This window comes from Lonchura striata, chromosome 10 (assembly GCF_050655825.1).
Source record: "Lonchura striata isolate lonStrDom1 chromosome 10, ASM5065582v1, whole genome shotgun sequence".
Lineage (NCBI taxonomy): Eukaryota > Metazoa > Chordata > Aves > Passeriformes > Estrildidae > Lonchura > Lonchura striata.
Window position 1 is genome coordinate 23,810,229 of NC_140712.1, and position 221,814 is coordinate 24,032,042.

Consider the following 221,814-nt stretch of genomic DNA (forward strand, 5'->3'; position numbering starts at 1 on the left):
TTTTAACTTATTTAATTGCCACTTTCTTATTGCTTTCAAATAATTCTTGGTTTTCCAAGTGATATTTGCATGTTATTTTAAGGCCTAGTTCTTAAAACTCAATGTTTTCAAGGGAAGGAAATCAGCTGCATTCTGAGGTTGACTTTTAAATGGTTTGAAAATATTAGGCAGGATTTTTAGTGCCTTAAAATTGGATGAGAGAACAAAATGAAGCCTTGAGACTAAAGTTTAAATACTCGGAGCAAGCTTTTTTCTAATTACTGTAGCTTAATGCTAGAGGAGTAAAAAAAAATCAATATATTTCACTTAGATGAGTTCTCCAAGTGCCTGGTACCACTGTGCTGACTGCAATACGTAAGTTTGGTGAGAAATGACCAAAAATTAAACTGGTAATTTACATTTCTCTGTATTTTCTCATATTCTGTGTGCAATTGCTACAGCACCTTAGAATGCTGATTACTTGTAGTAATTGTCTTTGTAATTAGGCTGAAACATCCACTTTGCTATTTTCTACATGAAAGCACTGAAATACTGAGCAGATTTTAGCCAAATTAAGTTTTCCCTGAGTTTCTGATGATTTTCCACGTGCAGATACATGGAAATGTAAAGATCTTGTTCCTGGATCAGTCAAGTTTTTCTGCCAAACACTGAAAATTTGGATTAATCCTGATGGCTTAAACAATTAATATCCCTGGTGGTGACTGCCAGCGGAGCTGTGGCTGCTTGCACAGACCCCACAATTCCTTTGGAATTCCACCAATTTGAAAATTACAGCCTTAAAAATTATAGTTACAGTGCTGCTGTCATTTCCTGCAGTCTTTTTGAACGTGAGCATGGAATCAGCTGGAATTGTGACCTGCAAAGAGATAATCCAGGCTCAGACAGGCTGTCACTCACCTTTCCTCTGCAACAAAGTGAGCAGGTAGCACTGAGACATCTCCTTAATGAAGTGGCTTTGGTGCCTTTTATCTGTGTGAAGGACAAAATTACCAGGATTCTTGCTTAATGATGGTGTCATTTTTTTTTTCCCTCCCCCAGTGTTTACAAAAAAAAAAAAAATTATCCAGCAACATGAAAGACTCCCAGCAAAATGGTCTGTGTGGTTAAATTAGAAAACTCTGTAGGGCTGTAACATTCAGGTCTGTATTTAAAATGAGAGAAAAACATGAAGTTACATCAGTAATAAAAGTAAATTCAGAAAAATGCTGTGAGATTTGAAATAAGGGGGTTTTTTTTCAGCTTCTTTGAATCCAGAAATCTGATTTTTTTCTAGAAATGTACCAGGGGTTTTCTGACTGCAGTTTGAGGGGGGCTTTCCTTGTTTTCCAGGATATTCCCAGCACATCCGTGAGCACATCCCTGACCTTGCTCTCCAGCAGAACCTGCAGATGGGGAGGCTCTGTGACATCCTGGGTATGTGATCAGCTCCTCTTTCTGCTTATTCCCCCAGCTGCCACTGAAAGAAAACAACACAAGGACTTTATTTTGGTATCAATATAAAATATAGAGCATGGAGAGGCTGAGAAGGAATTGTGGCATTTCCTGGCCGTGTTATCCATAAAAAATCCTCTGCAGAGGTGGAGCAGCCTCATCCCTTGAGCTGCTCAGCACCACAGAGTGTTCAGTGCTCTCCAAAACGAGGGAGCTCACACAAAGATGTGCTGCAAAACAGCCTTATTTAAACCCATTTTTATTTCCTTTTAAATCAGCAAATGAGGCAAAAGGCATCTATTTACATTTAAACGTTTTTTGGGTTTTTTTTTTCTGATTCTTCTTTGCTTCTTTTAAGCAAAGCAGGGAAGGATATTATTTAGCAGTGACCAACTTCATTGGCTTCCTGGAATGACATATTTTACATGATTCATGTATATTTCAGGATCATTATTATTTTATAAATGCCATTTAGTAAGTTTGGAACAAAAATATATTAGATCCAGAAATTTACAGTTGCCTAAAATAATAATGTAATTGCCTTTATATATTATCTAGGCACTAATACTGTTTTTTTCCACTGTTCTAATTTTTACTTTTTTTTTTTTTTAACGTGGATTTCTTTGGCTGTTAAATGATAGAAACTTAAAGGGACAAAGTCAGACATTAAACAGATTTTTCTGATTTCTGAACATGAAAATTGGTTCTGCTGTAAAACATACCACAAGGAAGATATAAACTAGTGAAATATTAACTAGTTTATGCACTGAATCACGTGCTTTACCTGTGCCTGGCAAAGGAGCACTGAGATTTTCCATTTTGGTTTGTTTTTCCTTTGGAAAAGCAGAGGATTTCCTCGTTGGCTGTGACCTCCTGTGAGTTAAGCTGTCCCTGGAGTCCCACTGTGTCCTGAGGAGACTTTATCTCTCTTTTTAGAACAGTGCTACAGCAGTAAAATGTGCTGCAGCTTTTTATTCCCCAAACTCACTTGAGTTGTCAGTTTTTCACTTGAATATTGACTGGTGCTGAACTCTTCTATTAGTTATTTTTAAAAGTTTTCTGGCAAATAATTATACAAAGACTCTGGTAGTGGGCTCTGTGGTACTTCAATGCCTCAGGTGAGTTCTGGCCTCACTTTTTAAATGTGGATTACTTCCCTGCAGCTCTGCCAAAACAAAATCAAGCAATGGGATCTCTTATTCATTTCAAAAGGTTTCCTTGTCCAGTCCTTGCTTTGCTGCAGTCATTCCATGGAGTAGCAGTTATCCCTGGCACTTGTGCATAATAAAACAATGCAAGGCTTCCCATTTTTATTTGGATCAAAATATTGGAGTGCTCTTTACCTCAAGGCCCATTAATTCATTAGCTCATCTATTACCATTAATATTTTAGCAGAACAGAGTGGTTAAAATGTTCCCAAACTGCCTGTATGACAGATTTCCCTTCTGTGTGGACACAGCCCTTCAGCCCAAGCTGTTTTCCATGAGGAAAAGCAGATTTCCACACCGTGCTGCCCTGCACACTGCCATGCCCAGCAATGGTTATTAATGATACCCCACCCTGAGCTTTTGTGTGAGCAGCACAGGAGTAGGAACAGCCCATGGAAAATCCAGGCAGCGTAGAAAATTGCAATTTCCTCAGCTTTCTCAACTGAATGGCTCAGTTTTATAATTTACTGGCATTAATGGGATACATTTTTAAGGCTGTTCAATTCCCATTGATGTTAATGGGAGTTGGGCTCACAAACCCCCCCTGCACCACTTCCCAAATCCTGCCCCAATATGTTCTGCACACTGAATCCCAGGAAGCAGCTCTTCCTTTGGGAAATGCTGAAGCACAGCAGAAAGCCCTCAGATTTGGGAACTGAACCTCCTTTTTCTTTCTTTGCAGTGCTTTTTGAGGAGAGCTGTTGGGGAGCAGAGGGTTGGGGGTGCTGGGGTTGCTGTTGGGAGTGCTGTACCTTTCTCCCAGCAGTGAGCATTGTGCCCCTTTGTTTCAGATGCCAACGTGGACGTCATCTACATCTGCCCTCTTGCTCTGAGTGAGGAGTTACTGCAGTATTACAATAAACTCCTGGGTCTGCAGGCAGCTGTTAGATCTGGGAACCCTGAGGACATGGCTGACCTGCAGGACAGGTTCAAAATTCTCACCCCTGAAGCTATAAACAGCTTCCCTGTGAGTTTGTCTTCTAATTACTACAGCTTGAGGGATGCAGTAAAATTAAATTGGAAATTTTATAACTTGCAACGCTCTGGTGCACATCAGTGAAATATTATTGCAAGTTTAAGGGCTTTACTGATTAGACTACTAGTTAGAGCATTGGAAATAAATATCCTGGTTTAGGTTTATAGTCTTGCTTGAGATAGTCCTAGATTGGCTATTTGCAGGCTCTTGTCCCTTCCGACTCTGTGCTTGGGACTGGGAACTTGATAGATTTATATCTCTAAGCAAATCATAGCAATAAACCATTCTTATTACTCAAACTTTATCTCTGACTAGCCCAGCATTCAATCATTCCTGTGTTTGCACTGGCTCTTGCAACTAGATCCACTGCAAAGCTCCTTAAAAAACAAGACTTAAACAAAGTTTGGTAATAATGCAGAAATCTGACTTTCAAACAGAATAATACATAAATATGAGCTTCAATAATACAAAAGTTATAATAATAATAGAGTAGAATCCAGACTAATAATTAATAATAGAGAAATATTGGTTCCAAACCTGTAAAGTCAGGTTTAAATCCATGTGCTAAACATGTTCTAATTAACATACAGTGTGTACAGTGCTTGTAAAAATGCTGCAGTGCAGTGGAGACTTCACAGTGAATAATAGTTTTATATTGTAAATATTGAACCTACAGTGTCTTGGCTGGGATTTGATGTTCAGCAAACTCTGTGGCACATTTAGGGGCTTTGCTTGAAGCCCTGCTGCTGGTTTTGCTATTTTTTTCTTTTTATATTGCACTTTGACAGTCATAGCAGGTTTTTTTTCCTCTGGATGCTGGTTTATTTTTCCAATAGTAACTCCCAGCTATGAATTAATGCCAAAATCTGTCAGGAGAATTGGCACCACCAGATTTTAGGTGAACGAGGTTGAGGTAACTCATGGCTGTTTAGTGCCATTCACCTGTTAATGTGCAAAATCCACCTTGTTTTCATTTAACATGTGTTCTTTGCCATATAATAATTAACATTTTTAATGAATGCATCCTCTGTGTGGAGAGGAATCTGCCCTGAACTGCTCCTGGTCATCCCTTGGCTTCAGTGCCAATTTGGGCTGTGTAAGGGTTTGAGTTTCTAAGCTCTTTTAAAAGATCTTTCTCCTGGGCTATTGAATAAAAAGCTTTTATTGCACCTAATGGATCGAAATTTATTCCCAATCAATGAAAGTGTGGCTTGAAGGCCACTTCAGAGGGCTCCTTTTAGCAATTCCAGAGGTACAAATCAGCCTAGCACGTTTTCCCAGCTGCTTTGGTGGAGCTGGATGGAAGGAAAATGTGTGGAAAAGGCACAGCTGGTCCTGATCCCGCACTTGAGGGGTGTCCAAGTGGAGGCAGCTTTGCTCTCCTGGTGATTCTGATGCCAATGTCAGATCTGGGATCTTGGGAAGCTGGAAACAAAACAGAAATCAAAGGTTTGAGAGCCCAGAACTTTGGTTAATCCCACATCCCCTGTTCCTGCTGCAATCCCTCAGTTCTGATTTTCCCTGCTCTCCCTCCCACTCCTGCATACTCTGGCAGCTCTAGCACTCTCAAAAAGCAGGAATGAAGCAGCTTTTACGGCCTGACCTCCTTAATTAACTGTAAAATCCATTCTTGAGGGTGACAAAGCAAATCTCCTCCCTACAACCCCACTGTGGCCCCAGGCTGGGAATGGATCCTGTTCCCTGCATGCAGAACTCTGGGATGGGCAGGGAGCTCCCTGCTTTGCACCAGTGCTCAGGTAAAGGGAATCCATGGATCACAGCTTGAAATGTCTTGGCTTTAAAACCAAAAGGGCTCCAGGTAACTTGTTTGCTGTTCTTTTCATCCTTAAACCTCTGTAATTATCTTTTTTCTGCTGTAGCTTTGGGGAGTGTCCCTTCCTGCTGTCCTTGCAGGGTGCCCAAATCCTTCACAGAGAGATTTGGGCACTTTTTGGAGCTGTGTTGGGTGTGAGAAAGCATCAAGGGACTGACAGAAAGGGATTCCTTGTGTTCTTTTCCAGCACCATCCTCCCTATCCAAACAATGAAATCACCATTTCTACTTCAGTCCCTGGCAACGAATATCCAGGACTTGGAAGGAAAATATTCTGTTCTTCAGTTCTTCAGTGCTGGAAATCCCTGGCAAATCCAGGATTTACATTATCCTGAAAATTCCTGAGGCCTAAATGAGATGAAATCTCAATAGGAAGATGATTTTCTCCTTGCTGGGATTATGATTTGTCCATGTCATTTTATTGCAGTGGATTTCTCTTGTGCAGTTTCTTCATCCCTGTGTTATCCTCAGTATATTTTTGGGAAAAGAATTGGAATATATGCAGGCCATGCATGGGATATGTTGTTTAAAACATCTTTGAGGTTTCACCAGCCATGATATTCTTAATTTAAATTCCAAGCTTATAGGATATGTCATGAGCTGCTTGTTCAGCAATAGATCTTTTTTGGGGGAAAAAATGAGAAATTCCTTCCAAAAAGTTGGAACCTTTGTATTTTAAGCATAAAAAAACTACACAAAACTGCTCCCCTCTCCTTAAGTGGTCCTTTAGATCAGCAATCAGAGCTCCTGTGAAATGGAAATGTGCATCCCCAGTAATTTAATGTAAGCACTGAAAGCTTTTGTAAATCAAAGTGTTTTATTCTCAGAGAATCACTTCAAATACCACTGAACTGTGTGTGAAACACATTCCCTGCTATAGGGAGGGGGGGGATTCTTCATTTTTTTATTGATTTTTAGGAGCTCTGGAGTTAAACCATGCCAGGAGTGTTGCTGAGATGAATCACTATTATCCAAAGGCCAGCAGCCTCTGTGCCTGACAGAAGGATAATTCCACACGGATCAAATAAATACAGATGTGTAGTAATTAGTTCTATTCCCAACGAGGCCATTTCCAACCCACTAAAGATGTGCACGATTATGGAGCCTCACCCCAACAGCTTTTATCAATTTAAACTGCTAAGCTACAGGATAGGTCATAACCCAGCCTGCTATTAATAATGTATTTATTGTGGGCAACATTAGGAATTAGGGGGAGAAAAAAAAAAAAAAACAACAGCAAAAAAGCCCACTTTTCATAATAATAAATGTTCTCTTTTTCCAGGAGCATCACTTGTGCCTGGCCACTGTGCTCAAGTACAGCCCCAGGACCCTGCAGAGGCTCCAGGCTCTGCTCCAGGGCAGGGATGCCTACGTGGTTGGGGGTGTTCCCCACCTGGATGATTTGGCAGTGGCCGACCAGCTCCAGGTGCCACTTTTGGGCTCAGAGCCAGCAGTGGCTCAGCTCTACAGCACCAAGTCTGGCAGCAAGAGAATCTTTGCCAGCGCTGGGGTGCCAACCCCTCCTGGAGAGCAGGACATCCACAGCAGGGAGCAGGTGAGCTGCTGGGGTGAGGGTTTGGGTCATTCCAGTAACTCCATTGAGGAGTTATTTAATATTGCAAATATTAAACCTACAGCGTCTTGGATTTGATTTTTAGCCAACTTTGTGGCATATTTAGGGGCTTTGCTTGAGGCCCTGTTGCTGGTTTTGCTTTTTATTTTTTCAACTGAACTTTGACAGTCATAGCAGGCTTTTTTCTGGATGCTGGGTTATTTTTTAATAGTAACTCCCAACTGTTTTTCCAGTAGTAACTCCCAAACTCTCGTGGGTTTGATCAAGTCTTGGGTGAGGTTGGGTCCTTTTTTGGCTCGATTAAATGCAGTTTGCCCAAGGCAGGAAGGAACACAATCACCCTGGGGTTCTTCATGGGCTTGAGGATATAAAAGTGTTTGGTCCAATATTTGAGACAGTTTGTGCTGGTGCCCCATGGGTGAAATCATGAAATGAATCCATTTTACCAGTGACTGAAGATGAACATTTTGCAAAAATGCTTGTTCTAAGGGGAAGAAATCCCCCCTTCAACCAGCCTGTTCCCACCGAGGTTCACTGAGCATCTTTGCAGTTTTACTTTGTGCCCAGCCTGTCATGGCTAAATTCATCTCTCTTGTTGGCATGGCCAGTAGAAAAATATCAAACCCCTATTGAACTGAAATTACGAGGCACAAGAGGTTTCTGCACTTTCATTTTGCATGTTTATTTTGCAGCCAGTTCCTCAGTATTTTATTCTCTAAGCTGATTTTGCAATTTACAATGATATGTCTAAGTATTTATTTAAAAAAAGCAACATTTTTATGGTGGTGTTACTTCTCATCCAGGGAAATAATCATTGCTAAGGTTTTTTGTAGGTGCTCCTGTTTCTTAAAGAGGCTTTTCACATTGCTTTAGTTTTTATTAATCACCTTTAGCACTGAACAGTCTAAGCTACACAAATCCATTGCAACTTCTCCAGTAGATGAAATAAATATATGATCAATGACCTGCAAAACAGCTGTTTGATTTATTTGATTTACGTAAATTATTTAACAATACTTCTGGTTCATCCTGCAGGGTTATGGAATTTCTCCTTCTGTTGTTTGCTTGTATGAAATATTGACATTTTAGGTTAAATAATCAAAGCGAGGTGACACTATGGTAAAGCACAATTCAATTTTCACTTAAAGATAGCCCATAATTCTTTGTGATTGGTACAGTCCTTACAGGATTATTGATCCTTTTCATTATTGTAGGGGGAGCCCTCAAGAAAAACACATTTATGGGATTCTCAAAAGCCACAAATGGAACACATGTAATTGTATTTTAGGTCAATCTTTAAAAAAAAAAAAAAAAACAAAAATCCCTCAAATTACTCTGTAAAATGTGGAAGACTCCAGCCAATGCAACAAGAACTGAGAATACTTTTACCAGGTTCAAAGTCATTTGCAGTTTCTAAGAAGCTAATTGCATCCTGCACCAGCTGGGCAAAAGGCATTTGAAAGCCATTTAAATCTGTGTACATACACAAATAAATAATTAGCATTTTTATAAAGCCTGCCTGGTACCTCCTCCGTGCATTTATAACCATGGAATGCACTCTCCAGTAGGAAAATTTCCCAGCTGTTTTGGCTGGTGTTACCCTGGCACATTTTTGCAAATAGCATCGTCCATCCCGTTTATGGAGCACTTCTGGTGATCCAAAACCTCAGACAAAACCCAAAAAACAACACCTGGGCAGGCAAATCCCTCTGTGCCAAAACCAGGGATGAAGGCCATGGAGTCTTCAAAGGCTGCTTTCCATCCCTGCCCAGCAGCTGCAGCAACACAAACACCTCTTTGAGAAAATGGACCCATATTTTTGGATTGTGCCCTTCCCCGACCCACACATGGGGCAACTGAGAGGTGTCTAAACACTTTTATTCCATTTTCAGTCTTATGAGAAAGGTGAGACATACAGATGTTATAATTCACACCACTAACAACTAACACTAACCACTAACAAACCAACTATTTCCTAATTACATTTTAAGTGTTTCTTGGCCTATCAGTTTTAGCCACACCATGCTGTAAATGCCTTAAAGCAAATAATCTAAAATTACCTTTTGTGGGTCCTGCTACAATGCATCTTTCAAAGTTCTATCTCTCTAAAATATCTAGTTTTATTTGCAAGGCCATCCTTTGAAACTTTTTCTAGCTCCTTTTCTCTCTCAGCAATGTCTGTCCTATTCCATGGCATTTCTAAACCAGCATTTCTTATCTCAAGATTTGCCTACAGATGCACACTATGTGTCTTCTGTCAGGCTTTGAGAATTTTGTACAAATCCATTTCCCACATTCTCCCCTCTCTTTTGAACAGAAAAATTTTCTTTGATGGCTTTGTCCATTGATTGCTGTGCACAGAGAAGTACACAGGACATTATTAACATTGTCACTATAATAAGCAGTGTAAATAAACTTATTTTGTAAAGCTCCTTCAGCCAAGGTGCAAAACTTTGTATTTCAAATAAGCCATCTAACTAAGTCATCACAGTATGTGTGCCTTCTGTCAGGCTTTCTCTACAAATCCATTTCCCACACATATTCAGGTAAAATAAACATTAATAATTGTGCCACATAAATAAATGGGAGCTGGAAGTGTGAGGAGCATTTTGGTGCTGTCCAACGTGAAGGATTTTGTGTCCCTGCTCTGCAGCTGCTCCGTGCTCTCAGCCAGCTCATCCTGGACAATCTGGAGGTGCAGCGCTGGCTCTTCAAGGTGGATGATGAGCGTGGAGGAGATGGCACTGCCTTCTGTGATGTCATTTCCCACCTGGAATGCCACCCCTGGATCCAGAGGGCACGACAGGGACACGGCCCCGCTCGTGTGAGTGACAAAATTGCATCTCCTGCCTTGTCTTGGCTCTTCAATGTTCCCTGAGGTCCCTCTGGCTCTAAATCTCCTCCCTGAGCCTTCACTTGAAGGTAAATGCTGATATCACAGCCCAGCCTGGCTTCACAAAGCAGCAGTAATTCAAATAAAACAGGGAAATCTTCCAAAATCTTCCAAAAGCTTTCCTTCTTCCAAAATCTTTCCTTCTTCCAAAAGCTTTCCTTCTTCCACAGTCTTTTTCTTCCAAAATATTTATTCCAAAATCTTCCAAAATATGAAGGAATGCCTGGCAGCCAAATGTGGAAGGACTTGCGTTGTAGCACTTCTATGCAGTAACGGTAAGGGTTTATACACTTTTTTTGGTATAAATGTTATATATTTTTTTAGCTAAAGTGAGGACATATAAAGGAAAGTTTATAGGCAGCGCAGCCTAATCTCCATAAAAAATTGGAATTATTTCCATAGAAAATTGGAATTATTGAAACAAAGATTAATTGGGATTGGGATTAAAATAGTTGAACACTGCTAATTTGAAATCGTACAGACTGATTGCTTTTTCAGCTGGTTTCCTATGGATTATTTTTGCTGGATGTTTTGCCTCATTAATAACTTTTAAACCTGTATGAGACAACACTTGTAGGTTTTGGTGATCATTAAACTCCTGCAACTTTTATTACCAGGGGTGTTCGGGTAAGGAGAGCCATCTATAAAAATCTAACTAAGGGAAATATTAGAGCGTGAATTCAGGCATTCCTGGATTCCTGAGAATCCCCAGGATTGAGAGGCTGGAAGATGATACATTTGAACTGCAGAAAAATCCATATGAAACCACCCTTTATTATTCTGCATTGCAAGAACTTGTAGCTTAAATATTCATTGGTATTTAAATGTGTTAATTTCAATAAGCATTTGATATTTCTGTATATCTTGCCAAATTCATTCCTAATGTAATGGTTTTAAAGCCAGAAGGAATGTATCCAGAAAAATTGTTTCATTTACATAAACTACTCATTATAGCTCCTCTGATTTTTTTAATTCAATCAAAACGGGTTTGAAATTTGGGGTTGATTGAATTATATTGTGTATTAAAGTTTCAAATTGGGCTGATTACGGTTCTGCTGCATTTGACAGATACAAAATAATTCCACTTTATAAAACAGAGTTCCTGATAGGAAGCTGAAGGGATAATTCCTCTGATCTGCAAGTTAGGCAGGATGAAGCAGAGCCCTGAAAATCCACCCCAGTGGGACACAAAGCTCAGGATGTATCCAGGTGCTGAGTCAGGACACAACCAGGAGTCAGCAGCTCCACTTCTATCCCTGATTTCAGTGGCATTCCCTGTTTCTGTGCCTTTTAAATTCTTTCCCTAAGTGCTTCTGCATCAAGGCCACAGTGAGCCCTGACTTCCTTTGGTTTTCCTTTTTGCTCCATTTACCTCAAGCTTGGATACAACCAGTGAGAAGCCCTTAAATGCAAACGCATGTTGGAAGTTGGGAAATAAACATGGAATAAGGAATTTGATGTCATTTCCCAGAGTCAGCAGACAAATCCAGGCCAATGCTGACATGGGCTTTGGCCAAGTGTTGTCCAGAGAAGTTCTGGGCTCCTGATCCCTGCAAGTGTCCCAGGCCTTGGAGCAGCCTGGGATGGTGGAAGGTGATGGAATGGGATTGAGGCCTTGTCAAGGCTGGCCTAAAACAGAGGCTGGGCAGAGTCACAGAACAAAGCAGGGATTTATTCAAGGATCTCCTCCATGGATCCACCTTGGGCAGCACCAGAGCCCAGCCAGGGCTGCCCCAGGAGGAACCAAAATGGTCCCAAAATGGTCCCAAAATGCACGAGCGCTCCCGGGGGCTCTCCCTGGGATCAGTTCTGCTCCATTGGCACCTTGGAGTTCATTGTCCCATTCCAGCTCCAGCCCAGGCAGTCCCATCCTTGTTTTTCTCTCTCCAGCCCACGGTGTTTGTGCTCCTGGGCTGAGATTTGGATCATTGTCCTTGGTGCCCAGCTGGAGCAGGAATTGTTTTGTCCCTGCTCTGTGCAGAGAGCTCAGCATCCCCTGATGTGGAGCCCAGACCCACACTCTAAAGCAGCACAGAATGTGAAAAATAGAAAATCCAAACCTGAGGCATCAGGATGATCCTGAAAATCCCTCCCAATCCAAACCTTTCTGTGATTCTAAAGCGTGGAACTTGTTGCTGTTTTGAGCACCTTGGACGTTTGCTCCCATTTCCCTGCCTTCCACGTTTACCCTCTTTTGAAACAAGGGCTGGAAGCCTCCCCGAGCCTCAGCACCGAGAGCAGAGGATTAAAACACTCCTTTGTCAGGAATCACCATTGTAATGATGCACATTTAAACATCAAAGCAGGAGTTTGTGCTTTCATGTCCTGGTGCAGTGTGGGGACCTGGTTCCTTTGATAATGAAGACGTCGTGTCACTGCCACACACAAACGGATGCTGGCAGGTTATTAAAAAATTCAGCTTCTTGATGAAAGACTATCCTGCAGGCTAGGAGCACAGTGAAAAGCCTCTCCATTCTGGTGGAATTATTAGAAATGAGAACATGACTGTAAGCACTAAATTATGGTAATACTTACAAATAGCATCATTTGCATAGCAGTTTAAGACACGCCACCCAGATTTTCCTCAGTGGCGTGGAGTAGGCAACAGATTAAAAATAATGGACTTGGTGAGTTTGAACTGTGTAAAAATCTATTCCAGCTAAAAATGAGCCCAATTTTAGATTCCTCATTGCAAATACAACACTGGGGCAGACCCAAATGCACGACAGGATTATGGATGGGTTTCACCTTGTTAACTTAATGCAGCCTCTGAGTTATCTGAACAATTAATTTGCAACTGCAGGAAAGGCTGAATTCATAAAATATTTCCAAATCCATCAGCCCCCTGTGCACTGCCCGTGTCTGTCAGCAGAGGAATTTCATCCTGAGGCCCAGAATCCAATGGCCCCATAGCCAGAGAACTGCTGTACTTTTGGCACTTGTGGGGTTGTTTCTGGAGACATCTTCCAGTGTGGAAAAGAACATCAGGGTCTGGCCCTAGCTGTACACAAAAAATTGAATAAATACTGAGTCTCCTTATCAGATTAATTATGTAAATGATGATTGTAGGGAACAAGTAAATTAATTTTTAACATCTGCAGGTCTTCAGTAACTAATTCAAGCTTCACTCACTCCATGCATAGCACAAAAAGTGGTTTTGCTGCTGTAAGAATAAGTAAATAGTTTTTTTTTAATATGTAGCTAAAGATATCCATAATCCTTATTAATATATGGTACAGCTGGGCATCTCCTGCTCAAAGTCAGCAGCTCAGATTCTGGAAAATCTCACCCAAACTTTTATGGACCCTTGCTGGGAGACTCTGAATTCATGGAAAATTCTCAATATTGCTGACACAATCTCTGGCTTAGAGGGATTCTGACTTCTTGGAGGCTGGGAGAGTATCCAAGAAATGGATGTGCTCACTCTATCTTCATATTTTCCTTTTTCTTAGGACTCAAACTCCCAAAACTCTTCCCTTTTAGGGCAAAGAGAACATCACCTTCCTGTTGGCATTGCCTTTTTTCTCTTTTTAACAACTCCCTTTTGTATAAATAACACGGGGCTGCAGGATCCCATCCTCTTGTGTAACTATGGAATTGTAGTAAATCACTAGATTAAATTACTACTGAAATTAATTTTAGAATTATCTTTTATTACCCTGTGACTTAATTAACCACCAGGACCAACAACATGGTGTGAGTTTATCTAACAGCAAGTCTGAAAATAACAAAAATCAGGCTGGAGACAGAAAGAAAGGGATAGAGAAGAGCTGAAAATCCAGGGATAAAACAAGACACAGAAAAAACAAGCAACAAATGCTCTCTGAATAAGCCCTTAAAAGTGGTGATAGCTACACAACCATTTCAAAACTCTCCATCAAATATCTGTCATAGGGGAAAAAAAAAAAAGGATTTAATGCACTTGGGCAGCCCTTGCTAGAAAAATGTTTGGGTTTTACTCCTGGAGTTGAATCTGAGGATTTTGTCTCTTTCTTTTCCTTACAGGCTATAATTCAGTTAATTTATTGCTATGAGGAAATTAGAATATTTTTAACAGGTGACAAATCTGGACAACTTTTGGTCTGAATCACCCGAAACAAGATTTGGATGCTGCTTGCAGGATTTTGAAATGATTGCTGTTGGGAAATAGGAATGCGAAATACTGGATGTTCCTTTAAATGAACCATTTTTTTGGTCAGCTTTTAAAAGGCCTGTAGTAAGTAATAGACGAATTTTGGGGTTAGCTGGCAATCAGGAATAGTGGGGAGCAGATTGGGTCCTGCTTGGATGAATTCCATGTGCTAAGATTTCCACATCTTATTTCTTTACTGAGTTCAGGAATTCAGAGTAGGATGTGTGTGCAAACAAATGAGGATAAAACCAATGCATCAAAAAATGTAATTTCAGAAACCTGCCACTGCCAGCACACTCCTTCCTGACCCCCTTTGAACACAGCAGAGCTTCCTAACACTGCTTTTTTCCTGATTTTTTATTAATTGATCTTAGTGTAACACCTAAAGCCCACGGAGGGGGTTCCTGGGGAAGGAGCCAGCTGTGCACGTGGAATTGCAGGTGTGGTATTTTTCCAGCCTGAAGAGGGCCAGAAACTCTGACAGATCCCCAGAAAATGCATTTGCAGCATTTTAGCATTTCATCTAACAGATATCATGGTTGACAGGGAAAGAAAAGGAGCCCAAAGACTTCAGGAAGAGCTCGCTGATGGAAAGGAGTAGTGCTGGAGGTTTCTAACGTGAGCAGAGCAGTTATTCCAAATAATTGAAATATTCATTGCACCTGCAAACAATCCTCAGTTTATTAAGATTATCTGCATGTGATGAGCAAATAAATAAATAAAATAAAGCAGAATTGTATCCCTGGGCTTGGTGAAATCCAGAATATCATCCCTGAACCACAAGCAGGGGCTCTGCAAGCTGTTTGGGCTGTGTGTCCTATTGATTTAATATGCTCCTAATCAGTACATAAAGCTATAGGCCTGCAGTGTTAATTTTTCATATGCTTACAAAGTACCCTTTGATTTTCTGTCACGCGTTAATTACAGCGTTTTGCCATTAAATAGGAAGCTTTGTGTAAACTAATTACTAGGTAATCATTGTCTACCGCCAGCGTGCTGTTCCTACCTTTTATTTTATTCGAGAAATGCACAGATCTCAGTCTGGAACCACTATACCTTCCAGCCATTAGCTCTCACTAATTCATAGCATTATTGTGCTAAGATTGTAGGAGTTGTAATTGTTGTGGTATCAGTGCTGTTAATTACCGGAGTAAACAGTTGAAATGGTGCCAAGGTCTATTGTACAAGGCAGAGGAAAAGGAGGTTTAAATGTTACTTCCACCATCTGGGGACTGGAGGAGAGGCAAATGCTCGAAAACAGCAGTGAGGCAATATCAGAACTTCAGCTCCAGGGTTTGAGGCCATATGGATCCAGAATATTTTGAATCAATTGAATTTAAGTGCCAGTTTGTAGCAATAACAGTGGGGAAGGAGAGGATAAAGCAAGAGCACTAAAGAAATGTGAAATGCCTTAATGTTGTTGCAGCCAATAAAGTGCCTGCTTGGATTATTTTAAAAATGTTTGTTTTGCTAAAATCCAAAAAGTAACACATAGGCAGCTTTGAGAATAAAGGGAGTTTAAATGTGTGTTGTTTGTGAAAAACAATGCAGGTTTTGTCTGACAATTCCTGTAGCATTACAGCAATTTCCATAAAATTCCAGAGAAGAGACTCTGGGTTTTCCATATAAGGTTTTTTTTTTTTCTTTTTGAAACCATATTTTTGGAATTCATTAGAATATTTTGTTTAAACCAGAAAGGAGAGCAAGTCACAGAAGTGTAGTAAATTTATAGAGATGGAAAAAGAGGAAAGTCAATTAATTGGGGAAATAATTTTCATCTGAGGGCATCAGAATTGTTTGTGCACTTGCAGAAATCTCTCTAAAAGACAGGAAAATGCACTTGCAGAAATCTCTCAAACACAGGAAAATGCCTTCAAACATTCCTGATCTCATTTTATATGAGAATTAACATCCCAGTGTCCCGAAATTACAAATGCTGCCTTTGAAATAAATATATGATTATTGTTCTGAAGAGAGATTTTTAAAGATCATGACAATTACGTTTTCTTTGCTCTGAAGGAAGATGTGGGGAACCTTGAACATGCAGGATGCACCTTGCAAAAGACACAATTTGGAATATTTATATACTAATTATCCTAATCTCAAATTAACATTCATTGGCTAAACAAGCAGAATTATTTGAGGAGTTCACAGCACTCTGAAGATCTTTTTTCTGGCTGATTTTTGGCAGCACAGATTCGATCTTTGATTTCCCTGCGTAGATTGTTTTCCGAGCAGGGATCTGGCAGCGAATTGCTGCTGCCAGTTTCGGAGTGTTTGCAAGAAATAGGAAGGATCTCTCTTCCTAAACAATCCTGGTTTATTTATTTTTTATTGGTCTGTTAGCAGATGTTAAAGCAGTTCAGGGCACAATGTAAACATGTGCTTTTGAATGGATGCTAAATAGGAAGGTGCACAATGAAAGGAGCAGTTGGGAGAGGGTTTGGAGCAGGGCAGAGGGGGTTTTGTGGGGTTTTTGTGTGTGTGTGCTTGAATTTAGAATTAAAAGAGAAGTGCTTGATCTTTCAGTGCCCAAACCCTCCAGCCCGGCCGGAGAACCGTGGCCCCATGTGGCGTGAAGAAAGGAGCAGCACTTGAAGGACTGGAGGTTTGAAAGGGAGCTGAGCTCCTTGTTCTGGGAGCCTGGCAGGGGCTGTTTTGGGGTTCATTGAAGCGTGGCAGATGTGCCTCAACCCCACCAAAACCCCTCGAGTGGGAGCAGGCCAGCGAGGATGAGCCCGGGCGAGTGCAGGATTCTGGGTCTGTGCTCAGCACCCCTCCATGGCAGGCAGCTGAAATGGGCCATTAGCTATCAGGGAAAATTGTCTTTGCTCCTTTCAGCAGATGGAGCAAATATTTTACAAAGCAATTTTACATAGGAAAAGCATTTGTGTGAGACGGTAATGACGGCTGTTTGCCATGATGGGACCCGAGCTCTGAACATGCTTTCCCAGCTCTGGGGAAGGCAAAATTGGCACTTTTTGAATTTGAAAATTTGCAGTTAACGGCGAAAAGCCCGGGCTTTAAATCAGGTGGCAAACTTTAAGCAAATAGCGGGTTTTCAGTGTGTCACTTCCAAAGCCATTCCCAGTTTTAGAGATCTCTCCATTTATTCTGTTCACTGTGGTGCTTTTGTGCTTCTGGCCAGGGAGAATGAGGGAAAAAAGTGTCCAATCAGTTTAATTTGCAAAATAGGAAATAATGGCAGCTACTTGGACAATTGGGCAGCAGTCACTGGCTTCTTCCACGGTTGCTGGTGCCACTGAGAACATCAGAACGAGCTGGGCTGGAGCAGTTCCCACCCAGACTGGAGTAAGTTGTCCCAGCTCCACTGAGCACAAGAGAAAGGATGGACTTACAAATGGCAGGAATTGTCACTGTGCCCTCCAAGGGACATAAATTGCCACAGCTCCACTGACTGCAGCAGAGTCGTGGCACTTTGTATTGCTCAGGAGCTCTCTGCTGATTTTATTCCTCTCTGGCCCACTCAGCTTTCCTTTAAAGGGATCTGGAGTTCCTTTCTTCACTCTGTTTGCTTGCAAGGTCTCAATAATTTCCTTTCCATCTGGTTTTTAGCTAAAAAGCCCTGTGTCTTACACATCCTGCTCTGCAGCCTCTTGCTTTCCCCAGATCTTTCTTCCTGTTTCTTCTTTCTATTTATTTATTTCTCTCCTTTTCAGCTTTTCTTTCTTTTTCTTTCTGTCTCCAGCAAATTTCCTACCACTGCCTTCAACATCTGCCACACTTGGTCCTAATTCTGTGTTGCAACTGCCTAAGAAAACCTTTCAAAATTCATCTTGCAGAAGGGTGAGAAATTATTTCTCATTTACTGGGAAAAAGCTGTATTTTTTTTTTTATTTTTTTTTTTTTTGTGCTTCTCCATTGTTATAAAAAGGTGCTAAACCAGTTTGGAGACATGTAAAGATTTCTATACGATGTAAACAATATTTGGGCTGCTCATTTTTATTGCTAGTAAGAAACATCAGCTGCAAGGTTTGAACAAATGCTCCCTGTTTCTGTTTAGCTGTGGTCCTGGATTGTTTTGGGCCGCATCAAGAGAGAAAACATTGGTAGGCTCTGCTGGAGATACTGTCCAATTTAAATGAAATTAGCCAGCTGAGCACTGATCCTTTTAAAAGGTTTGACTTCATGAGTGAATGCTGGATCCAGGCTTGAATTTGCCTACTAAAACTCCCAATAATCAGGATTATTGCCTTTGTAGAGCTTACACTCGCAAAAAAAACCAAACCTCCAACCAGAATTGCAGGAGCTGATCCTTAAAGGGTGACTCCCTTATCTGAGCACCCTGACAGCCCAGGCATTGTGCTTGGGGCTCAGGGAGGTTTGGCAGATTTTCTTGAATTGATTATTTGTTTAAAATCCTGCTTTGTTTCTCTCGGCCAGGTTTGGTGCTCACATCCTTCACACTCACCAGAGCTGTGGCTGCCCCTGGATCCCTGGAAGTGTCCAAGGCCAGGTTGGAACCTGGGATAGTGGCAGGGATGGGATTTGAGTTCCCTCCCAACCCAAACCATTCCAGGGTTCCATGATTTATTATCCTAAAGCACCATCCTTAGATGTGCAAGAAGAACTTTGAAAAGGCAGAGAAAAAGTCCCTTGGAAGTTCTGTCTGATTTTGCAGCCAGGTTAGGAATGTTTCTTCCACAGCCACGTGTGAAAGGAGAGACAGCACTGGAAATTTGTGTCCCAGTTTAATTGTTCCTTACACAACCTTGAGCACAGCACTCCCAAAAGCCTCCACATCCAGCAGAGATTTCTGGGTTTTTTTCCCCCTGTGATTTATCAAAATCTTCCAGGCAGCCACTGCACACCTCTTGCTTTGTGTGTTTTTATATTTCTGTTTAAATTCCTTGCAAGCCCAAGCCAGCAGGTCTCAGGGATGAGGTGGGAGTGACAGAGGTGTTGCTGGGTGTGCTGCCAGCTGGGAACTGATTTGTGGGGCAGAAATTCCAGGCCGTCCATCACGTCTCACATCCTCTCTCCAAAGCTGAGAGGATTTTCATGAGCCACCTCAGCCTGTGCCTTGTTAGCTCAGCAATAATTCAGCACAAACCCAAACCCACACAAGGCCAATGGATGTTTGCTCACTGCTCTGCTGTTTCAGCCAGCTCAGCCATCCAAAACCAAAATTTCTCCTTTGGATCCTGAGGAAATGAGCAGGGTAAAGACCTGAAGTTGGGTAAATTCTGAGCTTGGATCTCATGTTTTATGTGCTCCATTGTTTTTGGGTAAATTCTGAGCTTGGATCTCGTGTTTTATGTGCTCCATTGTTTTTGGGTAAATTCTGAGTTTAGATCTTGTGTTTTATGTGCTCCATTGTTTTTGGGTAAATTCTGAGCTTGGATTTCATGTTTTATGTGCTCCTTTGTTTTTGGGTAAATTCTGAGCTTGGATCTCGTGTTTTATGTGCTCCATTGTTTTTGTCATGAGGTTGTGCTGCTTAGTGTATTGAACTACTGACTAAAACCCTTTTTAACCCCTTTTTTGTGATATTTTTAAAGACAAGAACATCTTTTTCTCCTCATTATATGCTAGGAGCCCACATATGCCATATCAGCATCACCATCTGAGCCCCTCCATATTTTTAATGTATTTTTCCCCTCAGTTGTCACCCTTCCATGGCTGAGCAGGGTTTTTCCAGCTCTCCTGCATGCAGAGTTAATCCCAGATTCCCCATTTGCCCAGAGAAGCTGTGGCTGCCCCTGGATCCCTGGAAATGTCCAAGGTTGGATGGGCTTGGAGCAGCCTGGGGCGGTGGGAGGTGTCCCCGCCATGGCAGGGGTGGCACTGGGTGGGATTTAAGTTCCCTTCCCCCCCAAACCATCCAGAGATTCCAATCACTGCTCCATCCTCCTCGTGCTGGTAGGCAAATCACAGCGGAGTCATTTTGCATTTGCATTTTTGGTTCCTTTACATCATGTGCTCCGTGACAAAGCCCATCTCTACAAACTCACCGCTCCGGAAAAACAGCTTTAATTTTTTATTTGCTATTCTTAGCTGTCAGCCATGAGGTTTCCTCATGTTCCTCCAGAGCCTGGGATGAAGTGCTTGTGGCTGAGGACATTGAGCAGAGGAGGGCTGGTCATTGCTGCAGCACGGGGTGCAGAGGAGAGGGGATGGAAAACAGAGGAAAGAGCCCCGGGGGAGCAGGGGGAGGCTCACGAAGCAGCAAGAAAAGGAGCCTGAAGCAATCCAGTCAGGGTCCTTGCACTTTATATGCTCCTGTTCTTCTGGCACTTTGGGGAGCAGTAAAAGCAGAGCAGTTACTTGCTGTATTTAATGGGGCTGGGCTGTGTGTGTGATAATAAAGAATTTAAAACTAGGAAAAAAGCCTGCTTTAGCTGTGGAGTGACTAATCAAATTCCACCAAAGACACAGGCACTTGGGAATTTGTTACAGATATTTTGCAGATTTAAAAGGATATCTCCTGCTTTAGAAATGCTTTTGCTTGATTATTCCTTTTTTTTTTTTCCTTCTATCTAAAGGGTATTTGGGTTGATAGAAGAGCTTAAACATAGAACCAGCAAAACTATTGCTGGCATATGTGACTATTTCAATATGCTGCTTCAAAATACAAGCAATGTACAAGTTATTGACTGCTGCTATTGATCCCAAAGCAGTTACCAAGTACTTGGCATTTTCAGATGCCAGATCCAATTATTGATATAAATTATAATGCAAAAGATGCTGTGCTGAGAGGGGGATTGGCTTTCAGAGAAGGACAGTTTGCAGGAGGAGGGAAGAGGAGCAAGTAGAAAAATTAAAAAAGGCTTCCTGACTGTGGGTAAACAGTAACCACATTTTTTTTTTTTTTTTGCCTGTTGGAGGCCTGGTTTTTAATCACCCCACAAGCAGTTTTCATTTCTGTAGTAAAATTGCTTGTGGTTCTATTTAATTTGTTTCTGCAGGAGCTAGCTTTGGTGAAGATCTCCCAGGAGCTGCCGGGCCTTTTAGCACAGCACGTACAGCCAGTCAATGAGAAACGATTCCCTACATGGGAAAAATTCCTCCAAACATTTCTTACTCAAGGTAAATAAGACTACAAAGTCGCTGGGAAGTGTTAGAAGGAGTAATTATGCCATATTGTCTGCCATATTCTTGTTAGTCTTGGGCCCATTTAAATATTTATCTCCTTTTATTTCTCCATTATGCTTCAAATGTTCATTTACCAATGAATTATAGGCCACTGTTCTGTCATTCATTTGTCCTATCCAAGCTTCTACTCCATATTAATCCTGGATTCTGAATCCATGAGCACCAACTCCTTAATCCTTGGGTGCTGCACCAAAGGCTGTCACATTTGGGGAAAGGTTTTAGGGAATTCCAGCATGTGAGGTAAATGTGAGAATATTTAATATATAGATTTGTTTATGGATTTCTTTATGGAAGAGACAAGGATGAATCAAAGCTTTGAAGGTATTTTTCTTTTTAAATAATGCCACTTAACACATCTAGTACCAATTTTATTACATAGCAGTTTATCCCAACAAACTGGGTTATGGCATTATATGCAAGGAAAAGGCAAATCCAGAATCACCTTGGGGATTTTCCTGTGGCAAACCATGCTGGAAGTTGTTATTTCCATGCCAAATTCCTCCTGTGGGTGAATGCCACAGGCAGACTCTTAGATAAGACCATTACATGGATGGGAGTCTCCAAGATGAGCTCGCAGCAGGAGTTCCCATCCCCCAAATCCCAACATTGCATTTCCCAGCTGTTCTGGGCTGGTGTTGAGCAGGATTCACTCCTCCCACCCCAGAGCCAGCTGTGGGATTGATCCACTTTGGGAGTGGGAATGAAAAGCCATCATCAAACTCCTTTCTCCTCCAAGAGATCCACGACTCTGGCTCTGCTGCTCCCCTTGCACTGATTTATTTGCTGTATTTCCAGTTCCCCCCGGAGCTCCCTGCTGTGCACCCTGCAGGGCAGCACTGCTGGGCTGGATCCCAAAGAATTCCTTTCCAATTCCAGGGGGGGTGATCGAAGCCTTCCCGGCCTCGGGCAGCGTCACCAACGTGACGGTGGATCTGCTGATAGAGCCAACGGGGGAGGTGACACTGCTGTCATCTGGGGATCAGCTCCATGCTGAGGGGCCCCTCAGATCTTCAGGCACCACCATCCCACAGCGTTCCGTGGATCCTGAGGTTCTCAAAGCTCTCTGCTTGAAAATTGGGGAGGCCTGTAAATCCAAAGGAGTGCTTGGCTACTTCTCCGTGGACTTTGTGGCTTTCAGCCATCCCCAAACGGGGGAGCAGCAGGTGAGTGGGGCAGGTTTGTTACCTCACCCTGTCTCCCTGAGACTGAGAAATTCCAACTTTCCCATGGAACTCCAAAAAATAGCAGGAGAAAGCTTTGCCCTTTGGAACAAACAATTTCCAAACTGTGGGGCATGTGAGCTGAGGGAAGCACGGGGGTATTCTCACAGCACCAAATGCAGACCTGAGGCATCTCCTTGTTTTTCCCTCTCCTGACATTGTTTTCTTCTGGAATCTTCACTGAGGACCTCAGTGTTTTTAGGATGTTTGACTGTAAAAGGGAACATCCCTGGATTTTAAGGCTGTGGGGATCTGAAGAGCTTTGAAGTTTTTTAGGAACTGACAGCACTGTAAGGGTAGCTGTGGTGAACCAGAGACTCAGAATAACCATGGAATCATGGGATGGTTTGGGTAGGAAGGATCCTTCAAATAATCTCATTCCAACCTCTCATTCTAGCACCTTCCACTATCCCAGGTTTCTCCAAACTCCCTCCAGCCTGGTCTTGGACGCTTGCAGGGGTGCAGGGGCTGCCACAGCTTCTCTGGGCCCCTGTGCCAGGCCCTCACAGCAGTTTGGGAGCTCTGGAAGTCAGATCCCAGTTACATTTGACTCCCAGAGTGGATGTGCACAGGCATTGTAATCAGAATTCTGGGTGAGCCATACTGGATAAGTTCCATGGAAAGTTCTTTAAAAAGATGAAGGGATGACATTGTCACCCACGGAAATCCACGGGAGTTCTGCCAAGTGCTCCACTCAGGCCAGGAGGTCACCAAAATGCAGGAGTGCTTCCTGGATTGTTAAGGTTGTGACATTTCCTGGCACAAACAGAGACACATTAAATCATTTAGTGATTCTTGTGGCTTCTTAGAATTCCTCTCTGTTCCATCTTGGTTTTGTTCCCTTGTTCCCAGCTCATTTTTACCTTAACATTTCCTATGTTTATCAGCATGTGCCACAACTTTAACATTATTTAAGCACAGGTTTTTAAATTTAGCTGGATATGGAGGCAATTAGTGAGGCCATCTGTCTTGGGAGAGAGAGATCACACAAAGGCTTGTGTTCCTGAAAGCACCATTTTTTTTGGCAAACAAGAAATCCTATCAGCCCCTTGGAACATTTGCTCACTCCTTCCACAAGTGTCCCCTTGAATGCAGTAGGTGGGAGGCTCAGATGCATTTCCTGGAAGTACAGGATACTCAGGGATTCTTTGCAAGTGTGTTTTACAGAAAATACTGATCTTTGGAGCACTAGGAGAAAAGGATGGATGAGGAACAGCGTGTGTTGTCACACAGCTCAGGGGGAAGACAGAGCCTTGGCTGCCACGAGATCCAAGGGGCAGGGAAAGCTGGGACTCCACACAATTCCCTGTCTGCCTCAGGAATTTGTTTCCATCTCAGTTTCAGGCACCTGTGCCTTGATCCTGAGGAAAAAGGAGATGGAAAACCTGTTTTCAGTGCCTTTAGGAAGAAGGAGAGGTGCATCATTTGGAGTGAATCCCTTTGAGTGATTCCCACTTTATTTTCCACAATGATCATTCCAAGCAAAGCCTTGGCCTCTCAGAGTGAAATCCTGCCCAGACTGTCAGATCCCAGCTGGGAGCTGTACCCAAATAAATCCACTGGACTAAGTGGGATTATTTTAACACATCGACTTCCTTACATAATAATTTGGAAAAGCAGGATCCTAATCCACCTTTTCCACGGGTCTGATGGCTTTTGCACACCCCAGCCTCTCCCAGCAGTAGAGAGGGAATAATTAATTGGATAAAGTGCTGAGGTTGGACAATTCCCACAGCATCCCAAGGTCTCTCCAGACAGAACATAACACATTTTTATGTCCTATTTTCCAACAAGAGCCACGGTGTTGACATCAACCGTCTCCCAGCATTTTATCCAGCAGGACAGAGGAGTTGCAGAGCCCTAAAATTGGAGTTTTTGGGCGAGCCCCAGCCCATGCCAGCAGCTGCCACGAGATGGCAGCCGGATGAGAGCTGCCAGCGCCGCCCCAATCAATCCTCCTGCAGGTTTGCAAAGCCATAAAAGCCACTCTCTCTCCAACGCCCCATCTGCATTAATATTTTACTAATTGACATTTTTACAGTATCACTCAAGCACTTCTTTAAAACTAGCACGGGTGCTCTTCACGACAATGCAGCCGTCGATAGCAGCAGCAGATAAAACAGCTAAACCAGGGAGAGCCCAGCTGTAATTTAGGAACTCTTTAAGAATTTATGTTTCCTTCCCTTCTCAAGTTTACATTCTAAAGCCGAAGCATTTTTATGGAAGCTGTAAAGAATTCCAGCATAATTGTGACTTTACTCACTGGAGATGTCTTCAGCACAAAGTGCTGGCTCTGAAGCTGTGTGTGCCAGAGGAGAATCCCCTGGAAGCAAATGTTGCCTTGGATAAACAGCCAGCAAGTCTTGCAGGATGTATTTCTAACTCAATTTTTTCCATTGGTGGGATTCTGGAGAGTCCTAATCTGTTCTGGGTTTAGCTTGATCTAAAACCAGTCTTAAATCTATCTAAAATCATAACTACTGCCTCTACCTCTGGACTCTGAAAATCAAATATCAATTCTAGGCTGTTCTGTTCCAGTTTAATTTATGAACATAAATTCTGAAATTCCCCACATTTCAGATGAAAACTCCCTGTGTTCTGCTAATTTGCCATGCAATCCTGTCAGGATTTGACACCTTCAGTTATAAATGTTCACCGTCCCATCCGTGCCCTTTTTGTGTATGCTCAGAAAACGGGGCTGGGCTCAATAACAGATGTTTGTTAATCTGCAGGATTGTACCATTCTTTACTTAAACTTCACCTTTGCACAGGTCATCTCCTAAGAACTCCTGATTTACTGGAGGAGATGATTTATGTGGCCAGACCCCTTGTCCAGGCCCCGTGTTCTCCCATTTCTGTAGCAGCACAAAGGGGATTTAAAGGACATTTTTGTGTTTCCATGGCGAAAGGGAATCCCCTGCTAGGATAAAGCTGGAAAATCTTGTGCCATCTGATCCTCCTTCCTTTCTCCCCCACGTCAGGGATGTTCTGGGACACATCCAGGGCAGGAGGGGACATGGCCACAACCACTCAGAGAGTCCTGAGCCAGGAAAACAATCCTTGGGGGTGATCCCAGCTGGCACCACGGAGTGACCATTTGGCTGCTCTGAGTTCCAACAGGGGTGGTTCAGCCCCAGGCTCAGGGATGAAAGGAGGTGGACAGGTGGCTTCCAGCCATCTTTGCCTTCCTCCTCCTCCTCCTCACACCTTATATTGGAAAATGCAAAATATTACAATGACTTTACCTAAGGAGGACATGAAGCTTAAGGAGGTTTTGGAGCTCTCCTTTGTTACAGCAGGGGAGGGGATGGACACCTTCCTTCATCCCCCTGTAGATCCAAACTCTTCATTTTGTAGGCAGCAGTAGAAATTGGGCTGAGATGATGAAACCACATCCAAAAACGATTTAATCCCCTCTGGATACAAACAGAAACACCCTAAACCATTATTTGGTCACCTCATCATTTCCAGCACAAGGCTGCCTTGCTAGAAGCTTTTTCTGTTCTTCCCTGCTCTTTTCCTTGGGCAAGATGGAGCCATTCCCTGGAGCAGGGGGTCCAGGAGGGCTCTGTCCTTCCCAGAGCAGCTCCTGGGCACATGCCAGCGGGCACTGGAGCCAGCCTGGCACGCTGGGGCTTTGTTTAGATGGTGTGAAATGGATCACACAAGTAATTAATGGGGTTTTATTTCCATCTGAAATGAAAACAATGTCATCTGCTCCTGTGTTAATTGTAGGCACCGACCAGGTGGGATCTGGGGAGTAACTCCTGCCCCACACCTAGTCGGGTTTGAGTGAATCCCTGGGAGTTGGGAATGGATTTATCCACTGCTGATGGCTGCTTAGCTTTGCCAGGCTGCTTTGTTAATGTTTTATCTGCTGGGAAATCCTCAGCCCATTCCCTGCATTTTGCTCTGGGACTCACTTCAGTCACGGGGATGTTTTGGCTTAACCTTTTTTATGGCCCCCTTTCAGCCCAGCTGCCTCCTGCAGCTCTCTTTGTGCTCAGCAAAGCTTCCCGGTGTGGCTTTTGAGGTCAGGTGCAATATCAAGGTCTGGGTTAAAAGCAAACACTTCACTTGGAGCCAGTGAACAGCCCTCAGATATCCAAGATTTTCAGTCCCTGGTTCCCTCACGCAGCTCTGCCCCTTCTTTCTGAGGGCAACGTTTTCATTGACAGTGTAAAACCCAGCTCAGACAAGATCTAGGGCATATTGACACAGATTTGTTGATAATATTTATCAAAATTAATGGATCACTCCCACAATGTGAATAGTTTATAATTATTATTTGGCTCATTGAAAAGGTTGGCACACACTGGAAAAGGAGACATGGACAGCAAAGTTCTTCCTGTCTTGCTGAAGTGATGATAAACAATAAATTATTGAAGAAAATTAAGTATTATAATTGGGGAACAGTCCCCTATTACTAAGTAAAGCCAGCCATTAGCATCCAATTTGCATTTTAGACCGTGCAGCAGGAAATATTTAAGCTGACAAATAGGATATTTAATACAGCAACAGATACTTGGCAGTTAGACATTAACAACTGTTACTGGGGTGATTTATTCCCCATTATCCAAAGGGCATTACTCTGTGCATATGATTCTGAAATTAACTCCAGTTTTCCAAGAGGCCTTGGCTGCCTGACCCCTTAATATCCTTATAATGAGTCCATTTACCATTCCAGGGCTGAGGCAAGTTGTTCACTGGGAGATTTGTTTTAAGGGGTCCTCTGTAGGGCAGCTCTTGGTGTGTGGGAACATTTCTCACAGGCAGGGTAGGCACAGGGAATTTTTTTAAGTGGGAAAAACTCCTGGGAAAGCCAAGCTCTGGTTATTGGGGTGGAGGAGCCACGCAGAAGCAATCCATGGTGCTTCCCTCAGCCTCCCTGAAAGATTATTTCTGAAGTTACAGAAGAGTTGTGGTTGTTCCTGTTTGGAAGTGGTTTGTGGAGTCACAGATCCCAGAGTGGTTTGGGTGGGAAAGGGACCCTAAAACCCATCCAGTGCCACCTCCTGCCATGGCAAGGACACTTTCCACTGTCCCAGGGTGCTCCCAGCCCTCTCCAACCTGGCCTTGAACATTCCAGGGATCCAGGGGCAGCCCCAGCTGCTCTGGGCACCTGTGCCAGGGCCTGCCACCCTCCCAGCCAGCAATTCCTTCCTCACATCTTCATCACTGCCAACCCTGCCCCGGCACCAGGGAGCCAAAAGCAGGAGTGCCAACACAGAGGGCAAAACCAGGCAGAGATATTCCTTTACAATTGCTGCATTTCACTCTCCTTGTTGTTCTTTTTAATTTATTTGAATGCACCTCTTTGGTTTTTGATTAGGTGTGGGCAACAGACCTTGACCTTTGCTACAGTGACCAGCTGGCCCTGAGTCAGCTCCTGGTGTACCTGACAGATGGAAATCTGGATTGTGGCTCCAGCATCCTGCAAGCACCTCTGGGAGCAGAGGAAAGCAAAAGCCAGCGGGTTCAGCAGCGCCAGGGGACAAAACCTGTAAGCAGTGGTGTGTTCCCAAATAGAATCGTTCATGGAACCATTGCCACTTCATGTTCTGTTCTAGAGGAGCTGAATCTGCTCCCTTCAGGTTTGAAACTGCTGCTCTTGGATTTTACCAGGTAATCATGGATTTTACCAGGCAATAACAGCACAGTAGGAGTTACAGTGGAGCAGTCTCATCCCTGCAAGTGCCCAAGGCCAGGCTGGACGGGGCTTGGAGCACCCTGGGATGTCCCAGGTGTCCCTGCCCATGGCAGGGAGTGGAATGAGATCAGCTTTAAGGTCCCTTCCCACCCAAATATTCTGGAAAATGGGAAGAAAGGTCTTTAGAAAAGTCAGCACAAGAAGTGTCTGTCTGTGTACATACACGTATGGATAGCAAACAAAACCTCTGCCACATTTTGACAGAAGATTCACAGCTCCCTTTTTTCCATCCATAGAGGAGGGAATGTATCACCATTCCAAAAATGTCATGGAGCTGTAATTTAGAGGTTAACGAGCTCTTGATCCATTGTTCTCGTCAAGCAACCACTTTTAGTTGGAGAAAAGTAAATTAGATCTGATTAGTCCCAGTAGTCCAAGTTTTAGAAATGCAAAGTAATCAAGTAGCAAATTTTTTTTTTTAAATTAAAATTCTGTCAGAATTAACATAAATTGTTACTATATGCTTTATTTTTAATTCTTTCTGTATTTCTGAGATTTTTATCTCCTGAAGAGTTAACTACAAGACTGCAGTCTCTCAGGAAAAGAGAAAAAGAAACAAACCAAAAGACAAATGTTTTTACTGCACATGATCTGTAATGAATGATTAAGTAAAACACTTTGTGTAAAATTATGATGTTAATAATGATTCTGTCCCTTTTAATTTATTAGATATTCTCCATGCTGGTAGGGCTGATTTTGATAAAACGGAGCAGCCCCGCAGTTTGTGCGAGGATTTTATTTTTAGAACTCATTCTAGAAAGAACAAATTTCCTAGATACTGCTGCTCCTGTAATTATGTACAAAACCAATCACTCATTATAGTTAGGATACATTATCTTCTAGACAGATGAGGCTAAATAAGCAACACATTAATAATTCATCCTGCAGTTCATTATGCATGTGTATGCATGCTTTGTAGCTGAAATAAGCACCTCATCAACCTGATGCCAACCCTTAAACAATAGTTCTGTGTTATTGCAGCCACATTCAAGTTTACGCTTGTTAAACTGCTGCTTGGATTATTTTATCAAGCATTCATTTATTTGTGGTCCCCTACTGCAGAGAAACAGATTTTGGAAGCTCCTTTTTTAAGTTAATGACTTGAGCAATGGGTGTTATTAATTCTCAGAATATTATAAACATGATTAATTTTCAGGCAGAGATGTATTAGATCAGGATTTCAGCTATGTCAACTTAAATGAGTCAATGTCAAAACAAATATCATTTTAGGGAAAATACTGTGAATTACAGGCTTTGATGTGCTGTGTCCCTGCTCCCAGGGACATTAAAAATGACACCAGGAGAGCCCTGGTTTAGAGCAGCTCTGCTCAGAGCTCCTCAAAGCAACATCTCTGTTCTTCTGGCACTGGTGAGAGTTTAAACTTGATGCAGCACTGACTTTTATCCAAGGGGGAGACAGGGCAGGGGCAGTGGGAATAAATATTGGGAATAAATTCCCCCCTGGGAGGGTGGGCAGCCCTGGCACAGGTGCCCAAAGGAGCTGTGGCTGCCCCTGGGTCCCTGGAATGTCCAAGGCCAGTTGTCTCACAGGGCTCAGTGACCACTGAAGCTGTGCAAACACCAAAATGTGGTTCATAAAGAGCAATTCTGTGGATCTGATCTATCAAACAGGGGTTTGTGGAAATGTCTGTGTCCAGCAGAGCCTGTGAGGAGCAGGGGTTCCTCCGAATGGAGCCTTGCTCCACACTGAGTTCACTGGCAAAAAGTCATTTCTGGAATCACAGAATCCTAGCATGGTTTGGGTTGGGAGGGACCTTTAAGCTCACCCAGTGCCACCCCTGCCATGGCAGGGACACCTCCCACTGCCCCAGGCTGCTCCAAGCCCTGTCCAACCTGACCTTGGGCACTGCCAGGGATCCAGGGGCAGCCCCAGCTTCTCTGGAAAATCCATTCTGGAAAACCAGGGCCTCCCCACCCTCACAGGGAACACTTTTTCCCCAATATCCCACCTAGTCCCACCTTCAATCAGTTTGAAGCCATTTCTTGTCCTGTCCCTCCATCCCTTATGAAAATCAGTCAGTCATTTAGCATTTAGCTGTTTGGTTCTGGTATGAACTGGTGTGAAAATCAGGAATCCTGGATGAAAAGCCAATATTTAGCATTTAGCTGTTAGGTTCTGGTATGAAGTGTGTGACACTGAGAAATCCTGGGTGAAAAGTCAGTAATTTAGGATTTAGCTGTTGGGTTCTGGTATGAAGTGGGTGACACTGAGCAATCCTGGATGAAAAGTTAGTAATTTAGGATTTAGCTGTTGGGTTCTGGTATGAAGTGGGTGACACTGAGAAATCCTGGGTGAAAAGTCAGTAATTTAGGATTTAGCTGTTGGGTTCTGGTATGAAGTGTGTGACACTGAGAAATCCTGGGTGAAAAGTCAGTAATTTAGGATTTAGCTGTTGGGTTCTGGTATGAACTGGTGTGAAAATCAGGAATCCTGGATGAAAAGCCAATATTTAGCATTTAGCTGTTAGGTTCTGGTATGAAGTGTGTGACAATGAGAAATCCTGGGTGAAAAGTCAGTAATTTAGGATTTAGCTGTTGGGTTCTGGTATGAAGTGGGTGACACTGAGCAATCCTGGGTGAAAAGTCAGTAATTTAGGATTTAGCTGTTGGGTTCTGGTATGAAGTGGGTGACACTGAGAAATCCTGGGTGAAAAGTCAGTAATTTAGGATTTAGCTGTTGGGTTCTGGTATGAAGTGGGTGACACTGAGAAACCCTGGGTGAAAAGTCAGTAATTTAGGGTTTAGCTGTTGGGTTCTGGTATGAAGTGGGTGACACTGAGCAATCCTGGGTTGTTCTCTGCAGCCTGCCCCCAGCAGCCCCTGGTGTGCCGTGGCCAGCAGCCAGCTGAGGCATTCCAACCTCTCAGGGATCTCCTACAACCTCCTCCTCCACATCTGCAAAGCTCGTGGGATTGGATTTGACCTCCAGGTATGAAAAGGAAAGATGAGGAAATGTGATATTCATTCTGCAGAATTGTTGTTTGTAAAGTCTTTTGATAAAACCACTTCTAGCAATGTAAATCATAAATCATGGAATTGTTAGGGTTGAAAAAGACTTCTAACATCACCCAACCATCAACCCACCACCCCCATGTTCACCACTAAACCACATCCTCAAGGGCCACATACACCTGGTTTTCTTTCAATTTAAGTGTGTAAGACTTTTAGGGGTTAACCAGCTTCTTGATTAAAATACCTGGGTAAGGAGATAATTTTAAAGATACTTTTGACCATCTCTTACTGCTTTGGAGCCCAAATATTTGCTGTGGAATAAACTCTGCTGCATTTGTTGTATTCTCTACAATAAGTTAGAGCAATAATCTTTTTAAACTGAGCAAGAATTCCTTGCACACAATCCCAAACCAGCCCTCCTTAGTTTGGCTGTGTACTTACTGTAACACATTCATTAAAATTCCCACTCTTTTAGGAATTAATAGAGCCATTTTGTCTTAATTAACAGGAAAAACAGGGAACAGTTTTTGTGCTGTATGAAGACCAGAAGCGACACAGCCTGGGAATGATGTAAGTGTGGAGTGTCCCTAAGTCAGGGTGACAAAGAGCTGGGGACACTCTGGGACACAGATTGGGAATGATGGAAGAGTGGCTGTGCCCAGGTCAGGGTGACAAATACAACCTGGGAATGATGGAAGAGTGACTGTCCCCAGGTCAGGGTGACAAAGAGCTGGGGACACTCTGGGACACAGATTGGGAATGATGGAAGAGTGACTGTCCCTAACCCAGGGTGACAAACACAGACTGGGAATGATGGAAGAGTGACTGTCCCCAAGTCAGGGTGACAAAGAGGTGAGGACACTCTGGACACAGACTGGGAATGATGGAAGAGTGACTGTCCCTAACCCAGGGTGACAAAGAGCTGAGGACACTCTGGACACAGATTGGGAATGATGGAAGTGTGACTGTCCCCAAGTCAGGGTGACAAAGAGCTGGGGACACTCTGGACACAGACTGGGAATGATGGAAGAGTGACTGTCCCTAACCCAGGGTGACAAAGAGGTGAGGACACTCTGGACACAGATTGGGAATGATGGAAGAGTGACTGTCCCCAGGTCAGGGTGACAGAGAGTTGGGGACACCCTGGGTGTGCAGGGAGTGACAAAGGCCAGGGAGGGAATGAGCAGCCTGAACACCTGGCTGTCACCTCCTGCTCACAGAAGTGTCCTGACTTCTCCCAGGCCTGACCTTTGGGGCGATTTTAGGGTGGATTTCAGCATTTCAGTGATGAAAGAAGGCCAGGGCTGTGCTGAGCCCAGGGGCTGGGGGCACTGCAGCCTCAGGAGCTGCTGGCATTCCTTCAGGAGAGCTGCATTCCCTCCAGCAGCAACCTGTCCCATGGATTAACACAGCCTGACTCCTACAGACAGCAGTATTACACACCTGACTTCCAGCAGGCAAAGGAGGGTGAAGTTTAATGCCTTTTTATATTGTTCTTGCCCGAGTTTCCTGCCAAAATAGGGTGTAATAAGTGAGGAGCTGAGGCTTGCTCTCAGCCTGTTCTGTATTCCTTTGATGCTGCAGCTATTTCATTAATGACCTGGATAACAAAACAGCTTCTTCAAGTGCTGGATGTGCCTGCAAGTGTTCCAGAGGGCAGGAATAGAATTCAAAATGATCTCCACAAATTGAAGGCACAATATGAGAAATAGAATTAGGTTTGGTTGGAACCAGGTGGAAGAAATTACATTTAGAGAGCAGTAATGAATATGAGGAGCAAGGAGGTTTTGGGAAGAGGATCTGTGAGTTAAACAATGTCATGATCCTGTGGAAAAAGATAAACAGTGTATCTTGGGAGATGCTGGAAGAAATCCTGCTGTTCTGTGAGAGGGAGGCAATGAAAATGTTTAGAGTTCTGGAGAGCATGACTGACATGGAAAGGCTAAAAAGGAGAGGGAGGGCAGAAATGGGATCTGCTAACCATCTCCCAGCACAGAAAAAGCCTCTGCAGGAAGGGAAAACCTGATTTTCTGGTAGTAGGACAAGAAGAAATAAACTCATCTTGCAACAGAGAGGATTCCTGTTGCCTACCATCACATTTTCAGAGCAATTTCATAGCCTTAACTGGGAAATATTTGCAAAATTGTAGGAATTGGAGCTTATGAAATAACTGATATACCTGAAACATCTCTGAGCATTACCCGTTTTATTCCATCAGAGATTTATGGTTGATTCCAGTGAATGAGGCACATTATTCCTCAGTGCAATTCCCTGTTCCATAAGGTGTGGAGAGTCTGTGTGGACCACTGGGAAACCAAAGCCTCCAAAGCTGCAACAATCCAAGGAATGTTGATCCTGCTGAAATGTCTTTCCCAAATTTTAGGCTGAAGCAAGCTTTTCCCAAGTGATGTGAGTGTTTCAAGTGTTCTGCTGCCTCAGTCCTTCCTCAGCAGTCACCTTTTACTTGGAGCAGCCAAAACCTCTCTGCTTACTTCTGCTAAGTTGATTAATAAAAATTATTTATTACACAAATCCTTTCCGTTGACAAGTTAAAATGGAGCCTCATCTTTCATATCTCCCTGAAGATTTTCACCTTGTGAGATTGAAAATCCTCATTAAATTCCAGCACCAGGCAGGCAGAAATGAGAGGGCGATTGTTTTGGAGCATGCGAAGGGAATCATTGGTAAACTCATTTGTTTGGATATCATTAACAGAACAATCGGAGAGGATCTCCAGGGGGTCCTCCTGACCTTTGCTCGCAATCTCTTCATCATCCATCAAGAAATATCAGCACCTAATATGCAAGGCGAGACCAATTTTAAGGTGAGGTGTTAATTAACTAACGATCCTGGTTAATTTCTGTACAAGGCCTGCAAATACCTCATGCTGGATCATAAACAAGTGCTAAACCATTCCTGTTTTATCACTGGCTGTGTGTGGTTTACAGTGTCTGGGTCAGTGCAGTGGGTCTCCCAGGGAGCCCGTTAGTTAAATTTAAGTTTGAAACTTTTGCTTTGAAAAGAGACATCCTTGAGCGTGAAATTATTTGTGATCTAATGCTCCTGAGTGTCCTTTGGAAGAGCAAAGGAGCTGTTGGCACTGCCTCACACAGTTCTGTCACAATTGCCTGCTTTATTTTAAAGGGACACCCTCAAGGTAAGAATCTTAAATTAGAAACAAATCTCTCCGTTGATAATAACTGCTTGGATTATTAACACTCTTATCTTCTAAGCAGGCAGCCACTAATCCATTCCTTCCCATCCCTCACCCCAGCTCCCATCTCCCAAGTGGATTTGGTTCCCAGTTTTCTCTGCTGTTGGAAGGTGCCCATCCCTGGATGCTCCAGAGGGGGAGGACAAAGCCCGGGGCTCACGCTGGGAGGTTCCCCCACCTTGCAGCCAGAAGCAGCAAAGCAATCCTCAGCCCAGCCCAGCCCTGGCACAAACCCTGCTAAAAAGCTGCTTCATGCTTCCACAGAACTGCTCAGCTGCATCACCTTTAACTTCATAAAAACTTTTCCAAGATCCTCTGTGTGTTTTGTGAAAGCTGAAGGGGAACACTCTGGTAGATTTGTATCTTCAGTCATGTCACATAATTGATAGCAGATTCTTTCTACCCTGACTGGATTTTCCACTAGAGTGTGAAATGACAGATTTTGGGGAAAACATAATTAAATTTCAACATGTTACAGAATAAACAACAACAACAACAAAAAAAAAATTCCCATTTTTCAATATGAGGGAATGAAAAGCAACCACTGAGGAAAAATAAAAAAGAGAACTTTTCTCCATTGTGCATGAACATATGTGAAATAAAACACCTGTTAGTTAATTAGGAGTACAAATTGTATTTTTATTTACCTGGGATTTGTACATATTTACTAATAATTCCCCCAAGTGTCTCCAAAGTAATATTAAATTTAATTGGTGCATCCTGTCCCATGTAACCCTGTTACCTCTTCCAGGCAGGCACTGCCAGCTGTGCACCCTGGCTGCTGGATTCCATTATAATGCCCATTAAATAACTTGTATTCCTGGAATCTGTTACAGATGGCAATTCGAGATATTGAAGCAATTCTAGGAGCTGCAGCAGAAAACAAACTGAGACTGGAAGAAGAGCAACCTTGGGAAGCAGATGCTCTGAAAGAATAGTTAACAGAAAATGTTCAAGTGCCTCATTCCTTATGCTTCTGGAATTGCTTCCTCATCTGTAAGAACAGGTTTGGTTTTCTTTCTGAGCTGGTGTGTGAAATGCCATTAACTGAGACAGAAAATCTCTGTGCTTCCTGCCTGTGGCATTGGGAACATCCCACCTTTCTTGCTGGAAAGCACAGGATCATCCTAATGTTCCTCATGTCCCTGTTGTCATTCCTGAAGTTCAGCATGTGGGTTAAAAATCATATTAATGGGGTCGTGCTGCCTTTGTCACTGACTCAGAGCACTGAAAACAGCCCAAATTCCCCTTCCAACAGGCTGAAATAGCACTGAAAGGAAAGAAGCCCAGGCTTGGACCTGCTTGAGAGTCCAGAGGCCACCAGGATGAGCAGGGGGATGGAGCAGCTCTGCTGGGAGGAAAGGGTTGGACTCGATGATCTTGAAGGTCTCTTCCAACCTGTGAAAGGCTGGGATTGTTCTGGACAGGAGAAGCTTTGGGGGGAGCTCAGTGTGGCCCTGAAGGGCTGCAGGAAAGATGGACAGAGACAGCTCAGCACCCAGGGTGCCAGGACAAGGGGCAATGGCTTCAAACTGGAGGAGATCGGGGTTAGTTGGGAAATTAGGAAGGAATTCTTCCCTGGCAGGGTGGCAGCACTGGCACAGGGTGCCCAGAGCAGCTGGGGCTGCCCCTGGATCCCTGGGAGTGCCCAAGGCCAGGCTGGACAGGGCTGGGAGCAGCCTGGGATGGTGGAAGTTGTCTCTGCCCATGGCAGGGGAGTTGGATCTGGATGATTTTTAAGGTCCCTTCCAACCCAAACTGTCCCATGGTTCTTTTGCCTATAAATGCTTTAATTAAAACCCCACTTCATCAGTAATCCCAGCAACCCACATTCCTCTGCAGAACCATCTCTATTGTTATGCTGCTTCTCTATTACCTAAAGACTCTTGCAGCAGCTCTTTTGTGGGCATTTTCAAATTATCAAAAAGAACAGTGATAGCACTAATTCATCAATAGAATTCTCCTTGCACTATGATTCCCAGAATTCCATGACTTCTGCAGGTCTGTCCATCTGTATTTTGGACACTGGTGACCCTTTTGGTCACAACTGCTGCTGTTAAAAGAGTAACATTATATTTGTAAAATTATCCATCAAATCTTTAATATCCCAACAGACAACACATTCCACATTTTACTAAGGAAGAGCAGATCTCATTGCATGGAGACTGTTATCCTAGGAGTGGCAAGTATCCTTGGGATTACTTCCCAAAAAGCTCAGGCAAAAAACCAATTTTAACACAAATACTAAACAAGACCAAGCAGTTGCACAAGATCAGCACCCAGTTTTTCTGGTAGCAAACCTTTGATCCCTCAGCATGAGACATTATTTTCTGTGGAGTTTTTTCCCCTTCTACTTTGGTCACAGAATTAATTCATTGCAGATGCAAACATTTGCATAAACGCTGGTTACTTCTTCAAATAAAATCCACAGGAGTGTTTTTAATTCCTGGGTTTATTGCTGTTTTACATCAATGTTTGGATAGCCCAGAGCCCACAGAGACTTTGCCAAGGTGGAATTTAGCTGCACTGGAGCTGGTTTGCAAAGGGTTAAGGAAAAGGAAGCCTTGATCCAAGCCAGAACAACATAAGGTCTGAGAGGCTCATTAGTTCACTGGCACTTGATAGACTGCAGTGTCCTGGGAGGAAATGAAACCTGCACTTCCTTCTGCCTTTGTTCTGCCCTGACAAAAGAAAACTGTACCTGTTTTTGCAGGAAACAAGTGACCTGAAAGTTCCCGTGGTGAGAGAGATTTCTCAGCGTGTGCTAAGTGTGAAATGTATTTTGAGGAGGGGGGAAAAAAAAGTTTTTAATTACTACTAACACTTCTGAGCCTTGAGCTGATGGAAGGATTGAAAACTGCTTTGCAGTCTCTCACATTCAGCTCCCATGCTGCTGGTGCCAAAAAATGTAAAAATGTGGTTTTTTTAGCAGTGCTGCAGATTTAAAGTGAAATTATAATATTGTTAAAAAGTCAGGAGTATAATTCGGTTCCCACTACTGGATTATTTATTCCCACTCATTAAAAGAGTAATGAAGTCGTTGAACTGTAGATTCAGAATTTCAGAATGTGAGCTGGATGGGAAGAAAACAGAACAAGTGTGAAGCAAAAGATTAAAGGTGGCCCAGGTGTGGTTTCTCATCAGAAACTGCCCCCAAAAAAAAGGCAGATTTGGGCAAAATCTGGAGCTGGCTCCTCAGCTGCAGGGAGTGGAGGAATGCTCGTGGAAGCAGGTGAGGGCCAGCAGGTTTGGCAGCACCTGCAGAGGATGCAGACAATGAAAATAAAGGATTTGTGCTCCCCAGGAGTCAGAGCTGGAAATGGAGATGTTTGTTTAACTGGCAGCACTTGGTGGATTTTGTTTCAGCAAGAATTCAGTGCAGCACAGACCAGGTCATTCTCCTGAAAGAGCTACCTGGAGCTGATGGTACTGGAAACTGGGTCTCCTGTTTTAGGTAGTTGGGTTTAAAGCCCTGGATAAAAGAAATAAAAAAAGCTTTTAGCCCACATTTCCACATTTAGAATGACAACTCTGAGCACAGAGAAAAAAAAAAAAAAAAAAAAAAAAAAAAAAAAAAAGGCAGTTTATCAACACAACCACTTCCAGATGTCTTCTGAAATGAAATGTTCACCCTCCCTCTTTCCTGGAAGATCTCCAGTACCTCAAGATCAGGGGAATTTACCACCTTCTGTCTAGGTTAAGGTAACAAATCCCTGGATTTTTAAGGCTATCCTTAAAAATTCATATCAAATCCATTTAACAGTGGGTTACTGTAGCTCTGAGGCACCCCTGTTACATTGTACAAATCCCTATGAATTTCATTTTAGATTCCAGATTTTTATATTAATGAAGAACAAAAGATTAAGAACTACAATCATTGACAGCCTTCATTAATGTAATTAATGAAATACAACAGCATTGTATCACTTTAAAGGTTCAATACTTCATTTCAACCCTTCAGCACAGTACCAGATTTCAACTTTTCTACCCTCAGCCACTATTACCACTACTGAAGAAATATATTAAAGCTAAACTATATGCTCTATTAATTATAGGGAGGTGAACTTGAAGGGGAAATTTGTTGCTGGTGATGATTAATAATTACTTGTTCTACACACATGTAGTACAGTAAATAAACAGGGCCTGTTGTTGGGTAGTAATTGATTAATTAGCATGTTCATAGTGGATAGCTCAATGGTCTAAGATTGCTGAGTTTGAGATATCGCTTGCAATTATTGAAAGAAAAAAAATCTGTTTCCATTTCTCAGTTTTCTGGACTTTTCCCTCCCTCTCAAACAGAATGTTAAATGATTCAAAACCTTAGCTTTTACTTAGAAAAATGGAATATAGGCTTTGATTTTCAATTACGTCTTTGAAGGGGTCTGAAATGAAGGTTTTTAGGGAGCTCTGCTGGGTAAAGCCAGTGCAGGTGGACGCACTGCTGAGCCCAGGTGAACCTGGCTGCTGCTGCAGGTGCTCCCTCAGCACGTCAGCGTCAACAAAACCTTTCTAAAAATGGGACTGTCCATTTTTTGGAGATGCTCCCACTCCATGCAGGGCTCGGGGCGACCCACGCCCTCAGCATGGGCAGCTCCAGCATGGTCTTGGTGTGGCTGTCATGGAATCCCAGGATCCCTGAGCTTGGAAAAGCCCTCCAAGGTCACCGAGTGCCCAGCTTGGCACCAGCCCAGAGCCCTGAGTGCCACCTCCAGGGATGGGGACTCCAAACCTCCCTGGGCAGCCCTTTCCGTGCAGAAATTCCTGCAGCTGTCCAACCTGAGCCTCCCCTGGTGCAGCTTTAGATGATGTCCTCCTCCTGTCCCTGTTCCTGGAACAGATCCTGACCCACCGGCTGTCCCCTCCTGTCAGGAGCTGTGCAGAGCCACAGGGTCCCCCTGAGCCTCCTTTTCTCCAGGCTCAGCCCCTTCCCAGCTCCCTCAGGAATTCTCCAGCCCTTTCCCAGCCCCATTCCCTTCCCTGGACACGCTCCAGCCCCTCAGTGTCCTTCCCGAACCGAGGGGCCCAGAGCTGGCGGTGATTCCCGTTCCATTCCCGTTCCTCTGTCCTGCTCCATTCCCAGGGCCATTCTCATTCCCATGTCCTGCTCCATTCCCGGGGCCATTCCCGTTCCATTCCCACTCCATTCCTGTTCCCGTGTCCCGCTCTATTCCAGTTCCTCTGTCCCTCTACACTCCTGTTCCATTCCCTCTCCAGTCCCGCTCCGTCCCCGCTTGGTTCCCGCTCCATTCCTGTTCTGTTCCCTCTCACATTCCCGCTCCGTTCCCATTCCGTTCCCGCTCCGTCCCCGCTTGGTTCCCGCTCCATTCCTGTTCTGTTCCCTCTCACATTCCCGCTCTGTTCCCGTTCCATTCCCGCTCCGTTCCTGCTCCATTCCTGTGTCCCGCTCAGTTCCCGTTCCATTCCCTGTCTGTTCCCGCTCCATTCCCGTTCTGTCCCCATTCCATTCCCGCTCCATTCCTGCTCCGTTCCCGCTCCATTCCCGTTCCGTTCCCTTTCCATTCGCTGTTGGTTCCCGCTCCGTTCCCGTTCCGTTTCCGCTCCATTCCCGCTCCCTTCCCGTTCCATTCCCTGTCTGTTCCCGCTCCATCCCCGCTCCGTTCCCGCTCCATTCCCACTCCGTCCCGCTCCGTTCCCGCTCTGTTCCCGCTCCATTCGCTGTCGGTTCCCGCTCCATTCCTGTTCTGTTCCCTCTCACATTCCCGCTCCGTTCCCGCTCCATTCCCGCTCCGTCCCGCTCCGTTCCCGCTCCATTCCCGCTCCGTCCCGCTCCGTTCCCGCTCCATTCGCTGTCGGTTCCCGCTCCATTCCCGCTCCATTCCCGTGTCCCGCTCCATTCCCGCTCCGTCCCGCTCCGTTCCCGCTCCATTCGCTGTCGGTTCCCGCTCCATTCCCGCTCCATTCCCGTGTCCCGCTCCATTCCCGCTCCGTCCCGCTCCATTCCCGTGTCCCGCTCCGTCCCCGCTCCATTCCCGTGTCCCGCTCCATTCCCGTGTCCCGCTCCATTCCCGTGTCCCGCTCCGTCCCCGCTCCATTCCCGTGTCCCGCTCCTTTCCCGTGTCCCGCTCCTTTCCCGTGTCCCGCTCCATTCCCGTGTCCCGCTCCATTCCCGTGTCCCGCTCCGTCCCCGCTCCATTCCCTGTCTATTCCCGCTCCATTCCCGTGTCCCGCTCCATTCCCGTGTCCCGCTCCGTTCCCGCTCCATTCCCTGTCTATTCCCGCTCCATTCCCGTGTCCCGCTCCATTCCCGCTCTGTTCCCGCCCCGTCCCGCTCCATTCCCGTGTCCCGCTCCATTCCCGCTCCGTTCCCGCTCCATTCGCTGTCGGTTCCCGCTCCATTCCCGCTCCATTCCCGTGTCCCGCTCCATTCCCGCTCCATTCCCGTGTCCCGCTCCATTCCCGCTCCATTCCCGCTCCGTCCCGCTCCATTCCCGTGTCCCGCTCCATTCGCTGTCGGTTCCCGCTCCGTTCCCGCTCCGTCCCCGCTCCGTTCCCGCTCCATTCCCTGTCTATTCCCGCTCCATTCCCGTGTCCCGCTCCATTCCCGCTCTGTTCCCGCCCCGTCCCGCTCCATTCCCGTGTCCCGCTCCATTCCCGCTCCATTCCCGTGTCCCGCTCCGTTCCCGCTCCATTCGCTGTCGGTTCCCGCTCCATTCCCGCTCCATTCCCGTGTCCCGCTCCATTCCCGCTCCATTCCCGTGTCCCGCTCCATTCCCGCTCCATTCCCGCTCCGTCCCGCTCCATTCCCGTGTCCCGCTCCATTCGCTGTCGGTTCCCGCTCCATTCCCGCTCCGTCCCGCTCGCCCCGCCCGCCCCCGCCCCCGCGCGGCGCAGGCGCGCTGCGGGCGCTGCGGGCGGCGCAGGCGCGCTGCGGGCGATGCGCGCGGCGCTGCGGCGGCTGCACGGCGCGGCCGTGGCGCTGCTGCTGCTGCGGCGGGGCGCGGCCGCGGCCCGGCCCGCCGCCTCCGAGGTGCTGAGCCAGCACCTGCGGCAGCGCCGCCTGCCCCACTGGACCTCGTTCTGCGTCAAGTACAGCGCGGTGCGCAACGACCAGTTCGGCCTCTCGCACTTCAACTGGCCCGTGGACGGCGCCAACTACCTGGTGCTGCGCACCGGCTGCTTCCCCTTCATCAAGTACCACTGCTCCCGCGCCGCGCCGCAGGACCTGGCGCTGCAGGACGCCTTCTTCACCGCCCTCAAGCTGCTCAACGCCGGTGAGGCCGCCCGGGCCCGCTCCGCTCCCTGCTCTTTCCCCCTCGCTTTCCCCTGTTCCTCACTCTCTGCTTTCTTTTCCCTGTTCATCTCCTTTTCGCCTTTCCCTTCTTCTCCTCCTTCTCTTTTCCCCTCACCCTTTCTGCTTACTCCTGTCCCTCTCCTTTCTCTCCTTTCCTCTTTCCCCTCACCCTTTTTCCTTACTCCTCTCCCTCTCTTTTCTCTCTCTCCCTCTCTTTTCTCTCTCTATTTTCCCCTCTCCCTTTCTCCTTACTCCTCTCCCTCTCTTTTCTCTATTTTCCTCTCTCCCTTTCTCCCTACTCCTCTCCCTCTCCTCTTTCCCCTCACCCTTTTTCCTTACTTCTCTCCTCTTTTCTCTCTATTTTCCCCTCTCCCTTCTTCCTTACTCCTCTCCCTCTTTTCTCTCCTTTCCTCTTTCCCCTCACCCTTTCTCCCTGGTTCTCGTTCTCTCCTTTCCTCTTTCCTCACTCCCTTTTTCCTTACTCCTCTCTGTTTCCTTTCCTCTTTCCCCTTTTTCCTTACTCCTCTCCCTCTTTTCTCTTCTTTCTCTCCTTTCCTTTCCCTTCACCCTCTCTCCCTACTCCTCTCCCTCTCCTTTCCTCTTTCCCCTCTCCCTTCTTCCTTACTCCTCTCCCTCTTTTCTCTCCTTTCCTTTCCCTCACCCTTTCTCCCTACTCCTCTTCTTTCTCCTTTCTTCTTTCCTCACTCCCTTTTTCCTTACTCCTCTCTCTTTCCTTTCCTCTTTCCCCTTTCCCTTTTTCCTTACTGCTCTCCCTCTTTTCTCTTCTTTCTCTCCTTTCCTCTTTCCCCTCACCCTTTTTCCTTATTCCTCTCCCTCTCTTTTCTCTATTTTCTCCTCTCCCTTCTTCCTTACTCCTCTCCCTCTCTTTTCTCTCCTTTCCTCTTTCCCTTCTCCCTTTCTCCTTACGCCTCTCTCCTTCCTTTCCTCTTTTCCCCTCTCCCTTTCTCCCTACTCCTCCTCCTCTCCCTCTCTCTTTCCCGCTCTCCCTCTCCCTTTTCTCCTTGTTCCTGTCTGTCCCTCTCTCCTCGTCCTGGGGATCAGCTTCTGTCCTCTGAGCAATTCTGCTGCAGGAATGGTCAGGCTGCTTGGACCCTCATGTGCTGCTGGAATAGAAATCCTTATCATAAAAAGGCTTTATCAGCACCTTATTCATGTCAAAAAATATTATATATATATATATAGTATAGACATATACTTTTGAAGTATATTATTTCAAAATTTCGGCTGCAGATTCAATGCCATAACATTTCATGCATTCTTTATTTCCGTGTCTAATTTTTTAAAATTTCCTTTTCTTCACAAGCCTTCAGTGACTTTTTCAAAGTGTGTCTGCTGCTCTTAATTTACTGACCTTTCCAGGCTGATGTAGTGAGAAAATATAATCACAAAGATTGATTTCTTAGCAGCACCTTTAAATCTGATTTTTTTTTCCCCTTCACCCAGTCACAACTTTGTTTTTCTCACAACTACCCTGAATGTTTCATATTTAAATGTTTGCAAAACATGATTAAAAAGGCAATTTATTTCCCTCAGAATCCTGTTTAAGCACTTAGCTTCAAGCATGTTAAATTTGGTGTTTCTGAATTCAGGGCCTAAATCCACCTCTGTTTTTCCCCTCTATAATAAAGAGAATATTGTCTGTAATAGATGGATAAATTGACAGGGCTAAAACATGTCACTTTAAATTTTTTTTTTGTTTGTTTGTTTGCCCATTGCAGTTCTGTTGGAGCTGATAGTTTTGACTGCTGATCTGATTTTCCCCAGAGCAGCTTCATGTTGATCTATGGATTCACTGCCTATTTTTTTAATTTCTGCTCTGACACAGACTCCAATAACTTAAGTGGATATTCTGGGAGTTTGGGTTTCTTATTTGAAGAGATATATATATGTGTATATATATTTAATCAGTAGAAATCGCATGTACATGTCAATATTTCACTTCTTTCATGTTGTTCTCCTGTTTTCTTTTTGTAATAATTCCTGCATATTGCTGCTTCCATCTTCATGTCAACAGCAAAAGGTGTTAAGCACTGATTGCTGCATTTAAATAAAGATAAACTATTTCTAAGGCAGCTTTTCCAGGGATATTTCCCCTCTCATTTCATTTTGGAGTCACCATTCCTCGCTCTGAATTTGCAGTTTGGGTTTCACTCTGAGTGTGTAACGTGTTTGTATCTCTCCTTAGGCATCCCAACTTTACTGTATGGAATTGGCTCCTGGTTCTTTGCCCGTGTCACAGAGACTGTTCACACCAGCCATGGCCCAGTCACTATTTATTTTCTAAATAAAGAAGATGAAGGAGCCATGTACTGAACCGAGTATCTGTCCTCTGGAGGGTTCCGTGCTGCAAATATCTGCTGCCTTTGAGTGAAAAAACCTAAAAAATTTGGTTTCTCCACTGTGTTCTCATAGTCAGTGTGCTGATTCAGGAAGCTGCTTGGAATTTTTGGTCGTGAGAGGTTTGTTTTTGCAGAGGTTTGAAGTTGAAGAATTAGAATTTCTCAGGGTGTGTCTGGAAGTCAGGGACTGGTGCTGCTGGACAAACTTGTGATCATTTAAAGAGATGCATTTATCAACTTAGAGAGCTGAATTGTAGCCTGTGGGCGAGGAAACTGTGAATGCACTGACATTTTCAGAATGTCCCTGAAATGACAAAGCTGCTCAGGTGTAGATCCTGTCTAAATATTTCATATTGAATTAATTGGCACTGTGTCTGAATAAATCCTTGGCACTGAGTGGTCACCATCACCTGGAAGAGCCTTTGGGGAAAAACACCCACCCTAAAACAAGTGCAGAGTTGTTGTATCACAATTTTTGAAATGATATTTAAATAAAATATCCAAAATACGTTTGATGCTTGTACCTTTTGCAATTCTTTAGCTCCAGATGTGTGGTGTTGTTTTTCTTTTGATTGCTTTATAGGTAAGTACAAAACCTAAGTGATGCAGAATATTTAGGCCCCTGTGCTAATTCACAAATTGCTGGTATTTTTAATTAATGGGGAGAATGAGAATACTATAAGAATATCTCAATTTTTGGATGCAAAATAACTGATTTCTCCAGTTGTAACCAGGCACAAACAATGGCAAAACAACTTCATATCAGTTGGAAACCTGGGCAAAAAATAAAAAAAGCTTTTGGGGAACTGTTTGGATAGTTGAAATCTGGAATTAATGGAAACAGGAAGACCTGTGCAGGATCTATTGCTGGTGCTGGGATTTAGGGCCAGCAATTAATGGAATGTCAGTTCCAAATCCCACAGCTGCTGATGGAAGTTGGTCATTCCAGTTCTCAGGAGTCAAAAAAGAAATGTGGAATGGGTAGGGTTTGGTTTGAAGGGGAACCACTTTTCCTCAGTAAATGATTATCAAGCTATGGCTACAGTATAATGTCATTTAAATACTTTTTAACTTCATTCCAGACAACAGAAGTGTTTCCCACTTAATGAAGCAACACATGTGGCTTTCCTAAAAGCAGCACTAAACGCTTTTATTTCATCAGGGAAGTGCTGGCGCTGTTAAATTTTGGAGAATATTCTTGCCACGAGTTAAATGTCTCAAAGATGCAGAGATGGCATTACGAGAGCCCTCGTTAATAAGAAAAATTGCAGTTAGCATTTTCCTGGAGCTGATTTGCAGCGCAGCCCGTAAGTTTAAAGTCAAATACTGCTCATTCATTGCCACAGAGCTCATCAATACCTGCCTGTAAAGGTTTAGGCTCAACGCAAGGTTGATAAAATGGTTTTTAATTACCAGCCCGTAAATACAGCTCTTTGCTGGAGCTGCAGCTCGTTTGATTTCTGATCATGGGCACTGCTGACTGGGCTCCCCTGCTTTCCAATAAATGCAGCAGCACCCCCGTCCCCGCAGTGATGGGCAGGGCTCCTTGGAGAACATCTCTGACAAACTGCCCTATTGATCGCTGCAATTCCGTGCTGCTCGCAGCGTTCAACAGAGCCCTGATCTCTTGTTCAATGGTCTCACTGTGTAACAATTAAGCAAATGTAATATTTTCTTGTATTACATGGAAATCAATGGACCTCTTGCTCTCAGGAAGTTGATGGTGCTGAAGGATGAACTGGGAGGTGTCTGAGGGCAGAGTGCCAATATGGGATTGCTCATTGCTTTCACCAAGGCTTCCCTTCTTCAGAGGGAAATTGAGCTCTTTGCAAGGGATAACTTGAGTTATTAAATCATGATGAAATCGTTTTCATGTGTGACTATAAACCCAGCTGCTTCTTTTCAAAGGTAAAACGTTTCCACTCCTGTTTTGCTATGGATACCAACTTCTCAGCCTCTATTTTTTTATCACTCGAGTTTTGGCCTGAATGCAAGATACTGAGGGCCAGGAAGATTTGTACCACCCTGTCTCAAAAAATTCTGCAGCGCTCGGGAACAATTGATCCACGAAATGACCCTTTTGACTTCTGACAGATCTGATTTGCTCTGCCTCCCATTCCGAGTAAAGTTTAGCTCCCCCTGCTAGCCTGGCCTCAATTATCTCCTTGCTGATGTTTAAATGAGGGAGAGATGAGATCCCAGAGCTTTGTTTCCCCTCCCTTAACTACTCCAGAGAAACGAAACCCCGAGGATCAGGTGGCTCCTCCTTGTAGCACCTCCTGAAATAATGATGATTTCTGTGGGCACCTGAAGCTGGAGGAGCTGCTGGTGTCACCCCTGGGCCGGGTCAGCGGGCTCGGGTGTCCCAGTTCAACTCTGCTGCTGTCACTTAAATGGGAAATGCAGCTGATTTGCTGAAAGATCAATGTCCAATAAAGGCTGCACAATCAAATCTCGTTGCAATGATTGAGGTGCTTAATTGCCTCTCAAAGATAAGGTGGTAATCAACACACGTTCAGCTGATCTTTTTTACCGCTTCAATTACGCTCTAATGGCAGAGCCAAGGCAGGATCTTTAACTACTTATACTTATTAAATCTTACCTGGCTCCTGAAAAATTACTTAAGCCACGCAATCGATAAAACCCAGCTCTTAATTACTATATTTCACTTTTAGGCCTTTTTGTATGGTTGATAAATGTTTCACCTGAGACTCCGCACCGCTAATGAGTTACCCCAAGAAATGCCCTTTTCTGCTGCTGTCTCCAAATTGTGCTTAAACATCAGTGCCTTTGTTTGTTTTCCTGAAGTTTTGGGGCTGCTGATGCAAACGTGGTCCAGGCAGTTCATTTTATTTCAATATTTTTAGAATTACTGTAACTTTTTTTATCACCACTTGATGAAGTGCATGCAGGTGGACCCAGTTCAACGCGAAGTTCTTGACTTTTTCTCCCCGCTGTGAATTAATTCTGGATTTAAAGACTGGATTGGAACTCCTAAATATTTATGATTAGTATTCCCATATTGTCTGAAAAATCAGTTTTTGTGCTCTTTTCCTGCTCCCCTCTCTTTCCCTGGAGCAACATCCAGAGCTTTTCTCCTGCTGACCTTCCACTGACTTGGGCAGAATTTAAATCTGTCCTCACCTTACCTTGTGTGTTGACCTAAATCTCCTCACAAACCATAATTATAGATCTCCCTGATGTATGTTATTATTATTGAATGAAATTTAGGTATTTTTTAATAGTTGAATGCCCCTAGGCCTCTGGTTTAGAGCAACTTTTCCTGAAACAAAGGGGATTTTGCTTCATGTATTATTTACTGTGGCCATTTAATTTATATTGGCTTTTGCTGTAACCCCTTAATCATGTTCACTGCAGAAAAGTGAGCTCATAATTCCGAGAGTCATCTTGATTCCTTTCCCTGTTTCTGGAAATAGAAGCCGTGATTTAAATTTTGGGCTGTAAATTTCAGTTTAAATACACCTAAGAACAAGTGGCAGCTTCAGCCCTGCAGCCAGGGAATGTAGAATAAAGATTGTCACTAATGTATTGCAAGTTGGCTTGAAAGATTTATTCCTAGAAAAAAATAAGATGTTGGTTTATTGCATTTAAGTCCTGAAAAGTCAAATACAAACAACTTGGAGTGATTTGAAAGCAGTTGCATCACTTTAAGCACAGTTTATGAGCCCTGTTGTAGTTCATAATAAACCAATTTATTACTTGCAGTGATATTAATATTCCTAATAGAATTAAAAGTGGAAAAGATGATTAAAAGCAATCCTTCAGACTCTGATCAAGGGAACTTTCAAGTTTAAAATGTAAATATCAGATTAGAACACTGATTTTTGAACAGGATTACAAAGTCAAACCTGGTTTCTGGCTTTTTTTGTTCCCTAAAAGAAGAAATGCCATTAGATATGATTGTTACATGCTCAGTGATTCATGGGCCTGCTTATGTACTTGGTGAGATATGAATTATTTAGCAAGAAAAATCACAATAATTTTGTTGTTACTCAAGAATTTATAGGTTGACAGAAAAACAATTATGCAGGCCCTGGAGCTGGTGTGAAGGGGTGCAGGAGCAGCATTAACCACACACAGCCCAACTGCAGGAGTTCCTGTGCATCACACAATCTGCTCCTTTGCAAAAGTTACTCATAATTTCAAGCAAAAACTAAATATTTACTATTTTGGCCTAAATCAGTTCACCATTGTTATGTTTTTTTCTCAGTGTGAGTTGGGTTTGTTGTGAAAAAAAAGAGCTTTAAAAGATCCGTTTGTGGGTGTCCCTGTGAACAGAAAAGGTGAATTTATTTCCTGATATTTGGGTGCCAAACAATCCTTTCCTATTCCAGAGAAACTGCAGGGTGGCAGTGGAAGTTTGGTGGAAGTTTTGATGCCATTTTTAAGGAATTTGGATTCATCCCTGGTGCACTTGGGGAGCCTTTCCAGGAGATGCCTTTCAGGGAGGAATATCTTTAGAAATCCTGGACACTGCTGACCTATTTTTCACGAGCCTGAGGGAATTCAGTTTGCTGCACTCACAGGCAATTGAAAGGAAAAAAAAAGTGAATTTTACCATGAAATGTTATTTATCAACACAGAAAGTGAGACATTAATATCATTCCAAAAAGACAGGAAAAATGTGTGCTCCTAAAACAACCATCAGGTGCCATTTTCTCTCTAGGAAACTGAGAATTTGTCCTTTGTTATTTATAATTCCAGCCTAGAAACTGGTGCAGGGAGGAAGCAGGGATGACAAACTGAATTTGGTGAATTATACACTTATATTCACTGTCTGAATTACAGGTAAGGTGGCACAGCGCTGGTGTTGGAATGCAATAGTATTCCAAAATATTTTCATAGTTAAATGGGAATTATTTAGCCTGTTACATAATAAATACACATTAGTCCTAGTTAATACATTATTTCTATATTATTATATTATTTCTATTATATTAGTTTATTCTAATATTATGTATCTTATTACCATATTATAATATTATAATAGCATTTATATACTATATATTATAGTATATATGTATTATTATATTATTTATATATTATATATTATATTTATTATTATGTTATTGATATATTTTTAATATATATGAGTACATTATTCCTAGGTCGTAGCTGGGAAAATTCTAGTAATAATGAGATTTTTGGAGCTGCTGAGTAGGATCCAGAATGAAATCAGCATTTTCTGCCTCTATCCTTCCTGTGCCTCCTTTTATCTAAGGGGATGAGTGCAGGACTGGAGGAATTGGGAATCCTAAGCTCAGTTTTAATTCACTGCTGGGTATTTTTACCCATCCCACTGCTGAGAATGAGGCCACAAAAACCCAAATCCACCTCCTGCCACAGCAAAATTCAACAGCAGGGTTTGAATTTTGGGGGAAGCAGCTCTTCTTTTCCTCCCTCTTCCTTTTGACAGAACTCCATTACAGGGTGGTTGTGACAGAGCAAAAATAGAAAATTTCCTGTGCTGGGCACCTTCCCTTGCAGTGGGAATTCAGCAGGTAATAACTTCTTTCCTTACTTTTGGAGTAGATGACCCTGCTAAGCAAATCACCGGGATTTGCATTTTTTCCATCCTCACGGAGACTCCTGCGAGATGAGAATGATTTTCCTCCTTTCCTTCCTGTGTCAGCACTCTGGAAAGACAGAGATTTTTATTTTTTTATTTGTATGTTTATGTTTATTCCTTGGCCTCGGGATGCTCCCGGTGTCTCCAGCGGCGCTGGGAAGCAGCAGAGAGCAGCAGCACACTGCGAGTGGCAGCACTGGCAGCCACCGAGGGAGGCTCCGAGCCCCTCGCAAATCAAATCCCGAATTTCGAGAAGTCCTGGCTGCACCATCCTCTAATTAACATCATTCCTTTGGGTGTTGGGTTTCCATTCCTTTTGCACTTTGGGTGGCTGTGGCAGGCGCGTTTCTCTCCCTCTCAGGATTTTTATAGAGGAGCACAGAGAGAAGAAAGGGAAAATAATTTCTATTTCTGCTCCTTGTTTTCCCATGTGGAATGTCCTTGGAGAATTGTTTCCCTGGGGTGATGCTTGGTTGGATTCTGGTGAGGATTGTTGGAGCTGATGGCCAATCTGACCCAATCCAATCCAACCCAATCCAATCCAACCCAACCCAACCCAATCCAATCCAATCCAACCAACCCAATCCAACCCAATCCAATCCAATCCAATCCAATCCAATCCAATCCAATCCAATCCAACCCAATCCAATCCAATCCAATCCAATCCAATCCAATCCAACCCAATCCAATCCAATCCAATCCAATCCAATCCAATCCAATCCAATCCAATCCAATCCAATCCAACCCAATCCAATCCAATCCAATCCAATCCAATCCAATCCAATCCAATCCAACCCAACCCAACCCAACCCAATCCAACCCAACCCAACCCAATCCAATCCAATCCAATCCAATCCAACCCAATCCAACCCAACCCAACCTAATCCAATCCAACCCAATCCAATCCAACCCAATCCAATCCAATCCAACCCAATCCAACCCAATCCAATCCAATCCAATCCAATCCAACCCAACCCAATCCAACCCAATCCAACCCAACCCAACCCAACCCATCTGGTGCTGCACTCTCAGAGAGGATCACGAATGGAAAGAGGTAGAGAAAATAGTATATAGTTTGAGTATCCTCTTTTATATAGCATATTAATGTATTTTAGCATAGTTATTATAAAGAAATCATTCAGCCTTCTGAATGGAGTCAAACATCAACATTTCTTCCCATTGGGTTCGCCTGCGTTTCCAATAGGTGGCGTTCCCTTGTGGGTGAAGGATAACTTTGGTGATGTGGTTATTAATGTTGTGTTGTAATCAATTATTTAAATGATTTTTAATGGGGTTTCTAGAATCCTTCTACTGGGAACTTGAACTTTTTAAGGAGAGGTTCTTGGGCTACTCAAATGCAGAACGTCAAGAATATTTTATATTAAAAAAATCACGGATTGTGTTCTTGCAACAGCAATTTTCCCCCCACCATTAAAGAATAATATATAAAAATCAATGTTGGTGACATCTCACAGCAAAACTTCTGTGGCATGATAAAATAAATATCAGCAATTTGTGTATTTCAACTGAAAATTTCTGATTAAACTTGGGTTTTAAAGAAGTCCGTGGAAAAACCAAACCTGTATCAATAAATATGTTCTTGATGTCCTGTACTTCTTAAGATATAAAAAACCTTCAAGTTTGATTACACAAATCAGAATGGGAGATTAAGGTTATGATTAGCCCTGGAAAATCGACGTAATATTTATGCAAATTTGGCAAATTGAGTTGGTTTTCCCCATAGTCTCACAAATGAAGAAGACATTTTAGAAAAATTGCAGGCCTATAGAAATTCCATCATTTTGTGTCCTATTCTTTAAAATTTAATAGAAAATGACTCTGATTGAAATGGAGCTGAGTGAAAGGTACACAGGGACTGCAGGTAAAAGGTTCATTTGAGCAGAAAGATGTCTGTGTGGGCACCAGCAGTCCCTCAGATCCTTAGGAGCTGGGGCTCTATTAATTTTTAGTATAGGAACTAAATTATAAAGTTATTGAACAGAGAGAGAATTTATCTCTGTTAATGGCCATTGAATTTTTTTTTCCTAGAGCTCAAACAAAGTAGAGTTCGAATATGAAGAAGCTTGAAGACGTTTCAGGAATTAAATATATCTCCCATTCCCCCCACTCTAAATTGATAAAATAACTCAAATGGTCCAGTTTGTCAGAGATGATAATGTGGGAGAGTGTGATAAAATGCACGGATCAATAGCCCACAATTGAGATTAATGCTGTTCTCTCCATAAAAAAAAAAAGAAGTGGATTGTTTGATGCTGCAGAGCTGTGTGGAGCAGAGCTCTCCCTGTGACTTGTTTTAAAAGCTGGATTTGGCCTTTTGGGATTGCGGAGCTGTCAAAGGTTGCCCCTTTGCCCCTGAGGTGGGCAGGGATCTCCTCTGGCAGACGGGCAGGTTCAGCGGCATCCCTGGCACACCTGGAGCTGGACACCAGGTGTTGGCAGGTGGTGGGTGTCCCAGTGCCACTCCCAGTGCCATTCCTAGTGCCCGTCCCAGTGACATTCCCAGTGCCATTCCCAGTGCCCATCCCAGTGACATTCCCAGTGCCCATCCCAGTGCCATTCCTAGTGCCATTCCCAGTGCTATTCCCAGTGCCACTCCCAGTGCCATTCCCAGTGCCTGTCCCAGTGCCATTCCCTGTTCCCATTCCCAGAGCCCATCCCTGTGCCATTCCCAGTGCCCATCCCAGTGCCATTCCCAGTGCCCATTTCCTGTGCCCACCCCAGTGCCTATCCCAGTGCCCATCCCAGTGACATTCCCAGTGCCCATTCCCTGTTCCCATTCCCAATGCCCATCCCAGTGCCACTCCCAGTGCCACTCCCAGTGCCCATCCCAGTGCCATTCCCAGTGCCATTCCCAGTGCCCATCCCAGTGCCATTCCCAGTGCCACTCCCAGTGCCATTCCCAGTGCCATTCCCAGTGCCATTCCCAGTGCCACTCCCAGTGCCATTCCCAGTGCCATTCCCAGTGCCATTCCCAGTGCCCATTCCCAGTGCCTGTCCCAGTGCCATTCCCAGTGCCTGTCCCAGTGCCATTCCCTGTTCCTATTCCCAGTGTCCATCCCAGTGCCATTCCCAGTGCCCATTCCCAGTGACATTCCCAGTGCCCGTCCCAGTGCCATTCCCAGTGCCTGTCCCAGTGCCATTCCCTGTTCCTATTCCCAGTGTCCATCCCAGTGCCATTCCCAGTGCCATTCCCAGTGCCCATTCCCTGTTCCTATTCCCAGTGCCCATCCCAGTGCCCATTCCCAGTGCCATTCCCAGTGCCCATTCCCTGTTCCTATTCCCAGTGCCCATCCCAGAGCCCATTCCCAGTGCCATTCCCAGTGCCACTCCCAGTGCCATTCCCAGAGCCCATTCCCAGAGCCATTCCCAGTGCCATTCCCAGTGCCCATCCCAGTGCCATTCCCAGTGCCCATCCCAGTGCCATTCCCAGTGCCCATTTCCTGTGCCATTCCCAGTGCCCATCCCAGTGCCATTCCCAGTGCCATTCCCAGTGCCATTCCCAGTGCCATTCCCAGTGCCCATTCCCAGTGCCCGTCCCCTGTTTGCTCCGCAGGGGCGCGTTATCGCAGCGCAGCTGGCACAGTCTGGGTTTTGTTTGGGTTTTGGTGTTTGGGGTTTTGTGTTTGAGTTTGTGTTTGAGGTTTTCTGTTTGGGTTTTTCTGTTTGGGTTTGTGTTTGTGTTTTTCTGGTTGGGTTTGTGTTTGGGTTTTTCTGGCTGGGTTTGTGTTTGGGTTTTTCTGGCTGGGTTTGTGTTTGGGTTTTTCTGGTTGGGTTTGGGTTTTTCTGGCTGGGTTTGTGTTAGGGTTTTTCTGTTTGGGTTTGGGTTTTTCTGTTTGGGTTTTTCTGTTTGTGTTTGTGTTTGTGTTTTTCTGTTTGGGTTTGTGTTTGGGTTTTTCTGGTTGGGTTTTTCTGTTTGGGTTTTTCTGGCTGGGTTTGTGTTTGGGTTTTTCTGTTTGGGTTTTTCTGTTTGTGTTTGGGTTTTTCTGTTTGGGTTTTTCTGTTTGGGTTTTTCTGTTTGGGTTTGTGTTTGGGTTTTTCTGTTTGGGTTTTTCTGTTTGGGTTTGTGTTTGGGTTTTTCTGTTTGGGTTTTTCTGGCTGGGTTTGTGTTAGGGTTTTTCTGTTTGTGTTTGTGCTTTCTGTCTGTGTTTTTGTGGAGATGGGCTCAGCCCCGCTCCCCGGGGGATCCCGGCCCGCCGGACTCGCCGTTCCACATCGCCAAAGCACAGCCGGAACCCGAAACCAACTGAAGCACGGCGGGGCGGGACCGGCTCCTCCCGCCACGGCACCGCCTCCCCGCCCTTCCTCCTGCTCCTCCTCCCGGGGCTCCGCTTTGGTTCCGGGGCAGCGGCTCCTTCCTGCGGGGGCGGTGCGGGCTGAGCCCGGCCCGGTTGGTTTGGCCCGGCCCGGTTCGGCCCGGTTCGGCCCGGTTCGGCCCGGTTCGGCCGCAGCATGTGAGCCCGCGGGGCGGGGATGCTCTGGCTGCTCTGCGGCCCCTGCGGCGCCATGGAGAGCCGGGCGCTCGTCATCCGCATCAGGGTCCCCGACGGAGCCGCCGTGGACTGGACCGTGCACTCCGCGCCGCAGCTGCTCTTCAGGGACGTGCTGGTGAGCGGCTCCGACCGGCACCGGCACCGGCACCGGGACCGGGACCGGCACCGCCCGGGGTGACACCGGCACCAGGACTGCCCGGGGGTGACACCGGGACCCCCTTTCCCATCCCGGGGGTGTCACCGGGACCCCGCTCCCAAACCCGGGGGAGTCACCGGGACCCCGCTGCGAACCCGGGGGAGTCACCGGGACCATCCTCCCAAACCCGGGGGTGTCACTGGGACCCCGTGCCCACCCGGGGGTGTCACCGGGACCCCGCTCCAAACCCGGGGGTGTCACCGGGACCCCCTTTCCCATCCCGGGGGTGTCACCGGGACCATCCTCCCAAACCCGGGGGTGTCACTGGGACCCCGTGCCCACCCGGGGGTGTCACCGGGACCCCGCTCCAAACCCGGGGGTGTCACCGGGACCCCCTTTCCCATCCCGGGGGTGTCACCGGGACCCCACTCCCAAACCCGGGGGAGTCACCGGGACTCCTTTCCCATCCCGGGGGTGTCACCGGGACCCCCTTTCCCATCCCGGGGGTGTCACCGGGACCCCCTTTCCCATCCCGGGGGTGCCACCGGGACCCCGTGCCCACCCGGGGGTGCCACCATCCCGCTCCGTGCTCCGAGGGTGCCGGCATCCCTCCCGGGACGGCGGGAGGTGTTTTCGGTGCCTTTTGGCTTTGAGGGAACGGTGATTCGTGCAGGGTCTGGCTCCCGCCGGTGCTGCAGGTGCCAGGCAGGGCCATCCCGGGGCTGGAACGGACCTTTGGAGTCCCCGAGCCGCTCCCGGGGACTCCTCCGGGTCGGGGCATCCCCTGCTCCGTGCCAGCCCCATCCCCTGGTGGCATTTCCCCATCCCCTGGTGGCATTTCCCCCATCCCCTGGTGGCATTTCCCCCTCCCCTGGTGGCATTTCCCCATCCCCTGGTGGCATTTCCCCATCCCCTGGTGGCATTTCCCCCTCCCCTGGTGGCATTTCCCCCTCCCCTGGTGGCATTTCCCCATCCCCTGGTGGCATTTCCCCCTCCCCTGGTTGCATTTCCCCCTCCCCTGGTGGCATTTCCCCATCTCCTGGTGGCATTCCCCCATCCCCTGGTGGCATTTCCCCCTCCCCTGGTGGCATTTCCCCTCCCAGGCTGTGCCTCCTGTCCCTCAGCCCCTCTCCTGCTGTGGATTTTTGTCCGTCTGTGCACAAGGATGCTCGGCTTGCTCAGAAATGGGAGTGAGAGTTTGTCCCACTCACAAATTGATTTTTATCCCACTCAGAAATGGGAGTGGGAGTTTGTTTATTCCACTCAGAAATGGCATTTTATCCTGCTGAGAAACGGGAGTGGGTATTTGTTCCACTCAGATACTGATTTTTATCCCACTCAGAAATAGGAGTGGGACTTTGTCCCGCTCAGAAATAGGAGTGGGTATTTGTCCTGCTCAGAAATTGATTTTTATCCCACTCAGAAATGGGAGTGGGAGTTTGTTTATCCCGCTCAGAAATAACATTTTATCCTGCTGAGAAGTGGGAGTGGGAGTTTGTCCCACTCAGAAATGGGAGTGAGTGTTTGTGCTGCTCTGAAATGGGTTTTTATCCCACTCAAAAATGGGCGTGGGTGTTTATTCTACTCAGAAATCAAAGTGGGTGTTTATTGTTTGTCCTGCTCAGAAATGAGAGTGGGAGTTTGTCCTGCTCAGAAATTGGAGTTTGTCCCACTCAGAAATGGGAGTGGGAGTTTGTTTGTCCCACTCAGAAATGGCATTTTATCCTGCTCAGAAATGGGAGTGGGAGTTCGTCCTCCCCAGAAACAGAGGTTGGTTTTTTGTGTATCCTACTCAGAAATGGGAGTTGGTGTTTTGCTCATGCAAAAATGGGGATGTTTATTGTTTTTCCCACTCAGAAATGGGAGAGATTTTTTATCCCACTCAGAAATGGGATGGGTTTTTATCCCAGTCAGAAATGGGAATGGGTGTTGTGTATCTCACTCAGAAATTGGGATGTTTATTGTTTGTCCCACTCAGAAATGGGGCTGGGTGTCTATCCACTCAGAAATGGGAGTGGAAATGGGTTTTTATCCTACTCAGAAATGGGAATGAGTGTTGTGTATCTCACGCAGAAATGGGGATGTTTATGATTTCTCCCACTCAGAAATGGGAGTGAGTTTTTATCCCAGTCAGAAATGGGAATGGGTTTTTATCCCACTCAGAAATGGGAGTGAGTTTTTATCCCAGTCAGAAATGGGAATGGTTTTTTATCCCACTCAAAAATGGGAATGGGTTTTTATCTCACTCAGAAATGGGATGGGTTTTTATCCCAGTCAGAAATGGGAGTGAGTTTTTATCCCAGTCAGAAATGGGAATGGGTTTTTATCTCACTCAGAAATGGGAATGGGTTTTTATCCCAGTCAGAAATGGGATGGGTTTTTATCCCACTCAAAAATGGGAATGGGTTTTTATCTCACTCAGAAATGGGATGAGTTTTTATCCCAGTCAGAAATGGGAATGGGTTTTTATCTCACTCAGAAATGGGGCTGGGTGTTTATCCACTCAGAAATGGGATGGGTTTTTATCCCAGTCAGAAATGGGATGGGTTTTTATCCCAGTCAGAAATGGGATGGGTTTTTATCCCAGTCAGAAATGGGATGGGTTTTTATCCCAGTCAAAAATGGGATGGGTTTTTATCCCAGTCAGAAATGGGGCTGGGTGTTTATCCACTCAGAAATGGGAATGGGTGTTTATCCACTCAGAAATGGGAATGGGTGTTTATCCACTCAGAAATGGGAATGGGTGTTTATCCACTCAGAAATGGGAATGGGTGTTTATCCCAGTCAGAAATGGGAATGGGTGTTTATCCACTCAGAAATGGGGCTGTTTCTGGTTTATCTCGCTCAGAAATGTGAGTTTTTATCCCACTTGTTCCCAGCTGTGTCCTTGTTCTCAGCTCAGGGTGCAGGTGATGCTTTTTGCAGCCTTTCCCTCCCCAGCACATCCTCAGCACTCTGTGTGCCCCCATTTCTCCAAAAAAAACCTTCCCAAACCCCACGAGCACCTTCCGTTTTTAATTTATTATCAAGAATACAATTCATATTATTATATTACTCTTTATTATTCACTTTGTTATTATTTCTTCGTTATTAAAGCTGGAGAGAGATTTCGCAGGTGTCTTTCAGGATGTTGATCCTGTGGAAAGGACGCGTGGGGATGGAGGAAATTCCTGGAAAATGTTCAATATTGGGCTTAGAGGGTTGCGTGACAACATTTTCCCAACATTCAGCATTTTCCAGAACGTTCTGTAGATGCAGGAGTGGGAGCAGAACCTTTGCCAGACCCGGGAGGGTTTTTGGGGGGGCGGTTTCCCCCTTGGTGTGCCCTTAAAAGTGGAGGAAAAATCACCTGAAAATCTAAATTAAAGCCTCAAAGATAATTTTATGGGGTTTCCTCAACACAGAGCAGCCCGTGGGAGCCACCCTGAAGGAAAAAGAGCCAAATTCAAATTCAGCTCCCCTGGATGCAAGTCCTGGGACGTGCCCCTGAACTTTTTTTTATTTTCCTTTGTTTTTTTTTTTTTTTTCCCCAAAATAAAGTGAAATAACCCCTTTGCCATGCTATAATTATTGTCAATTCAGGTTGGTTGTTTAAAAGTGAGCAGAGCTGTTGTGGCCAGTGGGTGACAGAGGATCTGCAGTGGCAGAAGGTGAGGAAGGACAAGTCAGGCAAACTTGGAGCTTGGAACGTCTCAGTTTCATTTTTAAACTGATTTTTGTTCATTTTGCCACCCAGTGGGTGCAGCCTTGCAGCATTTCAGGCTGGTGAAATTATTATTAATATTTTATATTTTTAGATTATTTTTAAACTGATTTTTAAGCTGATTTTTGTTCATTTTGCCTCCCAGTGAGTGCAGCCTTGCAGCATTTCAACCTGGTGAAATTATTATTAATATTTTATATTTTTAGGTGATTTTTAAACTGATTTTTAAGCTGATTTTTGTTCATTTTGCCTCCCAGTGAGTGCAGCCTTGCAGCATTTCAGGCTGGTGAAATTATTATTAATATTTTTAGATTATTTTTAAACTGATTTTTAAGCTGATTTTTGTTCATTTTGTCTCCCAGTGGGTGCAGCCTTGCAGCATTTCAAGCTGGCGAAATTATTTTGTATTTTAGGTGATTTTTAAGCTGATTTTTGTATATTTTGACTCCCAGTGTGTGGAGCCTTGCAGCATTTCAGGCTGGTGAAATTATTATTTTATATTTTAAGTGATTTTTAAGCTGATTTTTGTTCATTTTGCCTCCCAGTTAGTGCAAGCCTGCAACATTTCAAGCTGGTGAAATTATTTTATATTTTGGGTGGTTTTTAAGCTGATTTTTGTTCATTTTGCCACCCAGTGAGTGCAGCCTTGCAGCATTTCAACCTGGTGAAATTATTATTAATATTTTATATTTTAGGTGATTTTTAAGCTGATTTTTGTATATTTTGCCTCCCAGTGGGCGTAGCCTTGCAGCATTTCATGCTGGTGAAAATATTACTAATATTTCATATTTTAGGTTGTTTTTAAGCTGATTTTTCTTAATTTTTCCTCCCAGTGAGTGCAGCAGTTCAGGCTCGTATGCAAGTTTTATTTCCATCCCCATTTTCAGAGCAGGTGTCACTTGAAATCAGTTCTCAGCTGTGAGTTACCAGTAAATAGCTTTATTTTTAAGGCCCCACTAAATGAATTACAATAAGCTTATTTTTTTTTTTTTCCCCTCCAGCTGTCTGCATTCCTCCTGTCACCGGTGTTAATTCTGGGTAACTTCACCTTGTCACAGTGAGATAAATCAAATTTAACTGGAACAGGAGAGCTGGGCCTTCAATATTTACCCTGGCATTTGAGCAGGGAAAATAAAAATAATTCCCATTTTCTGCTTTCTCACCCCAGCAACGTATTTGGTTTTGGGAGTTCCTCTGGCACCTGCTGTTCCCTGATTTTCCCCCTCGTTTTTTTTGGGTTTTTAATTCTGTTACAAGTGGGAGAATTTTGTATTTCATTGCTCCTGATCTCTGTTGTGACAGTAGGAAATCCCCTGGGCACGTGTAATGCTTTGGAATTTGGAATAATGTGATGAAATTCAGGATAATGTGTTGAAATTTGGAATAATGCTTTAAAATTTGGAATAACACATTGAAATTTGGAGTAACGCGTTGAAATTTGGAATAATATGTTGAAATTTGGAGTAATGCTTTGAAATTTGGAATGATGCTTTGAAATTTGGAATGATGCGTTGAAATGTGGAATAATGCGTTGAAATTTGGAGTAATGCGTTTAAATTTGGAATAATGCTTTGAAATTTGAAATAATGCACTGAAATTTGGAATAATGCTTTGAAATTTGGAATAATGCTTTGAAATTTGGAGTGATGCTTTGAAATTTGGAATGATGCCTTGAAATTTGGAATAATGTGTTGAAATTTGGAATAATGCTTTGGAATTTGGAGTGATGCTTTGAAATTTGGAATAATGCCTTGAAATTTGGAATAATGTGTTGAAATTTGGAATAATGCTTTAAAATTTGGAATAATGCTTTGAAATTAGGAATATTGCCTTGAAATTAGGAATAATGCTTTGAAATTTGGAATAATGCTTTGAAATTTGGAATAATGCTTTGAAATTAGGAATATTGCCTTGAAATTAGGAATAATGCTTTGAAATTTGGAATAATGCTTTAAAATTAGGAATAATGCTTTGAAATTTGGAATAATGCTTTAAAATTAGGAATAATGCTTTGAAATTTGGAATGATCCTTTAATCCTGGCTCAGCCCGAGGCCTGGGGATGGTTTGGAGCTGCTGCAGCCACTGTGGGAAGTGCACAGTGATGGGATTTCCCTGCCAGATAAACTCATTTTACAGAATTCCTGTGAGCTGAGCAAAGGTTTGGGGGTGTTGGTGTTTATTCAGTGCAAGACTTGGGGTGTAGAATTCACTAATTGCTTATAACTTAGTCATTCATTGCTTTTTGATTATTACTTATTTATTATTAGTATTAAAGAAGTCTCAATATGTAGAAAAAGTTATTCTGGAGGGGTGCAGGAAAATCAGATTTATTTTTTTTTTTATCAGTATTTCAGAGCTTTGGGATGATTTTGGGGTTGTCACGGCTGCCTCTGATGCTTCCACACCCCTTAAATCCAGTTTTTAAACAATTAAAAAATTAATTTCATAAAAGCATCTGTGTGCCCATAGATGAACATTGACAAGGAGCTTAAATTTAAGACAAAGAGTTTTTGCTGAGGAATTTTCAATATTTAAGTGAATGGATTTAGAGATATTTATTCTTCTGTGTAGGCAAGACTGATTTCTTATTAGAAAAAGTGGGTTTTAACAGAGGCTGGCAAACCCTGGAGAATGGAAAAATTTTTATCAACGTGGAAATTTTTTTTTTTTTCCTGTTTTTTTTCCCTCTACAAATTTACAATTCCACCATTAAGCCACGCTGCACGTTTCTGGTGTGCAATGAATAGTTTGAAGCACATTTCTCGATTTATTTTCACATCTAAGTTGTATTTCTTGCTGGCTGCAGTTGGCTCTGTGGAAATCCTTTCATTTCATCCTGGTGGAGGCAGGGGGAAAACGGAGAGAACAGGAATGGCAGGACGTCGGCGGAGGTGCTGCAAGAAATCCTGGGGTTCATTAATTAAAAAAAAAATAATTTTTCATTTTTCCCAGGGGAGAAATGGCACCAGGGAGGGGCAGAGCCAGGCTGGGCATTGGTGCCCTGCCGTGGGTTGGCAGCAAAGGAAAGGCTGGAAAAATGATAAAAATTGGGAAAATGATAAAGGAGATTGTCTGGTAGCAGCAGGAAAAAAATCTGGGTTGGAGCAGGGAATGGAAATGGAAATTTTGGTGAAAAATGATAAAAATTGGGAAAATGATAAAGGAGATTGTCTGGTAGCAGCAGGAAAAAAATCTGGGTTGGAGCAGGGAATGGAAATGGAAATTTTGGCTGAAAAATGGTAAAAAATGGGAAAATGATAAAGGAGATTGTCTGGTAGCAGCAGGAAAAAAATCTGCGTTGGAGCAGGGAATGGAAATGGAAATTTTGGCTGAAAAAATGATAAAAATTGGGAAAATGATAAAGGAGATTGTCTGGTAGCAGCAGAAAAAAAATCTGAGTTGGAGCAGGGAATGGAAATGGAATTTTTGGTGAAAATTGATAAAAACTGGGAAAAGAATAAATGAGATTGTCTGGTAGCAGCAGGAAAAAAGTTGGGTTGGAGCAGGGAATGGAAATGGAATTTTTGGCTGAAAAAATGATAAAAACTGGGAAAATGATAAAGGAGATTCTCTGGTAGCAGCAGAAAAAAAATCTGAGTTGGAGCAGGGAATGGAAATGGAATTTTTGGTGAAAAATCATAAAAATGGAGAAAATTATAAAGGAGATTCTCTGGTAGCAGCTGAAAAAAATGTGAATTGGAGGAGGGAGGTGTGGTTGGAAATGTTGGTTTGTTTTGGTTGAAAAAATGGTAAAAACTGAAAAAAAATGATCAAAGTTCTTCTCTGGTCCCAGCAAAAAAAAACCATTGGGTTGGAGCAGGGAATGGAACTGGATTTGTTTTGGCTGGGAAAAAAAAATAAAAGCTGGGAAAATTCAAAAAACTCTTCAAAAATGGCTGGGTTGGAGCAGGGCTTGGAAGTGGAAGTGTTGGTGTGGTTTGGCTGGAAAAATGATTAAAAAAAAGATAAATAAAAAAATGATAAAAGTTTTTCTCTGCTCTCAGCAAAAAAACAAAAAACAAACAAACAAAAAAAAACCCACAAACAAACAAAAAATCCCTAAAAACCCCACAAACCAACCAACCAAACAAAAAAACAAAAAAAACCAAAAGAACAAAAAAAAACCACAAAAAACCCCCAAAAAACCACAAAAACAAAAACAAAAAAAAAAAAAAAAACAAAAAAGAAAGAAACAAGCAAACACAAAAAAAACCCCAAAAACCCATAAAAAAAAAAAAAACAAACCAAAAAAAAACCAAACACCCAAAAAACCCACTGGGATTGGAAATGAAAATTTTGGCTGAGATATGATAAAAATTCTTCTTTGGTACCTGCAAAAAAGAAAAAAAAACCAAAAATATAAAAAAAATTGGGGTTGGAGCCGGGTTTGGAAGTGGAAATTCTGGCTGGAAAACGGTTGAAACTTTTCACTGGTATCAGCAAAAAAATCCGAATTGGAGGAGGGAGGTGGAACTGGAAGTGTTGGTGTATTTTGTGTTTTGTATTTTGTGTTTTGTATTTTGTGTTTTGTATTTTGTGTTTTGTATTTTGTGTTTTGAGGTGATTTTGTGTTTCTGCTTCTTTGGGTGCTTCCAGTCAATTCCCCCCCAGTATTTGAATTATCTCCCGAATTTCGGAGAAGTTCCAATCCCAGGTGGGGCTGACAGAGCCCTGCAAAGAGGAGAAAATGGGTTTTTAAAGCAAAATAAAAATCCCCACAGCTCTTTTTTGGTTTGGATCAGTGAGTTGCCCATTTTTGTAGAACCCAAGGAAAAAATGGGATTTTTTTTCCCACCTGCAGGAGCTGTTTGCAGTTAGGAGGGAATTATTTGGGAGGAAAACAGTTTTCCTGGAGGGGAGAAAAAACACATCATGATGGGAGCGGATTTGTGTTGTGCCCCAAAAACTTCCTCATTTTGGGGAATTAAAGTGATTTAATGCAATTCCAGCTTTTCCCATTTGATTTTTAATGGATTTTTCCTTACATTTTCAGGATGTCATTGGTCAAGTTTTGCCAGATGCCACGACCACGGCGTTTGAGTGTAAGTGTGGCTCCCATCAGCCAATTCCTTTGTCACATTTGCTGGGCTGTAACTTAAATAAATAATATTTTAAATAAATCAATATTTTTTTTATGTTATTCTTCTTCTATTCTGATTCTATTTATTATTTCAAAATAAGTGATCCTCATTATACGTCACGGTGAAATATTTATGCATTAATGCAACTTTAATAATGGCACCAAACCGAGCAATATTTTATTTTTTAATCACATCTGGAATATTTCCACAAAGCAGCTTTAATTACCAGCCTGACCTTACCGTGCTCTTACTCCTCAGTGCAATTTTATTGCTCAAATTAAATGAAAAGTATAAACTACCTGTAGGTCTCGGCTTAAAATTTTTAATCCTCCAGTCCTCCCAGCAAGTGTTTAGGCTAATGTCTGTTCTTTAAACCCTGTTTATTTTGATTTTTGGAGGGGTTCCTGGGGGGTTGTCCTGTCTGGAGAGCAATCAGCTGCAAAGGGGAGAAAATACTGAAAAAATGGAATTTCCTTCCAAATGCAGGAGGCATTTCCTGCTGCTCCCTTTTAATTTTTATTGTATTTTTCCCTCCGTTTTCCATTGAGGTGAAAGGAAATGATATTTTTTAATTTTATTTTTCCCTCTGTTTTCCTTTGAGGTGAAAGGAAATGATATTTTTTCATTTTATTTTTCCCTCTGTTTTCCTTTGAGGTGAAAGGAAATGATATTTTTTATTTTATTTTTCCCTCTGTTTTCATCTCAGAGGAAATGATATTTTTTTTGTTCGATTTTTCCCTCTGTTTTCCTTTCATCTCAAAGGAAATGATATTTTTTATTCTATTTCCCCTCTGTTTTCCTTTGAGATGAAAGGAAGTAATTTTTTTTTTAATATTTTTCCCCTCTGTTTTCCTTTGAGATGAAATGATATTTTTAATTTTATTTTCTCTCTGTTTTCCTTTGGTGGAGGGGGTGACAAGCTCTGACAGAGCAAACTCGAGGTGGGGCCTCATTTTTAGCAGCTTTTCTCCCCTTTTTAGAGCTTTGGGGCTCATTCTGCCTGTGGATAATCAGAGGAAATATTAATTTATGATCCTTCCAAGTCCTGTTTAATGCTCTTTTTCTTCTCACACCTTGTGCTTTCCTCTCCCAAAACCAAATTTTATTTCTGAACCTCGGAGTTTTTCCTGCCTGAGCCTGTAGATCCTTGCCATTTTTTTTCCACTTCATTTTGGGTTCTTTTTATTCATATTTTATTTTATTTTAATTTAATTTATTTTATTTTATTTTATTTTATTTTATTTATTTTTTATTTATTTTATTTTATTTATTTTATTTTTATTTTATTTTATTTTAATTTTATTTTATTTTTTATTTGTATTTTATTTATTATTTCTTTTATTTATTATTTTCATTAATATTTTCCTGCCATCCCGCACTGGCTGGGTTGGAGCTCCGTGCTCCACCACGTGCAGGATTTTCCTGGAAAATTCGGATTTTTTGTCCTGCCTCCCAACATCTGCTCTGTGCCTTCCCTGCTTGTCTCTAGTCTGTCATTTCCAGCTGCACCAGCCCATTTAACAGCCAGCTGAAATATGGATATTGACGTTTTTAAATGGTTTTTTTCCCTTTTTTCCCCCCACTGGATTTTTCTGCTCGAATTTCTGCTCCCCAGCGCTGCCTCAGGTGGGGAGGATTGTCTCCACCCCAGATTTTTTGGTGCTTTTTATTTTGGTTTTCACACCCCCGGCGTGGAAATCCAGATTTTTGCCCCGTTCTCCACGTCCCCACAAAAACCCCACTGACACCATCTGGTCCCTCAGCATCCCCAAATCCCCACCCTGCATTCCCCTTTTCCTGATTAGCTGCAGATTTTGGGATTTTGGGGAATTTCTCTGCTCAGTTTTTATTCACCATCTGCTGCTCCCTGCTCTCCTCTCAGGGTTTCTTCTTCCAGTGTAAAGGATGCAAAAAAATCCAGCCAGGATGGGGGAAGTTTTATTTTTTTTTTAATTTTTTTTTTGTTCCCCCCAGGATGGGGGAATTTTTATTTTTTTTTAATTTTTTTTTTGTTCTGCTCTTGCTTCCCACAAAAAATCTGGAGGAAAAACCCCAAAATCTGGGGAAAAAAACCCACAAAATCCAAAAATCTGGGGGAAAAAACCCACAAAACACAGGAATCTGGGAAAAAAACCCCACAAAACCCAAAAATTTGGGGGGAAAACCCACAAAACCTGAGAATGTGGGGAAAAAAAAACCAAACAAAACACAAAACCCAAGAATTTGGGGGAAAAAAAAGCCACAAAACCCAAGAATCTGGGGGAAAACCTCACAAAACCCAAAAATCTGGGGGGAAAAAACCCACAAAAGCCAAAAATTTGGGGGAAAAAAACCCCAAAACCCCAAGAATCTGGGGAAAAACAAACAAACAAACAAACAAACTAAAAAAAACCCCACACAAAACCCAAGAATTTGGGGGAAAAATCCCCACAAAACCCAAAAATCTGGAGAAAAAAACCCACAAAACCCAAAAATATGGAGAAAAAAACCTCAAACCCCAAGAATTTTGGGAAAAAAACCCAGAAAACCCAAGAATGTGGGAAAAGAAACCCACAAAACCCAAAAATCTGGGAAAAAACCCTATAAAACCTGAGAATCTGGGGAAAAATAAAACCCCATGCAAGGAATTCAAATAAAACTTTTTTTTTTTGAATTTTTTCTGGTCCCAGCTCAGTCTGTTCCCTCTCCCAGAGCTTTAATCCATGAATTTTTTGGAGAGTTTTATATTTTACTTGAATTCCTTTCTTGGTTTTTTTTTTTATTCCCAGATTCTTGGGTTTTGTGGGGTTTTCCCCAAATTCTTGTGTTTTCTGGGGTTTTTTTCCACAGATTCTTGGGTTGTTTGTTTTTTTTTCCCCACATTCTTGATTGTTTTTTTTTCCCCATATTCTTGTTGGGTTTTTTCCCCCTACATTCTTGGGTTTTGTGGTTTTTTTTCCCCAGATTCTTGTTTTGTTTATTTTTTCCCCAGATTCTTCATTGGATTTTTTCCCCCAGATTCTTGTTTGTTTTTTTTTTCCCCCCAGATTCTTATTTGGGTTTTTTTTCCCAGATTCTTATTTGGGTTTTTTTCCCCAGATTCTTATTTGGGTTTTTTCCCCCAGATTCTTGTTTGTTTATTTTTTTCCCCCAGATTCTTCATTGGAGTTTTTCCCCTCCAGATTCTTATTTGTTGTTTTTTTTCCCCAGAATCTTTGTTTTTTTTTCCCCCCCGATTCTTTTTTTTTTTTTTTTCTCCAGATCCTTATTTGATTTTTTTTTTCCCCCCACAGATTCTTGGATTTTTTTTCCCCACCCCAACTTCTCGGGGAAGGTTTTGGGGGTGCTCATCTTCAGCAGAGGTTCTGACAGTAAATAAAAAACCCTGCATACAGTGAAATTCTGAGCACTTTGTGCCCCTTTTTCGCCAAAAATCACAATTCTCCTCAATGAACAACCAGCGATTCGATGCCATTTCCACACCATTATTTCATTTTGTGCAGTTGGCCTTTTCCTTTGTGTTTTGTTGATTTTCTTTGCTGCTCTGGGGGCAGCCAGAGTGCAGAATTGCCTCTGGGCTCCCCCCTTGCTCACCTGGAGCCTTCCTCTGGCAGATGAGGATGAGGATGGGGATCGGATCACGGTCAGGAGCGACGAGGAGATGAAGGCCATGCTCTCCTACGTGAGTACCTCCAGAAAATCCTCTTTTTTTCCCCCCTTATTTCCCATTTTTTCTCGGCTTTTTGATTTGCCCCACAGCGTTGGGCTGGGCGATATCCCCGTGTAAAATTCAGATTTTTTTGATCTCCTGGCTGCAGCGGAGGTGGTTCCACACCAGACCCGTGGACAGGCTCGACTTTAAAACAGCAAAAACACTTGTTCACTTACTGATCATATCATAAACATTAAGAATAATGCATCTTAATGACTTTTGCATTAGGTATAGTGCAGGCTAAATGGACTATCAATTTCTGGTATTTTTTATGCAGTACTTAAAGTAACGGCTCATTAAAAATGAACCCCTGGGCTCTAAAAATTTTTCAAAATCTACTTTCATCTGGAGAGTGTTTCAGCCCTCCTAACAGAGGAGTTTCATTGTGGCTGCAGGCTCAATATTCATAGAGGATTTAAAGTTGTTTTTCCGAGGGGAGATGGATGTGGCTGTGCAGGTAGGGGTGTGTGAAATCTGCCTGGATCCCCGTAAATAGAAATAAATATATCCCATAAATAGAAATCTCCTGCAGAAGGGGAAGGGTGCAGCTCCCGATGGCAACAGAATCGTTTGAATATAATGTGGGGGGGAAAAAAAATCCTTAAAATTCTGTTTTCAAAGGAAATGAATCAGCAAAAGGGTAAAAAAAAATGGGGATTTTCTCTCTGGACCAAAGGATCGAAATTCCTGTAAATGCCCTGGCAGAGCCAGGCCCTGTTTGGGAGCACCCAAAGGTGATTTTTGGGGGCACTTCAGAGGATCCCAGACTGGTTTGGGTGGGGAGGGACCTGAAATCCCACCCAGGGATCCATCCCAGGGGTCCAGGGGCAGCCCCAGCTCTGGAATTCCAGCCCAGGCAGGAATTCCGAATTCCCAAAATCCCCCCGGAATGTCCCATTTGCCACTCGGGGGCCATTCCCGGGCTCCTGGCCCTCCATGGCCTGACCCCAGGCCCTCTCCAGCTCTCCTGGAGCCCCTTGAGGGATTTTAGGGATTCCCTGGATCCTTTCCCACCCCAGGAACATTCCCAGCCTTCTCCAGCGAACATTCCCAGCTCTCCTGGAATTTCCTTTTTCCAGGAACATTCCCAGCTCTCCCTGGATCCTTCTCTTCCCCAAGGAACATTCCCAGCTCTCCCTGGATCCTTAATTTCTCCAGGGACCATTCCCAGGTCTCCTGGAATTTCATTTTTCCAGGGACCATTCCCAGCTCTCCTGGAATTTCCCTCTCCAGGGAACATTCCCAGCTCTCCTGGAATTTCCCTCTCCATGTGAACATTCCCAGCTCTCCTGGAATTTCCCTCTCCAGGGAACATTCCCAGCTCTCCTGGAATTTCTCCTCACCAGGGACCATTCCCAGCTCTCCTGGAATTTCCCTCTCCAGGGACCATTCCCAGCTCTCCTGGAATTTCCCTCTCCAGGGAACATTTCCAGCTCTCCTGGAATTTCCCTCTCCATGTGAACATTCCCAGCTCTCCTGGATCCTTCATTTCTCCATGTGAACATTCCCAGCTCTCCTGGAATTTCCCTCTCCGTGTGAACATTCCCATCTCTTCCCACCCCTTGCTCCATCCCCATGTGGCTTTTTGGGATTTTGCTCTTCTCCTCAGCCTCTTTTCCCTTTTTTTTTTTGCCTCCAGCAGCTCCCTGGAGACGCTTTCCCCGCGGAATTCCTGGTGGATTTTCCTTTTCCTGGGAAAAATCTCACCTTTTTTTTTATTATTACTATTTTTCTCTGCCTTTGGAGTGGAAAACTTGGAATTTTCCTGGCGCAGCCTCCAGATGAATCCCGCCTTGGGAAGGACATTTTTTTTGCCATGCTTCCAAGCTCCCTGTTCAAGTTTCAGTACATTAGAGTTCTGATTGCCCAACTCTCTGCTTTCCCTGCAAAATTATGGGATGCCTGGAAATGACTTCTTTCTGCTTCAGCAGCTCTTCCCCTCTGAAAAAAAAAATTTTTTTTCTCCTCAGTTTTAAACTATTTTTTTTATTTGAGTGCTGCACTGGTGGCTGAACTTCCCCACGTCCTATGGGATTCGTTTTGGGATGTGTTTACCAGGGAACAAATGTTGGGAGCCTGGGAAATGAATTCATTTCATCATCCTGGGGAAGGAAAATGCTCCTTTCGAGGCCTGCAGCAAATATTTGGAGGATTGGCCAGCTGGGAAAGTATTTGGGGGAATTCTGATGTGGTGCAGGTGCTCTCTAAAATGTAAATGAAGTGGATTTATTTCGGTTTAAGGAGGAAAAAAAGAATTCCCTGAGATTAGACTTTGGAACATATTATAACTGGGAAGATATTTGGGATCGTTTTGGCATTTTGGGATCATTTTGGCATTTGGGATCATTTTGGCATTTGGGATCATTTTGGCATTTTGGGATCATTTTGGCATTTGGGATCGTTTTGGCATTTGGAATCATTGTGATATTTGTAATCATTCTGATATCTAGGATCATCATTTTGGCATTTGGGATCATCATTTTGGCTTTTGGGATCATCATTTTGGCATTTTGGGATCATTTTGGTATTTGCAATCATTTTGGTATTTGCAATCATTTTGATATTTCGAATAATTTTTATATTTGGAATCATTCTGATATCTGGGATCATCATTTTGGCATTTGGGATCATAATTTTGGCATTTGGGATCATTTTGGCTTTTGGGATCATCATTTTGGCATTTGGGATCATAATTTTTGGTTTTGGGATCATTATTTTGGCTTTTGGGATAATTTTGGCTTTTGGGATCATTTTGGTATTTGCAATCATTTTGGCATTTGCAATCATTTTTGTATTTGGAATCATTTTGGCATTTGGGATCATTTTGGCATTTGGGATCATTTTGGCATTTGGGATCATTTTGGCTTTTGGGATCATCATTTTGGCATTTGGGATCATTTTGGCTTTTGGGATCATCATTTTGGCATTTGGGATCATCATTTTTGGTTTTGGGATCATCATTTTGGCTTTTGGGATCATTTTGGTATTTGGGATCATTTTGACATTTGCAATCATTTTGGCATTTGCAATCATTGTGATATTTGAGATAATTTTGAACCTTCCCTTTAGGTTCTTTACTTCATGAATTTGACAAGAACTTGTTTCATAATTCTCACGGATCACGCAAAAAAAACCTCTGAATTAGGCCGATTTTGGGGGCTGGTAAATAGGATTTTTTCAGTGCTGGGCTGCGCAGTTAATTAAGGCGCTGCTGCCTCGTATCTGTATAAAAAGGCAGTAATTTTTTTGACAGCCACTGATTGGAAAGTTGCTTGCAGCTCTCTGAAAGCAAGGGCTACACGCTCTGGATCAATAAGTGGCAAATTTCCCATTAAAAGGAATACCTGAACAATGTTCCAAATAGCCACCGGCATCTTAATTTTCCACGGAAACCCCAACGCCAGCGTGCGGAGGACAAATCATTTTCCGAGCATTTTTCCCGACTACTTGTTAACAGTTATTGCTGTCCCAAAAGGTTGGCAGCTTACATGATTGATATTTCATTTACTTGTCAGCCTGTGAGTGATGGAGAGGGATTTTCCTCCCTCTTCCCTCCCTCTCTGCCCCTCTGTTGCATTTTTTGGGGGGGCAGGAAGAGCTCTCGGGTGTCTTTATTCCAGTTTGTAATTCCAGGCAGGGATCAGGGATGTGGGGGGGTCTGCAGCTCGTGGAATTCTGTCAGTCGAGTGGGAATTCAGGAGTGGAAAGCTCATCCCGTGGGCAGGGAGAACTTCCACCATCCCGGGCTGCTCCAGGTTCCAACAGCCCCGGGATCCACGGCTGCCCTGGGAATTCCAGCCCAGGCAGGAATTCCTCCCCAGAATCCATCTAAATCTGCATTTTCCCCCCCTGAGGCCATTCCCGGGGTCCTGTCCCTGCATTCCTTGTGCCCAGTTCCTCTCCTGCTCTCCTGGAGCCCCTTGAGGGATTTTAGGGATTTTCTGGATCCTTCTCTTCTCCAGGGAACATTCCCAGATCTCCTGGATCCTTCCTCTCTCCAAGGAACATTCCCAGATCTCATGAATCCTTCATTTCTCCAGGGAACATTCCCTGCTCTCCTGGAGCCCCTTTAGGGATTTTAGGGATTCCCTGGATCCTTCTCTTCTCCAGGGAACATTCCCAGATCTCCTGAATCCTTCCTTTCTCCAGGGAACATTCCCAGATCTCCTGGAATTTCCCCTCTCCAAGGAATATTCCCAGTTCTCCTGGAGCCCCTTCAGGGATTTTAGGGATACCCTGGATCCTTCTCCAGGGGACATTCCCAGCTCTCCCTGGAATTTCTCCTCCTCAGGGACCATTCCCAGCTCTCCTGGATCCTTCCCCTCTCCAAGGAACATTCCCATCTCTCCCAACCCAAGGATCTTTCTGTGTTTTGATGTTCCCAGCTCCTTTTCCAGCCCTTTTTGCCCATTCTGAGCCTTTTTTTAACCATTAAAAATCCCCGGGATGGCTCCAGCAGCTCCTGGAGCTCGGGATGTCTGCAGGGACTTTTTGGGATCACAGCTTTGGGATGGATCCCTCTGTGCTGATCCCAGATTCCTTTGGGATTCCCTAGTCGTTTTGGGGGATATTTGGGGTGGTTTAGGGGATATCTGGGGGATGTTTGGTTTTCCTGGCTCCTCCAGCTGCTGCTTGGGCTGTCAATATTCCAGGCTGTGAATATCCCAGCTCCTCACCTGCTGGAGCATTCCCAGCTTTCCCTGGAGAGCCAGGACGAGATCCCTGTTTAAATTCCTTTCTGTGGGATCCCTGTTTAAATTCCTTTCTGTGGGACCCCTATTTAAATTCCTTTTTGTGGGAGCAGGGATCTGTGGGATCCCTGTTTAAATTCCTTTCTGTGGGATCCCTGTTTAAATTCTTTTCTGTGGGATCCCTGCTTAAATTCCTTTTTCTGGGAACAGGATCTGTGGGATCCCTATTTAAATTCCTTTCTGTGGGAACAGGGAATCTGTGGGATCCCTGTTTAAATTCCTTTCTGTGGGATCCCTGTTTAAATTCTTTTCTGTGGGATCCCTGCTTAAATTCCTTTTTCTGGGAACAGGATCTGTGGGATCCCTATTTAAATTCCTTTTTGTGGGAGCAGGGATCTGTGGGATCCCTGTTTAAATTCCTTTATGTGGGATCCCTGTTTAAATTCCTTTTTGTGGGAGCAGGGATCTGTGGGATCCCTGTTTAAATTCCTTTCTGTGGGATCCCTGTTTAAATTCCTTTCTGTGAGATCCCTGTTTAAATTCCTTTCTGTGGGATCCCTGTTTAAATTCCTTTCTGTGGGATCCCTGTTTAAATTCCTTTCTGTGGGATCCCTGCTAAATTCCTTTTTGTGGGAGCAGGGATTTGTGGGATCCCTGTTTAAATTCCTTTTTGTGGGATCCTTGTTTATATTCCTTTCTGTGGGATCCCTGTTTAAATTCCTTTCTGTGGGATCCCTGCTTAAATTCCTTTCTGTGGGATCCCTATTTAAATTCTTTTTTGTGGGAACAGGGAACTGTGGGATCCCTATTTAAATTCCTTTTTGTGGGAGCAGGGATCTGTGGGATCCCTGTTTAAATTCCTTTCTGTGGGATCCCTGTTTAAATTCCTTTCTGTGGGATCCCTGTTTAAATTCCTTTTTGTGGGAACAGGATCTGTGGGATCCCTGTTTAAATTCCTTTTTGTGAGACCCCTATTTAAATTCCTTTCTGCAGAACCATCTGAGGGCTGATTTTGCACCGTGGCAACGACAGGGAGAACGAAACCACCGGGAATTTCAGACTCCACAAGTGCTTTCGGCCCTCCTGGGTGACTGAGCCCCCCTTTTTTTGGGTTTTTTTGCAGTATTTCTCCACGGTGATGGAGCAGCAGGTGAACGGGCAGCTGATAGAGCCTCTCCAGATCTACCCACGAGGTAACGCTGAGCAAACCCCAAAAAACGTTCTGGAAGAGCTCCCTGGCACCTTCTGGGGAGCTTGGGATGCACAGAGCGTCCTGTTTACCTCTTAATTTGGAGAGAGGAATTCATGATTGTGGGGAGCGTGGAGAAAAGTGCATTTATGGCACAGAAAAGAGCTAATTTCCTGGAGTAAATTAGACTAACGAGGTTTGCAGAGTACATATTGAAATACATTTAAAGAACTCGTTGGTGATGGTTTTTTCCAAGCAAAGCAGATGAATAACTGAAGGCTTGGATACTTATGAAAATTGGGCTTTTTAAAGCTGTTGTAATGTCATTAATCAGCCTGACAGGCTGGGCAGTGCCCTTGTCACCACGGTGGGACACGTTGTTATCTGAGATTTGGGCATTCAGTGCTGTCCAAAAATTCACAAGCCCTTCAAGAATTCTCCTGGACGGGGAGAGAGTTAATTCTGTGGGCTGAGGCAGTTTAAAAAATAGGTCATCTCCAAGCTGACAAAAACCCACAGGCAGCTTGGGAGGTTTTTTGGGAGGGATCTCTCTGAGCTCCATGGTTTAAAAAAAAAAAAAAATCCTCCTGCATGACATAATTCATTCAGATCTCAGTAGCCAGGCTCTGAATCTCTGGCTCTTAATTGACGGAACTGAGAAGGTTTAAATTCTCCAAGTAAATCTCCCAGCAATAAATTAATTGAAATAATTAAAAATTAAACTCTGCTCACTTAACTGATATTGCACAAATAGTCGCACTGTGAGGCTCCCAATTAAACATTGCACACTTGCATTACTTACAACTCTCTCAAGTTTGAGTTGGGCAATTAGAGCGGGAGCCTCCTCACACACGTGCTAACGAGGTCTCCCAAGGAGGCTCTGGGATTCCTGCAGCTTCCCTCTGGAAAAGGGGCAGCAGCTTGAGGGGAGCGTGGGAATTTGGGTTTTGTGGAACGTTGGGATTGTCTGGCTGGGAGGGGACTCCAGGTGTGGGAGCAGGGAGGGACAGGGAGGGGTCTCCTGCCTCGTGGCGGGCATGGATCCTGGAATCCTGGAATGGTTTGGGTGGGAAGGACCTGAAATCCCATCCCGTGGATTCCATTCCCATCCCGTGGATTCCATTCCCGTCCCGTGGATTCCATTCCCATCCCGTGGATTCCATTCCCATCCCGTGGATTCCATTCCCATCCCGTGGATTCCATTCCCGTCTCGTGGATTCCATTCCCATCCCGTGGATTCCATTTCCATCCCGTGGATTCCATTCCCGTCCCGTGGATTCCATTCCCATCCCGTGGATTCCATTCCCGTCCCGTGGATTCCATTCTCCTGTGGATTCCATTCCCATCCCGTGGATTCCATTCCCGTCTCGTGGATTCCATTCCCATCCCGTGGATTCCATTTCCATCCCGTGGATTCCATTCCCGTCCCGTGGATTCCATTCCCATCCCGTGGATTCCATTCTCCTGTGGATTCCATTCCCGTCCCGTGGATTCCATTCCCGTCCCGTGGATTCCATTCCCGTCCCGTGGATTCCATTCCCATCCCATCTGATCCCATCCCTTGGATCTCATGGAGCCCATCCCATGGATTCCATTCCCATCCCATCCCATTCCATTGAGCCCATCCCATGGAGCCCATGGATTCCATTCCCATCCCATGGATTCCATTCCCATCCCATGGATCCCATTCCCATCCCATTCCATTGAGCCCATCCCATGAAGCCCATGGATCCCATCCCATCCCATTCCATGGATCCCATTCCATCCCAAGGATTCCATTCCCATCCCATGGATCCCATGGATCCCATACCATCCCATGGATCCCATGGATCCCATACCATCCCATGGATTCCATGGATCCCATCCCATCCCAAAGATTCCATTCCCATCCCATGGACACTTTCCCCTGTCCCAGGCTGCTCCAGCCCCAGTGTCCAGCCTGGCCTTGGGCACTTCCAGGGATCCAGGGCAGCCCCAGCTGCTCTGGGAATTCCAGCCCAGCCCCTTCCCACCTCCCAGGAACAATTCCCAATTCCCAATATCCCACCCAAATCTCCCCTTTCCCACCCTGAAGCCATTCCCTGGCTCCCATCCCTCCATCCCTTGTCCCCAGCCCCTCCCCAGCTCTCCTGGAGCTCCTCCAGGCCCTGGAAGGGCTCTGAGGATTCCCTGGATCCTCCAGAGGAACTGAGGATGATCCGAGCAGGTTGGAAAATCTTGGAATTTCCCTTTCAACCTTTCCATTTTCCAGGAGTGCTGGCAGGAGCTGCTCACGCCTGACCCGCCCTGGGTTTGATATTTTCCAGATTTCACCTTCTCCTGGATTCTCCTTTTGGAGAACCAGCCATGGGAATCCCTCTTCCTGGGTGACAAAATCGGGAATTCTCACTTCTGCCCCAGCTTCAATCCCCCCCAGCCACCTCCAAATTCTCAGTTCTGGCCTCATTTCCTCCTTCCCTCTCTCCAAATTGCTCCGGAGCTCGGTTTTGCTTCATCTTCCCAAACCACCTCCTTAAAACCCTTTTTATTTTTTAATCTGTTGGACCTTTCAGACCTCCCCAAACCCATCCTTGAGCTGTGCAGCCCCTCTGAAACATCCAACAAAATGTGCTTCCCTGCTTTTGATTTTTTCCTTCCCTGCTTTTGATTTTTTCCTTTCCCTGCTTTTAATTTTTTACTTCCCTACTTTTGATTTTTTTCCCTTCCCTGCTCTTTTTTTTCTTCTCTCTTTCCCGTTTTCTCTTTTTAATTTTTAATTTTTTTTAAAATTTTTTTTTTCTTCCCCGTCTCCTTGTCCTGCCTCCCTAATGAACATCCCAAATTTTCTCAGCCTTTTTGGCCCTGGCTCTCCACATTCCCCACTTGAAAGCCACTTTCAGCTTTTCTGCCTCTTTAATTTCCACTTTTTCCCTTTCAAGAGATTTCCTGGCAAATCCTTTGAGTTCTTTTCCTTTCCTGCCTCTCTCACTTCTGAGGGACCCGCAGTTCCTGCTCCCAAAAAACTCCTGTATTCCATAAAAATCCTGGCAGGAGTAAATTTCCACGTGCCAACCTGTGTTACCTGGGCTCTGCTTTATTTATTTCATGATAAAAATAGCTTTAAGCGGAAAACAATTGGTGTTTTCTCTTATTTTTTTATTATTTTATTATTGCTGTTTAGTTCGTAAGAGCCAGAGGGGGATTTTATATTAAAAATAAACATCTGTATGTGCTGTACATTTAAAAAATGTGTACACACATCTATATATACATACATATATATATATATATATATATATATGTATCTCTCTCTATTTTTTATATATGTATATATTAATATATTTTTATATCTACATATATTTCTATGTACAAATTAATATATTTTATAGATCTACATATTTTTATATATAGCTATGTATTTTTATATATACATCTATATATGTATTTTGAAATATATATCTATAATTTTGATAGATCTATTTTTAATATATACATATATTTTTATATATATCTACATATATTTTTATATATCTACATGTGTTTTTATATAGATCTACATGTGTTTTTATATATATCTACATGTGTTTTTATATATATCTATATATTTTTTATATATCTACATATATTTTATATATCTACATATATTTATGTATATATATCTACATATATATTTCTACATATATATATCTACATATATATTTCTGTGTATTTATAGATATTTATATATAAATATCTATATATTTATAGATATTTATGTATATCTATATATAGATATAGGTATTTAATTCTATATATAAATATAGGTAAATATCTATAAACACATATAGATTTCTGTGTATTTATAGATATTTATATCTATTTATCTCTATCTTTTACCCACGTTATTTACATCGTGTTTGTGGAATGCAAGGTGAGCACAGCATCCAAACACACCCCATAAAAAAAATCACTATTGATTGAATACCTTGTGCAAAATGCCAATTTTGCTCTATTGGAAGACCAGAATGGGTTGATGTGTATTTATAATTTATAATTTTGGGTTGTGTATTTATTTATTTTTTTTTTAAGATGTAATCTTTTCCCCCTTTGGATGCCCGTGGTGATTTTCGATGCTGTGGGAAGGGCACGGGTGCTGTGCTGAATAACCATCACCAGTGTCCTCCTGCCTCAGAAACATTGCTGCTTCCTGCTGTCAGGAAAGGAAAAAAATCCAATTTTTGCCATCACTCAGCAGTGACAGCCCCTTTAACGGGGCTGGGACCCTCCTGGCCCCAAAAAAACCTTCCAGAAGCTTCTCCTGGCTGGAGGAGTGGCAATGTCCCCTGGACACATCCTGGAAATGTTTCCTCCTCCCTCTGAGCCCAGTCACCGCCAGCAAGGGCCACTTTTGTACCTCTGTCCCCAAAAAATGACATTTTCAGTGGCATTTATTCAGTATTTCCCTTCATTTATTCAGTATTTCCCTTCTGTTTATTCAGTATTTCCCTTTTATTTATTCACTATTTACCAGAGGGGCTCACTGCTGTTACCCCTGCCATGGTTTTTCCCCTTTGTTTTTCCCCCCCCAGGTTTCCCCCCATATTTACCCTTTATTTATTCAGTATTTCCTTTTATTTATTCAGTATTTCCCTTCATTTATTCCGTATTTCCCTTCATTTATTCAGTATTTCCCTTCTATTTATTCACTATTTCCCTTTTATTTATTCACTATTTACCAGAGGGGCTCACTGCTGTTACCCCTGCCGTGGTTTCTCCCCTTTGTTTTTCCCCCCAGGTTTCCCCCCATATTTACCCTTTATTTATTCAGTATTTACCTTTTATTTATTCAGTATTTCCCTTTTATTTATTCAGAATTAACTTTTTGGAGGCTCTGCTGTTGCCCCTGCTTGGGTTTTCCCCCCCAGATTTGAGTTTTTCCCCCCCAGGTTTATTTTTCCTCCCATTTGTTTTTCCCCAGGTCTCCCCTGTGGTTTCCCCCATATTTACCTTTTATTTATTCAATATTTACTTTTTTATTTTTAATTCAGTATTTATCTTTTGGAGGCTCTGCTTTTGCCCCTGCCGTGGTTTTTCCTCCCACCAAGTTTGGGGTTTCTCCCCCATTTTTCTCCCCCATTTTTCTCCCCCATTTTTTCTCCCCCTTTTTTCTCCCCCTTTTTTCTCCCCCTTTTTTCTCCCCCTTTTTTCTCCCCCTTTTTTCTCCCCCTTTTTTCTCCCCCTTTTTTCTCCCCATTTCTCCCCCATTTCTCCCCCATTATGACCAATTCCTGAAGCAGCCAATTCCCTAAAAACCCCAAATATTGGATTGCAAACATCCCTGTGAAATTCCAGGGGGTTAAAAACCCCCCCAGGATGTGAAAACACAGCGCCACGAGGTTGGAATCTGAATTACCAAAAAAAAAAATCCCCTGGTTTGAGCCAAGGGTTCTCTGGATTCTGTTGTGTTTGGGGCAGAAATTAGAATTTCTATTACACAGTGTCAGGAAGCTCTTAGCATTTATAAATGCTCACTCCTGCAAGTTAAAAATCCTGGGCTGTAATTCCCACTCTGGGTCTCGCCAGGCACTTTTCAATCATTTCTCTCTGCTAATTTTGGTGTCACCCTCATTTCTTTTGAAAAGATTCATTTTGAGCAAATTTGTAAATGGCCCTGATGTGTTCTACAATTTAGTCAATTACTGTTTCAGCCTGCAAACCTCCTGGGAAACGGAACATACATGGCCTCAAGGTACGAATTTCAATAATTGTTTCAGGAAAGTTAGATGGATTTGTAATGCTGTGTTCCACTTATTGAAATGTCAAATAAAACTGCACTTTCTTGAGCTCTGACAAGCAGATTTTTTTTTTATTATTATTATTCTGGATTTTTTTTTTTTTTTCCTTTGGCGAGGGTGGGAGAAGGATTCATCTGCAAAGCGTTGGCTGTGATATCTATGTTTGTGTATGTGGTTTTATTAAAAGTGGGTTTGCCTTTTTCTGTTTTTCACCTCTGCTAATCACGTTCTTAAATTTTAGTAGTTCATTTATCAACTGCTGTCTGCCAGTACTTCAAAGCTTTTAAACCCCCACCTCCCTCCTGTGCTTTCAGTCATTTATCCAGTTGTGGAATGGAATTATTTTAGATTTTAGATTCCTTACCGCTCCTGCAACCACACGGAGAAGACCATAAAGGCATTAAGTGATTTTTGAGCGTTTAAAACGAGAATAAATTGTGAATTTACACCTTTCCCAGCGCGCCGTTTAAGCCCCGAGCGCGCCGCGGCCCCGGAATTGCTCAGCCTGCTAACCTACATCCGTGCCTAGCAACGAGCTAATTAACCTTGCTAGGCAAACGAGGAACCCGTGGCAAATTACAGGTTAATTAGCAGGGTGTCCTGGGGCAGGCTCTGACCGGCTCCTCTCGCTGCCCGCAGGTGAACACGCGGGCGGGAGCCGCCGGCAGCGGCGCCGCGGCCGCCTCCGAGGCCCTGCCCAGCAACAGGTGAGAGCCTCCTCCTCTTCCTCCTCATCTTCCTCCTCATCCTCATCCTCATCCTCCTCCTCATCCTCCTCATCCTCCTCATCCTCATCCTCCTCATCCTCCTCCTCTTCCTCTCCTCATCCTCCTCTCCTCCTCCTCCTCCTCCTCTTCCTTCTCATCCTCCTCTTCCTCATCCTCCTCATCCTCCTCTTCCTCATCCTCCTCCTCTCCTCCTCCTCTCCTCCTCCTCCTCCTCCTCCTCTCCTCATCCTCCTCCTCTCCTCATCCTCCTCCTCCTCCTCCTCCTCTCCTCCTCCCCTCCTCATCCTCCTCCTCATCCTCCTCATCCTCCTCTCCTCATCCTCCTCCTCTCCTCATCCTCCTCTCCTCATCCTCCTCTCCTCATCCTCCTCTCCTCATCCTCCTCTCCTCATCCTCCTCCTCATCCTCCTCCTCCTCATCCTCCTCCTCATCCTCCTCTCCTCATCCTCCTCTCCTCATCCTCCTCTCCTCATCCTCCTCTCCTCATCCTCCTCCTCATCCTCCTCATCCTCATCCTCCTCCTCATCCTCCTCTCCTCATCCTCCTCTCCTCATCCTCCTCCTCATCCTCCTCCTCCTCCTCCTCCTCTCCTCATCCTCCTCCTCCTCCTCTCCTCATCCTCCTCCTCATCCTCCTCCTCCTCATCCTCTCCTCATCCTCCTCCTCTCCTCATCCTCCTCCTCTCCTCATCCTCCTCCTCTCCTCATCCTCCTCCTCCTCCTCTCCTCCTCCTCCTCTCCTCCTCCCCTCCTCATCCTCCTCCTCTCCTCATCCTCCTCTCCTCATCCTCCTCTCCTCATCCTCCTCCTCATCCTCCTCATCCTCCTCATTCTCCTCATCCTCCTCATCCTCCTCCTCTCCTCATCCTCCTCCTCCTCCTCCTCCTCTCCTCATCCTCCTCCTCCTCCTCCTCCTCTCCTTATCCTCCTCCTCCTCCTCTCCTCATCCTCCTCCTCCTCCTCCTCCTCCTCCTCATTCCCAATTCCCCAACCCAAAACGGAGCCCCGGGCTCCGGGAGAGCCGGGCTGGAGCGGGTTTGGGGCGGGACGGTGGGGTTGTGGTGGGAGGGTTCTTGGGATTGTGGTGAGAGAGTGGAAATCTGGTGGGAAAGTTGTTGGGATTGTGGTGGGAAGGTGGAATTGTGGCGGGGAGGTTGGTGGAGTTGTGGTGGGAGGTGGTGGAATTGTGGTGGGAAGGTTGTTGGAATTGTGGAGGAAAGGTTGTTGGAATTGTGGGAAGGTGGAATTCTGCTGGGAAGGTTGTTGGGATTCTGCTGGGAAGGTTGTTGGAATTCTGCTGGGAAGGTTGTTGGAATTCTGCTGGGAAGGTTGTTGGGATTGTGGTGGGAAGGTTGTTGGGATTGGGGTGGGAGAGTTGGTGGAACTCTGGGAAGGTGGAATTGTGGCAGGACATGTTGGAATTGTGTCGGGAAGGTGGAATTCTGTTGGGAAGGTACTTGGGATTCTGTTGGGAAGGTTGTTGGGATTCTGGTGGGAAGGTTGTTGGGATTCTGTTGGGAAGGTTGTTGGGATTCTGTTGGGAAGGTTGTTGGGATTCTGTTGGGAAGGTTGTTGGAGTTCTGGTGGGAAGGTGGAAGTGTGGCGGGGAGGTCGTTGAAATTGTGGTTGGAAAGTTGATGGAATTCTGGTGGGTGTTGCTGTGTTGGGGCTGATGGAGCTGCTCCCCTTGGGTTTGCTGCTGGAGAAATGAGGGATTGGTGAGAATTCCAGGGGAAATTAGGATTTGATGGGTGTTTCTGGGAGAAATTAGAGTTTGCTGCTGGAGAAATGAGGGATTGGTGAGAATTCCAGGCAGAAATTAGGATTTGATGGGTGTTTCTGGGAGAAATTAGAGTTTGCTGCTGGAGAAATGAGGGATTGGTGGGAATTCCAGGGAGAAGTTGGGGAATTTCAAGAGGAAGTTAGGGTTTGCTGGAGATTCCAAGAAGAAATTAGGATTTGATGGGTGTTTCAGGGAGAAATTAGTTTTTGCTGATGCAGAAATAAGGGTTTGATGGGTGTTTTAAGGAGAAATGATGGTTTGCTGGGTTTTTCAGGAAGAAATAAGGGTTTGCTGGGAATTCCAGGAAAAAAATAGGGTTTGCTGTGGAGAAATAAGGATTTGCTGTGTGTTTCAGGAAGAAATGAGGGTTTGCAGGGTGTTTCTTCCTGAAAACTCAGAGTTTTGTACCAATAAATAGTCTAAATAATACACTTATATAGGTTTATTTGTGTGGGGTACGATTTTTAAAAAAATATTTTCAGCTAAAGTGCCTGCTTCCTACAGTTCCAGCAAAGTTTTGGAGTTCATCCACCTTATCTTGATTTTTACATTCCAACTCTAATTTAGAAACTCATATTTAGGTCTTAAAATGCAAGAGAACTTACTCTCTTTTTTTTTCCCTGAGAGATTTGTTTATCAAATGCTGGAGGATAAACTCCTTTTTATTACATGAATTGTTATAGGAAGTTATGATAAAAACCTTAAAAAGAAACAAGGAGGGTCTGGCTCCATCTTCTTCCTACAAGAGCACATCTGAGCCATGGGAATAAAATTCTCTGGAGGCTCCTTTAAACCTAAATTATTCTATTATTCTAATAAGCACACACAATATTCCATTTATCCGTGCATCAGCATCCTGCTCCCTTTTCTCCCTGAGAAAAAGAAATGAAAAAAAAAAGGAATTTTGTGAAGATGAAAAAGGTGAATTAACCACGGATGATCGTGGTCAGAGGGGCACATTTGGAGGGTGAATTTTTGAGGGTGGGACAGCCCCACAAATCCCATTTTCACTCTGGGAGATTCCAGCAGCAGGGCTGTGGTTTTCCCCCACTGGAAACCCTATAAAAAAAAAAAAACCAACCAAAAAACAGTAAACCAAATTTGCTGCTCCTTTTGGTGACTCTGGAATTTTTTAAATTGAGATTAAAAAATGAAAATAATTCAATTTTAAAAATTAAGATTAAAAAAAAAAAAAATCCCATCCTGGCAAAGTTTGCCCCATCCCTGGGGGAATATTCTACCCCATCCCAAAACTCTTAAATGAAAGGAAAATAAATGTGAATATGCTCTGCAGTCCCCCCAGCCTGAGCTAAATAAAGCTGATTTTTCTGTCACTGCTGCACGCTTGCCTTTCAGTTCCTCCTGTACTTTGAGCTTCTCCTTCAAGTGCATTGAAAATGAAGCTTCTAGAAGATTCTTGTCACCTTATCTGGTGGTTAATTGCCATTCCTTTTCCAAAACCTTCTGCACCAGGAGTTTTGTTTTTGAAGTAATTGAAAGTCTCTCTTTGTTTCATGTTCACAAATTGTTAGTCATGAAAGATGACAAGATCAACTTATGTTTCCTTGGAAAACTTAATTTTTCTTTAAAGCAGCCGTGGGAACAAGAGGCCTATTAAAGAACAAAGCCACCAAATATGAAATCTGTGTTTTCACTGTTCCTGTTAATAATGATCTGTGATCAAGACACGTGCACAGCCCTTTCAAGAATATATTATTTTGTACTTTTTTTTTTTTAATTTTTTTTTTTTAACTTCAGTAATAAGAGCAGAATGTCCCTTTGAGATAAAGTTTTGCAGACGTTGCTGCCCTGGCAGTTTGTTGTGTTGAAGCTCCAAGGAAAAGAGTTTGTCAGGAAAAGAGGGGGAAAAAAAAAACCAGGATTTTGTGAGTTTTTGAAGGAGTTTGAGGGCATTAAAGGTTTCACCCTTTAACTCACCTGAGATTTGGGAGAGTGGTTCTTCCCCATTTCCTCCCCATTTCTTCCCCCATTTTTTCCCCATTTCTTCCCCCATTTTTTCCCCATTTCTTCCCCCATTTTTTCCCCATTTTTTCCCCCATTTCTTCCCCCATTTCTAAGCTGAGAATTGGGGTTTGGTGAAGTTCTCTGGGAAGAAAACTTCCAAGCGAGTTGGAATTCTTCCAGTTTAATTTGGAAGAAATTAAAATGAGTTTTGTTGGTTTGGTTTGGGAGTGGATTCTCCTGGAAGAGCCAAGGGAAGAAATTAAACTGAATTTTGTTGTTTTGGTTTGGGAGTGGATTCTCCTGGAAATTAAACTGAATTTTCTTGTTTTTGGTTTGGGAATGGATTCTCCTGGAATTTAAACTGAATTTTGTTGTTTTGGTTTGGGAGTGGATTCTCCTGGAAAAGCCAAGGGAATTCAGCAAATTCCCCTGGAATGGGGAATTCCATGGAAAGCTGGGCTCCCCTCGGGGATTTGGGCATGGAATCGGGAATTCCGAGCTGAGATCCACGGGAATTCCTGGAATTGTGCCTTGGGGAGCCCGAAATCCAGATGTGGCACATGAAAACTGGGATGAGCCTCATCCTGCTGGGGTTTTTTTGACACACCTGAGACGTGGGAGCACCTTTATTTTAAATTTCCCTCTCGGAGCTGCTGAGCAATGGGCTGTGTCTCACCAGGTTGTGCAGCCAGGGGTCTAAACCAGCTGTAAGGTGAAAAATATATTTATTTTAAAATTTTTTAACTATTCACTGCTTGTTTTTAATGCTGCCTGCTCTCCCCACACCTTCCCCTTGGAAATCGCAGAATTCAGAAGCACAAACTCCCCTCGTTCCTCAGCTGGGCAGTGAAACAGCCCCAGCTGTTAAAAATAATCGCTCCTAATTTGGATTTTTTTTCTTCCCCAGCCTGAAGAAATCCTCTGCAGAGCTGAAGAAGATCCTTGCCAATGGCCAGGTGGGTGCTGTGGCTCGGCCACGTCTGGTTTTGGCACCCCTGGGTGCTCTTCCAGCTGTAATTTTGATTTTTTTAACCCAAAATTGGCGGCTCATGGGAGCATTCAGGGTCCAGGTTTGCTTTTATTGGCACAGAAATTTTCTTTCGATTGGTGCAGAAATTTCCTCCTGTGGAAGTTTCTTCCTTTCCACAGGAAAAATTTTCTCCTGTGGAAAGGAAAAATCTGCTTTTTTTCCCTTCTCCAAATCTGCTTCAGCTGCAAATGGATGGAGGCTCTTCAATTTTGAATTACCGAATTAACTTCTCACTGCTGTCAGCCTCACAGCAGAGGTAGAAATGAGATTAAAACTTGGGGTTTTGTGGAGAATAGTTGAATTTTTATTTACTTAGCTCATTTGTTGGAGCCCTGGTTACTGAGAATTTTGTAATTTCTGCACTGACAAACTCTGGCCCCCAAAAAATGCTGAATTTGACCTGGGAGCGTGGAGAAAGTTCCCAAAATTCAGTGATAAAACTGAGATTGTGGGTGTGAAGTTTGATTAAAAGGGTGTCATAAAGAATAAACTCTATATTTACATTAAAAATCCCAAAATTCAGTGATCAAACTGGGATTGCGGGTACGGAGTTTGATTAAAAGGGTGTCATAAAGAATAAACTCTATATTTACATTAAAAATCCCAAAATTCAGTGATCAAACTGGGATTGCGGGTATGGAGTTTGATTAAAAGGGTGTCATAAAGAATAAACTCTATATTTACATTAAAAATCCCAAAATTCAATGATCAAACTGGGGTTGTGGGTGTGGAGTTTGATTAAAAGGGTGTCATAAATAAACTTTGTATTTCTAGGAATATTAGGAGGTACTGTGCATGAATTGAATTGGTTAACAATCTGCTGAAATTAATTTCATTGGCCAGTGTGTATATTTATTAAATATCTCTATTTTTAGGTAGTTTATGTATTTTCTTTATGGATTCTTATAGGATAATTTTTTTTTTTTTTTGGTGAAAAATCTGGTTTTTTGCCAAGAACAGGAAGATTTTTCACAAGAGCAGGTTGTTCTGTAAACTGATTTTCACCCTTGAGTTCATTTCTCACAAGAGCTCAGCAGCCTTGGCTGTTGGGTTGGTTGGAGCAGCAATAAGGCCTGATTTTACAATTTATTATTAAAATAAATTTACTTTTCTAGGGTTTTATTTCTGTGCACTAAATGACCTCAGTGGGGTTCAGGGCAGGAGGTGCTGAAATATTTGGGAGCTTTTTTGGGGTTTGGGATGGGTTTGGGATCCCAAAGTGAAAATCCCAGTTCCCTGCCCAGGGCATCCCAGGAAGGGGAACCCACAGTGCTCAAGCAGCCAATGGATTTTAATATAGAAATCGATTTTATATAGAAATAAACATCACTATAAACCCAAATATTATATATATATGTAATATTTAATTATATAAATATTTTAATATACACATATATTTAATATATGAATAAGCGTACAATATAAACCCATATTGTTTCTATTTAATATTAATTATTTAAATAGATTTAATGTATAATATGGTTAATTTCTAAATAAATATAAAATATAAAGCCAATCATAGTACTTATATTTATTATTTAATTATATGTACTTTTAATACATAAATATATTTTATAGAAAGAAATATATAAAATTAAAGTAGATATACAATTTTTAATATTTTATATTTGTAACTATTAGACAGGAATATATAAATATATATAATACATTATATTTATAGAAATATATGCTAGATATTTAGAATATAAATATATAGTTATTTTATAAACATTTTAAATTTATAAATTAATTATTTTATAGAAATAAATATAAATATAAAATATATTTATAAATATATACTATGTATATAAAAATTATATTTATATTTTATCCCCGGGCCGAGCTCCGCGTTATCCCGGGCTCAGCTCCGCGTTACCCTCACCTCAGCCCTGTCAGGGCAAAAAATGAGGGATTTCCCTCCAAAAATGACATTTTTTCTTCCCCCCCGCCTTAAATGTGATTTTTTTTCCTCACCAAAATTTTTTTTTTTTTTTCCCACCAAAATGAGGTTTTTTTTCCCCCATCTCAAATTTCGATTTTTTTTTCCCGCCAAAAAGTTGTCAGGGTAAACATGAGGGATTTCCCGCCAAAATGAGAATTCTTTTGCCCCCCGCCCAAAAATGTGATTTTTTCCTCACTAAAAACAAAATTTTTTTTCCCCTGCCAAAAATGAGGGTTTTTTTACCTCCTAAAATAACATTTTTTTTTAATTCCCCACCAAAAATGAGATTTTTTTACCCCATCCCAAAACGTGATTTTTTTCCCGGCCAAAAATGTGGGGTTTTTTTTCCCTGCCAAAAATGAGATTTTTTTTTTTTTCCCCCAACAAAAATGTGATATTTTTCTTCACCAAAAATGACATTTTTTTTCCCCCTCCCGAAGTGAGATTTTTTTTCCCTGTCAAAATGAGAATTTTTTACTCCCCGTCCCAAAATTAGATTCCTTTCCCCGCCAAATGTGAGATTTTTTTTTTCCTCTCCCAAAATGATATTTTTTCCCCCCACCAAAAATGAGATTTTTTTTCCCCCTCCCAAAATAACATCATTTTCCCTCTCCCAAATTGAGATTTTTTCCTCAAAAATAAGATTTTCCCCTGTCAAAAATGAAATTTTCCCCTCCAAAACATGAGCCCAACACTGCAGAATTGCTGGGATACAGCTAGAAATGTGAATTTTAGGCTGAGTTCAGACTTCTCAAATTCCTGCCAGTTAATTTTTTTAAAATATTTCAGAATTCCCAGGTAAATAAAGTATTTCTCTCGAGATTCTGGGAGCAGCAGCAGCAGGTGGCTGAACTTTTAAATCGAGTTTACTCCGATATTACTCTTTTATTTTAGAGTAAAATGTGAATTAAATGTGAGTGAAATCTCCCTGTGGTTGGCTGAATTTGGCATTTTGGTTGTTCTAAATACAGAATAAATTCTAAATGCAGAATAAATTTATTCTAAATACAGGTTGGTGTGCCCTGCAAGATTTGTTCCCTGGGGTTTAGAATTTTAAAACCAAACCTCTTCTTAAACTCCCTGGGAAAAAGAAAAAGAAAATAAGGATTAAGTGGCTCTTATGATATTAAAAATGTTACTTAAACCCGATGAAAAATAGAAGAAAATAAGGATTAAGTGCCTCTTATGATATCAAAAATGTTATTTAAACCCCCTGAAAAACAGAAGAAAATAAGGATTAAGTGCCTCTTTTTATGATATTAAAAATGTAAATGAAACCCACTAAAAAAAGAAAATAATTATTCGGTACTTACGATATTGGAATTGTTACTTAAACCCACTAAAAAGAAAATAAGAATGAAATTCTCCATTTACACCCAGTAAGAAAAAGAAGATAATGATTAAGTATCTCTTCTGATATTAAAAATGTTACTGAAAACCAGTAAAAAGAAAGAAATAATTAACTTTTAATGCTAGTTTTTAGTCAGCCTGGTGGGAGTGGATCTGATTTTTGTTGGGAGAAAATTATTTCGGTTGTGTCCTGCAAAATTTTGGTCACAGCTCCACGACTGGGGATGGATTTTGGGTGAAAATTTTAACTTTTATTCATTTTGTGGGGGATTAAGTCACACGTAAGCAATACTTAAGTCTGGCCTGGGTGATTATTTTGGATTATTATTTTGGATTATTATGGATTGTTTTGGATTATTTTTTATTATTTTGGATTATTTGGATTGTTTTGGATTATTTTGGATTATTTTTGATAATTTTGGATTATTTTTGATAATTTTTGATTATTTTTGAATTTTTTTTGGCAGTTTCTGCTTTGAGCCCTGCCTAACGATATTCCCCCCGTTGTTTCCATTTGGCTTTCATAAGGAATTCATAAGAATCATTAAAAAAGGGGCCGTGATTCTTCAAGAGAATCAAATATTGACAGGTCAGAAATAGCTTTCTGCCCGGCCTCGCGGATGGAGGTGATGGGATATAAATATTTATTTCTTTTCTGTCACTCAGGGTAAATGCCACCCATTGATTCTGCATTGATAGAGTGGCAGCAGTTCATGAGGAGCTGCCCCCCCGAGCGTCCTGCAAAATGGAATTTGGGAAATCTCCTCAATCCCCTGCTCGGGGCTCAGCCAGCAGGAATTGGGCTGGGTTTGAATCATTCCCAAAAATCCCACCCTGATTGCACCAGGATTAATTGGGAATTTGGGTTGGAATAATTCACAAAAAACCACCCTGATTTCAGCAGGGTTAATTGGGAATTTGGGTTTTAAAAATTCACAAAATCCCACCTTGATTGCAGCAGGATTAATTGGGCTGGGTTTCAATAATTCGCCAAAACCCACCTTGATTTCATGAGGATTAATTGGGAATGTGGGTTTTAATAATTCCCCAAAACCCACCCTGATTTCACCAGAGCCTCCCTGCAAAATGGAATTTGGGAAATCTCCTCAATCCCCTGCTCGGGGCTCAGCCAGCAGGAATTGGGCTGGGTTTGAATCATTCCCAAAAATCCCACCCTGATTGCACCAGGATTAATTGGGAATTTGGGTTTGAATAATTCACAAAAAACCACCCTGATTTCAGCAGGGTTAATTGGGAATTTGGGTTTTAAAAATTCACAAAATCCCACCTTGATTGCAGCAGGATTAATTGGGCTGGGTTTCAATAATTCACCAAAACCCACCTTGATTTCATGAGGATTAATTGGGAATGTGGGTTTTAATAATCCCCAAAACCCACCCTGATTTCACCAGAGCCTCCCTGCAAAATGGGATTTGGGAAATCTCCTCAATCCCCTGCTCGGGGCTCAGCCAGCAGGAATTGAGCTGGGTTTGAATCATTCACAAAAATCCCACCTTGATTGCAGCAGGGTTAATTGGGCTGGGTTTGAATCATTCACAAAAATCCAACCCTATTTTAATCAGGATTAATTAGGAATTTGGATTTTAATAATTCACCAAAAACCACCCTGATTTCAGCAGGGTTAATTGGGCTGGGTTTGAATAATTCACCAAAATCTACCCTGATTTCATGAGGGTTAATTGGGAATTTGGGTTTTAAAAATTCACAAAAAGCCCACCCTGAATTCACCAGGATTAATTGGGAATCTTACTTCTAATAATTCACAAAAAGCCCATCCTGATTTCACCAGGATTAATTGGGCTGGATTTTAATAATTCGCCCAAACCCACCTTGATTTCACCAAGATTAATTGGGAATTTTACTTGTAATAATGCACAAAAAATCCACCCTGATTTCACCAGTATTAATTGGGCATTTGGATTTTAATAATTCACCCAAAGCCCACCTTTATTTCACCAGGATTAATTGGGAATTTGGATTTTAATAATTCACCAAAAGCCCACCCTGATTTCATCAGGATTAATTGGGAAATTGGATTTTAATAATTCACAGAAAGCCCACCATGAATTCACCGGGATTATTTGGTAATTTTACTTCTAACAATTCACAAAAAGTCCACCCTGAGTTCACCAGGGTTAATTGGACAGTTGGATTTTAATATTTCACAAAAGACCCACCCTGATTTCACCGGGATTAATTGGGAATTTGGCTTTTTATTCACCCAAAACCCACCCTGATTTCACCGGGATTAATTGGGAATTTGGCTCTTTATTTACAAAAACCCTCCCAGTGCCAGGTGGAAAGGAGGGATGCTTTGTTTGCTGCTCCCTGCTTGGTTTTCCATGAATTCCTGAATTTTCCAGCCCATCCAAATTGGGGTTGCAGCTTTATACCCATAAGGAGAACCTTTTATGATGGAAAATCCACTTTTCCAGTGGAATAAATAAATCACCCCGTGCTTTTGGCACCTTTATTTGAGCCAGTAAATCCCATTTTATTCCCTTTTTGGGCAGCTCCTGCCTCCACCCCAGCATTCCTGGTTTTCCCTGGAATTCCCTCCAAAAAAGATCTTCTCTTTTCCCCCATCGAGGTGCAGAAATACAAATTTATTGTTGGTTTTGTGGATTTCCTTCAGAGGGGTTGGTTCAGGAGGACATTTTGGAGATGTTTACTCCAAAGAGCAAAACTTGGAAGAGCAAAACTCCCCAAAATTCCCGAGTCTGCAGCCTGAGAGAAATTATTTTTATTTTAGGGATCCACTGTAGACTCTTGACATATTTTAAATGCAACTTCCCCCCTTTTTTGTTTGCATTTTCTGATGGATGCAATAAGAGGAGCTTTCAGTAATGAAATAAATCCTGATTTTCATCACAAACCTTGGTGCTGGAATGGGCCCTCCTCAGGAACCTGGCCCAGGTTTAATTACAAATAAACAATAAAATCATCACCTCCTCCTTTGAGTTCTCTCAACTCAGGTTTTCCCATCCCTGTGTAACAATTCGAGTGAAAAACCACATTTTTTTGCTCAGGTAGTGAAAGGAAAAACCATCAATTTTGGGTTAATCATTTCTGCCCTTGCAACTTCTTCTGAATCAATAAAATATTTCATTTTCTGGTCATTAGAAATGCTGAGTATTGACTCTTTGGGACATTTGAGCTTGTTATCATCACTTGTGTTAATACACAAAAATGACATCTTTAAGCAGCCAGGCCAAGTCATGTGAAATATTTAACTTGGTGCCCCATAAAATACGAGTAATTACTGAAAATGAGTTAATGTTTCCTAGGAAAATATCTTTTCCAAGCAGGATTTGCCCAAACATTTTCTGCTTTAAAATGATCAAGCAATGGAGGAATCTTTCTGGAAAAGAAAATTGCTTTGAACCCAAGAATTAATTCTGTTCAAAATATTTATTTTAAAGTATAAACGTGAATTGCAAAAAGGCCTTTAGAGGGATTTTTTTAATTTGTGCAAAATCAGAATATCTGCTTGTCCAGGAGAAGATTGAACTATTTTACATTTCAGTTGCTTCTCAGGCCATGAGTTAAGCCGTTGTAAAATCCACAAAAAATAAAATTCAGGAATTCGCGCAGTGCTTTTATTTTTTACAATTCAGCTGCTGAATTCCCGAGGATCTCGGTTATCCCAGAAAAACGGAGGCGAGGAATTCGTTGTGTGTTTCAAGGGAAAAATCACTTCGATTTGGGATTCCGGACTGATTTTTGTTTAGATAAAAAAAAAATATCAACATTGAGCCGTGGCAGAGCTGCCGCTCAGAATCCGTGCTGATTCCAGGAGAAATCCCAAAACTTTTCCAGCTGCCGGGGTTGTTCCCATTCACCTCCAACTTTGGCTCTGCCTCCTGGCTGCTCTGGAGCCCCTTTTTCCTCCCAGCAGCAGTGCCCTGACCCTCTTGAGCTATATTATATCATTCCATTTTGACACCTTTTATCAAACTTTAATGAAATGACCCAGGCAAACAAATTGTCATTAAACTTTCCATCACTTCGTCCCTTGGTATCGTCTTTTATAAATTGGACGGCAAATGTTGTATTGATCTTCTCGTTCTTGCAGCTGAACTTGAAATGACCCAGCCTGCTTGTTGTTTATGGCCTGGAGTTGCTTTTCCTTGACATTTCCATCCCCGGCATGACATCTCTTTTTGTTTTTCTTGCTTTCTTCCTCCTGGAGATGAATGAACAAGACATTCGATACCGAGACATCCTCGGCCACGGCAACGGCGGCACAGTCTACAAGTGAGTGGTGCTGGGGGGGAGGTTTTTCACCTGAAATCTGTCCCAAAATTCAAATTTCACAGCGATTTTGTTCTTTACATTGATACGGTGTAGGCAGGCCCTTGCTGCTCTGCAGGAAGAAAAAAAATCTTAATTTAAGTTTTAAAGCGTTCTGGGGTTTAATTCGGTTTTTGACATGGCGTTGGGTTTTTCTGGGGATGAGCTGAGGGTTCACAAGTGGGATTTGGGATGTCCTGGATTTGGAATTCCTGCTGGCTCACCTGGCACGGCAGCAGTGCCCTGCTCCTTCAGAATCCCTCACCCCCTGTTCCTGCCTCTCCCTCCCTCCCAGCTCCCCCAAATTTTGGTGCAGAAGCTCCAACCCCGCGGCCAGGATTGATTCATTTTAATACTGTAAAAAATTCAGATAGCACAGATAGGACTTTTCCTGTTGAGAAAACTCCTGCTTCTGCATGGTGCAAAGTTTAAACTACAGAATGCAATATCTGGGCCTTAATAGTCTGCAGTGGGGTATGAAAAATATTCCTGTGGGAATTAAGAAATCCATACTTTGTCAGAAAGCCCTGAGGGAATAATAAAGGTTTCCTCCAGAGAGCTGTTTACCATATACAGTAACCCAGCATCCCATTAGGGTTTTGTTTATACCTTAGACATTTTAACTTTGATATTAACATTATTTTTCCCCCCTCTAAAATGTTTTAAAAGCCACGGTGCATTTAGTTTAGTTCCTAATTGGCTGCCAGCACTGCAAAACAGCTCCTGGCTGAAGGTTTGATGGAAATGGATTTCCAGAGCCTCCAAGGAGGAAACGCAGCCTTGGGATGGACTCTGAAAATCAGGTTGGCTTTAGGGGTGGAAGGTGCTTCAGAAATCTTTTCTTGGAGAAGGATGTTCCTAGGAATTGAGGAAATGTTGTTATTTTTTGATTTTTACAGAGATAGGAGAGAGAATGTTGAGCTTTAGAGCTCGGACTTGGTGTTGGGTGGAGAGGCTGAGAAGGTTCATCAGGGAATTGGGATCAAAGCTGGATGCTCCTGTGGGACACCATCCTGTGTTTCTGGGGGTGTGGGATTGGGATAAAAGCCCTGTGCTTCTGAGGATGTGGAATTGGGATTGGGATAAGGGATAAAAGCCCTGTGTGCCACCATCCTGTGTTTTGAGGATGTGGAATTGGGATAAAAGCCCTTGGTGCCACCATCCTATGTGGAATTGGGATAAAAGCCCTGTGTGCCAACATCCTGTGCTTCTGAGGGTGTGGAATTAGGATAGAAGCCTTTGGTGCCACCATCCTGTGTGGGATTGGGATAAAAGCCCTGTGTGCCACCATCCTGTGTTTTTGAGGATGTGGAATTGGGATTGGGATAAGGGATAAAAGCCCTGTGTGCCACCATCCTGTGTGGAATTGGGATAAAAGCCCTGTGTGCCATCATCCTGTGTTTCTGAGGATGTGGAATTGGGATTGGGATAAAGGATAAGGGATAAAAGCCCTGTGTGCCACCATCCTGTGTTTTTGGGGGTGTGCAGCTGGGATCCCCAGCCTGGAGTGGGGACTGTGGCATTCCCTGCACTCTGGGAGAGGGAAAATGTCACCTGGAAAAGCAGGAGCTCAACCCTAAACCCCTCCTGTGTCAGGGAGGTGTTTCTGTGGCTCCTGTTCCTTGTTATCCCGTTCATTTAAAGTCAGCAGCTGCAGGGATTTTGGGGTTTCTCCAGGACAGGAGTCACTCCAGCCTTTTCCAGGGAATGGGCACTGGTTTTTTTGGTGGATATTTTACAGATTGTCATGGTTTGGGCTGGAAGGGAGCTCAGTTTATCTCATCCCACCCCTGCCATGACAGGGACACCTTGCACTGACCCACAGTGCTCCAAACCCCTCCAACCTGGTCTTGGACATTCCAGGGACCCAGCTGCTCTGGGAATTCCAGCCCAGCCAAGAATTCCTTCCAGTATCCATCTAAATCTGCACTTTTCTACTCTGAGGCCATTCCCTGTGTCCTGTCCCTCCATCCATAGTCCCAAGTTCCTCTCCAGCTCTCCTGGAGCCCCTTTAAACCCTGGAATGGCTCTGAGGATTCCCTGGATCCTTCCCTTCTCCAGGGAACATTCCCAGGGCTCTGAGGATTCCCTGGATCCTTCCCTTCTCCAGGGAACATTCCCAGGGCTCTGAGGATTCCCTGGATCCTTCCCTTCTCCAGGGAACATTCCCAGGGCTCTGAGGATTCCCTGGATCCTTCCCTTCTCCAGGGAACATTCCCAGGGCTCTGAGCTCTCCCTGGATCCTTCCCTTCTCCAGGGAACATTCCCAGGGCTCTGAGGATTCCCTGGATCCTTCCCTTCTCCAGGGAACATTCCCAGGGCTCTGAGGATTCCCTGGATCCTTCCCTTCTCCAGGGAACATTCCCAGGGCTCTGAGGATTCCCTGGATCCTTCCCTTCTCCAGGGAACATTCCCAGGGCTCTGAGGAGTCCCTGGATCCTTCCCTTCTCCAGAGGACATTCCCAGGGCTCTGAGGATTCCCTGGATCCTTCCCTTCTCCAGGGGAACATTCCCGGGGCTCTGAGCCCTCCCTGGATCCTTCCCTTCTCCAGGGGAACATCCCCAGCTCTCCCAGCCTTGTGCACAACCTTGGAGCAACCCCCCCTTCCCAAAAAATTCCCAATTCTCCCTCTCTGGCAGAGCATGCAGGCCCCAGCAGGAGAGGAGGGATTCCAGCTGGAAACAGAAATATTTATTCCAGGGGTGTTTTATTCCATGAATCAATGCCCGTTTGTCAGGTGGGATGAATTGCAGAGGTTGGGCAGTTTCCCTCTCCAGCGTGGGGCCGTTGGCTCGGGGAGGAGAGGCCGAGTGGGGATCGATCTGCAGCTCACCACCAGCCTCTCTGCACCCTCCTTTTTATTTTTTCCTTATCCTCACCTTGTATTTTTTATCTTTTTCCTTCATTCCCCCTCTTTTCCCAGCTCTTTCTCACCACTCGTATCCATCGTGGCAGTGAAATATTCCTGGCGTTCAGGGAATATTTCCCACCTGCGTGGCAGGAGGTTGAACAAAACAAAAATAAAAATCTCCCAGCCTCTCTTTTTTCCATGGAAAAACTCTTCTATTGGAATAGTTTATTGAGATTGAAGTATTGATCAGCCCTCCTGCTCCCCCCCCGGCTGGAGGTGGCGTTGCTCTCTTTGCAAGCCTATGTTTAGTTAGAAAATAGGGATTTTTTTAGTTAGAAAATGGATTTCATTTATTTGGGTTCTTTACAGCTGTGAGTGGTTTATGGCTTGGAGAAGAGGTATCTTAGCTTTATTTTTATGACAGTATAATTATACTTTAGAAATACACTTGATTACTGTGTGGAGCAAAATTGTTCCACTATATTGGCTCGGCCAATATTGCTATACAAACAACTTTTCAGTCAATTGAGCCTGGTAAAAAATCAATACTTTATAGCAATATTTCTAGGGAGAACTTGCTGAATCTAAATGTTTTTCCTGTTCTAAAAAGAAGGGATTTTATAGTTCTTTGACATATTATTCTGCCCCTACCTTTTGATCCGCTGTTTGCTTAATTAAGGAACGATAAAAATTCTCCTGTTAGATATGGCAAAACCAGTTAATTAGCTTTGCTTTTTGGTTGCTTGCATGTTCAAAAATATGTGAGAAAATAGAAAACAAGCCCAAAGTGTCTCTTGAACTTTGCAGCAGAAAGCAGGAATTCTTCCAGCGCTGCTCAGCTGGCAGAGCGTGCCCTGGTTTGGGTGAAGATTGTCAAGAAAAGGTAAAATCTGCTGCAGCAAAGCACCTGAGTGTGCTGCTCTCCTGTCGCCAGGTGCTGCAGGTACTTTTGTCTTCTGCTCCCATTGCCACTGCCCGTGGAGTATTTAAATCCAATTTTAATGCATTGTTTGAAACTCAGCTGCCCATTTTATGGTGGAGGATGCAGGATTTGAGCTCTTCCCAAACATCTGTGGGGCAGGACATCTCTGGATTTGCTTAAATTGCCTTTTTTTTTTCTCTCTCTCTCCCTATTTTTTTTTTTTTTTAATAAATAGTTCATGGGTCAGTCCAAAAGACTTTTAAAGGTTCTGCTTTGTGCTGCATCTTTGGGCTCCATCAGAGCCTGCAGAGACTTCTCTGAGGAGATCTTTCCTTAGGTGAAGGATTTCCTTTGGAATGATTGGATGTGCTTTGCCAGCCAGTCTCAGGAGCAGCTTCATTAAATTATTCAGGCCTCAGATCCTTAGTTTTGTATATTTTGAACCTAAATATTACAAAGTACAAGTGGTTATCTCTGGCAAATAATTCCTCTGTCAGGTCTTCCTCACATGATGTGTCTAAAGCATCACTCTTTTCTTTATACAGAAGCAAAATGAAGGTTTTATTCTTGTTTTATTCTTATTCCATGTTTTTTAGTTTTTGTTTTTCAAGGAGAAAGGAGAGGTGAGATGTCCTAACTCTGTTTAGGGCAGGGCACAGCCTCCTGGGATTTATTTTACGGTGAGGTTTTGTAACTCCATGGGTTCTGTTGGAGTCTGCAGCAGCAGGAGCATAAAGGAAAAATAACCATAAAGCCCCAATGATGCCCTAATTAATTTGAGAGTTACCAGGATCTGGGAGAGAGGGAAGGAATGGGAACATCAGTTCCCATCTTAGCAAAATGCTGTGAGAGCAGAAGGCTTCACTTGGAAGTTGAGTAATTGGGAGAGAAGTGGCTGTGGCTGATGTCCCACTCCAAAAAATTGGATAGCCTGGAAAACAGGGAGAAATGAGGGAGCTTAATTTGCCTGAGCAATTTCCTGGAGCAGTTCTGCAGTGTGGGTGAACGTTCCAGCATCTGCCCTTCCCCTCATTCCGTCTCGCAGCCAACCTTGGGGTGCCCCATCAGCACACAGAATGGAAAGTGTGGGAGGCAGCTGGGATTGCTCCACAGCCTGGAGCCCACCCTGGGACAGAGCTGGGCATCCCCTGGCACTGCTGGGGCAGCTCTGCCAGCCCTGGAGCAGGTGAGGCCTCAGATTTAGATTTTATATTTTTCACATTCTGAGCTGCTTTAGTGTGTGGGTCTGGGCTCCACATCAGAGGATGCTGAGCTCTGTGCACAGAGCAGAGACAAAACAATTCCTGCTCCAGCTGGGCACCAAGGACAATGATCCAAACCTCAGCCCAGGAGCACAAACACTGCGGGCTGGAGAGAGAAAAACAAGCAGGGTGGGACTGCCTGGGCTGAAGCTGGAATTGGATAATGAACTCCAAGGTGCCAATGGAGCAGAACTGATCCCAGGGAGAGCCCCCGGGAGCGCTCGTGCATTTTGGGACCATTTTGGGACCATTTTGGTTCCTCCTGGGGCAGCCCTGGCTGGGCTCTGGTGCTGCCCAAGGTGGATCCATGGAGGAGATCCTTGAATAAATCCCTGCTTTGTTCTGTGACTCTGCCCAGCCTCTGCTCCAGCTCAGCCTTCCCAGAGCATCCCAGGGAGCTGGAGGAGCTGGGCTGTGGCTGTGGGAGGAGGGTGAAGGCTGAGCTCCGTGTGCAGGGCTGCTGATGGGGTGACCTGGGTTTGGTGTTGCCCTGAGGAGCTTTGGCTGAGCAAGGCTGGATTCTCCTGGGTTATCCCAGAGCTGCAGGTGCAGGACAGGGCTGCTGTCAGGAAGGAGCTCTGGGCTCCCAGTTTGTTCCTTACAGCACCTCAGGTGTTGTGGGAATCCAGCCCAAATCTTAGCAGGGCTGTTCCTCTCCTCTGGGCATTTGTTGCTGGTTTTCCATGTGAATATCACAGAATCTTGGAATGGTTTGGGTTGGAGGAGACCTTAAATCCCATCCCATTCCATCTCCTGCCATGGCAGGGACACCCTCCCACTGTCCCAGGGTGCTCTAAGCCCCATCCAGCACTGCCAGGGATCCAGGGGCAGCCACAGCTGCTCTGGCAATTCCAGCCCAGCCAGGAATTCCTTCCCAGTATCCCATCCAGCCCTGCCCTCTGGCAGTGGGAGCCATTCCCTGTGTCCTGTCCCTCCAGGCCTTGTCCCCAGTCCCTCTCCAGCTCTCCTGGAGCCCCTTCAGGTCCTGGAAGGTTCTCCAAGGTTTCCCTGGATCCTTCTCTTCTCCAGCACAGGTGTAAGACAAGAACTATCATTTACCTCTTTTTGAAACACTTTAACTCACAGATAATTTTGGCTCTGTGGCAGAGGGTGATGGGGACAGAGCTGGAATCACTTCCCAGGGCAGTGACAGAAGCAGGAATGGAGCTGCAGATTCCCAGCCTGGAGCTGACCCAGCGGCACTGGTGGGCAACTCCCAGGGAAGGTTCTCCCAACCTTTTCCCCACGTTCTTGTTCCATCCTGGTGCTCAGGGAAGGGATCACAGGCAGGTTCAGTGACTTGTTTGGCATCAAAACACATTTTTGACCCTTGGAGGTCCTCACATTGCATCTCCCTTGATTCCTGTGCTGGCATTTCCCTCGATCTCCTTTCCTGTGCATTCCTTTCCTGCTTCCCTCCTTTGGTTTTATTTCCAGTCCCACTGAAGGTGTTGGAGCAGCCGTACCTGGCCGAGTTAGAAGTGTCCCAGTGGATTTTGTGATTCCAGTGGGGTTTAAGGAGTGCCCAGTCCTTGCTGGTCACTCGCTGCCCGTGACCCCGCGGGGCTCGGCCGCCCCATAAAACCTGTTCTGCACAAAAGTGCATAAAATGAAGATAAAGCACCTCCTTGGAGCCTGACAAAAGCCATTCCTCTGCAGAATGGGAGCTGCAGTGAAAGTAAATAAATGAATGGACAGCAATCACAGCCTAGTTGATGAAACTGTTCAATTAAAGCACAGGCATTTACATGGTGTAATTTCCCTAAATTGCCAATGAGCCCCTTTAGACACAACCAGTGTTCAAATTGATTTCAGCATTGATTTTGGCTGAAGCTGATAAATTTCTGCTTGTTAGTTAAAGTAATTTTGCAGAAGACTTTGTAGTGCAGTATTGAAGTGTTCATTTAGCTGATGGTTAAAAGAGGAGTTATTTACAGAGGGTTCTACTGTTGGGCTGAGATGGGACAATTCCCCGGTCATCTTTTTACTTTTAATTTTTAAGCTTCAGTATCCAATCAATACGTTATTGAAACTGATTAAAATGTATCCAGCCAGCTGCCTATGGCTGTTTAATTAGAAACTGGATGATTCTTAAATTAAAGTTGTTTTGTTTGTGGTGGATGTCCATAGCTGGGAAGATGGAGAGAGTGGGAAATGGGAGTTTGTGCTTGCTGGCAGGGAGTGAGCTGGGGTGAGAGCCTGCCCACCCTCCCAGCCAGGAATTCCTTCCCAAAATCCCATCCAGCCCTGCCCTCAGGCAGTGGGAGCCATTCCCTGGGTCCCATCCATCCATCCCTTGTCCCAAGTCCCTCTCCAGCTCTCCTGGAGACCCTCCAGGTGCTGGGAAGGGCTCTGAGGATTCCCTGGATCCTTCCCTTCTCCAGAGAACATTCCCAGGGCTCTGAGCTCTCCCTGGATCCTTCCCTTCTCCAGAGAACATTCCCAGGGTTCTGAGCCCTCCCTGGATCCTTCTCTTCTCCAGAGAACATTCCCAGGGTTCTGAGGATTCCCTGGATCCTTCCCTTCTCCAGGGAACATTCCCTCACTATGGCATCTCAATTCCTGCCACCACAGAAGGTGCTGCAGGGTTTGGCTCTCACTCTGGTGCTTCCCATTTCTTTCCTAAAACTGTGGTGGGTTCACTCCAGGCTTTCTGCCAGGTGGGATATCCCATGCAGAGCTCAGGGCTGCTTTGCTGCCTCCTGTCCTTGCAGCAGATTAAATCCAGCAGGTGAATCTCTTCCCGTGCCTGGAGCTGCCCTGGGTGCAGTTTAAACCCAGATTAAATCCAGCAGGTGAATCTCTTCCTGTGCCTGGAGCTGCACTGGGTGGCCTGGTGGCACTGGGTGGCCCCGTGTGGGTGCTGGTGAGCCAGTATGGGTGCTGGTACATGGTGTGGGTGCTGGTGACACTGGGTGACATGGTGACACTGGGTGACCCTGTGTGGGTGCTGGTACATGGTGTGGGTGCTGGTGGCACTGGTGGCCCGGTATGGGTGCCGGTGGCACTGGGTAACGCTGTGTGGGTGCTGGTGGCACTGGGTGACATGGTGTGGGTGCTAGTACATGGTGTGGGTGCTGGTGGCACTGGTGACCCACTGTGGGTGCTGGTGGCACTGGTGCCCTGCTGTGGGTGACCCGCTGTGGGTGCCGGTTGCCTGGTGGCTCTGGGTGCCCTGCTGTGGGTGCCCCGCTGTGGGTGCTGATGGCTCTGGGTGTCCCGCTGTGGGTGCCCCGCTGTGGGTGCCGGTGGCCTGGTGGCTCTGGGTGCCCCGCTGTGGTTGCTGGTGGCTCTGGGTGCCCCTCTGTGGGTGCCGGGGGCCCCTTGCCCTGCCCAGCTCTCTCCATGGCAGGCCCTGTCAGAACAGCTCTGCCCCGTAGGACGGGCACGGATCCCGTTCCCAAAGGCTGCCCCAAGGTTTGGTTGCAGAAGGGAAGGAGGAGGGGTCCCTGAGGGTCCCTGAGAATCCCTGAGGGTCCCTGAGGGGTCCCTGAGGGTCCCTGAGAGTCTCTGAGGAGTCCCTGAGGGGTCTCTGAGGGGTCCCTGAGGGGTCACTGAAGGGTCCCTGAGGAGTCCCTGAGGGGTCCCTGAGGGGTCCCTGAGAGTCCCTGAAGGGTCCCTGAGGGGTCTCTGAGGGGTCCCTGAGGGGTCACTGAAGGGTCCCTGAGGAGTCCCTGAGGAGTCCCTGAGGAGTCCCTGAGGGGTCACTGAAGGGTCCCTGAGGAGTCCCTGAGGGTCCCTGAGGAGTCCCTGAGGGTCCCTGAAGGGTCCCTGAGAGTCTCTGAGGAGTCCCTGAGGGGTCCCTGAGGGTCCTTGAGAGTCCCTGAGGGTCCCTGAAGGGTCCCTGAGGAGTCCCTGAGGGTCCCTGAGGAATCCCTGAGAGTCCCTGAAGGGTCTCTGAGGAGTCCCTGAGGGGTGTCTGAGGGGTCCCTGAGGGGTCACTGAAGGGTCCCTGAGGAGTCCCTGAGGGTCACTGAGGGTTCCCTGAGGGTCCCTGAGGATCCCTGAGGGTCCCAGAGGGTCCCTGAGGGTCCCTGAGGGGTCCCAGAGGGTCCCTGAGGGTCCCTGAGGGGTCCCAGAGGGTCCCTGAGGGTCCCTGAGGGTCCCTGAGGATCCCTGAGGGTCCCAGAGGGTCCCTGAGGATCCCAGAGGGTCCCTGAGGGGTCCCTGAGGATCCCAGAGGGTCCCTGAGGGTCCCTGAGGGGTCCCTGAGGGTCCCAGCTGGGAAGAGGAGCAGCTCCCAGCTCCCAGCCCGGAGCTCGGACCCTCAGCCCGTGCCCGGGCTCCAGCAGGCCTAAGTCAGCCATTGCTGCTCAGCCTGTCCTCCTGCAGCCCCGCTGCCAGCCCTGCCCTTCTCCCCACGTTTGAACATTCACACACCGCTTTTTGCTGCTCGTTTGCCACTTCCCCAGCAAATCATTTTGCAATCAGCGCTCGAGCATCTGCGGTGGCGTTTCGGGAGGGGAGGTTGTGCTGTGAACCAGCACAGCCCCATAAAAAGCTCCTTTTTCCAGCTGCTGTGCACTTTGGCTTCCCTGATTTAACAGCCACAGAGTCAGGCTAATGTGTTTGCTATTGCAGGAGGCAGCAACTGGCAAAGTGGTTATTTCCTAGGAACAATTTGAATTTCTTTCTTTAGATGGCCTGGCAGTACGTGACGCTGCTGTCACTGCCCTACCACCAGCACAGGCAGGGGCAGCACCAGGCAAAAAAAAAAGGGGAAAAAAGGAAAAAAAAAGAGCAAATGTTGGGTGGTTTGCTTGTGGCTGGAGCTGAGTTCCTTTTGCCTGACTCTGGCACAGCTTTTTGTTCTGGGTTTTCCTTCATAAATGTCCAGGTTGGCTCCTCCTCACTTCTGGAGGTGCTGCTTCAAGGAGCTGCAGCAGCTTCTTGAGAAGCTTCAAGGTTTTGTTTCTGTTTGGAAACAGAAATATTAATTCTGTTTGGAAATGTTAATTCTGTTTGGAAATGTTAATTCTGTTTGGAAGCCCTCTGCCGTGGCCCCAGAGAGGTTGGGGGTGTGGGTGTGGAGAGCTTCCCCTGCAGCTCCTCAGAGAGGGAGGAATGGAAGATGGGAGAAGATTTTCCAGCCTTTTTGAGGAAATTGGTGATGATTTCATCCCGAGGTGTGAAGGAAACAAGGCAGAGAGAGGAACCAAAATATTCACTTCTGGTTTTGCTCTGTGGCCTGGTGTTTGTTGCTGGACACAAAATGAGCCCACAGAAGCTTGCTAAGCTTAAAAGAGAGAAAGACTTAATTTTATTCAAATATCTGGTATTTATAGAATTCTAAAGTTGACTGTGGATTGGAGGATGGAATTACCACCTCTCCAACCACACTGGTCCAAAGATCAATCAATCATTTCTCTCTACTCACAGAGAAATATGTCAACTATTTTATTTAGACGTGAAATTGTGTGGGAACTCTGAGTCTCAAACATGTAAACATTATCCAGAAATTTAAAAAAATCTTATAAGAACTTCAAAACTTTCAAGAAAACTGTAAAAAGAAAATTAACACTTAAAAATCCAAACAACAGCCTGGGAAGTTCAGGTGGTAAAAAAGGAGGAGCTTCAGGGCATGGGAGAGGCAGGGATCTCCATCCTGGGGAGGAATTTTTCCCCAAAATGCCATCCCTGTGGCAGGGTAGGTGCACCTGGTGGGGAGAAATGCTGATGTCTGGCTCAGTTCAGAAGGCTGAATGATTTCTTTGTTGTAACTATACTATAATATATTAATATACTATTTAAAGGAGGTACTAAAACTACAAATCTACTTTTTCTAAGTACTATATTTAACTTACAACTCGTGCCCCTCTCTGAGAGCCCAGCCCCAGGTGGGTTGGATTGGCCACCAGCTCAAAACAATCCTCACCAAAATCCAACCAAGCAACACCCCAGGTAAACAATTCTCCAAACACATTCCACATGGGAAAAACAAGGAGCAGAAATATAAAGTGTTTTCTCTTTCTTCTCTCCCTGCAGCCCTGGTGGCACCAGCCTGAGGTGTCACATCCCTGCAGCCCCATCCCTGCTGCCTGCCTGGCTCTTCATCACTGTGTCATATCTGCTGATGTTGGTGATATTTCTGACTGACTCACTGGCACAGCAGACAGGTCATGGCTTTCCCTTGAATCCTCCAGGCTTGCCAAGGAATATCTTTATTGATTAGAAATTGTTTCCCTGGTTATTGAGGTGGAAGAGAAAAGGGGTTTATGCTGGTGGTCAGAGGAAGCAGCTCCTGTGCTGCTCCAAGCTCCTGCAATGCCATTCTTGTCACGACAAAATAAATGTGAATTTTGGCTTCTAGGTAGAGATTACATTTATTTTGAGATACAACATAAGGCTGAACTCAGTTTGTAGTGAGACGTTGCTGTGTTTGATGGGAAAAGCTGCTGGAAAAAAGCTCAGGGGTGTTTGAGGACTCAGCCCCTGCTCATGATGTGACCATTGTTGTGTCACTCACACGTAGGCAAGGGGTTTGCAATTTAAAAATCAGGGAAAAAAAAAGAAAATTGGTGTTTCCCTTAAGTTGCCTGCAGGTTGCAAGCTGTAGTTGGTTCTTTGCTTGCCCTGGAAGGAATTATCCCACACCCACAGCATCCTGCAGCTCCCTCTGGGCTTTAGGTAAAATTTCTCACAGGGAAGAGAGAAAATTGCTGGTTGGAGCAAATAGAAAGAGAGAAAAGTGTTTTGTTTGCCATCTAAACTATTTAGTAGGAATTTATTAGCTCTTTATTAAGAATCTGCTGCATTTTCTCTCAAGTTGGGTTTGTTTTCCTTCACTGAATATTCATCATATTCAGTGTATGAAGTTTTTAGCATTAAATGTTAGGATGGGCAGTGGTTTATTCCATGAGGAGCCCAGGGCACTGACATTTCTACCTGGGAAGAGCAGATCAGCTAATGTGGATTTCATTTCAAAAGTTCCCCTTTTTTCCTTGGAACACAAACCAGCTGCTTCTGATGCTCCCAGTTTTTCATTTGCTTTCCTGTACAACCACAATTCCTGTCAGGGGTTGTGGGCAGATCCCCCAGAGCCCCACTCCAGTTTTCCCTGGTATTAATTTTGATTTTCTGGGGCAGCAGGGATGCACTCTCTGCAGCCCATCACGAGTCTGGCTTCGCTGGAGGGCTTTGTTCAAGCACTGGGCTTGCTCTCACACAATTTCTCTTCTTTATTCCCCAAAATAACCCAGATTTTGGCCACACCACCCCTGAGGAACACGAGTGGAGGAGACAAAGTTCTGCTGAACGATGTGGCTCATGTGGGGCCCTTCAGTGTTGGAGTTTATTTTTAGGTTAGAGGTGGCTCTGTGTGGTGGAAACATCTTTTTTCTAATTTGTACTTTTAAAAAAAGAAGGCTTAGAAGTTTTCTGTTGTTTGGTTTTAGGGCAGTTTATTGTAATTTATCTGAAAGATTGGTTTTTGGGGTTGTTGCAGTTTGCTTAGTAGTTTAGGTAAAGGCACACATACTTTTAGTCATGTTTTTTGGTTGTTGTCTTTTTTTTTTCCCCTGCCCAGGGTTGTTGTTATCTTTTATATGGTATATTACATGTTAAATGTTTATAGATTTTTTTTTTAAGGCTTATTATTTATATTAAATGGTGCTTTTTTATTTTAAACGAATCTGTGAGTGTTAACATTACTAAGAACATGGAGGTAAGGAAGAAGAAAGAGGGAGGATAGGATAGGCCTACATTTTTCTATGCTAAAACTTTTGACTTTTATGTATAAAATTAAAACTCCCCTGTATACGACTTAAAACCTCTTTGTACAGTACTTAAAAATTCTTTTCTTTGTGACTATTTCTACTATAATATCTAAACTTTTGTGATTCCTTGTTATTCTTGTAAGGTTGGTAAATCATTTTATGGTTCAAATTGAAAATCACAGCTGTTTTTAGTTGCTTGCCGGGGTTCTCAAATACTTTTGACTTGGACCCCGAACCTCCGAAAATGTCTGAGGGACATTTTGAGTTCCCCAACTTCAGGGCTTCAGATCTCTGGGGATGGGGTTTTTAGAGGGAAATGTTTGACAAAACTGTGCCAGCCTTGCCTGGGAGCTGTTGGGGTGGGTGCAGGGGCTGGGAATGGTGAGGAATGTGGAGGGAGAGATGGACACTGCTGGGAATTTTCCAGGCAGGCAGGGTTGGAGTCTCTGTGCTTTCCTTGGCAGCGTGGGGTGCTGGCAAAGCTGGGAGAGCTTCCCACCAGGAGATGTGTTGGAATCTGAGGTATTGATCATTCTGAGGTTGTAGAAAGTCTCTGTCTTTCTGCCCCGCTGCCAAAGAAGAAATCATAATTAATCTGTGCTGGTTCCCAGGTTGTTTATTCTGTTTATCTCTCACATGTTCTGCTGCCCTGCCCAGCTCTGTCCTGCAGGGCAGCGTGTGGGGCTCTGCCCTCAGTGGGATGTGACAAACATTAAATACCAGAAACTCCCTGGGCTGCATTTACAAGAACGTGCCAATATCTGTCACCTACGTTGGACAGTGTGTCCCCAGCCTGAACCAACAGAAAAATGCCAACACCACAGTGAGACATGGAGGGCATGAAGAAGGAGAAAAAGGACAAGACACACCCAATTTCCTCCAGCTTGTCCCCTTTGGACCCCTCATCTAGAATCCTAAAATTTGACTTTTGCACCCGTGCCACACTTAATTATTACTGATATCAAACCCTCAGAGCTGGTAATTCATCCTGTAAGATTGAAAACTCTTTTCCATGGACAGAGATCACAGCCAGTGTCTCTGGGGGCTCTGTCCAGGGGGTTCTGAGCCCTGCCAGGGTCCTGGGGGAGCCAGAGGGAAGCCCTGGATTCCCACAGACATGATCCCTGGGATGTGGGAATTGTCCCTGCCGTGGAAAAGGTGGAATAGGATGGGATTTAAGGTCCTTTCCCACCCAAACTCTTCCAGGATTCTGTGAGGGAGATCCCCCAAAACCCAGCTTGGTGTTGAGCATCCCCTGCAGGGTGCTGCTCAAACCCATCCCTGGCTTTAGGGTTTTTTAGGAGTGGAGCAGCTGCTTTCAGCTGGTTTTTAGGAGTTTTCCTGCCATCCTGGAAGATTTCAAGTGAATTTCCCTGAAATGTGCCCAGTTGCTGAAGGAACCTTTGGGCTGCTTTTCTCTGCCTGGTTCTACAAGGTTGGGTTTGGCTGCTTCACTTCTAGAGGTGGCACCAAAATCTGGGAGGTGACCCTGGAGGTGAGCCTTTGAGTGGGAATTTGGGTTTTATCCCCTCACAGACATCCAGGGATTGACTAAAAGTTTGGTTTTCCTCGTGCTGTGCACGTTGTCCTCCAGGATTTTTGTGGTTCATCCCTCAGAACCTGCATAAAGGTATTAAATTCAGGATTTCGCAGTGCTGACCGCAACCAAAACTACCAATTCCACCTTCCAGTCCCACAGAACATCCCAGAAAATCCCTTTTTCCTCGGAAGGGGTAATTACTGCAGCAGCCCCAGCCTAATTGGAAGTGTTGGCTGTTAATTAAAACACCACAGAGGTATAGGGTTGTCTTTTGGTGTAACCAAAGCTCCCTTAGAGCTCCATTAATCACTTTACAGTTATTGTGCAGGGGAAGGGCAGGACAACTGAGATGCTGGATCAGCCTGGAGTAAACAAATTCCTGCCCCGCTGGCATCCCCCAGCCCAGGCTCTTTGTCATCCAGCTCCCAGCCATAATTAAATGTTCAATTGGTGCTGGCAGTGCCCTGAAAACCAAACCAGGTCCCTGCCCCGTGCTGGAACCTGAGCCCAGCCTTCCACGGATGAATTAGCGTGCATCATAATTAAATCATCAGCTCTGCCCTTCCATTTGCTCTGAAATGGGAGAGCTCTCCCATGGAAAAAGGATCAGCTTTCCTGAGCAGCTCGTGTCCAGAGTGGTCCCAATGAACCCAGCAGACGTGGAGCATCCCTCCCAACCTCTCCAGCCCTTATTCCTGCTTATCCTAAATCCAGGATATTTTCCCACTGTTGGATTCATGGATTCAGCTCCTGTTCTGTCAAAGTTCCCATGGATAATCTCATTTTCTACACTGATTTTCCCCCTCTGCCTTACTAAACTCTTTTTTTCTCCCCTAACATGTGGGAAATCATCTTAAATCCAGGATGTTTTCCCACTGTTGGTTCATCCCCAGAGCTCGTGGATTCATGGATTCAGCTCTATCAAATTTCCCATGGATGATTTTATTTTCTACACTGATTTCCCCCCCTCTGTCGTGTTAAACTCTTGTTTTTTCTCCCCAAATCTGGTGCCAATCAGTTGCATAAGTATTCATCCAGGAGTTACTAAATTAAGGTGATTTTTTTAAGAATTTCCAAGCCATTACCAGAAATTAGGAGGAAAAAGGATCAGCTTTCCTGAGCAGCTCATGACCAGAGTGGTCCCAATGAACCCAGCAGACGTGGAGCATCCCTTCCAACCTCTCCAGCCCTTATCCTGCTCATCCTAAATCCAGGATATTTTCCCACTGTTGGATTCATGGATTCTGTCAAAGTTCCCATGGATAATCTCATTTTTTACACTGATTCTTTCCCCCCTGTGCCTTACTAAGCTAATTTTGTTTTCTCTCCTAAAATGTGGGAAATCATCTTAAATCCAGGACGATTTCCCAATGTTGGTTCATCCCCAGAGCTTGTGGATTTGTGAATTCATGGATTCAGCTCCTGTTCTATTGAAGTTTCCATGGATAATCTCATTTTCTACACTGATTTTTTTCCCCCCTCTTCTTTACTAAATTCTTTTTTTTCTCCCCTAAATTCTGGGAAATCATCTTAAATCCAGGATGTTTTCCCACTGTTGGTTCAGTCCCAGAGCTCGTGGATTTGTGGAATTCAGCTGATTCTGGAGCTGAATTCATGGATTCAGCTCTATCAAAGTTCCCATGGATAATCTCATTTTTTACACTGATTTTTTCCCCTCTGCTTTCCTAAACTGTTTTTTTTTTTCCACATAAAAGTTGATGCCACTCCATTGCATAAACGTTCATCCCAGAGTTCTTAAGTTAAGGCGAAGTTTTTAGGAATTTCCAAGCCATTACCAGAAATTAGGGGGGGCACTCAGGGTTATAAATAAGATTAAATGACATTTTTCGCCCTGTCTGAGGGTGATTTTACACACAAAAAAAAACAACTATTAAAGCTTTTCTTCTTCAGGAATAATTGCTGGAGGTACAGAGAGGTAAAATATTGGAATTCTTTAAAGTTAGTGCCACGTCTCTGCCAATGCTGCCATAAATCAGAGTGAGGCAGTAAAACCAGTGAAGAGGAAAACCTTTAATGGTTTTGTTTTTATGCAAAATTACATTGGATTTTGAGGGGTTTTTAACTTCATTTTCTCATGTTTTCCTGGTTAGAAATATTCAAGTCACTGTGAAATGGCCAATTCTGGGTGTTTCTCCTCAGAAATTCAGCCAAATTGCTGTTGAAACACCCTTTTGAAAATTATTTTGGGTACACGTGAGCATCAGCAATAATTTTTTATTTATATGCACCCTCTGATCATCAAATAAATGCAGAAATCGAATTTTGCCAAGGTTTTCTGTGGCTCCTTCAGTTCTGAGGAAGAATTGGCCATAATCTGTTTTAATTCCATTTATCTGGTGAAGCTGCTTGTCTCTGGAAATAGCCATGGGATTGAAATAATCCTGATTTTCCATGAAAATTCTGCATAATTAATAATTCTTTATTAATTCCATTGAAAGAAGATGGGAAAATGGATAAATTCAAGGTTGGACTCAATTTTGGAGAGTCAACCTAAAAGATTCTGTTCAATTCCCATTTATAGTTTATTTTTATGCTGCATCAAAGCCTTCAGTGTGTGTTTCTTATATCAAAAATAAAGATACAAACCCTGACAAAATAGTTTTTATTTTATTTTTGATCCCTTGTTTTCCTTTAGAAATCGTGGGTAAAATTGAATTGGCATAAAATCCATGAGGTAAAAGTCATTTTTCTGTGAAATGAGTATTTGTATCACACATCCTCACAGGGGGAATTTTATATAATCTCAAATTATTGAATTTTTTTCCTCACCCAGGGCTTACCATGTCCGTAGTGGAAAAATCCTGGCAGTGAAGGTAAGAAATTCCAGATATTTTATTTTTCCCTTTTTGTTTTCCTGCCCTTGCTTTCCTTCCATCATTATTTATTATTATTATTATTATTATTATTACTACTATTATTATTACTATTATTATTAATAATAATAATAATAATATAATTTTAATTTATATTTAATTTATTTTTATTTTATTTTTATTTTATTTTTATTTTTTTATTATTATTCATCTCTGCAGTGTCCAAGGCCAGGCTGGACAGGGATGGGGGAGGAGGAGTGAAATCCCTTTAAGAGCTTTTCCCACCCAAACCATTCCAGAATTCCAGGAATTTGCATCCCAACCTTCATTCCCAGCTTCATCCTCAGCAGAAATAATGACTCTGAGGAGATATTTTAGATTTTGGGGAATTTTTTTGGGGTTTTTTTATTTGTTGGTTTGGGTTTTTTGGGGTTTTTTTTGTTGTTTTTTGGGGTTTTTTTTTGCTTTAACAAAATTCCAACCCATGCTGGAAAATGTCACCTCATGAATCCCCTGGAAGTTTTTTTACCCCTACAAAACAGGCTTGGAAATTTCATATAAAAAAAGGTGACGATAAATGCAGGTAAAGGTGAGATATAAATTTTTTTTTTTCCCCTCTTTTTGTGCTGTAAATAAATAAATTTCTGCCAGCCTTGACATCAGGTGGGGTCACACAAGCCACACATTTCCAGCTGGAAGAAAAATGTAAAATAATTCTGCAGAGGAGGTGATTCACCCCTAATTAATTTTGTGGGAGGGGGAAATAATCTTGTAATTCCTTCCCTTGGTGTCCTGACCAAGAAATGCAAAAACTCTGTTTTCCCAGGTTATCCTCATTAGTGGAATGTTTGTAATTAGGGTTCATGCAAATGAGCCCCACATTTCCTCACTCTGGGCCTGGCTTTGGGATGTCGGGGAGATTTTTGGATATTTAAAGTATTAAACAAAGTATTTAATAAAGCATTAAATAAAGTATTAAATAAAGCATTAAACAAAGTATTAAAGTATTAAACATAGTATTAAATAAAGCATTAAATAAAGCATTAAACAAAGTATTAAAGTATTAACCAAAGTATTAAATAAAGTATTAAACAAAGCATTAAATAAAGCATTAAATAAAGCATTAAATAAAGTATTAAATAAAGCATTAAATAAAGTATTAAATAAAATACTAAATAAAGTATTAAATAAGTCTTGGCTGGGGGCAGGCTGAGCCTGGCTCCAAGCACTGAGTCCAGTTTGCTTTCTAAAGCAGAGCTTCATAATTGAGTTTTTGAGTTTTCAAAGAACTGTGGCAAGAAATTCAGTGTTCATTTGGGATTTTCAGTGCCCTGAAAAATCCTGGGAATTCCCAATTCCAGGAAGTGCAGCCCACTTTGGCTGCAGTCCCTGGTGCTTTGGTGCTGGCGAGAAAATTTCCTTCTTGTTAAAATATTCTTTCTGCCCATTCCTCTCCTTGTTACCCCACAATGATCATTATTCCATGGATCTCTCTACATTTGGGGGTTTTATTTTGAATTATTCGCTTCCCTTTCACATGAGCTCTGTGCATTTCTGTGTTTCAGGTCATACCCTTGGATATAACACTGGAGCTCCAGAAGCAGATCATGTCAGAGTTAGAAATTCTTTACAAGGTGCGTGGATTTTAACATTGGATAACATTGTAATTATAAAATAAATACCGACTGAGGTAAAAATAACATTATTTTTACCTCAGACTTCTTACAGCAGCTTTTAAAACAGCCTCGTGCTTGTCTCCTCTCTTTTCCCAGTGTGACTCCTCGTATATCATAGGATTTTATGGTGCTTTTTTTGTAGAAAACAGGATTTCATTGTGCACAGAGTTCATGGATGGTGAGTAGTGGATCCAGTTTGCTTTTGATTGCTAAGTAATTAAATGAGAAAGGAATTTTTTTTTTTTATTTGGCAGAATGAAATGCAACAGTAAGACTCAGAAATGTGGAGTATCAATAATACTGCAGGTAGTTAAGAAACCAGAGCAGGCTGGAATTGGGCTTGGGAGATATTCTGCATTTTCCCTGCGTGGAACTTCACTTACTTTTATGGAAAATGTAAATAGAAGAGGAATAAAGGCAGCCTTAATTTGTGGTTTGATATTTGAGCCTCCCGTGCAATCTGTCCTCGCTGACAAAACAGCTGTTCCTCACTTGTAGTGTTTTGATAGCCAAAACAGCTTTTCCTTTCAAGAAATCTATTAACCCAATGTCCTGGCTGTTTGCAGTGGAAATGGGCTCTTAATTACCAGGCAAGGAGTGATTTTCCAGCCCAGCTGTTTCCCAGCTCGCTGCCGAGTTCCTTTTGGATCCCTCTGGTTCCTCCCCACGAGAATCCTCGCCCCAAAAGCATCCCTGAGCCCACAGCCTGGCGTGGCAGAGGAGATTTGCTGGGGAATTTGGGATATTCCTGAGGAAAAGCAGGGAGAGTGCCCTGGAGGAGCAGTTTGGGACCCTTTTCTGATGTCTGAATTTGGGATATTCCTGAGGAAAAGCAGGGATAGTGCCCTGGAGGAGCAGTTTGGGACCCTTTTCTGATGTCTGAATTTGGGATATTCCTGAGGAAGAGCAGGAACAATGCCCTGGAGGAGCAGTTTGTGACCCTTTCTGGTGGCTGAATTTGGGATATTCCTGAGGAAAATCAGGGACAGTGCCCTGCTGCAGCAATTTGTGACCATTTCTGGGGGCTGAATTTGGGATATTCCTGAGGAAGAGCAGGAACAATGCCCTGGTGCATCAGTTTGTGACCCTTTCTGGGGGCTGAATTTGGGATATTCATAGCAGGGATAATGCCCTGGTGCAGCTTTTTGGGATGATTTTGTTATCCCCAAGACATTTCCCCCCACGTTTTGGAGTTCTTTAACGTCGATATTTATGACTGGAGGGTTTGCTAACATTTTGTCCCCGCAGCGTTTCCTGAGTATCAATGCCACAAGCACAAAGCAGGGATGTGGTAAGAAGCTCTGAGTGCTGTTCTGTGTTTTTATGCAGAGCTTGGGAGGTTTTTAAGGTCAGTTATTTCTGCCACGGGTATTGCTCTATCAGTGATGGTGTTTTTATTAATAACCAAGGCCTAAAAAACCCTTGGGGCTTCAAATCTGGGGCAGTGTTTGATGTGGCACCAGCTGAGCACGTGCTGTTTGTCCCTGCAGGGGGGTCTCTGGATGTTTACAGGAAAATTCCAGAACACGTTCTCGGAAGGATAGCGGTGGCTGTGAGTAATTTATTGCTTTTTATCTCTCTGCTTCTGGCTGTGGGGTGAAAAATCTGGATTTGGGTGTTCATTGAGAGGCTGGGGCAGTTCCAGGATCCCTGTGAGAGGAGGGTCCTTCCTCTCTGCTGCTCCTCCAGAGCATCCCCCATGCTCAGGGGCTCTGGGATGAAGGAAAACTTCCTTGGGAATGATCAACACAACCTCTGGAGCTTCGTGGGATCTGAGAGGGGTGGGAAAAGTGGGAGCTGGGATGGTCCAGCCTGGAGAGGAGAAGGCTCCAAGGAGACCTAGAGAGGGACTTGGGGCAAGGGATGGAGGGGACAGCGCACAGGGAATGGCTGCAGAGTGGAAAAGTGGAGTTTTAGATGGATTTTGGGAAGGAATTTTTCCCTGTGAGGGTGAGGAAGGACTGGGATGGAATTCCCAGAGAATTGTGCCTGCCTCTGGATCCCTGGCAGTGCCCAAGGCCAGGTTGGATGGGTTTGGAGCAGCCTGGGGCAGTGGGAGGTGTCCCTGCCATGGGACACTGGGTGGGATTTAAGGTCCCTCCCAACCCAAACCATTCCAGGATTCTGTTACACAAATCCCTGTGAAAGGATGGGGTCAGTTGAGTGGGATAAAGAAACAAAAGAAATTGCTGGAAATCTGTTTGGTCACGTCCCTTCGTGGCAGCATTTCTGCCCATCAGGATGGAGCAGTGCTTCTCATCACCTTGATTTATTAAATCCTTCCTTTAATCAGCCCCTGAAGCCCTTCTGCTCTCTGTGGTGCCTTCAGGAGGTGGCTCAGGAGCCCTGCTGGGGATCCTTTGTCTCTGAGTGTGTGATTTCCATCCTGCCTGTCCTTTTCTGTCCACAGGGTTGGTTTTCCAACCCCTTCTCTCTTTGCTTGCTCCGTGTTTTTTTTTCCCTTGAGGGCTTGGAGGGTTGAGTTGGTTCCTGCCACCAAAATGCAGAGGCAGAACAGAATTTCTGTGTTCTGCTCAAGGCTGGTGAGGAGGATGAAGTTTTTCCCTTGGCACAAGGTCTCTCAGCCCTTCCACACCCGAGCAGCCCCAGGGAAGGGTTAATTGGGGTCATTTTTGGGGTGCTGAGGCTGTGCTGTCAGAAGAGCCCTCGGATCTCCTGGGTTTGGTCTTGAGGTGTTGACAGATCCTTAAAGCCCCTGGTAGCTCATCCTTGGGGTTCTGCAACCTTCAGCTGCTAAAAATTCACTGGCCATCATTGAAAACTCAAATTGCAGACCAACAGAACATGTAAAAGTTCAAAAAAATCCACCTTTCCCCACAGCTGAACAGAGAGGGTAATGACCAATGTCTCAGTGGATCTCACCAGGGAAGGAGACACTGCAAAACAATTGCCAAATATAAGGAATACTTTGATAACTTAAGCAGTTTAAAGCATAACAAAGTTATTCTATCGTGTGCCATTTAATTAAGTGCTGGCTTTTCACATTCATTATACATCAAGCTGACAATTTAAATCCTTTAATCCAACACAGGCAGCTATTTAGTCTCTGTTCATTGTAATTCACAGCTCTGCTCTCCTCCTAATTTGTGTGGCCTGCCCAGGGTGATGAGCATCCCTCTCTGATGCTGTTTCCTCAAATCTGCTCATTATGTACTGGCAGTTCCTTGTGCACTTTGAGTTTTTGAGGTTTTTTTGAGCTTTTCACCTGGTTCAGGGGGAAAATCTTTCATCTCCTCTCCCCTCTGGAGCACAGAGTGGGAAGTTGCTCACAGTATCCCCATTTTGATGATGAGGATGGTTTGATAATCCTGGGATGGGCTTCCAGCATTCCTTTGGCTGCTCATTCCTTCTCCTTCTCCTGATCTTGGTGTGGGTTTCATCCTTCCACACCTGGGTTTTATCTCCTCCCCATCCTCCCCTTGCTATTCCACAGGTGTTCTCCTCAATTTCCCTCTCATCCCTCCAATTTCCCTCTCATCCCTCCAATTTCCTTCTCATCCCTAATTCTGCTGCTCCAGCCCCACCTTTTGTGTCTCCATATCTGGATTTTTTCATTCCCCTCGGGGTCGTTTTGTCCCTGCTCAGTCAGCCTGGGAGCCTGATTTCCTGAGGTGGATATTTCACTTTTCCTACTTATTTTATTTCCTATTTCCTGCCTGGGAGCCTGACTCCCTGACATGGATATCTCACTTTTCCTAGTTTTTTTCCTGCCTCCTGTGCCCACTGCAGAGCAGGGGAACAAAGGAGCTCCAGAGGAGGGAAGTTTCCCCATTTCAGCAGAAGGTGAGCACTGGGGCTGAACCAGCCCTGGCAGCTCCTCTGCTCTGGTGCTGATTTTTGGCACAGTGGGATTGTTGGGAGGAGGCAGCAGAATCCTTTTGTTTTCCCTGGAATTTCTCTCTTTGAGCCTATTTTTTTCCCCCATTCTGGTCCATTTTGTTTTTATTTTTTCTCTTCCCCATGTCCACAGTATTTTTTTTTTTAATTCTCCCAAGACATGTCCAGTGGAATGTGGAAGCTGCTTGCTAAAATGTGTGACCTGCACATCTGATAATTGCAGCTTTTGGAAGTTTTTAAGTGAAACATTTCCAGAGGGAAAGGATGCAGCACATGCAGGCATTCCCTGCATCCCAGCACTCCTCTGGCTGCAGCTTTGGGAATTCTGGGCTGGGACTCGTTGATCTGGGAGAGCTTTTCCAGCCCCAATGGGCACCCCTGGCTTTCTCTTGCTCATCTTCTCCCTCTCAAGGAGACTTGGGGTGGATGTGGAGCAATTCCAGAGAGGCTCCAAGGGCTGGGAGCCCTGGGAACGTTCACCTGGAGAAGGGAAGGATCCAGGGAATCCTCAGAGCCCTGGGAATGTTCCCTGGAGAAGGGAAGGATCCGGGGAATCCTCAGAGCCCTGGGAATGTTCCCCTGGAGAAGGGAAGGATCCGGGGAATCCTCAGAGCCCTGGGAATGTTCCCTGGAGAAGGGAAGGATCCAGGGAGAGCTCAGAGCCCTGGGAATGTTCTCCTGGAGAAGGGAAGGATCCAGGGAGGGCTCAGAGCCCTGGGAATGTTCCCTGGAGAAGGGAAGGATCCAGGGAGGGCTCAGAGCCCTGGGAATGCTCACCTGGAGTTTGTAACCCTTTCTCATGTCTAAATTTGGGATATTCCTGAGGCAGAGCATGGACAGTGCCCTGCTGCAGCAGTTGGTGACCTGTGCTGTGTCTGAATTTGGGATATTCCTGAGGAAAAGCAGGGACAATGCCCTGGTGCATCAGTTTCAGATTCTGGGGGCTGAATTTGGGATATTCCTGAGGAAAAGCAGGGACAATACCCTGCTCCAGCAGTTTCACATTCTGGTGGCTGAATTTGGGATATTCCTGAGGAAAAGCAGGGACAATACCCTGCTCCAGCAGTTTCACATTCTGGTGGCTGAATTTGGGATATTCCTGAGGAAAAGCAGGGACAATACCCTGCTCCAGCAGTTTCACGTGCTGGTGGCTGAATTTGGGATATTCCTGAGACAGAGGATGGACAATGCCCTGCTCCAGCAGTTTGTGACCTGTGCTGTGTCTAAATTTGGGATATTCCTGAGGAAAAGCAGGGACAATACCCTGCTCCAGCAGTTTCACATTCTGGTGGCTGAATTTGGGATATTCCTGAGGAAAAGCAGGGACAATACCCTGCTCCAGCAGTTTCACATGCTGGTGGCTGAATTTGGGATATTCCTGAGACAGAGGATGGACAATGCCCTGCTCCAGCAGTTTGTGACCTGTGCTGTGTCTAAATTTGGGATATTCCTGAGGAAAAGCAGGGACAATACCCTGCTCCAGCAGTTTCACATTCTGGTGGCTGAATTTGGGATATTCCTGAGGTAGAGCACGGACAATGCCCTGCTGCAAATCTCCCTCAGTCTCTCTCCTGCCTCCTGTTTTATTTCCATGCAGAGCTGGGTGCTTTCTGAAGGAGCAGCAGATTTTGGCAGCCCAGGGCGGGGCTGTGGCCGCTCCGGGGTGGTGCTGCTCCCTCGCTGCCTTTTGGCCACATTTCCCCCATTTCTTCTGCCTCCCTCTCCTGGAGCAGTGACATTGTGCTGGTGATGGAAGTTCTCCCTGAAAGGATGTGCACTTGAACTGTCAGCAGAGTGAGATTGACAGCAGGTGGAGGCACTTTTTGTGTCAAGGCTTTGTCAAGGCATTGTTGTAAAAGCTCCTTTGCTGAGCACCAATAATTCCTGCTCCAGCTTCCATCAAAAGATTCTCCCCTCCAGTTTGGGAAGAATATTTAATGTTTCACAGTCCTTCCCTAACAGGCAAATGTGAGGGGAGTGAGTGATGAGCTGAGTCCATTTGGGAGGCTCCTGTGAGCAGATTTACAGCTCAGGATAAAGGGAAAAACTCCTTTTTTATTCCTTTGTACACCCAGAGAATCTGGAGGGAGATTCTGCTTAATTCCGTGGCTTCCCTCACTGCTTACCCAGCACATGTTCCATAATAAAGATGTTTAAAAACTCACAGCTGTTGATCTGTTTCCTGAGAAATGTCTCCTTTTTTTTTTTTTTTTTTTTTTAAATGGATGCTTGATCTAAATGAAATAATGTCCTATGGTTTTAAAGATTTTCAATAGTCTAAATACTATATAATGCTAAATACTAAATAATTATTTTTAACAATCAAAGAGCTTACTGTTCTGAAAATCTCTATGGCCATTAGAGGAGGTTTGAAATGTTGCATCTCCTTGATTTATTTTTGCATTGCTACAACACTATTATTATTATTATTATTATTAGTAGTAGTAGTAGTAGTAGTAGTAGTAGTTATTTTAGTAATAATTTTCTTATTTATATTTATTTGTTATTTGTTATTTATTAGTATTACTTTAATGTCATTGCTGGTGTAATTATGTCAAACCATTGCAGATAGAATTTCCATTTGCCTTTCATAAGCCATGGAATCATGGAAAGATTAAGGTTGGGAAAAACCTTTTCAGATCATCAAATCCAAGCTTTTTGAAAGGCTTGAGGTGAACAAGCCACACCTCTGGGCAGGCAGAATTTGACCAAAGCTTTTTTTAAAGGTAAAAAGCATCTGAAGCCAGGGGATGCTTGGGTTTGGAGTGAGTTTAAGGGAGGAATTATCTCCTGGACCAATTTATTTGGGATCCACCATCATTATTTGCTTTGTGAAAAGATTCTGACTCCACCAACATCCTTTTTCTTACAGAATAAATTTTAAATTTTGAACGAGTTTCTAATCCAGGAGGAAGGCAGGAAATGACTGTGCTCTCTGCTTTCACTCTGTATCATTTTTAGCACTTCTGCTCCATCACTGCACCATAAATAATTTCATTTTGGGGCTACTCAGAGCACAGAAAAATGAATTGTCTCGGCTGCAGAGCTCACACAGCTTTAGCAGTGTCAGAAATGCTTCATTGTTCTGGAGATCCATGAGGAAAAACTCTTGGAAATTGGAATTAAATTTCACCTCCGAGATGGAGACGGTTTAAAAGAGCCAGCGGGGATGGGCTGGGGAGGTCAGCACTGCCTGGAATTTTGGGGCTGGAATTTTGGGGGTTGGAATTTTGGGGTTGGAATTTTGGGGCTGCAATTTTAGGGGCTGGAATTTTGTGGCTGGAGTCTTGTGGCTGGAATTTTAGGGGCTGGAATTTTGGGGTTGGAATTTTGGGGCTGGAATTCTGGGGTTGGAATTTTGTGGCTGGAATTTTAGGGGCTGGAATTTTGTGGCTGGAATTTTAGGGGTTGGAATTTTGGGGTTGGAATTTTGGGGCTGGAATTTTGGGGTTGGAATTTTGGGCCTGGAATTTTGGGGTTGGAATTTTGGGGTTGGAATTTTGGGGCTGGAATTTTGGGGCTGGAATTTTGGGCCTGGAATTTTGGGGTTGGAATTTTGGGCCTGGAATTTTGGCGGGTTGGAATTTTGGGGCTGGAATTTTGTGGGTTGGAATTTTGGGGCTGGAATTTTGGGGATGGAATTTTGGGGGCTGGAATTTTGTGGCTGGAGTTTTGTGGCTGGAATTTTAGGGGCTGGAATTTTGGGGTTGGAATTTTGGGGCTGGAATTTTGGGGTTGGAATTTTGGGGCTGGAATTTTAGGGGCTGGAATTTTGTGGCTGGAGTTTTGTGGCTGGAATTTTAGGGGTTGGAATTTTGGGGCTGGAATTTTAGGCCTGGAATTTTAGGGGCTGGGATTTTGGGGTTGGAATTTCGGGGCTGGAATTTTGGGGCTAGAATTTTGGGGGTTGGAATTTCGGGCCTGGAATTTTGTGCTGGTTGATTTTTGTGCTGCAGGAGCTGGGTTTGGAGTTTGGCTTTCGCAGCTTTGCTGGTGGGAGGAGCAAATGTTGAAACCTGCCCTGGTTTAGGAGCTGTATTTCCTTTTAGGAGTTTATTTTAGGAGTTGTGTTTCCTTTTAGGAACTTCCTTCTAGGAATTGTGTTTCCTTCTAGGAGTTGTGTTTTAGGAATTGTATTTGCTTTTAGGAGCTGTATTTTAGGAATTTTATTTGGTTTTAGGAGTTGTATTTTAGAAATTGTATTTGATTTTAGTAGTTCTATTTTCTTCTAGGAGTTGTGTTTTAGGAATTGTATTTACTTTTAGGAGTTATATTTTAAGAATTGTATTTGCTTTTAGCAGTTGTGTTTGGTTTTAGGAGTTGTGTTTTAGGAATTCTGTTTACTTCCAGGAGTTGTATTTTAGGAATTGTGTTTACTTTCAGGAGCTGTATTTTAGGAATTGTATTTCCTTCCAGGAGCTGTGTTTTAGGAATTTTTTCCTTCTGGAGCTGTGTTTAGGAGCTGCCATGTCCCTGCTGGGGGATGCAGCAGATTTTTTTTGCTCCAGAGCCAGGGCAGAACCAGGGAATTCTCACAGCTCAACAAGAAAAGTCCCACATTTGCATGGAGTGAATAAAAGACAGCGAAGGAAAAGGCCCAGGGTGCAGCAAGGGAAAAAAGGGAAGGGAGGATGGAGTGGAAGAGGTTATAAAGTTTCTGGCCTTTTTCAAGAAGAAAAATCCCTCCATCCCTTGGCCTGGGTGATTTTTACCACCCAGCAAGGGCACCCCTGAGATGCCTGAAGGGATCCAGTGTGAGCTCAGCTGAGTTCAAGAAATTAACCTGTGCATTTTTAATTTGGGCATTAATAAAGGGCCTGCTGCAGGTTTTTAGCAGGGGAGGGGTCTCCCCTTTTCCTGCTTCTGCCTTCATTTGACATCTGGCTTCTCTGATCTCCCACCCCAGCTGAAATGTGCAATTTTTCCTCTCAGGAATCCCTAAAATGTGATTTTATTTTTTTTTTTTTCTTTCTTTTACCTAAAGGTTGTGAAAGGCCTGACCTATTTATGGAGCCTGAAGATTTTACACAGAGGTGAGCAGCAGATGTTTTTTCTGTTTTTCCCAGGAAATTTTAACATCACTTTCTCCAAAGACCAAGCAAGCATCTGCTTTGAGTCCAGTGGGGTAATGCAGAATGAATCTCACTCATTAACCTTGCACACTTTCTTGTAAAACATTTTTATTGTTATTTTATTGCTCTCCCTCCTCCCCTGAAAAGGACTGAGGAGAGAAATGAATTTTACAGGGATTTGGAAGCCCAGGGTTGCAAACAGGTGCACAGTGGCAAGAATCCACATGGAAATGAGATGTTTGACTGGCAGTGGAAACAGAAAATAGGCAGTGAATTTTCTTTGGTGCTTCAGAAATCTCATGTGGCAGCCACAAGTGTTGCTGGAGGCTCAGATCTGTAAAATCTACCATGGTCAGGGACAGTGAAAGGCTTTAAACCTGCTTGGACATAAGTCACTTTGGGGTTTTGCTGTTTATTCTCTTTCCTGCAGCTAATTTGGGGTGGTTTTTTTTTTTAAACATCTCATTTATTCCTTGCTTTTTGCTGTTAAATTTTATTTAAAATGTGTCTACTTGGAGAAATTAATTCTGATCCACCAAAAACTGAAACAAACAACGTGAAAAATGCTGTTTAAAGAATAGAAAAGCCCCTTTATCCCTACACAAAACTTCCCAAAAAAAAGAAAAAAAAATGAGAAACTTATTCCATTTTAATGTTTCCAAGGAGTCTGGAGGCAGCTGTGTATTCCCACATCTGTTCCTCACCCTGGGAGCAGTAACCCAGGTCCCTCCTGAGCAAAGAGCAGCAGGAGAGTCAGGAATTTCCAAGGAAGGGCTGCAGCAGTCCCGAGTGCTGGAGCAGGGAATTAAAGGCAAGGAGACAAACAATGAAGGGAGTCTTTTATTGCAGATCAGACATCTCGGCAAATATTACAGCTTCACTTCAAAACAAAGCTCACAACTAATGAGGTGATAGCCGTGCATATTAATAAACCCGAGCTGGAGTCATCACACCCACATCAAACATAAACATAAGATTAACACCTCCACCACTTCCTTGGAAGATGTGAGAATGTCCCAATGATAAGTGTGCTCTTTTCCCCAGAGGATAAGAAGTAGAAATGGAAGGGTAATGAGAAATTAACTTAGATTTAAAACAGAATTAGCAATTAAACAAGTCTAATCATGTACAAAGTCAAAGTTTGTCTAAAGACAAACCAGAATCTGTTAAGTTCAAGAATAAGTATAGACCGTGTGCATTTTATCTGCTGTGTTTTGCTTTGTTCACACCTGCTGCTTAAAGGGATTGCAGGAAATCAATGTTACCCACTTGTGTTTAATTGTACTGAGCTGGATTGGTGACTTGGCTCTGTGAGTACTGGGGCTGGTTATATATATCACAAATATTTATTTATTTCTTGGTTTGGGCACCTCAGTTCCTGGTTAGGTTTGAGATGGAAGTTCTGGAAGTGTTGCAGGTGTGAAATGAGGATCTGGAGATTTGCTCTCAGACCACCTCCTTTTCCCCCAGGACATCAGAAATCCAAGGATATTCCACTCCTCTTTGTTCTGGCTGGGAGGGACAGGCACTGGAGGAGCATTCCCACCCTCTCACCATTATTATTCCTATTATTATTAATAATAATAATGTTATTGCTGTCGTTATTATTATGTCAAAACGCTGTAGACAGAATTTCCATTTGCTTTTCATAAGCCATGGAATCATGGAAAGATTAAGGTTGGGGGAAAAGCCTTTCAGATCATCAAATCCAAGCTTTTTGAAAGGCTTGAGGTGAACAAGCCACACCTCTGGGCAGGCAGAATTTGTTTTGTTGAAGGTAAAAACCCAATTGATTGCTTGCTGAGGGATTCACCAGACATGTCCACAGAGCTGCATTTGTGCCTCCCCACTCTTGTTTTATCCCTGGGGGATATAATCAGCTTTAGGGCCACCTGCTGGAGCACAGACACAAATCCTGGGGTGTTGGGGGATTTACCAGCCTGGGACAGTGGGAGCTGGCCTTGCCCCTGGCCGGGGGGGACAGGATGAGCTTTAAGGTCCCCTCCCACCCAAGCCATCCCAGAATTCTGAGTTTCCATGCATTTATTTGTGTCTGTGTGTAAAGCTGAGAACAAATTCTGAGTTCCCATGCATTTATTTGTGTCTGTGTGTAAAGCTGAACACACATTCTGTGTTTTCATGCATTTATGTCTCTATGTAAAGCTGAACACACATTCTGAGTTTCCATGCATTTATGTCTCTATGTAAAGCTGAACACACATTCTGACTTTCCATGCATTTATTTATGTCTGTATGTAAAGCTGAACACAAATTCTGACTTTCCATGCATTTATTTGTGTCTGTGTGTAAAGCTGAACACACATTCTGACTTTCCATGCATTTATTTATGTCTGTATGTAAAGCTGAACACACATTCTGACTTTCCATGCATTTATGTCTCTATGTAAAGCTGAACACACATTCTGACTTTCCATGCATTTATGTCTCTATGTAAAGCTGAACACACATTCTGACTTGCCATGCATTTATTTGTGTCTGTGTGTAAAGCTGAACACACATTCTGACTTGCCATGCATTTATTTATGTCTATGTGTAAAGATGAACACACATTCTGAGTTTCCATGCATTTATTTATGTCTGTATGTAAAGCTGAACAGGGGTTTGCCCACTCATGGACCACTTAAGGCTTATTTAAAAAAAAAATTAATCCTGGCCTCTGCCAAACCACGCTGCTGCCTTCCTTGAACCCAGCCTGTTGCTGTTTGCTGTTTTTAAAAGCCAGGAGAAGTCAAGAGACAGCTTTTAAAGCATCTCAGGGCTTTTTTATTTGTTTTGGTTTTTTTTTCTCCCTCACACAATCATGAATCTGTTTGCTTTTCAATGCCACCAAGGAGTGAGATGTTTGGTGTTCAAAAAGCTGAACCTCTGATGGTTCTATTTACTGGTGAGTGAGAGCTTGGAGGTCCTGTTTGTTTGCAGAGAGGTGAAACTACTCAGGCAGCTCCATCACCAGGAGAACTTGTTCATCCTCTCTAATGATGCTTCATAGAAATAATTTGTATTAAGCAAGCCCTGGTAATGGGAGCATAATGACCCCTCTTGGCTCTTGTTTAAATTCTTTCACTTCTCAACACTAATATTAATCACAAGCAGATGGTGCAGAACATTATTTATGCACACTCGTTTCCCAAACCCAAAAAAATATTTAACCCATTAACTGGAGTGGGTGATGAGACCAAAGGGCTGATTTGCTGCTGAGCTGATTGTCCTCCCTGCTCGCAGCAGCAGATATTTAGTGCAGGGCTGTCACTTCCTCTCCTTTTCTGAGGAAATGAGCACAGCCACTGGGATGTGCAGCAGATATTGGAGTCAATTCCCTGATTTTTGTGGTGTTTGGTTCTGCTGGATTTGCTTGGATTTGCTCCTGCAGGGTTTGTGTGGCTGCCCCTTGCAGTCCCCAACCTCCCCTGCCCATCCTTAAGGGGCCAATTTCCCTCCTCTTTCTTCCTTTTAGGATTTCCAGCTTTATGGCAGGATTTCAGGATCCTTTTTGTTCTTTTTGCTAAAAGCAGAGCTGGTTGGGTTCAGTTTTCCCCTAAAAGTTGGGAGCACCTGGACATCCTGGAATACCAAAATTCCCTGTGTGCTCCTGGGGCTGGGCTCATTCCACTCCCAGCCAAGCCCAGCTCAGAGGTGGCTCCATCTTTTTAGGAAGGAGGTGGAACAGGATTATTCTGCACCTTCTTCTGCTCAGGATTCAGGAGAGAGCCTCTGGGGTGCTCAGCATGGATTTGGCAAAGTCACTCAGCTCCAGAGGAGGCAAAACTCCATCAAAAGTGCAGCACGTGGCTGGAATTCCTAAAGATGGAGATCAGCAAACACAAACTGAGCCTCTGCATGCTCAGGACTGGGTTTTTTTGGGGGGATTTACAGAATTTGCAGGAATTACAGTACCAGCAGTGTTGATACCTCACTTCCAAAGAACTGACCCACCTGGGCTCTGTAGGAACTATTGGGTGCTCCCATTTTTAATCTGGATTTTTAGCTCCAAATAGAGGCGAGCTTTAATCAGCTTCTTAATTGAGGTTCTGCATTTCTACATTGCAGAGACAAATTAAGGCAGCTCCTGTGGTACCAGCAAACAGCTGCTAAAGCAAGGCAAACCTAATGATAAACAAAATTAGGTTCTTTTCTAGTTGGGTTTCATCCATCTGCCCCCAACCAGTGCTCACTTTGAGAGGAGGCACTGATTCAAGCTGTTGCCTTTAATCCATTTTGACAGAAGAAGGCAGTGATTAGGCAGAGCCAGGCTCTAATCTTCCCATGTTTGAGCCAGGCTGTAACGTGCACGTTCTGCTCCCCCACTGGCATCCCTGGAACTGCAAAGATGTTGAATTTCCTGCACTAAAGCCAGGCTGGATGTTGAGTTTATTCCCAGTTGATTTTATTTTCCAGCAGTGCTGCAACTCCCTGTGGCATCAGGGGCAGTCAGCATCAGAATATTTTCACTAGTACTCTGGTTTTGGAATGGACATCGATGGGTTATTTATGGAATTCCACCTTTTTTCAGGCTGATTCTCCAGTTTGTCAGGCTGATTCTGACAATATTTTCACTGGTACTCTGGTTTTGGAATGGACATCGATGGGTTATTTATGGAATTCCACCTTTTTTCAGGCTGATTCTCCAGTTTGTCAAAATCCCTGTGAGTTCTGTTCACGTCCATCAGTGCACTTGCAGTGGATGTTGAGTTTATTCCCAGTTGATTTTATTTTCCAGCAGTGCTACAACTCCCTGTGGCATCAGGGGCAGTCAGCATCAGAATATTTTCACTGATGCTCTGGTTTTGGAATGGGTATTTATGTTTTATTTGTGGAATTCCATCTTTTTTTCAGGCTGACTTTGCAATTTGGTGAAATCCCTGTGAGTTCAGGATTAATCCCTGTCCAAATGCAGTAATTCCACTTATCCATCCCTGTGGAATTCCATCCTTTTTTCAGGCTGATTGTCCAGTTTGTCAGAGTCCCTCTGAGTTCTTTTCCTGCCCATCAGTGCACTTGGTGTCTGATCCAGATTGGTGTCACCTGCAGGTTTAATAATGTGGATTTTTAGCTTTTGTATAAAGTCATCTGTGTAAATACCATCTACTACCTGTATGGAGAGGACGTATTTTGTATTTTTTTTTAATATATGGATTTTTATCTGTGCTGCTGACTCACAAACCACTGCACTTGACATAGATATTTGTAATATTTCCTACCAAAAGCCACCGTGCCAATGCTCCCTGGGTATTTGGGGCTGTCCTGTGCAGGGCCAGGAGCTGGGTTTGGCTGTGACTCCCTTCCAGTGGAGGATATTCTCTATAAATGGTGCCTTTATCATCCAGGATAATGTGGATAATGCAGTTTTTCCCCCCAAACAGACGTGAAGCCCTCCAACATGCTGGTGAACACCCGGGGCCAGGTGAAGCTCTGTGACTTTGGGGTCAGCACCCAGGTAAATTCCCTTTTTTTTGCATCTCTCCCCATTCCCCTCGTGCTGTCCAAATCACCTGGCATCCCCACAGCAAGCCCCTCTCTGCTGGGACAGCCCTTCTCATTTTTAATCTCTGGGCGACTTTTCCTCCATCTGAATATGATTGCTCATTGTTTAATGACAGTAAAAACTGCTGATATTGTAATTACTACTTACCAATAGCAAACTTCATTGAAATGCAGCTTTGATCTGGGAGCCTTTTGCCCAGACAAAAGGGAGGGCAGAGCAAGAGACGTGTCTGGGGAGCCCAACTGGCCCACAATAAAAATTAATATTGGGAGCAACAATGGTGGTGGGCTTTGACAATGTGCAGCACAAATTTTAATTAATTTCCATTTTGGGCCTCCCTGGAGGACTTCTCTGCTAGTGACCCATGAGCTCGCTGCGCTGTTGATTTGAATTTCAGCACCTTTTCCTCCCAGCCAAACACGAGGCCCAAAGAGAAGGTCAGCCTTGTATTATGGGCTGGCAGGCTCTGTTGTCCCTCCAGTGTTTGAGGGATGAATTGGGGCTTTATTCACATCTGCCTGAAAAACGAGTGTGCTCAATCCTGCTTCCTCCTAATTCACTTTTTACACCAGCCTGGCCTGGGGTACTAAAACAAGCAGCATCCTGCTTAGCACAATTGTTTAAGGTTATCTGCCATAAAGTGTAATGCAAGTGCTTGCTTAAATTGGAATCCTCGTTCCCTCAGCCCAGGCGAGATTTAATCATTTTTAACGCCTTGGCGGATAAATCCCTTCCCTTTTTTTACATCATTTTTAGTTGATTTATTGGGATGATGATTGTAGGTTAAATGAGGAATAATTGCCCATTTTATTTCCACATTATCTTTATATTGTTCTAACAGACTGTTTTGTCTGATAGCTGGTGAATTCCATAGCCAAGACGTATGTTGGAACAAATGCTTATATGGCGGTAAGTGGATTTATGAAGGAATAACATTGAAATGGAATTATTTGTCCTCACTCTTGTTCTGTTCAAGGCGGGAGATATCCTAAATCAATCCTCAAATCTCCAGCTCTTCCCATCCCCTCTCTTCATTCCGTGGGACAACTCTGCTTCTTCTTGCTGGCAGGGAGGAGAAATATTGGAAAAGCGGTTTTTTAAAATATATTTTCTGTTGTTTTTGCTCCTTGTGGCAACTGGGAACAAAGAGAGCCAGTTGGGCATTCAAAAAAAAAAAATCAGATTTTCACTCAGGGCACGTGGCTCTCTGCAGATCACTGCCAGCCCCAAACCATCCCCGTTTTGGGAATGCTGGAGTTGAGGGAAGCACCGTGCAGAGGTTGGTGGGCATTCCTAAACACCCCATGGAAATCTGAACCTAAAAACACTGGGATTAATAACATCAGGGTATGAAAGTGCAGGTTTTTTACCTCAGAATGCAAGAAGTCATCAGTACTTCCACTTTTCTGCACAAATTTTGGTCGGTCTTTGCTAACACAAGACCACTTTTGTCCTGTTCCTGTGCGTTGAAGTCCCTAAATTCCCTTTTTTTTTTTTAAATAATTTTTTTTTAGCACATTGCTAAGGATGCATTGTTTGGGTCGGGGTTTGGGTTCAGAGCTGCCAAGTGCCAGCCTGAGCAAATCAGAGTGGATTTTCCATCAGATCCTTTTCAATTCCCCATTTCAGAGGGGAAAACTCCTCCGCCTCAGCTTTTAAAGCACTTCCTGAACTCTTCATTTTGGCCATTAAAATCCTTTGAGCAAACTGCTCCTAACATTGCCGGGGAAAAAGAAGTGCTTTGCTGGTTTAAAATAAAAATATAAACAGCACAAAGTGGTTGGCTGCTCGTGTTTTTCACACCTCGGGGAAGGGGAGGGAGAAATCCGTGACCTTTAATCGCTTTCAGGTATTTTTTTCTCTGATTTTCTTGTCAGGGTTCCCATTTATTTGCTAAGTGCTTTTCCACTCGAGGTGTGCTCATTGTGTGGCTTCTGAAAGGCTGGAGTCACCATCCTAGAAAGACTTGGGCTGTCCTGGGTCATCAGAATACTCAGAAAGAGCATAAAATAAATACATCAGAATGGCAGAAAAACGGGGGGTTTTAAATAAAAAACAGAGATTAAAAAAAGAGCTGGAACACAGAGATCCAGACAAAGAAACAGCTTCAAATTAATCAACTTTTCCAGCTCAGCTGTTGCTTCAAACTGGTCTTAAGCAGGGCTGAGAATTAAATTGTATTATGCTTTTAATGCCCAAACCAAGATTACAGTTCTCTTTCCCAGGTGGGCATTAAATAAATTGCTTTTTTTTTTTTTGCCTTTCTGGATGGATGTGATGCCTCCATCTCTTAATTGTGAGGCAGAAGTTTAAGCTCAAAATGTTCTCGATCTGATTTTCGGTGTGAAAATCACTTTGCTTCTTGATTGAGTCGTTTGTTGTCATCAAATTTCCGGGCAAGCCCTCAAAAAAAAAATAATGAAGGTCATAAGCTTTGCTTCACCCACTTGGCAGGCTGGCAGTGAATGTGAAACTCTTGAAAAAAATCGAGGTTTTCTTTGAAAAAAATAAAAAACTTTTTGATTTTCGTGTTTTTGGTTTGTTTTTTTAGTTGTTTTTTTTTTTTTGGAAACAAAAAAAGCTTTTTGATTGAGAAATTAAAATTTCCAACCAAAACTTATTTTCTGTAAAATCATTTCATTATAGAAAAAAAATTTGGATAGAAAAATAATCAGTTGTAGAATTTTTTAAGGAGAAAATACCTTGGGCTGTGTATTTAGAGACCCTTGATGCATCTGTTATTCCTATTTTCCTCTTCTTTTCTGTACTTTTAAATCCATCTTTTGTTTAAAAAGCTGATTTTTTTATTTTTTGCCCTTATCTTTTGTGAACCCACTTTTCCTCACTGGAAGTTGCTGTTTAAAGCTTGAACTTTAAGAATAAACAATTTAATATTGCTGAAAGTGAATTACAAATCTCATTTGGTGGCTTGGGAAGAGCCTAAAAAATGGGGTGGATGTCAGCTTGGGCCAGGTTAGCACATCCCATATCATGTCATAAAATTAATTTTGGCTGCACATCTGCACCTTTGTGAGGACATTTGTCAGTATAAAAATATGTCACTGTAAAAATATGTCAGTATAAAAATTTTATCAGCTTAAAAAAAAAAACCACACTGTGCTGTTGCAAACATTTCTAAGGCGTGCTGACTTAGGTTGATTATACTCAATGAATTAAAAACCAGTAAGATTTATAATAATTAAAAATATTTTATAATAACTTTTTTAAAAAAATAAGATTTTTTGGATCGCTCCCAAGTGAGATCTGGTCAATTTGGTGGAATTGTGGGGGTATTTTGGGGCTGTTTTTACAGGGAATATTTCAGAGGGCGGCAGCGTGGTTTTTATTTAACATTCACGCCGCGCTAAAAGCTCCTGACCTGGGAGTAGCAGCACAGGGTGAACATCCAAAACCACATTGGAGTGGCACTAATTTGGGAGTTTGTTTTCTGACGAAGCTCTCTGGATTATTAAAGAGTGAAAATCCTTTGTAGGTGGCTGGGCCAGACAGGTGCATTAACAGCACAGTGGGAAGAGGAGTCTCAGGGAGCCTTTTATTGTTGCTTTTCATGCTGTACTTGACCTTGGAAATGCTTAAATTGTAGCTCTCAAGTAAAAACCAGCAGATATTTTTTACAGCACTCCATTTCATGAAGCATTAAACCTGCTATTAATAGTTTGGAGCAGGACCTGCTTTTTTTTTGTCTTTTTTTTTTTTCCCTCCAGGTCAAAAAGCCCAAAATTAAGGACTGTACAAAATAAAATTGCCACCCTGTGGTGATTCTTTTGGCTTTTTTAACTGTGGTTGTGCCCCAGCCTCTGGGCTCCACACAGGGAATATTTTTCCTTGCCGTGGTGCCTGGATTTGGGGAGGGAGGTGGAAAATTGGATTTTCTCAACTTGACCTTGTGCTTTGCTCACGTGCGTGAGCCCTTGGGTTCAACAACCCAAACACAAATCCAAGGCCAGCCTTGCGAGGTGCACGGACACAGATTTTCCTGAAGAATTCCTGAATTTTCCTGGATTTGCTCCCTGCCAGGGCAGCTTTGAAGCATCTTGGTGGTTTTTGGTGTCTCCCCTCCCACAGGGCAGCTCCGAGCTCTGCTCCAGGGTCAGTGGTGGAGCCCAGGGAAGGGCAGGAGCAGGGCCAGGGCAGATTTTGTTGGATTTTAGGACAAAATTTCTTCCCCCAGAAGGTGTTGGGGCACAGCCCAGGCTCCCCAGGGAGTGGGGGAGCTTCAGGAATGTGTGGGATGCTCCCAGGGTGGGATTTTGGGATGCCTGGGCAGGGCCAGGAGCTGGAATTTGATCCCTCCCAGCTCTGAATATTCCAGGATCCTGTGACCTCAGAATATTCTGGGATCCTGTGACCTCAGAATATTCCGGGATCCTGTGACCTCAGGATATTCCAGGATCCTGTGACCTCAGAATATTCTGGGATCCTGTGACCTCAGAATATTCCGGGATCCTGTGAACTCAGAATATTCCAGGATCCTGTGACCTCAGAATATTCCAGGATCCTGTGAACTCGGAATATTCTGGGATCCTGGGAACTCAGAATATTCTAGGATTCTGGGAACTCAGAATATTCCGGGATCCTGGGAACTCAGGATATTCTGGGATCCTGTGACCTCAGAATATTCCGGGATCCTGTGAACTCGGAATATTCCGGGATCCTGTTACCTCAGAATATTCTGGGATCCTGTGAATTCAGAATATTCCAGGATCCTGTGACCTCAGAATATTCCAGGATCCTGTGACCTCAGAATATTCCGGGATCCTGTGACCTCAGAATATTCCAGGATCCTGTGAACTCAGAATATTCTGGGATCCTGTGACCTCAGAATATTCCGGGATCCTGTGACCTCAGAATATTCCAGGATCCTGTGACCTCAGAATATTCCGGGATCCTGTGACCTCAGAATATTCCAGGGTCCTGTGAACTCAGAATATTCTGGGATCCTGTGACCTCAGAATATTCCGGGATCCTGTGACCTCAGAATATTCTGGGGCCCTGTGAACTCAGAATATTCCAGGATCCTGTGACCTCAGAATATTCCAGGATCCTGTGAACTCGGAATATTCTGGGATCCTGGGAACTCAGAATATTCTAGGATTCTGGGAACTCAGAATATTCCGGGATCCTGGGAACTCAGGATATTCTGGGATCCTGTGACCTCAGAATATTCCGGGATCCTGTGAACTCGGAATATTCCGGGATCCTGTGAACTCAGAATATTCTGGGATCCTGTGAATTCAGAATATTCCAGGATCCTGTGACCTCAGAATATTCCAGGATCCTGTGACCTCAGGATATTCCAGGATCCTGTGATTTCCCCATCCCTTGCCCTGGAGCAGCTCTGGGCCAGAATCCCTGCCTGCCTGCAAGGCTCAGCAGTTGTTCTCTGCTTTTCTCCACAGCCCGAGAGGATTTCGGGGGAGCAGTACGGGATTCACTCGGATGTTTGGAGCCTGGGGATTTCCTTCATGGAGGTATGCAGAGAGCTCTCAGATCAACTCTAACATCAAGATATTTCCATTTCACCTTGCTTTATTCTTTAAGTTCCCTCTAAATTGATGTGCCTTTACCTGTTGCTCACTTGGGCTGTATTTAGAATGGGTTTGTTCATTTGAGGTCTTAAATAAAGCTCTATGTTTAAATAAAACTCAAATAAAACTTCCAGTAGGAGGTAGGGCCTGGAGTGTGGAGGATTTTTCTTTCTTCCTTTTTTCCTTTTTTCTTTTTTGCCCCTCTTTTCCCCTCCCTCTTTCCTCATTTTAAGGTGAAACTGGACTTTTTAAGTGAACTGTAACCAGGATTTTTAGCAGAAGATGAAGCTAGCAGTCCCAGTGCTGGCCCTCTGCATCTCGGCACATTTCACGTTTTGCTGCCCAGAGCTGAGCCATTTTTACATTTCACACAAGAAATTCCTTGCCAAACCAAACCCTTTTGGCCAAGATGCAGGTGGTGAGTGCTGAGCCAGTGCTTGCAGATGAGGTAAATCAGTGTCACCCCGAGTGGCAGGGTGACACAATTTGATGTGGCCCAGGGCAGGGCTCTTCTTTTGTTTCACTGCACATTTGAACAGTTTGTGGTGCTGGGGAGCCCTCACTCAGGATTTTGGGAGAGGTACAGACCAAATCCATTCACTCTGTAAGTAATTCTAGCCAAAAAAGGGCTGAGGTTGTACTCCAGGATAACTCTGTGGTGGTGCGGGTGATAAAAAGAGTGATATAAACACAGGATTTTATAAATAAAGCGTTTCCCAGTTCCTTTGAATTAAAAGCTGTGCCCCAGCAGCTCAGTGATCCACCACAAGATATTTGCAGTTTATTTTAGGGTTGTTAGTGGCTGCTCATCGATTCCACATGCAGGTTGGTAAAACTCCTTTAATTTGCATTTCCTCCTCTGGTTTTGCACCTTCCCAGCTTTCCTCTCCCTCCCTTCCCAGGGGTTTCTCCTGAGCCAGATGTGCAGGAAGCACTTTGGGGTCTGGGTGCTTTGTTAATTGGTTTGTCAGCTGCTCCTCCGGGGCCTCTCCCACCAGCAGCAGCTTGATTGAAGTGCTCTGAGTGATGTTAAATGATGAAAACAAGGACAGTGCCTTAGAAAAACGCCTCCAAAAAAGGTGAAAAAGGTGCTCCAAGAGCCACACAAGGTCACTGTCATTAAAGTAACACCCTATTGACGTGGGGATTGGGAGTGGGGACGCTCTTGCTGCTGTTAAAAAGAGGAGCTGGTGTTTGCTGAAGGATTTAAAGTCATCTGCACTCAGTGAAGTCGTGCTCCAGCCCCACACCTGGGTGTTCATTTAAAGGAAATGTCTTAATTTAAAGGAAATATCTTGTGGGATCGAGGCAGCAAGGGCTGTGCTGGCAGGTGAGGATGTAAAATTGTCAGGAAATCTTCTCATTTTCTTTAATGCTCTTCTGAGCCCTTAAAAACCTCTGGAATTTCTTTGCTGCAGAGCTGTGTGTGATGAGAAGTGGGAAGTGGCATTTGGGAGGGTGAGGAAACTGCCCCAGAAAAGCTGGGAGGAGAGAGGGGAAAGTCTGGGCTGGGAGTCCTGCCTAAGTTTTGAGAAATGGGGAGTGTTTGTGTTCCCTTTGAGGCAAGAGGGGTCTGAGTGTGCTCAGTCATCCCCTCAGAAATTAAAAAAAAAATTAAAAATTAGATTAAAATAGAATGAAATTAGAGATGCAGCTATATCATCACCATTATTATGTATTATCGCTATCATCATTATTATTATTGTCGTTACAATCAATTTTTGTCACTTCATTTTTTTGAGTTTGCCTTTCTTCCTTCAGGATTTTTCTGAAGGGAATGGAATTGAATCCATAACCCAGAAAAACTGTTCGGAAGTGTTCCACCACAAATAGTTTGTGTGTTTCCATGAGGTTTTCCCGTGTTTTATTTAAGTGCTCTTGGCTTGACAAAGCAAGTTCAATTTAAAGCCGTGCCATTGCTGTCACTACACTGCCCACTGTGTCAGCATTTTCATTGCTAAAAGCTGTTTTTGCAGGGTTCCTAACTCAGCCATAAAACACATCCAGGCTGGGCTGGGGGAGCCCTGTGCCCATTCCCTCTCTCCAGGAGCTGTGTCCTGCGCAGGAGGAGAAATTAAACTGCCCAATATTTCTTGTTACTCTCCAATATGACTGATCCTAGCTGTAATCCACAAGTGACCTGTCAAACATCCAAAAATCCACCTGGCTGGGGTTTAATAGCAGCAGCAAGGCTGGCTTGGATGGGGCTGGGGTGGTGGAAGGTTCCCTGCCCATGGGAAATGAATTTAAGGTCCTTCCCAAGCCCCCTCACCCTGGGATTCTGTGATATTTGCCATTTTATCTCCAGATACAGTCGGTGTTACGTTTAAATTCAGGAAGTGAAAGCAATTTGCTAATGCCCAAAACCAAGTAAATTTTGGAAGCAGAAGCTCATGTGCTTGGCTTTTTGCTGCTCCTTCTGTGTCACGTCCAGGTCTCTGCTTCCCACTGCCCTCTGTGTTCCAGGTCCCCTTTGAAAATTAGATTTTCTTACAGAGATCATCACTGTTCCTCTCCCCCAGAGAAAAGGAATTTGTGCATCGGTTTTAATAATAGCTCTTATGCATTAGTTCTTTAATATTAGTTCTTAAAACTCCCAGATTGAGGATTTGAAGTGTTTGGTGGCCAGAGTTCGCAGTAGCTGTGCTTTTGCAGGAGCTTTCAAGGGTTCTTAGCAATCTCTTCAGAAGCCATCAGGCATTTCAGACACAGGAAAATCAGGAATTACCCAACAAAAGTGCCTTGCCTCGGTACTTGAGGCACACCCGAGCACTGCCAGAGTGCTGGAGCTGAGACCCTCCATCCCACTCGGGTGGGGGCACAGAGGGAGCTGCAGAAGAGCCCTCAGCCCACAGAGAGGAGAAGGAAATGCTGGGAGAGGATGCTCCAAGGGAAGCAGCTCTCTAAAAGCTCTTCAGTCTCGAGGGTGTTTGACTGATAAAACTGGAGTCAAACTGGTCGAGGAGGGGAGGTTTCAAATCTCCTTCTGAGCTGTCTGAGGTGTGGGATCAGTTACATCTCATCAGCTTGGGAGCAAAGGGGAGGACTGTGTGTTCCAGGTGAGGATTGTGTGCTCCAGGTGAGGATTGTGTGTGTGTCCAGGTGAGGATTGTGTGTTCCAGGTGAGGATTGTGTGCTCCAGGTGAGGATTGTGTGTGTGTCCAGGTGAGGATTGTGTGTGTGCTCCAGGTGAGGATTGTGTGTGTGTCCAGGTGAGGATTGTGTGTTCCAGGTGAGGATTGTGTGTGTGTCCAGGTGAGGATTGTGTGTTCCAGGTGAGAACTGTGTGCTCCAGGTGAGGATTGTGTGTGTGTTCCAGGTGAGAACTGTGTGTTCCAGGTGAGAACTGTGTGCTCCAGGTGAGGATTGTGTGTGTGTCCAGGTGAGGATTGTGTGTTCCAGGTGAGGATTGTGTGTTCCAGGTGAGAACTGTGTGTTTCAGGTGAGAACTGTGTGTTCCAGGTGAGGATTGTGTGCTCCAGGTGAGGACTGTGTGTTCCAGGTGAGGACTGTGTGTGTGTCCAGGTGAGGATTGTGTGCTCCAGGTGAGGATTGTGTGCTCCAGGTGAGGATTGTGTATTCCAGGTTGTGGGAATCCAGGGTTTCCCTCTGGCTGCCCTGGGACCCTGGCAGGGCTCAGAACCCCCTGGACAGAGCCCCCAGAGGCACTGGCTGTGATCTCTGTCCATGGAAAAGAGTTTTCAATCTTGCAGGATCAATTACCAGCTCTGAGGGTTTGATATCAGTAATAATTAAGTGTGGCACAGGTGCAAAAGTAAAATTTTAGGATTCTAGACGAGGGGTCCAAAGGGGACAAGCTGGAGGAAATTGGGTGTGCCTTGTCCTTTTTCTCCTTCTTCATGCCCTCCATGTCTCACTGTGGTGTTGGCATTTTTCTGTTGGTTCAGGCTGGGGACACACTGTCCAACGTAGGTGACAGATATTGGCACGTTCTTGTAAATGCAGCCCAGGGAGTTTCTGGTATTGAATGTTTGTCACATCCCACTGAGGGCAGAGCCCCACACGCTGCCCTGCAGGACAGAGCTGGGCAGGGCAGCAGAACATGTGAGAGATAAACAGAATAAACAACCTTGGAACCAGCACAGACCAATTATGATTTCTTCTTTGGCAACGGGGCTGACAGACAGAGACTTTTACAATCTCGGGATCATCAACACCTCAGATTCCAACAGCAGGTGAGGATTGTGAGCTGCTCTGAGGGAGGTCCTGCAGGTTCTGGGGGTGCTCTCTGCTCAGGGACAGGGTCTGGTGCTGCTGTAGCATCACTTGGTGCTCTCCAGGGTCTGCTCCAGCATAAAGGATTCTGTGATTGGAGGTGGTGAAGGAAGAATCTGAAACCCAAATCTTGGTGGCACAGCCTAATTTTTGTCGTGGTCTGGGAGAAACAGCCTCAAGTTGTACCAGTAGGGGAAAGGCAACACCTTCCCTTTAGGATTAAGGACAGGAAGGATATAAAAACCACTTTTTGTTGTTGATGTTGCTGCAAGGAGACTCACCTGGTGGCTCTCAGGTTTTAGGGACTGCAGAGCTGTGATGTTGGTGCCTTGGTGACACCTCCTTGTGCTCAGCCGGGCGCAAGGATCGAGGAATATTTGAGGATTCCTGATTGAGGAATATTTATGGAGTCTCAGGCATTCCGTGCGGAATGATGCACTTCACAAACTCCTTCTTGGGCCAAAAAAAGCTGCATTTTTTTGGATGATTTTGACGATCCCATCCCCTGCAGCTCTTTGGGCTGACCTCTCCAAGCAGAGCTGCTCCCTCTGCTCCCTCTCCCACCTCCATCACCCAGCGGGGTGGGGACAGCCCAGGTCCAGCCTGGTGCTGGTGGGACTGGCAGTGGAGGGAGCAGTGCCCGAGGGTTGGGTCATGAATTAATAATTGCTGTGTGCTGGGGGAGGCCCCTCACACGAGCTGCAGCCGGGGAAGTCGCCTGGCAGAGCGCTATCAATCACTCAGTGACCAGAACTTCCAGTAATTAGTGTATTTTATGGGCCTGTGCTTCAGTGACTCGGAAGCACATATGCTCCACTCCCAGCTAAACTTAGCCAGAGTAATATTCCAGGATGATTTATCCGCCTGCTGCACTGGGATGTAACCCTATATTAGGTGAAGATTGTGAACTAAGCTGCAATAAAGTGGAAGTTTAGGTACAGTTTGCACGGGTTGAGACCTCGATGGATCATTGTTGCTCAGCAATTGCTCCTAGGCCGCTGTGGGCAGGGAAATAAATAATCCAGTTCTCCACCCAGGCTGAGGGGACAATTAAAGGGATGACATCAGCTGTGGGTGTTTGGAAGGTGTTTTATACATAAGGTTATTTAATGGATGGAACAGAATGCATTTTATGTGTTTATATTTTTATGTGTGAGGCTGGTGAGGTGCTGGCACAGAAGCTGGGGCTGCCCCTGGATCCCTGGAATGTCCCAGGTCAGGCTGGACAGGGCTTGGAGCAGCCTGGGATGGTGGGAGGTGTCCCTGCCCGTGGTGGGATGGGTTGGAGGATCTTCAGAAGGTCCCTTCCCACCAAACCATTCCAGGGTTCTATCACTCGATTGTTTCCTGTTCTTACTCTATAGCTATTTCTGCTTTTAAAGAGTCAAAAACTGAGGCTGTTTCCCTGCCTTTTCCCAAGATTTCATGGCCTCTCCTGGCAGATGAACCTTTGCTCCACAAGAGCTGGGGGAGAGCAGAAGCTGAGCTGCATTCCCACCAGCACGGCCGCATTTCACCCGTTTCTCCCTTTTTGTACCGAATTTCAACCCGGCCAGCAGCCAAGCACAAAGCCCCTCTGCTGGAGCAAGGAACCAAATGAACCCTCCTGGAGCACTTGTGGAGATTTTGCTCCTTTCCCTGGAAAGGCCTGGCCCAGCCTGCAGAAAAGGCGCTGCCATTCCCGGCGTCACCCTTGAGGATGCAGCAGTGAAAACCTGCTGATAGCCAGGATCCGTGGCCAGGCAGAAATGTGCAATTTAACCCTGATCGTCTGCAGCCTTGAGCTGCCACTGCATTTCCTGTAGCTCATATTTAAAAGAAATCAAAGTGAAACTAATTATCTTTAATTAAGGCGAATTAAGCTTTGATTTCTAATATATATATATTTTTTTTTTTTACTCCGTGACGGAGCTGGAACTCATCTGCTCAAGCCAAGGAATGTCCCAGAGGTTATTAGGGCATTTTTCTGGTGGTGGTAATAACCTTCCCCCCTCCCAGCCCTGGCCACCACCAACAAATCTGTCACTTCATCCGTCTCCGTTGCCGCTCCTGCCCCTCCGCAGGGGTCGCAGATTCCACAAGTTATCAGCTAATGGCCTTATACATTAAAAATTGAAGCTTTCCTCACTCCCAGGCCTTGCAAGGCTTTGTTCTTAAGCCCCAGACACTTCGGAGTGCAGCTGCAAACTATAGGCAGAAGATTAAATTAATTTGTAACTCTTTTTTTTTTTCTTTTTTTTTTCTTTTTTTTTTGTCAGGGCCCTGCATTGCTAAATCCTGCACATTTAATTGAAACCCTACTTCAAGATGCTTTGTGTTTCTGTTCCTCTTTGTTGTCAGTTTAACCTCAGAAGCACTTTAACTCTGCTAAATTGCTGTTATATCCTTTTGGATTTTTTATTTAAAAAAAAAACAAACCAAAACCCTCCACAATAAGAGGACAGCAAATTGATATTAGGAGGAGAAGAAAAACCTTGGAGTCGTTTTTGAGGTATTTAATATTTATTAGGGTCCATACCCTGCAGAGTTTCAGGTGATGTGAAGCCCATCTATCTAGGAATGTATAAATTGGTCTTGGAATGGAATTCCACCTGGGGAATTTGGTGTTATCCAGTACTTAAGTCTGCTTTTGGAAGTTGGAGCGTGGCGGAGTGGCGGCTGCTTTTCCAGAAAATGAGGGTTTAACTGCAGTGCACAATCTAAATGCAAAATCCTCGGATGGAAATTTAATTGTGTAAAATGTGCACGAGGTAATTAAGAACAAATTTTAGAACATTTCAGACTATAAAGTCCTCCTTCAGCTCCATCACTGGCGATATTGCCAGCGCTTATTTTCAATTTGCAGTTATGCTGAGAAACATGGAATGTGCCTAAATTAAGAATAAAAGCATCCCGTGCTCTCCAGTGTAACTGTAAATTAAAAAACAACTTGCACAACATCGACAATAATCTAAGTGGGAAACTTTATTGCCTCAGTGTCCTAAAAACACGTTTTGAACTTCCTTCCCTCAGCCACTTTCCAAAGAGGATCCAGACAGAGCTGCTGCTGTAATTTTATTCACAATATGCAGCAGGCAAGGAAGAAGTGAGCTGGAGGAAGTGATGTGTAAGGGGGAGATTTCTGGATTTCCCTTTTCAGTTCTAAAACGGCAAATTCCATTATTTCAACAAGTGCTTTGAATTTTGGGTTCGTTTCTCTGCACCTAAAGAGAGTTTGAGAACAGGTTTTAGTTGCTTCCCAGCCCTACTTCTGGTGCTCAGCCCAGAGCTTCTTCCTGAATCAACACTTCATCAGAAATTTTGATTTTTTTATAACAAAAAATTTGTGATAGTTTGGTAAAAGTCAGTATATACACACCCACTGCAGCTCTGTTCTTTCATAACCTGGGATTATTTCTCAGTTTATCAGGTCCTGGTTTGAAATCTGCTGGTGCATCTCACCCATCCATCCCCTGGCCAAGCCTTGGGGAGGCTCTTCCTCCTGAGCCACCTCTGTGCTAGAAAAAGCAATTGTTGTTTTTTTTAAATTGTTTTTAAAAACACGGAGCCGCATCACGGAGCCGCTCCGAGGTGAAATGGGGTGAGAAGGTGTTTTCCTGGCTTAATTGTTGGTGATTGATCCCCTTCTCCTTTCTGTTTCCACACCATTCTGCCATTGCGGGTCGCTGGAATTTTGAAAATTAAGGTTTTTGCTGTTGTTGTGTTGGAAAAGAGCTCAGGATCATCAAATCCAACCATTGGGAAGGGTCCATGGGGGAATGGGAAGCAGTTCCCTGAATTTCAGGCATTCCCTCCTCAATATCCAGACATAAAACACTGATCAGATCCTAAACCCAACTAATTTAAACTGAAATATTGTGTTTTTGTTAAAATACCTTAGAAGAGTTTCAGGTTCTGGAGTTTCATCCTTGAAATGCAGAGAAGTTTTGGACAGTGTGTTCATTTGGTAGGTTTTGGTTTTTCCCTCCTGCACTGGGCTTGTTCCTCGTGTTCCTGTGACTTCTTGAGACAAATGATAATTTGAAAATCCCTTTAGTGAATTTCTCATCTGTTTGTTGTTTGGGCTTTTTGTTTTGTTTTGTTTTCAACCTTATTTTAACTGTGACACTTTTTATAAATCGAAATCTACACCCAGAGGTCACTGGTTGGCTGAACTTAAACCGTTTTACTTAGTAAATTTAATTAAGAAAATACAGTGCAACTCATAAGCAAATGAGTTTTTCCTAGTTTTAAACCAAACCACCCTCTCGAGTGCTGATTGCCTCGCTCGACCCCTGGTGATACAGAAACAGGCAAAATTAAAAAGGACATTAAAGCTTCATTAAATCTGAAACACATTTAGTACAGTGACATATCTGCAGGCTATTTCGGGGAAGATTACAGACTCTTTGCTAAGTTTCTTAATTTATAATACCTTGACAATGTTGCGGGCAGGAAATCTGAGCAGATGGATGCAGTGGTGGTGCAGGGGAGGCAGAAGTGGCACAGGAGCTGGCCCTGGGTGTTTCAGCTCCCAGCTTCACTGAGGAATATTCCCTTTTACCAAAGAAATTGTTGCTGGTGCATTTTGGGGTCCTTCAGTGCTTCATTTATTCACTTTATACTTGTGTCTGGCTCTTTCCCCCCCAGTTTTTCTGCTGCCTTGGAGCCCCTGCTGAGCCTGGCGTGGTCGGTGGGGATGGAAATGCTTTTTTTTGGAGTCACCCTCGAGGCAGGGATTGTTTTGCTTCAGTAACATCTGCACAAAGATGCTCTGTGCACAGAGCCATCCTTACCTGCTTGTTCTGTCTGGAGTTTCTCACTGTTCCTCAGGGAAAAAAATCAGAACTTGCTCTGCTTGTGGTCGTGGAAAACTGTTGGGCGTTATGGGTGGGTTTATTTCTGGGCTGTCACATCCACGCAGCTGCTGAGGATCTCAGATTTCTGCTTGGGACAGGAGGGAGCTGCCCCCAAAAGAGGAGAAGGTGGTAAAGGATGGGTTTCAGTAGCCCCACAACAGAAAATGAAGGGTTTTTGTTGAACTCTGGAGTGGCATTTTCCAGAGCCTGCCCTGAGGGTGGCCCGAGTGGCTTTGCTGAGATGGGAATGCTCAGAGAATTCAAAAATGGTTTGGGGTGAAAGGGACCTTCAAGACCATCGGGGCAGGGACACCTCCCACTGTCCCAGGGTGCTCCCAGCCCTGTCCAACCTGGTCTGGGACATTCCAGGGATCCAGGGGCAGCCCCAGCTGCTCTGGGCATCTGTGCCAGGGCCTCCCACCCTCACAGGGAGGAATTCCTCCCCAGAATCCATCTAAATCTCCCCTTTCCCACTGTGAAGCCATTCCCTGGGTCCCATCCATCCATCCCTTGTCCCCAGTCCCTCTCCAGCTCTCCTGGAGCCCCTTCAGGCCCTGGAATGGCTCTGAGGAGTCCCTGGATCCTTCCCTTCTCCAGGGAACATTCCCAGGGCTCTGAGCCCTCCCTGGATCCTTCCCTTCTCCAGGGAACATTCCCGGGGCTCTGAGGATTCCCTGGATCCTTCCCTTCTCCAGGGAACATTCCCAGGGCTCTGAGGATTCCCTGGATCCTTCCCTTCTCCAGGGAACATTCCCAGGGCTCTGAGGATTCCCTGGATCCTTCCCTTCTCCAGGGAACATTCCCAGGGCTCTGAGGATTCCCTGGATCCTTCCCTTCTCCAGGGAACATTCCCAGGGCTCTGAGGATTCCCTGGATCCTTCCCTTCTCCAGGAGAACATTTTGAGCAGTGCCTTTGCCCAGCCCTGCTGTGGGGTTTGTCCCTTGGCGTGGGTGACACGGTGGCTCCGACCTTCAGCCCTGCTGCTCTTGCTCAGGATGGTGGGAGCAGAATGAGTTTATCCATGGGAAATCCATGGATCCACTGCATCCATCAGCTCTGGGCTGGGCCTTCCTCTGGAGCTGGAATCAGAATTCTCAGAGGTTATTCTGGGGTGCAGGGCAGCTCTTGGCTCCTGTGTGGCAAAGCCAGAAAGGCAGAATGGAGCTGCCCTGGGTGCCCTGGGTCAGCTCTGTGTGCACCAGAGGAACTGAATTGTGGATAGCAGGGAAAATTCCTTCATGGAAAGGGTCACCAAGCACTGGCACAGCTGCTGGAGTCATTCCTGCAGGGATTTAACAGCTCTGTGCATCTGGCACCTGGGGATGTGGCCTTGGAAGTGCTGGGGGTGGTTGGATTCAATCTGAGAGGGCTTTTCCAGAAGATTCCATGGTTCTAACCCTGAAAACCTTGGTCCTCCACTCAATAGACAGAATAACTCCAAGCAGCTGCGTTTGCTGGAGCTGTTTCCAGGGTTTCCCACCGAGTGGGAGAACCTGCCTAGTACAGATTTCTCTTGGAATGTTTATTACTTATGGCCAGTAGAATATTTTGAGACAACATCCATAAAAATGTTGATTTTGGGACTATAACTCTGTCATGCCTGAATTTACTTATAAAACAGCAGGGGCAGCAAATGCAGTCGATATCCTGGAAGAGTGGCTGTGGAGGAAGGATGAGGTTTCTCTGTGGGTGCTGTGGGCTCTCCCCACATCCCACTCGGGTTTGGCACCAATGGGGACACCAAGCTCAGCTCAGTAACCCAGATTTTACCCTGAGCCACTTAAAGGAGGACTCTGGGAGTTGGGAGCTGCCTGCTCATCACAGATAATTAGCAGCAAAGGCAGAGCCTTGGCCTCCCTGCTGAGGCTGAACTGGTTTCATTTCCACTCCTGGGGAACGTGGGCATCCAACGGTGGCACTGAGGGAGACACAAGGGCTGGAGAAACCCAGAAATCCTGGGAAAATGGGGGGTGATGGTTGTGAGGGACCCATTCTGAATACAGCTCTTTGTGACTGCACAATCCCTTTTTTGCCATTTTTATTTGTCCCATTGTGAGAGTTGAGAATTTTACTCTCCTGAAGGAAACGTGCCCAAATTTGGGAACCAAATTATGGCACTGAGGGAATCAAAAGGGCTGGAGAAACCCAGAAATCCTGGGAAAATGGGGGCTGATGGTTGTGAGGGACCCATTCTGAATACAGCTCTTTGTGTTTGCAGAATCCCTTTTTTTTTCATTTTGATTTGTAACAACGTGAGAGTTGAGAACTTTTCTCTTCTAAAGGAAATTTGCCCAAATTTGGGAACCAAATAATGGCACTAAGGGAGACACAAGGGCTGGAAAAACCCAGAAATCCTGGAAAAATGAGGAGTGATGGTTGTGAGGGACCCATTCTGAATACAGCTCTTTGTGTTTGCAGAATCCCTTTTTTTCCATTTCCTCAATTTCTGCCATTGTGAGAGTTGAGAATTTTTCTCTCTTAAAGCAAATGTGCCCAAATTTGGGCATCAAAGGGTGGCACTGAGAGAAATCCCCAGAAAAATGAGGGGTGATGATTGTGAAGGACCCATTCTAAATACAGCTCTTTGTGACTGCACAATCCCTTTTTTGCCATTTTGATTTGTACCATTGTGAGAGTTGAGAACTTTTTTAAAGAAAACGTGCCCAAATTTGGGAACCAAAAGATGGCACTGAGGGAATCAAAAGGGCTGGAGAAACCCAGAAATCCTGGAAAAATGAGGAGTGATGGTTGTGAAGGACCCATTCTAAATACAGCTCTTTGTGTCTGCACAATCCCTTTTTTGCCATTTTAATTTCTACCATTGTGGGAGTTGAGAATTTTTCTCTCTTAAAGAAAATGTGCCCAAATTTGGGAACCAAATGATGGCACTAAGGGAGACACAAGGGCTGGAAAAACCCAGAAATCCTGGAAAAATGAGGAGTGATGGTTGTGAGGGACCCATTCTGAATACAGCTCTTTGTGCCTGCACAATCCCTTTTTTGCCATTTCCCCAATTCCAACCATCCTGAGAGTTGAGTACTTTTCTCACTTGAAGGAAATGTGCCCTCCATGCAAATCTCTATAACTAGACAAATATTATTTCCTTTCCCAGCTTGCTCTTGGGAGGTTTCCATATCCTCAGGTAAGATTGTTCATTACTGCTGTTTGCCACTGTGACATTCATTCCTATGTATGAAGGTGCAGAGAGCAATTGTGAACATTTGAGCCACATACAAATAAATCTGTCCTGTTAAATTGAAAAGTGGGAGCTGCAAGGAGTCATTTAGAAGTCTCTATTGATTTTTTTTTTTTTGCCCCCCCCCCCCCCCCCCCTCGTATTCTCTTCTCCAAACTGTTTTCTTTCCCTGGTGACAATGAAAATTAGGATGATGTTAATCTTGTTCGTTTTGTTGGGAGATTAAAAAATAATCCAGTCTTTACAACATTTTTTTTTTTTTGAAGCAGGAAGGTGTATCTGCTCCTTTCCTTATAGTTTAATTTTTAGTTCTGATTTTGAATAATGGCACGATGGTCTAAAATCCCCTCAAAAATAGAATGTGAATGGAATACTTAAGGGAGCTTCAGATTCTTCCTTTGAAGAGGACCTAATATTAGCATTTGCTGTAAATACTGGTATTTTCTAAGTTTCCACCTGAAGCTGCTGGCACAACTCTTCCCATCTCTGGTGGCCATGGTTGGGTGGATGCTGAGCTCTGCATCACCACGGAATATTTGACTTTTTTACACTTAAAAACCCCACGAAGCTCTGAACAAAACAGATCCAGAACCGGCTCTGGCGATCACTTGAAATTCTCATCTCGAGATGGATGTTAGAATTCACAGGAACAAACTGTTCAGCAGTTCCTCCAATTATTCTTTCTGGGGAGAGGCGGGGAAAAGAGTCAAGTGTCCAGGGACAAAAAATGAATTATTTGAATGTGGTTTTTTAATGTTTTCATATGTTTTATGAAGACTGTTCTCTGCATCTTGGTCTCTACAGCTCGCAGTGCCTGGAGGCATGTCTGATTTAAAGGTGGTGTTGGTCTGTGCTCTTTAAGCATCTATTAACTTGCTATTATTATGCAAATAACTGTTGTAATACACATACTAATTTATGCATGGTTAGATTATGCAGATGCCTCACAAACATGGTTATTGAATAATAGGCTGGGACTCATTCCCTCTCCCATTTTTAGAAGCTGTTTTAAGCAAATTCTCCTGACACTTTTACAGACTTGGGAAGGTTTTGCCTGGGTGGAAATATTCTGATTTTTTACTTTTTTTTTTTGTTTGTTTTTTTGTTTTTTGTTTGTTTTCCTCTGCAAAATGTTCACTGACACCGTTAAGATGATAGACTTGGAATATTTTATCTGGGTTTTAAATGTGTTTTTGGAGGAGAGGACTGGAAAAGAAACTTCCATTGAAGAGCCCTCCATGCGTGGGGAACTCCGAGGGTCTCGATGGTCATGTTTAGGTGTTTTATAACCTAAAATCCAAAGTGATGAGGGCACAATTCAAAATAAACCTGATGGGAGAGGGAGGTTGGAACGTGGACATTCCATGTGCTTCCAGGCAAAAATGTCTCCCTGAACTGGGAGCAAACCACGACTGCCAAATTTAAAGATGCTTTTTGCTTTTCTAATTAAAAAGCAGATCGGGTTTGTGAAAGAATATTTGGCAAGGCAGTAGCCCATGAAATTGTATATATTTTTTAATGCAAAACAGTCGAGGAGGTGAAACTTTTAAAATGTGGCTATTAAGCTTTTCAAGCAACTGCTTTTCAGAAGGGATTTTATGCGAATTTCTGTATTTTTGGCATGTGCTGGGCAGGAGAACCTTTAGAAACCTTCTTTGTTTAGGGGGCTAATTAATAAGGGGTTTTTAATCTCTTTATTTTCCTAGTTAAGGCCTGATTCTGCTCATTCCTTGAGTAATTCCTCCTCACTTCAGTGGGGTTATTCAGGGAATGGAGTTAATCACGTGTGTGGCTCCGAATTTGTCCCTAAATCCTCCAAGCTGCTTCCCTGTGAAAATGGAGAGTGTGGCCACGTGGGTGAGAACACCTGAAATTTCCCACAAATGGATGTTTGTCTCCAGCTGCAGCTGCGAAAAGTGTATTTTTTCCCTTCCTTTTTCCTTTATTTTTAAGACACAGACAAATGGTGTGTGTAAATTCAGTTTAAATGAAGAAGATTTATAGGGGGAAATCGCTGCAGTGTGGAAATTCAGGACATCCTGCAATCTGCCAGTAAAACTAAAGGATGATTATTTCATTTTCTGGCCTTTAGTAGGATGTTTTTATGGCAGGACTTCCCACGTCTTTGATAAGTATTTATTTTATAAGTGTTTATTTTGCTGATTTATTAATCATTATTTAATCTTTACAATTAAGTCTTCTCTTGAAAGCACTTTGAGCAACTGCTGTGTCAGTAAAGTTCCTTACAGGTGTGTTTAGAATTCATGTATAATTATTCACCCTAATTATATTTTTTGTCTTGTTATGCAGAATATAATCTTCATAATCTCAATATTGTCTCAATACACAAAATATAATCTTCATAACCAGCATCTAACAGGAAAAGGGAACAATCTGAGCAGGGAAATAACAAATAGTGATGCTCAGAACTGACTTTCATGCTCTAAAAACTTTGCACAGGGAACCCTTAAGCCTTAACATGGAGTAAATATCTGAATTTTTGGTGCGTTTCATTGTTTGGGTGTTGGTTTTCCTGTCGTGGTCGTGGAAGGTGCTTTTGTAAAATGTCAAAAGTCCCTTTGGAAACGGGAGGGAACGATGCTTGTAGGATTTTCCTTGGGTACAAAATGAAAGTTTTAAGGGCAAATTCACCCTGGATTTACTTGCACCACTCTATAAATTAATAAGAATGGTGCAAGTGCTCACAAGTATTCTTTTATCAAGTTATTTTCTGCAAAAACATTAAAAAAACAGAAAGGAAACCCCTTTTTCCAGGGGTGCTGGTCCATAACCCATCCGGTTTTTTAGGGATGGCACACAAGGAAAATAAGTTTACCATTTTCCTTTAAAAGTTTCACCTTAATTTACATGATTTTGATTTTACACAAACAACTGGAAAGAAAACCAGACAACCTAGAAGGCCGTGGCACCTTGAATATTTAATTAAATCTGAGGTTGGAGCCCCAAAGATCCGAAGAAACCTCGCAGAGAATCCCGGGGATTGCAGTTCCACATCTTGGAATAAAAACCACGGACGGGGGCAATGATTTGTTTAATGATAATGCAATTTAGGAGAAATGAAAAGGATTGCCCACTAAATATTCTTGGCTTGTAGTGAAAGTTTATACAAAGCAGGGTGTTAAAGGGGTGGTGCATCCATCAGGGAAATATTCCAAAGGAGCAGGCAGCACTCGGATTTCATCAGCTGCAGGACCACCACCACTGCCTTTAAGAGACTTTCACATTTAGAAAAACACAATCCCGGCCTTCTCTTAATAAATTAGATGAAAACGACCTGGAAAAAGCAAGGAAAAAAAAAAAAGGAAAAACCACCAAAAATATTCCCATCTCTCATTCCACCCCCTCCCATCCCGTGCTCCCCCTTCCCATCCTGCTGCCCCCCCCCCAAATCTGAGCAAATACTGCCCCTGGTATTGTAAAGCTTTGAATGTTTTCACACCCCATTAATTTATTACTTCTCTTGCCTCATCTTTAAATTTTTTTTTCCCCTCTTCTTTTTTTTTTTATTTTTTTTTTCCTCTTTCCATTTTTTTTTTTTTTTTTTGTTAAATTCCGACTCCCCGCTGCTACAGCGATTTTCATCTTGTTGTTAATTTTCCCTGCTCCATATGGAGCTCCAGACATTTCACCTGGAGGCTGTACTAGATTTTGCTGTAGTGATCGCACTTCCGGAGGCCAAAACTGTCATTTAAGGTTCCCGGTGCATCTGTCTACGCCAGGCTTTTTTTTTATTTTTTTTTTTATTTTTTCCCCTTTTTTTTTTAATTCTTTTTTTTTTTTTTTTTCCCTGGCACTGAGAGAGTGTGAATAACAAATTGGATGCACCTGAGATTCGGATGATTAGTGTGTTTTGTGGAGCTGGGGCGACTTGTAAGCAGATCGCTGTAGGGATGGGGAGGGCTAAAGAGCCACCCCGGGTGAATCCCCCTTTTCCACCCAAGGAAGAAAAAAAAATAATTTAAAAAATTACCAAAAAAAAAAAATCGGGAGCATCCCGGCACCAAATATTTCATCCTGCCTTGTCATTGATTAGAAAAGAGCCTTTAATTTCATTTCACCCCATGTTGTGATTAATTTGCATTCTTTGTCAGAAGTTAATGGAGTTTTTTATGGTTTGCTCTGAAATCCTTGAAGACGTCGGAGTTGATCTGATGTTTATACAACCGCCAGCGGAATTTTTGCTGTTTGATTGATGGAGAGCTTGATGTTATTCCAAACGGCTTTTTAAGCTGTTTTTAAGAATTATTTGAATAAAATGCGAGCAAGATATTGTTATAACGGCGGAGATTATCTGTTAAAAATCTGTTTCAAATAAAGAACATGATAAGTAGGAAAAAAAAGATCAAAAAGACAGGAGGAGTGATGGACGCGGGAGATGATATTTGTTAAAATAGATCAGCCCAGGATTCAAATAACTTATTTCAAAATGCAGTGGGAGCAAGAGACCTTAATTTAAGGCTCTTTTTTTTTAATCTAAACAGAGTTTATTTTTGCAGCAGGAGAAATAACAGGAATAAATTAGGGGAGAATTTAGTCATAGCTGGATTTTCCCCTTGATATTTTTTTTTTTTTTCCCCTCTCAGCTTTTCCCCCCTTTCTTTTTCCCAGCACTGTGAGCACAAAGTGGGAGAGACAAGGCTGTCAGAGCCGGTAGTCCAACAAAACGATGACAAAGCCCCGATCTCAAAAGGAGGAAGCATCCTTAAATCCCACAGCAAAGGATGCAGGAGCGGAAATAGGGAATTTTCCAGCCCAGGAAAGCGCTGACTGCGGACCTGCCTGAGAAAACATAGCAGGGAGAAAAGGAAAAAAAAAAAAACCACAAAGCAGTGGAAGCAAAGAGCTTTTTGCTGCTCGTGGTAGGGGAAAGGTTTGTTTTTGGCTTTGAGCAGCCTGGGAGGGACAATGCAGAACGCTGGGGCCCGATGCTGCTCAGCTGGGTCCTGCTGCTCCGGGGGCTGGGGACAATGAGCCTCCCCCGGGCCTGGGACACGGCTCCTTCCTCCAGCAGGACACCTTGGCCTTTTTCAGATCCTCAGCAGCGTGCTTCTTGCACTTCTTCCTTTATTTCTGCTCCCAACGCTGAGGGTCTCGCCAGATCTCGTTGTGCTCCCTTTGATTTTTTTCCCTTTCCTCAGCCCTCGCCGCGATTCCTGCCACGGAGGTTTCATCCCGTGCCAGCTTTGCCGTGGAAAACGTGGATTTTAATTTGCTCTGTCGTAGTTTTGCTAAATGATTGCCTGGCTCGAAATGAAGTTGCTGCTTTCTGATCCCTGCGTTAGCTGCGCTCGGAGGTTCTTTTTGTTCTCTGCGATCCATACTATTGACCAAACCCGGCCTGGCTTCATTTAAATGGAAGCAGCTTGTCAAGGGAAAAAAAATATTTCGTTAAAGTTGGGATGCGAAATAACCATTTTAGTGGTGTTTTTTTCCCATTGGCAGAAGCATCCTTTAAGCATTCATTTCTTTGGGGAGGATAAATTGAGGGTTGTTTACAGCATGTTTCCTGGTAAGAAAGAAATGTTTTGTCTTCCAGATCTATCATTACATCGAACCATTTAAAAGACATTAAACACTGTTCAAATGCTAATGCCAAAATAGTGGATGAAATTGTTGGGTAATATCTTAAATATGATAGATTTCTGCAAATCCTTTTGCTCTTATAATATATTCCAGAAATCACTGGCAATATTTGAAGTCATCTGCTATTGTTTTAAACTCTTCCTAATTTCTTAGCGTAGGTTTCACATAGATCATTCCTGATAATTTACTTCAGATATTTTTTATTTTTTTCCTCCATAGCCAGAAAATAGTTTGAACTTGAATTTGATTTGCCTGTTAGAAACTTGCTGTGAAATTTGATTTTAGTTTTGTTTTTCCAGAGGTGCTTTTGTGTCTGGAAAATGGAGAGATTTTAGAAAAAATTTTTAAGGATCCATTAGGAAATCTGAAATAAAAGGAGAGAAATTTTATGTATTTCTCTTAATCTTCCTGATATTTTTAAAATGTAAATTTAATGTTTAAACAATACGGTCAAGTGCACAAATGGAGGTAACCAGTAAAATTTCATAATAAGTTTGATATAATGATTTTATAGGAAGTTTTAATGTGATCTTAGTATGTTTTAACAGTGGCTTATTGGCTTGGGAGCTTGAAAGGCTGATGTGTATTTTTTAATCTCTAATCCTAAGAATTCCAGGCAGTCTGAGGGAGGAGGGCTCAGATTTGTTCCAGGATTTCTTCTGCCTTGCTTGGAATGAGGTGGGCTCCGAGGTCCTTCCCACCCAAAGCACTCCAGCTTTCCATGAAATATGAAATTCCTGCAGAGAGGTTTCTGCAGATCTGGAAGGATCCTCCTGCACGAGTTGGTGGAATGGGAGACGTCCCTGGAGGGCTTGGAAGGAAACTCCTCTCCCAAATCCTGTTCCTTCCGTGATAACCATGATTTCCCTGAAACTCCTCTCCCAAATCCCGTTCCTGCCACAATAACCACAAAGGATTTTCCTGAAATTCCTCTCCCAAATCCTGTTCCTGCCGTGATAACCATGATTTCCCTGAAATTCCTCTCCCAAATCCCGTTCCTGCCACAATAACCGTGAAGGATTTTCCTGAAACTCCTCTCCCAAATCCCATTCCTACCGTGATAACCATAATTTGCCTGAAATTCCTCTCCCAAACCCTGTTTCTGCCACAATAACCACAAAGGATTTTCCTGAAATTCCTCTCCCAAATCCCGTTCCTACTGTGATGCCCATGAAGGATTTCCCTGAATTTCCTCTCCCAAATCCTGTTCCTACCATGATGCCCATGAAGATTTTCCCTGAAATTCCTCTCCCAAATCCTGTTCCTGCCATGATGCCCATGAAGGAGTTGCCTGGAACTCCTCTCCCAAATCCCATTCCTGCTGTGATAACCATGATTTGCCTGAAGTTCCTTTCCCAAATCCCATTACTGCCATGATGTCCATGAAGGATTTTCCTGAAATTCCTCTCCCAAATCCCATTCCTGCCACAATAACCATGAAGGATTTCCCTGAAATTCCTCTCCCAAACCCCGTTCCTGCCGTGATGCCCATGAAGGAGTTGCCTGGATGGGGCCTTAAACCTGAGATTGGAGCTTCCCTGGGGCAGAAGGGCTGCAGAGGGATTTGGGTGCTTGGGGTGGCTCAGGTGGCCCTTGGAGAACCATGGGGAAATACTGGATTTACTGGAATTTCATCCTCATCAAAGACTGGTTTGGGTTGGAAGGGACCTTCAAACCATATCATTGCCGTGGGCAGGGACATCTTCCACTATCCCAGCCTGGCCTAGGACACCTCAGGGATCCCGGGGCAGCCCAGCAGCGCTCTGGTGGCCTGGGCGAGGAGCAGTTTCCTCCCTGGAGATGACCAGAGAGGAGCCCGCTGCTCCTGTGCCCGTTCCCGGGGCGTTCCCTGGGCAGGGCTGCAGCTGTGGGAGCTCAGGCTGGAGCTCGGGTTCCCACCATCTCCTGCTCCTCAGAGCTCGTGGGGAAGGACGCGGCCGTGCCAGGGTCTGGGCTGTGCCAGAGGCTCGGGAATGTGTTCCCACAGCCCCAGGGTCTTCTCAGCAAAGGCAGGAACCTCCAGATGAGGAGTGGATAATTTTAAGGTCTAGGCGGGTGTTTCCCTCATCTCCAGGGCTTCCATTCTCCTGCCCATCCCATGGAAATTTGGGGTTGATTCCTGAGGGTGCAGCACAACCCTCTGTGAGCAGCCCAGAGACACAGGAGAGGATGGGGGTGCCTCAGCTTGGGCAGAAAACTCCCCTGGTGAACCCAAATTTTTATTTTTGCTCTGGGTTACTCCCCTTCAGCTGTCCCTGGGGTTCACAGCTGATTTTGCAGCTCCTCAGAGGAAGATGTGGGTTTTTAAGACGGCTCAAAGGGGGAGACATTTCAGCAATCACCATTTTACCTGTTCATTTCCAAGCCCGGAGGGACCTGCAGGGGTGTCCTCAGGAGCAGGGACAATCCTCATGGAAATTCATCTGCTGCTGGAGGCTCTCAGCTCCTCAGATCTGCTCCTCTGCTTTGTTCCTGGAATTTTTTCCATGCTGCAGGATCTGAGGGCAGTGGTGAGTGAACACGGAGCAGGGATGCAGGAGCGGTGGTGCTTGTGGTGTCCCTGCTCCGTTTCCAGGTTTGTTTGCTCTCTCTGGATTTCTGACTGTTGGGATTCTCCTCTGAACCGTCCCACAGCTCCCTGGGGATGCCCAGGCTGAGGCACTGGGAGGAAGGATCACCCTCAGTGGTTCCTGGCCACCCCACCGTGATGTTTGCGGAGTTTTGGAGGTTTGGAGCTTTTTATTGGATGCTTCAGAGCATTCCATCATTGTCTTCCTGCTCAGTCGTGCTCACTTTCCCTCTCCTGGTGTCCAAAAAGTTCTCCTGCTGTTCCTCTCTGTTGTCATTCGGGTGACACCAAGCGAGATCTGGGTGGAACAAAACCCAGTTCTTTCTTTGGTGTCTGTCTGACCACTCCTTGTTCTCCTCACCCACTTTTTGTGGTGCTGGCAACGAGGCCTGCCAACATCTGGGGTGATGGTTGGACTCTGTCATCGTGCAGACCTTTTCCAACCTAAATCACTGAAGATTTTCAACAGCAATTTGCTAAATTTGGTTGTTTTTTTTTTTTCTCCTTGTCCCTGCTCCTGCTGACCAAGGGATTTGTTGTCAGGGTGTTCTGGTTCTGCTCTGGTGTGGAAATTATTGCTGGGAGGAGTTGTTGCCACCACAATCCTTCCAGCAGTGTGGAGCTTTCCATGCCCACTTTGTTGAATTGTGTTCCTAAACTCTGGTAAAGAGATTTCTCTGAGAAGTGGCTGCAGTTCAATGGTGGATGAAATAATCTCTTTATATAAATTTGTTTGGAGACCTTGGGGAAAAGCAGCGTAATATAATTGTAAGAATATATTTAATATTAAGGTTGTTGTGAATTGTCTATTATTTTATTTTGAAGTAATTTTATTCTTTTTTTTTTTTTTTTTTAATGTTTTGTGACAGTGATTGAAGTTTGCCATTTGCAAAATCCCCAGATGGGGATGGGGAAGGGTGTTTAGAATATCAGGAACAAATTAGGGGGAGTCATTCTCACTGGTTTGGTGCTTTGACTTCTTGCAGAAGTATCAGCAATTGCAATTTTGCAAGAAATTGTAAAATATATCTGAAGATTATCCTTTAATTCCACAGGAATTGTGGAATGGCGGTGAAGCCCCCATGGAAACCAGAATATTTAGATATTCCTTTACCTTTTATATCAGGGCAAAGATAAAGCTTTTGTCAGTAGGACACATTTTTGCTCTTAAAACTCAACCCTCATTTGTACAGAAGAAAAATAACTTCCATCTGCTTTTAAAATCCACAGGAAAATAAATGTTGTCGTGTGTAGCCTCCCTTAAAAATCGTAACTGTATGATTTGTTGGCGGATGGGTTTTTCTATTAAAAAACACTATCAGGAGCTTGGAAAGCAGTATATATGTAAAGAGAAAATTTGTTAACTGCTATGGGAAGATCTAACCCCGGGTCACCTGCAAATCTCTCAAACAAGAGCTCCAGGGCAAGTCCTAATTCCAGGGAGTAAAAGCGAAAATTAAAGCTGTAGCTGGCGACTCCTCCAAGTTACCCGGGGTGGATTCATTTGAGTTTCCTTGATTGTGCTGGTGAAAGGGATGGGAGAGGTCTTCTCAACCACCTCCCGGCCCACGATCTCCATGGAGACAGAAAAATAACCTGATGGTCTCTCAGAAGTTGCCTTCCATCACCAGAGGCATTCATTAAATAGGAGACGAAGCACGAGACAAACTTTGGCATTTTTAGCCAGCATTGCGGGGAGAGGGGGGCAGGGGGGGAAAAAGAAAAGTGCTTTTTGGAGATTTTGCTTTCTGGAGTGGTTTATCCAAGTTCCACTGGTCTTCCGCGGCCTGGGAAATGCTCTGAGAATGGGACAGATGTATTGATCGTTTCCCCGTTTCTGCAAATCGTGGCATGCAGTAGGTAAAAATCCAGAAAATCCAAGGCAGGTTCAAAAATATCAAATGGCAGAGCTGTTCCTGCAGGTTCAGGCTGTTCCAGTTCGTTTGGGGAAGCTGGAGAAGCTTCTGAGCAGGGAGGGTTGGTGGTGGGCAGGGCTCAGAGATGTGGCTGAGGGAGAGTCTTGGTGCAGAGAGGCTAAAAGTGACTTTTCCGAGCAGGAATGATCGTGGAATCCTGGAATGCTTTCGTTGGGAAAGGATCTTAAAGTTCAGCTCGTTCCAGGCCTGCCATGGCAGGGACACCTTCCACCAGCCCTGGGTGCTCCAGCTCCATCCAGCCTCACCTTGGACATTCCAGGGATCCGGGGCAGCCACAGCTGCTCTGGCAATTCCAGCCCAGCCGGGAATTCCCAATTCCCAAAATCCCACCCATCCCTCCCCTCTGGCAGTGGGAGCCATTTCCTGGGTCCTGTCCCTCATTCCCTTGTCCCCAGTCCCTCTCCAGCTCTCCTGGAGCTCCTGCAGGCTCTGAGGATTCCCTGGATCCTTCCCTTCTCCAGGGAACATTCCCAGGGCTCTGAGGATTCCCTGGATCCTTCCCTTCTCCAGGGAACATTCCCAGGGCTCTGAGGATTCCCTGGATCCTTCCCTTCTCCAGGGGAACATTCCCAGGGCTCTGAGGATTCCCTGGATCCTTCCCTTCTCCAGGGGAACATTCCCAGGGCTCTGAGGATTCCCTGGATCCTTCCCTTCTCCAGGGAACATTCCCAGGGCTCTGAGGATTCCCTGGATCCTTCCCTTCTCCAGGGGAACGTTCCCAGCTCCGTGTCCTCCTCTGGAATTGCTCCAGCAGCTCCATGACCTCCTGGAGCTGAGTGGTCCCAGAGCTGGACACGGGATGTTGTAACAAGGATATCAAAAGTGTTCCTTGGTGCTCTCAAAACATCTGCTTAATTTTTTTTTTTTTTTGGTCCTCTTTTCACTCTGGGTTTTCCTGTGCCACTGCTACCATTTCACTGTTTAAAATTCTTCGTGGAAACCCTGAAAACACAACCATCTCCTCACTCCCCAAGTTTTTTTTTGGGCATCACGTCGGGGTAGGAGCACCTCGAATTTTCCAACTTTTGCGCTGCAGCCGCTTGCACTCGGATCCCTGGAGGTGAAGCCACCTCCAGAACCTCTCGTCTCCCAGTCATGCACAAAATCCTGTCACTTTGGGGAGGAGACAAAAATGGGCCATTTTCTGAGGAGCCTTTTTAAAGCATTGTCAACGCTGCTGCTTCCCTTTTCCCTGAACTGTGGGCAAGAGGAGGAGCCCCGGCCGTAAAGTTGTCGCCGCTCGGCTTTGCTTTATGGTGCTGGGAGCTGCCCTGTAATGGGGAAAAGGTAAACAAGGGTGGTTTTAGCAGTGAAAAATCTGCCTCATAGAAACACAGCCAAGTTCAGCCCCGCTCCCAAGTTGAAAAATACGGCCGCGGCTTTGCGGAGGGAAGGAGGAGAGCAGAGCGCGGCCTCGCCAGCCATTCATCCAAGGCAGGGAGCAGGGGCAATCCATCCAGCTGGGGAGCCTCGGTGGCATTGCAGGGAGGAGAGCGCAGGAGCCTGGTTTAATTGAGAAAATTAATCAATTACAATGATGTCGCATCATCGGACGCGAGGGAAGCGGCGGCGACGTCGCTACGCCGGGTAGCGGCGTTAAAAAGCAATTGAGCGTCGTGAGCGTTTTGAATCAATTCCAGGTAGTGGCACAGCCACCTCGATGCAAAATTGATGAAGATGATCTCCAAATAATTTGTTGCCGTCGGAATTGTGCAATAAAGGCTGGTAACGACGTGTGTGGGAGCTGGGCCGGGCTCCGGCGCCGGTGTCACGGGGAGAATTCCCTAACACTTGGATTTGTGTTGCTTGATTTTTCATTAGGAGGGCCGAGCGCTTTTATTGGAAATGATATTTTAAATCTTGCCCTGAAATTGGATGCAATCATCCCCGTGTTGGGGCCGCTCCGTGTGACCCCACCTCGATGCCTTCCCGTGACAAGAGCTATTTTTCCAGGAAGGAAATGTGACTGATGATCTGTTTGGCTAAAAAACTGTTCCTGTGCTCTAATGTAAAGAAGCTCCAAATTATCCCTGTTGAATAAGCTCGGTCTATTTTGTCATTTAACATCTGGAAGTGAAGTAGGGGGAAAAAAAAAACAAAAGGGTTTTTATAGCCACGGAATATTTCGCTTATTAGCAAAACCAGCGGATTTATTCTGTTGGATTGTAATAGTGGAGATTGACGATTAAAATATATAATGGGCTCCTTCTGCCTATTTGCTGTTGGATTTTCCTCCTTAGAAAAAATAGAATTTTACTCAGGAACTTTGTGTGCTGCTGATAGAGTAATAGAAGAGTGGAGGTGTGGAACAGCAGCTGGTCTTCACCCTCCTCTCTGATTTTACAGCTGGAAAAGTGGTCCTGGAGGATCCTGCCCCTGCCTGGGGATGGGAAAGAGCTCCCAGAGCTGCTGGGAGCCCAAACATGGATCATCCTGGCACCAGGCAGGCCGAGGATGGAGTGGAAGGGGCAAGGCAGAGGATGGGGGTTAGAAAAGAGCTTTTTCACTGAGGATCAGGTTCTCTTTGGGTTGCCAAGAACTCTGCGTGTGCTGGGGGAAAACAGGTGATTAATTACCCCAGCCATTAGAAACAGGAGATGAATCACCCCAGCCATCAGAAACGGGGTGTCCTGGAAAGTGCTGGGGGAGCAGCACCCCAAAATTCAGTGTTTTACACAAAGTGCCCCCTCTGTGCTTTGTGGTTCGTTCCTTGTGCTGGGATCTGCCTTTGTTTCTGTTTTTTCCATCCAGGGGAACGTGGGTCGGGGGATTTTGCAGCTCTGGAAGCAGCGGGAGGTTCTGTTCCTCCAAACTGTGGGTGGATTTCTCCCCAAGGTTGTTCAGAAATTCAGAAAGGCTCGAAGCTAAATCTCCCCTTTTCAGTTTAAAACAACACAAAGTTCCCCAAACTTCCCCATCTCCTCGATGGTGATGCTCTGCTCAGAGTCCGAGGAAAACCGGATAAAAAACTTGGGGAAAAGTGGAGTGTTAAAAGCTTTCCTGAGCAGCAGTAGATACTTCAACCACATAATTAAAGTTTTCTTCACAAAAAAGGGATTGTGAGCAGCGCCTGGCAGTAATCCAAAATTCTAATTTCTGACTATGATTTAATTTCAATTTTAAATAAATCGGTTTTTAATTTAAAAAGAGTGAGCTTCATAACATTAGCAATGATTGCAACATTAAGCCCAGTGTTCACAATCTAGCAATATAAAACATTATTTATATCTGAATCGTAAACAGCCTTTTGAAATGGATTATGGTTTTTCTTCCTATTCTAATACAACCTGGAGGGTACTAAAAAGTGTTGTGTGAAATTAACATTCTGCTGACTTTCGCCTATAAATGAGAAGCAAGCTATTAACATTTGTGTATTTTCATTATGTAAATTGTGTTAACACATGCCCACAAATTGCCACCAGCGATGCAATAATTTTCTCTCAGTGATCATAATGTGTCCAAGTGAGTCATTTTGATTATGACATGCTAATTACATATTGTCTTTTTTCAGATTCAGAAAAACCAGGGATCTTTAATGGTAAGCTTTATGAGTTCAGAAAAAAATTCACTTTTCTTTTTCCTGATGGCTGCTCCCTCTGCATGCTTGAATGCCTTGTTTTAAACTTAGCAAATTGCATTTTGAAGAAAATGCAAACCTTTAACTGCCTGTATTAGATTAGGTACCATTAGAAATAATAGAACATCCTGAGCATCAATGTTTTGATAAGAGTTTGCTGCCGTTGATTAATCTTGCTATATTTTATTGCATTAATGATTTTTTCTTTCCACTCCACTGTAAAGATATTGCATATAGTCTAATACTTTTTTTTTTCCCCCTCTCTCCTTGCCTTTGCAGCCTCTCCAGTTATTGCAGTGCATTGTTGATGAGGTGAGTCGTCGTCTTATGTGCTTTCACTCCTAAAGTCATTCCTAATGGAGTGGAAAGCTTATATTTTGTTTCCTAATGAAGCACAATGCCCAACATCCTCGCCAGCACAAGTTGCAGCTCGGAGCTCTCACACATGAACTGGCCTGGTCCCACTCTCTGCTGCTTTTCTGCTCTAAATATTGAGTTTATCCAAGATTTGGGGGTCTCACAAGGCAGCCGCAGCCTCGTCGCGGGAGCTGTGGGACAGGGATAACCAAACCTTTAATGTGGGTGTGTTTAAGGAGGTTTTGATGGGCAAAAAGGACATTTTAACCAGGAGGGAAAATCAGGGTTAAGCACCTGAATGTCATCCAAACGTCTCTGTTCAACCAGAAGGCCACAATTAAATACTGGGATGCAGGAGATGCAGGTGTGAGCAGGACACTGGGTTTCAGTGGCAAAACTTCACATTTCTGGAGGGGAACACTCCTTGCATCTCCCACATCCCTCCCACATCCATCCCCTCTGAACAATGAGGAGATGGCTGAGGGCAGACCTCTGTCTTCTGAACACGTGAAAAACCTTCCAGAATCCTTGAAAAAGTGGAGGTTTTTCCCCTCCCTGAAAAGAAGCAGCTCAAAGCCAAGAGGCTGAAATCTCTTTAATAACTGTATCGCCACTTGGATCCTTTTTAAAAGGCTGCAAATGGTGTGCTGTCACACAACTGGAGTTTGCTTGGTTTTTAATGTTCATGAGGCGATAGTGCTAATTAGAGAGTTCCATGAGGAAAAAAGGAGACGCCACTCTCTGAAGAGTTGCCTCAGCCTGCAGCAGGAGGTCGTTTCCAGCTCCTCAGGTTGAGTTCTGGGTGCTGATGTGCCCAAAACCTGCCTGAAGTCATCCAGCTGCTTCCAGCCTGTCCCTGCAAGTTTTGTTGAGTTTGGGATGAGCCAAGGCTGGCGCTGTTGGACACGAAATGAGCACACAGAGGCTTGGTGAGCTCAAAACAGGAAAAGACCAAATTTTCTTTCTGACCTCGCGATATATAGAATTCCAAAAGTGACAGTGGATTGGAGGGTGAAGCTGCCACCTCTCCAAACACACTGGTCAAACCAACAGCCCATCAATTCTCTCCTCCCACAAAGAAGAATGCAAAACAATCATTATTGACAGTGTGTGAGAGCTCCAGTAGAAATACGTAAACATCAGAAGGCATGGGAAACTTTTTAAATACCTTTAAAACTTTCAGAAGAACTTTAAAAGAAAAATTACCACTTTTAAAAGTCAGGGCAACACCAAGTGCTCCTTTCTGTTGTCCCCACCTGCCTGGGCTCACCTCAGCGAGCACTTCTGTGCTTCTGGTAGGGAACTGAGCTGAACTTTTCCTAAAGTGGCATTTGGGCCTTGAGGGGTGCAGTTACATTAAAAAGAGCAAAGATCCTCTGTGTCAAGAGCAGTTTTCTCTCTCTTTGCCCTGGCTCTTGGTGGACATCTGTTTCTTTGGGTGCATTTTAGGGAATTTTGTTCCTTTAGCCTCTTCCCTCGGTCGTTATTCCTCTCACACACGTCCTTGGTGGAGGTGTGGCTATTCCAGAGCACCAGGGGTGTCACTGCCACCAGCAGAAGGCTTTCCCCATCCTCAGGGAGGTCAGTTAGAGGCAATCACGTTTTTACCTGTGGTTTGCTGTTAAATGGGTGCTGCTGCCCGAATCTGAGCTCCAAGGAGCTCAAATCGGGGTGGATTATTGGACTTGATGATCTGAGAGATCTTCTGTGACCTTCTGGCAGCTTTTACATCTCCTCAGGATCAGGCCTGCTCCAGTCTTCTCACAAAAACTTCAGCTCTGTGTGGGCTTTAAACATCTGAGTACCTTCACCAGTGGCATTTTGGTATTTTTTTAGATTTTTTTTTTATGTCCCACAGCAAGTGAAGTCGTCATTCTCCTGAGGTGGTGGTCAGTGTGGCTGTTGAAGCTCCAGGTGACAGAGCACAGCTCAGCTGAAAGTTCTTTTAAGCTCCACTCGCTTTGTTTTGAACACACTCGATGTCAGAATGGGAATATTCAGAATTAGAAATCCTGGTTTGCAAGACTGGTTATCCTGGGTCAGATTTTCCCCTTGGCTCTAAGGAGTTCTTCAAATTCCATCAATCCTTTCCCTGGAGCCAGTTAAGCTTCAGAGCCTGATCCAGGAGAGCCCAGAGATGTTTTAAAGGGATGAAATGGAGACCTTTATTCTCTGGTGGTCACTTTTTGGTATTGGCAGTGATGAGATTTGGTAGAACTTCCACCAAAACACAGCTAATATTAATTCCTAGGATTAATTAATTCATTCAGCTGCACAGAGAAGCTGTGGCTGCCCCATCCCTGGAAGTGTCCAAGGTTGGATGGAGCTTGGGGCAACCTGGGATAGTGAGCACTGTGGAATAGAAATTCCGTGGGGAGTTTTGGGTTCTCTGCAGTAGTGAGACCTTTGGAGCTGGGTTTAAACTCTCAGTGAAATACAGGACACGCAGTGGGTCCCTTTGGCAGTTTGGGACGTGCATTTGTCCATTCTCAGCTGACTCACAGAAAGGATGAATAATCCATTTGAGAGGCAGGACAAGTGAACCAAAACCAGCCAGGCACGGTGGCTCCTCTGAAATCAAACCCTGCCTGATGGCTTCTGTTGAGAAATGATCTGATGGGGCTGCTAATCAGGCCTGGGATTATTTTTTAATGGCAGAATTAGTGAGGGGCATTGTGTGGATGGGATAAGCATCCCTGCCAGAACCTTTATTTTTTACCATGTGGTGCCTTAGAGTGAGCTCTGATCCAGCTCCAAATAAGCCACGCTCGTTTAAGCACCAGTCCTAATTTGGAGCAGAGTGGGAGTCCAGCACATCCCTCTGGCTGTCTCCAGACCCTGGCAAAAAGTCCTCCTGACCTTAGCAAAAAGTCAAAAAAAACACCTGTGGCTTCCATTTTAACCCATAGAAAAAAATTGCCAACTTTGTATGGAGAATTACAACAGTTGGATTAGTGTGATATTTAAATTAACAGCATAGAAAAGTAGAAATTTAGAGTTTTTAGAATATAATTCAAGAGATCAAGATGGAGGAATTTAAGCATGCCCTAACCTTCTTTTCCTTCTCCTTGTCCCCCACGTCTGAGTGTGACGGTGACACTTTTTCTATGGGTTTAAGGTAGAGATTCACAGTCCAACATAGATGACAGCAAGAAATTGTAAACATACTACACGTAGTTTTGAGCATGTAACATGAGAGCCACCCAAGGCTCGCAGAAAGAATATTATAAAGAAAAATAAACCTTAAAAACGCAATCAGACACATTCCAAACTCCTTCTTTAACTCCAAGAAGCTAAGGAAGAAAAATCCTCCACGCTGTTTGGGATGTTGGATATCCCAGCACCAGGCTGAGCTTGTCTCTAGCTCGCTGGCTGCGAGAGCCTTTCCAGAACATTCCACATGAGGGATGGAAGCAGGAGCCTGGCTGGGAATGTCCTGGATGTGGCCCTGTTTTCATTTGGTGGTACAGCCAAAGAATTCGCCATGGAAGGGGATTGGGCTTCCAAAGCAAGAGGTGCAGTTTCAAACAATTCCTAAAAGTTTTTGTCCTTTGGAATCTGTTCCAGAGGCACACAAAGAGTAGAAATGGGAATCAGAAATGGAAACCCCTGAGGGAGCTGGGAAGGGGCTGAGCCTGGAGAACAGGAGGCTCAGGAGGGACCTGGTGGCTCTGCACAGCTCCTGCCAGGAGGGGACAGCCAGGGACAGGGACAGGGGGAGAGGGAACAGCCTCAGGCTGGGCCAGGAGAAGCTGGGTTTGGATGTTGGGGACAATTTCTTTGTGGAAAAGGTTGTGAAGCATTGGAGCAGGCTGTCCCTGGCAGTGGTGGAGTCCCCACCCCTGGAAATGTCCCCAAAAGTGTGGATGTGGCCCTTGGGGACACGGCTCAGTGCAGGGTTGGCAGCTGGACTCGGTGACCTTGGAGGTCTTTTCCAACTTTGGCAATCCCGTGATTCTTTGACTGGAAAAATGCTAAAAAATTGCAGGTAGAATCCAGAGGTTTTTAACACTCTCACTGCTCACAGCCTCACAATTTCCCTTTTATTTTCTCTTGAGCTGACAGAAAAAAAGCCCTGCTTGTTCCTTGCTCAGCCTCCAGATCTCCAGCAATACCCCAGACAGCCCAGCCGGGCCTCTTAAGAGTTCTCATCTCTGCAAGGGTCACTCAGGAAATCAAATCCCACTTCCAAATTCCAGCAGCTGTAGCACTGATCATAATTCTGCATTTTCCTCCTCTCAGTGTAAAAGGTAAATGAGGTAGAGCTGCATTCCCAGTTTGGTACCTGGTGGGTTACTGGGTTTTGCGCCTCTGCAGAAAATGTGGGATTAGGTTTTTCAGGAAAATCAAAGCTGTGTTCATAGCAATATTTTTGCATCCCTTGAAGCAGGTTGAGAAGTGACATTATTTCCAGCTGTAGGTATTTATTTTCCTGTTATCTTGTCAAAATACCTTAGTAGGAAACCACTAATTTAGAATAATTTAGGTTGGACAATACCTCTGAAGTGATCAACCCAACCTGTATTTATTCCAGCTGCAGAATTCCCGAAACCTTCTGAAGATGCCATTTTCCCTGCTCTCTGCCCAGCTCAGCATTCCCTGGGTGCTTGCAGATTGGGTACAAAAATCCCATTTTTTTTCCCAATGGTTTTCAGCATTTCGGCTTCCCATCCTTTGGACCCCACGGCTTTAGAGGCGTCTGCTCTGCGTCTGGAGAAGGTTGGACAGCCAGAAAGCTGGAAAACATCCTGCAGGGTATTTTAAATATTCTTTAAGCTTTTCAGGGCTGTTTAGTTTAACCTTTCTGTAGCTGGAGTGTCCCTTCTAGGAAAGCAATTCCTGCCAGCCCCTGGAGCACCTGGGGCTCTGTAGTTAAACACCAGCTCTGCTCTCCAACCTTTTCTTCTTCCTCACCTGAGATAAATTAATTTTGGTTTCAAAGGTGCCAAAGTGGTTTTTCTCACTGGAATCGTGACGAAAGCGTTGCTTTTGGTTTATTTAGTTTTAATTGTGTTGGATGAGGGAGGAAAATAACTCTATTTTTGCAGTTTTAAATGGTTGTGTTTTTCCAATGCCATCAGAAGCTCGGGGAGACTTCCAAGAGCAAATCCTGCTTTGTACAAACAGGAAGGCAGCATTGCAAAACCTGCCTGGTTGAACAAGCCAGGCAGGGATTGAGAAGAAAAATAAAATTAATTAGTTGTCCTGGTGAATCCTTAGCCTGATAGCTTCATGAGTAAGCAGAGAGAAGCTTTCCATGAGTTTCTTGAGCATTTCTGTCGAGTGCCCCCACAGAGATACTTGGTCTCACAAGACTGCAGCTTAATCTAGCTCAAGGACTTTCCAAACTCCACAAATCAAAGACCTCTTTTTTTTTTTTTTCTTTTTTTTCTTTTTTTTTTTTGTCTCTTTTTTAAATCCTTACTCCAGGAACATTTAAGAGCTGGTGGAGTGTTAACGCTGAGCTGTGAAGCATTTCAGTGTCAATATGTTTTCAGATTTTCTTGGGGGAATAAAAATTAACTTGCACTTGAACCATGTTTTCTGTATAGTTGTTCCTATTATATATATATATTTTTTTTTTTTTTAATGGGGCTAAATATACCCCTGTACTTACTGGAATAGCCTTAAAAATTCCCAGGATGTTCAGCTTGATCAAATAACACGAGGAGGGTTCCTGAATTCCTTCACCTTCATGAATCCATGCTGCATTTTGCTCTTGCTGTAAATGCAGTAAAAAAACTCCACGAGGCTCAGAATGAAACTAAGATTTAATTTCTTTTCTTTAGGAATTTCTCTTTAGGCTCTCAGGTATTGATTTAAATGTAGGAAACCTGGAAATTCCTGGCATTATGGAGATTTCCATAGGTTAAACACGTGTGTGTGTTTGTGTTTACCCAAAGCTGCAATAATTTGTGGATTAGCTGGTTTAAGGAACAGTTTTATGGAGACAGAAACTGTGACCTTACCAGTGTATGAAATTCAGAGACTTCTACAGGAACAAGGTAAAACCACAGGTAGGAATTGCTGAATAATTACCTTTAGACCAATCTGAGCAAGAACCTTCCCAGGAGAACAAGCTCATTTAATGGTTCCTAAAACTCAATCTTGTGGATGTCAATGGTCATGCTTGATTATTTGCAGCGGTGTTTTATGAAAAAAGCAATAAAAATGCATCGGGAGGCTGCAGGGGAGGACAGGGAACAACAAATGGGTTGAGTTTTTTGCCAGGTCCCCTCGGTGGGGCTGTGTGTGTTGGTGTGCCCAGACCTGCCTGACGAGCGACAGGAGAGGGAGGAATTCTTGGGTTGTTGGAGGAAAAAAAGCAATTACACTTCTGGTGGAAGGATTAACCTGGTTTTGGAGGCCCTTCAGAGGCACAGAGCCTGGCTGATGCCTTTTTTGGGACTGCCTAAAAACAGAGGCCAGGCCAGAGTAAGGGAATGAAAATCACTGGTGTTTATTCAGGTACATTTTGAGTATTCCTGCACCCAAAAAATGGACCAGAGGTTTTTCACACTTTTATAACTTCGGGCCGTTTGCATCTTGGGGGTTAATCTTCCAATTGCAGCTTCAGCTAATGAAGTCACTGAGCCCAAATTTGCTCCTCCCCAAATTCACTTTGGTTTAAATCTCTCAGGGCCTGAGACAGTGAGGTGCCCTTGATTGCCAGGCCTGGAGAGGAATTGTTGTGTGTGCCCAAAATGGGACAGCAGCAGCTCACACTGTGTGTGGAGTTTAGAGTTAAAGAATTGCAGGATTATAAATTCATGAAAAGTAGAAAAGCTAAAATCCTAAAATTTTAAAATAGAAAAAGCTAAAATTTAAAAAAAAATTAAAAAAAAAAAGATATAAAGGCTAAAAATCTAAGCCATCATGGCAAGGGGAGGATTATCCCACATTCTGGATTATTCCTGCTCTTAATAATTCCTTTCCTGCCTTTTTCTGGGCTCTGAAAAATATCCCCCAGCAGCTACAACCAAATAATCCAAATATCCACTGGGTTATTTAACCAGAGCACCCACTCACGTTCCCAAGAGAGGAATTCTGCCGTTCCCAGGAATTGGAGGAGCAGGCAGCTGGAAGAGGAGCTGGTCCTGGGGAGGTTTGGGGATGCTTTTTGGGGATGAAACATTGGCCTTTGAGCCTGGCCTCTGCAAATCAACGAGTTTCCTGTGCACACACAACTTCACACCCAGGTGCCCCCACGGATAATTTGTCACTTTGGGCACCTGCTGCCGAGAAAAGAGCAAGAGGTGCAGAGATGTAATCATCCTTCACCTTCCTGCCCGGGGTGGGAGGGGAGCAGGAAAAATCCAGGGATTCTTTCAAGTCTGGGCCTCGGAGCCACCTCCAGCCAGCGCTGCCAACTTGTTACTTGTCAGAAATCCCTTTTGAAGTAGATTGGCTAGAAAGGCAGAAATAGATTTATATTTTTTTGTTGTTGTTGTTTTATACAGAGCTATTGTTTTAGGAGTGCTGTGGAAGGAATTTGTAAGAGTAAATCGAAACTCGGGCTTTGATTTTTTTGGTTTTTTTTTTATAGAGAGAGCGGGGTTTGTTGTAGGAGTGATGTGGAAGAAAGGTGGTCTGGAAGGAGTAAATCTAAGTTGGGAAATGGATTTTGTTTATATATGTAGAGGTATATATAATTATTTTGTGGAAGAAAGTTGTTCTTGTAGGAGTAAATACTGGGTTTGTACAATATTGTCATTCACTCTCGTTGTAGGCAAAGACCATTCACTTCAGAGTTGGGCTTGGTGATCCTTATGTTCCCTCAACTCAGAATTTCTGGGAGCTACAGTGCATTTATTACCTGTAATTACACCTGGCAGCATTTCTGGTGCACCTAAAACTTATTTTTAGGAAAAAAAAAAAAATTTAAAAAAAAAATTTAAAAATCACAATTTGGCCACAAATCGAAATGCAGCGACTACAGCAAAGCAAATACATTTTTTGAAAGCTTTAGTAGGAGAGAAACCTTAAAAATCCTTTAATCCTAGAGATTTTGGGGGCTGAAGAGACAAGAGCAGAGCACGGGCTTTGTGGATGGAGTGCTGCCATTTCAGCATCCGTGAGGAGCCAGGACAGGAGCTGGAGCCCAGAGGAGCAGAGAGGAGCATGGCAGCTCCTTCTGCACAAGCCCAGCTCTGGGGGAAGAGCAGCAGGGCTGAACCCTTGCCGGAGCACAGCCGTGGATCCCGGATGCTTTTGGGTTCCTGCAGGACGAGCTGGTGGCCCCAGGGGGTGAGGAAGGTGGCTTTGAACCTGGATTTTCCATCAGCACCCTGGTGGCAGCGCTCCAGATTCCCTCTCCCGTTGGGCTCGGCTGGTTTGGAGAAATCAGAGGCTGCTCTTGTCTTCTCTGCCCCTCAGTGGGATGTTACAAAAATTAAATACCACAAACTACCTGTGCTATATTTACAATATTATACACCAGAAACTCCCCGTGCTATATTTACAATAACGTGACAATATCTGTCACCTACGTTAAACAGTGTGTCCCCAGCCTGAACCCAGTCCCCAGTTTATGGTATAGAATGTTACAAACATTATATAATGTTACAAACATTAAATACCAGAAACTACCTGTGCTATATTTACAATATTATATACCAGAAACTACCTGTGCTATATTTACAATATTATATACCAGAAACTACCTGTGCTGTATTTACAATAACGTGCCAATGTAACACCCCTCAGTGGGATGTTACAAACTTTAAATACCAGAAATTACCTGTGCTATATTTACAATATTATATACCAGAAACTACCTGTGCTGTATTTACAATAAAGTGCAAATGTAACCTCCCTCAGTGGGATGTGACAAACATTCAATACCAGAAACTCCCTGGGCTGCATTTACAAGAACGTGCCAATATCTGTCACCTACGTTGGACAGTGTGTCCCCAGCCTGAACCAACAGAAAAATGCCAACACCACAGTGAGACATGGAGGGCATGAAGAAGGAGAAAAAGGACAAGGCACACCCAATTTCCTCCAGCTTGTCCCCTTTGGACCCCTCATCTAGAATCCTAAAATTTTACTTTTGCACCCGTGCCACACTTAATTATTACTGATATCAAACCCTCAGAGCTGGTAATTGATCCTGTAGGATTGAAAACTCTTTTCCATGGACAGAGATCACAGCCAGTGTCTCTGGGGCTCTGTCCAGGGGATTCTGAGCCCTGCCAGGGTCCCAGGGCAGCCAGAGGGAAGCTCTGGATTCCCACCTGGATTTCCCGTGGTGGAAATGTTCCTTGGAAGCTGTGATTCCTGGTTTTCCACTCAGGGAGGTTGTGGCATTTCTCCTGCAGACAGATGTGATAAATCTCAGGCATTTAAATATGTTCTGAGCAAATATTTCACTCTCCAGGAATTGTGTGTCGGGTAAAACCCCTGAAGGTGTGGAAAGCCTGAAGGTTTTTGGTGTTTGTTGCCAGTCAGGAATGACTCCCAAATTTCATGGGCCTGAGAATGTTTCCAAAACAAAATAAGCAGCTCCAAACTGTATCTGTTGAATTTTCTTCTTGAGGTTATCCATGCAAACCTGAAAACTGGACAGGAAAAGGAGGAAGGTGCCTTATCCTTGTATATTTGTGGATTTGCTGGACATTATTTATTTCCTGAGGCTCAGTAGCATCTCTGCCACTGCTCTGCTTAGGGAGAGCAAACAGAGCAGGAGAAATTCCAAATAATCAGGAGGAAGTGAGGATAATGCTGGGATGTGTAATTCAAGCTCATATTGCAAAGGTCCTGAAGGATTGGCTTCTGGACGTGCTCTTAGGTGGTTTTTCCTCCTTTGTGAGGGATAAAAGGAAGGTGCAGATCCTGATGTTGCTGCTGCCTGCAGAAGAGAGGGATTCGGGAGGGATTGTTCAGTGCGCTCCTTCTCAGGTCTTCATTTAGATAATGTGGCTTCCCCTGACTCCAGGGAAGTCAATAAGGTTTATACCAGAGCCCTGGCACTCTATAAATTAAATATTAGGAGCAGTGTTTGAAGTTTAAAGCCCTCCCTCCTCCTCCAGCTCGGATTTTCTGCCGCCGTGCTCTTGTCTTTCTGCCTGAGCACCTTGCTGACAAGTGCTAATAACAAAATGCCAAGAGAGTGTCCAGTCGGAGTTACCACCCATTAAACATTCTGAACTTGTCCTTTTGCTCATAGATTGTGCATAATTAATAATTAAACGGTTTCAGTTGTAATGGGTTGACCTCCTTGAACTGTTCATTATTCACAAGGCAAAGGCATCACTCAAACTTTTTTCCTCTTGCCCTTCCCTCGCTCGGTGTGCTCAGCTGGTCTGGAGGAATCAGAGGCTGCTCTGGTCTTCTCCTGCAGCAGATCCCAGCTGTGGATTATTCCTTGGATCTTCTGCAGCAGATCCCAGCTGTGGCAATGTTGTTTGGATCTTCTCCTGCAGCAGATCCCAGTCATGGAAATGCTGCTCTGGTCTTCTCCTGCAGCAGATCCCAGCTGTGGAAACACTGCTTGGATCTTCTCCTGCAGCAGCACATCTCAGTGGTGGAAATGTTGTTTGGATCTTCTCCTGCAGCAGATCCCAGATATGGATTATTTCTTGGATCTTCTGCAGCAGATCCCAGCGGTGGAAATATTGCTTGGATCTTCTCTTGCAGCAGATCCCAGCTGTGGATTATTCCTTGGATTTTCTGCATCAGATCCCAGCTGTGGAAATGCTGCTTGGATCTTCTCCTGCAGCAGATCTCAGTGATGGAAATGTTGCTTGGATCTTCTCCTGCAGCAGATCCCAGTCAGGGAAATGTTGCTTGGATCTTCTCCTGCAGCAGATCCCAGCTGTGGATTATTCCTTGGATTTTCTGCATCAGATCCCAGCTGTGGAAATGTTGTTTGGATCTTAGGGAAGCAGCCAGTCCTGGGAATAATTTTCCATGGATCTTTAGAACCCTCTGTGTCTTCCCTGCCTTTTTGGCATCATCCCCAGTATCGAGGTCTTTACCACTGGTCAAAAGCTGTGGCAGTTCCTGAAGAGGAAAGACCCATCTCCCATCCAGAATTGAAAAGATCTGTTCCTCACTCCTTTAAAATCTTGGATTTCTACTTTCTTTCCCTCTGTAGTGTGGTTTCATTTCGTAGGTCGGGAAATCAGGCAGGTCACTGGGGTGCAGCAAATGTGTTCCAGCACTCAGGCTGGGTGCACACGTGTAGCTTTGCTTTATTTCCCTTTATTCCCATCCTTTGTGACCATATTCCAGCACTCAGGCTGGGTGCACACGTGTAGCTTTGCTTTATTCCCTTTATTCCCATCTCCTGTGACCATATTCCAGCACTCAGGCTGGGTGCAGACAAGTAGCTTTGCTTTATTCCCCTTTATTCCCATCTCTTGGAGTGTCAGACAACATCTGGGAAACCTCAGGATACAAAATAAGCTTTATCTGCACACCCTGGGCTTGAGCAGCCTGGTCTAGAAGGGGTCCTCAAGATTCAACCTTGATTTCTTTGAGCCTCCCAAAAAGCTTTGGATTTTTCAGGCAAAAAGCTGATAAATCTGTGTCCACTAAAATCCTTGGAATGCCCCATCTCCTTCCCATCCTGAGATCCAGAGTGTGTTCATCTCCACCCTTCCACACGAAATCTCCTCCTCAGCTCCTCAGGGCAAGCCAGCCCAGGCGTGGCCATGGTCAGCAGATCAAACACCTGAATTAAACAGAAAAATATGCCCAAAAATGGGGGAAAAAAAATAGGATTTAACCTTTACTTCCATCCAGGTAAAATTTTCTCAGGCAGCATCCCCTCGTCCCATGGCTGTGCTGCAGGACAGGAGCTGCACAGTCCAGGTTTTTCTGCTGATGTTGGAACAACTTCTCCCTTTGCCTGGATGAGCCCAGAGGGTTTGGAATAACCAGAGTGGGACCCAGAGCGGCTCATCAGCTTCTCCCCCCTCGCCTAATGAGCTTTCTCTCCATTATGGGCCCTTCATCTCTTGTGAATGCAGAAATTATCACCTCCCAAATGAGTGTGAAGTGCTGGATGCCCATCCCGATCCTGCTGAGGGATGGATGCCTTGGGAAAAGCTCCTCCCCGGCCTTTGAGTGAAAATAAACAGCGGGCATGGATTGCTGGGCACTGCCAGGTCCCCAGGGAAGGGTGTCCCGTGGGTTGTGTGCCTGGAGCTTTCCTGCCTGTCCCTTTTGGGATCTGTGCCAGTGGATTCTGTGTCTGAAAAATTTCCTGCCTGTCCCTTTTGGGTCCATTCTGTTCCTGGAGCGTTTCCTGCCTGTTCCTTCCCATGGGTTTTGTGCCTGGAATAGTTTCTACCTGTCCCTTTTGAGTCCATCCCATGGATTCTGTGCCTGGAACATTTCCTGCCTGTCCCTTTGGGGTCCATCCCATGGATTCTGTGCCTGGAATATTTTCTACCTGTCCCTTTTGGGTCTGTCCCAGTGGATTCTATGTCTGAAAAAATTCCTGCCTGTCCCTTCTGGGTCCATCCCATGGATTCTCTACCCAGAGCATTTCTTTCCTGTCCCTTTTGAGTCCATCCCATGGATTCTGTCTTTGGAACATTTCCTACCTGTCCCTTTCGAGTCCATTCTGTGCCTGGAGTATTTCCTGCCTGTCCCTTTTGGGTCCATCCCATGGATTCTGTACCCAGAGCATTTCCTACCTGTCCCTTTTGGGTCAATCCCATGAATTCTGTACCTGAAGCATTTCCTGCCTGTCTCTTTTGGGTCCATCCCATGGATTTTGTGCCTGGAATATTTCCTACCTGTCCCTTTTGGGTCCATCCCATGGATTCTGTCCCTGGAGCATTTCTTTCCTGTCCCTTTTGGGTCCATCCCAGTGACTTCAGGGAGAATCCCAGGAAGGCTCTGCTGGGCAGGAGGAGAGGATGGAAAAGGCAAATCCAAGGCTGGAGTTTCCCTCTGTGTCTTCAGTGCTAATACAGAGAATTTTCATGGGCAGTGCTTTGAAGTGGAGAAAGTTGAATTGTGGTGCTGATTTCCTTGTGTTCCCTGCACTCTCCAGCAGAAAGCTTGCCTGGATTGCTGTCATTTCTAAGTTTGGAAACAATAACCTCTCCCTCACCCGGCCCGAGTTCAAAGAGAATTCGGCCACGTTCTATCAAACACTCCTTGTATTTAATAGAAGTCTTTGAAAATTGTCAAGCAATTTTGGCTTCTCCTTTTACTCCTCAGCTACTTTTGATTTAATTGTGTTTTCCAGCAGTTTCCAATTGTTCGGATTGGAAACAAAGCCTTAATAAGAGTTCTAGTTAATTTTCTCTCTTGTAATTACCGATCTCATTTTTCTGATAATTGGCCACAGCAATTATATGTATATTTACTAATCACACAGGAGGCTCTGCAGTCGTGTCTATCTGCCACCATTGATAATGGCACACACATTGCAGAGGTGCTTTTATCATCTTCTTTTTTCCACTACATCAAAGCTATTTCCCCGTTCCCCATAATGAATACATGCATGCATTTGACACAGTTGTGTGCTAGAGAAATTGTTTGGCTCCCACCAAATGCTGCACGCTCCGAGTTTCTTGCCTGCAGCGCTGGAAGGTTGTATGTAATGATATATTGCTCATCCAAATGGCCAAAGCACTCCAAAGCACAGTGAGATTAAAATAAGTCATTCCTTTGTTAATTTAAATAGGTGCATGTATCATACTTTGCAGGGTACTTTGTGGAGGGATGTCAGGGAGGAAAAAAGACGCCGAAAGGTATTTTTAATAGCAAATGAGAATAGATGAGAATGGAGTCATTTGCAGCTGCGTGTTTTATGTGGCTCTCTTGTTCCAACTGTAGGTCTAATGAGATGACACTGTTAAAGTACTCTGCAGTGTAATTTCATTACATCCTGAGCTGTTACACCATAAACACAGTGGAGCTCTCCGTCATTCCTGGAAAAACTCCCAAATTCGTAAAGCCCTTCTTTGCAAATGGTGATGTTGTTTGTTCCCCGTTCCTCATCTTTCTTTTTTTCCCCCCCTCTTCTGCTCTTTTCCCTTTTTTTATTTCCATAAATACTGGCTGGTTATTTCCTACCACTACTAGCCTGGTAAATCCTGCTCTCTCTTTTTTATTTTTTTTTTTTTTGGCTTTTAAAAATTCTTTTTTGCCTTTTAAATCGTGAACAGGCAGCATATGAGGACAGCCTGGAAAATGAATAAGTGTAAATAAACATGAGTGTAAATAAATAGCGAATGCAGTGAAAGAAACAAAGGTCAACACAAGAATAATTTCACAGCTCTTTGTTAATTACAAGACCATTTGTGTGTTACTTAAATAATCATTAATTTCTCATTTACACTTTCCCTACCTTCCTTTTTACCCTGTGGCTATCATTGTCCTTTTTTCACCTCCCCTCAGTGTCTTTCCACATGTTTTTACCCATTGTGTAATACTCATTAGTTGAAATTCAGTGTTTTATAACACATCCTCCAAAGAATCTGTACCTTTCCGTTCGTGTGAAAAGAAGGCTTTTGGGGTTATTATTCCTGGGTGGGTTTGTTGGTTTTATTTTTTGGATTTTTTTTTTTTTTTTCAGTGTGCGCGTTTTGCTGTTATTTTGCTTTTTACCTCCAAAAAAAAAAAAAAAAAAAAAGACAAAAATAAAGCTGCTGACTGCTCCTTGTCTCTCTGCAACGGCAGGAATCGCCGGTGCTGCCAGCCGGGGAGTTCTCGGAGCCCTTCGTGCACTTCATCACTCAATGGTGAGCTGGGTTTGCAGCAGGCCTGCCCTGGGTGGGAATGATCCGTGCCATGAGCCCCCAGCTCCCCGAGCCCCTGGGCAAATCCTTTCCGTGCTCTAAACCTTATTTCCACAAAGAGCTCCTAAAAGGACTTGCAAGCCTTGGGCTTTTTAATATATTTTTATTATTATTTTATTTTTTTAAATAAACCTCGCCCCTGAATGCGGGGTGATGAGACTCTTATGAGAATTGAGCTGCAAAATGCATGCCGTTATTTCAGGTTTTTTTTTTCTTTTGGGAAAAAAAATTATTTCCTATCAAATTGCCTCGATGTTTAGGAAGGCAGGCGGCCTTGATGAATTCATTGGCTTCCCAATAAGTAATCTTTACTTTACAGCAAGTAATTCATCTGCAAAATTCGTGTGTGTAATATCATTATTTAGGTGTTGTTTTTTTTTTTTATTATTTTTTTATAAAATTGCCTCGATGTTTAGAAGGCAAGCGGCCTTGATGAATTCATTGGCTTCTCAGTAAGTAATTTTTACTGAGAGCTGTGGTTTAAAACACACCACTGGGTATATTTGCTGTCCTTAAAATGGAATAGTTCATTGGAAACCTTTTAAATTAAAGGAGAATTGGGGAGAAGAGGAGGCTGTAGAATAAAGAATACGGTTCTTGAGTGAGTAGAGGATACAAATCGGGCAGGTAAGAGATCCTAAAGAAGCAAAGCAAAAGGCAAAATCCCCTTTTTAACTGCCCCGCACCCCTCCAAATCCAAAACTAATTTTAAAAGGGAAAGAATTTATGCACAGCAGAAGAAATCAGCTTGAATTTTGGTAAAAATAGGAATTGTTGGAGGGAGACCCACCCCCTCTCGCAGGGCTGGGTGGAATCAGAGGGGGCCACCAGGGCGGGAGCTGTGTATGGGTGGGAGCAGGAATCCCGGGATGTCTCTTTATCCAGGGATTTTCCTGCCCCAGGGATGTGTCCTTGTCCTCCCCCAAGCCCGCACAGGTTGGGTTTTGCACATTTTGGGGTTTTCTGCCACACGCCAGGGCCGCTGCAGCCAAAGCGACCCCGCAAAACTGAATTTCCAGCAGCTCACGCAGCAGAAAGTATCTGTGAGGCCTGCCAGGGCCTGTAACAAATACAGCCCCAAAAAGCAGGCTGATGAGCAGTTAATTAAAGTAACTAAATAATTAAAGTTTGTGTAACGGAGGCCTCGGCTTGCAGCGGTTTCAGCTTACAGAGAGGGTATTTGGAGGATTGTGCAGCACAAGCCGGGCTTGGAGCTGCATCTCCTTTTATCCTCCCAAAATATCGATGGCGGGCCGGGCTCAAAAATCCGGGCTGAGGCAGAGGAGGGATAACCTGTGCTAAAATGCCCACGGATGCCAAGCTGCAGCAGAGGGATGCTGGTAACAGCCTGGCTCTCCCTGGGGACTGGGCTACTTTGGGCTGGCAGGTTAGAGCTGCTGCCTCCGTCAGCTCTGGGATATCCCAGGGGCTCCCAGGTATTTGTAGGGGTAAACATCTTAATATCCCCGCTATTGTGTCCTTAATATCTCCAATTTACAGCCCAGCTCGTTTGGTGTTTTGTACCCAGCGCTTTATTAGCTGTGCTTTGGCAGTGGGAGGAATCACTGCTTTAAAAAAATAATAATAATTAAAAAAAAGCAAATAAGGAGCAACTATATCTTATTTAAGCAATCCATTTGGAATAACCCTGAGAGATGCCAAGTGAGCAGCATCCCAGACTTTGTGCCAGGCCCTCCATAAAGCCTGGCTGCTGGGCTAGAATCCAACGATTCCACAGGCAGCTCCTGGTGGTCACCTCTGGGCCACGTTTTTGTGCTCCCTGAGCTAATTGCACCTGTTGCAGGAAAAAGCAGCACTGTTTGCAGGAGAAACGTGATCCCCCAAGCAGGTTGATGCTGTGTAATGAACTATCACCCTGCAGGGGGAATGGAAATAAAAGGGGGAAAGTGAAGGTAGGAACCCCAGGGCACTGGATTTCCCACCTGGCTGGATGAGGCTGGGTGTGGAGCTGGGTCATAATCCCCAGAAAAAAATGGGAATCCGCTCCCTGTGCCTGCTGCTTGGCAGGGGTTTCTGTGTTTGCACAGCTTTGGTGGGGTGTAAATACAGAAGTGGGTTGGAAAATGCATCATCGGATACAAATCGGATATACAAATAAATAAGCCCCGCCTTTCGTGATGTGTAAATACAGAAATCCACACAAATGGGTTGAAAAATGCATAATCAAATACAAATCGGATATACAAATAAATAACCCCCACTTTTGATGACGTGTAAATACAGAAATCCACACAAATGGGTTGAAAAATGCATAATCAAATGTACAAATAAATTATCCCCACCTTTCATGGTGTGTAAATACAGAAATCCACACAAATGGGTTGAAAAATGCATGGTCAAATGTACAAATAAATAATCCCCACCTTTCATGGTGTGTAAATACAGAAATCCACACAAATGGGTTGAAAAATGCATGGTCAAATGCAAATCAAGTGTACAAATAAATAACCCCCACCTTTCATGGTGATTAAATACAGAAATCCACACAAACAGGTGTAAAAATACATAATCAAATGTACAAATAAATTATCCCCACTTTTCATGATGTGTAAATACAGAAATCCACACAAATGGGTGGAAAAATGCATAATCAAATGTACAAATAAATAATCCACACCTTTCATGGTGATTAAATACAGAATTCCACACAAACAGACAGTTTGGAGCCCTACATGCCATAAGGGAGGGCTGGGAGGGAGGAAAAACCCAAAATTAATATTTTGGTTACTGTTAGGAACCCTGTCTCCCATCAGCACCTGATAAATTTAAGAAATACACTGAAAATCTTCACTCTGTGATAAAAGAGATAAAATACAATTCAATATTTCAACACTTCAAATAAAACAATCTTTCAATGTTTCAGATTAAACAATTCAGTATTTCAACATTTCAAATTAAACAATTCAGTTTTTCAACATTTCAAGTGAAACTAATATTTCAATGTTTCAAATTAAACAATTTCGTATTTCAACGTTTCAAATTAAACAATTCAGTATTTCAACATTTCAAATGAAACAATTTGATATTTCAGTGTTTCAGATGAAACAATTCAGTATTTCAACGTTTCAAATGAAACAATTCAGATTTTCAATGTTTCAAATTACACAATTCAGTTTTTCAACATTTCAAATCAACAAGCAGCTGTTTTGATACAAATATTTTGTTTTATCTCACAGCATGAAAAAGCAGCCAAAGGAAAGGCCAGCACCTGAAGATTTAATGGTGAGTGCAACCTCAATTTGGATTTTTCAGTGAATATTTTTTGGTCATTTACACAGAAATGTGTCTCTTTTTTTCCCAGCATTTTTCAGTGTGCTCAGTGTATTTCTCTCTAAACTCTTCCTGCTTGTGCAGCAATTCCATATTTGCACCCAAACTAAAGGTGGGATTTTGGTTCTGGTTTTGCTGTTACCTTCACTTGTGATTTGGGGAGTTCATTCAGAACTTTCACAGCCACTTTCGAGTCTCAATCAAAACCATTTTGATGCTTAATTCACATTTTTCTTCCAGTTTGGATGTCCAGGGATTACAGCTTCATGTAGGTCACTCCCTGTCAGCATTTGCCAGCCTGAACCTTCCCAAAAGTGAAGATTAAAAACAAGAGAGTGGGGTTAAAATGTGTATTTTAATGAAATGCAAGTTCACTGGTGGTCATGGAAAATGAAAATGGAAATGTAAAATGAAATCAGATTGGCTGCAGGAGAAGGAGAATATTTGGTGAGGTGTGTCCATGGAAGGGCTCTCAGCTTGGAATCTGAGCTCAGAGCCCGCTGCTTGTGCTGGAAATTGTCATTTTTCAATTATTAATTATTGCTATTTACAGCAATTTATGTAGATTCCCAAGCCCTCTGAATCGTGTCAGACACCTTTAATTTTTAAATGTTTAAAAATTTAAACTTTCCTTTATATTCTGCTTGCGGTAGCTCGAAAGCTTCTCTAAAATCATCATGATTCATTTGAAATGAAATGTGCATTTCAATATACATGTTTATTTGAAATTAATATACATCTGTGCATGAAATACACAGAGGTAATTGGAACTCAGGGATAATTGTAAGGGATTTTAACAGCATCAAGACAGTGGAGCATCCTCTCACTTCTTGCTTCCAAAAAAGAGAATATTCTCATTGCTTCTGTGAGAAAAAACAAGTTTTTCTGCTGTAGCTTTTCTCTGGTTAAAGGCTGATCTCTGAACACGCCCAGGGGCAGGTGTCTCACAATCCAGACCAGTTTCTTTCCTAATTAAACAAGTTTTTAACTGTGAATCTCACTTGAGGGATATCAACTCCACCAAAGCTGCGCTTGGAGCTGGGCACCTGCTTAAATACCTGGAACAAAACCTTAACATGTACAGAGCCCCCCCACTTTGGGTTTTCTCACAGCAAAGGCTGATTTTTGTCTTTTGGATGAACTTTTGATGGCAATTCTGGCAGTTTGTCACATGTGAGAAAACTTGGAGCGGGTTCTGCAGCCACATTCACTGTCGGAATCTGGGGTATTGATGATTCTGAGGTTGGAAAAGTCTCTGTCTGTCAGCCCCCTTGCCAAAGAAGAAATCATAATTAATCTGTGCTGGTTCCAAGGTTGTTTATTCTGTTTATCTCTCACATGTTCTGCTGCCCTGCCCAGCTCTGTCCTGCAGGGCAGCGTGTGGGGCTCTGCCCTCAGTGGGATGTGACAAACATTAAATACCAGAAACTCCCTGGGCTGGATTTTTTTATATATATATATATATATATATTTAATATATTACAATAATGTGCCAATATCTGTCACCTACGTTGAACAGTGTGCCCCCAGCCTAAACCCAGTCCCCAGTTTCTGATATATAATGTTACAAACATTATATACCACAAACTACCTGTGCTATATTTACAATAATGTGCCAATGTAACACCCCTCAGTGGGATGTGACAAACATTAAATACCAGAAACTCCCTGGGCTTTATTTACTATATTTTATTTTTTTTAAAATATATTTAATATATTACAAGAACGTGCCAATATCTGTCACCTACGTTGGACAGTGTGTCCCCAGCCGGAACCTCCAGAAGTGTCTGAGGGACGTTTGGAGTTCCGGCAGTGCGCCGCTCTGCCGCTCTGGCTGTAAAAACAATGGAATTATTCGGAAATTCCGGCGCCTCCAGGGGAAAAAATAGAAATAAAAAAGAAGCGTTGCTGCTTTTTAAACAATTTAATGCGGTTTTATTTTCCCCACCTCCTTTTTAGTCGGTTGGAAAGGAGCTTGCAAGAAAAAACAGGAGCTGTTTACTCCTTTGTACTATAGGGAATATATGTAATATTATATATATTTGTACTTTTATTTTTATATATAAATCTTAAAACATATTTTCATTCTTATCGCATATATCATATATCCTGTATCATATATAATATATATCTCATACATATCGTATATATCGTATATATCATATATATAATATATATCATATATATCATATATATCATATATATCATATATCATAGATAATTTATAATTAATTATATAGAGGATATATGTATTATAGGGGATATATGTAATATTATATATGATATTTTTACATTTTTATTCTTATATATAAATCTTAAATTGTATTTTTATTCTTACCTCATATCATATATCATATATATCATATATATCATATATATCATATATAATGATTTATAAGTATATAGAGGATATATGTATTATAGGGGATATATATAATATTATATATTATATTTTAATATTTTTATTCTTATATATAAATCTTAAATCATATTTATATTCTTACCTCATATATCATATATATCATATATCATATATAATGATTTATAATTATAGAGAGGATATATGCATTATAGAGGATATATGTAATATATATGATATTTTTATTCTTACATATAAATCTTAAATCATATTTTTGTTCTTATATTATATATCCTATATAATATATCATATAATATCATATAATATCTCATATATAATATCTCATATATAATTATTTATAATTAATTATGTAGAGGATATATGTATTATAGAGGATATATATAATATTTTATATGATATTTTTATATTTTAATTCTTATATCTAAATGTATATTTATAATTAATAGCTATATAATAGATCATGCTTTATATTATATCTTTATAATTGATGCTTATTTAATATATAATTTATTATTATTTCTAGAATATATAATTTATGGTTGTTTATAGAATATATAATTGTGATTATTTCTAGAATATATCTTTCTATATTTATTTTAATATTATATATTTATAGAGTCAAACTCTGTATATATTTGCTTTTCGCCAGTCTTCTCAAGGAAGGTTTAAGTCTGTTTTAACCCAGGGAAGGTTTGACTCCTGTTTAAACCCAAGGAAGGTTTAACTCCTATTTAAACCCACGGAAGGTTTAATTCCCTTTTAGGCCTAGGGAAGGTTTAAAATCCTGTTTAAACCCAGGGAAAGTTTAACTCCCATTTAAACCCAAGGTAGGTTTAACTCCTGTTTAAACCCAAGGAAGGTTTAATTCCCTTTTAGGCCTAGGGAAGGTTTAACTCCTGTTTAAACCCAGCGAAAGTTTAACTCCTGTTTAAACCCAGGGAAGGTTTAATTCCCTTTTAGGCCTAGGGAAGGTTTAAAATCCTGTTTAAACCCAGGGAAGGTTTAACTCCCATTTAAACCCAAGGTAGGTTTAACTCCTGTTTAAACCCACGGAAGGTTTAATTCCCTTTTAGGCCTAGGGAAGGTTTAAAATCCTGTTTAAACCCAGGGAAAGTTTAACTCCCATTTAAACCCAAGGTAGGTTTAACTCCTGTTTAAACCCAAGGAAGGTTTAATTCCCTTTTAGGCCTAGGGAAGGTTTAACTCCTGTTCAAACCCAGGGAAGGTTTAACTCCTGTTTAAACCCAAGGAAGGTTTAATTCCCATTTAGGCCTAGGGAAGGTTTAACTCCTGTTTAAACCCAAGGAAAGTTTAATTCCCTTTTAGGCCTAGGGAAGGTTTAACTCCTGTTCAAACCCAGGGAAGGTTTAACACCTGTTTAAACCCAAGGAAGGTTTAATTCCCTTTTAGGCCTAGGGAAGGTTTAAAATCCTGTTCAAACCCAGGGAAGGTTTAACTCCTGTTTAAACCCAAGGAAGGTTTAATTCCCATTTAGGCCTAGGGAAGTTTAAAATCCTGTTCACACCCAGGGAAGGTTTAACTCCTGTTCAAACCCAGGGAAGGTTTCATTCCCATTTAGGCCTAGGGAAGGTTTAACTCCTGTTTAAACCCAAGGAAGGTTTAACTCCTGTTCAAACCCAGGGAAGGTTTAACTCCTGCTGGTGCCCAGAGTCCAGGGAAGCAGCCAGGCTGGGGCTGTGCCTGTATTTATGGTCTTTTCCCCAAGCTTTCCATTCTAAGCTCTATTTAATGGAATCTATGCATAGTAAGCAATCAGGTCAGAGAGAAGCAGCATCCCCTGTTTGAGATCAATCGCTGGCTAATACTTTATCTAGGCCACTTTATTATCTCACGCTGCTTCCATTCCCATTCTCCTCCTCCTTTGTAGCGTGCACTTCAGCTGTGGTAAAACTACGCCTGGCATACATATTAAAAACATATACCCATTCTATCTGTATGTAAATGGGGGAGGCACAGCTGGATATTGCAGGAGTTTGATTTACTAATAGTTATTATCTGTTCTAGCTGTTCAGAGGCAGGGAGAGTTGCAGAGAACAAGCTAGCGCAGAAATTGCCTTTATGATATCACTGCCCTGCTTTGGTAATTGTTTAAAATCTCTTCTTTAGCTGCAGATTTTTGGGGTTTATTTTATTTTATTTTTTTTTGGGGAATTGCTGGAGTCTCTTGGTGAAGGGTTTTTTGTTGTTAGTGCAGAATTGAGCTCCTCCATGCTGGTTATTGGAACGAAAGGTGTTTATGTAAAAAAATTGTGTTTGGAGCAGCAAAAGTCAGGAATGGAGCAGTTATTCTGTTGTACTTTCCCGTGGAGGCATCAAAGCACAGGATTTCTTTAGGATTTCTCAAGGAAAAATTGGGCAGGGAGAGGATGCAGTCACCTTCTGCACTCCATTACTTTTGCACAGATCTAATGATTTTTCCTCAAGTTGTCAAATTTTCAACACAGCCAGGAGCTTTTCTCCTTCTTAAAATTTAAATTACTGGCATTTCCTGTGTCGATATTTTATCAATCTAAATTTTATCAATTTAAACATTGTGTGATAAATTGTACATCATCTGTATCAAAGCCACTGACATGCTGGAAAGCCTGTTCTCCTTTGGTATTTTATTTATTCCAATGCCTAATACAATTTTAAAATTTCCCATTCCTATGCATCCAGCAATGCGTCTCTCCATTCCAGGAATGGCTCTAGACCAGGCATCCTGATTTTATTGGCTGGAATGGGTATTTTTTTTTTCCCAGATAAACAGTTAGTTTGTGTATTTAAATGTCTTAAGACACGTGTCAAGATATTAGAGACTCTCAAAAATGCATTCTGGCTGCCTGCTCCTGCATCTCCAACTAGTACAACAAGGGAATTAAAAATAGGAGGTTTTAAGTAGATGGATTTTAAGTAGCTATATTTTATGTAGTTTTATTTCAGAGGGCCTGCACAGTAGCTAAACATATTTGCAGTTCATTGTGTTAAACCCCTGGTTTCAGCTCTCAGGAAATACTTCCATGGTTTAAACAAACAAATGGAGGATCAGCATAATCCTGCCTGGATTTTCATCTAAACCCCCGGAATAAAGCCAATAAAACACTGGTGCTTAGGTTTGTCAGTAAAAGGCTTTGCCCCAGTGGTATCACTGAGGAGGCGGGGCTGGGTTTTGGGTGATGATGATTTTTGGGATGGACCAGAGGGCTCTCAGCACTTTCCCTTGCACAAACACACCCCAGAGATCCTGTGGGATCAGCTTTGGAGATCCATGCTTGCTGTGAGCACCTCTCCAGATGTTTGGGCATCACGGCTGAATCACAACGAGCCACAAATTTGCCCTTTTTGGCTACTTTTTTTTATCCTGGGCCAGTGCAGGATCTCCCATCAGGGATGATAAGATTGTCTGTGCTTGGAGCAGTGAGGAATGGTTTTGTTTGCAGATGTTCAGCCTCTCCTCTGTCACAGCAATCCCAGTTATTCACTCCATGAGGAGGGAAGTTCTGACAGACACCAAACACAAGGAAAAGCCTCTCTCCCGGTTTCTCAAGGGAAAAAAGTACAGAGCCAAGTATTTTAGCTGTTGTAAATATAGAATTGTTTAGGTTGGGAAAGGTTTTTTAGCATCATCCAGTTCAGTCGTGAAATATATGTGATCAGTAGTAAACTGGGGCTTCAGGCTCTCAGTTCAGACATGCAAAGGATGAGGAGTTCTGGATCAAATCCTGGATACACTGAAGACAAATCAAAATTTATATTGAGGCAAGGATTTCACAGCAGGGCTCAGGATGCTCCTGTCACTGGGTGTTCAACTTCTTCCTTGCTCAAGGTAGCTGAAGAGGAAAAAAATCTGTGTTTCTTCAGGTGGTAGCATTGCTCACTGAGCTGAAATTGGGAAAGGTGGGTCAGGGATATTTCCCCCTCTGTCTTTCAAAAAACAACAACAAAAAAAAAGGGGGGGAAAGCCATCTCTGTCCTTGGGGGTGTGAGAAACTTGAGGAATCTGTGCTACTTGAGAAATCAGCTCCTGAAATGGAGCCATCCATTCCCTCAGTGTCACTAAATCCAGCAATCACCCAAGAGCAGGATGGTGACAGGGTTAAGTGGTGATGCCTTCATTCCCTGCCTGCTGCAGCCGTGGCTGTGGGATTACCCAGCTCCTCCAGCAAAGGGGAATATCTGGGAATATCTGGGAGTAATATCTGGGAATAATATCTGGGAATAAATGGGGATATTCCCCTCCTAGCATGCCCTAGAGCTGCACAAAACAGCAGCACTTCCCTGTGAAATGTGAAAAGGAAAAACTCGAGTTGGCTCAAAGAGGTGTTGAAAATCTAAGGAAATTGGACAAAAACAAATTGGCAGCAGCTTAGAGGGATACAGTTCATATTTTTTGGTTACTTGAGTCTCCTGGGCTTTGCAGTTTAATTTGAGCAAATGTTTCATTTGGCACTGCTGGTTGTTCAGTAGTTCTCCAGGCACAAGGACAAATATTTACATCTCACTCATTTTGGTAGCAGAATTGCAAATCTTTCAGTTACTGGATACTGAGAAGTTGTGCACTTGCCTTGTTGATACTTGATGTCAGCTGTCTTCCTTACGTATTTATTTGGAAAAATTGAGGGAAAAAAATCTGTTAGCAGTTCCAAAATAGGACCCATATCTTTAAATCCCAGAATACTCTCTATTCGTTCCAAATCCATCAAGGAATTTGCTGTAACAGGCAACTGTTGAAATCCACATACAGTTTTTATTTGTGCAATGAAATTGGCATTTTTTAAATGTATTCAGACACTCTGCATAGATTAAAATGGTTGGTACTTGTGCAGTACCAGCTACATGCGGGTCTCTAGTCCAATTAGCACCTCAGGACACTCCTGCAGTATTAAATAAGAGTAATAATTGCCTATGAATAAGCAGAGTATAAAGCAGGAGATAGAGATATGGCTTCTTAGTGACCTGTGTGTATTATGCCTCAAATCCCTTAATCAGATTTGTGCCGCTTGATTCTTCCATCTGCAGAAATTCAGCTGGAGGATCAGGGCCTGAAGTAGTAAAAAAAATCAATTAATACGACTTTCTAATTTGTGCAGTTGACAAAAAAAAAATAAAAAAAAAAAAAGGGGGGGGGGGGTGGGAACGCATATAAATAAGGGGACATTTTTCTCCTGAAGAGGACCCGTGCTGAAAGATTTTTTAATTGGATTTTCATTGTGATTGACGGCGCTTGAGGATGACAGTAACTTTATTTGGCTGGACTGTTAGAGCCCCCTTGTTCCGGGTGGGTTTTTTTCCCTTTTTTCCCCCATCAAAAGGCTTTTTTTCCCCCAGCGGAGAGGCAGAGTTTGTGAAAGAGCCTTTTAGCACCTTTGTCACCGCCATCCCTGGCGACACTGGGCCCAGCTGGTTGCGGGGCTCCAAATGCTCCTCTCACAAAGAGAAATCTCCCTGGCCTCCATCATCTGAAGAGCTCCAGAAACCTGTTGAGGATTAGAAAGTAGCTCGAGATGTGAAATGAGTGTTCAGTATTAGTAACCGGGAGATTAGGGCCCCGGGGACAACGGGAGATAAACAACCGCAATTAAGGCAAATCTGCCAGAGTAAACAAAATTGAGCAGAAACAGATGCCCTCGCCATTTTGGGGGGATTGATTGGAGGGCACCGAGGAATCGATTTTTGTCTTGTTTACACTTCCAAACCCCGGTGATAAACTGGGAGGCTAAATATTTCATAGCGCCTGATTTTAGTTAATTTTTCTCGGCTCCTCACAGTGACCGGCCCGGCCTCGCTCAGCCTTCACAGGGAGCAGCTAATTGCCTATGAAGGGCCCCTGTGTTTAAATGGGCTTGACAGGAATTTAAATTTTGTTTCAATCAACCTCTGTGCTCACAGCCTGCTCCAGTTTCTAATTTTTAAATTAAACATGATTTCTTTTTTATTTATTTTCCTTTTCTTCTTGTTGTTTTTTAAGCCGCGGCTTCCCCTCCGGGGCTGGCTGCTGCCACTCCCAGCCAGGGCAGAGCTCAGAGCGCTTTATTCAGGTTAAAAAAAAAAAACCCAAAAATCCATCCCTGGTAAAGTTCATTGTCCCATCAGTGTGCATCTGCCTGCTCGGATTTGACGGGAGATGCTGGGGGAACACTCGGGGGTGTAAATCTCTGTGCCTGCTGGGCTGGGGGAGCCGGGTTTGCACCAGGGAAAGGTGGAATTTTAATCCACCTCTGGATTAAAACACAGCTCTGAGCGTGGAAATGCTGCTGGTGGCCTCGGTGCTTGTTCAGTGACCTTGGGAGAGATTCAAAGGAATTGCTATTTTTTTTTTTCCCCCCAAGCCAACTAGTGGTGATGTATTTTGCTCTCTCTGTGTTTTCAGCAGGGCTCTGTGTGTTTATTCCGGCATTGTTTCACACCTGAGCTTTCTCTGCTCCTCGAACGAAGGGATTTGGAGGCGCCTTCACCTCCATCATTAAATACTTTATATTATAGAGTCCCTTCACAAACACGGGGATGGCATTTTGCACTCCGTGCAGGCACCGTGTAGCCATGGAATGCAGGATGATCGTAGTGGCACTTCTAAAAACAACTTGTTCATTTGCAGAAGCTTCATCACAAAAATGCTAACGAAGTACGAGCTGTTCCATTCTCCCTTTTTGCTTCCAGCCACATCGTTTTCAGGGTGTTTTTTGCTTTTGTTAATTGTTGTTATTTGTGCGTGCACGCAACACAGCGTTTTCTTCTCCAAGGTTTGGGTGAAAAACATTTAGGAGATTGTTTCAGTATACTTCAGCTTACTAATTTGCTTAGCAAAAATTTTTTTTTCCCAGTAGAAAAACTTGGGGAAAACAGTTGTTTTCTTCACCCTTCCCCCAGAGTCTAGGGGGACATTTAGTCCTTATTTGAAGGGAATTCTGTATCAGCTCTGAATTCCTGACAAGCTCTCTTTGGTGTCACCGAGGCCAGTCTGTGTTGGAGCTGAGGGCACTTCTGCAGGTGCAGCTCCATCAGAGTTCAGGTCAGTGAACTTTCTGGTGTGAATCTCTGCTCTTTCTGAGCCCCCACGCTCTCATTCTCATCCCAGCCGGGTCTTGAAGCTCACAAATTGAATCCATTTCAAATGAAGCCCCACCAGAAGATGTGCTCCAGGCACACACCTAATGAGCTCCGGCTACTAATGGGCGCTGAGGCCACAGACCAGAGCAGAGCTGGGCAAAAGTCAAACCTCTTCCATCCCCAAAATGTTGCACCGAGCGTTTCACTCGGCAGAGCTGCTTCTGTTGTCGACAGCTTGCTAATGTTGACAGACTCCATCAGCCTTGGGCCACTCTCCCCATTCCTCCTCTGCAGCTCTCCTTAACCTCAGCAGCGCTTGCAGAAGTAAACTCCAATTAGATTTCGCTTGCTTTAGTTTGTTTTAAGAGTTTTTAAGAGAAAACACACACAAAAAGTGAAGTACCTTTGCTGGGAGCTGGCTCGTTTGGAGCCGAGCAGAGCGAGGAGTGCCAAGGACAGTTAGTGCTTTAACAACAAATATCAAAAGCAAAGCTGCCGTGGAAAGAATGATCTGCAGATGGGCAGATAGATTCCTCTGTGCCACAGCCAAACCCTAAATAAACCCTGCAGTAAATTTCAGACCGGTCTTTGCCACAGGAAGGGAAGAAACAGCAGAACCAGGGTCCTGCAGGAGGAGGGGTTGAGGAGTTTGAGGTCAAGTCCAGCTGTGGAGTGGAGCTGCCCCGATTCCTGCTGTTCTCACCTGAAGAATTCCCTCTTGACCCTTTGTCTGGTGATGAGTTGCCAGCTTGGACACATCCGTGAAGTGCAGGAGTGGTCTCTGAGATGTGGTTTGGGGTCACCAGCTGTCCAAAGCTTGGGAAAAGAACACTTTCTTCATGCTGAAGAATCTGTGTTGCTGTTTAAAAATGGAAATCTGGGTGAGGTGTGTAGACAGCTGCTGTTCAGGTTAAGGTGTTGAGGTCACAGTCAAAGTGTTGTTCCCCTTGGTCCATCCGTCAGGCCTGGGGACTGTTGTTCTTTGAAGACAAATTCTGAAAATTGCAGGAGACTTTTGGTGCCTCAAGAAAACGAAGCCAGCTAAAAATTGCTTGCAATTAACTTTATCATATAAAAGGAAAAACGAATTGGTGAAAGCCAATCTGCAAATAGATAAATAATAGGGGACAAAAGTACTTCTCAAAAAAAAAAAAAAAAAAAAAAGGAAGAAGTATAACCCCAGGGCTTCAGTGCTTAGTTGTGTTATCCATTTATCTTTGTTTTGCATCATCTTTTCACTGTCTCACGTATCATCAGAGGGATAAAATCATTAGTGTGCTAATCTAGGTAGCCATAGTTCTAAGGCTGACCTAGGCTAATCTGCCTTTGCAATTTCAAGAACTATGTTTGACTCCTCTGAAAGTAACCTTAAATTGTAGTCTTGTAAGAATTCCAGAGCTGTATCCTTCACTCCTTCTCCTAATGAGGTTATGACCAAATGCTCATTATAATTGCTTTAGACTCCTTTTAATTTTCAAGCTTATTAATCATAAGAAGAGTTATTTAAAATTGCATAAATTAATCTTAGATTAAAAGCCCATCAAAGCCTCGAAACAATTAAGAATAAGTAGGATTTCCCTGGGGCAGCAAGTTTTATTTTAATAGTGTAGTCAGGTGGATATCAGAACATTGAAGTATGGTAGTGATTAATGTATGCAAAATTTAAATGAGAGTTTTTAAATGGCAAATCTAAATCACATATTGACCTAACTGTAGGCTTTAACTGCATTGTCTGTCATATATTTAAACTGTTTAGTAATCAACGTTTTAATTACAGTGTATGTTAGGGAGGCCGTGCAACAAACAAAAGTCCCGAGTGGAGCTGCTCAGCAGGCTGGGCTCTGCTCCCAGCCGAGGGGCGAGCGAGGAGCAGAAATTTGCAGGAAAACATCCAGATTTGCTTTTCCCTGGGGATGTGTTCCTGCTCCTGCCTCATCCCCAGCCAGAAAACGCCACTGGGAGTGCTCAAGGTGGGCTTGGAGCACCCTGGGGTGCTGGGAGGTGTCCCAGCCCGGGGCAGGGGAGGACTTGGGGGGGTTTTAAGCTCCATCCGTGCCTGGGGGATGGCTGATTCTGTGATTCCTGATTCTGTGATTCCTGATTCTGTGATTCCCTGATTTCACCCCTGCTCTGGGTGTTGTCTGCAGCACCCAGCTGAGCACAGCCCTGGGGTGCTGGAGCCTCTCAGCGCAGCCCTTGCCCTCAATAGGCTGAGGACAGAGCAGGGAGAGAGAACTGGGCCAGCAAACCTCGCTCCCAGCTCAGGCACAGCCCTGCAGGGCCCAGCCAGGAGCTGCAGCTTTAGGGTTAAGCTCAGCCTGTGATCTGCAATCCACCTTGGAAGAGACCAGGAGGATGCAGCCGACCTTGCTGCAGCTCTGGGACGCTGGGGACACTCTTGGCAGACACACAGACGGAGCCTCCCTGTCCCTGCCCTTCCAAGCACTTCACGTGCTCACACTTTTCTTAAAAGGGTTTTAAAAAAAAGCCCAAAGTTTCAAAAGGAAAACAAGTGATGGAGCAGCTGGATCACACAGATGGAGCCTCCCTGTCCTTGCTCTTCCAAGCACTTTGGGTGCTCACAGTTAAAAGGGTTTAAAAAAAACCCCCAAAATTTCAAAAGGAAAACAAGTGATGGAGCAGCTGGATCACACAGACTGAGCCTCCCTGTCCTTGCTCTTCCAAGCACTTCACGTGCTCACACTTTTCTTAAAAGGGTTTAAAAAAAAAACCCCAAAATTTCAAAAGGAAAACAAGAGATGGAGCAGCTGCATCACACTTGACGTGTCCTGCAGGGCCCTTTCACCCGTGGCTACGTTCTGTGTCTCCGTGGATTCTCCTGTGCTCAGGCTTCAGAATTTTTAGCCCACTCAAGCCTTGGAAGCTGCGTGGAGCATCCCCTGAGGATGCCCTGCCACCTTCTGTGCCTGTGAATTGACAATGTTTTGGGAGTCTGCAGTGAGAGAATTGGCCTGAGGATTCCTCGCTGCTATTCCTGGCTGTGGGAGCCGCAGTTGGATACTGTGGATAGCTGGCACAGATAATTAGCACAGCTTTTAGTGTGGCTTGTCCTTGGAGGCAGCAGCTCGAGGTGGAAAATCCTCCAGCACCAAGGCAGGGCTGCAGGGATGAAATCCTAACACGTGCTGAGGGCACTGCAGGGGGACCTGGGGTCAGGTCAGGGTGGTTTGGGTTGCTCAGAATTTGGTGTTTCCAGGAGTTCTGGGAACTATTTGAGTTGCTCAGCACTTGGTGTTTCAGGGGGTTCTGAGAAGCTGGTGCAGCTCCAGAGCTGAGCTTTGTGTTCTTCCTGTTGGAGGTGGGATTTGTCCCCCGTTAAACATGAGGATGGGCAGGGATCTCCCCTCAAATCCATGCCCTGAGTTCATCCCAGAGCTGTGCACAGCACGGGCACCTCAGGAGCAATGGGAGAACCAACTGGGATGTGCTGTTGGACAGCCAAGTTGGAATTTTTTGGAGCTGGAGGGATGAGCTGCCAGCCAGGCTTTCCTGATTTAACATTTGCTCCATGGCTTTCCTTGGAGCAGAGCACCTGGAGTGGGGGAAGGCATGGAGCATCCCAGCTGCTCTGGGAGCAGCAGGGATTTGGTGGTTTGCTCATGGAGCTGGTGCTGGCAGGGCTGGAATTCTGCTGAGGGGCTGGAATTCTGCTCAGGTGAAACGGGTGCAGGGACAAACCAGATCCCAACAGAGAGTTGGGTCAGAGGATGCTCTCCCCATTCCCAGCTCCCAGTGCCAGGGAGGAATTAGGGAATTCCAGGCAGGGAAAGGGAGCAGGCTTCCAGCTTGCACTCTGTTCTTTCCAGGGGCTGCATTCTGTGCAGGAAAAGCTGCATCTGCTGCATTCAGAGCATGCCAACACCACCCAATAAACTGCTGCATCTTCCTCATCCCCCCCTTTGAAAACCTGCAAGTTAAGCAGCGAGCGAGCTTCCCTCAGAGCAGCCTGCAGCCAGCAGTAATATTTATTTTCTCTATTTGTTTTAAGCCTGGGAAGACTGTGGCTTCCTGCACACTGTCCTGATGGAGCCCTGCCCAGCGAGCGTGCAATGCCCCCAGCCCTAATGTGCCATTAATGATAGGTTAATGTACAGTATAATGTTTTTTGGACTATGGGTTCATTACACTTCTGAGTGCAAGGTCCTTCTGCAGAGCGCCCAAGGTCCCATTGCATTATATCATGCAATAAAAATACCCTTTTCATATCACACACTAATAAACTGTATTTGAAATGCTGTCTGAGGGCACGGCCATTGTCTTGATAGGCTGTGGCTGCAACAGTTGGGATCTTTTTTATTGTGGTTTTTTTTTTGTTGTGTTGAGTCCAGAATTTTTTTAATGGAAGGCGTGATTTGTCTGCACTGCTTGGTGAGAAATGGAGTTCAACCCTGGAAAAATAAATGTTAGAAGGGTGGCACCAATGCAGTGCCACTCGTTTCCCAACCTTCCTTGCATAAGCGTGAGGAATTTTATTATCATTTTTAATTGGCTGCCCTCCCCAGTCAGCCTCCCACTGTGCCAGGGGAATAAAAGGAGGTGCTGGAGTGGGTTGGGTCTCATGTTCTCCCCCCGTTTGGGATTCAGGTTCCTCCCATGTTCTGAGCACCACCCTGGGGAGGAAAATCTCTCCTTTCTGGTGATTTCCAAGGAGATCTGTGGCTGGCTGGCATTTCACACTGGGGATGTCCTTTGTCACCACTGCAGGCTGGTGGCTGCCTGTTCCAGGGACCTCTGGAGCAGGCTCACACGAGTGCTCTGGAATCCCAGGCATCGCATGGGGGGATTGTTCATGGCCTGCCTGTCCCTTGGCATTGCTCTGGACCTCCCTGGAGCTCTCCAGACACAAACATTTCATGGCCACAGGATCCTGGTTGTGGGAGAGGCTCTCCTGAAGCTCTGCCCTTCCCTGGGTTTGTGTGTGAGAGGCAGTGGAAGTTGTTACCTGTGCTTTAGGCTGGACAGCTGAAGGGATTTGGGGCTGTGGGTGATGATTTTGTATCCCAGAGGGGATTCCACCCACCTGGAGCAGAGCTGCACTCTCCAGGTGGGCACGTGGAGCTGGAAAAGTCCCATAGAGCTGCAGCCCTGCCCAGGCCTGTGGCAATAAGCTCAGGGCGGGTTATTATCAGAAAAAAAGATATTTTTTTTGTTTGTTTTAGGCCAGAGGAGAAGGCCATGAGAGCAAATTCCTGAATTTTAGGGGTAGATAAAATGATAGAACTTTTACCCTTGAATAATGGCCATTTAATTGACTGGGCTAAATGATTGATGGCTGGTGAGCCCTGAGTGGAATTACCAGGGCTCTGTGTTCAGGGGGGCACTGCCCTTTTAATTTCCTGTCAGGTATTTAAATCCTTCACCTCCCCCTCTGCCAGGAGCTCCCCTGTGAAAGAGTTAAACCTGTCTGATGGGACACTGCAGCTCGAGAAACGTACCCTTTATCAAGAGAACCAGAAGAGACAAGTTCATTTAAAAAGCCTGGTTTGTCATTGTTTATCTCATTTTCGGGGTTGACACACAAAATTAGGCTGCCTGACACTCACTTGGGGCCAGCCCTGGCCCTGTCCTGCCTGACCTCTGCAGCTCCAGCCTCTCCAGCAGCCACTTCCCATCCCCTGCAGGATTCCCAGCACATCCCACTGAGCCAGGCACGGCACACCAGTACCAAACCAGTAAGAAAAACCAGCTGGGTGCTGATTCTCAGCACCTTTCCCCCTGGCTCTGCTGTGTCCAGGTATTTTTAAGGCTAAATATTTAAAAAGCTCTTTCCCTTTAGGTATTTTTAAGGCTGAACATCTGAAAATTGGGAAGGAGGTGGTTATTGCACACCAGTACTAAATCAGTAAGAAAAACCAGTTTGGTGATGATTCTCAACATCTTTTTCCCCTGGCTGCGCTCTTTCCAGGTAGTTTTAAGGCTGAACATTTAAAAATTGGGAAGGAGGTGGTTATTGCACACCAGTACCAGCCAGCCAGAAAAACCAGTTGGGTGCTGATTCTCAGCACCTTTCCCCCTGGCTCTGCTGTGTCCAGGAATTTTTAAGGTGTCCAGGAATTTTTAAGGCTAAATATTTAAATATATCTTTCCCTTTAGGTATTTTTAAGGCTGAACGTTTAAAAAATGGGAAGGACGTGGTTGTTGCACATCAGTACTAGACCAGTAAGAAAAACCAGTTTGGTGCTGGATTTTCTACCTCTCTCCTGCTGGCTTTGCTGAGTTCAAGGTATTTTTAAGGCTGAACATTTAAAAATTGGGAAGGACACGGTTATTGCACACCGGTACTAAACCAGTAAGAAAAACCAGTTTGGTGCTGGATTTTCTACATCTCTCCTGATGGCTGTGCTCTTTCCAGGAATTTTTAAGGCTAAATATTTAAAAAGCTCTTTCCCTCCAGGTATTTTTAAGGCTGAACATCTGAAAATTGGGAAGGAGGTGGTTATTGCGCACCAGTATTAAACCAGTAAGCAAAACCAGTTTGGTGCTGATTTTCAACCTCTTTCCCTCTGGCTGTGCCGTGTCCAGGTGTTTTTAAGGCTCAGTATTTTAAAATTGGGAAGGAGGTGTTATTGTTTTGTTGTGTGTAGGAGTCTGGGGAAATCTGAAATACACAGGGATGGCATCATGTGTCCCCAAAAATAAAGCTGACAGGGGAACCTCACCAGAGCTGGAACTGATCCCTGCAACAGAAAATGCATCTCAAGCTTCCACATATTTACCTTTTCTCAGTGTTCTTTGCAGAAAATCCCTGCAGGAATATTTAAGCCTGGCTTTGGGTGAGAACATAATAAATAATAAATAATTGCGCCCTCCTGGAGTCAGGGCTGGGACTTGTGTTTGTGGCATTTATTGACTCTTGGGGCTCCTCTCTGAGGTGTCAGCTCTGTCCTGCTGCATTTCTGCTTTGGTGGTTTGGGTTTTTATTTGGGTTTTTATTTGGGGTTTTATTTGGGTTTTTCCCTTGTTCTTCCTTCCCTCCCTGCCTCAGCTCCCTCTCTCCCCCATCCTTGGGGGGATCTCCAGTTTCAGGCACTGCTTGCTGAGCTCTGGGTCATGGCTGCAATGCTCAGGGTGCCTGAAAAGGGGGAATGTGGGACTGGGTGCTGCATAATTGCAAAATTATAGAGGGCAGGGTGAATTTAGGAAGAGATTTCATAAGGGAGAGAAAACCACCGCAGCTGCAGTGCTGGAGACCTTGGAGGAAAACTCCAATAATTCCCTGAGACATTCTGGGTGCTGAGCCAACTGCAAGTGCCACTTTTGGAGTTTTGTGCTGGTTTTCACTCCAGATCTTGCTGCAAAAAGTCAAGGCCAGGTTTGATGGACTCCTGCATTACCCCCAGCTCTGTGGGGCTCTGGGATAAATGGTTTTATTGCCGTTGCAGGTGCTGCTGAGCGAGTATTAAAAGCAGCAGAGTGGGTTTGGAAGTAGATTTTGGCACATCCTTTTGGCACTGGATATCTTTGGGCCACTTGTGGGTTTTGGTGCCTGACCTGAAAATGCTGCAGGTTGTCCACCAGGATTTGCAAAGATGGGTCCTGCTGAGTTTTGGTGGAAATCTCTGTTCTCCCATTCTCAGTTTCAAAGCAAACAGCTCAGAAAAATCAGCCACCAGATTCTGAAGAAACACCTTCTAGTGGAAACATCCCTCCAGCCTGAGAAAAATCCTCGCTGGAGCAGGACAGTAAAAACATGGGAAATCTGAAGAGTAATTTCAAATTAAACTTATTCCTAGGGAGAAAAGTGTGGAAACCCCCAGGCTTTGATGGAATACCCTCAGGAAACAAAGCAAACAGGCTGACCAGTGTGCAGAGCTGGGGTCTCAGAGCTGAAATGTCATTTGGAGCAGCCTCAATGCAGGGATATCCTGGGGTCTCTCCATGCTCAAGGGGAAGGGTCTGGCTGGAATATTTGGGATTGATTGCCCCAGTGCCTCTCTCTGCCCTGTCTGTGCCTCCTGATTGTTCTCTCCTGCTTCTCTCTGGTGTCCTTGGCTGTTTTGTTGAAGAGGTGGGACAGCTGCTTCTAGGCTATGTTGGAGATAAAAGCATTTATCTTATTCCTGCACTTTCTCACCCAAAAACACCCCAGTGCTGGGCAGAGCTGGGGTCATCCTGTCACTCCCTGCCTTGTCCAGAGCCCCTGTCCAGCACTCCTGGATCCCCTCGAGGCTCTGGAAGGTCACATGAAGGATGGATGCATGGGGGACTGTTAAAGAGAGGAATTTTAGGGCGTCACACACATTTACAAGCAGATTAACGGGGTTTTTTGGGGGGATTTTTACCCAAACACCATTCAGCAAATGCTCAGCTATCCTGGAAAGGGGCTGCTGAAAACACAAGGAGCAAACGGGACAACCGAACCAAAAAGAGCATTCCCAAAGTGTCAGAATCTGAGGTATTGATCATTCTGAGATTGTAAAAGTCTCTGTCAGCCCCCTTGCCAAAGAAGAAATCATAATTCCTCTGTGCTGGTTCAAGGTTGTTTATTCTGTTGATCTCTCAGATGTTCTGCTGCCCTGCCCAGCTCTGTCCTGCAGGGCAGCGTGTGGGGCTCTGCCCTCAGTGGGATGTGACAAACATTAAATACCAGAAACTCCCTGGGCTGGATTTACAAGAACGTGCCAATATCTGTCACCTACGTTGGACAGTGTGTCCCCAGCCTGAACCAACAGAAAAATGCCAACACCACAGTGACACATGGGGGGCATGAAGAAGGAGAAAAAGGACAAGGCACACCCAATTTCCTCCAGCTTGTCCCCTTTGGACCCCTAATCTAGAATCCTAAAATTTTACTTTTGCACCCGTGCCACACTTAATTATTACTGATATCAAACACTCAGAGCTGGTAATTGATCCTGTGAGATTGAAAACTCTTTTCCATGGACAGAGATCACAGCCAGTGTCTCTGGGGGCTCTGTCCAGGGGGTTCTGAGCCCTGCCAGGGTCCCAGGGCAGCCAGGGGGAATTATTTGGATTCCCACACCGAAGAGCCTGGGCTGCCTCCCCCTGCTCGGAACAGGCTGGACCCACGGGGGATTGCTCTGTGGGTTTGCTGCAGAAGGGCTGTGTTGGTGTTGGTGTTTTGTGTTTTGTGTTTGTATTTGTGTTTGTATTTGTGTTTCTGTCCCCTCTGCAGGGCCACCCCTTCGTGGTGCAGTACAACGACGGCAACGCCGAGGTGGTTTCCATGTGGGTGTGCAGGATGCTGGAGGAGCGGCGAGCCCAGGGAGCCCAGTGAGCTCTGCAGCACCCCGAGAGCTCCTCCAGGAGCTCCACCTTTGGACTCTCGGTGTATCCAGATCCTATTTTACTCCCAATTATTTCCTAGAAGCATCAGCAGAACCAGGGTATTTGTTGGCTGCCTTTCCCTCGCCGCCGCATTAAGGAATTTTCTTAATGGTTTCTTTTGTTGCTGAGCAATTTCCAGGTTTATCTTCAGTTATACTGTACACAGCCTTAAAGCAAGTGTTTTATATCTCTATTTTTGGGTTACTGAATGTTCTATTTCCTGACTTCACAGTATTTTTTAACTGCTGTCCAAGTGTCCAGAGGAATTCCTGAGGAGCTGGTGGCTGTCTCTGAGTGCAGGCAGCCACTGAATACTGGGTTTAAGTGTAAAACAAAAGCAAACAGACCAAAAAAAAAAGAGAAATACCTGGGCTTGCCCACCCTGTGAGGAGGTAAAGGGGGGCAGGTGGATCAGCATCACACCAGTAAGGGACTGGGAATGCCCCTCTGCTCCCAGTGCCAGTGCTGGGGACCGGGGTGCAGGCTGAGCCCGGGGTCACAGAGGGTTTCTGAGGTGGAAAAAGGGAGGGGAAAGAGGACAGGGCTCTGCTCTGGAGCCAGGCTGGGATCTGGGAATGTTCCCCTGGAGAAGGGAAGGATCCAGGGAATCCTCAGAGCCCTGAGAATGTTCCCCTGGAGAAGGGAAGGATCCAGGGAGAGCTCAGAGCCCCAGGAATGTTCCCTGGAGAAGGGAAGGATCCAGGGAATCCTCAGAGCCCCGGGAATGTTCCCTGGAGAAGGGAAGGATCCAGGGAATCCTCAGAGCCCTGGGAATGTTCCCTGGAGAAGGGAAGGATCCAGGGAATCCTCAGAGCCATTCCAGGGCCTGAAGGAGCTCCAGGAGAGCTGGAGAGGGATTTGGGACAAGGGATGGAGGGACAGGAGCCAGGGAATGTCTCCCACTGCCAGAGGGCAGGGATGGGTGGGATTTTGGGAATGTTCCTTCCCGGGGAGGGTGGGCAGGCCCTGGCACAGCTGTGGGTTCAGCCAGGTCAAGCACAGGCTCCAGGTTTGGTGTTCCAGGAAAAAGGAATGGCTGCAATGTCTCTGCTGGGTGTCCCTGGCTCCTGCAATTCCTGGGGACGTTTCCACAACAGACCAGCACAGGTTGACTCAGTTCTTGAGTAAAAATGCTTATTAAAGGAAAAAAAAAAGAAATAAATAAACCAGGGATGTGAGAGGCAGGTTGGGGGTGAATGTGTCGGGTGGGAGGAGGTTGGGGTTTGTTTGCTTGTCTTTGCTATAGAAATAAACTTTTGCTAAAAAATAATTAAAAAAAAGACTCAGGTAGTTTATTTTCTGCCAGCAGCTTCAAACCCCCCCCCCCACACACACACCAATTCAGTGAAATATTCCTCCCGAACCACTGCAAATCCTAAATGTTATTCTGGAAGCAGCCTGGAAAAGACTTGCTTTCCTCCCTTGGAGGGATCGTTTGTCTTCTTTCGAAGTGCAGAGGTTGCAGGCATGAACTTCGAGACTAAAGTTTGTCTTAATTGCTCTGATGTCACAACCTCGCTGGCAGACAAGAGGCAATGAATGAGCCAACAGCCCCGTTCCTCCAGGTCCTTTTGCTAAAGTGAGACAAATTCCCTCCCTGCGAGCCAGGCAGGGCACCGGCGCCGCTGCCATTTATTTATCCCTAACAGTTCGCAGCAGCTCTCCCTGGATAAAAGGTTTCTCTCTCTCTCTTTCTCTCGGATTTGGTTTCAAACTCAGCAATCCCAAGGTTTTTCCTGCTGCTTTTCCTGCCAGGGAGGTTGGAAGGGGAGGATTCACCCTAAAAATCCGTGTGGGATGGAGCTGATGGAGCTGGGAAAACCTGGTTAAAGCGGGGACAGAATTAGAATCCACGTGGTTCATCAGTGGGATCAGCCCAGGGCACTTTGGGGCTCCATCCCTTTTCCTCTCCCAAATCCTGGGATTCGGTGCAGCCAGGGATCTGCCCCACCGGCAGCAGAATTTGGGAAAACGGGGCTGGATGAGAGGGCAGAGGAGGGAAGTTTGGGATTGAGCAGCTCCTCTCAGCCTTGCTGGGCTCCCCTCCTGCCTGGACCCCAATTCCTGCCAGCGGCCACAGCTGAGGGGGAGCGCAGGAAATTCGGATGGGATTGGGCTCAGCCACATCCCAAACCCAGCCCGGGCTCTCCCCTGCACCCAGAACATCCCTGTGCCCTGGGGGGTCCAGGTGAGCCTGGCACGGGGCGCCCCAGCAGCGCAGGAACCCCCAAACCTGCCTGAAGGGATCCCCGGGTGTGGGAACCCCGGCCTTGCTCTGGGGTCCCGTGTGGTGGTGAAATTCCTCCTCCGAGCTGAGATTCCAAAGAAAAACTGCTCAGGCTCTTGCTGCTGGGTCTCAAGGCAGTTTATTGTGAGTTATCGAAAAGATTTTCTTCTGGGTTTGCTCACAGCTCAGGCAGAGGCACACACACACCCTGACATCCTCCCTGTCTGTGTCTTCTTCTCTCCCCACCCAGGGCTGCTGGTCTCTTTTATATGATATATTATGTATTACATGTTTACAGTTTTACCCCAATACCTACTGCCTATATTGCAAAGTGCTTTTCTACTCTGAACCAATCTGTGAGTGCCAACATCACCAAGAACATAGAGGGGAGGAAGAAGAAGGAGGAAGAACAGGATCAGCCCACTTTCCTCCATCTTAGAACATGTACAAAGTAAAAACCCCCCTGTACAAGTGTTAAAACCCCCCTGTACAATACTGAAATAATTTCCCCTCTGTTTTGTAACTACTTTTCCTATCCTATCTAACCCTTTGTGGCTGCTTGTTCCACCTCCAAAGTTGGTAACTCATTCCATGGCTCAAACTCAAAATCCCAGCTGTTTCCAGCTGCCTGTCAGGGTCTAAAACACTTCTGACCAAAGCCTGGAACCTCCAAAAATGTCTGAGAGACATTTTGAGTTCCAACACCCAGGACTGCAGCACCACCAGGCTGAGCAAATCCTGCCTCGGGCCGCCCAAAAATGACTTTGAGATGGCCAGGACTGAACCGTGCCTTATGGGTAACGTCATCCTGTTCCCAAAATGTCCAGAGAGGGGAACGAAGCTCCAGGGGGATTTTCCTGGAAGCGCTGGGTGCTGGGAAGGGGCTCAGCAGCGCTGCTCTCCCCGCAGGCAGGGGCTGACCCAAACCTGGGCTGCCCGGAGATGCTTTTCCTCCTTCTTTCCTCTTCCCTGCTGCAATTTTTTGGGGTCTGAATTGTGGCATTTCATGGCTGGAAAGGTTGCAGGAAATGCAGCACTATCACACCCTGCAGCTGAGTCCTGCTCGGAGGATGGCCCCCGGGGTGAATTCAGCAGAGGATCCCGCAATGCAGAGTGACCCCAAATCCCTCTCCTCACCCCAGCAGCTCATTTAGGGCTCCCCCACACCAGTGTCACCTCTCTGTCCCCCCTCCTATAACCTCAGCGATGATGATTCCCATGGGAGTGTGGATGTGGGAAAAACTGAATATATCCCGCGTGTGCCAAAACTTCCAATATTTTCCACATTTTCCTTTCCCGTTGCCAGGCAAAGCTCCGCTGAGAGGAGCCCCTGGAAGTTCGCCTTTAAATCAGCCCAGAATTAGAAAATATTTTGTTTCTCGTATCCCGTGGCCAAATCCAGCCGGCTGTCAGCATTCCAGAGGCAAAGCGTCCGTCTTTGTTTCCCGAGGAAGAGCCCGAAGCGCCGCGAGGGGAGGCGGCGCTGCCGGGGCTCCTTTACCTGCCGCTGTCCCTCCGCTCCTCGCCGGCCTTAAGAACGGAGCAATGGTCGGGAACAGCTCCCGGGGGCTCCCCGGGGTCCCGGCATCGCCGAGAGGAGAAGCCAGCGGGAGGGTCGGGGCTGCGGGAGGCGTGGGAGCTTTCCTGCCTCCCGCTCCTGCAGGGAAAGTTCACCTGGAGGCACCCACGGGAAAGGGGCGCGGGAGGGTGCGGGCAAAACCTGGGAATTTGGGGCTTTGCTGAGGGAAAAAAACAAAAAACAAAAACAACTCCTGCAGGGAGCCAAATGCACTGGTGGGGAGCGAGAGCTGCGGGAGAAGCGGTGACAGAGGGAGCGACGAGGGGGCGATGCCACCGCGCCGGGCACCGGCGCCGCTGTGCCCGTGGCCGGGACCAGCCGGGAGCCACGGCACCCCACGGGAGCCACGGCAGCCCACGGGAGCCACGGCAGCCCACGGGAGCCACCGCAGCCCACGGGAGTCACCGCAGCCCACGGGAGCCACCGCAGCCCACGGGAGCCACCGCAGCCCACGGGAGCCACGGCATCCCACGGGAGCCACCGCAGCCCACGGGAGCCACGGCACCCCACGGGAGCCACGGCACCCCACGGGAGCCACGGCACCCCACGGGAGCCACGGCATCCCACGGGAGCCACCGCAGCCCACGGGAGCCACCGCAGCCCACGGGAGTCACCGCAGCCCACGGGAGCCACGGCACCCCACGGGAGCCACGGCACCCCACGGGAGCCACCGCAGCCCACGGGAGCCACGGCACCCCACGGGAGCCACCGCAGCCCACGGGAGTCACCGCAGCCCACGGGAGCCACCGCAGCCCACGGGAGCCACCGCAGCCCACGGGAGCCACGGCATCCCACGGGAGCCACCGCAGCCCACGGGAGCCGCGCTGGGCACCCCCGGGAGCCACCGCACCCCACGGGAGATGCGCTGGGCACCCCACGGGATACGGGCTGGGCACCCCCGGGAGCCACCACACCCCACGGGAGATGCGCTGGGCACCCCCGGGAGCCACCGCACCCCACGGGAGATGCGCTGGGCACCCCACGGGATACGGGCTGGGCACCCCCGGGAGCCACCGCAGCCCACGGGATCCGGGCTGGGCACCCCCGGGAGCTGCAGCCGGGGCAGGAGGGCAGCAGGGCAGGGCAGGGACTGTCCCAGGCTCCGCTCTGCCCCCGGGGCAGGGCACACGCACAGAGCCCCTCCGGCCTCCCCGGGCAGGGAACGGGAGCGGCGGATCCCGTCTCCAGGGTGCTCCCCAGGCCGCTCAGCTCCTCGGACACGTCTCCGTGCCCTCCTGCCACTCCTGCTGGCATCAACACAGAGAGAAACTCGGGGACACCCCCGGGGCCGGTCCATCAGGGAACAAACGCAGCCCAGGCGCCCCCAGCTCCCCGATTTCTGCAGAGGATCCAGGTGTGCCCCCCTCAGCCCCTCTGCAGCCAGGGCAGGGTCATTCTGCCGGGGGAGCCGGGTAAGGAGCAGCTCCAGATGCTGCAGCTGGGTGGGAGCGATGTCCCTGCGGGGACACCAGGCCTGGGGGCACAGGGACCCTCCAGGGGAGGAGCTGGAGCCCCCTCAGTGATGGGGAGCTCCTGAGCTGTAACCGGTGCTTTAGGATGTTAGGATAACTCATCTTCAGCATTCCCGGGGGGGCTCACAGGCACCAGAAATTTGGAGGGATCAGGGGGGTGTCCTCTCAACTTTCTGGCCTCCTCCTGCTCCCTGGACTGGGAAAACCTAATGGGGGAAAAAGAGAAATTGAAAAAAAAAAAAAATCTCCAATTGTAGTATTTGATCACACCGAATTAAAAAAAAAAAAAAAAAAAAAAAAGAAAAAGAAAAAGAAAAAAAAAAAAAAGGAAAAGGTTGTGCGAGCTGCTGTAGTGGAAGGTGTCCCTGCCCATGGAGGTGGGGTTGGAACGAGAGGAGCTTTAAGGTCTCTCCTAACTCAAAGCAGCCACAGCGAGCCCGTGATCCTGCGCCTTTCCCGGCGGGAAGCTGCAGCCGGAGCTGCGTTACCTTCAGCACAGGCTCCGTCCATAAAGCACCCAGCACAGGATTTATGGATTGAGCCTTCCCGGCTGCGCCTGCCGCTCCCCGCTGCGGCTGCTCCCGGCGCCGGGCCCGCGGGGCGAGTTCAAGGTTTGTCAGAGCCGGAGAGCCCGGCAGGCGTTTCACGGCAATTGGATGTCTGGGACTTTTATGGGCAGCAGCAGGAGGAGGAGGAGGAGGAGGAGGAGGAGGAGGAAAAACTTCCCCGCGGCCGGGCAGAGCTGCCAGGCCCGCGCAGGTGAGTGCGGCTCCATCCCGGCCCGGATTGAAGCGCTGCCCTCGCTCCATCCCCGCCCGGCTGTTCGCTTCCACCTGATCAATAAAATCGTGTCTATCGATCCCGCGCTCCTCCGCAGCCCAGGAAAAGCGGGAAGGGTCAGAGGGGCAGGGAGGGATTTGGGTGCCCGCAGGGGTCAGGGGGACAAGGTGACAGCGCCTGGGGCTCACTGGGGAGAGCCGGGGGCTGCCTGCGGGGATGGGGTGTGGGGGTGTCACGGGGGATACAGAAAAGGGGGTGCACGCTGCGGGATGAGCGCTGCAAGAGCCGGGCTGCACCGAGAAGCTGCAGGGGTGGGGATCAGGGGTGCCCAGCCCTGGGAAGGGATCCCGGGGCTCCCCGGAGACCCGCAGGGCTCCCGCTGCTCCCCCCGGCCCGCGGGGCTCAGCGGCCGGGTCAGGCGGAGTGTGCCCGGCCTGCAGAGAGCCGCCGCCCGCTCCCTTTGTCAATGTCCAGTAATTAAAATGTCACCGTTTAATTTTCAGGCCTCTCGGAGCAATCTTTTCCTAATAAAGAGTCTAATCGAAACGCTCCTTCCCCCGCCTCGGCGGGAAGGGCCGCGGAAGAGGCTGCGGAGGTGCAGAGCCGCCGCGGATCGATGGAGAGAAGCCCGGATTGATCGGCCTCTAAAATTAAATTTATTGGGGTCATGGTTTTATATGGTGCTGATACAACTGTTAAATGGGGAACATTCATTTCCAATAGGAGGCGTTTATTAAACTTCCACTGAATTAGACCGCCGTGATTTATGTGGCAATCTCGGCTCAGCCCTCCAGGAGCGCGGGGCCTTCCGCGCCCGCCACGCGTGATTATTTATTTATACACCCGTGACACGGCTCCCTAAGTTTTAACCTAAATTATCCACCGGCTTCGCCTGCCGGCGGCACCGGCCCGGGGAACGGGGAAGGATGGGGGGTCCCGTCGGGCCGCTGCGCCCTCCCCGCCGGCCGCGGCCCCTCCGCGCCCCCGGCCCCGGGGGTGTCCCGGGGGGGTCCCCGGTTTGGGGGGCGGCGGAGCCCGCAAACGTCCCGGTTCTCGCGTGCGGCGATCGTTGAGCGTTAATTAGAAATTCATTACAATTAAAAGCCGCGCGCACACGCCTTAATTACATCTGATTTTTAATTCCGAATCCGTGTTTACACAGTAAGCGAGACGTACCTCCTGATTATCCCCAATACTCTTTATACTGTACTAATTATGTAAATTAAACCTAATTAACTGACAAAAACTGCAGTCAATCCAACTGTTAAAAGATACGGCGGTTGCGTGGAGCGGGGAGCGCGGCCGGGGCGGCGGGGCCGGGTCGGTCCCGGGGCCGATGCCCCGCCCGGGGCTCCGCGCCGCCGTCGGGGCGAGCCGGGGCCGCCTCCGCCGCTCGGGGCTCCGCGGGCACCGGGCAGAGCCCTGCGCGGCCCGGGCAAGGGCACGGCGGAGGGAACCGGGGCAGAGCCGCGTCCCGCCGGAGCCCCGCCGCCTCTCCTCCCGGCACCGCCGGAGCGGCCCCGGCGGTACCGGCCCGGTCCGCGCCGCCGCCCGCTCCCGGTGCCTCGCAGCCCGGCGCGGCTCCGCGGGCACCCGGAGCGCGGTGCCGAGCGGGGCAGCGGGGCTCCTGCCTCCGTCTGCCTGGAGGAGGGGGGCTGGGGAGGATAAATAATTAAAAGGCGAGGAATAATTACCGGCTCGGGTTGCCGTCATTGCGGGAAGGCCGAGCCGCAAGGCCCGGCCGGCAGCGCCCGGTCCGCGTCCCCCCCGACGGAGCGTCCCGGGGGGAGCCGCGGCCGCCGTCCCGCGTGGGAGCGCGGCCGGAGCTCGGCTCGGCCGCGGAGGACGAGGGTGGCTCCGCACCCGCGTTTCGCTCCGCGGCGGCTCCGCCGCACCCTGCCGGTGCCGCCGGTGATGGCGGGGAAGGAAGGCGCGGGGGCACACACAAAAGTGATAGCTGGGGGCGATCCGCGCCGTTATTAACTTCTGTTTGATCGCCGTAATTGCGCCGATCGCGGCCGGACGCGATGATTAATTACAGTTTAATTAACGTGGCCGTGACGAGCGCCGCATGCGGGAACCCAACCCGGGCAGAGATGCGGCGAGAGGCCCCCGCCACGCCGGCACGGCCGGCGGACACCGGAGCGCCGGGTGCCCGAAGCCGCTCCGCCGGTCCTGCCGGCCGGTCCTGCCGGTGTGGCGTGAGCCCCCACGGGGAACGAAAAACACGAGCTCGCCTCCTTCTGCCCCCTCCTCCCGGCGATTTCGTTGCCGCCCGGTGTCCCCCCCTCGGCTCCGGTACCGCTCCCGCACCCGCGCCCCGCACCGGAGAGCGCATCCCGGCTGCGAGGGGGATGCGCGGTAGGAGCGCATCCCCGATTTCGATGGGGTCCCTCCGCCGCTCTCCCGGGGCTCCTCTTTTCGTTACCGCCCGCTCCCCACGCAAACTTTCAACGAGCATCGCTCCCCCCGGGATGGCGGCACGGCGGGAGGCGGGCGCGGGGGGGGACACGGGGGCGCGGAGCCCCACGCAGGTGCGGTGCGGGGCTGATCCCCGCTCTTACCTCGGGCAGCCCGGGCGGGTCCCCGCTCGGTGGCGGCCCCCACGCCCTCCCCCCGCTCCCGCTCCCTCCCCGTTCCGCCGTGCCTTAAAGCCGCGCCGTGATTGACTGGAGCGCATCGGTGATTGACGGCGGCGGGGTCCCGGAGGCCGTTAATGTAAATATGCTGGTGCTAAGTGGGTGTGTCTTCCCGTTATTTTAGCTGTCACCGGATCAATGTGCAGCGTCTCCAAGTACGGATCCGGATCCTCCCTCGGTGGCGCGGCTGGTCACTCGCTCTTGTTGCATCTCGCCCGGGCGGACGCGGCGGCGGCGGGGCGGGCGGCGGCCCCGAGGCGTCGGTGAAGGGCGCGCCCGCTGCCCGCCCGCCCCGCGGCTCCGGCTGCCCCGGGACCGGGCTCGCTGCGGACGGGCCCCCCCGGCCGATGGCGGCCCCGGCTCCGGGCTGCGGCCCCTAGTCCCGAGCACGTCCAGCCGGGCTCCGCGGCGCGGTGAGTGCGAGCGGGCGGCGGATGGAGGGGTGCGCATGGGGATGGGGGGTGGGGGGGGCGCAAAGCGGGGCGCGTTTTCGGGACTGGCTCCCCGTTATTTTGTGTAATTACCACGGAAGCGGCTTAAGCACCGGGAGCTCTCCCCGCTAAGCCAATTTGCCCGGCTCGCTGCTGCCCTTCTGCTACGTGCGGCGGGCGCTGCCCGCCCCGGCCCCTAATCCGCCCGCGCCTAATCGCCTGCCGGGGACACGACAAAGGGGCTCCGGGCCACCGCGCCCGCCGCCGCGCTCCGCCCGCGGGCACCGAGCGCCAAGTTTGGGCCCGCCCGCTCCGGCGCGGGGCTCGGGCCCCCGGGACCGAGCATCCCCCGGCGCGTTTCGTTGGAGCGCGCCCGGAGCCCGCCGCAAACCGGCACGGCACGGCCCGGCGAGCCGGCACAAAGGGAAGGGACGCGGCACCTCCCGGCGACTCGGCGAGGGAGGAAGCGGAGGTGGTGACCCCCCCCCGGGCTGCCCTTGCCCCGGGCTCCCGGGACCGCTCAGCCGCGGGGCCGCGCCCGGCGGGCGGATGCGGCGGCGCTCGGTCCCGGCGGCCGCGGCGCGGGGGATGCGCTCCGGCCCCGCCGGACCCCGCCGGACCCCGGCGGTCGGGGAGGGTCCTGCGGCAGCGCCCGAGGGGCTCCGGGTCGGGGCCGGTAGCGCCGAGCGAGGAGCGGCCGGGCCGCGCAGCGGGGATCGGCCGGGCCGCGGAGCGGGGCCGCGGGAGCGGCGGGCCGGGAGCGGCGGCGGGGCCCCGGGAGCGCCTCTGACCCGAGCCTTTCCCCGATTTCGTTTTGCAGGGGCGTTTTGGGGGGGAATGGAGGCGATCGCCAGTCAGATGGGAAATGGGAGAGATGCAAGCTCCTCCCCAAATTCAAAGCAAGAGCTGCAGCCGTACCAGGGCTCCAATACCCTCAAGCCCAACCAAGTGGGTGAGACCTCCCTGTACGGCGTGCCCATCGTGTCTCTGGTCATCGACGGGCAGGAGCGGCTGTGCCTGGCGCAGATCTCCAACACGCTGCTCAAGAACTACAGCTACAATGAGATCCACAACCGGCGCGTGGCCCTGGGCATCACCTGCGTGCAGTGCACGCCGGTGCAGCTGGAGATCCTGCGGCGGGCCGGGGCCATGCCCATCTCCTCCCGCCGCTGCGGCATGATCACCAAGAGGGAGGCGGAGCGGCTCTGCAAGTCCTTCCTGGGCGAGCACAAGCCGCCCAAGCTGCCCGAGAACTTCGCCTTCGACGTGGTGCACGAGTGCGCCTGGGGCTCCCGGGGCAGCTTCATCCCGGCGCGCTACAACAGCTCCCGCGCCAAGTGCATCAAGTGCAGCTACTGCAGCATGTACTTCTCGCCCAACAAGTTCATCTTCCACTCCCACCGCACCCCGGACTCCAAGTACACCCAGCCCGACGCCGCCAACTTCAACTCCTGGCGCCGCCACCTCAAGCTCAGCGACAAGACGGCCACGGAGGAGCTGTCGCACGCCTGGGAGGATGTCAAGGCCATGTTCAACGGCGGCACCCGCAAGCGGACCTTCTCCCTGCAAGGGGCGGCCGCCGGCGGGCCCGGGGCCGGCTCCCCCGCCGCCAAGGCCGCCCTGCACCCGCCGCCGCCCGCCGGGCCCGAGCTGGCCCCGGCGCACAAGAGCCTCCGGTGCAGCGGGCAGGAGGCGGCGGGCGAGCGCGGCGCGCTGGGGCTGGCGGCGGCGCACGGCGGGGCCGCGGGCGCGCACGGCGGGGCGGGCGCGGTGCGCAGCTACCCGGTGATCCCGGTGCCCAGCAAGGGCTTCGGGATGCTGCAGAAGCTGCCGCCGCCGCTCTTCCCGCACCCCTACGGCTTCCCCGCCGCCGCGTTCGGACTGTGCCCCAAGAAGCAGGAGGAGGCGCTGGGCGGCGCGGGGGGCGGCGAGGCGGGCAAGGGCGGCGCGCTGCCCCCCGGCATGTTCTGGGGACCCCCGCACCCGCACCCGCACCAGCCGGCCCAGCCGCCGCACCAGCCCGGCGCCGCCAAGGACAGCGGCGTGTACCCCTCGTTCCCCGTGTTCTGGCCGGCCGCCGGCAGCCTGCCCGTGCCGCCCTACCCCGCGCAGAGCCCGGCCAAGGCGGCCGCCACCGCCGTGGTGGTGGCGGCGGCGGCGGCGGCGGCGGCGGCGGCGGCCGAGCCGGCGGGGCTGGCGGGGCGGCACGGGGAGCTGGAGGGCTCGGAGCCCTCGGGCAGCGGCCGGAGCAGCGCCACCCCGCAGGAGGGCGCGGGCGCCGAGGGCGAGCGCTGCCCCAGCGCCCTGTCGCGGGCGGCGGGCGAGGAGGAGCGCTCCGGGGACGAGGCGCTGCTGGCCCCGCTGCCGCTGCCCAGGAAGGGCAGCTACCTGTCCGCCTTCCGCCCGGTGGTGAAGGACGCCGAGAGCATCGCCAAGCTCTACGGCACCCGCGAGGCGTTCGGCGGCGCGGGGCCCCGCGGCCCCGGCTACCTCTCGCCGGACTTCCTCAGCGAGGGCAGCTCCAGCTACCGCTCGCTGTCCCCCGGCGGCGACACGGCCGAGGAGCCCGAGGTGGACGTGGAGTCCAACCGCTTCCCGGAGGACGAGGAGGAGGAAGCCGCCGCCGCGGGCCCCGCCGAGCCCCGGGAGCCGCCGCCGCCGCGGCTGCTGGCCGGGCCCGAGGAGCCGCCGCCGCCCGCCGGGACCGACGGGCCCGAGGAGAAGCCGGGCGAGGCGGGCGCGCAGGACGGCGGCCAGGCCCCCGACGGCAGCCCCGAGCGCAGCGGCGGCGGCGGCGCCTACGAGGTGCGGGGCCGGGAGGGGGATGCGCCCCCGGGGGGTGCCCGCGGCGCCGGCCCGGGCTCCTGACTCGCTCTTTCGTAGGTGTTCGCGGCCGAGAGGGGCGAGCTCCTGCAGCCGCTGAAGCCCGCAGCCTCCCTGGGAGCGCCCGCCGCCTTCCTCTGCACCCCCGAGGCGAAGGGTAACGCGGGCCGGGGCCGGGCTGCGCACCGGGGGCTCGGCCCCGCGGGGGCCGCCCGAGGGCCGCTTTCGTTCGGGGGCGTTCGGGGGAGAAGCGAGACAAACGGGATCCGGGCGGGGAACGGGGCCGGGCCCCCCCCCACCTCCCCGGGCCCGGGGATGCCGCCGGGGCCGCGGCCGGTGCGGCGGGGATGGGCCGGCGGGGCCAAGCTCCCGCCCGCAAGCTACTTTCCAACGGCAAAGCGATTAGGATGTCCGCTAAGAAGGTTTTAACGAGGGCTTTGTCCGTAATTATGTAATTAAGGATATATCAGGAACCGTACTTTCATTGCTTACGGTTGAAAATCGGTTTATTAACTTTAAGAGCAAGATAAAGAAGACAATCACTCCGCGGCGGAGGATTTAGAGAGCAGAAAATCCTATCAGGACCAAAGGAATGTCTCTCATCCCAGCCCTGTAAATACCGACAGAGGTAAGCACCGCTCCGCGGGGCGACGCGCGGCCCCTCCGCGGCTCCCCGCGGCGGGGCTGACTCCGCTCCGTCCCCGCAGGCGACGAAGGGCTGGCCATGGATGTCACCGGGACGCAGCTGGTGGAGAAGGACATCGAGAACTTGGCCCGAGGTGAGGCGGGAGCGGGGCTCGGGGTGCGGGCCGGGGGTCGCGGCACCCCCCGGCCTCTCCCCGCCGCTCGAGGTCTTTGTGTTTTGTGCGGGAGTGATTAACTCCTGTGATTAATGCAACGTAATGCGATTAGCGCCGCGCCGAGCCGCCTGCGGATGGAAAAGTGCGGGCTCCCCTCAACCCCGCCGTGTGTTTTTGAACAGATGAGTTACAAAAACTGGTCCTGGAGCAAATGGAGCTGAGGAAAAAGCTGGAGAGGGACTTCCAGAGCCTGAAAGGTAGCGGTGCCCCGACCCCTGCCCGCGCCCCGGCCCGGCCGGGCAGCGGCTCCGGGCCCGGGCGCGGCGCTCACCCCCGGCCCCGCAGATAACTTCCAGGACCAGATGAAGCGGGAGCTGGCGTACCGGGAGGAGATGGTGCAGCAGCTGCAGATCGTCCGAGGTAAGGCCGTGCTTTTATTTTTCTTTTATTTATTTTATTTCCTTTAAATTTTTTAAATTTTATTTTATTTATTTCCTTTATTTTGTTTGTTTGGCCGAGGCGTTTTTCCGTTTATTTTGGGGGGATTTTTGTTCGTTTGTTTGGCTTTTTGTTTGTTTGGCTTTTTGTTTGTTTGGAGGGTTTTTTTTTGTTTGTTTTTGTTTTTGTTTGTTTGTTTTTCCCTGTTCGTTGTCGGTTTTGTTTAGGTTTTTTTTTGTTTGTTTGTTTTGTTTTTGTTTCATTCTGTATCTTTTCTTGCCCTCCAACTCCTCTCGCGATTCCGAGCCGCCCCTCCAAGGGCTGCGAGGCGCCGCTTGCACGGCAGCGAACGAACCTTCCCTCCCGCTGTCGTTTCCACTCGGGCTAAATGAAAAATCCCGCCCGTGAAACGACTTACCGGGCGAGCCGGGAAAGCCGCGCCGGGTTTGCGCCCCCGTCCCCCCGTCCCCTTCCCCTCGGGTGGGCTCGGGGCGGGCTCAGCCCCCCGGCACCCTCAGCGCCGCTCCCCACCGCAGACACGCTGTGCAACGAGCTGGACCAGGAGAGGAAAGCGCGCTACGCCATCCAGCAGAAGTTGAAAGGTACCGCAGTGTGAGGAGGGGGTCTCGGGGGGTTCCTCCCCACCCGGGGGGGCTCCGGGGGTGACGGCTCGGTCCCTTGCAGAGGCTCACGACGCGCTGCACCACTTCTCCTGCAAGATGCTGACCCCGCGGCACTGCACCGGGAACTGCTCCTTCAAGCCGCCGCTGCTGCCCCAGTGAGCCCCCCGGGCCCCCACCCCAAGCCATGCGGGCAGAGCCCACACAAGCCATTCCCACGAGGAGCCACCTGTACATAGAGGACTCGGAGCCCGGCTTTGCTCGGACTGGCGCTAGGGCGGGGGGCGGCCCCCGCTCCGCCTCCCCCTCCCTTCCCTGTGTGTCCGCTTCTTCCACCCTCGTCCAGACTGGAAACAAAAGTGGCTATGTGCAATGGATATATAAATGTACTGTGATTCTCTTGGTACAGTATTGGTCGGATTTTTATTTCTTTATGATGTATATTTATCTCCCCCTCCCTTCCTTCCCCTCCCCGTCCCCTGTAAATTCTGGATGTAAGGCACTTTAACGGGCGGCCCGCGACTCCCGAGGCACAACAACGCTCGCCCGCTCTGGGCACAGCCCCCTCTGTACGTGATTTTGGTTCTTTAATAAAAACACGCTGGAAGAAGCCGCCTGGTGCGTGGGGCTGGCCCGGGGGTGCCCCGGTGCCCGGGGTGCCCCGGTGCCGGGGATGGGCCGGGGGTGCCGCCCGCTCCGCCCCGCGCAGCCGGAGCTCATTAGTGCCCATTTCTATGCTCGTTTCACACTTGAGGCTATCGCACTAATGAGCTCGCCGAGCGGGCGCGGAGGTGCGCGCACACCTATTAGCCCGAAATTGCCGTTTTTAGCCCAGAAATCACCGCAGCGGGGCCGGGATGGGGAACGGGACCCGGCAGCACCGGGGGAGCTGCGGGGCTCGGAGGGGGATGCAGCGAGAACCTGCGGGACCGGGACCGGGACCGGGGGAAGGGATGCGGGGCCCGCAGCATCCCGGGGATCAGGGTGGCGGCGGAGCTGCGCGGGGCTGCGCGGGGCTGCGCGGGGCTGCGCGCTGCCCATCGCTGCCCATCGCTGCCCATCGCTGCCCATCGCTGCCCATCGCTGCCCATCGCGGGGTGGCCGTGCTGCGAGCGGCCCCGGGAGCTCGGCGGAGAAGGAGCCGCTGTTAATTAGCGCCTGGGCTCATTAACGAGGCCGTTCCGCGGCCTGGGCCGCCACCGCGTGGGCGCAGCCGGAGCTGCAGATCCCCCGTTCTCCCCCCGTTCTCCCCCCGTTCTCCCCCGTTCTCCCCCGTTCTCCCCCCGTTCTCCCCCGTTCTCCCCCGTTCTCTCCCGTTCTCCCCCCGTTCTCCCCCGTTCTCCCCCGTTCTCCCCCCGTTCTCTCCCGTTCTCCCCCGTTCTCTCCCGTTCTCCCCCCGTTCTCTCCCGTTCTCCCCCCGTTCTCTCCCGTTCTCCCGCCGTTCACCCCCCGTTCTCCCCCGTTCTCCCCCGTTCTCTCCCGTTCTCTCCCGTTCTCCCCCCAGTTCCCACCTCGGGATCGGCTGAGCGGCAGCAGCATCCCCCAGCCGGCCCCGAGGAGGGGAAGGTCCCTCCCAGCCAGCGCAGGTGGGCCCGGTTGGGTGGGATGGAGGTTAAAAACCCTTGGGGAGAGAGCCCAGAGGAGGCTTTTGGGGTTTTTGCTGGTCTGGGTCTCAGAGAAGGTTCTCAGGGCTTCTCTGCCCCGTCCCTGGCCGGGCTGGATGAGGCTTGGGGCGGTGGGAGGTTCCCTGCTCATGGCAGGGGCTGGACTGGGATGAGCTTTGAGGTCTCTTCCCAGCCATTCTGGGATCCGGGAATTCTTCCTTTGGTCACAGCCACCCCGCCCAGGACACGCCGAGAGTGACCCGAGATCCTGGGGCTGGTGGCACCCCCACGCAGGTGAGCTGGGGGGTGTCACCGTGCAGGACACGGAGGGGACGTGTGGCCCGGGGAGGTGACTGAAGGCTCTGAGTTGAGCTGAGAGGCCTCACCTGAGGGAACAAAACATCTGCACCGTTTTTGGAGTTTGCAGAGGGGCAGCTGAACCTTTTTCCCCTTTGCATTTTGTGCCTCTCCGGGTCGTGGTTGGCACCTCGCAGAGGTGGTGGAGGTGCCCGGGGTGTCTCTCCAGCCCATAATTCCACCCAGGCCCCGCTGTGCCCACCTGCCCACCACGGGCACAGAAATGAGCCATTAGGTTGTATTAATATTGCCCCACTACTTAGTGCTCATTAAAATGTGCTTTGCAGAATTTAATATGCGCCTTGAAATGACACAACGTATTAAGTGCTTAATATACTAGAAATTATGAAACTATTACAGTCTAAGTAATATGAAATAATTAGAGTGAATTAAACTTCACCGGCAGAATGAGGGAAAGGCTTCAAATTTTTTATAGTTTTTTGTTGTTGTTGTTGTTGTTGTTTAGTCTCAAAGTAGTTGAATGCAGCCCCTGAAAATAAACGAGAGTCAGGATTTTTAAATAATTCAAGCAGGAAGGAGCCTGTGCGTGAGGAATTTGGAATGGGGGAAGCAGGAGGTCTGCAGCTGATGGAGCTGCAGGATGGAGGAGCCCGGCCCAGCCCTGGCCCCAAATGCTCCCGTGCCCGGCTGGCAGCGGCCCTCGGGCACAGGACGGGCGGAGCAGCTCCCACCTCGGCGGGTGCACACACCCCGGGAAGCCCCCGCGGCGATTTCCCCCCTTGGGGTGGAATTCCAGGAGCTTTTCCCGGTGGGAGGGGATGCCCGGGCCCGGGGGATGCCCTCGGGAGCGTCTCCAGCAGTGCCAGGCTTGGGCAGGGGGCAGGATGGGGTGGGAATGTGCCACCGGGCACCGAGCGTGTCCCAAAGCTCCGCTGATGCCCTTGCGGATGAGTTTTAGGCGGGATATCGGGAATTGCTCCCTGGGAGGGTGAGCTGGGCTGGAATTCCCAGAGCAGCTGTGGCACCGCTGGATCCCTGGCAGTGCCCAGGGCCGGGCTGGAGCACCCTGGGGTGGTGGCAGCCGTCCCTGCCCATGGCAGGGGTGGCGCTGGGTGGGATTTCAGCTCCTTCCCACCCCAATCCCTGGTTCCAGCAGGCGCCGGGCGGTGGCGGCCGCTCAGCTGGGCGCATCCCTCCGGAGCTGTGGCGCTGCGGCCGCGGGCAGTGCCCGATGCCAGCCCGGGGCAGGACGCGTCCCTGCCCTGCCGAGCTCTCTGTCCCCGCGTCTCGGGGTGTCCCACCCGCTGTCCCCGCCCGGCCGCACACAGGGACGGCGCTGCCCCGGTGCCCGCTGGGCTCTGTGCCCCGGGCACCGCCGGCCCGGTTCCGCGGCTCCTTCCCGCATCCAGCCCCCAAATCGGCGCCGTGGCCGCGAGGATCCTGCGGAGGCTGTGCCAAAAATCCTGCCGGAGCCACGGCGAGCAATCCCTGATGTCCCTCCTCCATCCTCGGGGCCGCTCCGTGCCCGGGGGATGCGCTGCGGTTCCAGCCCGGGGATGCGCTCGGGCAGGATCTGCCCCATCTCCTCCAGGTGTGCTCCGGGCATCCTCCTCCTCCTCCTCCTCCTCCTCCTCCTCCTCCTCCTCCTCCCCAAAACTGCGAGTCCCGGCTGCTCCTTCCCAGCCCCGGCGCTGCTGTGACCCTCTGGGGACGATCCCGCGGTCCCACAGGGATTCTGCCCACCCTGGATGTGTTTGTCCAGGATCTGGAGGGTTCAGGTGTGACCAAAATGATCCCGTGGTCCCACAGGGATTCTCCCCACCCTGGGTATGTTTGTCCATGGAGGATCTGGAGGGTTCAGGTGGGACCAAACCGTGCCGTGAGCTGTTGGCTGCCTGCAGATCCAAAAAAGATCTTTCCTGGGAGAAATCCCAGCTGTCCCAGGGTCTGGCTGAGGACAAGGTGATGTTTAGTCCTTGCCTGGCTGGAGGTTCCTCCTGCCTTCTCTTCGTGTTTTTTGGGAAGCTCATTTAATTTGAGCGATGGTGGGTCTGGCTGGTGTCCTTTGGGTTGAAATCCTAAAAAAATCCTAAAAATCCTAAAAAGGGGCAAATGCGAAGAGGACAGCAAGGAGCTGTGCACAAACAGGGGTGTCCACACGTGAGGAAACGTGAGTTTAATTAAATGGGTTGAATTTTGGGTGCTAACACGACTTTTTGGCGCTGTGAGAAGGTGATGCACAGGGCAGCTCTGCCTTGCTTACAGAACCCCTTTTCATTTCACGTAACCAACTGAACTCTGGGATCCTCCTGGAAACTTAAAACACATTTTCCTGTTTTTTTTTCCCTCAAAAGCTGCCAATCCCTCTGTTTGATCTCCTTCCCGACTCTTAACGCAGCTGTGGGATCTGCTCCTCTTGGAGGGATTGTTGTGGAGATCTTGCACCTTAAGACGATAAAATTCTACATCTTGATGTTTCTGTGGCTGAGCAGCTCCATCTCCTCCTCGTGTCCCCTCAGGGACCTCCAGAGCCACCCCTGGGCTGCTCCAGGAGCTCCCCGTCCCTCCTGCCCCGGGTTTGGGACACTCCTGCAGGTGAGGGCTGATGAGGGGCAGGATCCAGGATCCCTCCCCAACCCCTTGGGAAGCTCTGCAGAACTCCTGGCCTGGAGGAAAACCCTTTGGAAGAGGCCAGGAGCAATTCTTGGGAATCCTTTGGAGCCGCCCCAGCTCTGGAATGGCTCCTGGGCTGGAAGGTTCATGTCACCCTCCCCTTGCCCAGCTCGCAGGGCCCTGCCGAGGCTCCCACAGCAAATTTTAATTTTAAATTTAAATTTTAATTTTATATTTGCTCCTTTCCCAGGAGTTACAGCTCTGCACGGAAATCCCCCTCCAGAGGGTCACCACGGCCTTTGTGGGCTCCCTGGAGGAAGCTGACGTGTGATCCCTGGAGGATTTCCACCTGAACGGGGGGTTTAGGCTGGATTTTGTGAGGATTTGGGCTCTGGAAGCTGCTGGGAGACGTGTCTGTGGTGATTCTGTCTGGATTCGGGGTCGTTGCTCTGCTGCCCGATTTAAACACTTCCTTGCTTTCAGGTAGGGTGGGTTTGGGAGCGTGCCAATTGTGTAAAAATGGGGGAAAAAAAGGGGTTTAAAAGGAGAAACCTGGGAGAAAATGGATTTTAGCGACGTCTGCAGCAGGCTGAGGAGCACATTTGGAGCTGGTTTCCATCTGCAGCACGTGGCCAAAGCAAACACCAGCAGCACGTCCAGCCCTGGCTGCGTGATTCCATAAACCCTGCAAGGGCATCCAGGCTAGCACGGCCCTGGAACCACCTCCAGGATTAGGTCTTGCTCCCTTGAAAAATAAACCTTGGCAAGAGCTCCGTTCTCCCCAATAAAAATTCCATTTTCGCAGCTCTAATCAAGTTTTCCAGAGCTGTGGCCCAAATGAGAAACTGCAGACAGAATCTCTGAGCTGGGAGAAGGAGATGGAGCCTTTACAGCAGCGCCAGGCTGGAAATTTCCAAAATTCTCAGCCCTGGGGTGCCCCAGGAAATCTGCTCCTGGCACAGCAAAACTCTGCCACAACCAAATTCCTTCTCCCAGCGGGGAGAGGCTCCTCTGCAGGGCTCTTCAGGGAGAGCTGGGATTGTCCAGCCTGGAGAAGAGAAAGTTCTGGGAATATCTCAGAGCCCTTCCAGGCCTGGAGGAGCTCCAGGAGAGCTGGGGAGGGACTGGGGACCAGGGATGGAGGGATGGGAGCCAGGGAATGGCTGCAAGGTGGGAAATGGGACGTTTGGGTGGGATATTGGGGTGGAATTGTCCCCTGGGAGGGGTTGGGGTGGAATTCCCAGAGAAGCTGTGGCTGCTCCTGGAAATTCCCAAGGCTTGGAGCAGCCTGGGACAGCGGGAGGTGTCCCTGCCCGTGGAAGAGGACAATTCCAGAGCTCCCTAATTCCATGGATTTGTCCATTGAGTCTGTCTGTGAAAGGAGGATCCACGCCACGCTTGATCTTCGTGTCTGGCTGGGCTAAAACCTGCTCAGAAACAAAAACCCCAGGTGAGAGTGGGGCTGAAATGGTCCCGTGGGCTCTGAACTGGGGCAGCACGCCGGATTTTGGGGCAGCACGCCGGATTTTGGGGCAGCACGCCGGATTTTGGGGCAGCACAGGTTTGCAGATCACCTTTTGTGGAGCTCTTGGCACGAAAACAACGCGTAAAAAGAACAGATGTGGCAAATCACAAGCACGCTCTGAGAGCTCGCCGCAGCTCGGTTTTGTGAAAACAGCAGGCTGGGTTTGAGCTGGTTTGGGTTTTTTGGGATTTTTTTCTCCAAGGAAATGTCCATGGGCAAAGAAATGGTTGAAAGAAGGGGGGAAAAGGTTAAAAGTGCAGGTGGGGTTTGTGGGACTCAGATTCAGTCAAAGAAAGAAACTGAGAGTTTCTATCCAGGCAGAACCCTGGGAAAAGCTGGGAAAGAATGTAAATAATTCTTTATCTCTCCTGTTTTTCACATTGTTTATAGTTAAGTTCTACCACTGTGCGTCAAGCACTGTACACCAATGGGTTCAGTTGTTTTCATTCAGAACTGATGGATTTGATCCTTGAAGCTCTGTATAAAGAGCGTTGTATTTTGAATAAATGGGAATTTTACTCTCAGCAGCTTCTGAATCAGTCTCTCATTCCCATCCTGCCTCCACAGCCACGGGGGTTTTGCCCAAAGGGAGCTGAGAGGGGTGGAGGGTTGAGCCTTGGAACCTGCGGTGAGATTTTCCTTCACGGGGCTGCCGAGTTCCGGGATGGATCCCGAGGGAAGAGGCAATCCCGAGTGTGCCACTGTGGGAACTCAGAATGTCCCTCAGACATTTTTGGAGGTTCCAGGCCTTGGTCAGAAGCGTTTTAGATCCTGACAGGCAGCTGGAAACAGCTGGGATTGTGAGTTTGAGCCATGGAATGAGTTACCAACTTTGGAGGTGGGACAAGCAGTCACAAAGGGTTAGATGGGATAGTAAAAGTAGTTACAAAACAGAGGGGAAATTATTTTAGTATTGTACAGGGGGGTTTTAGCACATGTACAGGGGGTTTTTACTTTGTACATGGGGGTCAGAAGTTCTAAGATGGAGGAAAGTGGGCTGATCCTGTTCTTCCTCCTTCTTCTTCCTCCCCTCCATGTTCTTGGTGATGTTGGCACTCACAGATTGGTTTAGAGTAGAAAAGCACTTTGTAATGTAGGTAGTAGGTATTGGGGTAAAACTGTAAACATGTAATACATAATATATCATATAAAAGAGAGCAGCAGCCCTGGGTGGGGAGAGAAGAAGACACAGACAGAGAGGATGTCAGGGTGTGTGTGTGCCTCTGCCTGAGCTGTGAGCAAACCCAGAAGAAAATCTTTTCGATAACTCACAATAAACTGCCTTGAGACCCAGCAGCAAGAGCCTGAGCAGTTTTTTGGAAGCTCGGCTTGGAGGAGGAATTTCACCACCACGTGGGACCCCAGAGCAAGGCCGGGGTTCCCACATGCCACCAGCCATTGTCCTTCCGGGGTGTCCCCGTGGGATGTGGCACTGCCCGAGGCTGGGAATGCAGATGAGGCTGGGAATGCAGGATGAGGCTGGGAACGCAGGATGAGGCTGGGAATGCAGGATGAGGCTGGGAATGCAGGATGAGGCTGGGAATGCAGATGAGGCTGGGAATGCAGGATGAGGCTGGGAATGCAGGATGAGGCTGGGAATGCAGGATGAGGCTGGGAATGCAGATGAGGCTGGGAATGCAGATGAGGCTGGGAATGCAGGATGAGGCTGGGAATGCAGGATGAGGCTGGGAATGCAGATGAGGCTGGGAATGCAGGATGAGGCTGGGAATGCAGATGAGGCTGGGAATGCAGATGAGGCTGGGAATGCAGGATGAGGCTGGGAATGCAGGATGAGGCTGGGAATGCAGGATGAGGCTGGGAATGCAGGATGAGGCTGGGAATGCAGGATGAGGCTGGGAATGCAGGATGAGGCTGGGAACGCAGGATGAGGCGGGGGTGTGTGCTCTGTCAGCAGCTGTCGGGGCGCTGCTCTTCGGGCACTTTCATTTCTCCTCCCACAGAGCCAAGCCTCCCTCCTGGAGATATCTTTTGTTAATGGGCCACTAATTATCTGCTGTTCATGGGTCATTAATTATCTTCTGCTCATGGACCATTAATTATTAATTATCTTCTGCTCATGGGCCAGTGTCGCTGCATGGCTGATAAAATTCCATCATCCCACAGGGAGATGCTCTGCCCAGGGTGAAGAGCCAAAAATTCCTACCTGGATCCAATCTGACCTGGGAACAGCACAGCAGCCTTTGCCCACTGCGTTCCCAGAGCTCTGGCAGCGTAGGTTTATATTACTCATATTTTAAAAAATTATTTCATTTTTATTTTTATTTTATTTTTTTATTTTTATTTTTCTAGTTTATTTTAATTTTATTTTTCTAGTTTATTTTTATTTTATTTTTATTTTATTTTTATTTTATTTTTCTAGTTTATTTTTATTTTATTTTTATTTTATTTTTCTAGTTTATTTTTGTTTTATTTTTCTAGTTTATTTCTATTTTATTTTTCTATTTTATTTTTATTTTATTTTATTCTATTTTTATTTTATTTTTATTTTATTTTATTTTTATTTTTATTTTTCCTGATTCACACCTTCTATTCCCGCTCCTGTATCTTTGCCTGAGAGCTTCTTAATTTCAAAATTATAATAGATAATATATATTACACTAGATAATATATATTATAATATAAAAATATAATCTAGTCTATATTATATTTATTATAAATATTATTTAATATATATTAATCTCAACACAATATATTATTATATATTATTATATTATATTATATTATATTATATTATATTATATTATATTATATTATATTATATTATATTATATTATATTATATTATATTATATTATATTATATTATATTAATATAGATAATATATTCATAATATGTTACAACATATAAAAATAATCGATTCTATATAATATACTGAGACCTGGTGCTGGAACGTTGAATTCCCTTGCAGATCCTGGCCTGGCTGGCTGGCTCAGGTAAGGGTTCTTAGGGATTTTGGGTGTCCCAAGAGGGATTTTGGGTGTCCCAGGGGATGTTTTGGGTGTCCCAGGGGGCGTTTTGCGTGTCACAAGAGGTGTTTCAGATGTCCCAGGGAATGTTTTGGGTGTCCCAGGGGATGTTTTGGGTGTCCCAGGGGCATTTTGGGTGTCCCAGGGGAGGTTTTGGGTGTCCCAGGGGATGTTTTGGGTGTCCCAGGAGCATTTTGGGTGCAGAAACCCCTTTTCCTGTGACAGTTGCGTTCCCTTGCCGATGCTCTGTCCTGCTGGCCCAGCTGGCCGGCTCAGATAAGGGCTCCAGGGGCAGATAAGAATTTCCTCCCCTTCTCCTCCCTCCTCTGGAGCAGCGGGGACGGCGAGGCTGAACTTCCACACCCCAAAAACTCCCGGGGAACGAAACCAGCCCAACCTCTCGCGGGCTCCGGGAAAAACAGAAATCTTTGCTGGGAGAAGTGAAATAATAACCAAAAGCTGTTGGTTCCCTGTCGGAATCTGAGGTATTGATCATTCTGAGGTTGCAAAAGTCTCTGTCTGTCAGCCCCGCTGCCAAAGGAGAAATCATAATTCCTCTGTGCTGGTTCCAAGGTTGTTTATTCTGTTTATCTCTCACATGTTCTGCTGCCCTGCCCAGCTCTGTCCTGCAGAGCAGCGTGTGGGGCTCTGCCCTCAGTGGGATGTGACAAACATTAAATACCAGAAACTCCCTGGGCTGGATTGACAATATATTATACATATATATATATATATATTTATTTATTTATTTATTTATTTATTTAAATATATTTAATATATTACAATAACATGCCAATATCTGTCACCTACGTTGAACAGTGTGTCCCCAGCCTGAACCCAGTCCCCAGTTTCTGGTATAGAATGTTACAAACATTATATAATGTTACAAACATTAAATACCAGAAACTACCCGTGCTATATTTACAATATTATATACCAGAAAGTACCTGTGCTATATTTACAATAACATGCCAATGTAACACCCCTCAGTGGGATGTTAAGTAAAAAGCAAAAATAAAGAAAAAATTAAAATATAATGCTATAAATTTCTATATCATAAGTAAAAAACAAAAATAAAGAAAAATTAAAATTGTGGCTATCGCTAACAATAAATGCATTTCCCAAAGGTAACATCTGATTTCTCTCCAAAACAAAACCATTTGAAGCTCTGAGGGCCGGGGCTGTACAGGAGATGGGCTGGTATTGGAAACGCAGGAGAACCCAATGGGAAGAAATGTTGATGTTTGACTCCATTCAGAAGGCTGGATGATTTTTTTATTATAACTATGCTAAAATACATTAATTTACTATATAAAAGGAGGATACTCAAACTACAAACTACTTTCTCTGATTCTAACACAACTCGTGACCCTCTCTGAGTCCAGTCCCAGGTGGGTTGGATTGGGTTGGATTGGGTTGAGTTGGATTGGGTTGGATTGGATTGGGTTGGATTGGGTTGGGTTGGATTGGATTGGATTGGGTTGGGTTGGATTGGGTTGGATTGGGTTGGATTGGGTTGGATTGGGTTGGATTGAGTTGGATTGGGTTGGATTGGGTTGGATTGGATTGGTTGGATTGGATTGGGTTGGATTGGGTTGGTTGGATTGGATTGGATTGGATTGGGTTGATTGGATTGGGTTGGATTGGGTTGGATTGGATTGGATTGGATTGGATTGGGTTGATTGGATTGGGTTGGATTGGGTTGGATTGGATTGGATTGGATTGGATTGGATTGGATTGGATTGGATTGGGTTGGGTTGGATTGGGTTGAATTGGATTAGGTTGGGTTGGATTGAGTTGGATTGGATTGGATTGGATTGGATTGGATTGGATTGGATTGGGTTGGATTGGGTTGGTTGGATTGGATTGGATTGGGTTGGATTGGGTTGGAATGGATTGGGTTGGATTGGATTGGGTCAGATTGGCCATCAGCTCCAACAATCCTCACCAGAATCCAACCAAGCATCACCCCAGGGAAACAATTCTCCAAGGACATTCCACATGGGAAAACAAGGAGCAGAAATAGAAATTATTTTCCCTTTCTTCTCTCTGTGCTCCTCTATAAAAATCCTGAGAGGGAGAGAAACGCGCCTGCCACACTGGGGCACTTTGATGGCTGAGTTTGTAAAACCTTCAGCCGGCTCTGCAGAAACTTCCCCAGTCCTGACGAGACCCAAAACCCCTTCCCAAATAATGTGGTGTTTTTCACAGCAAGCCTGGAAAAAAGCCAGGGAAGGGCTCTGGGTCTGTGGGGTGCACATCTGGCGAGCCCCGGAGCACGCTGGCCAGAAAGATTTGTGCTGAGCACCCCTCGACTGCCTGGAATGACCTGCAGAGCCTGTGCCGAGCACGGCGGGTCGGTAAAAAATCGATTCCAGCCCACGATGTGCTGGAATTCATCCGAGTGCACCAGCGCCAGCAGCCTCTGCTCAAGGAGACCGATGGAAACGGGTGGAATTTGGGATAAATCGGGCTTGGGGGTTTTTTGTTTTATTTATTAATTCGTCTTGATGTCTTAATTTATCTTCTCAGCTGAAGGGAGGGGAGGTGAGCTCCAGAGGGAGAGGCCCTGGCTGCCCCGTGAGCTGCGATCAATGCACATTGTGCACTTGGAAGTGTTCTCTCCTTCACTGGCTTTCCGTAAATTGCTGGGCAGATCTTCCTGGAGATGACAGCAGAGCTGAGCCCGTGCCAGCAAGGATTGACTTCCAAAGGAAAAATGGGAGCGCGACTCCTCGGGATGCTTCAGTCGGGGAGCTCCCCTGGGCTTGCACCTCCTCTTGCCGTGGAACAGAGCGTTCCTCCCTTCCCTGGGGTTTATCCCAAAACACAACCAACCCAAACATCCTCCTCCTCCTCCTCCTCCTCCTGGACGTGCCAGCTCAGGGAGGTCTCAGCCCTGGATGCTGAGCTTCCAGAATCCTGGAATGGTTCGGCTTGGAAGGTTCCTCAAAGCTCTCCTCATCCTCCACGTTGTCCCACGAGTCCAGGGAATTCTGGATGTGGCTCTCAGGTGACAAGGTGGCTTGGAAGGTTCCTCGAAGCTCTCCTCATTCTCCACATTGTCCCAGGAGTCCAGGGAATTCTGGATGTGGTGCTCAGGTGACAAGGTGGCTTGGAAGGTTCCTCAAAGCTCTCCTCGTCCTCCACGTTGTCCCACGATTCCAGGGAATTCTGGATGTGGTGCTCAGGTGACAAGGTGGCTTGGAAGGTTCCTCAAAGCTCTCCTCATTCTCCACATTGTCCCAGGAGTCCAGGGAATTCTGGATGTGGCTCTCAGGTGACAAGGTGGCTTGGAAGATTCCTCGAAGCTCTCCTCATCCTCCACGTTGTCCCAGGAGTCCAGGGAATTCTGGATGTGGTGCTCAGGTGACAAGGTGGCTTGGAAGGTTCCTCGAAGCTCTCCTTGTCCTCCACGTTGTCCCAGGAATCCAGAGAATTCTGGATGTGGTGCTCAGGTGACAAGGTGGCTTGGAAGGTTCCTCGAAGCTCTCCTCATTCTCCACATTGTCCCAGGAGTCCAGGGAATTCTGGATGTACCACTCAGGTGACAAGGTGGCTTGGAAGGTTCCTCGAAGCTCTCCTTGTCCTCCACGTTGTCCCAGGAGTCCAGGGAATTCTGGATGTGGTGCTCAGGTGACAAGGTGGGCATGGGGCATGGCCAGGACTCAAAGATCTTGAAGGGCTTTTCCAACCTCTGGAATTCTGGAATTCCTGCTCACCATCCAGAGCCATTTTCCAAGCTCTTCCTTCTCCCTTTGCCATCCTGATTTTTCACCCTGGTCGTGGTGGGTTAGGCCCAGGGTCCAATTAGCCTCATTAAAAGTATAAACTAATAATTCATCAGTAAAAATATAAAGTAGTAACTTCTCATTCAATATATAAACTAATAATTCCTCATTAAGAATATAAACTATTAATTCCTCGTTCCAAGTTGGTTTACCATGGACTAATCAGGGATTTAGTGTCTGGTACTGGAGTGGGGGCTCAGCTTTTATTTTAATGCTATTTTTTAACTGGACGCAGCTCTATTTGTCTGTGATAAATCATTTTTGGGTAATTTTTGGGAGCCTTGATGACCTTGAAGGGGTTTTCCAACCTCTGGAATTCTGGAACTCCTGCTCACCAACCAGAGCCATTTTCCAAGCACTTTTCTTCCTCCCCTTTTGCCATCCTGATTTTTCACCCTGGTCGTGGTGGGTTAGGCCCACGGTCCAGTCAACCTCATTAGAAGTTAAAATTATTAAACTAATAATTCCTCATTAAAAATATAAACTAATAGTTCCTCATTCAGAATATAAGCTAATAATTCCTCATTCCAAGTTGGTTTTCCATGGACTAACCAGGGATTGAGTGCCTGATACCGGAGTGGGGCTCAGCTTTGATTTAAATACTATTTTTTATCTGGAGGCAGCTCTATTTCTGTGATCTGGGAGCGTAATTTAATGGGTAAATATAATCTTTATTGATGTTTCCTTTGTTAACTCGCTGATGCTGGTAAAGAGCTTTGAAGATGAAAGCGCCGCGTGCAATAAATATTAACGTTATTCCAATTTATTTGAACGTTGCCAGCATTCCAGCTCCAGCATCTTTCATCCAAGAATCTCCAAGTGCTTTTCCAAATGTTAATTAATTAATTTCCTCCCAGCAGTGCAGGGAAACACCTTTTATCACCGGCATCTTCCTTTCCCCAAGGAGTCGCTCCCCGTGCGTTTTACCCCGCGGATTTGGGTCAACTCAGGGAATGTGGCAGGAGTTTTTTGGGATTGATCCAAGAATTCCTGCCGGGCGTTTTCCCAGCCTTGGTGCCTGACAAAATTCCCTTCCTTGGGAATTGGCACTCAGCTGCTCTGGAAAGGAAAAAAACCAGACAAGGAGCACAGGCCCCACCCAGAGCAGGGCAGGAAATGAAACTCTGCCAGGTGGGGATGATCCCTACTGGGCATCCAGGAATTTTCAGGATTTTTCATGTGTCAGATTTTAATTTTCAGGAGGAAATCTTGATGGGGTGTTGAGGCAGAATCTCATAATTCCTATTTAAGAGATAATTAAAATGGAAATATTTTCTGAAAGGCAGCACAGGTCAAGATCTGAGCGGAAGGAAATGAAACTCTTCCAAATCAGGATGATCCCAGTCAGAAATCCAGGAATTCTCAGGATTTTGATGTTTCATATTTTAATTTTTCAGGAGGAAATCTTGATGGGACGTTGAGTCGGGATCTTGTAGTCCTTATTGGAAAGGCCATTAAAATAGAAGTATTTTCTGAAAAGCAGTGCAAGTGAAGATCTGAGCTGAAGGAAATGAAAGTTTTGAAAATCAGGATAATCCTAGTCAGGGATCCCGGAATTTTCAGGATTTTTGATGTTTCATATTTTAATTTTTCAGGAGAAAATCTTGATGGGGTGTTCAGCCAGAATCTCATAATTCCTATTTAAGAGGTGATTAAAATGGAAATATTTTCTGAAAGGCAGCACAGGTGAGGATCTGAGCTGCAGAGAAATGCTGCAGGTGAAACTTCCCCTAAAAACCCTCCCCAGTCCAGAGGTGAGTGATGAGCCAAAAAAGAAAGAGGATTTTGAGACAACGTGACTCCAGCAGGGCATGAGAACAATGAGAAGATCAAAAATAGCACTATTGACTGCTGCAAAAACAACATACATATAATTTTCAGGTAATTACTGCGGCATAATTAGCTGGGTTGTTTTGGCATGAGCCATCTG

The 221,814-nt window shown here is 45.8% G+C and overlaps 5 protein-coding genes and 2 long non-coding RNA genes across 32 annotated transcripts in view; all 7 read left to right on the top strand.

Annotated features, from left to right (window-relative positions):
- The window catches only part of IQCH (IQ motif containing H), a 69,258-nt gene extending 31,450 nt beyond the window's left edge, over nucleotides 1-37,808 (top strand). For 14 of the 20 annotated variants that reach the window (XM_085589011.1, XM_085589012.1, XM_085589015.1 and 11 more), the window contains 11 exons: nucleotides 1,330-1,413; nucleotides 3,431-3,606; nucleotides 6,731-7,003; nucleotides 9,675-9,845; nucleotides 20,976-21,096; nucleotides 22,039-22,325; nucleotides 27,715-27,885; nucleotides 30,917-31,042; nucleotides 31,574-31,635; nucleotides 33,781-33,889; nucleotides 35,116-37,808. In XM_085589011.1, coding sequence (XP_085445137.1) covers nucleotides 1,330-1,413; nucleotides 3,431-3,606; nucleotides 6,731-7,003; nucleotides 9,675-9,845; nucleotides 20,976-21,096; nucleotides 22,039-22,325; nucleotides 27,715-27,885; nucleotides 30,917-31,042; nucleotides 31,574-31,635; nucleotides 33,781-33,889; nucleotides 35,116-35,217 — 1,682 coding nt within the window. In that variant the 3' untranslated portion in view covers nucleotides 35,218-37,808. Of the gene's footprint in view, nucleotides 1-1,329; nucleotides 1,414-3,430; nucleotides 3,607-6,730; nucleotides 7,004-9,674; nucleotides 9,846-20,975; nucleotides 21,097-22,038; nucleotides 22,326-27,714; nucleotides 28,008-30,916; nucleotides 31,044-31,573; nucleotides 31,636-33,283; nucleotides 33,475-33,780; nucleotides 33,890-35,115 lie in introns of those variants that run through there. The other 6 variants (XR_014957715.1, XR_014957716.1, XR_014957717.1 and 3 more) reach the window with 6 other exon arrangements.
- Nucleotides 37,809-41,173: 3,365 nt separating this feature from the next.
- On the top strand, nucleotides 41,174-44,401 carry C10H15orf61 (chromosome 10 C15orf61 homolog). Its single transcript, XM_021552561.3, has 2 exons — nucleotides 41,174-41,511; nucleotides 43,738-44,401. Exons 1-2 carry the CDS (start codon nucleotides 41,175-41,177, stop codon nucleotides 43,863-43,865), a joined length of 465 nt encoding a protein of 154 aa, XP_021408236.3. The 5' UTR covers nucleotide 41,174; the 3' UTR covers nucleotides 43,866-44,401.
- Nucleotides 44,402-53,834: 9,433 nt separating this feature from the next.
- Nucleotides 53,835-194,518, top strand: MAP2K5 (mitogen-activated protein kinase kinase 5). 7 transcript variants are annotated; one of them, XM_031505717.3, is made up of 22 exons: nucleotides 53,835-54,107; nucleotides 62,826-62,874; nucleotides 66,507-66,574; nucleotides 72,419-72,488; nucleotides 78,151-78,191; nucleotides 78,877-78,944; nucleotides 83,620-83,668; nucleotides 91,248-91,312; nucleotides 108,434-108,473; nucleotides 110,039-110,107; nucleotides 110,246-110,327; nucleotides 111,640-111,701; nucleotides 118,992-119,040; nucleotides 124,461-124,534; nucleotides 125,441-125,491; nucleotides 130,003-130,074; nucleotides 142,319-142,348; nucleotides 156,024-156,050; nucleotides 156,369-156,401; nucleotides 171,093-171,154; nucleotides 174,409-174,454; nucleotides 193,087-194,518. In XM_031505717.3, exons 1-22 carry the CDS (start codon nucleotides 53,973-53,975, stop codon nucleotides 193,186-193,188), a joined length of 1,344 nt encoding a protein of 447 aa, XP_031361577.1. In that variant the 5' UTR covers nucleotides 53,835-53,972; the 3' UTR covers nucleotides 193,189-194,518. The 7 variants fall into 7 exon arrangements, with proteins under 7 accessions (XP_031361577.1, XP_085445163.1, XP_085445165.1 ...); XM_085589037.1 differs by lacking the exon at nucleotides 193,087-194,518 and adding an exon at nucleotides 185,707-193,080; XM_085589039.1 differs by lacking the exon at nucleotides 142,319-142,348.
- Nucleotides 130,081-139,789, top strand: LOC146766557 (uncharacterized). Its single transcript, XR_014957722.1, has 3 exons — nucleotides 130,081-133,533; nucleotides 133,574-133,593; nucleotides 133,717-139,789. It is a non-coding gene; the product is annotated as an uncharacterized LOC146766557 (long non-coding RNA).
- On the top strand, nucleotides 174,461-184,541 carry LOC146766558 (uncharacterized). The gene is made up of 2 exons (XR_014957723.1): nucleotides 174,461-178,219; nucleotides 178,333-184,541. It is a non-coding gene; the product is annotated as an uncharacterized LOC146766558 (long non-coding RNA).
- Nucleotides 194,519-197,010: 2,492 nt separating the features above from the next.
- LOC116184002 (uncharacterized) lies at nucleotides 197,011-200,050 on the top strand. Its single transcript, XM_085588389.1, has 3 exons — nucleotides 197,011-197,172; nucleotides 197,295-199,275; nucleotides 199,800-200,050. The coding sequence occupies exons 1-2, from the start codon at nucleotides 197,011-197,013 to the stop codon at nucleotides 198,579-198,581; spliced, it is 1,449 nt and encodes a 482-aa protein (XP_085444515.1). The 3' UTR covers nucleotides 198,582-199,275; nucleotides 199,800-200,050.
- Nucleotides 200,051-201,504: 1,454 nt separating this feature from the next.
- SKOR1 (SKI family transcriptional corepressor 1) lies at nucleotides 201,505-207,453 on the top strand. The gene is made up of 9 exons (XM_031505732.3): nucleotides 201,505-202,348; nucleotides 203,187-205,171; nucleotides 205,250-205,346; nucleotides 205,710-205,817; nucleotides 205,897-205,968; nucleotides 206,172-206,246; nucleotides 206,335-206,409; nucleotides 206,964-207,029; nucleotides 207,112-207,453. Exons 2-9 carry the CDS (start codon nucleotides 203,204-203,206, stop codon nucleotides 207,207-207,209), a joined length of 2,559 nt encoding a protein of 852 aa, XP_031361592.3. The 5' UTR covers nucleotides 201,505-202,348; nucleotides 203,187-203,203; the 3' UTR covers nucleotides 207,210-207,453.
- The last annotated feature ends 14,361 nt before the right edge of the window (nucleotides 207,454-221,814 follow it).

Excerpts from the sequence above, each read along its gene's own strand:
- MAP2K5 (XM_085589037.1), top strand. The coding sequence starts at position 53,973 with ATGCTCTGGCTGCTCTGCGGCCCCTGCGGCGCCATGGAGAGCCGGGCG. Across the intron at positions 124,535-125,440 it reads ACTTTGGGGTCAGCACCCAG|CTGGTGAATTCCATAGCCAA; the intron begins GTAAATTCCCTT and ends TTTGTCTGATAG. Across the intron at positions 142,349-156,023 it reads GGAGGTTTCCATATCCTCAG|ATTCAGAAAAACCAGGGATC; the intron begins GTAAGATTGTTC and ends GTCTTTTTTCAG.
- LOC116184002 (XM_085588389.1), top strand. The coding sequence starts at position 197,011 with ATGGTCGGGAACAGCTCCCGGGGGCTCCCCGGGGTCCCGGCATCGCCG. Across the intron at positions 197,173-197,294 it reads CGGGAAAGGGGCGCGGGAGG|AGGGAGCGACGAGGGGGCGA; the intron begins GTGCGGGCAAAA and ends AAGCGGTGACAG.
- SKOR1 (XM_031505732.3), top strand. The coding sequence starts at position 203,204 with ATGGAGGCGATCGCCAGTCAGATGGGAAATGGGAGAGATGCAAGCTCC. Across the intron at positions 205,172-205,249 it reads GCGGCGGCGGCGCCTACGAG|GTGTTCGCGGCCGAGAGGGG; the intron begins GTGCGGGGCCGG and ends GCTCTTTCGTAG. Across the intron at positions 205,818-205,896 it reads CCCTGTAAATACCGACAGAG|GCGACGAAGGGCTGGCCATG; the intron begins GTAAGCACCGCT and ends CCGTCCCCGCAG.
- C10H15orf61 (XM_021552561.3), top strand. The coding sequence starts at position 41,175 with ATGCGCGCGGCGCTGCGGCGGCTGCACGGCGCGGCCGTGGCGCTGCTG. Across the intron at positions 41,512-43,737 it reads CCTCAAGCTGCTCAACGCCG|GCATCCCAACTTTACTGTAT; the intron begins GTGAGGCCGCCC and ends ATCTCTCCTTAG.